General features: G+C 41.0%; 4 protein-coding genes, 1 long non-coding RNA gene, 1 other non-coding gene and 3 pseudogenes across 21 annotated transcripts; 5 read left to right on the top strand and 4 right to left on the bottom strand.

Annotated features, from left to right (window-relative positions):
• The first annotated feature begins 28,017 nt into the window (after nucleotides 1–28,017).
• On the top strand, nucleotides 28,018–67,656 carry IL2RA (interleukin 2 receptor subunit alpha). Its single transcript, XM_036265335.1, has 6 exons — nucleotides 28,018–28,281; nucleotides 59,173–59,361; nucleotides 62,476–62,586; nucleotides 65,504–65,698; nucleotides 67,144–67,224; nucleotides 67,577–67,656. The coding sequence occupies exons 1-6, from the start codon at nucleotides 28,218–28,220 to the stop codon at nucleotides 67,654–67,656; spliced, it is 720 nt and encodes a 239-aa protein (XP_036121228.1). The 5' UTR covers nucleotides 28,018–28,217.
• Nucleotides 67,657–76,503: 8,847 nt separating this feature from the next.
• LOC118634681 lies at nucleotides 76,504–82,093 on the bottom strand. The gene is made up of 4 exons (XR_004960388.1): nucleotides 81,982–82,093; nucleotides 81,069–81,127; nucleotides 78,035–78,260; nucleotides 76,504–76,578 (listed from the first exon to the last, which is right to left on the bottom strand). It is a non-coding gene; the product is annotated as an uncharacterized LOC118634681 (long non-coding RNA).
• Nucleotides 82,094–99,287: 17,194 nt separating this feature from the next.
• LOC118632248 lies at nucleotides 99,288–101,109 on the bottom strand (annotated as a pseudogene).
• Nucleotides 101,110–128,374: 27,265 nt separating this feature from the next.
• Nucleotides 128,375–183,489, top strand: IL15RA (interleukin 15 receptor subunit alpha). Of its 5 annotated transcripts, none has more exons than XM_036243635.1 (7): nucleotides 128,375–128,453; nucleotides 168,997–169,191; nucleotides 170,635–170,784; nucleotides 173,167–173,361; nucleotides 173,904–173,936; nucleotides 179,975–180,056; nucleotides 182,745–183,480. In XM_036243635.1, exons 1-7 carry the CDS (start codon nucleotides 128,390–128,392, stop codon nucleotides 182,851–182,853), a joined length of 828 nt encoding a protein of 275 aa, XP_036099528.1. In that variant the 5' UTR covers nucleotides 128,375–128,389; the 3' UTR covers nucleotides 182,854–183,480. The 5 variants fall into 5 exon arrangements, with proteins under 5 accessions (XP_036099528.1, XP_036099547.1, XP_036099542.1 ...); XM_036243641.1 differs by lacking the exon at nucleotides 128,375–128,453 and adding an exon at nucleotides 128,633–128,828 and having other exon boundaries at nucleotides 170,692–170,784; nucleotides 182,745–183,473; XM_036243645.1 differs by lacking the exon at nucleotides 128,375–128,453 and adding an exon at nucleotides 152,814–152,863 and having other exon boundaries at nucleotides 182,745–183,479.
• Nucleotides 174,628–253,806, bottom strand: FBH1 (F-box DNA helicase 1). Of its 10 annotated transcripts, XM_036243586.1 has the most exons (23): nucleotides 253,792–253,806; nucleotides 251,889–251,991; nucleotides 247,149–247,304; nucleotides 244,433–245,034; nucleotides 240,358–240,488; nucleotides 240,117–240,252; nucleotides 230,103–230,293; nucleotides 227,357–227,449; nucleotides 226,904–226,998; nucleotides 224,988–225,156; nucleotides 224,066–224,288; nucleotides 223,378–223,465; nucleotides 223,207–223,293; nucleotides 221,842–221,978; nucleotides 219,321–219,344; nucleotides 217,227–217,326; nucleotides 217,011–217,132; nucleotides 215,189–215,264; nucleotides 214,372–214,569; nucleotides 213,660–213,785; nucleotides 212,072–212,178; nucleotides 202,514–202,645; nucleotides 201,551–201,981 (listed from the first exon to the last, which is right to left on the bottom strand). In XM_036243586.1, the coding sequence occupies exons 4-23, from the start codon at nucleotides 244,967–244,969 to the stop codon at nucleotides 201,811–201,813; spliced, it is 2,943 nt and encodes a 980-aa protein (XP_036099479.1). In that variant the 5' UTR covers nucleotides 244,970–245,034; nucleotides 247,149–247,304; nucleotides 251,889–251,991; nucleotides 253,792–253,806; the 3' UTR covers nucleotides 201,551–201,810. The 10 variants fall into 10 exon arrangements, with proteins under 10 accessions (XP_036099509.1, XP_036099479.1, XP_036099494.1 ...); XM_036243601.1 differs by lacking the exons at nucleotides 247,149–247,304; nucleotides 253,792–253,806; XM_036243595.1 differs by lacking the exons at nucleotides 251,889–251,991; nucleotides 253,792–253,806 and having other exon boundaries at nucleotides 247,081–247,187.
• On the bottom strand, nucleotides 202,671–204,531 carry LOC118617673 (annotated as a pseudogene).
• On the top strand, nucleotides 228,192–228,335 carry LOC118622088. Its single transcript, XR_004957921.1, has one exon. It is a non-coding gene; the product is annotated as a small nucleolar RNA SNORA62/SNORA6 family (small nucleolar RNA).
• A 5,702-nt stretch (nucleotides 253,807–259,508) lies between the features above and the next one.
• Nucleotides 259,509–281,091, top strand: ANKRD16 (ankyrin repeat domain 16). 3 transcript variants are annotated; one of them, XM_036265874.1, is made up of 7 exons: nucleotides 259,521–259,878; nucleotides 270,912–271,132; nucleotides 272,954–272,996; nucleotides 276,424–276,532; nucleotides 277,777–277,938; nucleotides 279,350–279,428; nucleotides 280,685–281,081. In XM_036265874.1, exons 1-7 carry the CDS (start codon nucleotides 259,559–259,561, stop codon nucleotides 280,849–280,851), a joined length of 1,101 nt encoding a protein of 366 aa, XP_036121767.1. In that variant the 5' UTR covers nucleotides 259,521–259,558; the 3' UTR covers nucleotides 280,852–281,081. The 3 variants fall into 3 exon arrangements, with proteins under 3 accessions (XP_036121770.1, XP_036121767.1, XP_036121781.1); XM_036265888.1 differs by having other exon boundaries at nucleotides 259,523–259,878; nucleotides 270,912–271,039; nucleotides 280,685–281,080; XM_036265877.1 differs by lacking the exon at nucleotides 276,424–276,532 and having other exon boundaries at nucleotides 259,509–259,878; nucleotides 272,863–272,996; nucleotides 280,685–281,091.
• LOC118637728 lies at nucleotides 260,102–262,118 on the top strand (annotated as a pseudogene).
• Nucleotides 281,092–288,358: the final 7,267 nt, after the last annotated feature.

The following is a 288,358-nucleotide window of genomic DNA, read 5'->3' as shown; positions in this document are numbered from 1 at the left end:
TGCTTCAGTCCATGTGCATGGAGTTCACATGGGCATGGGCTTCTAGGGCCACATGGCAGGCCAGTGTGCGTCATGGAGCAAGTGAGTGCAAGAAAGCATGAGCGAAACAAGGGGAACAAGAGAGCTAGAATTATTTGTCTGGAGATTTTAACTTTCTAAGATTTTGGGCATTTGCAGTGGCTTCATCCATCTAGCCAATTATCTTTTTTTAGGTTAGACTGACAGGCAAGCACCCCGACTTCACTGTGCATGTACCCATCTCCCTTCCCCCAGGGATTTTCAGGGAATGGACCGGTGCTTCCCTGGGTAGTATAAAATTGCATCTTCCTAGTGAAACTGCCCAGATGATTATGTTTATAATGTGTAGCCTCCACTTTGCTTCTTTCCTAGCATTAATATTAGCTAGCTAATTATGACGGCAACACTATCATTTTTGTATACCTAATTACAAAGTCAATGATCGACTGTTGATTTATTCAGTGACTTATCTATGATCCTACTTAAAGTTCTTTTTCTAGTCTAATAATTCCAAATAATGATTGCCCACAGTCCACTCTTAGATACCAAAACACACATTCTTTTTTTTTTATCTTCACCCGAGGACATTTTTTTCCATTTTTTGTTCAGATAGAGTGGGAGGGAGAGAGGAAGAGAGAGAGAGAAACACTGACATGAAAGGGACACATCAAGTGGCCGCCTCCCGCACGACCAACCAGGACCGGGGACAAACTGCAACCGAGGTACGCACCCCTGGCGGGAACCGAACCTGGGACTCTCCGGTCCATAGGCCGACGCTCTAACCGCTGAGCCAAACTGGCCAGGGCCCCAAACACACATTCTTAAACCAGAGAATTGTTTCCTAACAGGGAGCATGAGAACCAAGATAAAAAGTGTGGAGTACACCTATATGTGTGGTTAGAAAAATGATAAAGGTGACCGAGGGGAAAATGAAAACGTTTTCTTCTGTTTTCCTCACCTCCTACCATTCACTGCTTCTCAAGGTAAGGTGGCAGCTTTGTGACTGAACAGTACCAGCTGTAGCTCCCTCCTCATGTGAAAAGAGCACAAGCAGTAAAGAAAACATCTTTATCGAAATATCTGTAATTGTGACCTTCTAAGAAACAGAACAAGAAGTGCTAGTGAATTTTTTGTTTTCTTACAGATATCCCTTCTTCCGTCCTTGCCTTCATTTCCTTTATGTAAGACTTCTTCCTTGAGCAAAAATGTAGTTACTCTCCATTACAAAACAATTGAAAAATAGAATTTAATTAGTTTCCATCCACTTGTTCCTCTTTTCTACGATGTTTGGTTTTCCCTGCTCTAAGAAGCGACATTTTGTTTGTGTGGACATCATTCCAGTAAAGAAAATAAATCTGAAACATCTTCTTCAAGCTTGATTTGAGTCACCTTTCTGTTAAAGGCCACAGAGTGACTCTCCTGCATGTCTCTATGCTTTCTTGAGTGAGAGAAGGGGATGGAATTGAACAGTCATTGTAGAGTCATATAATCTTAGGGTTGAAAGAAACTGCAGGCCCTATCACCTTATTCAATACTTAAATATTTTCTATTATATTCACAGCGTTGGGATTTCAGAGTGCTAATTAATTTTCTCTCTCTCTCCTCTGAGTCCTGAACCTGTTATGACATAAAGAGTATGACAGTGTAATTTATAATAAATATATATTTGTTTTTTGACATTGGTTCTAGCACAGAGCTCCTAAACCCCCTTGGAATTTCCTCAGAGATAAGAGTGCTATAGGTGTCTTTGTTATGTTAATGAGGCAACTTTTGGAAAGCACCTAAGGATGAAGACTGGTAACCAGGGGAACCGACTTTATGATTGAGGATTAGAATTTTCAGCCCAACCCCTTGATTTTAGAAGAGGGGTGAGAGATTGAGTTCAATCACCAATGGCTAATGATTTAATCAATGGTGCCTATGTAATTAGAGCCCCCATAAAACCCCAAAAGAACAAGGTTCAGAGAGCTTCTGGGTTGATGAACTCTTGCGGAGTTCACCACCCCACTTCAACTAAAGTGACTCTGCTTTTGTTGATTTAAACATTGGTTTCCAAACGTAATATAATTTTTTTTTTTAAAGAAGAAGAGAGTTTTCATGATTTAAAAATATTTGAAATGAAAGCTGGGATCTGGGAACGAAGACCAAGATAGAGCTGAGTTTTAGTTTACCCTCCTGACAGAGCTATAGATCACTCTCAGTTGACGTGTAGCATGGGTGAAACATTTTCTATTGTAAGCCAGTGAAACTTTGGAGTCATTAATTACTGCAGCAAAACTACCTAATAGTCACTCTCACCTCTCACAACTTCTCCAATCTACTAGAATGTAAATTACATGAAAGTAGGGACATTATTTTGTTCATTGCTGTTTCCCTAGGTCCTAAAATGGTGGCTGGCACATAGTAGTTAGAACTTGTTGAATGAGACCTTTCATCTAATACTTCTGTCCTCCCCCTGCCTCTCAGATGATGACCTTGCTTCTTATTTCACTGAGAAATTAAGCAATGAGAAGATATTCATCTCACCTCCCACTGCCACATTTACCAGCAGACCTAACTCTCACCCACTGTCCACCAGATACAAGGACTAGCTATGTGGGTATTTCAAATCGGTTCTTTCATCTATGTACCAAATCCTCTGGCCTTTCTCTTATTCAAAAATGTTGTGCCTACAATAATAATAATAATAATTCTCTTTCTCTCTCTAGTATTTTCATCAGCATACCACTATATCATAATTCCCTTCTTAAAAACAAAAATACAATTTTTTTTTAAAAAAACCTCAATAATTGCTAAAGGTTAGAGGGAGGGAGGGATGAACAGGTGAAGCACTGAGGATTTTTAGGGCAGTGACACTACTCTGTATGATACTCTAACCCGTAGAATGTACACCACCAAGAGTGAACCCTAATGTCAACTATGGACTCTGGGTGATGATGACGTGTCAGTGTAGGTTCATAAATGATCACAAATGTACCATCTGGTGGTAGATGTTGATAGTGGAGGAGGCTGGGGAAGGGGTATTGGGAATATGGGAAATGTCTACCATTCAAGTTTTCCATGAACCTAAAACTGCTCTTAAAAATAGTCGATTTAAAAATAAACTCACTAGCCCCACAACTCCTTCCATCTACTGCCTTATAATCTCTGTTCCCCTTTAGAGCACAACTCCTCAAATGAGTTATTTATCCAACACCTACACACTATCTACTTAGATGCCGATTACCCACGGCCAAAACAGAACTCCTGATTCTACCTCTCCCTCATAACCCTAAACCACTTTCTACTCACCTTCACTATCTTGGTAAATGGCAACATCTTTCACTGAGGACTCACTCCTATTTTCCTTACATCCTTCATCCAATCAATCAAGCAAGCTCTATGGGCTCTACTTTTAAAATAGATTCCCAAAGTGGGCATTTCTCACCGCCTCCACTGCTATAACTTTAGATCAAGCCACCATCATCTCACTTGGACAAATGCAATAACCTGATTGCTTTACTTCTTTGGACCTTTCATTTCTGTCTTCGGACTCACCCACTCACACCAGCCTGGTTGCTGGTGCTAGGGCGTCAAGCTCCTTCACGCCACAGAGAAGCTCTTTCCCTGACAGCTCCATAGCTTGTTCCTTTACTTCACTGAGGTCTCTGACCAAGTATCACCCACTCAAAGGGGCTTTTCTTGACATATTCACCTATAAAAGCATCATTCCCGCCCCCATCCCAGGCATGCTTTACTTACCTGCATTATTTTTCTTTGTAACACTTATCACCATGAAACATTACACTATATAGTCATTGTTTATTTGCGTATTGTGTGTCTGCTGCATCAGAATTTAAACACTATAACAATGACGAGGAGTTTGTCTATTTTATTCTCACTTGATGCCCATGCAATGTGCCTGGCACATAGTAGGTACTCAATAAATAGTAGCAGTAACAGAGCACCAAAAAATGAGCTCAGTAGAAAATAAATAATTCTCTTCTTTGTATAAAGCAGACAAACAAGTCACCAGCATGGGCAAATATGGGTAATAATAGGAGAGCTATGAGTTTTTCAAAAAAGGCAGACAAGTGAGAAAATTAGAAATCAGTCTTGTTTTCACCATAGATGAAATTAACCTAATCTCAAAGGATCTTAATCACTTCATTTATCAAACAAGAAATAGAATATTTCACAGTAGTTTGGGGAGGGGAAAAGGAGGTAACTCAAAACATTCTGAACTTCTCAGAAAAAAGAAATTTCATCAATTCGAGGTATTGTTAATACCCCATCTGGCCATGACTGATGAAACAGATACATGGATTCCATGAATTTAACCACTTGCTAAAGTTACTTTTAGGTTCTTCAGACAGACTCCTTTGTTCTATTCTAATCTACTAGGTGTCATTAGAAAAATAGTTACCCTATCATGAAATTAGCCAAAAAGTCTCTATTTTATTTCTGTTCCTAATTTTTATTTTGTTTTCTTAAGCAATAAAAATGGAAGTTGCTGGAAAAAAGTATGGGGAAAGCTGTCAGTTTTTATGAAGGGGCACAATTGCTCAAAATTGAAAGAAGCAAAATATTATCCTCCTCTCTCCTTACCCTCCCTAGAGAACAGCACACTTTGCTGCTAAAAGAAAGAAACTCACATCAGCTGGCTGATTACACCTAATTATCTGAATTCATGGTTGAGAATACTGACCATCCTGACTACTGAAACTGATGATATGAGTACAATCAAACCTGTGTAATACATTGCTTAATTGTATACTCAGATATACCACAATTGAATATTTTTCCTCAAACCCAACTCTGTGACATAAAAGCCTGATGAAAAACCAGCTAAGGCTGACACCATATTAATCTTGTCTCCCCAAACCAGAGCTCCAAAAGGGTTCTCTATCCAATCATTCATTCAACAGATACTGAGCATCTATTATGTGCAAGGTACTACACTAGGCACTGGGAATAAAAAGGTGACTTAGAGGCAGCAAATGCCTCTGAATACATGGCGAAATGATCAGCCATGTCTCCAAAAACCAATAACACAGTTATAAACTTGAGAATGCAGAGTGATGAAATAGCAGTGTTGTTTAAGAGGTAAATCTAGACGTGATACCTGGAGTTCTAGACATAATACCACCCTTAAGTAATTGTGTGAGTGTGGGCGTTTCATAACCACAGTGTGATTCAATGTCTGCATTTATAAAATGGAAATTGTGATAGCACACTGATCTCATCCAATTCCTGTGAGAAGTCAATGAGATAGATAACACACATGAAGTGCTTAGCACAGTGCCTGCCATGTAGTATGTGTTTAATCAATGCTAGTGGTTATTATCGATATTACTGAGACACAGAGGAGAGAGGGCACTTCCTAATGTAGGAATAAGGGGAGGTTTCTTTTAGGAGGTGGCATTTGAGCTGGATCTTAAAGAGTGAGTGAGATTTGGACTTAGGGGTTTGGCAGAGACAATCAAGAAAAGAGGAGGTCATGTTGGGGGATTAGTGAGCAGTTGATTTCTGTTGCTGTTTTGTTGTTTGTTTTTTCTATAGCAAAGACAGCATGAAAGAGAGTAATGGAGAATTCATGTTGCAGAGATAGACTAGGGCAGATTATGAAGGATCTTGAATGCCAGGGCTAAGGAATCTGGGTTTCATTTCACGGACACTATGGACATTCTGAAGGGAAAAAATAACAGTGTTCTTCAGGAAGATTAAACTGGAAGTAATGGGTAAGAATTATGGAGATGTGAAAAGATACATTGGTAAGTTCCTTGGAAAGCTAGGCAGACATCTAGACAAAAAGGACACAGGCATGCCTACAGGCCTTATCCTAATGCCTACAGCCCACTGAGCTCAGCTGGAGCCCCGGGACTTGCTCCAGGCAGCCGGTGGTAACTGATCAGTGCTGGCTTGAAAGACAAAATGTATTACTATCCACACCTAAATTAGAGTCATGACGGAAGAGGTGAGGGGGCTTTTGCAGATATTCATCCAACCAACACATCCAGCCCTCAAATGAAAGGAGGAAAAGGGAATCTGACTTCTAGACAGTCTTGTGAGATCCGAGAAGAATGGTCATTATAAGCTGCGAAATGAGAACAAAGTCAATTTTCTGCTATCACAGATGGAGGACTCTGTTTTTGATTCATAAAAACCAGTTGTTCTCTTCCAGTATTTTATAGGCAGGGCTATTCACATCAGTCAAATAGCTCCTTGGGAACCTGACATGTGAGTGGGGGAGAGTCATTTGATTCATTGTGGATTTTGGTTTTCCACAGTAACCCCGGTGCCCCATCTAGTAAAATCTGGTGGAAATTACAAACTGTAGAAATTCAACTCAGTGTAACAATAACAGGATGCACCTGTAGATTTCACAGAATTAGCAGCAGCATTATCTCAACACCAGTTTGAGAGAAATAAGACTTTGCGTAGCACCAACTGGGCCAAAATCTGAAGTAGTGTTAACACAACTCTCCATGATGGAAGGTACCAATAGTGGCAGACACTGCTCATCCCTCCACCATCCATTCAACAAACATGTACTGAAGGCCTCCATGCACCAGTTTCTTTTCATTGATTGATTTGCTATTTGGGGGATTATCAATTTGACAGATGATTTGCAGTTAGTGGGGGGCTTTTCTTCTCCTTAACTCCCACAATTAGATTGTACTCTTTGAGAGCAGAAACCCTATTTTTACTTGTCTTTGCATCTCCCAGACCCTGGCTGGAGTGTCTTGTTCCTTGATCCTTAATCTATACTCATTGAATTGAACTATACTAAAGAATGCACCCAAGAGTGCATAAACTACTACTAAAAAAAAAAAAAAAAAGCAAAAAGTAAATTGTGTGACCTCAAAAGAAGATTTCAGGTCTATATCTAAAAGGTAAAGGTCGGAACGGCCTGTGGTGTTCTCTTACTGAACTGAACAAGAAGTCCACAATAGGCTCTTTTCACCACTCTGGTCATTATGCTGCCACTATCCAAGAAAGCAAAGAGTTCTCTTCTTTTTGGATTGTGACTTTGAAACCACAGCTCAGCCCATCACTGAGCTAGAGAAAGGTGTGTGAGATGAGAGAGCAAGGCTGCTTTTATGTGGTGCAGCTGGGGAAGGCAGGGCAGGGCTGAGCTTTTAAAGGATCCCTGCAGAACCCATCAGTCATTTCCCTTGTCAAGGGCCCATGTCTTTTCCTCTTTGAGTAGATTGTGAGCATCCCCAGAGCTTAATTTCTCAGATCTCCCCTATATCCTAGCATAACGCTTTGATTGTATGTGTTCAGTCAACATCTGCTGATGGATTATCTGATGGCAATGAAATTCTTTTTTTTTTTTTTATCCTCACCCGAGGACATTTTTCCATTTTTTGTACAGATAGAGTGGGAGGGAGAGAGAGGAAGGGAGAGAGAGAGAGAAACATCGATGTGAAGGGACACATCGAGTGGCTGCCACCCGCACGACCAACCAGGGCCGGGGACAAACTGCAACCGAAGTACGTGCCCTTAGCGGGAACCGAACCCGGGCCTCTCCGGACCGCAGGTGGACGCTCTAACCGCTGAGCCAAACCGGCCAGGGCTTGATCTCATAGAGAAAGTTGCGCTCAGCATTTTAGCCCATCCTCAAAGCTAAGTCAATTCCAGAAGTCACAAACAAAAAATGGGAATTTTATTCAAGATTTTTGTGGAATGGTAGGGAAAAGGTTTAACGTTGCAAAGCAAATGGCAAACTATTATCTTCCAATGATTTTTTAAAATCTCTTTTAAGGTCTCTATTATTGCCCCAAAGTTCCCCTTAATTTTTCACTCAGTATCCTAATTTCTTCTTTGGCACTCTCTCTCAACTCTACTTCTCTATCATTTGTCCACCATTTCTTTATTTTTAATTTTTTCTACAGAGCTATTTTTCTTGCTCCTGGCATCTCTAATGTGCATACTCATGCCCGCTCCATCAACCAAACCTTGGAGAACTAGTGTTTTAATATCTGAAAACAGTAATAAATGGATTCAATAGAGAACTCATCTCAGCAAACTTAGATGGTATCTCCAGTGTGACACCATCCTCAGTGATCAGAGTTTGCAAACTATAGTAGCCCATCATCAAGTGGAACTCACAATCTTTCACTGTGTTCACTTATTTCTTATCTCTTTTTTCCTTATCCCATTCTTTTTCCTTACTTTTTTTTTCTGCAGCACTGAATTTTCATGATCCATCTTCCTTTCATAGGAGAATCTGTGCCACTATTCATTACTGGAGGGTGGGGAGAGATTGGGAACCCAGGTTTAGGATAGTCTGGATGATAAATGCCAAAAACAAAGTTTCTGTCTTCAAGGACTATCCAAAATAGTTGGAATTAAAGAACAAACAAAAGTGAGCAACTAACTCCTATCCATTAATGGTTCCACCTTTCTGCCACTCTCCTAACCTCAGCCTCATGCACCTGGATTCAATCATCTGTTGTCTTCTTCCATCTCTCCCCCTGCTGGTCTCTTCATTTTGTGTTTACTCACATCTTTACCAGGGAGTATTCAAGGAAAGGAAAGATGAAACTCTAATCAGTGAATTCCACCTCTGCCAAAGCCCACAAATTCCATTCTCTAAATACAAGGTATTAAAAACTGCATTTTTCCTTTGCAAGATATTCAGACATCATTCCTCCTTGCCATCCCAATTTGTGTCACCTCATTCAGATCCTTATTATTTCATGCCTGGGGAGCATATTAGCATCTGTATGTATCCAATCTACCCTGCCCTTTACTCTCTCCTGTACACTACACCAGCTCAAGCTAATTATGATGTCATTTGGATTATGTTTTGCACCTACTTAGACACCTTCAGTGGCTAAAGTGCAAACATCTTATTCCATCCTTCAAGGTCCACCCTACTCTAAATGCAACTAACATTTGTCTCTACTCTTAGCTTCTACCACCTGTCTACGCAACTCTACTTCTAGTGAACCACAGACCATGCCTTACTACCTCAGTGGTTATCAAGGCTACACCCGCCCTTCAAGGATAACTTTTAGGACTTTCCCAATCAACCTAGTAACTTTTCCCTTCCTGAATTTCTATTGCTCTTCTTAGAATGAACGTGTTTGTCGATTTCTACTATTAGAAAATTGTCTCAAGCCGAAGATAAGGTGGCCTTAGTCAGAAACTTGTCATCTGATGTGAAGAGCAGTTTATTCTGGGAATTACCAAGTACTTCTGAGAATAGAGTTGAGCAGTTTCCTGATAAACTTAGACTGGTGCATTTTACCATCTATCCTGTGAGGAACTTGGTTACCTTTAACCAAATATTCCTTTCTTGCACCTAATCTATCAATGTTATCTAGTTACCCTTTCTTCCTAAGAAAAATATAGATCTATCAGGAAAGAAATTTTTGAACTGGACTTATTGGAAAGTACCACCTTGCAGTAGGCTTGAAAAAAAACTTTGAAATGTGCTCACAAAGAATTTGTCTGAAATGGCTTTAATATATGTTGGTGATCTGGGGGAGGGGCGGGGAGAGAGAACCATCTGTAACAAAAATAAACTAATAAAAATTTTGGGGAAAAATAATATATATATATATGTTGGTGATATTTTTATGCAGATATGTCTTAACAAATAGCAGTTGGACACTCACATGTATTACCCACTGTGTTAGGTGACACGAGTTCAAAGATAATCGGGTATAGGTCCATCCTCTAGAGGTCTGCAGTTTGGCTTGGAAAAGTTCAAAGTGCCCATGACTTTTCTGAAACAGCCTGCCAACTTAGTGAGCAGATGCTGATGAACACTTTTTCTCAAGGGAAGAAACCATAGATTCCATCCAATTCTCAAGAAGATTTTAACCCTACAGAAGATTAACCACCAGACTAGAGGAAGAAATGGTGTATAAACAGTGGATTACAATGCAGCGTGGCAAGTACAGTGATACCTCGGTTCTCGAACATAATTCGTTCCAGGAGGACGGTCGAGAACCAAATTGTTCGAGAACCGAAGCAATGAACCCAATAGGAAATAATGGAAACTGGATTAATTCGTTCCAAGCCCCAGAAAATGCCTATTTACTGGCCTAATTTGTATATAATATGTAGAAAAACATAAGTCTCAACAAGAAATAAAAGTGTACAGTATGTCTAAGGGTTAAATTCAGTGTAAAGCGTGACTCTCTCCACAAAGCGTGACTCTCTCTCTGCACTCACACTGAGGACGCAAGCAAGGCGCGCTGGGCCGAATGAACGCCATTCGGCTCAACTCGGCTCATCTCGGAAGTTCGAGTTCCAAATATTTGTTCGGATTCCAAGATAAAAGTTTCTCGAATCTCCTGGTCGAATACCGATTTGGTCGAAATCCGAGGCGTTCGAGAACCGAGGTATCACTGTACAATGATAGTGTGAATATAAAGGATTAGAAAAGGCCTCTTGGAGGAAGTGATCCTCAAGTATCTTTCTACCTCAGTTGTACATTTATTAAGGGCGGCGATTTCGATATATATAGCCTCTGTATGAGATCATACACAATTCATGATAAAATGGGTCTACTTCTCTCTCTCCATCTTGTCTCTGAGAAGTGCAGTGAAACACCAACCAGAAAGCTTAAGGTCATCGATAACTGAGCACTAAGACTGAAAGTTCAGCTCAGGGGGCAAACTGTAAAGTCATCTAGGATATTTGTTTTACATTAGTCTTACATCAGTGCCATTAGTCTTACATTAGTTTTTAGTGCCAAGAGTTAGTCCTCTTAATTTGTCAGAAAAATTGGGGGGGGGGGGGGGCTTTGTGATGTGGTATTTAAAATGTTTTCATTAATATGAACTTAAATATATTATAATTAAAAGTGGCCTTAAGTGTTGCTTTGCTTCTTGAGCTTCAGGCAATATGTTGGCTCAAATATCAAGGTAATGTTTATGTGAAACTTAGAAATAATATTAGGAAGAAACCTGAATAACAACCTGTCAAACATCTGAGTCATTTAGTTAGATTTATTGTTTTAAGCCAAATGGCAGCGTCCCCATATTTTGAAAAGATAAGGTTGAAACATTTTTTATTAGAAGCTCACAAAGTGCTATGTTTTATCCACTTATGTTGAGTCAGACGGAAGCTATTATATTATTATGGTTGATCTTATGTGATTGGGAATTGTCAAGCAATGGCTTGCGGCCCCGTGGGAAATTACCCAGATGGGAACACGAGGTGTTTGATCTGTCCGCTGAGAACGATTACATTAGTTAGGGTAAGCTACGCTGCCATAGCAAAAGACCCAACAATAATGTGGTTTAATGTACCAAAAAATCTACTGTTTTCTTACATAGTTCGAGGTACATGTTTCGGGTCATAGTACCTGTGCTCCAGGCTCTCAGGAACCCAGGTGGAGCACAGTGCTGCCATTCTCGACAGCCAGCTTCCAAGATCACTTAGTCATAGCATTCCAGCCCCGGAGAGACCGCAATGCCAGGGTTTCGGGTTAAACAAATGAGGCAGAAGTGTTAAACATCGCTTCTGCTAATGTTTCACTGGAGGATATTTTTTCATTGATTTTTAGATAGAGTAGAAAGGAGGGAGGGAGAAAGAGAGAGGGAAAATTGAGGTGAGAGACATATCAATTGATCGATTGGTTGCCTCCCGCATGACCCCGACCAAAGCCAGGAATCAAAAATGTGCCCCTGACCAGAATAGAACCTGTGACCCTTCTGTCTCTGGGCCAAAGCTCTAACTCCCGAGCCAAATTGGCCAGGGCTGCTAACATTTCTTGGCAAAAACTTCATTAGGTAGCCACATTGGCTACAGGAGGTTGAGAAATGTATTCTGTTCAGTTGCCCAAGAAGAAGGAAAGAATTATTTGGTGAACTGCTGGAAGTTTCCATCATACTAACTGTCACATTTTTTATTTATTGGTCTCTGGTCTCTGCCACAAAACTTGAGTTTTAAGTTATTTTGTTATTTTTTAATCCTTATCCAAAGACATTTTTGCATTTATCTTTAGATAAAGTGGGAGGGAGAGAGGAAGAGAGAGAGAGAGAAACACTGACGTGAGAGAGACACACTGAGTGGTTGCCACCTACACAACCCCAACCAGGGCCAGGGACAAACTGCAACCAAGGTACGTGCCCTTAGCGGGAACCGAACCTGGGACTCTCTGGTCCGTGGGCCGACACACTAACCACTGAGCCAAACCAGCCAGGGCACATAACTTGAGTTTTATTTTCATCATGTGTTTATTATATTATTCAGTTTAATGAATACCCAACATTTATATCACACAATCATGTTGACTTGGCTTTATAACTAAAAGACTTTTACATGGTTCTCCAGCTGGGACTGACTTAAATAAGCAACAAATCCTAACGTTTCAATGTAAAAATGAAAAAAAAAATCTAACTTGAAAGTTATTAAAAATAGAGAAGTGAGTTTCCCAAGGTAAATTAACTGGTAATTTTTTGGAGCAAGCAATGAAAAATTTCTGTTACTTCCCCAACATATTAGTGCAGGATAAGATGTAAAAATTGTCAAATGTGGCCTCTGATATGGGCTCTAACTTAGCAACATTACTCACAAAATCATAATTATTTGATTTAAAAGGCTCCTCAAATTACTATTTTTATTTTAATGATTTATATATCATTTTAAGTAATAAAAATGTAAAATAAGATATTTAATCTATTTTGCTAATATTTTATTACTTTGTTACTAATAAAATAAAATGGATTTAGCTCTTCTAATTACTATGAGGAGAGATTGAGGGAAGTTCTATTATAAAGCAAAAAAAAGAAAATCATGATTCAAATTTTGATTTTTTTTTTTTAGTTTAGAACTCAAACCTTTATTTGTGCTGTAATGAGGAAGAAAAATGATTACTTACATACATGAGGCAACAGTACTAGTTCTTACCCAATCTGTTTCCCCCTACATACATAACTTATACTCTTTACATTCCAAGGACAATAATTGTGTCATGCCCAAGTCACTGGTTAAGAACCATCATGCCAATGTATTTTTTTTTTAATAGTTTGTTTTTTTTTTTTTTAAATCAGAAGACAGAAAAAATCTCAAGGGAAAACATATTGGGGATTTAAAACAATTCTTTTGTTCTTAAATCCTCACCAGAGGATATTTTTCCATTTTTTGTTCAGCTAGAGTGGGAGGGAGAGAGAGAAACATCGACGTGAGAGGGACACATCAGCTGGTTGCCTCCCGCACAACCTCTACCAGGGCTGGGGTGAACAGCAACTGAGGTACATGCCCTTGACTGGAATCAAACACGTGACTCGTTGGTCTGTGGGCTGACGCTCCAACCACTGACCCAAACCGATCAGCCAAACCGGCCAGGGCGGATTTAAAATTTTTAAAGTGAAATTTAAGAGGAAGAGAGACATAATAAAAAGCCACTGGTATTACTTTACCAAATCAATAGATGCATCTCAAACAAGTGATATCATAAAGGGTTTTCAGATCCTTCCCTAAATTTTTACAATCACACCACATCTAGCAAAGCCCCCATACTTCCCAAACTGATTTTGGCTGATAGTTTCCCCCATAATACTGGATCATTTAAAAAGCACAAATCTTCCAACTAAAGATATGATATGATGGATTATAAACTCTAACCTTGGTACATAGGTTGTTTGCTACCAAATATTAGAGTAATTTTACAGTGACCACAAAAGGTTATTTGGTTCTCTTTGTTACAATGACTAGGAAAAGATAATAGCAAGCAAAACTTTTGTTGCTATTAATTCTGACCACAGAGAAAAGACAAGTGATATGTTGTAAAGCATGATATAATGTTCAAAATTCCTTTAGATATCATTGTTTTCCATTTTGTTCAGAATTTTCAATCACAAAATCTCAGTGAACAAAAATGAATTACAAACCCAGAAGAGTAACCCAAAATAGTACATCTAATCTCATTTAAGTGTACACCAAAATCTCAAACTTAAATACTTAAAAAAAAAAAAAAAATTGTTTTTCTTTATTGTTCTTAGAGAGGAAGGGATAGGAGAGAGATAGAAACATCGATGAGAGAGGACATTGATTGGACGCCTCCTACATGTCTTCCATTAGGGATTTAGCCCACAACTTGGGGATGTGCCCTGATCGGGAATTGAACCAGCGACCTTTTGGTGCATGGGTCAATGCTCAACCACTGAGCCACACAGGCTGGGCTCAAACTTAAATACTATAAAGTCCAGAATTTGAGTATTTAAAGTCTTTTTGTTAAGACTCACCTTCACAGCTTCAGATAAACCATTCAAGAATCTTGCAAAGCAGTGAAAGATGTTAACTCCCTGCTGATCAAGTTTTTTTGTTTTGTTTTGTTTTGTTTTGTTTGTTAATCTTTACCCCAGGATATTTTCTCTATTGATTTTTAGAGAGTGAAAGGGAGGGAGGAAAGGAGAATTAGAGAGAGAAACATCGATATGAGAAAGACATATCAATTGGTTGCCTCCCAAAACCCAGGTAAGTGCCCTTGATTGAGAATCAAACCCATGACCCTTTGGTTCGCAGGCTGACACTCTATCCACTGAGTCACAGCAGCCAGGGCTGATGAAAAAAAAAATTTTTAAATCCTCACCTGAGGATATTTTTCCATTTATCATCAGATAGAGTGGAAGGGAGGGAAGGAGGGAGGGGGGGGAGGAAGGGAGAGAGAGAGAGAGAGAGAGAGAGAGAGAGAGAGAGAGAGAGAGAGAGAAACATCAGTGTGAGAAAGACACATCAATTGATTGCCTCCTGCATGACCCCGACCAGGGCCGGGGACTGAACCACAACAGAGGTACGTGCCCTTGACCGTAATCAAACCCATGACTCTTTGGTCCCAGGCCAACGCACTAACCACTGAGCCAAACCCTCCAGGGCTGATGCAAATTTTTGACATCCATCTTTCAAATACTCAATACTCAGGTTTTCAATTACACCTTTTCAGTCTCCCCCACCTTGCTGCAAAGCAAAAACAATTTTGCCTTTTGCTTTTCCCCCTGCACTGAAAGTTTAAATGCTTTAGAAAGTTTCCAAGGAACTTTTGTATTTCCAAGCAATAATTCAATCAGCAATAACAATCTACCAGTATTTACTAGTATTATCTTTGCCCTTGAGCTCTATTAAATTCTCCAGAGCTCTGCCTACTGAAGTTTTCCCTAAAGAATTCCCTTCAGTCCACAATCCCTACCATCCCCAACCTCTGCAATATAACTAATCACCCCTCTCCCTGTCTTCATCCCTCCCCTCCCAGTACCAGTGTCAAGCTGTGCCCTCCCCTCCTACAACCCTCACCCCCCCCCCCCCCCGGTCCTCCCATTTGAATGTCAAGATTACTTTGACATCTAATCAAGTAAAATTCAAGTTAAAAAACATAACGATGAATCAACGATCACTATCAGTACCCCGGCCATTCCCTTCTCTTAGTAATCTGCCATGCAACCGGAATGCCCAACCGAGACCTGCCACCTCTAACAGAATTTGGGCATGACCAACTTGTACCTTCCCATTCTGCAGCACAACACAACTCCTGCCCCCCAAATTGCTTCATCCAGGCATTTGCCTAAGGCATTTCAAACTTGAACATTTCCCCACAGTTATATCCTCACAGAGAACTAGCATGACAGGAAGCTCAACATAGAAAATGTAGCATATGAAAAACTCAACCCAAAAAAGGAGGGGTGCTTACTGGCATTCATGTGCCTGGAGGTCGGTGCTTCAAGATCAAAATTCAAATAAACACATCTGCTGGTGGCCCGGAAGCATCGGATTCACACTGTAAGGCTGGCCCTCAGAAATTTATCTGAAAATCTTAAATGATGGCCTCCTGAATACAGGGCTTCCTGAGTAAGGCCTGGACACATGACATTGGAGAATTTCCTCCTCCTAAGACTCTGGAAATCCAGTCTGCAGGCACCAATTTGGGTGGGCGCTCTCCTTCAGGATCTCCCCTGCTGCACTGCAATGAGCCAGAGGCTCCATTTCTCCTGGTGCCACCAGATCACCATGATGAACACCGTAGTAACAAACCACAGACCCTGAGGCACTCTTGTAACTTTCAGTTGATGCCATTGCTGTGGGAACACCCAAGGGTGCACCTTCACTCCTCACCCTCTCCACCAGCCAACACCACCAACCTGCCCCACCCAGAGTCTCAGCAGGGAGAGCCTTCCCTCAAGATTACCAGAAAAACCAACTCCAACAGAAACTTCAGTAACTTTCTCAGGCTGACCAGATGACCTGAAGCACTGTTTTAAACCAGGGGTGGGGAACCGTTTTTCTGCCAAGGGCCACTGGATATTTGTGACATCATTTGCAAGCCATACAAAATTATCAACTTAAAAATTAGCCTGCTTTATTTGGTCAAACACTTAATTATCATCAACTCTTGAGATCTTTTCTGTGTACTGTAATTTCCTTAATTTTCATCTGAGATTCAGTTCTTGTGAGGATTGTGGATCGTGGACAAGTGGATAGAGGTTGGATCGGAGTTATCGTCTGTGTCCACAAAAAGTGGACAACTTTGTGTCGTCAGTCTTTGGAGGCAAGGTCATCAATGTCTCAAGGAATCATCTCATCAGATCTCATCTCATCATCACCGGATCGCCGTACTTTTGCCAAAGTGTGGTGACACTTTCAAAATGTGTACACTCCCAGCCTAACTGGCACTGATTGTCTCTGAATCACCGCCATACAGGCAGACAGGCCATGGGCAGCTGACAAGAAGCATACATGTCTGTCCTGTCATGTATTCCTATGTGTCCTGTCTATCTGTAATGGACGTTCTTTGCTTGTCCAACAAAATTTATATTATTATTATGATTCATTGAATATGAATTTATGTTGCTTTGAAAAAAGCTCCTAGGTTTATTGAATTTCAAGTCTCACCTGTGGTTGTCTTGGCAGGGCCAGATCAAATTATTTCTTGGGCCTTATATGGCCCGAGGGTCAGATGTTCCTCACCCTTGCTCTAGACAGTCATGTCTTTATGGGTTTCTTAACCCTCTTCACATAAAGCCTTTTCCTCTTGGCTGCATCCGGTTGTGGTGTTGTGTTGTAATAACAAATAATGTTTGATCTTTGTCCCTATTCCTGGCAGAGTTCCTAAAACTCTTGGAATTTCCTAAATGATAAGAGAAATAAAAGTGTAAGTGTTTTTGGTTATTTAAAGAAGCACCTTTCAGCCACGATGGAGTTTATGCTAAAGTGACTAAGGATGGGGGCTGGTTGCCAGAGGAAACAATCACATGATTGGTGATTAGAGGGTTGGAATTTACATTCCCACCTCCCCACACCCGGGGCTACAGGTTGAATCACCAGTGGTCAGTGGTGTAATCAATCTTGTCTAAGGGACAAAGCCTCCATAAAAACCTTAGAGGATGGGGCTCAGAGAGCTTCTGGTGGGTCCCTCTGAGGTGACTCTACTCTTCCAGAGATCAACCTCCACTGAGCCACCTGATCCACCTGAACTTACTTGAACTTCCTAAATCAGGGATCTTGAACATTAGTTAAAATAAGATTAGGGCCCTGGCCAGTGTGGCTCAGTTTGCTAGGTGTTGTCTCATGCATCAAAAGGCTGCAGGTTCTATTCCCAGTCAGGGCACATGCCGGGGTTTGGGGCTGACCCCCAGTAGGAGGCATGCAGGAGGCAGCCGATCAATGTTTTGCTCTCATATGGATGTTTCTCTCTCTCTCTTCCCCTCCCTTCATTTCTCTCTAAAAACCACTAATATTAAAAAAAGAAAAAAGATTAGATTAGGCTAACAGATAAACAGGGGAAAAAGATTACTTTCACAAGATGGAAAGTTATTTCCCTCGCTGACAAGTGCAGAGGTGCACGTAGAGGCTGGACAGCGGAGAACCCAGGCTCTTTCACCTCGCTCTGCCGTTCTTAGCCTCCTGCCTCCTGGTCAGAAATGCCTGCCCGGGCACCAGCCTCACTTCCACACTGCAGCCAGGAAGTAGGTGGAAATAGGTGGAGGAGGAGGCTTTCACACTCTCATTTAAGAAGTCCCACACGTTGCTTAGGATTCTGTCCCATGCCATACCTAGCTACAGAGAGGGCTGGGAAATGCTGTCTTTTACTAAGGAAAATGCATTCTGTACAGCGACCAGTAGTCTTTGACAACCCGCTTTTCCCTTCCTCTGTTCAACTTTCTGTATCTCTTAACAAATAACATCTATTGTGTGTGTACATGAGCCAGGCACTATGTTAAGTGCTTCATGTTCATAATGAAAGGATTAGTAACGTTTTAAAGGGTAAAGGTAAAAGCTCGAAAAAGGAGGAAACTGTGAAAAATGTGTTGCTTGCATGACCTCTGCTCAGCGTTCTGTTGAGTATGGATAAGGATTATCTGTATTATCCACAAGACAATGAATCACCCAGCAGATGCAGGATGGGATACCAGACCAGTTCAACTGCAAAGTGGACAAAGTACCATGCAGAGTATATAACCTACACCTCAACTTTTATTTGGGGCTGGCTTTCCTTTTTTGGGGGGGCTCAGCCCACCTGCACCCAGGAACATGCAATAATGCCATTTTGCTCTACATTGAACTTGCATTGTGGATGTGATTTCCCTCTGGCTCAGACCTTTTACATAACTGTTTAATCCTCATACAACCCCAGGCGGGAAGTCAGCTTAGTTTAGGTAACTTGCCAGGGTTACCAACAAGCTGCTGATGAAAGATCTGAACTAGGTGTGTCTCACCTCAAAGCCATCACCACTCTCATCTGATTCTCACGTAGGTTTGAGCACAGACCTGGAACTGAACACAGATGCACCTAAACCTTCTCATTGTTGAGTGCCTGAGCACCGCCCATTGATTAGACAGACCGTAAGTGTCAGATCACAACCCCAGGCACTTGCATATCAAAGACTCCTTACTCTAGATTTTACCTTGTTTCTCTTCTTCTTCCTTCTTCTTTTGAGTGGGTGATCTCAGCACAGCTGTGGCCTCTCTCTAGTTCAGATCCACACTTCATAACTTACTGGCTTGGGCAGGTGCCTCCTCCTTCTAACAAAATATCCTTAGGGGACTCAAAGCTATGCCTTGTCTCTCCAGAGCTGATTTCTTAGAAGGTTAATAGAGTGGGGTATTATAGATAGGCATAGGGCCCTGGTTAATTTCACTAAATTGTTTCCTTTTACTTGGGAAGTTCTTTGCAAAATGTGAGCTTATGTCTCTATTCTGTCGAAATAAACAGAAGTCAGTGAGCCTAATCAAACATTCCTTTAATAATTAATACCTTGGGTCATCATTCCTAAAATAAATCTCATCAACCTTTAAATTAAATAGAGAGTAGGAGTTTTGATACCGTTGTAATTAACCCAGTTAGTAATAACAGGAAAGGAGCAAACCGAAGTCCAAATACTGTAGGCATGTCATTTGGGCACTTTGCCAGTAACCTACAACTTTACATTCCTAGGGGTCCAGCAAAGGGAAGATAGAAGCATGCCCGGTGAAGGTGCTTGCTGTCAGTCACACCTGTGATCAGAGGTCTTTGGCCAGAATGGGCGTGGCCACTGCAAACTCTGAAGATTTGAGAAACTTAATCTCCTAAACGAAGGAGTTCACTCTGTCAGTTTTTCTTGGCGTGCTGCCCTTGACTCCTGGCTTGTGGGGCTCTCATGCTCCTGCTTCCCTGCACCCGCCCACCAGGCCCACCCAATGGTCTAATGGATTGTAACTATCCTGATGTTGAACTGGACCTGGCTGCAACATGGAATGGAAATTCTGGGCACTGGTTTTGTTTTTTGCTCTACTGCAGCGGTTCTCAACCTGTGGGTCGTGACCCCTTTGGGGGGTCGAACAACCCTTTCACAGGGGTCACCTAAGACCATCGGAAAACACATATTTCTGATGGTCTTAGGAACCGAGACACCGCTCCTCTATCCATCTCCAGGTGGGTCCGCCCACATACAAGTACCTGGCGTGATGACATCATCGCGCCAACCCCATCACATACACCCGGTACAAATACAGGTGTATGTGACAGGGTTGGCGCCATAATGTACTTATGTGGACCAGTCACACATGTGTAGAGAGCAGCTACTGTGTAGAAAGCAGCTACTCTGTGAAAAGCAGCTACTGTGTTGAAAGCAGCAGTGTTGGAGGAAAAATGACACTTCATGAATTATAATTACTGGGTAAATGTAAAATTATGCACTGTAAAATCATCAACTACTGCAAAAAAAAAAATATCTGTACCATGGGAACTTAATCTGGATGCTGATTGGTCTTTTTATATTCAGCTGTGGTTGATGTGAATACTGCCCCCTTGTGATAGTAACAGGTATGTTAAAAAAAAAACACAGAATGGTAAATCATAGGAAACTTTAATAAACAGTATTGACTAAACTATGCCATGTATTATCTTTTGTATTATTAAAGCTATTGTTATATATTATTTTCATTAGCAAACCATCCCATGACAATGGATCATGTAGAGAAGAACGTTAAGAAAAGAAAATACAGTGAGGATTTTTTACAGTATGATTTTACCTCAAAAATTACAGCAGGAATTGAGAAACCACAATGTGTTATTTGTTGTGAAGTTCTATCAGCTGAATCTATGAAGCCGAACAAACTAAAACACCATTTTGATTGCAATCTTCCGAACTTTGCCGGCAAGGATACCAACTATTTTAGAAGCAAAGCTGATGGACTCAAGAAAGCCAGACTTGACACTAGTGGCAAGTACCACAAACAAAACGTAGCAGCTGTTGAAGCTTCATATTTGGGGGCACTCAGAATCGCCAGAGCTATGAAACCTCATACCATTGCTGAAGATTTACTGTTGCCAGCAGCCAAAGACATTGTTCCAGTTATGATCGGAGACAAATTTGTTGCAAAATTGAGTGCAATTTTTTTTATCTAATGACACTGTCCACAGAAGAATAGATAACATGTCTGCTGACATTCTTGATCAGGTAATCTAGGAAATTAAATCTGATCCACTTCCAATATTTATCATCCAGCTTGATGAATCTACAGAATGTTGCAAACTGTTCATAGTTACTGGTTTACGTGAGGTACATTAATGATGGTGACTTTAAAGATGAGTTTCTTTTTTGCAAACCTCTTGAAACAACAACTACTGCACATGATATATTTGACACAGTTGGTTCATTTCTGAAAGAGCATAAAATCTCTTGGGAAAAGGTTTGTGTTGTTTGCACAGATGGTGCTCCAGCTGTGCTAGGATGTCGAACTGGATTTCAACGTTTGGTACTGAATGAATCACCAAAAATTGTCGGAACTCACTGTATGATTCATCAGCAAATATTAGCAATGAATATGCTGCCACAAGAGTTACAAGAAATGATAAAAAGCGTCATAAGTTCTGTCAATTTTGTAAAGGTGAGCACTTTAAACAGTCGACTGTTTTTGCAACTGTGCAATGAGTTTGATGCGCCGAACAATGCTCTGCTATTTCACACTGAAGTGAGATGGTTGTTGACAGGAAAAGTTTTAAAATGTGTTTTTGAGCTTCATGATGAACTCAAAACGTTTTTTTGTTTTGTTTTGTTTTTTATCCTCACCCGAGGACATTTTTCCATTTTTTGTTCAGATAGAGCGGGAGGGAGAGAGAAGAAGAGAGAGAGAGAGAAACATCGATGTGAAGGGACACATCGAGTGGCTGCCACCTGCACGACCAACCAGGGCCAGGGACAAACTGCAACCGAGGTACGTGCCCTTAGCGGGAACCGAACCCGGGTCTCTCTGTACCACAGGCCGACACTCCAACCGCTGAGCCAAACCGGCCAGGGCTCAAAACGTTTTTTAATCAGAAAGCAAGACTGCAGTTCGAAGCACTTTTCAGCGATAAAAGTGAACTGCAGAAAATAGCTTATTTGGTTAACATCTTGAAGGAGTTAAACGTATCACTGCAAGGACCAAATGCAACATGCCTCGATTTGTCAGGAATGATTCGATCATTCCAAATGAAACTTCAGCTTCGGCAAAAAAAAAATTGGATGAAAATAAAATTTACATGTTGCCTACCTTATCTGCTTTCTTTGAGGAACATGACATTGAACCAGACAAAAGGATTACGATGATAATTTCTGTGAAAGAACACTTGCACATGCTTGCAGACGAAATTTCATTGTACTTCCCAAATCTACCTGACACCCCATTTGCATTTGCCAGAAGCCCATTCACAGTCAAAGTTGAAGATGTTTCTGAGGCAGCACAAGAGGAAGAAGTTATTAACAGCGATGCAGCGAGAACTGATTTCTCTACAATGCCAGTTACAAAATTCTGGATCAAGTGTTTGCAGTCATATCCTGTTCTGTCTGAGACTGTGTTGAGCCTTCTTTTCCATTTCCAACAACATATCTTTGTGAAAAAGGGTTTTCAGCTTGTTGGTTATCAAGTCTAAATACAGAAGTAGACTTGTTGTGGAAGATGATCTTCATTGTGCTCTTGCAATGACTGTCCCGAGAATTTCTGATCTGGTGAGAAAGAAGCAATCTCAACCTTCGCACTGATGTTGGCTTTTTACGCATACTGTTGTAAAATGTAGCAATGTAGTTTACTGTTGTTATACCCATGCTACACCATGCTTCAAGACAAAATTTCATTTATTTATAGTTAGAAATAAATATTTCACAATATATAATTACATATTTTTTGTGATTAATCATTATGCTTTAATTCTGTTCAATTTGTAACAATGAAAATACATCCTGCATATCAGATATTTACATTATGATTCATAACAGTAGCAAAATTACAGTTATGAAGTAGCAGCGAAAATAATTTTATGGTCGAGGGTCACCACAACATGAGGAACTGTATTAAAGGGTGGCGGCATTAGGAAGGTTGAGAACCACTGCTGTACCAAATCCCCAGCTACACTTCTACCAGGACTGGACTAAGGGAAATAGGACTTTGGAAACCCAGGGATGTAATTCCATACAAATAAAAATCACTCATTCTCGCCCTGGCCAGTTTGGCTCAGCAGTACAGTGTTGGCCCGCAGACCAATGAGTCCTGGGTTTGATTACAGCCAAGGGCATGTACCTCGGTTGCTGGTTTGTCCCTGGCCCTGGTTGGGGTCATGTGGGAGGCAACCAGTTGATGTGTCCCTCTCACGTCGATGTTTCTCTCTCTCTCCCTTTCTCTCCCTCTCTCTCTACCTGAAGATAAATAGAAAAATATCCTCGGGTGAGGATTTAAAAAAAAAAAAAATCATTCATTCTCCTGTGCAAGTCTCAGAAAATTCTTTTTCTCAAGATATTGTAAGGACTCCACCCCCAGCACTCAGAAGGAAAGGGATATTCCAACTTCCCCAATAACAGTTTATTCTAGGAAGAAAAAACCTGAGGACAAACATTCAACGTGGTTTCTGAGATCAGCCCACAGCATGACCTATTTTTCTTAGGATTTTGCTCTTGCTTCTAACTATGGAATGCAACAAACAAACAAGCACCTGGGCTAATGGGTCATTCTGATAGGTCGAGTCTGGTTTATTTGAACAGATGTCCGTGTCATCTCAGCCCTTAGCACACGTCAGAGTCGGCCCGTTGTTGAAGAGCGCTTACTCAGGGCAGGACAATCTTTCACGTGGCCTTGAATCCAGCCGATGCCAAAGGAAGGAGATGCAAGACAGGTGGCTGCTTCCAGCTGCCACTTTTCTCTTCAGACAACTATAAATAATCTCTAGATACCCCTCCACTGCAGAGAGCTTTGATCGACATCTTTTCTACTTGCAAACTTGGGTTTGAAGAGTCAACGCGCTGCCTCAGCAGTTCTCTGGCACGTGCCCAGCTGTGCGCTTCTGAGACAAGACAAGCCCGGGTTAGCACCGTGGGCCCTACGTCAGCGTCTAAGAAATGACATTCAGAGAAAAGATGAACAACACTTGAGTAGATATTTAATGATGGTTATGATAAAGCTCTAGAATGTCCCTCCCTCTCTCAGTGCAGAAATATTTGTGTAAAATCAGATAAAATTAAAGGTCTCTCTCTGATCCCTCGGCCAAATCATATTTTGCTTAGTGTAGTTAAACAAATATTGGCCTGGCTATGTAGGATTTAACCTTTTTAAAAGTGCACTGTGAGTTTATCTATCTTTTGGTTTAAAGAATAAAAAAGCATCTTCCAAAGATGTCTAAGCCCGCCCTGGCCGGTTTGGCTCAGAGGTTAGAGCATCTGCCTGCGAGAGAGAGACCGGGGTTAGGTTCCTGCTAAGGGCACGTACCTCGGTTGCAGTTTGTTCCTGGCCCTGGTTGGTCGTGCGAGTGGCAGCCACTCGATGTGTCCCTTTCATGTCGATGTTTCTCTCTCTCTCTCCCTCCCACTCTGCCTGAACAAAAAGTAGAAAAATGTCCTTGGGTGAGGATGGATGGATGAATGAATGAATGAATAAATAAATAAATAAATAAATAAATAAATAAATAAATAAAACAAAGATGTCTAAGCCCCATGATCTCCTCTAAAGCAATCAGAGAATTTTGGATTAATGGCTAATTCCAGGGATCGGACAGAGAAAGCACAAAAGGAGCTTAGAAAATCTTTTTATGACCCCAAAGCAAGGAAGTATTCAAAGAATGACAGGGACAAGTCAAAAGGACACAGAAGGTCAAATGGCAGTTCAAATTTTAATTTTTTGAGGTAACACCATATTGTTTTCTATAGTGGCTGCACCATTCTGCATTCCCACCAGCAGTGTACTAGAGTCCCCTTTTCTCCACACCCTCCCCAACACTTGTTTGATGATTTGTTGATGGCAGCCATTCTGACAGGTGTGAGGTGATACCTCATTGTTGTTTTAATTTGCATCTCTCTGATGATTAGTGATGTTGAGCATTTCTTCATATGTCTCTTAGCCAGTAGTATGTCCTGTTTGGAGAGGTGTCTATTTAGTTCCTCTGCCCATGTTGTAATTGGGTTATTTGTCTTCCTTTTGTTGAGTTGTATGAGCACTCTATATATATTGGAAATTAACCCCTTATCTGATATATCATTGGCAATTATGCTCTCCCATACAGTGGGTAGCCTTTTCATTTTGATGGTTGTATCTTTTGCTGTGCAGAAGCTTTTGAGTTTGATGTAGCCCCATGTGTTCATTTGACCCAGTGATCCCATTTCTAGAAATATACCTTAAGAAGCCTGAAACACCAATCAGAAAGAATATATGTAGCCCCATGTTTATAGCAGCACTATTTACAATAGCTAAGATCTGGAAACAGCCCAAATGTCCATCAATAGATGAATGGATTAAAAAAAGCTGTGGTACTTATACACAATGGAGTACTATGCAGCTGTAAGAAAGAAAGATCTCTTATCCTTTGAGACGACATGGAGGGACCTGGAAAGTATTATCCTAAGCGAAATAAGCCAAACAGAAAAAGACAAGTATCATTTGATCTCACTTATTTGTGGAATATAATGAACATAACAGTCTGAGAAATGGGGTAGTTCCAGAGACATGGAAGTGGGGTACAGACTAACAATCCCCAGAAGAGGGGGTGGTGGGGGAGAGATAAACCACAGAACTTATATGCATGTGTGCATGAACAATGGACATGGACAACAAAGCTGGGGACAGGGTGGAGAGGGAAGGGGAGGGATGAATCAGTGGGGGAAAAAGGAGAAACATCTGTAAGAAAAATAAATTAATTAATTAATAATAAAAAAAAAAGGATACAGAAGCCAGCTTGAATGGATTTCCGGTGGACAAGCAGGGGACAATTTAGGCATTGAAATACATGACAGTAATAGATTATAACTCATTGAATATAATAGAAAATTACGAGTCCGTATAGATATAAGTAAATGAATAAATTGAAAGTTTGACATGCAGTGGGATATTTTAACATCCTGTCACAAAATAATTATTACAAAGAGGACAACAGTGACTTTGAAGCGGGAGCACCTGGAAGATGCCACTGGAATCCAGTGATCGAGGTGAACAGCGTCAGGAAGGGGATAAATGGGTGCCATAAGTACACAGTACCCCTACTGCCCCTACTGTGTCATTCCTGCCAAGGATGCCAAACCTGAATCTAATCATGAGGAAACAATAACGAAATCCAAACTGAGGAATAATCTACAAAATAACTTGTCTATATTCCTCAAAAGTGTCAGGTCATGAAATCAAGAAAAGACAGAGGACCTGCTGAGGACACATGACAACTAAATGCAACCAGTGGTTCTGAACTGGATCCTTCTGCCATAAAGGTCATTATTGAGACAACTGGAGAAACTGGGGTCTGAGGATTCAATGGAAGTAATGCATCAATGCCATTTCCTGATTTTAATGGCTCTAGTGATATTGGAGAAGGTCCTTGTTTGTAGGAAATACACACTCACATATTCGAGGGGGATGAAACATCATTTTTTTTTTTTTATCCTCACCGAAGGACATTTTTGCATTTATCTTCAGATAGAGTGGGGGGGGGGGGGGGGGGAGAGAAACATTCATGTGAGAGAGACACATCGACTGGTCGCCACCCACACGACTCCAACCAGGGCCAGGGACAAACCACGAACAAGGTACATGCCCCTAGCGGGAACTGAACCCAGGACTCTGGTCTGTGGGCCGATGCTCTAACCGCTGAACCAAACCAGCCAGGGCTGATGAAACATCATATTGACAACACTCTTAAATGGTTTACGGGGGAAATGTTATTTGTAATATAATTCCAATTTTTCCTGTTCGTTTCAAAATTGTATGATGATAACTCCAGCTTAATAACCGGAATTGCTGTATACCCCATACAGTTGCAAAGGTTTCTAGCAATGAGGTTAAGCTTGTTATGGAATCTTTTTTTTTTTTTTTTTTTAATCCTCACCTGAGGATATTTTTCTATTTATCTTCAGATAGAGTGGGATGGAGGGAGAGAGAGAGAACATGGACTGGTTGCCTCCCGCAGGACCCAGATCAGGGATGGGGACAAACTGCAACTGAGATGTGTGCCTTTGATTGGAATTGAACCCGTGACTCATTGGTCCATGGGCCGGCAGTCTAACCACCGAACCAAACCGGCAAGGGCTGTTATGAAATCTTAAAAGATAATCTTGTCACATTTGGATAAGTATCCCACTCAGAGAAACAGGTCAGTTTACTATTTTTCTCTGTGAATTCTTGTACTTAGCCTGGAAGCCACTCATTTGCAGAATCCCAAGGCTCTTTTCGGAGGTAGCTCTCTTGCTGAGAGGTCAGTGGCAGAAGACATACATACTGGAACCATGATCTGCGTGGGCTTGCCCAGAGGTCTTCCTTTTGTCAATACCTTTGCTTTCTTTCTGATATTGTAAAAATTGTATTTTAATATAACAAGATGATTGCAAATGGACATGCTTCTCCAGATAGCAAAACAGTCAACTATTTTAGAAAAATCAGGAGATAGCTCTCTGATAATTAAACAAGGAAGCAAGAGTTAATTTTGCAAAAAAAAAAAAAAAGTCCAAAGTTTAAAACCAAAGCCCACTTTTAGTATTATCCTTTAAGAGAAAGACTAATCTGGAAGTAATTATGAAACAATTCACATTTGGGAACCCAGGACATCCTGGTAAAATGGCTATGGCTAGAACCAATTAAAATCTTGGGAGATTATGAACGTATTCTGAGTATAGCTCAGTCTATTGCTTACTCTTTGAATAATTGACTATTGGAGACCCCTCCTGATGCCCACTAGACTTTTTAAAGCGATTGGTGGTCACACAGCTTTAGGAAATTGCTGTCTACCATAAGGCTCCTCTTCTACACTGTTGGCAGGCCCATGCTGCCCCATCTCTTGTGACATCTGCTGACTCCGTAGGGAGCTGCAAGTCTGGGGAAAGACCTCAATTTATAAAGTGCTAGATGAGACCACTGACAAGAAGTGCTTGCTCACCCTCCTGTAACGGCAGGGGAATCTCCCTTTCCTGTTCTGGGTGAAGCTGAAGAAGACTCATCAACGGAGCCCGATCCTTCTCACCAACCCCAGCCCACACCTCCCAGCAATTGAACTTGAAAAACACCTGGTTAAAACCACTTCCTATCTGAGACTAGAGAAGAGACTGCCAGGCACGATTTCCTGGCTGAACAAATCAGCCTAAGACTTATAAGAGCCACTCCTGCCTGTCATAGAGACTGGATGGACCAGCAAGGATGGCAACTCTGATGAATTGATCCTATCATCTCCCATCCTCCCAGCATGATGCTAACAGAAGACTGACAGGAAACCTGGAATTCTGCAGAGAACCATCGTCTCTTCACTGTCCCTAATTAGGCCATCTATCCCAGGTGCCTGGAAGATGGAGTCACGCTTGCTGCTGTGGAGAGTCTTCACCCTCATCATGGTAACTGACTGCGTACCAGGTAAGGGGTCATGGGTGCCCCCCGGGGGTTGAATCCTGGGCTCTACCCCTTGCCCATGACCCTCTGGGGCCTCATTTTATACCTCAGTTGTTCCTAATCTCAGTTGTCCCAGAGAGCTAAGAATGTTGGACTCTCCTGTCACTTAAAGTCTTTGTCAGTTAATTCTGGGATAAACAGAGTGATCTGATATTTGAAAATAAATCTCCTTTTATTTCTGGATGGATTTAGTTTTCTGCTTTACCCACCAGCTGTTAAGATAATACTAAGAATCTTAGAAATCTCTCTAAGACCAGGTAAATGTGTCTGAGATGTCAGTAACTCATGCATGAGATATTGGGATAATTTAAGATCTCAGAATAGTTAAGCATCAAGGATACATACTTCTTTTTTTTTTAAATTTATTTTACTCTATTTTTGTTACAGATGCTTCTCCTTTCTTACCCCATTGACACCCTCCTCCCCATCCCCCTCCACCCTGTCCCCGGTTTTGTTGTCCATGTCCATTGGTTACGCATACATGCATATAAGTTCTGTGGTTTATCTCTTCCCTCCCCCTACTACCCCTTCTTCTGAGGGTTGTCAGTCTGTACCCGACTTCCACGTCTCTGGGTCTACCCTATTCCTCAGACTGTTATGATCATTATATTCCACAAATAAGTGAGATCATATGATACTTGTCTTTCTCTGTTCGGCTTGTTTCACTTAGGATAATACTTTCCAGGTCCCTCCATGTTGTCTCAAAGGATAAGAGATCCTTCTTTCTTACAGCTGCATAGTACTCCATTGTGTATATGGACCACACATACTTTGTTTTTTACTGCCTCAGGAAATCATACCTAGGAAGCTCCTTATATGTTCACTTGATAGAAATTTTGGAAATATAAGCATGCTCACTTTCAGAACACTACTTTTTACGTTCTTGTGTGTGTATATGCATGTACTATATGTATGTGTATATGATATTTATATATATATGCAAATTTTGAATTTCATTCATCCTTTCAAATCGGTTTTGTCAAGTTTTTTTTTTTTTAAAGAAATAACCACAAATTTCCCCCTCATAGATAATAATGCTAACAGGCCACAGAAAGATGTGTGAAGAAGTGAAACAATGAATCGTATGGAGCCTTTTTGCTTGTTTCTGGGGCGGAAGTGGCCGTCATGTAGAGCTGTGAACTGATCCCGTACTTCATTCTGGAGCTAACTTGGTGTGAGTTTAGGAATGCTTATACTGGGATTTCTGTCTCAGCAGGGTCTTTGCAAAGTGGGAGGTTAGTCTGAGCCAGAACAAAAATATCTTTACAACTTTACTCATGCCTTATTTCTGGGAAACACATTTCAAGTAAACGTGTGTTATTGCTACCAAGCGGCGACTTATCTGAGGATATGAATGGTCTTGGTGGGAGTGGGGCAAGGGGAAGTATTATGAGGACCTTTTCATTTACTCAGTTCTCCAAAAATCTATCCAATACCTTGCATTCCCTCGTATTCAGCACTGTATGAAATATTAAAATGAACAAGACAGTCTTTATCCTTAAGAGATTTATAACCTAGTAAGAGGGAGAAAGGCACAGATATAACAACAGTAATACAAAGCCGGAATGTGATAAGATCTATGGAGCCTGAAGCTATCAGAGGAGGCTTCATGAAGGTGGCATACAGGAAGAGCCCTGATGGACTAGTAAATTTCCATAAGTGGAGATTCCAGACAGAGAGGACCATCTGAACAAAGACACAGCAGAGCACTAAGGAACCACAGTGGTCTGCTGTGGCCCCCAGCACTAGACGGTGATGTGAGGATATTGGGAATTAAGACTGGACAGGAAGGATGGGGTCAAATTAATGATTCAAGGTCTTGGATAACAAGTTTTTAAAAAATGTAACTCCATTTGGTAGTCAATAAAAGACTACTAGAAAGTAAACATTGCCATCTATAGAGTGCCTTCTATGTGCCAGATATGTGTTTTATTTTAATTTCCATAAGGACTTTGCAATGTGAATGTCACAAACCCAATATATGGAGAACCCAAAACTCAGAAATCACATGGCAGTGACAGAGCTGGGGCTTAAACTTAGGTCTCTCCTGCTTGTGCTCTTTCCGTTCACTTCAGACAGGGTAGATCTCTGTGGAGAGGACTCTGGCATGGGGTGGACAGACAGGTGCACAGAGGAAGTTCATGAGGCTCTTGAGATAGTCCAATCCAGAGGCAAATGGGAACTTGGTGGTTAAAGAGAATGAAATGGGTTGGGTAACAAATAATCTCATCTCGGACTTTTTCCTCCATGAACTCAATCTTAAACAAGCCTTCATTCCTCAGGGGTGAGATGTCTCTAATGACAGAAATAAAACAGATTGTCAACAGATGCAATTTCTAGCTGATTCACAAGGCAGATTTTCATTCTGAAAGTTTCCGAAGCCACCATTTAAAATTGTGACGGGTTACAGGGGATGTATTAATCAACCTGGGTGTTTTTAGTCTCTGTATTACTGGGTGCTGGGATGTGGTTGAAAGAGAATTCTCCTGATGTTACCAACATGGCACGTTATTGAAGGCACCGTTCTCAGAATTGTGGAAATTCTGAGAGTTTATCTATGCCTTGATCATTTTTTTTTTTCATTCTAGGAATTCTATGATCAAATTTTTATCCCTTAGACTCAAAAATAAAACACACACAAAAAAGTGCGGAAACCCATTAAGATGATATTTCTAATGATCCCTTCTTGTAAAGATTACTGCCTACACTGGAATTTCCCATCTTCACGTTGGTCATTAAAACACAAAACATTTAACTCTTCTCACTTAATCATTTAATTTCTCTAGATCCTAAAATGTCATTATCATTGTTACCTTGCTAATCTTCAAGCTATACCTTGGTGAGCCCTGGTCTCTGCTCAGTTGGTTGCAGGTTCGATGCCCAGTTAGAGCATATACAGGAATCAACCAATGAATACATAAATACGTGGAACAACAAATTGATTTTTTTCTCTCTAAAATCAATCAATAAAAAATATTTAAAAAAAAAATATATATCATGCTTCTAGAAAGAAAATAAGTAAAAACAAAACAATTTGCCTTTGCTGTTCCATTTATTTATGCATTCATTGGTTGATACTTATATGTGCCCTGACCAGAGATGAAAACTGCAACCTTGGCATATCGGGACAACACTCTAACTCAGCTACTCAGCCAGGGCCTGAAAACAAAAATTTAAATAAACCATAAAAAAAAAAAAAAGATATACCTTGGGGAGACAGGGTTTTGGTAAGCATCAGGAATAACTCATAAAACAGTTGCTACTTTTTAAAAAATAGTGTCTTAAGTAGGCAGTGCTGAATATCACCTGCACATGTGCTCCGTTTTACATCTGAGAAAACGGAGACACAGAAGAATTGACTTCACTAACGCACAGTGCGAGATGCTGGTAAAAAATTATGCATGAGCTCTACCACCCTACCCCTTGAGCCCACTCATCTCAGAGAGAAGTATTCTTGAACTTTTTTGGCTAATCCTTGAGTATTCTGGATACTTCTGTGTAATTTCTTGTTGAAGTCATTCCTGCAATAGCTACAATCACCCTTAAGTCAGGCTATCCCTCAACATGGTGGCCATTTGAGTTAATTTCCCTGCTCCTCCTGTTGCCCAATGATCAGTAGAAACTTTAAAAATAAACAGAGTTCCCTTAGGGAGTGGGGCATGTCACCTGAGGTCAGGGTAGAGAAGAATTAGAGGGAAATTGAACTTTCCAGGGGGCTGATGGGGCCAAAGCACTTCCCGATAAGCACTGTTGGAGGACTAAAGAGAAGACATGTGAAGGATGTGATTTTTGACAGAATTGTGCACCTCTTCGGGCCTCAGTTTCTCTCTGTAAAATGAGAAGTTTAATACAGATTATTTTGAGACCCCTTTTCAGTCTTTGTCAAGAAATCTGAAAAGAAAAAAAAGCTCTGCTTAAAAGGCATTTTCAAGCTGCGGTACTTTTGGAGGAAAAAGTTTCCAAACTGAAGACAGACACAACAGGGTCTGGGTTGAGAGACCTGTGAGTGTCAAAGCACCTGGGCTGATACCTCATTGTAGATTATTTCCAACTCTCTCCACTGCACTCAAGCGAGACCCAGTGCTTCGGTAACTGTTGCAGTTGTAAGTGTCAAGGCAAAAACACCACTCTCTGTTGACGAGGCCTTCTGCGGCCTACTTGATTGGTTAAGGGATTGTTGCCTGAAACCATTTCCTTGTTTCTCACGTGAGAGACCTTACATGAGTGGGGACCTATTTCTCTTCTCTTTTATCCCAGGCCATTCCAGGTGAGAAAGGGAAGAGTATCTTAATTCAATTGATTGCTTCAGAAAGTTATAAGCCCTTCACCTCTGAAAATGTTCAAATAGAGGCTGTGGTCACTTCTGAGGGACGCGGAGGTGTGAGTGGGCGGACTGGGAAGGCGGCGTTCTGGCTCCCTCCCCCCCTCCACTCTGGTTCTCCTCTGCCGCCTTCCAGCCTCTATTTTTTACTTCCCCTCCTGGAAATGAATTTAGGGATACGTGACTTTCATATTTTTCAAATCTAAAAGCATCTAGGTAAGTGTGGGTTCTTGGTTTTAATCCACTGTCTGCTCCCCTCCTCCAAACTTTGGGTGTCAGTGAGACACTTAAAAGGAAGGAGACTTCCAGTGGGAAGGTGACTGAGGCTGGGTGAGGGGAAGACACTAAGAAGGTAAAATTTGAACCATGGATTTATCTGGACAGGGTGGGACAAAAGTAGGTTTACAATTGTTTGTATGAAAAATAATGTAATAATAATATAATTAATAAATAATAATACTAGAATAAACTCTGTTTCACATCCTCACGACTGTAAACTGACTTTGGCCCCACCCTGTGTTTGGCGAACTTCCAGTAGGCAAACATTCAAAGAGCTCCCCACTCCTGCCCTCTCCACAAAGGCACCGGCTCCCTTCCTCTGGAAGCACTGAGGCAGAGCCTAAATGAAAATTTGTCAAAAATGGTGCAGAGATGTCCCAAACCAAGCAGAGAGCTGAAGTGATGGACTCTGATCCCTTTGGATTTAGAATCTAGGATTCCTGCTCTCTGGACTGACACCGTGTACCCCCCTGGCCGCTGTCTATAGCCCATCCGGGGGCCCTGTGTTACTGGGGGTCTCTTTACTCCCTGAGACCCTCTTCTTTCATTCAATTCTTTGTCTAGGCAGGTATCAAGTAAGGAAAGATCGAGGACCCTTACCGAGTTCCCTCATCTCCTGCATTCCTCTTTGGTGACCCTTTCTGAAGATTTCTTCAGGAAGTTCTGGTTAGGTAAAGTCAGCTGCTGCCCCGGGTAGCATTGGGGGGAAGGGGATAGGGAGACCCAGAGAACCTCCCTCACTATATAAAGATGAACCTCATCTATCACTCCTATATACACCGCCTGAATTTCTCAGCAGGAAAAACAATGTGATAGCAACAACCCATCTAGCTTTTTGTTCTTCTTCTTTTTTTTTTTTTTTGCCCAGCTAGCTCAGTCGGTAGAGCATGAGACTCTTTTTTTTTTTTTTTTTTTAATGGTAAATTGCTAAATTCTTGAGAAAATTTGATGAGATCTATTAATTGTCTTGTTTGGAAAAAATGTGCTTATGCACAAAAGTTTGAATAAAATTCTTGGGGTTAAAGCCTCCCTGCAAACCAGGGTCCCCAGGTAAGACCTTTGATTGTACTATTTGATATCTTAACAACCATTGTCATGAACAGAGAGAATGAGACACAGGAACTTGCCCTCCCTGGTAAGGTAACTATAATGGGCAAGGGCAACCTAAGAGGGCTGGGTGCCAAGGAAGACAGCAAGTAAAGGGTACCAAAGACAAACCAATGACACCAGGCAAGCAAGAAAAGTGTCAAAGCCAGGACTAGAATCTGAACCTCTTAAATTTCAGTCCAATATTCCCTGCATGTCTTTTTTTTTTTTTTTTTTTTTTTTTTTGGTACGTGCCCTTAGCGGGAACTGAACCCTGGTCTCTCCGGACCGCAGACCGACACTCTGACCGCTGAGCCAAACCAGCCAGGGCTCAAACTGCTTTTGAGGTAAAATCAGGGATGAAACATCTGCTGAGCAGACTGACAAGGGAAGCCAAAAGTGTTTGCCAATGAGTCAACAGCCCATCACTGAATCCCCCCGCTGGGCTTTCAAATAAGTCACCCATTTAGGGGAAAAGAGTAATATAATTGTCTCTAGGTATTTTAGGTATTTTCCACTCTAAGATTACTCAGATAGTTTTTGGCTATTTGAGCTGTTTTAAGGTTACTCTGGGATTTACTGCCTTTGATAAGGAAATACAAGTCCTACTGGGAAATGCATTTAGGGTAGTGGTTCCCAGCACCAACCACACATTAAATGTGCACCTGGGATACTCTCACAAATGATGTCCAGCCCCCACCCAAGAATAATTAAGATCAATTAGTTCAGATTCTCTGGGGATGAGAATTGGACATAACAATAACTTTTTCTTTTTAAGTTCCTCAAATGATTCAAGATGCAGTTAGGATCGAAATCCACAAAATAATTATTCCCATTTTGGTCTGATCCCACAGTTTCATTTCTGTTCACTAAGAATGGGTACCTTAGTGCAGTACTTCCCAGACTTCAATGTATTTAAAAGTCACCTGTGGATATTGTTATGAAGCAGAGTCTGATATAGGACATCTGGGGCAGGGGCTGAGATGCTGGTTCAAACAGGCTCCTACACGAGGCCCATGCTGTTGGTTCATGGACCCCATTTTGAGTGTCAAGGCTCTGATGTGAGAGAAGAAAGATGAGTTGTGTCTACCCACACAGGACTTGCAGCTAAAATGGGAAAACCAGCCTGGGAAAGATTCCAGATCAACTATCACAAAGTAGTATGTGGCAAAGTTGACACCTTCCATAGTGATCAGATTAGGTGAGTAATGTGCTTCCTGGAGAGTGAGGGAAGGCTTCTTGGAGGAGATGGCCCTGGGACTTGTTGGCTCTGAATTTATGCTTGTGTCTCTCAGGAGGCGGGTCAGAAGAGGGTGTTTTCTAATGATTTTGCTAAAGTTTTATACATGGATCATGCTCCAGGAGTAACAAACTGAAAACAGGTGTTTACTAGGGCAATGAAATAAATGATCCATATTTCATACATACACACACGCCCCACATTTGTGTGTCTGTGTGTGTGTGAGGGTGTTGAGCAAAACGAAGCTCAAATGGCTAGTGATTCTCTGATTTAAAAAAAATACTTTTGCTCATACAAAAAGCAACTTAGTGCTCTTCATCTCACGTTAATCCTCTAGTATCTACACACACCATTGGGACCTGGTTGACTTCATTCACCGACTTCAGATCACTAGCTAAATCAGTGTCACCAGGGCCACATGACACCTCTGGGTAACAGTCAAGAAGTCCAGGGTCTTATTTCCCCACATCCAAATTCTGTCCCTGACTCAGTCCCAGCTAACTGCATGCTGGCAGCCAAAGTCCCAGGGGTCCATCCCGATAGCTCACACCTACGCTCCCCCACCCAACTGGTGGGGCTTTTAGTCATCGACTCTCCCTGCAGCCCAGTGCCAGGCATCCTGCCCACAGGAGGATTGCAGGCAGCACAAAACTAAGGCACCAAAATGTGGGTGTCATAGGTGGGGGGTCACTATGTTGGGAGGAAGACGAGGAAAGGAGTAAGGTGCTGATCAGGAGTCTGTGCCTCTGGGCAGGCCCGCCTCGCCACGGAAGGAGAGGGTCAGATTAGTCAGACATGCTTTCTGGGCTGCTCTCTCCCTTTCCACGGTGTCCCCACGCCCCTCGTTCCGGATGCGGTGAAAGAACAGGCTGGTGACAGACGAGGGGCTGTTGAATACTTTTTCCTTAAAAAAAAAAAAGAAAAGAAAAGCAGCATGTTTCTAAAGATAAAAAGGAAGTCCTCAGAAGGCAATTGGCTCCTTTACTCTGAAGGGCATGGAAAATGGACTCGTTTCCAGCCCCGGTCGCCTTGAGTGACAAAGGCGAGCTGGCACGAAGCTGTGAACCGGAGAACAGCGGGCAGGTGCAGGCAGGCGGTGCACGGTTACTGATACCAATACCTCATTTTTCCTTTCGGGCTAATTTGCTTTCAGCCGGTTCTAAGAAATATTTTAAACTGCCATGATAACAACAAGAATGACTGTTTATATTCTATACGCTATCTTTCCGCTATCATGCGAAAACGCAGCATTTCTTCAGTCAATCCTCAAAATAAGTCAGGCCTTTTTATGATCCCCATTTTACGCCTGGCAAACTGAGTCTCATGGGCCCCTTAAATAAGGGGCCCAATGTGAGCCAGGCGGTTTCATTCCAGAGCCCGTGCTCTTTACTATGCTGCTAAACTGCTGCTAAAGGTCAAATATATAGGTGCTGTGTTAACAAAGAAGTTTATTTTCATTCTCTAAAAAGTTGAGGTAAATATGCTCTGGGGTATGTCCCACTGCTCTGTGGCTGTGCATAAATTAGTGTGCCTGTGCCTGTGGAAACCGAACCCCGATGCCACGGCGCTGCCCCTTAATGCACGAGAGGGGCCCTTGGAGTCTTACATTCTCTGAATCTTGCTGTTCCCCTTCAGTACTTCTTCTGCCTCCAAAAGAGCAGCTTGAGTTGTCTTTCTTGCATTTGACTCCGCTTCAAAGAAACTTCAGTCGGGCCAAGTCTGCCCCAGACGCCCACAAAACGGAGGAAATTCTGAGCACCTCCGGGCATGAGTCAACCACACCGTGTTCAGGAATTGCCATCTCTGCCCCCGGAATCACCCACTCTTTTCTGTTTGGGACTGAAATAGATACCTCCTTCAGTAGCCTCACTGCTTTCTGTACTCTCGGCGATAAAAACAAAGGCACGGATAGGTGGGTGCCTCCGAGGCGACATGGTGGGAGTTTTCTCTGCTGCGATGGTTTTCAGAGTGAAAACGTTGCTGCCAAGGTAGAGTCAACAGACAGGATGGGCGGGACGGGTGGAAGAGGGAAGCCATAGGGTGGATGGGGACAATCTGGCCTGGGACAGGACTTCCAGTTGTCTATTTATTCATCCCTTTGTTTATTAATTCATTCAGCAAGTATGTACTGAGCAACTACTATGTGACAGATAAGGGGTAAGAGACGTGTGTAACCCAGTCCTTGGTCTCAGGAGCTCACCAGGCATCAGGGGAGAAATACAATGCACAGATAATTACAACCCCAGATCTAAGGTACAAGTATAAAGGAAGGATGGTGGAAGGCACAGAGGGAGAGATGTTCATTCTTACTGCAAGTCCCAGCATCTTAAGTCAGTAACTGCCTCATGTTTACCCTACCATTTGGAAACATTTTAGGTGGGAGTATTTATAGTCCTTTAAGATCAAACTGTTTGATTTTCCCCAAGGCCCCAAGTGGTTCAGAAGTCCCATTTATAGATGGTGCTGACCACCAGCTGGGCGTGAACCATTCACCCATCCTAAACATCCATGAAGGATGTTCCTCTCCAAGGGAACCTAATCAGTTTGCTTTATGTTATTACGTACTTAAAAGCAAAGCAACAGTGTTTCTTTTTCTTTTTCTTCTCTCTCTCTTTTTCTAAAGGTTTTTATTACATGAAATGAACTGGAGCAAATTGATCCATCTCCTCATCAAAAGATCAGTTATTATGATACCAAGTAAAGGGCAAAGCTATCATTTCTAAGAGTTTTGAAGTCCCCAAAACATAAGTTGACGTCAGCTTCTTCCTGTCTGAGAGCTCTGTGAGTTTCCCGGGAGTTTTGGGTGGTGATGGTGACGACCTTTCATGAGGTCATGCACCTGACACCTTTCCTGACTGTGGCCAGGGCTGTCTCGGCTTCCCCTGCTGATGAAGCCAGGCAGAACCTTCAAACCCCGCTGAGCACCTGTGTGGTAGCTGTTTCCGGCCCTGTGGTAGTGACACCTCTGATGAGAGCTTGATTTAGAATAAAAGGATCTTTGTAAAAAGAAAACTCCTTATTTTAAGTGGAAAGCAAAACAAGCAACTACAAAAAAAAAAAAGAAACACAAACCCAAAACAATTTTTTTTAAAAAAAGGGCAATTTCCTCAGACATCCTGCTAACACCCAAGAGAGCAGAGACCGCAAAGAGTGAGTATTTCAGCTCTCAGTATTCAATGATTTTGTCACTTATTTCACTTTTGGCTTTCACTGCATCTCACTTATCGGGCCCTAAATTTCAGTTTCCCTCTCCCAGGGGTTCTTGAGTTTCGCTCCTTTGGTCTGAGTCTGCCATAGGCCAGTGCAGGAGGAATGTGGAGTCAGAGCAGGCCAGGCCTCCCAAGCAAGCTGCCTTCCTTCTCCTCATGTGATAGTAACTGCGGCCCCGGAGCCTTTCTGTGGGCCAGGCATGCGCCAGGCTGTCACTCTGCCTCTGTTAGCGCACGGAATCCTCAGAACAACCTTACGAGATGGGAACCATTGTTATCACTCCCGTCTTACAGATGAGGAAAGAGGTTGTGAGGCCCGAGAAGACAGTGGGAGTGAGCTAGCTATCTGCTCCATCCTGGTACAAGGAAAACAGATGTCCCATGGCTTCTTGTGCAAGCCTTCCATCTCTCATTTGAAGTCATTCTTTGATCGATCCTCAAATTAATCTCCCCTGAAAGCAAATTTCATGATGACTTTTCCCTGATCAAAGAGCTCAAATAATTTTCCACTGCCTAGGGGACACATTTCCTCTGCCTGGCATCTAATATTCTTACCTGGATGGATGTCCTCTGCAGATAGCACCCCAGCTCCATGCACCCTGGCCAGCAGCTCTCCTCTTATTCTGCAAATGCAACTTCTTCACCTGTGATTTCAAAGCTTGGCTCCTAAGGGAGCCTTACTTCCCCCCTTACTGGAATAACCTTCCACACCTCACCTGCCTATTTGGAATTCTGCCCAACTGGAAAACATACTGGGAGAGCAGAAAGGGCTCATGAACAGAATATCACAGTCTTAGACAAGGGAAGGGCATGATCCGGACTTCAGAGCTGGCACTGGCTTTGTTGAGAATGATCAGCACAGGAGACGGGAGGCAGGGAGGAAGCGGCAGGCCCCAAAGGCGCGAGCCAGGCTGCCAGGTTAAGTGAGAGTGGATGGTGGGCAGGTTCCTTAAACCTCCATGAGCTTCAGTTGCTGTGGATCTAAAACGGGAATAACATCCCCCACCCCACTGGGTGGTTGTAAGGCTATATAAAACAGCCTGCCTACATGACTTGCTGGACTTCTAATCTGCATGACTAAAGGCCCAGTGGACCTTTCTGCACGGATATTTCACAGGCTTCCCACACTCAATACATCCAGAACTGTTCCCCCAGGTTCTTTCTCCCTATTTCCTGTTTCAATGGCAACACCATCATCCACCCAACTGTCCTGGAAACCTGAGCAAATTCCTTGTTTCTTTCCTTGCACTGGTCCCCTGCCCCCGGTCAGGCCCCAATCCTGGAGATTCCAGCCTTTACAGTCCCTGTACAGTTAGTTAGCAACCTCTCTCCATGATCTCTGTCCTCACCCCCACTGGGAGGGCCGACGACAGCCTCCCACAATGCAAGACAGATGCAGAACAGGGGCCGCAGGAGGTCAGAGGCCACAGTGACTGCAGGAGCAGATGCAGCCAAGACACAAAGGGAGGAACGTTACGAACGCAGACTGCTGTGAGGCTGCCTGGTCCAAACGCTGCCTTCGCCACCAACTGGCTATGTGACCCTGGGAAGGTCACTCACTGAACCTGTTGGTACCTCACGTCCACCACCTATAAGATGCAGCCAATAAGAACCACTCCTCTGATAATTAATTAATTATCAATGATCCTTATTGATAATTACAATAATTATACTATGGTATCTCATACATTTTTTATCATATATTTCATTGTTTTAATAATATGATATAATGATTGTATTATTTAGCATTCGTATTTATAATAGCCTACTTCATAGCTGATGAGAGGATCAGGGGAGTCAATACCCGTGAAGTGCCTAGAATAGCTTCTGGCATGCAGCAGCTCTGAGTGCCATGGACAAAGTGTGCACTCTTCTGCAAGCAAGCAGATTGAGAGAAGGGGTCTTTAAGTCCCCTTCAGTCCTGACATTCTGTGGTTTAATAAATACTTGCTCTAGAGTGGAGTGAAAAGTGACCACTTTTCAACAACATGCTAACTACGTCCTTTAACCTCCCAGGGGGACGGCAAGCCCCCCTGCCTACTTTGGGTCCGTTCATAGGCAGGACTGGAGGTATTGGTCCAAGGCAAGGAAGGAAGTATACCTGGTTCACGCTATAATGACCACATTCTTCATGAGTTCCATTTGTTACTTTTTAGCACAAAGCAATTCTCAGTGTATCATGGTAACAGATCTTAAGTTCCCATGTCCTTAGAAAATATAGCCACCTTAGATTTAGATTCTATAAAAGCCCAATATTAGTGACCGTGCAGGATCAGAGACCATGATTTCATGTGTTAACTAAGAATTTATGTAACGTGGGGATGGTGCAGAGCGCTGGGGAGCATGGGAGGCTGTGTCCTTCAGCACTGGCGAGGGAGAGCCGCCCACCCTGAGTCCACAGCCTGAACTCAACAAAAGCCTTTAAGTTAAGTTAGCTGTTCTAGGGCCAGTTCCTGGAGTACAAGAGTGGATTTTTGGTATCATGTAGCTGACAATCTTAGTATAACCTTCTCCCTATCCTGTGTTGCCCACCCCATCATCCCACTGGAAGTCCAAGGTCAGGGGTCAGCATGGTGGGGGTCTGGTGAAGACCTGCTTCAGGGTCACAGATGGCCCCCTCTGGCTGTATTCTCACATGGCAGAGAGCAGAGGAAGGAAACCAGCACTCTCCTGACTCTCAGGATAAGAATCCCATTCATGAGGCTTCACCCTCATGACCTCATCTAATCTTAAAGGCCCCATCTTCTAATAGCATCATATTGGACAGTAGGATTTTTTTCTTTTTGCTAATCCTCACCCAAGAATATCGTTTCCATTGATTTTTTTTTTTTTAGAGAGAATGAAAGGGGCAGGGAGGTGAGAGAGAAAAAATCCCAAAATATCCATGTGAGAGACACATTGATTGGTTGCCTCCTGCCCACACCCTGACCAGAGCCAGATATAGAACCTGCAACCCAGGTACATGCCCTTGACTGGGAATCGAACCCGAGACCCTTTGGTCTTCAGGCTGATGCTCTACCCACTGAGCACACTGGTCAGGGTGACAGTAGGGTTTTGACATATGAATCTGGGGGGCATGGGCAAACATTCAGTCCAAACAGTATACACTTATGTCTTGTTTAAAACTGAATATGATCCTTGAGAAAAGGGATCCTCAGAATGAGAAGTCCAAGTGTCACTCCCCAGAGATGGGTGTGGAGATGGCACATTTGACCCAGGGTCAGTCATCCCAGGTTCTGTACATGTGGTTCTGGTATGTTGGACACAATTAAGGCCCATGTCAATGTGGTTGGCCCTTGCCTGACACTCAGAGGGGCTATACTTCCGAGAAGAAACACTTTCTTGCTGAAGTCTCCACTGTTTCATGGGACTTTTTCCTTTTTCCATTTTTTCTTTGTATCCCTTGTGGTCTTAAGTTTCTCCCTGGCATCATATTAACCTATCTGGTATTCTTTTTTTTTTTTATCCTCACCCGAGGACATTTTTCCATTTTTTATTCAGATAGAGTGGGAGGGAGAGAGAGGAAGAGAGAGAGAGAAACATCGACGTGAAAGGGACACATCGAGTGGCCGCCACCCGCACGACCAACCAGGGCCGGGGACAAACTGCAGCCAAAGTACTTGCCCTTAGTGGGAACCGAACCCAGGTCTCTGTGGACCACAGGCCAACGCTCTAACCGCTGAGCAAAACCGGCCAGTGCCTATCTGGTATTCTTTACAGTGTCAGTGGAAATCCTGTTGTTAACCAGCTGAAAATCTCCTCAACTCTGTGGTCTAATTTCACAGAAAACTCTCCTGTAGAAGACTGTGGGTGGGACTCACCCATGCAGCCTATTTCTACTAAAAATATTATTCCATCCCAAGAAATAGGTTTCAAAGAGTTGAAGGAAAACTGCTTTTAGATTTCAGAGAAATAACGAGAGTATATATTTCTACCCCTTGTTTTTCTTATCTGACAATGCTTTAATTTTCATCAGGTTGACATTCTGTGGTGAACTTGTGGTTAACCCTTTCATACACAGAAGTTTGTTATCAACTGAGAAGACTCCCAAGGGTAGAAAATAACCAGTGCCAACATTTCACTTGCAGAAATGGTTGAGATCCAAAACACGGCAGTTTCTATTTAAAGATAGCTCCTAGGAGAGATATTTTTTGTTGCCTATCTTCTTCTTTCCTTCTAAGATAAATAGAAAATAATTGGATTCCTACCCTCCTTACCCCCCCCCCCCCTTATTCTTGGTAACAAGTGTTGATTAAGGCACAAGTTGTTTTCCAGAAGGGTCTTACCCCGTGAGTCACTCATTCTTCGACTGTGGAAACTCTGACTATTTGACCCACTAGGCCCAGAGAGACACCACACAGATGATTGGTGCTAACCGCTGCAGAATGTACCCAGCTGCCCGAGATTTCCTAACCTCAGAGCACACAATCCACTGAGCCACACTGGCCTGCAGAGGATATATTTTTTATCCCACAACCTAGTTATGTGCCCTGACCAGGAATTGAACCCACAACCTTTTGGTGTATGAAATGACGTTCCAACCAACTGGGCCAGGACAGCACCTTTTCTTTAGTGACAGTAACTTCCTTTGACCTCGTTGCCCCAGCCCCCATCCCTGTGATACCAAACTTTACTTCTCCCACATTCCCCTCAACATTTATCCTTGCTGAACAAAGATGGGTAGTTGATTGAATGAATGAATGAATGAACAGTATTACCACTGCCAATGCTCCCAATCGTTTATTTAGTGCCTACTACTGCCTGTGTTGCTGAAATATTTAAATTAATAATAGGTGATGCAGGCAGTCAGCAACAATCAGAGGTGACTGAACGTATCCAAGCTAAACCATGGGGACCTAGCTGGCTGGCAGTGATCGGGGAATTGACCATATTTTAATTAATTGATTTTTAAAATTTTTCTTTATTTTTAATCCTCACCTGAGGATATGGTTTTAATTGATTTTAGAGAGAAAGGAAGGGGGGGGGGGAGAGAGAGAGAGAGAGAGAGAGAGAAACATCGATGTGAGAGAAAAACATTGATTGGTTGCTTCTCCATTGATTGGGGATTGAAGCTGCAACCTAGATATGTGCCCTGACTGAGAATTGAACCCACAACCTTTTGCTGTATGGGCCAATGTTCCAACCAACTGAGCTACTGGCCAGGGCTGACTACATTTTATTTTATTTTATTTTTATTTTTTTGGTATGTGCCCCTAATGGGAACCAAACCTGGGACTCTCGGGTCCACAGGCCAACACTCCAACCGCTGAGCCAAACCAGCCAGGGTCTGACTACATTTTAATAGATGTGAAATCCATTATAAACTATTCATGAGAATATGGGTGGGAGGAAGGAAACTAATATAGAATTCTCATAAATAGTTCTTAGAAGATGAATTCAAAAGAAATGCCATTTCTTTGCTCTGACACCATCAAGCTTTAAGTAATTAACATTTTAAATAACTTTTTTCCAGGCCCTGGCTGGTTTGGCTCAGCAGTTGGAGCATTGGCCTGCGGACCAGAGAGTCCCGGGTTCGGTTTCCGCTAGGGGCACGTACCAAAAAAATTAAAAAAAAAAAAATTAAATAATTTTTTTCCAGCTCACAAAGCAACCTTACATATTTTATTATTTTATCTTAAAAACAGAACCACTTGAGGTGTTATAAAAGCAGTAAACAGGATTTATGGGGCTTTGGGCAGATTTCAAGATCCTTTAACTCACATTATTTCCACTGATATATTTCTGTTGTTCATAACCTAGCCATTCACACTCCAGCCAAACATTCTACTTATAGTTCCCTGAACACAACATTTCCTCTGCCAGGTGACCTATTCTGTTGAACCTACTAGGTGAGCCCCTATTCACCCTTCAAATTCGGTACAGTTAAGAGCAGCCTTTCTCTGTTTCTGGCTCATGAATAGGGGCAGAATTCCCCATCAGGGGGGCACCATGTCAGGGGACCCAGAAGACCAGTCAGCATGGCCAAAGGCAATGACTTGGGTGTCTAAGAAGCTCCTATGGTCACATGCTAGTTCATAGGAATCTACCATCTGCTCTTTGGCAAACTCAATCACCAAAGTAAAGCAACAAAATGCAGTCAATGTCTCCCAACAAAAACTTAACCTGTGTTAGACAAACCCACTTCCTGGATCAAGCGAAAAAGAAGGGAGGCTTGTTGTTACTGTAACAGGAGATAGAACACACAGGTAGAGAGCACATGAAACCTCATCTCTAGGCCATTTATTATGCTACCAGCACAATCAGCTCTGTGCTTTAGGATGCTCAATTTAACAATATTTTAAAGACATGCCGGAGGGATAGAGAGATTAAAGGTGAGAGAAATGATAAGATGCTATTGCTATGGAATGTGAGCAGTTAGGAGGTGGTGAAAGTGGAGATGAGCAGAGTATTGTGCAGAAGCCCTGGCAGGGTAGCTCAGTGGGTCAGATGTTGTCCCAATATGCCAACGTTGCAGGTTCGATCCTCAGGGCACATACAAGAAGAAACCAATGGAGGCATAAATAAGTGGAACAACAAATCGATGTTTCTTTCTCTCTCTCTCAAAATCAAATTTTTTATAAATATGTTTTTATTGATTTTTCTAGAGAGAGAGAAAGGGAGAGATAGAAACATCAATATGATAGAGAAACATTGATCAGCTGCCTCCTGCACACTCCCAACTGGGGATTTAGCCTGAAACCTCAGCATGTGCCCTGACCAGAAATTGAACTGGGACCTCTCAGTCCATGGGATGACATTCAATTCACTGAGCCACATGGGTCAGGCTCAAAATAAATTTTTTTTTATTGTTGACAGTATTACAGATGTCCCCCATTTTCCACCCTTTGCCCCTCTTCACCCAGCCCCCACCCCACCCTAGGCCTTCACCACACTATTGTCTATGTCCATGGGCTATGCATATATGCATATATGTTCTTTGGTTAATCTCTTCCCATTCCCCACCCACCCACTCACCCACCTACGTACCTCCCATCTTAGGTCTGTCAGTCTGTTCCATGCATCCCTGCCTCTGGGCCTATTTTGTTTGTCAGTTTATTTTGTTCATTACATTCCACATAAGAGTGAGATCACGTGATATTTATCTTTCTCTGACTGGCTTATTTCGCTTAGCATAATAATCTCCAGGTCCATTCATGCTGTTGTAAAGGGTAAGAGAGCCTTCTTTTTTACAGCTACATAGTATTCCATTCTATAAATGTACCATGGCTTTTTTTTGTTGTTGTTGTTAATCTTCACCCAAGAATATTTTTCCATTGATTTTTAGAAAGACTGGAAGGGAAGGGGTAGGTGGAGAGAGAGAAAAAGAGGAGAGAGAGAGAGAGAGAAACATTGATGTGAGAGAGACACATTGATTGGTTGCCTCCCAAACATGGCCCAACCAGGGCCGAGGATTGAATCTGCAACCAAGGTACATGCTCTGGACCAGGAATCGAACCTGCACTGAATTCCCTGGACCAGGAATCAAACCTGTGACCCTTCAGTGAGCAGGCCAATGCTCTAACCACTGAGCAATGCCAGCCAGGGCTGTACCACAGCTTTTTAATCCATGCATCTACTGAAGGGTACTTAGACTATTTCCAGATCTTAGCTATTGTAAATAGTGCTGCTATGAATATAGGGGTACATATATTCTTTCTGATTGGTGTTTCAGGCTTCTTAGGATATATTCCCAGAAGTGGGATCACTGGGTCAAATGGCAGTTCCAGTTTTAATTTTTGGAGGAAACTCTATACTGTTTTCCATAGAGGCTGCACCAGTCTGGATTCCCACCAGCAGTGTACTAGAGTCCCCTTTTCTCTACATCCTCACAAGCACTTGTTTGATGATTTGTTGATGGCAGCGATTCTGGCAGGTGTGAGGTGATAGCTCATTGTGGTTTTAATTTGCATCTCTCGGATGATTAGTAATGTTGAGCATTTAGTCACATGTCATTGGCCATCTGTATGTTCTCTTAGGAGAAGTGTGTATTCAGGTCCTTTGTAATTTTTGTTTAAATTTTTTAAATTGATTTTTAGAGAGAGAGGAAAGGAGAGGGAGAGAGAACTCAAAACATTGATGTGAGAGTGACACATCCATCAGCTGCCTCCTGCACAACCCCCAGCAGGGATCAAGCCCACAACCTGGGCATGTGCCCTGACTGGGAATCAAACCAGTAACCCTTTGGTGCATGTGATGACACCCAACCAACTGAGCCACACCAGCCAGGGCCTTTGCCCATTTTTTAATTGGACTACTGTTTGTCTTCCTGGTGTTGAGTTGTAAAAATCAATTTTTTTGAAAAAGAATATTGAGCAGGTAAAAATAATGACTCTTGGGAAGCAATTTGATATGAAGGCAAAGGAAAGGTGGAATTTAAAGAGGATGCTAAAAGGTCAAGCTTGGGAGACTCAGATGATGGAAATGTGAGGGTCATTAATAGAAACAAGTCCAAGAGGAGGATCAGAGGACTGTCTGTGTGTTTGTTTTTAACTTTTAATTTGAGATCATTGGAGATTCACATGCAGTTGTAAATAATAATAGAGATTTGATATATTCTTTATTCAGTTTCCCTCATGACTATAGCACAATATCACAACCAGGAAATTGACATTGATACAATCCACCAACCTTATTCAGAGTGCACCAATTTATATGAACTCAATAATGTATGTGTGTATTTAGTTCTGTGCTACTTTATCACGTGATGTGACCACCACCACAGTTAAGATACTCAATGGCTCCCATCACAAGGACCCCTCCTGCCACTCTGCTGTAGCCACAGCCACCCACCTCCTTCCTTCCTACCCCCTGACCACCACTAAGGTATTCTCCATTTCTATAATTTGTCATTTTAAGAATGCTATATAAATGGACTCATATAATATGTAACCTTTCAAATTGGCTTTTAAAACTCAACTTAAGTCCTCTGAGATCCATTTTTCTGCATCCCTTAGCTGGCATTATCCTGTAAAGGAGAGCTTTCTCCCCTCCCCCTCCCACTCCCTGATTTTTTTTAGTATCACTATGGATTGCTATCTTTTAAAATTATTTTATCACTTTCATCATTGATTCTCTTGGGTTTATTAGATATACTATCATATAATTTACAAACAGAGATAGTTTTATTTCTTTTATTTCCAGTTTTTATGCCTCTGCAATCTTTTACCTAATTACATTGGCTAAAACCTCAATGGCAAAGAAGAAATAGTATCTTTACCTAGGCACAAAGTTGTTTTTTTTAAAAGAGATTTTTCTTTGACAGTAATCTCCATTACCTTCTGGACTTATCAGTCTCTTAAATTATTACTACAAATAAAGCACTTTATTTATTTATTTATTTATTTATTTATTTTGTGGTATGTGCTCCTAGCGGGAACCGAACCCAGGACTCTCTGGCCCGCAGGCCGACGCTCAATCGCTGAGCCAAACTGGCCAGGGCTAGGCACAAAGTTTTGAACAGAGTTGCAGTACCAGAGGACAGCCGAATGGAAAGGTAGAAGGGCACGGAGTATGTCTAGACTAGAACTCAGGGCTAGAGATGCAGATCTGGAAGAGGCAGCATGGCTTCGGTGCTGAGAACTTGGGTTCTGAAACCCAGAAGAGACTCCCAGCTCCATTACTGTGGGTCCTCCAGCTGTGTGATCAACTAGAGATTGCCTCAGGCAATTTATCAAACCTCTTAGCACTTCAATGTCCTATTTGGAAAATGGCAGTAATAATTATAATATTTACTTCATAGTGTAGTTTTCAGAATTAAATTAGTTCTGGGTCAAACAGTAGTTCCATTCTTAATTTTTTGAGGAACCTCCACACTGTTTTCCACAGTGGCCATACCAGTTTACATTCCCACCAACAGTGTATTAGGGTTGCCTTTTCTCCACATTCTCGCCAGCACTTGTTGTTTGTTGATTTATTGATAGTAGCCAATCTGGAAGATGTGAGGTGATACCTCATTGTAGTTTTTTTTTTTTTTAATCCTCACCTGAGGATATTTTTTTTCCATTTATCTTCAAATGAGTGAGAGGGAGAGAGAGAGAAAGAGAGAGAAAAATTGATGTGAGAGATACACATTGATTGGTTGCCTCCCGCCTGACCCTGACCAAGGGCTGGGGAGAGAACTGCAACCAAGGTATGTGCCCTTGGATGGAATAGAACCCGCAACTCTTTGGTTCACAGGCTGACACTCTAACCACTGAGCCAAACTGGCCAGGGCCCTCATTGTAGTGTTACTTTGCATCTCTCTGATGATTAGTGAAGTTGAACATCTTTTTATATATTTGTTGGCCATTTGTATGTCTTCTTGAGAGAAGTGTCTGTTCAGGTCCTCTGCACATTTTTAAATTGCATTGTTTGGTTTTTTGTTGTTGAGTTGTATGAGTTCTTTATATATTTTTTATATTAACCCCTTATTAGAGGTATTGTTTGCTAATGTCTTTTCCCATTTTGTTGGTTGCCTTTTTGCCTTGTTGATGGTTTCTTTTGGTGTATAGAAGCATAGCATTATTTTTTTCAGTTATTCTCTTGGGTCATGAATACTTAGAAAATAGTCATTAGATGAATAGTCCACAAAGGACCAAAATTAATTCACAGCATCAATCATAAACAGAATGTCATTATCAAAGAAAACAAAAGAGAAAAAATGTCAAATGTAAATACACTCTGATAGTAGCTTATACCACATCTCTGTAGCAATTTGCATCTTTGTAACTATTTGCTTATTTAAAATTTACTATCTATCTTAACATAATATTTGTCTAGAAAATAAATTCCACGAGGGCAGGGGCTCATCTTTGTTGTTCATTTTAATCTTCAGGCCTCAGCAAGGGCTTGACACGTAGTGCCGTCTATGGTCTGTCTATTTCGGAGTCTAGTTCACTGTCAGTTGTAAGCTGTTAAAATCTTATCAATAATGCACTTTGAAGAGTGATACTGTCGCAGATCCATCAGGAACTGAATGCTGTTAATCACCTCTTTCCTGGGTTTCAAAATAACTTGAGTTCCCTTTTTTGTTTTAAACATCCAGAAACAATTCATACCTAGGAAGACAAAAAAATTTTCCCCCCATTTTTCTATCACAATCTCTGGGTATGATTCTCCCAGGAAAAGGCCTTCTGAGCAAGTCTTTCTTCTTGGGAGCTGGAGCACATTATTAGAGAAAACCATCCCTTTGATGCTAGAATAGAAAAGTCTCTCCTTGTATTCTGAGCCACTCATACTATCCCCTGGAAACCCATTGGTTTTATATTAAACCTTTGCTTTATTTCTTATTTATTCATTCATTTTACAGTTAGCTCAAGCGTTGAGTTAATCATTATAATCTGTTCATGGTATCCTGTTCTCATGTGTCTGTACAACATCCCTTTCTCATTGTTTTTTTCCTTCTCTTTATTTTTTATTAGAGTTCCATTTTTCTCAGAAACACCCTCTCTTATGTCCCTAGCTGGACTTCAACTCTTCGACTGCCATATAAATGTCCCATGTATGCATAAAAAAAGTGGATTCTGCTTTTGTTGGAGTAGTTACCTAGAGTTGTCCATTATACAGACGTTGTTAATTGTGTTGATCAGTTTTTTTTATATTCTTACTGATTGTTTTGTCTGCTTGATTTATTAACCACAAAGGAAGGTTTTGTTAAAATCTCTCATTATCTAGATTTGTAAATTTATCCTTGTCCATCAATATTTGCTTCATATGTTTTGAACCTATGTTATTTGACCATATAAGTAAATAATTTTTGTTTTCCTGTTGTTTATTTTGAAACTGTATTCCTTTAACAATTTGTACTGATTTCTGAATTTCTATTAATGCTTTTCATCTTTAAGTTGATATTAATTAATACAACGTTCCTTTGGATTATAATTGCCCATTCTTTCTTAGGTTCAAACTTTCAAAGCCTTTATACTTTAATCATATCTCTTATAAACTTTATATGACTTTATTTTTAAAATTCTTTTTTCTTTACCTGCAGAGTTAATCCACTACATTGGTTCTCATTGCTGATTTATTTGGATTAATTCCAACTATCTTATTTTCTTTATTTTTTCTCTTCTTTTTCTATTCATTTTTCCTCCCTTCTTTTGTCTTAAATACATTTTTACTCAATTTCACTTTTTTCTTTTCACTAGTTTTTGTTTTTGTTTTTATCCTCACCTGAGGACATTTTTCTATTTTTTGTTCATATAGAGTGGGAGGGAGAGAGACAGAGAGACAGAGAGAGAGGAACATCGACATGAAAGTGACACATCAAGTGGCTGCCACCCGCACGACCCAACCAGGGCTGGGGACAAACTGCAACCGAGGTACGCACCCTTAGTGGGAACCGAACCCGGTCTCTCTGGACCGTAGGCCGACGCTCTAACTGCTGAGCCAAATTTCAGGGCTCTCTTCACTAGTTTTTAAGGTATTTACTTTACTCCATCATTTTAGATGCCATTTTCAAAATTTTAACATGAACCCAGAATTTACAAATTTCAAATTTAATCAATATCATAATCCTCCTTCCAAATAATAAATAACCCCAGAATGCTTGAACTCCACTCACCTTCCTGACTTCCAGAATTTCAGTTCTATCTTTATATCTACTAACCCCACAAAACCGACATTTTGATTGTTTTATACAGTCAACATTGACTTAGATTCACTGATAAGTTCACCTGCACCTTTGCTCACCATCTCTTCTTGCAATTCTTATTTTCCTTCTGGGCTCATTACCTTTCTTTTTGAAATACATCATTAGAACAAAATAAGAAATTAGAAATCAATTCAAATGTATCAGTAGTTATAGTCAATGTAAACGGGCCAAGGGTCAGTTAATGTTGATAAAAGTTCAATACACCAGGAACATATACACTTGAATGTGACCAGTAACATGGATTCAACATATATAAAACAAAAACTGACAGAACAAGGACATGTTTACATATCCAGGGATGTTGACACATCCCATTCTAAGTCTTTGTATCACCTGACGTGTCATTACCCATACCTGATGTTTTCTGAAATTTTCTCACTATGGCTGGCCAAATTCCTAGTTCATTTTACTGCTATATTCATATTTGTTCCTAACCCTGCTGTCCTGATTGTTCAATATTTTGAATCTCACTCCTACACAAAGCCAATGGTATTACCCTCTGAGCTTTTATGGTTTCCTAAGGTCAATGCAAACCTTTTATCCATACTTCTGTCCTCTTCATCCTTTCGTCTTCCTGCTAAGTTTAAATTTGCTACTTGAAAGAATTTTCTAAAAGTAAAAGTGAAAAAAGTGTAAAGGCACAAAAGAGGGCAGCAATAGTAGGCTTTCTTGTGATTCCTGTCTCGCCACCTCGCTCTGAGCTTCAATCTCCTGCTATGTAAAGTCAGGATGGCAATATCTCCCTTTCGGGGGTGTAGAGAATATTAAAGGCAATCTAGACAAAGGAGCAAGCACACAGGCAGGGCTCAAATATCATAGTTACTATTACATAAACGGCCCCAACTGGAGGACCTGAGCTCCCTGACTTCTTCAAAGATAATGATCTGAATTAAGCCACAACATTTCACAAACACTTTCCAGTGACCCAGATAGTTTAGAAATAGCTCTGCTTCTCAGCAAGAGAGAACCTTCCACAGCTGGGTAAAAAGCACACTCGTTCTTGAAGATTATGATTCTACATCATAGGAAAGTACTTCACTGGGAATCAGGATTGCCACGACTTCAGGGATGACACACAGCCTCAGTTTCCTCATCCACAAAATCTGGAAGTTGACCTAAATAATCTTTAGGGTTTCTCCCAGCTCTCAGATCTCAGGATCCTTAAGAGTTATATTCAACATGTCCTACGGTATTTTGCACCAGAAACACTTGTTTTTTGCTGGTTGGATTTCCTAAGGAAGCTGGATACTAGCTTTGACATTAGGTATACTGCAGTTCTTAGATCTGACATAGAAGATGAATGGCTTTTGGTCAAGAACCAGATCATTTCTTTACCAGGTGCCCTAAGCTAATGTACTTCTATATCCTTTGTGTAAAGATTAGTAAATCATCATCTAGAAGTTTCTATGCTTACTTAGTAAGTTATTCTAATATTCGCCCCCCATCTCAACTGTATGGATGGAAATGAGGAGAGGAAGCAGAGATGAAGCCATTAACTCAGTTTTGGAAACAGTGCTGGCTGGGCTGTGGGTGAACATAACTTGACCTTAATTCACCCACAGAGCAAAGAATCTTGTAGCAGACTTTGCCCACATCCTTTTGAAGCCCCTTCCTTTTCTTTCTGTTCACATGGGCCACAAGGGCCAGGTGAGTTCTTTCTCATTTTAAACATCAGACACAAAAAAATCACAACCGTTTTTCACCTACCCATCTTTCTTCCAGCCAAGGAAATTTTCACTACACTCTTAGATACTAAATAACAAGCTTGGGAATGGAAGGCTCTGTAAGCAGGCTGCACAGCAGCTGAGGGCCCCTGGGGCTGTCTCCTGGGGGAGGGGGTCTTCAGGAAAAGGCAGCTGGAGAGGGAGGCTGCAGCAGCCGTTGTTACTCTAAGCGTGTGGTTGTGGCACCAGGAGCTTGGGAGCTTGCTAGACTGTCTTAGCTTCCACACTCGCCTCTCAAATCCAAATGAGCATTTTAACAAGATCCCCCCCGCAGGGGACTTGTGTGCAAATTGAAGTTTGAGAAGCACATCTGTGAACAACTTAAGCGTAAGTCCTACTGGTTGGAGAAAATCCAACTTAGATGTCACTCTCCCAGGTCAAATGACCTTAAAGTGCTGATATTTCTAGATAACTCCCAGGACACAAAAAACGCATTTTAGTTCTATTTCCTTAAAACAACAACAGCCCTGGCCGGTTTAGCTTAGCGGTTGGAGCGTTGGAGTCTTGGGTTTGCTTCCCGCTAGGGGCACATACCAAAACAACAACAACAACAACAAAAGGGTGAAAACCAAAGGGGTAGCTTTCTATAGGGGAAGTTGGCAAAACAAAATACAGGGGTGTCAGGATTCCAAATCCAGTTAGGAACCCCTTGATCTCTTACTCCTTTCCTTCTTACCGTGTGAGGGGGACACTTACAGAAAAAAAAGACAGTGAGTCATTTCACCACCTTCCTCGCCTTTTCTTTGAAACCCAAGCAGCAGAAGCTGGACATTTGCTCCTCTGGGAATAGTGATGGATGGTTGATGATATGGTCTAATGCACGAAACAAAAGAGCAGATGCGTGGGTGACAGAAAAGCTGGTTTGAATCCCTAAACGTGTTGCTGTGTGTCCTACACATGCCCAATCTTTCCCTACCTAGCAAGCATGGCGAGTGAGATGGAGAATTTGAGTCTCCAGCAATACATCAGAGGGAAAACAAGTGATGAAACAGTGGTAAAAAGAGAAGAGTGTCTGAGGGTCCCTCATCCTCACCCATCTTTCTCCCAGACCTATTTGGTGATACAAGCCAGAGGAAGGTGGCTCTCAGTTATTGTCACTAGTGTCAGCTGAAGAAACCAAAAGTGCCATGGAGTGGGACACTTCAGTTGAGTGGGAGGCAACAAATCCGTAAATAGCCCACGATAAGATGCACCCATGACAGTGTTTCAGAGACAGTGATGGAGGTGTGGTGTGAGAAGGGAGTGGAAGATGTGGAATCCTGTCTGTGTCTTTCCAATGGCCATTCATAGAAAAAATATGAAATAAGATGTGAACATTTTCAACATCAGAAGATATCAGTTGAAGGCTCTCTTAGTAGATGCCGAAACCCTTGGGCTTTTCAGGATGAATAACAAGTGTTGGCTGTCTCCTTTTCCCACTGCTCACAGAAAAGGTAAGGCCACATCAGTGTACCCCTGTGCCTATGGTAGGACTCCCCTTCTGGGAGCCCCACTTCCCAAGTTCTGGGCGCTTATTTATCCCCATCTCCCAATACCGGGTTAGTCATCTGCAGTTTTACTCCACTTCATAGGCAGCAGACACTTCTTTTTTAAAAATCAATCAATCAATCAATCATATATTTGACACCCAAAGATCTTGGTTTATAATACTATTTATTTTATCCTCACCCGAGGACATTTTTGCATTTATCTTCAGAGAGAGCAGGAGGGAGAGAGGGGGGGGAAGAGAGAGAGAGAAACATAGATATGAGAGAGACACATCCAGTGGTTGCCACCCACACAACCCCAACGGGTGCCCTGGACAAACTGCAACCAAGGTACACGCCCATAGCAGGAACCGAACCCGGGACTCTCTGGTCTGCAGGCCGACAGTCCAACCGCTGAGCCAAACCGGTGAGGGTGGTTTGTAATACTATTAACTGAAGAGATGGTGTTCATATGGAAAGATATGGAATCAGATGAGGTAGAGCTTAGAGCACAAGACGATTTCTACTCAAGAGGAGGAGCCCCCAGCAGAATGAGAAAGACAGGTAGAAGAGTAAAGGCAGGGAAAAGCCCCACCTATTAGCTGAACTTTGAGAAAGAATGTTCAGTTTTTAGTGAGTAAAAATGGAAAATGAGCAAAGCCGCCATACTATGTGGGAAGAGTCATGTAAATGGAATTCTCCTTTGTTATTTCTCTGCAAGACTTCAGGATAGATGAAGTATTTCAATATTTTTTAAAGATGTTTTACTGTGGCTTATTTTATGACACCAAAAAGTATTACAGATTTTTTTCCCATTAGAGTAAAAAGAAACAAACCTCCATGGCTATTTCCCACTCACCCTCCTAGCTCCCACTTTCTTTCAGATGGTATTTGGAATACCCCTGGCAAAGTGTTTCAGGGAAAAGGATTATAACCAAGCTCATTGCTGGTTCTTAGCTATAGACCAGCGAAGTGTCAATGTTCTAAATTCCAAGAAAGATGCTTTTATAAAAGGAAAGTCTGTAGGAGTAGGAAGTTCTGGAACTTCTCCTTGTCCCCACATGACCTTCTCAGATCCTTGGGCTAATTCATAATGATTCTGGAAATTTCCGTGGCCTTATTTAGAAAAGCATGCTATTACATAATTAAAGAGTTTTTAAGGACATTTGTCTGCCTTTTTTGTGTGTGTGTATTTAGAAATGTTCTTGGTGTGTGGTTATCAGATTCCAAATGCATCTGAGGTCAGTCCTTGATTATTTGTGGTAGTTAATATTTACAAGAGTTGCTAAGTATACTTCTTAATGATTTTTTGAGGTAAAATTACTATAGTGAAACGCACAGGTCTTGAGTGTACAATTTGGTGAGTCTGGCAAATTAACTCAACACCTCTGTCACCTCACTTCCAGTAAATCCCCACCCACCACAAGCAGCCTGGTTTCTTTCTGTATACTCGTTTGTGTTTGTTTGTTTTTTGAACTTCATGTAAATAAAATAAAACAGTATATAGTATTTTGTATCTATCTTCTTTTGTTCAATATGATGTTTTTGAAAGCTACTATAAATATTTTGTATATCCTTTTATAGATATATGCTTTCATTCCTAGTAGACAAATCACTAGGAGTGGTGTGGCTCATTATAGGGTAGATACATATTTAACTTCATTTTTAAAACTTTCAGTTTTCCAAAGTAATGGTGCTATTTTACACTCTCACCAGTAATGTAAGAGAATTCCAGTAGCTTTACTTCCTCTCCAGCACTGGGTAGCTGTTCTTTTATCCATTTTACCCTTTCTAATGGACTATTTCATGGTGGTTTCCAATTTGCTTTTTTTTTTTTTTGTCTACTGATGTTGAGCACTCTTTCAAGTGCTTATTGATAATCATATATCTTCTTTGGAGAAGTGTCCCTTTAAGTGTTTGATCATTTATTTATTGGGTTACTTGCCCTTTAGTATTAATTTGTAGTTCTTTAGATAATGTGAACATAAGCCTTTTTAATAAAATATATGTGTTGCAAATATTTTCTCCAAGTCTATCTCTATCGTTTATTTTTTTCCATTTTCTTTATGTCTTAGGACGAGTAGAAGTTTTTAGTTTACTTTTCTTTTATGGTTAGTGCTTTTCATGTCCTCTAGGAATTTCCTGACTATATCTAACTTGCAAAGCTATTTTTTATTTTCTTTTAGAAGCATAATAGTTTTAACTTTTATGTTTATAACTACGATGTATAGCTTGCGTGTATAAATATTTAGATAGGTAATAAAATGTATTTTTGTATATGAAGTGTTACATTTGTTTATTCATCTATTCTTTTACTAATACCATAATGTCTTGATTATCATAGATTTATAGTAAGTCTTCAAGTCAGGTAGTGTCAGTCCTCAAACTTTGTTCTTCAATATTGTGTTGGCTATTCTGTGCCTTTTGCTTCTCCATATAAACTTCAGAATCCATTAGTTGACATTCACAAAATAACTGGCTGGGATTTTTATTTGGATTGCATTGATTCTATAGATCAAGTTGGGAAGAACTGACATATTGACAATATTGAATCTTCCTATCTATGAACATGGAATATCTCTCTATTTATTTCATTCCTCTTTGATTTCTTTCATCAGGGTTTTATAGCTTTCCTCATATAGACCTTATATATATATTGTAAGATTTATATCTAAGTTCTTTATTTTTTGGGTGCTAATGTAAATGCTATTGTGTTTTTTATTTCAATTTTCACTGGTTCATTGCTGCTATATAGCCAAGCAACTGACTTTTGTATATTAGCTTTGTACCCTGAAACCCTGCTATAATCACTTATTAGTATAAAGAGGGTTTGTTGTTGTTGTTGTTGTTGTTTTCTGTTCTTTCAGAGTTTCTACATAGTCAATCATGACATTTGCAGATACAGTTTTATTTCTTCCTACCTAATCTGTATACCTATTTTCCCTTTTCTGTTCTATTGCATTAGCTAGGACTTTGAGTACAATGTTGAAAAGTGGTAGTTAATGGGAACATCCTTATCTTGGCCGAGTGGCTCAGTTGGTTGGAGTGTCATCCTATGCACCAAGGAGCTGTGGGTTTGATTCCCATACAGAGCACATGCTTAGGTTGTGGGTTTAATCCCCAGTCAGGGCATGTATGGGAGGCAACCATTCAATGTTTTTTTCTCATGTCGATGTTTCTCTTGCTCTCTCTCCCTCTTCCTTGCTCTCTCAAACCAATAAAAACACATCCTTGAGTGAGGATTTTTTTTTAAAGGAACATCCTTGCTGTGTTCCTCCATTGATTTTTCTGATTATTATGCATATCTTGTTTTAGCAACAGATTTTCCTTCTGATACTTAAAAATTTGGTTGGATTGATGTCTGATAAGTGCCAGTGATTGGTACTGATGATACAAACTGTAGAGAGAGAGATGCCATTTTACAGGAGTTAAGGGATAAAATAAACTTTAGCCTAGGCTCTATATAAATTAGCATTCTCGTCTTCTGGACAGAGGAAAAAGCAGAACTAGCATCTATCTATGCCTATTATGTGCCAGGTGTTCTGCAAGTTACCTTAGTATGTTATGTCATGTAATCTTTAAAACAAATTAGTGAAATAATTATTATAACACCCACTTTACAGAAAACGAAGCTACATTTAAGTACAAATAATAAAGTTATATAGCTAGTAAACTGGTAGAGCTAGAATTTAGAAAACTATCTCTCATCTTTCCACCATGCTGCTTTTCTTGCCTTGTTATGACGACTGTTGTGATTACCGACATTTACTGAGTGCTTATGACACATGTTCCTCTACAATTGTTATCCCAATGAGCCATTCAAATTGCTTTCGTTTAGTCCCTTTTGGTTAGAGGTGGGGCAAATTGTCCACATTCTCCTCACCTTCTATTCTTGGGGGGTACATGGATCGTCCTAAGTCTTGGATGGTAGTAATCTCTAGGATGACAGGACACTGGGCAGAGTGTGTGGGCACAGAGAAGCTTCGTTCTAATCTGAGTGGTTAATAAGCAATTGGCAGGCTGTTCTCTGCCAGCAGTGAGTGGGGCAACCAGCTCAAATTTGGTGCTTGTTCTGGTGGGTGGAGAGGCTGGCAGTGATAGAGGCTCCTGCTTTCTCACCTTTTCCTGTTTCCTGTGATCCTTCATAGCCACTTCTTTTATCCAGTGTGTAGCTTCTTCCTAAAAATCTAGTTTCTTGAAGCAGGAGAACTTATTGCAAGATATGCAATGGAGACATCTTTCTGATGAGACCAATGCCTTTTCCTCCTTAAGAGTTGGATGTTTGGCCACTACATGTAGGGTCTTTAGTAGGAAACGAGTGTCCATTTTTTGGGCTGAGTGAGGGTCAGGTTTTTGCAATAGGAAAAGGAATTTGGAAAATTCACAGATGGGTAGATAGATGAGAAACACACACTTCCTACTAGCCAGACATTGTGTGAAGCACTTTACATTTCTATTTTTTAATGGTACAGAATCATTAATTATAGAAAGTTGGACAATCCTTATTTCCTGAACAGTTTTTATTTCTCACTCACACACATAACTTGTCCCTTAATTAAATTTACATGACTTTCCTCATTTCCTTTGGTCTTCCTCTCTCTACTTGCTCAGCATGAGGCATATTCAGAATAAAACCTCATTTGTTTCTATCCATTTACTTTGAAATATATTGTAGTTGGAAGAGAAATTTGGTTGAAATTAAATTTTGAACTGAGTCTCATACAAGGTTTTCTGAAAGAACAATGGCAACAGCCTTAGTTTCTTTCTAGGAAAAAACGGGGTATGTATAAATTTTTTAAAGAAAATGAAGCAATATGTGATTAAATCACTACATGGTTAAATGTGTGAGTGTCTGACTGGACCCTTCTGAATTCCTAATATGCTTCTTTCCCTTCACAGAGTTTTGTGGTGATGGCCCACCAGATCTCAAATACGCCACATTCAAAGCCCTCGCGTACAAAATGGGCACCCTGTTGAACTGTGAATGCAAGAAAGGCTTCCGCAGAAGCAATGGGTCGGCCTTTATGAATTGTACAGGAACCTCTGGCCACCCTTTCTGGAAAAATCCATGTCAGTGCATAAGGACTTGTAAGTGTCTCCTTTCATTACGACCAAGGGGAAGAGAAGAACCGCAGCAGAGAGTGACACAGAGCTTAAGAGTTTGTTCACTCAGCCCCGTAGACAAAAATTGACCAGTCTGAGCTATATGGTAACTAATTTTACTGGTTTCTCAAATATTCACTTACTAAACAAATATTTAAGGAGTGCCTTCTAGTTCTAAGGACTGGTCTAGGCACACAGGATACCCAGCACTCAAGAAACTCATATTTCAGGGGCAGGGAGGAACTGACATTACACTAATAATTCCTGAACAATTAAAAAATAATTCTAGTTCACAACAATGTGAATGTGCTGAATGCCACTGAACTTTTCACTTAAAGTAACTGACATGATACATGGTATGTTATGTCTATGTTATCACATTTTTAAAAATAAAGAAATTTGGTTGCAGTTTGTCTCCGGCCCCAGTTGGGGTTATGTTGGGGGCAACCAGTCAATGTGTCTCTCTCACATTGATGTTTCTCTCTCTCTCTCTTCCTCCCTCTCTATCTGAATTGTCCTCAGGTGAGGATAAAAAAAAAAAAAAAAGAATAGTCTGAGTGAGCCAATATAAAGAACATAAAAAGCAAGCAATTCTAGTGGGCAATATCTACCTGTAGGGCTAAATTAAGTCGTTTGTGTTCACAAAGCTCACACTCCATACCACCTATATCCTGACTGATGAAATATATTTATCCTAGCTCTACCTCCTAAGAATGCTCCCTGACCCCTCTTCCCCCTCTCCTTTTCAGTGACCACCTCTGCAACCCTAAGGAAAAAGTTCTAGGTACAAAAATGGGAGCAATAGGAGAGGCATTTCCTCCCTGCCAATGGTAAACAGGAAATAGAAGCTAATGCTACTGAACTCTAGAGTCATATATTACTGACATTTTTCACTCTGGGTGCCATGGAGCCTTTTGAGGATTTCTTTGGAGGGAAACAGATATTGTCAAGCAGAAATATATTGTCAGTTTGGGCCTTCTCCAGCCCAGTGACAGGAACTGGCATTCCAGAGCATGAGGAATAGTCCCCAAAGACCCCACATCCCCTTGCTGGGGTCAGAATAATAAGCCCCAAGGCAGGTCGGACTGGTGTGTGGGTAAGGCCCCAAATCAGCATGAGGGAAGCAGAGAGATGGAAGAACCTGTTCACTTAGAATTTCTTTATATCTGAACTTTAAAACATGACTTTAGAGCTCATGGCCCTCAATGCTGGGCATAATTGGAATCATTGGTGAACTAAGAGTCTCCAACCTCAAGGTTGCTGGGGAAGGCAAGAAGAGATGGCAGAACTACTTACCCAGATATTGTAGGCAGATCACTTTCCTGGAATGGAATTGAAGGAGATGATCCCCAAGATGTTTTCTAAACCCAAGTTGATCTCATACTATGATATTGCCATTTAAGTTTCTTCTTTGAATCCTGAAAGTTCTCTTATGAGTCCAATTTCCCTATGAGGTCTTTTATCCAGTCTGTGTTAATAGATTGTGATGAATAGTAATGGGTTTATGTGTCTTTTTATTTATTAATCCTGGAGATGCTGTTGGCGAGCTGCAGTGACTTTTGCCCCACCCGAACCATGTATGCACTGCAAAGCCTAGAGATTGCTTCCCCACAATCTTTTTTGAAGTTCCCCACAATCTTTTTTCCCAGAAGATCCTCTCTCTGACACCAACTTAGAATCCCTCCAAATGGAATGGTGTTTCAAAACACATTTAAAAGTATCTATTTTCAGAAAACTACAGGTTATTGAAAAAAGAAATAGAGGAAGATATAAAAAAGTGGAAGCACATACCTTGTTCATGGATGGGAAGAATTAACATCATTAAAATGTCCATACTACCCAAAGCAATCTATAGATTCAATGCAATCCCCATCAAAATACCAACAACATACTTCACAGAACTAGAACAAATACTTCAGAAATTCATATGGAACCAAAAAAGACCTCAAATAGCCACAGCAATCTTGGAAAAGAAGAACAAAGTAGGAGGGATCACATTACCAGATTTCAGGTTATATTACAAAGCCACTGTAATCAAAACAGCCTGGTACTGGCACAAGAACAGGCATATAGATCAGTGGAACAGAACAGAGAACCCAGAAATGGACCCAAGGCAATATGCTTAATTAATATTTGACAAAGGTGGCAAGAACATACAGTGGAGTAAAGACAGCCTCTTTAATAAATGGTGTTGGGAAAATTGAACAGCTACATGCAAAAAAATGAAATTAGACCATCAACTTACACCACACACAAGAATAAACTCAAAACACATTTAATAGTTTACTTCCACTTCTCCCACGATACCCTCCACTTATTGAAAGATTTCTCAAAAAAGTCAGTGTTTGTTGTCCTTACTCAAAAGATAACTAGCTGGTTCTGGCTAAGTGATATTTCACAGATTGTCTTAATTAGGATGTTTCCATGAAAAGAAGCAAACTCAATTAAAAACTGGGTCAAACAGTTATATATTTTATTGGCTGTAAAATTGTTTACACTAATTCACGCATACATTTGAGACTGAAACATAAGTTCAGTCATGATTTGAAAGGTACCCTTACTCAGCTCCTTTGCCAAACTCTTTACAATTGAGAGGAGGGTTGTAGAGAGGTATTTGGGGGGTTTTGTTTTTTGTTTTTCTCACTAATTCAAGATTGCATCTCTCTAACTTTTAAATGAACTACTTTAGGGAAACAAAACAGTGAGTGGGCGGCTGATTCAGATCATTCCTCATTGTCATAGCACACAGACCCATATAGAATGCTGGCAGGGTTGATGGCCAGCATGGAGTCATTTTGGGGGAAACCCACATAAAAAAATTCCACCAGAAAATATTTCAGTCCTTTCAGAAACATGCTGAAGGCCATTGTCATTACACACATGAATACTGACAGGCTAGTGCTGTCCTGGGCTTGATGTGAACAGGGCCCACTGAGAATACCCTAAGACCATGTGTGGCTCATCTTTGTAACCCTGACACCTTGATATTTCCTGGTATGCCACAAACACTAGTTAGACACTCTTACTGGATAAATGAAGAATGTTAACTATTTTAAACATTTGTGAAATTATTTGCTTTATTCCACTCATATTCTTTAGCTCCCAGAAACATGGAAAAACAAGCTACTCCTAGACCTGAAGAACAGAAGGAAAGAAAAACCACAGAAATGCCAAGCCAAATGCAGCCCACAGACCAACTTAACCTTGTAGGTAAGAGGTGAATCTGAACAACTGTTGTCTGAGTACTAGGAGCCAGCCCTTCTCTTGCAGGTAAATGATGTGCTTCCCAAAGGAAGAAAGTCTCTCCCACTATCCTCTCCTCTAAAGATATCATGTCAACAAGAACAATTGTATAGAATTTGCACACTATTGGCTCAGAATTTCAAGTCATTCTCACAGAAGCCAACCTAAACTCTGGTCTTCTTTCTGGTTTGAGAGCTGGTAGAATAGAATAGAATAGAATAGAATAGAATAGAATAGAATAGAATAGAATAGAATAGAATAGAATAGAATAGAATAGAATAGAATAGAATAGAATAGAATAGAATAGAATAGAATTCCAAAAGCATGTGTTGCTCTGGCTGGTATGGCTCAGTTAGTTGGGCATCATCCTTGTGTACATGCCCGGGTTATGGGCTCAGTCTCCTGTACAGGGTGTGCAGGAGGCAACAGATCAGTGTTCTGCTCTCACACATCGATGTTTCTTTCTCTCCCTTTCCCTCTAAAAATAAAATAAAATAAAAAATTTAAAAAATCAATAAAAATATTTAATATTGCATAACCAATGGACATAGACAACAATGCTGGGGGCGCGGCAGGGTGGGCGAGAGGGGGTCTAGGGGGTAAAAAGGAGAAACATCTGGAACAAAAATAAATTAATAAAAATTGAAGAAGAAGAAAAAAAATGAATGAATACAAAAATAAAAATTAAGTGCACTTAACCATACTGTCATTTTCTCAAATGGAAAGTGCTAAACCAGTCAGTGTGGAAAGAGGGCCGTAGGCTTACACAGAATGTTTTATCAGCAGTTTGCTTCATAAAAAAGTCTGAAATTTAGTTTTCTTAAAAAAAGAAAGAAAAAAATATTTAATAAATTTTAAAAAACAACAACACAAAAAGCATGTGTTGGGACTAAAGGCCAGGCACTGCCAACAGAAGATACAAATATAAGCAGACAATAGTCCCTGCTCTAAGGGAAATACTTTGTTTTTCCCCTAAGTAAAAGATAATGAACTGCCAGCAAAGCAATTTACTTCAAGATATTTCTTTTGATGTGTGTGTGTGTGTGTGTGTGTGTGTGTGTGTGTGTGTCTGTGTGTGTCTGTGTGGGCAAACTGTGCTGGGCCATACTGGAGACTCTCAGAGCTACAGACAAATACCTCCTGGTTAATGGGTTGTGGATTAGTGAGAACCATAACTACCGAGTTGCTATGGCAACTTTCTGCAATGAAATAAAGTCATAACGTCAGGAGGAAATAGAGCCCATTAGGAAAGTCTGAGCTTCTGGGGGACCAGGTGATCTTACAAAACGCTATGGTCCTGTGCTGATTTTATAACCTTACAAAGAACTGGAACTTATTATATATAATCTCACTTGAACCTTACAACCCAGTGAGTCAGAAAGCAGGAGTATTATTTCAACCTACTGAAGAAATTGAGACCTTGAGAAGGTAAAAGACTCGGCTAAACTCACATAATTTAGGAATAAGACCTTGGGTCTTCTGAATTAGACTAAGGATCTTTCTACTGATTACTTATTTTAGACTAGCTTGAATTAATTTATAACTTCCATTATTAAAAAAAAAAAAGGAAGAGTAATCCAGGGGCATTGTTGCAACATGATGTTTTTATCCATTTACCCACCCCCCCAAATGGAATGGTGCTTTAAAACACATTTAATAGTTTTCCTCCACTTCTCCCATAATACCCTCCACTTATTGAAAGATTTCTCAAAAGGTCAATGTTTGTTGTCCTTACTCAAGAAATAACTAGTTGGTTCTGGCTAAGTAATATTTCACAGATTGTTTTAATTAGGATGTTTTCATTACAAGAAACAAACTCAATTAAAAACAGGCTCAAGCAGTTATGGATTTCATTGGCTGTGAAAATTTTTTACACTCATTCACACACGTGTTTGAGATTAAACCATAAGTTCAGTCATGATTTGAAAGGTCTATCCTAGAGCAGACCACTCAGGACAGAACCACGAGGCTTCCAGCTGGGGCAGAAGGCTTCTATAGGGTATTTGAAGATTATATTGTGTACTCGGGTTGTAGAAGGTCTGGAAAGTCAGAGAATATGTGTAGCTTCACATGTCGGAGGAACAGAGGGCATGGAACAGAGGGCATGTGTGGTCTCATATGTCTAGATTGGGGATACAAAGAAACATCTTGAGATTATATCAAAGCAGGATATACTCTTTGAGGTTAAAGGTCATTCAGGCTTGGGTTTTAGTTTGGGAGTGGGAAGTTCCTGGGCATGGGGAATTTTCAGACACCTTGATAGGGCTCACGCAGTGCAAGATTCAGGCATGGCTTGATCAGAGACCAGGCTCCAATTCTCTGAGATTCTCTCCGCTCTTCTCTCCTCATGGCTTTGGCTTTGTCCCCAGTCCTTCTGCCATGGCCCCAAGGTAACCACTAGCTGCAACCCAAAATGTAGCTTTCTCAATCAGAAGTGGAGATACAGGGTGGTTGGTCTTCACTTTTCAGTGACCCAAATTGAGTTGAGCCTGCCCTTATCCCTCAGCTGAGACCACCCTTCCTACTCCTGTCCACGTATCAAAGCCCTCACTGTCATCAGAAGACATTACTCATTCTTCTGTGTTCCCATAGCAAGCGTCTATTCCTTAACTATAATACTCAGCACATTCTGCCTTCATATGTCTTTCTTACCCAATTGACTGATCCCTCCCGCAGGAGTGACTGGGTCTTTGCGCCTTCCCACAAAGTACTTTACAAAGTTCCTGACACATAGATGTTCTCATCACATATTGGTTAAATGAAAGAAGATAAATGAACAAACAAAAGAATAAGAACCAAGGCCCAGTTTCTAGGAAGGGGAAACTTGGATTTATTCACATTGCTTTCCCCAACTTGCTTCTGGAATTCTGCTTCCCTCTTCCAGGTTATTGCAGGGAGCCTCCACCATGGGAACATGAAGCTTCAGAGAGAATTTACCATTTCGTGGTGGGGCAGAAAGTTCACTATGAGTGCGCCCAGGGATTCAGGGCCCTACAGAGAGGTCCTGCCACGAGCACCTGCAGAACGAGCAGTGGGAAGATCATGTGGACACAGCCCCAGCTCAAGTGCATAAATGAAAGTAAGAACAATCAGTGTCTAGGTGTGGTGGCACCTTTTTGAGTTCACCTCTTCACTTTTTCCATCAGGCCGAGCAGGGTGGAATGCCTAACCCACCAGCTATGTGACCTTGGGCAAGCCACTTAATCTCCTTGGGCCTCTATTGTTTCTCATTCTATAGAAAAGATTAGATAAACTCTAAGGTCTCTAACACTTCAGGTCCCCTGTACCCTGAGTGGGGATAAGTAGTAGGAGACGGAAGAGGAGAAAATATATTCTGAGTGTTCCAAAGCCCCCAGATCACTCACTAGTGATCCTGCTTCCCCTTTCCTAGCTGATCCTGAAATTTCACGTCTTCTAAGCTACCAAGACGTTCTTTCATTCAAAAGGGAAAGTCCAGCCTGCAACCCACTCATTTCTATTTTACTAATCTATAATGTAAATCCATTATTTATACAGTGCTACATGGTTGACATGCAACTTCTCCTTGTATAATTCCCACCTGAGCTTTAATAAAAATGCAAATATACAGAGAAGGGACTTATTCAAGCATAAACATGCACACACACACACACACACATTCATAATATACACCACCCACCTACGCTGAGGTCTGCTATTTTCATTCTGAAATCATATTATTATTTCTACAATCTAAAGTCACCTACACTGCCCTGGCCAGGTGGCTCAGTTGGTTGGAGTGCTGTCCTGTATACCAAAATGTTGTGGGTTTACTTAGGGTGCAGGTTCAGTACCTGGTTAGGGCAAATATGGGAGGCCACTGATTGATGTTTCTCTATCACATTGATGTTTCTCTCTCTCTCTCTCTCTCTGGATATGCATAAAAACATATGCATAAAAAGATATCCTCAGGTGAGGATAAAATATATAGATAGTCACATATAAGAGTGGGTCTCTTTGCTCACCACCCTTTCCCATATCCCATGTCTTCCTCTTGGATTTTTGGGAGTTTTATGGTTTTTTCCCATAGCCTGTCTCCAGTGAGCTGCACTGCTGGCCATGGCATGTCCTTGGTTTCCTTTGTAAAAGGATGACAAGATGCGGCAGTGTCCTGGGTAACTGACAGACCCACGCTGAATGGGGAACCTGTCACAGAGAAAAGCTATCCTTTAGTGCCTTTCTAGTTGTTCGATGGTTCAGTGGTATTTTTATTGTCATGACCTGTTTCCAAGCCACAGATGGAAACCAGGGCTGAGTAGAAAGCCTAGGAAGAAAGAGTTCCTCATCGTTCTATGCAAAACCAGAATCAGAATTAGAATTCCCTTTCACTGGGCTCTGCTGGGGACACTTACCTACCTCCCTGTGACTCTGATGTAGAGCCATGTGACATGGCACCCACAGAAAACATGTCCAGAACTGAGAGTCACACCTTGGCTAGTGTGTCTGGAGTCAGCTGAGGAGGGCGGGTGGTTCAGTTCCATGAACATCACTTACTCTCTTTTCCAGGTGATAAAGAGTCTCAAGCAAGCACAGATAGTCCTGGGAATGAAGTTTCCTATCCCTTAATAACGACAGATACTACTACAGGTATGGCTCGAGTTTGTTTTTATGAAGATAAAAGCTTGGGCATTTAATCATCATGGGAGAAAGGGAAGACAGTTTGCCTGGAGCAGTCCTGCCAGCAGATGGATCAGAGCTGCCCCGTGGATGTTAAAGATGATCAGGCATCTGCATCTGACCTCCCAATCCTCAAATGCTGAAAAGCAAGTGTCAGAAAGAGGAGAAACCCAACTGAAGGCGGTGTCTTGAGGCAGAAGAATGAAATGCTTATGCATGACCTCCCCTTGTTTTTTCCATCTGGGAGAAGCCTAGCACTCTCCAGACTGTGTCGTCTGATAATTGCCTACACAGAGCATCTTCCTTTCTCTCTTTTGCACAGATTTTAAAAAACATACAGATGTGGCTACAACTACAGAGATGTTCATATTTACCACCGAGTACCAGATAGCAGGTGGGTAAGAGTTGCTTCTGTTATTGACAAAATGTACCCCAGACAGAGACTGTAGGGTGTGTTGCTTGGTGGGTGGGTTGGTTACTTGTTTAAAATGATCCCCTATTTACACTATATGTTTATAAGAGTAAAAGCTTAACCCAGAAATTAACGTAACCTGAAATCACAGTAATCACTTACAGTAAGTTGTCAATGAAGTCTCAAACCAGCCCCAATCATCCTGAATGGATCCTAAATGAGAAAATACCCCATGTTTATATGTGAAGGGTGAGAAGAAGGAGGAGGGAGGAGGTATAAACAAAAAATTAAAACAAAAAACATTCCTTAAACAGTACAGTTATTTCCTAGTAGGAGGGAAAACACATGCTTTGCGGCAAGAAAAAAATAAAAATAAAAACAAGCTCATAGAAAGAGAGTAGAATAGTGATCACCAGGGGCTGAGGCTGGGCAAACAGGTAGATGGTGGTCAGGGGACACAAACTTGCAGTGAGAAGATACGTCCTGGGGATGCAATGTACAGCGTGGTGATCATAGTTAACAATACCACATTGTGTCTTCGAAAGCTGCTAAAAGACTACACGTTACATGTTCTCACCACAAAAAGGAAATGGTAGGTGTTAGCTGATGCCATGGTGGTAATCATATGGCAATATGTAAGTGTATTAAATCAACACATTGTACACCTTAAACTCACATAATGTATATGTCAATTATATCTCAATAAATCTGGGGCGGGGAGGGGGGAGAAGAAAGCAAGCTTTGAGGCACATCTAAGATATATAGATAGATAGGAGGTATATAGGTAGATAAATAAATACAGAGATAGATAGGTAGCACTCCAGTACTATTTTGGAAATATGAACCCTTTCAAGAGACGCTAAAGTGTTTATCATTTATCTTTATGTTTCCATATTTCTTTTACCCATCACAGGCCTCACTCAAGGCCTCTGTAACTGAGGCCTGGCCTCTGAGCCTTTCTTAAGAGAGTGTCTGTCCATTCGATCTCACCTGAAGGCCTTTGAGAACAGGTGCCATGGCACCTCACCCAGTCCTAGAGCACCCCATGGAACCCCATCAGGGGAGGGAGCTGCATTCTGGGAGGGGAAATCAGAAACTGCAGAGCCCACCTCTTCAGGAGAACCTTGACCTCGGGCCGAGGGGAGAGGGGTGATTTTCTCAGCCTGCTGTGTGACCTAGCCCAGGACATACCTTTGCTGAACTGCCTTTCTGTTGACAGTGGTTGCCTGCGTTCTCCTGCTGATCGGTATCCTCCTTCTGAGTGTGCTTACCTGGCAGTGGACATGGTGAGTCCCATATTAAGAAAGCCCAAGTTATCAGTAAAGCCAGAGTTGGAGAAGCTTCAGGGCAGCCTACCCCACCCTCCTACTACCCACCAGCAATTTGGGAAACAGTAGAGGGAGAATTGGCCAATGTACGCACTCCCAAAGAGTCAATCAACAAGAATTAAAGTCACAAGGAACTGAAAGAGCAAAGGAAACTAACATTTGTTGAGTGTCACTGTATACAAGTTTCATTGCTTGTCTAATAAACATCACAACCTGCCTTCTGATAGCTATATCTTAGACAGATTAAGTACAGTAAACAAGATTGTACAGCAGAGGTCCAAACTGCAACTTGAAAGAAAGCCCAAGACCTTTCTGTGTCATCAACTGGCTGGAAGGAAGCTAGGTCAGCCCTGAGCTTCTCCTCTCCTGTGCTCCCCACTCTGTCTCCTGCAGACACTCACACCCGAGCCCCCTTCTCCAGGAGCACTGTGTAGCCTTATTTGCACTAACAGATTCTCAATTTTGGCTGTGGATTAGAACAACCAGGAGATATTTTTTAATATGATTTTCAAAAATTGATTCTAGGGAGAGAGAGAGAGAAACATTGATGTGAGAGACATTGATCAGTTGCCTCCCGCATGTGCCCCAACTGGGGATCTAACCTGCTATCTTTTGGTGCATGGGATGCTGCTCCAACCAACTGAGGCACACCATCTAGGTTTCAATTGAGATAAAATGCATTAGTTAAACCATTTACAAGTGCATAACTCAATGGTTTTTAGCAATGTTGTTTATACACAACCACTATCTAATTATACATTACAACATTTCTATGATCCAAAATAGAAACGTAAACTTTCCAATATCCCCCATTCCCTGGCAACCACTAATCTACTTTCTATCTCTGTAGATTTATCTGTTCTGCACATTTCATATAAATGAAATCATACAATATACAACCTTGTGCAACTAGGAAATAACTACTTTTTTTTTTTTTTTTGATATTTTGTTCAGATAGAGTGGGGGGGAGAGAGAGAGAGAGAGAGAAAGAGAGAGAGAGAGAGAAACATCGACGTGAAAGGGACACATCATTTGGTTGCCACTCTCACAACCCAACCAGGGCCAGGGACAAACTGCAACTGAGGTATGTGCCCATAGTGGGAACTGAACCCTGGTCTCTCTGGACCGCAGGCCGACGCTCTAACCACTGAGCCAAACCGACCAGGGTGGAAATAACTACTTTTTAAAAACCCCTCAGATGCATCAAATACATACGCATTCAATTTTGTCAACTCTGCACTAAACCAGTGGTTCTCAAACTTGAGTGGGCATCAGAATCTCCTGGTGGACTTGTTCAAACAGACTGCGGGCCCCACCACCAAAGTTTCTGACTCAGCAGGTCTGCGATGGGGCCTGTAAGTGTATAGTTCTAACAAAGCCCCAGGTGATACTCATACTTCTGCTCCAGGAACCAAACTTTGAGAACCACTGCATAAGCATGAGCCTAACAGTACTAAGAATCAAGAGAGTGAAATCACTTCTCTCTCTCATACACACACACACGTACACTCACACTCACACACATAGTGAGAGAGAAATAGCCAGCTTCTTCCTCCCTTTAGACAATAGACTATAGAGACCTATTATGTCACTCTTTTGACGACCCAGGGTATCAGTACCTACATACCAGAGTTCACTCTAGCCAACCCTAATATAAACTCCCCAGTAACACCCTGAGAAGATATTTGTTAGATCCTCTCTTTCCTTCAGTGAAAAGACTTACCATCTCTCAAGGACCTTTTCATTTTGGTAGCTTAAAGACCAAAAGCCTTCAGACATGAAGGGATGAAGCTATTTGGGAGTGGTAATGGTTTTGAAATTTATGTTGTGAAACAAAGAACAGCCTGAAATGCTGACACCTCACAAGCTCTTCCAGAATTAGTCTTCCAGGAGACTCAAACTGACCCCTCTGTGAGAGATCAGTCCAAAAATCCTTCCTAAGAAAAATAGAACCACACTAAACAAAAATGGCAATAAATAAGTACATACCAATTATCACCTTAAATGTGAATGGTTTAAATGCTCCGATAAAAAGACCCAGAGTAGCTAACTGCATAAGAAAGCATGACTCATCCATATGTTGTTTACAAGAAACCCACCTCACAACAAAAGACTCATATAGATTGAAAGTGAGGGGATGGAAAAAAAATCTTTCAAGCAAAAAAAAACCTGGGGTAGCAATACTCATATCTGATAAAGAAGATATCAAAATGAAGGCCATGACTTGAGACAAAGAAGGCCACTACATAATATTGAAAGGATCTATCCAACAGGAAGATATAACCTTGGTAAACATATATGCACCCAATGTAGGAGCACCAACATTTCTTAAAAATATTTTGGAGGACTTCAAAGGAGAAATCAACAGCAATACAATCATAGCAGGGGACTTCAATACCCCACTGACATCACTTGATAGATTTTCTAGACAAAAAATTAACAAGAAAAAACAGACTCTAAATGAAGTGCTAGATTAAATGGATTTAATAGATATCTACAGAGGATTACACTCCAAAACTACGGAATTCACATTCTTCTCAAGTGCACATGGGACATTCTCAAAGATAGACCACATGTTAGGGTGCAAACTAAGTCTCTACAAGTTGAAGAAGGTTGGAATCATATCAAACATCTTCTCAGATCATAATGGCATGAAACTAAAAATCAATTGCAACAAGAACATGCAAAGACATTTGAAAACATAGAGGCTAACTAGCATGTTATTGAACAATAAGTAGGTTACCATGGAGATCAAGGAAGAAATTAAAAACTTCCTGGAAACCAATGAAAATGAACACACAACAACACAAAATCTATGGGATGCAATGAAAGCAGTTCTGAGTGGGAAGTTCATAGCACTACAGGCCTACCTCAGGAAACAAGAACATTTCTAATAGACTATCTAACCTCACAACTTAAAGAATTAAAAAGCAAACAGAAAGAAAACCCCAGAGCAAGTAGAAGGAAGGAAATAGTAAAGATCAGAGCAGAAATAAATGACATGGAGACCAAAAAAGAAAAAAACAATTCAAAGGATCAATGAAACAAACAGCTGATTCTTTGAAAAGATAAACAAGATTGATGGACCCTTAGCTAGACCCACCAAGAAACAAAGAGAAAGAACCCAAATACACAAAATCTGAAATGAAGGAGGAGTAATAATAACTGACACCACAGAAATACAAAGGATTGTTAACAGATATTATGAACAATCATACGGCAACAAATTCAACAATCTAAGCAAAATGGGCAAATTTCTAAAAACACATAGTCTCCCAAAACTGAACCAGGAAGAGATAGAAAACTTGAACAGACCAATAACAACAAAAGAAATTGAAGATGTAACCAAGACTCTCCCAGCAAAAAAAGCCCAGGCCTGGACAGCTTCATGGGGGAATTTTACCAAACATTCCAAGACTCTTCCAGCAAACAAAAGCCCAGGCCTGGACGGCTTCATGGGGGAATTTTACCGAACATTCAAAGAAGAACTAATACCCATTCTCCTCAAACTATTGCGAAAAATTCAACAAGAAGGAAAACTTCCAAACTTGTTCTATGAGGCCAGCATAATTCTAATTTCAAAACCAGAAAAAGACACTACAAAGAAAGAAAACTACAGACCAATATCCCTGATGAACACAGATGCCAAAATCCTGAACAAAATACTAGCAAATCGAATCCAGCAATACATCAAAAAAATTATTCACCATGACCAACTGGGATTCATCCCAGCAATACAAGGCTGGTACAATATTCGCAAGTCAATAAATGTGATACACCAGATAAACAAAATGAAAGATAAAAATCATATGATCATATCAATAGACGCTGAAAAAGCATTTGACAAAATCCAGCACCCATTTCTGATAAAAAAGCTCACCAATCTGGGAATAGAGGGATCATATCTTGACATAATAAAGGCCATATATGAAAGCCCTACAGCCAACATTATACTCAATGGGCAAAAATTAAAAGCATTTCCCTTAAGAACAGGAACAAGACAAGGATGCCCACTTTCACCACTCTTATTTAACATAGTACTGGAAGTCTTAGCCACAGCAATCAGAAAGGAAGAAAAAATAAAAGAGATCCAAATTGGAAAGGAGGAAGTGAAACTGTCATTATTTGCAGATGACATGATACTATGCATAGCAAACCCCAGAGACTCCATCAAAAATTTACTAGACTTAATAAATGAATTTGGCAAAGTAGCAGGATACAAAATTAATGTCAAGAAATTGATGGCATTCTTATATACCAATGATGAACTCACAGAAAGAGAAACTGAAAAAACAATCCCATTTACCATCGCTCCAAAAAAATTACGATACCTATGAATAAACTTAACCAAAGAAATAAAGGACCTATTCACAGAAAACTACAAGTCATTGAAAAAATAAATAGAGGAAGATATAAAAAAGTGGAAGCACATACCTTGTTCATAGATGGGAAGAATTAACATCATTAAAATGTCCATATTACCCAAAGCAATTTATAGATTCAATGCAATCCCCATCAAAATACCAACAACATACTTCACAGAACTAGAACAAATACTTCAGAAATTCATATGGAACCAAAAAAGACCTCAAATAGCCACAGCAATCTTGAAAAAGAAGAACAAAGTAGGAGGGATCACATTACCAGATTTCAGGTTATACTGCAAAGCCACTGTAATCAAAACAGCCTGCTACTGGCACAAGAACAGGCATATAGACCAGTGGAACAGAACAGAGAACCCAGAAATGGACCCAAGGCAATATGCTCAATTAATATTTGACAAAGGTGGCAAGAACATACAGTGGAGTAAAGACAGCCTCTTTAATAAAAGGTGTTGGGAAAATTGGACAGCTACATGCAAAAAATGAAACTAGACCATCAACTTATACCATACACAAGAATAAACTCAAAATGAATAAAAGACTCAATGTGACTGATGAATCCATAAAAATCCTACAAGAAAATGTAGGCAACAAAATTTCAGACATTATACGCAGCAGAATTTTCACTGATACATCACCAAAGGCATTAAAAACAAAGGAGAAAATGAACACATGGGACTACATCAAACTCAAAAGCTTCTGCACAGCAAAAGATACAACCATCAAAATGGAAAGGCAACCCACTGTATGGGAGAGCATAATCGCCAATGATATATCAGATAAGGGGTTAATTTCCAATATATATAGAGTGCTCATACAACTCAACAAAAGGAAGACAAAGAACCCAATTAAAACATGGGCAGAGGAACTAAATAGACACCTCTCCAAACAGGACATACAATGGCTAAGAGATTTATGAAGAAATGCTCAACATCACTAATCATCAGAGAGATGCAAATTAAAACAACAATGAGGTATCACCTCACACCTGTCAGAATGGCCACCATCAACAAATCATCAAACAACAAGTGTTGGTGAGAGTGTAGAGAACAGGAGACTAGTACACTGCTGGTGAAAATGCAGACTGATGCAGCCACTATGGAAAACAATATGGTGTTACCTCAAAAAATTAAAAATTGAACTTCCATTTGACCCAGTGATTCCACTTCTAGGAATATACCCTAAGAAGCCTGAAACACCAATCAGAAAGAATATATGTAGCCCTATGTTCGTAGCAACACTATTCACAATAGCTAAGATCTGGAAACAGCCCAAATGTCCATCAGTAGACAAATAGATAAAAAAGTAGTGGTACATATACACAATGGAGTACTATGCAGCTGTAAGAAAGAAAGAAAGATCTCTTATCCTTTGAGACGACATGGAGGGACCTGGAAAGTATTATCCTAAGCGAAACAAGCCAAGCAGAAAAAGACAAATACCACATGATCTCACTTATTTGTGGAATGTAATGATCATAACAATCTGAGGAATAGGGTAGACCCAGAGACCTGGAAGTAGGGTACAGACTGACAACCCTCAGGAGAGCGGGTAGTAGGGAGAGGGAAAAGATAAACCACAGAACTTATATGCATGTACGCGTAACCAATGGACATGGACAACAAAGCTGGGGACAGGGCGAGGAGTGGGGGGGGGGATCAGTGGGGGAAAAAGGAGAAACATTTGTAACAAAAATTAATTAATTAATTACTTAAAAAAACAAAAGAAAACAAAAATCCTTCCTAAAATCAAATTTCATCTGATAATGCCCTCTTATGGCCAAACAGAATCCTACATTTGATTTTTTCTCTCCCAGCAATTACTAGGAACTAGTGATGAGCCAGAGAGCTGGCTACACTGGCTCCTGAGAGCCAAAGTCAAATGTTCAGGAATTTTGCAAATTATTTTGAAGCATAGCCACTATGAAAAATTAAAGTAGTGAACTTATATTTAAATAAATTATATTAAACACAAAATTAAATACTCAAAATTAACTAATTTTTAAATTATTTTACTACATTTTACTACCTTCTTTGTTCTCGGCGTTACTTACATATGTTGCATCTATATTGAGAAGACACTATATAATGGTTTGCTACTACACATCTCTTTCCAACTCTATATTCAGTGATATCACTGCTCCAGGAACCTAGGCATGGTGGGAGTATTTACACCATGGAAATAGGCAAACTTTTTTAGAGAGGTGGTTGTCAAACATTTACCAGCTTACCACTTGCCCCTGGAAGCTTTGAGCAAGGTAGAAGGCAACCAACTGGGCTAAATAAAAACTGGGGACAGTAAGGACTATACTATTCAATATGGTAGCCACTAGTCACATGTGGATATTTAAGTAAATTGAAAATTCAGTTCATTAGTCACACTAGCCACATTTATATTTCCATCATCTCAGAAAGTTCTTATAACACACTGCTGGCTAGGAACTAAAAGTTTTCATTAATGAAAATCACTTAGCACAGTTAGTTGCTATTATTATTTATTCCTTTTGTGCAACTATTGTCCTCCATATAGTTAAAAAAATTGTACAGAGTATCTCCTATGTAGATGTTGGTCAAAGCATACAAACTTCATTAGTAGATGATTAAGTTCTAGGGATCTAATACACAGCATTGTGATTATAGTCAACAATACTGTATTATATTCTTCAAAGTTGCTAAGAGACTATATCTTAAATATTCTCACCATAAAAAAGCAATGATTATTATGTGACACAATGGAGGTGTTAGCTGATGCTATGGTGGTAATCATATTGCAATATATAAACGGATCAAATCAACATGTTTACACCTTGAACTCACACAGTTTATATATCAATTATATCTCAAAAAAACTATTACAAGAATATCTGAATTTTATTAACCAATGTAATCCCAATAAACTCAATAAAAATATATAGGGGTGGGCAAAAGTAGGTTAAATTACCAGTCATCATTACCTAAAAGATATATCATAAGTAAGAATACAAAATAATAACAACAATAATAAGACAAATAGCACAAATAAATAATATAATAATTAATACATAAATAATAAAAAATAACTGTTTCATATACTCACAACTGTAAACCTCCTTTTGCTCACCCCTGTATATGTATGAAAAAATATATATATCTGCCATGTGTCAGTCACTTGTCAGGGGTCCAAAGATAAATACAAATGGCCTCTGTTCTCAGGAGCTTACAGACTAGTACAGGAGAAGGGGAAAAAATAGAGACTTCAAATATAATTTGTTAAAGCCTAAGATTGAGGTGTTATAGGAGAAAAAAAAGGACACTTAACCCCACATGGGGGTGCCAAGAAGACTTTTAGAGTTGAAGGTGCCTAAGATGGTTGAGGCCAGATTTTTTTTTTTATCCTCACCCAAGGACATTTTTGCATTTATGTTCAGATAGAGCGGGAGGGAAACAGGGAGGAAGAGAGAGAGAGAGAGAAACATCGATGTGAGAGAGATACATGGAGTGGTTGCCACCCACATCACCCCAACCGGGACCGCGGACAAACTGCAACCGAGGTATGTGCCCTTAGCAGGAACTGAACCCAGGAATCTCTAGTCTGCGGGCCGACACTCTAACCCCTGAGCCAAACCAGCCAGGGCCTGAGGCCAGATTTTAAAGTCAGGAGATAGCTGCTGGGCAGAGGGAGCGTGGGGAGAGGGAACACAGTGAGTGGGAGCATAATAATGTTTGGGAGAAGCCACGCAGTTCTGAACACAGAGTGCATGGGGCAGGGGTGACAGCAATGCTCTGGGGATGGACAGTGACCAGGTCATGGAAGATCAGGCCAGACTAAGGTGCTTAGACCCCATCCTGAGAGCAATACAGAGCACCGCAGCTTTACTTATGGGAAAAATGGTTGCATTGGCTACAATAGAGGCTAGATTTAAGGTCGGTAATAGTGGTAGCAGTTTGATTATGCTATGATGGAGTAAATCCCCATAGAGGACGATGACAGCATGAACTAGGTCAGTGGGATAACTTAAAAAGGAGCAAGAGAATCAAGTCAGATATAAAGGAGGTCAAGATAGCTGGTTGGAAGTGAGTGTTAAGGAAGAGGGATGACCCAGGGGTAAGTCCAGGTTTCAGAGTGTGACAGCAGGACCCAGTAGTCACTATACACTGAGATGAAATGTAAAGTGAGGATCTAGAGAAGCATATCCCTTGGGGATTAACCCCAAAGGAGAGCCCATTCTGTAGTCCATGACCTGGGACACGCTTGGCCTCCATACCTATAACTGTCTAGTCCTGGAACTGACAGGGAAGTGGAAAGGCTTTCTTGGGCTCTTTCTCAGATTGACTCACAACACAATGATTGAATTTTCATGCTGTAAGAACCACAGGGCAGTCTCGGCAGGATGGAGAAGCCTTAAAGTCAGATTTCATCATGTAGGAAAGTAATAGTATTCTGGGGTGGAATTTAAAGTTAACACGTCAATGTGTGCTTGGTTGAATATTCTATCCACATTAGTTTAGGGTGGAACTACATTTTTCTTTGTGCAGTAGTACATCAATAACTATGACTTCATTATATCACTACAGGAGGAAGAATAGAAGAACAATCTAGAAAGCCAGAGTGGTAAGAAGCTGAGCCCCGCCCACAGAAGTCATGAAGCACAAGCAAAATCAAAGAGGTTAAACACTCACCCAAGCTGCATCTCCCATGATCCCTTGGGTTTTAAAAACTCTGAAATCACATCACAGAACAACAGGAAACTGCAACCCCATCACGAAACCAGCTCTGAAGTATCAATGAGTGAGCTCAACCTGCTTCTAAGTACATTATTGAAAGAACAAGGAGGAATAACTAGAATTCTCTTTCTTATTTTCATGTATATGTAAAGCTTGATGGGCAAGGAATTCTCTCCACATCCTACATAGTATAAAGAAAAGAGTTTAATGTTAATTTCATCCCAACTGCCCAGTTTAGACATCCCAAGAAAAACCCCAGCACTAATGTAAATAGACACACACACACTCTCTCTAGCCTATGTAATAGGACCTTGTTCCTTGATCCATGTAGATCCTTTGCCAGCCCCTGGTTGACTAGCCCATTCTGCTGGTCACATTCCTTAATGAACACCCTCTAAGAACTCTGGACTGGTAACTTGAATGCATCTTTTTGTCCTTAGGGTCAGTCCTCTGAACAAGCCCTCCTCCACTGAATCTTCAATTTTGAATTTCAAAAGAACAGAGGCCATGGCAGAATTATCTTTGGGTAACACCAAAACAGGCAATCAAACCCTTGGAATTGTAGAATTTCAATATTTGAAAGGATTTTACTAGAGTTCATATTGAGAAAAGAAGGATAAACTAGGTCCCAGGTAATGAATTATACCTGTTAAAAAGTGTCACCTATACATTACTAATAGGTTTCTTTAAGATTTAGTTTCTTTGGGGTTGCTATAAATGATAGTCTGAATTTGTCCTACAAGAATTTGATGATTGTAGATAGAAACATGATATGTAAATGTGTCTGTTTCCTATAAGTGTCATAAAAACACCAATAAGTGATGGATATATTCAATGTTTATGAAAAGAATGAAGAAGGAAGTGAGGAATGGGGAGGGGGATCATACAGATAGGAGGTAACTACAGAAACGGTCATACCAGTGGTCCTCAAACTGTTAGTAATTCAGAATCACCTGGAGGCCTTGTTGAAACACAGAAGGCTGGGCCTATCTCCAGAGTTTCAGAGCCAACAGGTCTGGATTGGGCCTGAAAATGTACCAGGTGGTGCTAATGATTCTGGTCTAGGTACCACACTTTGAGAACTGGATTATACCTCTCCATGCCCACTGATCTTCAATGTCTACTGGAAAAATCAGCTTCAGGTGTGGGGATTTCAGTGAACGTTCTTGTATAGCCTTTTTTATAAGGGCTCAAGTCTATAATCAGCTGACACAGATGTCCCCATTGGACAAAATCACAGGACTAAGGTGATTAATGAAAAGTTTAAACGTGCAGCATTTTCATTTCTGAAAGGGCAGGAAAGTGTTATGAAAAATATGGGCAGGTGTCAGCAGGTCCACATCCAGATTAAAGAACCATTTTCTGCCCTTCCTGTGACCAACCAAGTGCCATACAGATTCCATTGTCAATATCCCCCCATCACCACCCCAAATTTGTGTTTTTTGGTTAAACTAAAGTTGAGAGAAATCTCAAACAATGTTTTTTATCTTACTTGAGTAAAATTGAATTGAATTATCATTACTCATTTTGGGTGAGGGAGGACTATGAGATAATTTTTTTTTTCATAATGATTAAGATGTTTATTTACCTTTTTCACTTTCATTCTCTTACAAGTGTATGGTGAAGTTTTCTAGAAGCTACATGATATGTGATCATGTCATCACTCTGATGTTAACATACAATGAGTTTACTACTATTGCTTATGAAGGAATTAATAAATAAAGTTTTTAAATTTCTTGGTTTTAGTGTCTACATATGGTAAGTATCACTAGATGTAACTATATAAACAAAAGCTTTTTGGAATCCTCAACACTTTTTAATAACACACAGAGGTTTTGGCAAATAGCTAACAAGCACATCATCATTGGGCATTTCAGAAATGCATATCAAAAACCACAATGAGATGCCATGTCATACACACTAAGATGACTTGAAGCAGAAGCAGAAGCAGAAGCAGAAGCAGAAGAAGAAGAAGAAGAAGAAGAAGAAGAAGAAAGGAAAGAAGGGAGGGAGGGAGAAAAGGAAGCAAGGAATGTTGACAAGGATATGGAGAAATAAGAACCCTTATACATTGATGGTGGGAATATAAATGGTGCAGCCACTGTGGAAAACAGGTTGGTGGGTCCTTAAAAAATTAAACATTGAATTACCACAAGACAGCAATTCAACTCCTAATTCTACTTCTAGGTATATACTCACAAGAGATGAAAACCTATGTTCACATAGAAACTTGTAAATGATTGTTTACAACAACATTATAGCCAAATAGCCAAGAGGTGAAAACAACCCAAATTCCCATTGGGTTGGGAATGGCTGGGCTCATCTCTAGAGTTTCGGAGTCAGCAGATTTGAGATGGGGCTTAAAATTTACATTTCTAACAAATTTCAAATGATGCTGATGATTCTGGTCCAGGTACCACCTTTGAGAACCACTGGAAATTGCAGTATATTCATACACTGCAATATTATTCAGCCACAAAAAGGAATGAAGTATTGATACATACTACAATATAGATGAGCCTCAAAAACATTATGTTAAGTGAAAGAAGCCAGATACAGAAGGTTACTTGTTGTATGATTCCTTTTATATTATATATCAAGTATAGGCAGCTCCAAAATTACTGCTTACCAGGGCCTGGAGAGAGTAATTACTTAATGGGTATGCGTGTTTCTCTAGGATGAAAAACATAACTCAATGAAAGACTGAAACCTAATCTCTAATTGTAGGGAGATGGATCAGTTCCCTCCCCCACATCTCAGCACCATATCAATAGCAATCCTATATGGTAACAGGGGAAGGCAACTAAAAGAACCCCACATTTCACATTCTATTTAAGAAGTCTCTAGGGAAACCCAGAGATAATAGGGGAGACAAAGACAAAGACACTAGAGAAAATTTTGCCTCTGACACCACAGCAAAGAGGAAACACAACCACAACCTCACTCCTAGCCAGATAAACATAAAGCCTCACACCAAAAGCCTACTTACCTCAGTTACTTTTACCTACTACATCATGTCCAGCTTTCAACAAAAAATTACAAGGTACACTAAAAGGCAAAAAACAGTTTGGAGAGACAAAGCCAGCATCAGAACCAAATTCAGCTATGGCAGAGATGTTGGAATTATCAGACTGAAATTTAAAACAATTATGAAAAATAAATCATTTTGACACATATTTCTATGTCCCCCTAAATATTTTTTCCCACTGATAATAAAAGCCCCAGGTTTCAGTGGAACACATCCCTCTCCCCAGCTAAGGATAGTATTTGCTAGCCTCCCTTGCAGCTAATTTTGGTCATGTGATTAAGTTCTGACCAAAGACACATGAGCAGAAGTAAAATGTACAATTTTCAGGATGTGTCTTTGAAAAGAACAGGTATTCCTTTCCCCTTCTTTGTCTCTTCCACTGGCTGGCAGGTAGGCTTGGTGCTAGGAGTTAGAACTACCAGTGGGATAGAAGCTGCGTGTTAAGTTTGACTGGGAAACAAAACTAAAGTAGCTTGAAAGTCCAACACAATGGAGGTGGTACACCAGGACTGCTTATACTTGGACTGTACCTAAGACAGAAATACTCTCCCATTCAGGCCACTGTAATTTTTAATCTTTGTTAGAGCAACTATACCAGCACCCTTTAACAATTATTAATCCTCTCCCAAATTTGGCCTATACCATCATATTAGCATGAAAATATTTTCAACAGAAAATAGACTTTCAAGTAAATACATGTTTTTGTTTCCATAAATATTACATTAAAAAATTTTCCCTCCAGGAGGTAAATAAGTAGATCAGAGAAAATGGTGTCAATTCTTTGTGGTAATGTGACTAATCCCTTACTCATCTTCAGAAAATAACTGCAATTAATTTACAATGTCCCTGAGGCTTTCCAAAAATGTTGGCTCACAAGAGATGTTCCTATCAGATGGTGCTTGCTGGCTAAGTCAGGCATCAGAACAAGAGATTTTTCAAAGCCAATCCCTCTTATTCCATTCTTCCTTTGAAGAATGTCCCTCTTCTTCTACAATATTGAGAAATATGCCTTTGTAGTTATACTACTGCTTTGGGAGTAGGCACCAAGAGAAATATGTGGTCAAAAGATAAGAATTATCAGACACAGGTCAGGATGGTGGCATAGGTAAACACAGTACTCACCTCCTCCCACAACCACATCAAAATTACAACTAAACTACAGAAAAATCATCATTCAGAGCTGCCTGAAATCGAGCTGAATGGAAGTTCGACAACTCTGAAATTAAAGAAGAGGCCACATTGAGATTAGTAGGAGGGGCGGAGGCATGGATGGGCTGGACCCACACCTACGTGTGGCGGATAAAAATAAGGAGGGACACCTTAGCTGCAAGAGTCCTCCCTGAGGACTGAGGGGTCCTCGTTCCATGCCAGCCCCCCAGCTCAGGGTTCCATGGCCAGGAAGAGAAGTCACCATAGCTTCTGGCTGTAAAAACCAATGGGAATTGAGGCTGAATAGAGTCCCAGACAGCTCCTCTTAAAGGGCCTGCACATGGACTTACTTGGACTCACTCCTTCCAGGCTCCAGCATAGACGAGGCAGCTTGAAAGGCACCAGAAGAGACACATGGGGAAGGACTGAGTTGTTTGGCATCAGGGCAAGAGCTGGAGAAGCAGCTTTCTCCCAGAGAAGATGTGCTGATGGAGGCCACTGTTCCTTTGCTGAGCGCTTCCCCCACAGGGCTGGCAGATGGGTGACATATCTGGGACTCTAGCAACCTGGCTCACACTGTTTGCCCCGCCCTGGTGATTCCCTGAGGCCCTGCCCCATCCAACTTTCAGGCCCACCCAAGCTGTTTCCAGTGTCTTTATCATAGAATTGTCCTGTCTAGGCTCCTGCTTTAGATTTTCCTAAATTCTCTCAAACAAGCAGCATCTGGCCTCAGTGAGCCCCATACCTCTCGTTAAGTGACCCCAGGCCTGGTACTAGAAGCAGCCAGCCTTGGTTCACAAGTTGGCTTTGCCTGGGCACCTCCAAGCCCAGTACAAGAAGCAGCCATCTGCAGATTGCTTTGTAGCTTATGTCTGGTTGCCCCGGGTAGAACACAGGAAGTGGCTGACCTTGCCCCAGAGCCAGCACACCCAGTGTACAGCCTCAGACCATGTAGAAGCACCACCACCCAACCACCTCCACAAGTAACACACTCAATGAGTGGACTCAGTGGATACCAGAGCCCTGATGAAGTAAGTCTTGCTCTGGGTGGGGGCCCCTACACAGCTGATCCTCCAAGGGAGTCAGAGGTCAGTGGTCAATGGGCACAGCCAGTTCTTGCAGCTGATCAGCCTCAGTAAATCCCCCCCATTGACATGCCAACAGCAATCAATACTCAATTACAACAGAAATGTATATAGTCCACACTAGGGATGCACCCAAAGGGCCCAGCTGGGGTGATCAGGGAGGCTGTGCCACTGGTCCCTATAGACACCTACTATAATAGGCCACCCTATGAAGCCTAGGAGACATAGCAACTCTACCTAATACACAGAAACAAACACAGGGAGGCAGCCAAAATGAATAGACAAAGAAATATGTCCCAAATGAAAGAACAGAATAAAAGTCCAGGAAAAAAAATGAACAAAACACAGATAAGCAATCTAACAGATGCAGAGTTCAAAACACTGCTTATAAGGATGCTCAAGAAACTTAGCGAGGACCTCAAGTGAATAAAAAAGGGCCGGTCAGAAATGAAGGATGCACTACTGAAATAAAGAATAATTTACAGGAAATCAATAGTAGAGTAGGTAAAGCCAAAAAGCAAACCAACAATTTGGAATATAAGGAAGCAAAAAACACCAAATTAGAATATCAAAAAGAAAAAAGAATCCAAAAATATGAGGATAGTGTAAGGAGCCTCTGGGACAAACTTCAAGTGTACCAACATCCACATCATGGGGGTGCCAGAAGGAGCAGAGAGAGCAAGAAATTGAAAACCTATTTGAAAAAATATTGACAGAAAACTTCCCTAACATGGTGAAGAAAACAGACATACAAGTCTGGGAAGCACAGAGAGTCCCAATTAAGATAAACCCAAAGAGGCCCACACCAAGACACATAATAAAAATGAGAAAAGGTTAAAGACAAAGAGAGAATCTTAAAGGTAACAAGAGAAAAGCAATTAGTTACCTACAAGGGATCTCCCATAAGACTGTCAGCAGATTTCTCAAAAAAAATTTTGCATACCAGAAGGGAGTGGCAAAAAAATATTCAAATATTTCAAGTGATGAAAAGCAAGAACCTACAATCAAGATTACTCTATCCTGCAAAGCTATCATTTAGAATTGATGGACATATAAAGAGTTTTCCAGACAAGAAAAAGCTAAAGGAGTTCATTACCACCAAAGCGTATTATATAAAATATTGAAGGGTCTTCTTGAAGAAGATAAAAAATATGAACAATAAAATGGCAATAACTATATAGCTATCATCTATTGAATCTATAAACAAAATGAACAAGCAGAACAGAAACAGACTCAGATACAGAGAACTTCTTGTTGGTTGCCAGAAGGGAAAAGGGTTGGGGGAATGGGTGAAGAGATTAAGAAGTACAAATTGGTTGTTAGACTGAAAAACCTCAAAGGGGAGGGTGGAGGGGATGGGAAGAGATAAACCAAAGAAATTATATGAATATATGCATAGCCAATGGACACAGACAATAGTGTAGGGAAGGCAGAATGAGGGTGGGAGGAGGTAGGAGGGGGTCAATAGTGGGAAAAGGGGGGCATCTGTAATGCATTCAACAATAAAGATAAGTTTTTAAAAAAGATAAGAATTATCAAGCACAGTATTAGCATATATATCACTTAGGATTCTAAGGAGCAAATAATTAAAAAGCCAAAACAACTTTTCACATAACTGTACTCCTCAGTGGTAGTTTGCCTCATAGCTCAACAACCTTATCAAGAGTGAAGATTTTGTTTTCTCGTCTGTCTTCTGTTTCCAGTGCTGTCAGCTTTATCCAACAACAAGATTCACGTCATGGTGGCAAATAGTCTGTAAATATTCCAGAATTTTTATCAGATCAAAAGAGCATCTTCCTAAGGAGGTCCCAGGAAATGGCTTCCCGGTCTTATTGGCTCATGTCTACCCTGCACTGTGGCCAGAGGATGCAAATGACACTTATTTATTTCCTTAGGCCTGACCCACACATTCCACCCCTAGAATTAAGAGTGGAATGAGCTTCCCTCACTGGCTACTTGGAGTGGGGAGAATGGTAAAAAACCAAGTGAAAAGCAGGTTGTTACCAAGAGAAGGGAGAATGGAAGTAGGTGTAAGCAAACATACTTCTTTTTATGGCCTATAATAAAGTGTTATTTTATTAAAAATCCTAAAATTTCACACCAATGATACTATTACAAAGCTTAGAAAGAACTAGCTCAAAGCTCAGTCATGGGAATAGCAAAGAAAATGTGAACAAGAGATTTGTTAGGACTGAAATGCGGGAATTTTTAAGGGTGTAGAAAAACTTCTTTGATGTTCTTCCATTGACAATGTGTTAGGCTGTGCAAGCAAAACTTGGACTCAGTATCTGAGATATGGCTCTACGGATGGGAATGGAATTGGGAAGGGAGTATTGGGTTTGCTCAAAGAGGAGAAGGCGGAGACTCAGAAGCACTTGGATCTTGATATCAAAAATAGCTCTGACCAGCATGGCTCAGTGGTAAGAGCATTGCCCTCGGACCAAAGAGTCTGGGATTTAATTCCGGCCAAGGGCGCGTACCTCAGTGGCAGTTTATCCCGGCCCTGGTTGGGGTTGTGCAGATGGTAACCAATTGATGTGTCTCTCTCATATCAATGTTTCTTTCTCTCTTCCTGCCTCTCTCCCTCCAGCTCTATCTGAAGGTTAATGTAGAAGTATCCTCAGGTGTCCTGGCCGGTTTGGCTCAGCAGTTGGAGCACCGGCTCGTGGACCAGAGAGTCTCAGGTGCAGTTTCTGCTAAGGGCACATACCTTGGTTGCGGTTTGTTCCCGGCCCCAGTTGGGGTCGTGTGGATGGCAACCAGTTGACATGTTTCTCTCACATCGATGTTTCTTTCTTTCTCTCCCCCTCTCCCTCTCCCTCCCCCTCCCCCTCTCCCTCTCCCTCCCCCTCCCCCTCCCTCTCCCCTCTCCTCTCTCTCCCTCCCGCTCTATCTGAAGATAAATGCAAAAATGTCCTCGGGTGAGGATAAAAAAAAAAGTATCCTCAGGTGAGGATAAAAAAAAAATCAGGCATCAGCAGACTATAGAGATCAGAGATGGGGAATGAGGAGGGAACAGTGTTGAAAGGGATTAAGAAAATTGTTTCCTCTTCTTACATCTGTGTGCATGGTCTGGGACATAGCTCTGTGCCTGTCTGAGAGCACGATGACAGAATCTGTGATGAAATAGTCAGTGTGCGCCCAAATCTCTTTATGCATCATGATTCCACATCAATGATTCTTTCTCCTTCTCCATCAATCTCTTGCTCAGAAAGTTCAAAGACTCCACCAGCTACAAGGTAAAGCACATAATCTTTAGTCTGCCGTTTAAATCTTTCCACCCTCCACTCTAACCAAACTACTGTATTACATGCAGTCCTCCAAACACCAGTGGTGTTGGTGGTGCATTCCCCTTATTTCACCCTGTCCATCAACCAGAGCCATTAGTAAAAGGCCATTTCAAGTCCCGCAGCCTGAGAGTTCTGCCATGTGCCAATCACAGTCTTGTCCTCCTATCAACTCAGACAGTGTACCCTTTCATTTATTTGACAGTTATTGTCAGTTAACTTTCCCTTCCAGGTTTATTAAGGTATAATTGACAAAATTGCATATATCTAAGGTGTGCAATGTGAGTTTGATGCATATATACACTGTGAGATGATCACCACAATCAAGCTAATTAACACATCCATCATCTCATATAGTTACCCTTTTGTGCATATGTGAGAACAATTAAGATCTGCTCTCTCAGCAAATTTCAAGTACACAAGACAGTCACCATGCTATAAATTAGATCTCCAGAACTTATTCACCCTGGATAACTGGAACTTTGTGTTCCTTGACCAACACCTCCCATTCCCCACCCCACCAGCCCTTGGTAAACACCATTCTACTCTCTAATTCTATGAATTTGACATTTTTAGATTCCTCATATAAGTGAAATCATGCACTATTTGTCTTTCTGTTTCTAGCTTATTTCATTTAGCATATTGTCCTCCAGTTTCGTCCATGTTGTTGTAAATGTAGAACTTTCTTTTTTTTTTTTTTTTGGTACTTGCCCCTAGCGGGAACCAAACCCAGGACTCTCTGGTCTGCAGGCCGACGCTCCAACCGCTGAGCCAAACTGGCTAGGGCTAGAACTTTCTTTTTTAAGGTTGAATAATATCCTATTGTGTATGTATATATAGTGTATATATACTACATCATTTATTTATTTATTTACTTCCTCATTATTTTTTAATTAATTTATTTATTTTTGTTACAGATGTTTCTTCTTTTTCCCCGACTGATTCCACCCTTCTTCTCCCTCCCTGTCCCCAGCTTTGTTGTCCATGTCCATTGTTCATGCACACATGCATATAACTTCTGTGGTTTATTTCTCCCCCACCACCCCCTCTTCTGGGGATTGTCAGTCTGTACCACACTTCTACATCTCTGGGACTACCCCATTCCTCAGACTGTTATATTCATTATATTCCACAAATAAGTGAGATCATATGACACTTGTCTTTCTCTGTTTGGCTTGTTTCACTTAGGATGATACTTTCCAGGTCCCTCCATGACGTCTCAATGGATAAGAGATCTTTCTTTCTTACAGCTGCATAGTACTCCATTGTGTATATGTACCACCACTTTTTTATCCATTCGTCTACTGATGGACATTTAGGCTGTTTCCAGATCTTAGCTATTGTAAATAATGCTGCTGCTACAAACATGGGGGTACATATATTCTTTCTGATTGGTGTTTCAGACTTCTTAGGGTATATTTCTAGAAGTGGGATCACTGGGTCAAATGGCAGTTCCATTTTTAATTTTTTGAGGTAACACCATATTGTTTTCCATAGTGGCTGCACCAGTCTGCATTCCCACCAGCAGTGTACTAGAGCCCCCTTTCTCCACACCCTCGCCAACACTTGTTGTTTGATGATTTGTTAATGGCGGCCATTCTGACAGGTGTGGGGTAATACCTCATTGGTTTTTTTTTTTTGGTTTTTTTTTTGTTTGTTTTTTATCCTCACCCGAGGATATTTTTCCATTTTTTGTACAGATAGAGTGGGAGGGAGAGAGAGGAAGTGAGAGAGAGAGAGAGAAACATCGATGTGAAAGGGACACATCGAGTGGCTGCCACCCGCACGACCAACCAGGGCCGGGGACAAACTGCAACCGAAGTACGTGCCCTTAGCGGGAACCGAACCCGGGTCTCTCCGGACCGCAGGCCGATGCTGGCCAGGGCTACCTCATTGTTGTTTTAATTTACATCTCTCTGATGATTAGTGATGTTGAGTATTTCTTCATAAGTCTCTTAGCCATTTGTATGTCCTGTTTGGAGAGGTGTCTATTTAGTTCCTCTGCCCATGTTGTAATTGGGTTCTTTGTCTTCCTTTTGTTGAGTTGTATGAGCACTCTATATATATTGGAAATTAACCCCTTATCTGATATATCATCGGCGATTATGCTCTCCCATGCAGTGGGTTGCCTTTCCATTTTGATGATTGTATCTTTTGCTGTGCAGAAACTTTTGAGTTTGATGTAGTCCCATGTGTTCATTTTCTCCTTTGTTTCTGTTGCCTTAGGTGATGTATCAGTGAAAATTGTGCTGCGTATGATGTCCAAAATTTTGTTGCCTACATTTTCTTGTAGGATTTTTATGGATATGTGAGTCACATTTAAGTCTTTTATTCATTTTGAGTTTATTCTTGTGTATGGTATAAGTTTCATTTTTTTTTTTTTTTTTTGCATGTAGCTGTTCAATTTTCCCAACACCATTTTTAAAGAGGCTGTCTTTACTCCACTGTATGCTCTTGCCACCTTTGTCAAATATTAATTGAGTGTATTGCCTTGGGTCTATTTTTGGGTTCTTTGTTCTGTCCAACTGGTCTATATGCCTGTTCTTGTGCCAGTAGCAGGCTGTTTGATTACAGTGGCTTTGTAGTATAACCTGAAATCTGGTAATGTGATCTCTCCTATTTTGTTCTTCTTTTTCAAGATTGCTGTGGCTATTTGAGGTCTTTTTTGGTTCCATATGAACTTCTGAAGTATTTGTTCTAGTTCTGTGAAGTATGTTGTTGGTATTTTGATGGGGATTGCATTGAATCTATAAATTGCTTTGGGTAATATGGACATTTTAATGATGTTAATTCTTCCAATCCATGAACAAGGTATGTGCTTCCACTTTTTTATATCTTCCTCTATTTCCTTTTTCAATGACCTGTAGTTTTCTGCAAATAGGTCCTTTATTTTTTTGGTTAAGTTTATTCCTAGGTACCTTAATTTTTTTGCCTCAATGGTAAATGGGATTGTTTTCTTAGTTTCTCTTTCTGTGAGTTCATCATTGATATATAAAAATGCCGTCGATTTCTTGACGTTAATTTTGTATCCCGCTACTTTGCCAAATTCACTTATTAAGTTTAGTAAATTTTTGATGGAGTCTTTGGGGTTTGCTATGCATAGTATCATGTCATCTGCGAATAATGACAGTTTCACTTCCTCCTTTCCAATTTGGATCCCTTTTATTTTTTCTTCCTTTCTGATTGCTGTGGCTAAGACTTCCAGTACTATGTTAAATAAGAGTGGCGAAAGTGGGCATCTTTGTCTTGTTCCTGTTCTTAAGGGAAATGCTTTTAGTTTTTGCCCATTGAGTATGATGTTGGCTGTAGGTCTTTCATATATGGCCTTTATTACGTTGAGATATGATCCTTCTATTCCCACATTGCTGAGCATTTTTATCAGAAATGGATGCTGGATTTTGTCAAAAGCTTTTTCGGCATCTATTGATATAATCATGTGGTTTTTATTCTTTATTTTATTTATCTGGTGTATCACATATATTGATTTGTGAATATTGTACCAGCCTTGCATCCCTGGAATGAATCCCACTTGGTCATGGTGAATAATTTTTTTGATGTGTTGCTGGATTCGATTTGCTAGTATTTTGTTCAGCATTTTGGCATCTATGTTCATCAGGGATATTGGCCTGTAGTTTTCTTTCTTTGTCGTGTCTTTTTCTGGTTTTGGAATTAGAATTATGCTGGCCTCATAGAACGAGTTAGGATGTCTCCCTTCTTCTTGAATTTTTTGAAATAGTTTGAGAATGGGTGTTAATTCTTTTTTGAATGTTCGGTAAAACTCCCCCGTGAAGCCATCTGGGCCTGGGCTTTTGTTTGCTGGGAGAGTCTTGATTACCTCTTCAATTTCCTTAGTTGTTATTGGTCTGTTCAAGTTTTCTACCTCTTCCCAGTACAGTTTTGGGAGACTATGTGTTTCTAGAAATTTGTCCATTTCACTTAAATTGTCTAATTTGTTGCCATATAGTTGTTCATAGTAGCTGTTAACAATCTTTTGTATTTCTGTGGTGTCAGTTGTTACTTCTCCTCTTTCATTTCTGATTTTGTGTATTTGGGTTCTCTCTCTTTGTTTCTTGGTGAGTCTAGCTAAGGGTCCATCTTTTCGAAAAACTGCCTCTTTGTTTCATTGATCCTTTGAATTGTTTTTGTTTGTTTGTTTGTTTGTTTGTTTTTTGTTTTGTTTTTTTGGTCTCTATGTCATTTATTTCTGCTCTGATCTTTACTATTTCCTTCCTTCTACTTGCTCTGTTGTTTTCTTTTTGTTTGCTTTCCAGTTCTTTAAGTTGTGAGGTTAGTCTATTAGAGATTTTTCTTGCTTCTTGAGGTAGGCCTGTAGTGCTATGAACTTCCCACTCAGAATTGCTATCACTGTATCCCATAGGTTTTGTGTTGTGTGTTCATTTTCATTGGTTTCCAGGAAGTTTTTAATTTCTTCCTTGATCTCCTCGGTAACCCATTTGTTGTTTACTAACATGCTATTTAGCTTCCATGTGTTCAAATGTCTTTGCATGTTCTTGTTGCAATTGATTTCTAGTTTCATGCCATTGTGATCTGAGAAGATGCTTGATATGATTTCAATCTTCTTGAACTTGTAGAGGCTTAGTTTGTGTCCTAACCTGTAGTCTATCTTTGAGAATGTCCCATATGCACTTGTGAAGAATGTGAATTCTGTAGTTTTGGGGTGTAATTCTTTGTAGATATCTATTAAATCCATTTGGTCTAGTGCTTCATTTAGAATCTGTGTTTCCTTGCTAATTTTTTGTCTAGAGGATCTATCCAGTGATGTCAGTGGGGTGTTGAAGTCCTCTGCTATGATTGTATTGCTGTCAAATTCTCTTTGAAGTACTCCAGAAGATTTTTAATATATTTTGGTGCTCCTATATTGGGTGCATATATATTTATCAAGTTTATATCTTCCTGTTGTATAGATCCTTTCAATATTATGTATTGGCCTTCTTTGTCTCTAGTTATGGTCTTCATTTTGAAATCTATTTTATCAGATATAAGTATTGCTACCCCAGTTATTTTTTTCCTTTCCATTTGCTTGGAAGATTTTTTTCCATCCTTTCACTTTCAACCTATGTGAGTCTTTTGTTGTGAGGTGGGTCTCTTGTAAACAACATATAGATGAGTCATGCTTTCTTATCCAATCAGCTACTCTGTGTCTTTTTATCGGAGCATTTAATCCATTTATATTTAAGGTGATTATTGATATGTACTTATTTATTGCCATTTTTGTTTAGTGTGGTGATGTTTTTCTTCCTATTTCTCCTGCTAATTACAGCAGTCCTTTGAACATTTCTTGCAGTGCTGATTTGGTGCTAATGTATTCCGTTCATTTTTTTGTTTTTTTTTGTGTTTGTCTTGGATGCTCTTTATTTGACCTTCTATTTTGAATGATAGCCTTGCTGGGTAGAGTAGTCTTGGATTCAGATCCTTGTTTTTCATGACCTTGATTACCTCATGCCATTGCCTTCTGGCCTGTAGTGTTTCTGTTGAGAAGTCAGCTGAGAGCCTTATGGGGGTTCCTTTGTAGGTAACCTGTTGCTTATCTCTTGCTGCTTTTAGGATTCTCTCTTTGTCTTTAATTTTTGGCATTTTGCTTACTATGTGTCTTGGTGTGGACCTGTTTGGGTTCTTCTTACTTGGGGCTCTCTGTGCTTCTTGAACTTCAATGCCTTCTTCCTTCACCAAGTTAGGGAAGTTTTCTGTCACTATTTCTTCAAATATATTCTCTTACCCTTGCTCATTTTCTTCTTCTTCGGGACTCCTATGATATTATTACATTTCCAGTTGTCCCACAGTTCTCTTAAGCTGTCTTCCTGGTTTTTAATTGTTTTTTTTTCCTTTTAGTTTTCTGATTGGTTGATTTTTTTCTACCCTGTCTTGTAATTCACTGATCCAGTCCTCCATTTCCTTTGCTCTGCTGTTTAAACCTTCCAATGTGTTCTTTATTTCTGATATGTCATTCTTTATTTCTTCTTGATGATTTTTAATTTCCAAATGGTTGATTTTCAACATTTCTATGTCTTTACTCATGGCCCTCATGTCCTTACACATGCTGTTGAGTTTCCTCAAGATCATGGCTCTGAATTCTAGTTCTGTTAACTTGTTTAACTGCACCTCATTTATCTCATCTTCAGTAGAGGTCTGTTGTTTTTCATTTGGCTTTTGTTTCTGTGTTTCACCATTTTGGCTATCACAGTGGGCTTAGGAGCCTGCCAAATTGTTCCTGTGGGTGTTGGTGTTCTGCTGTTTGTGGCTCCCTTCCTGGGTTTGGATGAGGGAGGGAGGACCCACGTTAAACACAACTGTCAAGTCTAACTTCCTGGTTAGAGTTGCTAGCCCAGGAATGGTACAGTTATCCTCTAGCTTTTTGCCTGGAGGCTATCAGTAGAGGTTACCTGAAGAACCTTGGCTTCTCAGTTGAATGAAAAACTCCCTCAGGTGTTCAGCATAAGGGGATTTCCCGAGGGCGGGGCAGATGCTGGTTGTTAATGGGCCTTAATTTGCATTTCAATGACCACCAGGTGGTGTTGAGACTCTGAATGAGGGGCCGCCAACTCTCCCCAGAGCCCTGGGAAGGAGTAAGATGACCACTGTCCTGCATGTCCTCAACTCAGCAAAAGCTCTGAGCACCCTCCAAATCCCAAGTGTCCCCACACAGTTCTAGTCCAGTCTGCCCTCCCTCTGCTAGAGCCCAAGTTGAGTGGCTGTGGCTATTTTAGCATCTGTCCCAGCTCTGCACTGTGGAGCCACTTAGGAGTTTAACCCTAGGGCACTGCTCACAGCTAAGGCCACTGCTGTCTGTGGGCTCCCAGCCCCCTTCTTGCGCCTCTGCAAGCCTACCAGGATCGAGTCAGTGTCCCTGGTTGTATGGTCCTCACAGGCTGCTTTTCTGTAGCTTTTCCTGACGATTTGTCTTTATTTTCATTGTAATTCCAGTTTGGTCCTAGGAGATGGTCTGTGTAGCTTCCATTCACTCTGCCGCCATTTTGAAATCTCTTATACCACATTTTCTTTATCTATTCATCTGTTGATAGACATTTAGGTTGTTTCCGTGTCTTGACAACTGTGAATAATGCTGCAGTGAACACAGGAGTACAGATATCTTGTCAAGATATTAACTTTATTTCCTCTGGATGTATACCCAGAAGTGGGATTGCTCGATGCTGTGATAGTTCTTTGAAAAAAAAAAAAAAAAAGATTTTTAAATGGATTTTTTTAGAGAGAGAGAGAGAAAGGGAGAGGGAAAAAAGAGAGAAACATCAATGTGAGAGCAGAACATCGATCGGCTGCCTCCTGCATGCCCCCTACCACGGATCAAGCCTACAACCCCCATATCTGCCCTGACTGGGAATCAAACCAACAACCTTTCAGTGCAGAGGACAATGCCCAACCAACTGAGCCACACCAGCCAGGGTTGATAGTTCTTTTAATTTTTGAGGAACCTCTATACCATTTTCATAATGGCTGTACCATGTCAGTAAATGTTTTGTGTTTTATTTTTCTCTCTTTCCCCCCAAAATTTGAACTTGTTTTACTTCATAGCATTAATTGTCTATCTTAGTGCTATGCACATAATAGGCAACCATTAACATCGGATACTTTGAGCTTCCCCCCAGAGCTCTTATTAGTGCCCACAGATAATTCTTTTTACCTATATTCTTTTTTTTTATCCTCACACGAGGATATTTTTCCATTTTTTATACAGATAGAGTGGGAGGGAGAGAGAGGAAGAGAGAGAGAGAGAGAAACATTGACGTGAAGGGACACATCGAGTGGCTGCCACCCGCACGACCAACCAGGGCCGGGGACAAACTGCAACCGAAGTACGTGCCCTTAGCGGGAACCGAACCCGGGTCTCTCTGGACCGCAGGCCGACGCTCTAACCGCTGAGCCAAACTGGCCAGGGCTCTTTTTACCTATATTCTTTCTGCTTGGTATGTAGGACATTTCTTGGTGAAAGATTCTAAAATTCTTCCTTTAAACAAACCGCCAGATAATTTTTATTTTTCCAATAATCCATTCAACATTTATGCACACACCTAGTACCATAATTCTTTAGGAAATGCAACTTCCATCTCCTACATCTAGTGTTTAGGGTTCTCTGGCAGATATGTTTTTGTCAGTAACTATGAAAAAAAAAATGTTGTGTAGTACCTTGAAGAGACCAACAAGAAAAACAATTTTTTTTCCTGTTAATCCTCACCCGAGGGTATTTTTCTATTAATTTTAAAAAGCCCACAGAATGGAAGGGATGGGGGAAGGAGGGAGAGAGGGAGAGGGGAGGGAGAGTGGGGAGAGAGAGAGAGAGAGAGAGAGAGAGATATCAATGTGAGAGAGACATTTAGATTGGTTGCCTCCCACACTACCCAGACCAGGACTGGGGAATCGAACCTGCAACCCAGGTAAATGCCCTTGACTGGGAATCTAACCTATAACTCTTTGGTCTGTGGGATGATGCTGTAACTTGAACCAGACTGGCCAAGGAAAGAAGGAAAAAATTATACAAGGATCAAATTACAAAATATTATGAAAACACCACTAAGAAAAGAATGCATCTGAAAAAAAGATAGACTAATAGCTAACTATCTTCAAGCAGTCAGGTAAGGCAGAGACAGCTAGGTGTTTTTTCATTTCTAATTAGATCTGAAAGAGAAAATTTGGCATAAGGCTCTTCAGATTACCTTGAAAGACTAGGACCTTTTAAGAGAAGACATTAAGTGTTTGAAATCTTCATCATTTTAGGTGAAATAAGTGCTTTAGAGCAATGTGATTAATTGTGAAAGTAGTACCATTAATCAGCAAAGGAGTTAAAGACACAACCCCAGAGTGCTAAAGCACCCCTGTCCTTCTATGCCTCGTTATCTATGGTTAGGGCCTGGATCTTTGCAAATTATACTTTTCAGGTGATCTTGTACTTGCTTCTGGCTAGGTTTGGCCAATGACAAGTCATAAAAAGAATTGGAAGACAGATGAAAAAAGAGAAGACATAACCCTTCCTTTTTGTAGCTTCTAGTGGTCAGCAAGAGATGATTCCAGACCCCAGCATCCCTTGGCAGTTCCAGCAAAGAGAGCAGTGTTTGATCACTGCCAGCTTCTAAAGGTTATAGGCTCTGAATATTTTTGCATTTACACCAGCATTGATTTCAATAGCAGCAACAGTTTCCACCAGTATCAGCCATGAGTACTCCTGGACTTGTGTAGCATCATCTCCTCCTTCTTGTTCCTCCAGACCTTGCTTCCTTCAGTACAAATCTCTGAGTTATTTCACCTTTTCCATTTTGCTCCTTCAGCCCTTCAGACATTTTTATAACCATATCTCTATATTTAAAATGCTCTGTTTAGCCTTCCATTTCTGGCCAAGATAGAACAACTAAAACATGTTTAAAACAACTAAAAAATGAACATAATATATGCGATAACAGCCTTTAAGACATTGGATATGAGGCAATGAATCTGATCCCTGAGAGAGGAAACAAACAAGATGAGCCCTCTGCTGGTCCTAGCTTGCTACCTTGAGAGAGTTTTCTGGCATGGTGCCAGGAGGAGGAGCCCAGGTGGAGACTAGCAGACTTCCTGAGTTGGAGATGGAGCTGAGTGTCCAGAGAGACAAAGGCAGTTAGAGTTCATAGGGACAAGGACATAGAGTAAAGGGCAGCATGAGAGAAAACTCAGAGATCTGCAGATTATGAAAAGACTGCTTTAATGTTCTATGTTTTAACAGAGTACTATCACCAAATGTGTGTAAGAAAACTACTCAAGGTAGGGAAAAGGATTAGAGAAAACAACAGTCAGTTTACATGGAGTTGAGAGTAATGGCTATTTCCACCAGTCAGCCTGAATCACCTCCTAATTCCATAATTAATGGAGCATTAGGTAGGGTTCTCAGAAAGGCCACACTTCAGTAGCAGGGAACAATTATTCCTAGACTAAAAGCTGCTCTAATCCTAACACACTTTAAAAGCAAGACCCCCAAAGGATCAAAATATATCCAAGTAATTAACTATATTCCAGAACAAAGCTCAAGATTTTTTACAGATATGCAAAAAACATCCAGCAACCAAGAAGGTAAAACCCACAATTCAGTCAAGAATTACCAGCCATGCAAACAAGCAGGAAAATATGACTCACAGTGATAAGATGGTCAGTCAATCAAAACCAAAGCATAACTGACACAGATGTTAGAATTAGCTGGAAAGCACATTAAAACAGTAACAATAACGTTGTTCCATTTGTTTAAAAAGTTAGAGGAAAGATTATACATGTCAAGTAGAGACATGGAAGATAATTTTTTAAAGACCCAAATAAAACTTCTACACTCGAAACTATACTGTCTCAGGTTTTGAAATACACTGGGTAGGATTAAAAGCAGATTAAATATTGCAGAAGAAAAAACAGTGAACCTGAAGACACAGCAATAGAAATCACCTAAAATAAAACACAGTGGGGAAAAATAGCAACAACAACAACAGCAACAAAAACACAAGTGTGAGCTCTGGGAAAACTTTAAAAAACAAACAAACAAACAAAAACATCCAAAATAAAACACAGAGGAGAAAAGACTAAAAAAAATAACAGTACATGAAAAGATCCTCAAGATCACTAATCCTTAGGAAAATGCAAAGCAACACTATAATGAGTTACCACCTCACACCCGCCAGAATGGCTATTAAAAACAAAACAAAACAGAAAATAACAAGTAGTGGAGAAGTTGGAACACTTGTGCATGGGAATGTGAAATCGTGCAGCCACTAAGGAAAACAGTATTGCAGTTCCTTAAAAAAAAATTAAAAAATTAAAAATAGATTTGTCATATGAATGAGAAATTCCACTTCTGGTATATACCCAAAAGAAGTGAAAGCAGGGTCTCAAAAAGATATCTGTATACCCATGTTTATAACAGCATTATTCATAATAGCAAATTCATGGAAGCAGCCCATACATCAACAGGTAAATGGATAAATAAAATGTAGACTATACATACAAAGGAATATTATTCAAACTTAAAGAGTAAGGAAATTTTGCAATAAGTTACAGGACAAATGAACCTCGAGGACATTATACTAATAAAATAAGCCAATTACAAAAATGCAAATACTGTCCAATTCCACTTATATGAGGTATTTAGAGTAGTCGAAATCTTAAAGACAAAAAGTAGAATGGTGGTTTCCAGGGCTGTAGAAAGTGTGGGATGGAGAGTTATTGTTTAATGTGTACAGATTCAGTTTTGCAAGATGAAGACAGACTGAAGATGGATGGTGGTTATGGTTGCACAACAATGTGAATATATTTAATGCCACAAATTGTGTGGTTAAAATGGTAAATGTTGTGTTCTATATTTTTACCACAATTTTCTTTAAAAAAAAGTACTGTTTGAGTCCACTTATTTTATATAAATTTCTAGAAAGTGTAAACTAATGTACAGTGACAGAAAGCAGATTGTTAGGGGAGAGGACAAGGAGGGGCAGGAGTGAGGATTACAAAGGGGCATTGTCTTGATTGTGGTTTTATAGGTATAGACTTGTCAAAACTTATCAAATTATACACTTCAAATATGTGCAGTTCTTGCATGCCAACTAAACCGCAACAGAACTCTTTGCAAAAAAATCACCTCTGAAATCCCTGGCTAGTGTCTGGAGTTTTAGGGATTTTAGTTTGTTTCTTTTCTTTTTTTTTTTTTTTTAATCCTCACCCAAGGACATTTTTCCATTTTTTGTTCAGATAGAGTGTGTTTGTGTGTGTGTGTGGGGGGGGGGCATCAATGTGAAAGGGACACATCGAGTGGCCGCCACCCACACGACCCAACCAGGGCCAGGGACAAACTGCAACTGAGGTATGCGCCCTTAGCAGGAACCGAAACCAGGTCTCTCTGGACTGCAGGCCAATGCTCCAACCATTGAGCCAAACCGGCCAGGGTTTCTTTTCTTTTGGTGCGGTTAGTCTCTGACTAAAATGTTCTCTGGCCTCACCAGCTGGTTAGGCTCAGAGAGGTCATGCTATTGATAAAAACCCATAATTCCTTGATAATAGCCCATAACTCCACCTGCTAGTGTAGAACTTCAGACACACACACACACATACTGGTATTCAGACACTTTTGGGAGTCCCCAGGATCCAGTTGGCAGGACTGCATTTGCACTAATAGTTACTTGTGCCCTAGTCTCACCTAGTCCTCAACGAAACCTGTATCCTCAGGTTATGCCTATAGTTTTTCTTTCCATCAGGTTCTCACACAGCCAAGGGGCCAGACCAAAAGCAATCGCAGACAACCACTAGGATACTCTCTATTCTTCCCTATTCTTCTCCCTTGGGTCACTCTTCCAAAACTGCAAATAGGGTTCTGGGTCCTGTCCCACAGGTTCATCAGACATGCCCAGAGAGATGTGAATTCCACTGGCCAACACAGGTGACTACAAATTCCAATCCACAAGATGACAGTGTTGAAACAACTGTTAGCGCCTCTGGATTTAAGTTCTTCACGTATTCAATTTTTTTGTTTGTTTTGTTGTTGTTTTCAGATACCTGTCCTTGGGATGACTGCTTTTATTTTCTGTTCATGAATCTGGGGTCCCCTTGTGTGACTCTGGTTTTCACCCCATCCCTAGGGTTCAGTTTTTATTCCCCTCTGGGAGGGGTGAGTGTCCTCAGGTTTTTTTTCAAAAGCCACGGTAGGCACCCACAGTGTTGTTAAAGAGTTTCGTCTTGGAGAAATGTCCAGCTTTGTCTAAGAAGTGGTGGAAGCACTGGTCTTTGACCTTCAGAGGCAACATGGAAAGGACTTCACCCCACTGGGCCATGCAGGATACCTGGTTCAAGGGAATAGTGAAATGGGCGCCCAAGCCAAAGGGGACATGAGTGGTGAGGGTCACCTGCTCCCCTACAACCTGAGCTCTGCTATAGCATCGCTGGATGCACAGAGGAGGGAGATCAGTACCAAGTACCAAGGTACTGATGGTGCCACAGCCCAGGCCAAGACTTAGTGCCGGAGGGTGGAGCACATGACCAAGTGGCCCCAGTCTGCAAACTCCTCATTGGGAGGCCGCGCTGGGACAGGGTCCAGCCAAGGCTTCCATGGCCAGGGAGGCCCAGAAGACACCCTGGCCAGTGCAGAACAGCTCGAGAACTATGAAGAAGCGGCCCTGCTCATGCTGAAAGGCAGCATGTCCTGTGGCGGGATCGCCTAGTACAGGCACCACTGGTATGGCGCTGCTTCTGAGAGTGGGACTACCTCAATGCACTCATTTTACAAATATGCAACACCACTCCCTAGGGAAAACCTGCAAACAGAAGGCTTCAGAGCTGGTGTGATAGGCTGATATGTATTACATTTTGGCAGAGTTGGGAATTAAGGCATTATACTATGTTCTGCACCCCTGCAACCACCTACACTTAGACTCATAAAAACAAAGTCACCAGATGCTAATCTGCTGGGTTTAAAGAAACACTCCACTAGGTGTGGGACAGTAAAGGTGGGGAAATATGGGACAACCAGGAAAACTGGTTTCCTTCCCTACACCACTTTCACCGCCCAAGTTGTGAAGGAAAAACAGGAGATAGTGACTTTACACTCAATGCCTCCACCTTCCTGCTGCTCTGTGATCTGTGGAGGGAGGGGAGGTTCTGATACACAGTACCCCATTAAGTTGAGACAACCGAGAACCTAGCCAACTATGCAGAGATGGAGATGTTAATTAGCTTGATTGTGGTTATCTTTTCACATTGCATATATATATCAAAATATCAAATTGTACACCTTAAGTATATACAATTTGTATGTCAAAAGTATTTCAGTAAAGCTGTTAAAAGGGGGGAGGGTGCTAGGGGAGAGAATCTGGCTGTTTTGAGAGCACAGCCAGGAATAGAGATTGTGTACCACTAGAACTGGGGAAATCAAGAAGGAGCTTCCAGAGAGGCCTCTGAGTTTCCCTCAGGGCAAATGTGGCCTGAAAAGGGCCCAGATGTCCCCCATGTGTCCATGTGTAGAAGAGAGGTCAGCTTAGGGCATGGACAGGCACACTTTCCAGGGCATCAGTGAGGCAGGAGCCTGAGCATCCTGCCATAGACCCCAAGGGAGTTGAGGCCAAAAACTTCAGTGGGTTTCCATGCCCGAAAGTGAATGGCACCCACAGACACACATGCTGCCACCTACCAGGGCCTGGAACAGGAAATCCTCAGCACTGGAGACATCTGGGGCCGAAACAGAAGAGAGACCTCCCCTCTCCAACGTGTGGCCACTGGTAACCACCACCAGACTCTCCCTCCCAGAATCCCAGCTAAACTCTGACTGAGTTAATAACTGGCCTGAGAAATTAACGAAGTGAACAGAGGGGCAACATGGAGTGGATAAGATTCAATTGAAAGTACCTGGCAGAGCAGAGATTTAGAACCAGAAATTAAATGCTATGACTCTAAAATGTTTCTGTCACCCTGGGCCCTGAAGAGTAACTGCTCACTTTGCCTGGAAGGATCAGACGGCATCTTTGGTCCCCAAAGTACACCTTTGGTTTTCACAGTTTTTCCTTTTCTCCTCTGGAATAGTTCCCCTCCTTAGAGTTACATCAGTCATTATAAATGGACAAACTAGCCCTGGACAGTTTGGCTCAGCAGTTAGAGCATGGGCCCACAGACCAAAGGGTTGTGGGTTCAGTTCCTGGTCAAGGTCATATACCTGGGTTGCAGGTTGGCTCCATGGCTCTGGTCAAGGTCATGCAGGAGGCAACCAATTGATGTGTCTGTCTTACACAGATCTCTCCCTCCCTCTCTCTCTCTCTCTCCCTCCCTCCGTCCCTCCCTTCCAATCTATCTAAAATAAAAATTAATGGAAAAAAATAAGTAAATTGACAAACCATTTGCTGCAGTTCAAAGGAATCCTAGGAGACAATGATTTTAGAGAATAAATAAACTGCAAGTATTGCAGGTCACATTATACCTCTAATGGGTATAGTTGTTCCCAAACATTCAGTGCTCCGCCATGCAAGAGAATTCTATTGTCCACCCTCTTAAACTCAGGCATGGCTATGTGACTTGTTTTGACCAATAAACATGAGAGAAGCCTGTGTGTCACCTCTGGGCTGAAGCTTTAAGAGACGCACAGAATTAAAGCTTCTGCAACCTATAATGAATCAGGCAGACCCCACCTACTAGTTGACAGGGAAATTAACAAAATGTCCCATCCAATTTAAACAATCCCTGTAGGCAATGTTCATTCTCTCTTTAATAAAAATGCTCAGTGTCTCAAATACCCTCTCCTTCCGTTTTTTGCCCTAAAACAGTTTCCAGGTAGTGTGGAGAAGGGTGCAGAGGAGAATAGCTCATGCAACTTCATGCCCATGGGAAAGAGCCAGGGTCCTCAAAGGCCATCCTCAGTTTCTCCAGACCCTGACACTGACTGCCCAGCTGGAATCCTCAGCTGCAGCTGCAGCTGCCACGGTCATAAATTATGCCCTAATCTCTCTAGGTCCCAGCACCACCCCTGATAGCTCTTCCCTACTGACCCAGCTTTATCTTGGTTCCAACAGGCTTCATAGACCATTCTGCAGGGGCCTGCAACCCACAACAACCTCTCTTCTGGTCCCACCTTGCAGATGAGAGAATGGAGGCAGTGTGTAGGAAACTCCAACTCCAGTACTCTGACTGCAGAACCGAGAGGCTCACAGTCATCGCAGAGCACTGTGGCACTGTGACATAGCAATGACACCCAGCACTTTCCTTGGAGCACTCCCTGGGAGAAGACCCCTGGTAGAACCATGATTCTGAGTCCAGTACAACAATAGGGGTGTTTTCTCAGGGACCCACTAATTTTTTAATTCCTGTGCTTGCTAATCTGATCTTAACTGAATGAAAAGAGAAATGTACTCTGGTTAGTTCTCCCAGATGTTCCCGGAAACAATCTCTCTGATTTCGTAGACTGATTTGGGGGAGTCTTAACCAAGCATTAATCAGGAAAGAACATGCCTGGCTGAGTGTTCGTTTCTTTACCTATGGCAAGAATCTGAGCCTTGTTCCCTCTATTTCCTCAGGTTTGAAATAAAGGATAAGATCTTGTTCTTCATGGTTTCATCATAAGGGAGCCAAGATCACTCTGCTTTGCCATGGATCCCTGGTCCTCTTATTTAATATGGTGAGGAAAACTAGCTTTTCAGAACTGCAAGCATTTTCTGTATTTCATAGGCACCTATCAGTCATCAAGTTTTCTTCATCATTTCACCCCAGTATGTATGTATGAATGCATGCATGTATGTATGTATTGACAAATGCATATACTTTGGGTTTTTCTTGTTTTGGATGACTGAATTAAAAAGTCAGAGTGCACCTGAGTCACCAGATATTTCACCAGATATGATGCCCTTCTTGATCTCCACTGACATGACTCCCTTGGAGAAACATCTCTCCTGGAGTAGTTTATTCATGGGAGAGTTAATTTGCAGACCCATTTACATAGAGTGCATGGGAATGATGAAGGAGATGACAGAAGGATTACTCAATAAGCAAAGCTAGAAAAAGTGGGTTTTCCATATGGGGAAAAATGAAATTAGATCTCTACTTTATACTATGCAAACAAATTAACTCCAGATGAATTAAGGATTTCAAGGTCAAAAACAATACTTCAAACTTCTTATAAAAACTTGTTGAAGCCCTCAGTACCTGGAGTACTCTTTGGGGTAGGTTTTTAGTACCTTCCTTTAATAAATGCAGGTATATTCAGGTTATCTATTTCCTCTTGGGTTGAGCTTTGGTAGTTTCTGTCTTTCATGGAATTTGTTCATTTTATCTGTTATCAAATTATTGTTCATAAATATTATCCTTTTAATATTTGTAGCTTCTATAATGACAGGTGTTTTTTAATTCACATTATTTGTAATTTGTGTCTTTTGTCACTTTTTTAAAATCCTTACCTGATGATATTTTTCTATTTGTCATTAGATAGAGTGGGAGGGAGGGAAGAGAGAGAGACAGAGAGAGGGAGAGACATCAATGTGAGAGAGATACATTGACTGGTTGCCTCCTGTATGACTGACCAGGGCTGGGGACGAACTGCAACTGAGGTACATGCCCTTGACTGGAATCAAACCTGTGACTCATTAGTCCAAGGGCCGACGCTCTAACTGCTGAGCCAAACTGGCCAGGGCTCTTTTGTCACATTTTAAAGTCAGTTTGGCTATCAGTTTGTCAGCTTTATCGCGTTTCAAGAAACTACTTATTAGTACCTTTCCTTGATTTTCTCTATTAATTTCTGTTTCAACTTCAATGATCTGCTAATATAGTTATTATTCCTTCATTCTTCTTACTTTTAGCTTTATTTGTTCTTCTTTTTCTGCTTCCTTTAGGTGGATCACTGATTTGAAATCTTTGTCTTTAAATTTTTTTAATTCATTTTTTATTGTTTAGAGAGGAAGGGGAAAGGAAGAGAGAGAGAGAAATTTCAATGAGAGAAAACACAACCTGGGCATGTGTCCAGACTGGGAATCGAACCAGCGACCTCCTGGTTCATGGGTCGACACTCAAACACTGAGCCACACCAGCTGGGCTCCTTCTTTGTCTTTAATATAGGCATTCAATATGATAAATTTGCCTCTAAGCTTTGCATTAGCTGCAGCTCACAAATTTTGAAATGTATCTTCATATAATTCAGTTAAAAATCTCTATCTCGCCCTGGCCGATTTGGCTCAGCCTTAGAGCATTGACCCATGGACCAATAAGTCACGGGTTCGATTCTGGTCAAGGGCACATGCCTCAGTTGTGGTTTGTCCCTGACCCTGGTTGGGTCTTACGGGAGGCAACAAGTCGATGTAGCTCTATCACATTTATGTTTCTCTCTCTCTCTCTCTCTCTCTCTCTCTCTCTCTCCTCTCTCTCTCTCCCTCCCTCCCTCCCACTCTATCTGATGGTAAGTAGAAAAATATCCTCAGGTGAGGAATAAAAAAAAATCTCTATCTCATCTTGTGATTTCTTCCTTGACCCATGGATTATGGGAAATGTTTTATTGGCTTTCCAAATATTTGAGAATTTTCCAGATATCTTTCTATTAATCATTTCTATTTAATTATGTTGTGATCAGAGAATATAGTTTGTGTGGTATGAATTCTTATATATTTATTGAGGCTTGGAATAGGATCCCTTTTTTTCTGACCCAGTAAATGATCTATCTTGATGGAATGTTCCATGTACCTATAAGAATGTGTATTCTGCTGATGGAGTATTCTATAAATATCAATTAGGTCAAGTTGTTTTTAATCATAGTGTTTTTAATCTTTTATGTCTTTACTGATTTTTTAGTCTATTTTTTCTATCAATTATCGAGAGAGGAGTGTTGAACCATACTCCAATCATACTTATAGATATGTTTCTTTCAGTTGTTCAACATGTATTGCCACTCTGTTATTAAGTACTTTAACATTTACATTACAATGACTTCTTTTTTTTTATCCTCACCCGAGGACATTTTTCCATTTTTTGTTCAGCTAGAGCGGGAAGGAGAGAGAGGAAGAGAGAGAGAGAGAAACATCGATGTGAAGGGACACATCGAGTGGCTGCCACCCGCACGACCAACCAGGCCGGGGACAAACTGCAACCGAGGTACATGCCCTTAGCGGGAACCGAACCTGGGTCTCTCTGTACCGCAGGCCAACGCTCTAACCGCTGAGCCAAACTGGCCAGGGCTACAATGACTTCTTGATTAACTTACCCTGTTAGTATATGATGACCTTCTTTATCCCTGGTAATAGTCTTTATTTTTTATTCAAATTCTTTGAGTTTGAGATCTGATATTAATATAGCTCCAGTTTTCTTCTGATTAGTGTTAGCATGATGTATCTTTCCCTATTGTTTTAACCCATTTGTGTCTTTATATTTAAAATGGGCTTCCCATAGTGATAATACAGTCATCCCTCACCACTTCGCACTTAGACTTTTCCGGCTTCACTCTATCGTGGTTTTTTCAAATATATTCATTAAAAAGTTGATCGAGACAGTGAAAATGATACAGCACGCGCTCAGTTGTCTGAGTCAATTATACACCCTTGTATTACAATTACAATTAAAATTACTGTACTTATGGACTGTAGGCCTATGTATTTGAGAACCCCCGCAAATCCTTCAACACCAGGTGCAACCACTCAATCACTCCTTGTGTGTGGACAATAACTTTTTTCCAAAAAATCGGGTGTGGTGAAACCAAGCCAATCAGAGTGTGCTGTTCACTGATTGGCTATCCTATCCTTTTCCTATCCTGGCCACTGATTGGCTCAGCCTCATGCAAGTTTGTTTCTCTTACACACGCTTCTACATCATTATGCATCGGAAGCACCTCTGCTCTTGTAAGTGTTTGCGATTTCTGAGAACTTTTATCTAAGCCCCACGATGGCTCCTAAATGTGTTCCTTCTTCTAAGCCTTCTGACGATGAAACTAAGTGCCGGAGGAAGATGCTTACCATCTAGGAGAAGATAAAACTCTTGGATATGATCAAATATGGCAAGAAAATCATGGAGGTTGCCTGCCATTACGACTTGAATGAGTCTACTTTTCACTCCATCTGTAAAGATGAAAAGAACATCCATGCAACGGCTACTGTCTCTTTCAACAAGGAAGCAAAGTGTGTTGTGACAAGTCGTAATAAGTTCATAGTGAAAACGGAGTCTGCCCTAGCCGTTTGGATCAGCGACAGCCACAGGAAAAACATTCCGTTGGATTCGCTGGTCATCTGGGAGAAGGAGAGGCAGCTCTATCAGCACTTTACAGTAGACGAACCTCAACCAGGACCCTCTTCTGCAATGTTCATGGATTTCACGGAGAGCAAGGGTTGGTTCAAGAAGTTCCAAGAGAGGTATCATCTGAAGAGTGTTGTTCTCCACAGAGAAGCTGCCTCTGCTGACCAGACCTGCAGCAGAGGACTACGTGAACAACATGTTCCCAAAGATCTTGAAGAGGGCAAGTATCATCTAGAACAGGTGTCCTTAACTGACAAGGATCTGGTAGAGATGACTAAGTCTGTGAGTGAGGAGGAGAAAGAGCAGCCAGAGGTTCCTGGGGGTCAGGAGGAGGAAGTTGACCTTACACTTGAGCGTCTCTTGCAAATTGTGAAAACTATTAAGGTAGTATGGGACATGATTGGTGAATGGGACCCACAAATGATGTGTGCATTGCAGTTCCAGAATGCACTTGATGGAGCGATAGAACCCTACAAAAGCCTCCTCACGCATATGAAAAGACAGTGCCAGCAACTGCCTATCACAATATTCTTCAGCCGTCCACTCAGACACCCACTGCCTACTCCTAGTGCTCCTTCAGCAGAAGATGACGACGCACCTGCTAAAGATACTGCACCACCTAAAGACTCTCCTACTGAGGTCGTGCCTTCAGTGGAGCAGAAACCTTGCTCTTTTTGCTGTGCAGTACATCTCTTCATCTTCATTGCTTCATCATCAAAGAAGTTGCACTATTTTCATAGGTTAGTGGTTGTGTGTAAGAACTGTGTGTGTGTAATTAAATGTACAATAATAATAGTATGATATGTGTAACGTCTAATATGTCTTATTTTCTCTTATTTTGTCTAATATATTGGGTAATACGAGTGTAATGGTAACTAAAGGGCGTTATTTCATGTCCAGAGGGCTCTAATAATGTCAAAAAAACGTATTTAGTAGGTCGTAAACAGGTTTTCTGTGCTCTAACTGTGAAAATATTTGATTTATATATAAAGAATCCTACTTCACGGAAATTCATTTATTGTGGTAGAGTCTGGAACTGATTAAATGCGATAAACGAGGGCTAACAGTATAGTTAAATTTTGCTTTTTAAATCCAATCTGACAGTCTCCCTAATTTATTGGACTGTTTAAATTATTTATATTTAATTTAATTATTGATATGGTTGAGTTTAAATCTATCATCCTGCTATGTATTTTCTATTTGTCCCATCTGTTCCTTGCTACTTTTTCTCTCATTTCCTGATATTTTATTTTTTTTTATTATTCCATTTTGTCTCTACTATTGGTTCATTAGCTCGACCTTTATCCTTTTTAGTGGTTACTCACATTTTTTTTCCTGTCACAATTTAACTTGAAATAATATTATAGCACTTTACCTTAAGTGTAATAATCTTTCAACAGTAGAGTTCCATTTCCTCTCTTCCATTCTTTGTGCAATTGAGGAAATGCATTTCACTTCTATGTATGTTATAATTCCCTTAACACATTATTATTTTTGCATTAGAAAGTCAATTATTCTTTAAAGAGATTACAAGTAAGAAAAAACATTCTTCACATTTTAACCATTTTTACACTCCATATTCCTTTTGCAGATCCATATTTCTTTCTAGTCTCATATTCCTTTGTCTGAATAATTTACCTTAATATTTCCTGTAGTGTAAGTTTATAGGTGATAAATTAATTTAGCATGTATTTGCCTTAAAAAAATATTTTTCTCTTTCATTTGTGAGAGATATTTTCACTGAATATAGAATTCTAGGTTTACTTTTTTCTTTCAGTAGACGTTCCTCGACTTATGATGGGGTTCTGTCCCAGTAAACCCACTGTATGTTGAAAATATTGTTAAGTCAAAATGTATTTAATACACCTAACCTACCGAACATCACAGCTTAGCCTAGTTCACCCCAAATGTGCTCAGAACACTTATATTAGCCTACAATTGGGCAGAATCATCTAACACAAAACCTAGTTTATAATAAAGTGTTGTCTCTCTCATTATTATTACGTGTATCACTTTCATACCATTGTAAAGTTGAAAAATCCCAAGTGGAACCATTGTTAAGTAGGGACCATGTGTATTTTAAATATGTCACTCCATCACCTTCTGGCTTGCACAGTGCCTGATGTAAACTCTGCTAACATAATGTCTTCCGTATGGACTATTTCATTATTCTCTTGCCATCTTCAAGATTTTCCCCTTATCACTGACTTTCAGCAGTTTGACTATGATGTGCTAGCTGTGTTTTTATTTGTATTTATATTGGTTGGGTTTCTCTGAGCTTCCTGGATCTGAGTTTGTTGTTTTTCATTCATTTTGGAGAAAGCTCAGATATTATTATCTATTCTTCTGTCTTCTTCTTTCTCTTCTCCTTGTAGGACTCATTTACATGTGTGTTTAGACCATTTCATATTATTCCAAAGCTTTTGGATGCTGCTATTTATTTATTTATTTATTTATTTTTGTCCTGCCTTTTTACTCTGTATGTTTCAGTGTTGGCCTGTTTTCAAATTCACTGATTCTTTCTTCTCTATGTCCATTGTGCTAATAAGCCTGTTGAAGGAATTCTTTATGTCTCATATCATGGTTATATTAGTCTGATAGAGCAGGCCCTATCTCCAAATACAGTCAAATTAGGGGTGAGGGTTTCAACATATACATTAGGGGGGAAAGAGAGGAAGTCACAATTTAGTCCATAAAAATAGTTTTCATTTATAGCATTATCATTTAACTCTTTTTTAGAGTTTCCATCTATCTGATAAAATTCCCCATCATGCATGTTGTTCATCTTTTCTACTAGAACCTTTTAATATATTAATTATAGTTATTTTAAAGTCTCTGATAACTTCAACACCTGCAATATCCCTGTGTCTAACTCCATTGACTGCTTTATCTAATTTTATCTTGCTATTTGGTATCTCTTCTCATTTGGATTGAATGTTAGATTTTTTTTTTTATCCTCACCCAAGGACATTTTCCCATTTTTTGTTCAGATAGAGTGGGAGGGAGAGAGAGAGAGAGAGAGAGAGAGAGAGAAAGAGAGAGAAACATCGACGTGAAAGGGATACATCGAGTGGCTGCCACCCGCACGACCAACCAGGGCCAGGTACAAACTGCAACTGAGGTATGCGCCCTTAGCGGGAACCGAACCTGGGTCTCTCTGGACCACAGGCAGACACTCTAACCACTGAGCCAAACCGGCCAGGGCTGAATGTTGGATTTTGTGTGTATAAAAATAGTAGACTTCCAGTCAAGATGGGGGCGTAGGTAAACGCAGTGTTGCGTCCTCCCACAACCACATCACAATTACAACTAAACTACAAACAATCATCATTCAAAACTGCCTGAAATCGAGCTGAATGGAAGTCCTACAACTACAAAATTAAAGAAGAAGCCATAACAAAACTGGTAGGAGGGGCAGAGGTGTGGATGGGCTGGTCCCACACTCGTGTGTGGCAGATAAAAATCAGGAGGGAGCCCTGGCCGGTTTGGCTCAGTGGTTAGAGCGTCGGCCTGCAGTCCAGAGAGACCCGGGTTCAGTTCCCGCTAAGGGCGCATACCTCAGTTGCAGTTTGTCTTTGGCCCTGGTTGGTCATGTGGGTGGCAGCTACTCGATGTGTCCCTTTCACATCAATGTTTCTCTCTCTCTTCCTCTCTCTCCCTCCCACTCTATCTGAACAAAAAAAAAATGTCCTCGGGTGAGGATAAAAAAAAAATCAGGAGGGACACCTCAGCTGGGAAGGTCCTTGCTGAAGACTGAGGGGTCCCTGTCCCACACCAGGTGCCATCTCAGGGTTCCAGGGCCAGGAAGAGAAGTCCTCATAACTTCTGGATGTAAAAACCAGCAGGAATTGAGGCTGAGGAAGGCTGAGACTTCTGAAGCCCCAGGCAGCTCCTCTTAAAGGGCCCGCTCACGGGCTTACTTGGACTTGCTCCCTCTGAGCTCCAGCATAGGGAAGGCAGCTCAAAAGGCACCAGAGACATACAGGGAAGAACTGAGTTGTTTGGCATTGGGGAGAGGAAGCTCTCTCCTGGACAGACGTGCTGTCGGAGGCCTTTGTTCCTTTGGTGAGCCCTTTCCCCATGAGGCCGGCAGACAAAGGTGGCAGCCATATCTGGAACTCCAGCAACCTGGCTCACACTCTTTGCCCCACCCTGGTAATGAGGCCCTGCCCCACCCAACTTTCAGGCCCACTCAAGCTGTTCCCAGTTGCGATACCATAGGATTGGTCTGTCTTGGATCTTGCTTCAGATTTTCCTAAATTCTGTCAAACAAGCAGCATCTGGTCTCAGTGAGCCCTATAACTCTTGTTAAGCGGCCCCAGGCCTGGAGGTAGAAGCAGCCAGCCTTGGTTCACAACTTGGTTTTGCCTGGGCACCTCCAAGCCCAGCACAAGAAACAGCCATCTGCAGACTGCTTTGTAGCTTGTGTCTGGTTGCCCTGGATAGAACACAGGCAGTGGCTGACCTTGCCACAGGGCCAACACACACAGTGAACAGCTTCAGAACCCTGTGAAGCACCACCACCCAACCATCTCCACAAGTGACACACTCAAGGAATGGACTCAGTGGATACCAGAGCCCTGCTGAAGTAAGCGTTGCTCTGTGTGGTGGGCCCCTGCACAACAGATCATCCAAGGTAGTCAGAGGTCAGAGGATAGTGGGCACAGCCAGTCCTTGCAGCTGATCAGCCTCAGTAAATCCCTCCCATTGACATGCCAACAGCAATCAAGACTCAATTACAACAGAAGGGTGTAAAGTCCATACTAGGGGTGTACCTCGAGGGCCCAGCTGAGAGACAAGGGAGGCTGTGCCACTGGCCCCTATAGGACACCTACTACAATAGGCCACCCTAGGAAGCCCAGGAGACATAGCAACTGTACTTAATACATAGAAACAAACACAAGGAGGCAGCCAAAATGAGGAGACAAAGAAACATGTCCCAAAAGAAAGGACAGAACAAAACTCCAGGAAAAGAACTAAGTGAAATGGAGATAAGCAATCTAACAGATGCAGAGTTCAAAACACTGCTTATAAGGATGCTCAATGAACTTAGTGAGAACTTCAGTGAACTTAGTGATGGCCTCAAGAGCATAAAAAAGGACCAGTCAGAAAAGAAGAAGGCACTACCTGAAATAAAGAATAATTTATAGAGCCCGGCTGGTTTGGCTCAGCGATTGGAACATCAGCCTGCGGACCAGAGAGTCCCGGGTTCAGTTCCCGCTAGGGGCACATACCAAATAATAATAATAATAATAATAATAATAATAATAGTTTATAGAGATTCAATAGTAAAGCCAAGAAGCAAACCATCAATTTGGAATATAAAGAAGCAAAAAACACCTAACCAGAATAGCAAAAAGAAAAACTAATCCAAAAAAATGAGGATAGTGTAAAGAGCCCCTGAGACAAACTTCAAGTGTACCAACATTCATATCATGGGGGTGCCAGAAGGAAAAGAGAGAGAGAGCAAGAAATTGAAAATCTATTTGAAAAAATAATGACAAAAAACTTCCCTAACTTGGTAAAGGAAACAGACATACAAGTCCAGGAAGCACAGAGAGTCCCAAATAAGATGAACCTCAAGAGGTCCACCCCAAGAAACATCATAATAAAAATGCCGAAGGTTTAGACAAAGAAAGGCTCTTAAAAGCAGCAAGAGAAAAGCAGTTAGCCCTGGCCGGTTTGGCTCAGCGGTTAGAGCGTCAGCCTGCGGTCCACAGAGACCTGGGTTCGGTTCCCGCTAAGGGCATGTACTTGGCTGCAGTTTGTCCCCGGCCCTGGTTGGGTCTTGTGGGTGGCGGCCACTCGATGTGTTCCTTTCATGTCGATGTTTCTCTCTCTCTCTCTCTCTCTCTCTCTCTCTCTCTCTCTCTTCCTCTCTCTCCCTCCCACTCTATCTGTACAAAAAATGGAAAAATGTCCTCGGGTGAGGATAAAAAAAAAAAAAGAAGAAGTACAAATTGGTTGTTAGACTGTTGAACCTCAAAGGGAAGGGGGGAGGAATGTGGGAGGAGATAGAACCGAAGAACTTCTATGCATCTATGCATAACCAATGGACACAGACAATAGTGTGGGGAAGGCAGGAGGGGAGTGGGATTGGGGAGGAGGGGGTCAATAGGGGAAAAAAGAGGGACATCTGTAATACATTCAACAATAAAGATAAGTTAAAAAAAAAAAAACCAAAGCAATGATTTTAAGGGTGCTCAAACAATTTAGTGAGAACTACAAGCAACTTAATGAGAATTATAAAGAGCTCAGCCGAAACTACATCAGCTTAAAATAAGAGGTAGAAGTGCCCTGGCCTATTTGGCTCAGCGGTTAGAGCATTGGCCTATGGTCTGGAGAGACGTGGTTCAGTTCCCACTGAGGGCATGTACCTTGGTTGCAGTTTGTCCCCGGCCCTGGTTGGGTTGTGTGGGTGGCAACCACTCGATGTGTTCCTTTCATGTCGATGTTTCTCTCTCTCTCTCTCTCTCTCTCCCTTCCACTCTACCTGAACAACAACAACAACAACAACAACAACAACAAAAACGGAAAAATGTCCTTGGGTGAAGATTTAAAAAAAGAGGTAGAAGCTATGAATAAAAATCAAGAGAAAATAAAGCATTACATAGCTGATATGAAAAATGCCTTAGAAGGATTCATTAGTAGATTTGAAGAAGCTGAAGACTAAATCAGTGAGTTAGAAGACAAGGTAGAAAAAACTCCCAAATAGAGCAGCAAATGGGGGAGAAAATAAAAAACAGGAGGAGAGTTTAAGGGAGAATTGGGACATTACAAAACGTAACAACATTCACATCATAAGGGTGCCAGAAGGAGAAGACTCAGAGAAAGGAATAGAGAACCTGTTGGAAGAAATGACAGAAAACTTTCCTAATTTGGTGAAGAAAAAGTCACACAAGTCCAGGAAAGACAGAGAGTACCAAGCAAGATGAACCCCAAAGACCCACAGCTGGACACATCATAATTTAAGTGGCAAACATTATAGACAAAGAAAATCTTAAAGAAAGCAAGAGAGAGACAGAAAGTTACCTACAAGGGAGCTCCTATTAGACTGTCAGCTAATTTCTCAATAGAAACACTGTAGGCCATAAGTGAGTGGCATGAAGTGTACAAAGTAATGAAAGGCAGGGGTCTGAATCCAAGACTACTCTATCCAGTAAGGCTATCATTCAAAATTGAAGGTGAAATAAAGAGCTTCACAGACTGGGTGAGTGAGGGGAAGAGCTAAAGGAATTTATCACCACCATACCAGCAGTGTAAAAAATGCTAAAGGGACTGCTATAAGAAAAAGAAGAAATGGGGGGGGGGGGGGGGAGAGAGAGAGAGAGAGAGAGAGAGAGAGAGAGAGAGAGAGAGAAGGGGGGGAACACAGGCATAAAATAAAAATGGCAACTAAAAAGTATCTATCAATAATAACCTTAAATATAAGTGCCCAATCAAATGACAGGGTAGCTGAATGGATAAGAAAACACGACCCATATATAAGCTGTCTACCAGAGACCCACCTCACAATAAAAGGATGAAAGTAAAGGGATGGAAAAAATTTTTCAGGTAAATGGAAATGAAAAAAAAGCTGGTGCAGCAATACTCATATCTGATAAGAGCAGCAATACTCATATCTGATAAGATAGACTTAAAAATGAGGGCCATAATAAGAGATCAAGAAGGTCACTACTGTTGTGGCGCGAGAGAACCGAGAGACCGCCAGAGCCAAATGAAAGCCAAATAGAGAGCAAAGCCGGCAGGCGACTGATCCCCAGTTCTCAGAGATCAGCCCCAACTTTCAGCTACTTTTTATTTTATAGGGGGCTTGTTACAAACTTCTGCAACTGGCATTTCTTGTTGGCCTTGGGGAAGAGCAAGCAAGCAAGCAAGCAAGTACAGAAGCAGAGGCAGTTAGAGATAAGCAGGAGGGAAAGGAGGTGGGAGGGAGCTGAGGCGGAAGGGAGCAGGGTAAACTGGGTCATCACACACCTATCCTGCTATTCATACTATTTTCTACGTTCTAAAAACTAACAAATTTTCTTAGAGAACAAATTCATTTAGAGGAGTACCAGACCAGCTGGTACTTCCTCAGTTTGCCTCTAAAAGCTTCATAGTTGGCCTTTTGTTTATTTAATCAGGACACAGTGATAAGAGAAGGCCAGTACAACTACATAACATTAAAGGGATCAATTCAACAAGAGTATATAATGCTGGTAAACATATATGCACCAAATACAGGAGCATCAAAATATATTTAAAAACTTATGGAGGACTTCAAAGGAAAGATCAATAGCAATACAATCATAGTGGGTGACTTTACACCCCACTGACACCACTGGATAGATCTTCTAGAAAAAAAAATTAACAAGGACACAAAGTCCTTGAATGACAAACTGGATCAGCTGGACTTAATTGATGTTACAGAACGTTTCACCCCAAAGTTGCAGAATATACGTTCTTCTCAAGGGCACACAGGACATTCTCGAAGATAGACCACATGTTAGAATACAAAGTAAGTCTCTACAAATTCAAGAAGATTGAAATCATATCAAGCATCTTCTCAGATCACGATGACATAAAACTAGAAATCAATTACAACAAAAACATGTAAAAACATTCAAACACATGGAGGCTAAATAACACGTTATTAAACAACAAATGGGTTACCAAGGAGATCAAGAAAGAAATTTAAAACTCCCTGGAAACCAATGAAAATAAACAGACAATGACACAACATCTATGGGACACAGTGAAAGCAGCACTTACAGGCCTACCTCAAGAAACAAGAAAAATTCCTAATTGACTTTTTAACCCTACAACTCAAAGAACTAGAAAAAAAAGAAAAGAAAAACCAAGAGCAAGTAGAAGAAAAGAAATTGTAAAGGTCAGAACAGAAATAAACAACATAGAAACTAAAAAAAAATACAAAAGATCAATGAAACAAAGAGCTGATTCTTTGAAAAGATAAACAAGATTGATGGACCCTTAGCCAGACTCACCAAGAAACAGAAAGAGAAGACCCAAAAAAAGAAAATCAGAAATGAAAGAGAAGTAACAACTGACATCACACAAAAACAAAGGATCATTAGAACATATTATGAACAATTATATGCCAACAAATTGGACAATCTAGGTGAAATGGACAAATTTCTAGAAACACACAATGTCCCAAAACTGAACCGGAAAGAGATAGAAAACTTGAATAGACCGATAATAAGTAAGGAAATTGAAGATGTAATCAAGAAACTCCCAGCAAACAAAAACCCAGGCCCGGATGGCTTCACAGGGGAGTTCTACCAAACATTTAAAGAGGAAGTAACACCCATTCTCCTCAAACTATTCCAAAAAAAAATCCAAGAAGATAAAAGACTTCCAAACTCATTTTATGAGGCTAACATAATTCTATTTTGGTGTTGTGTGGGTAGATAAAGACACTACAAAAAAGAAAACTACAGGCCAATATCCCTGATGAACACAGCCAAAATCCTAAACAAAATATTAGCAAATTGGGTCCAACAGTACATAAAAAAATTATTCACCCTGGCCAGTTTTGCTCAGTGGTTAGAGCTTCAGCCTGAGGTCTGGAGAGACCCGGGTTTGGTTCCCGCTAAGGGCACATACCTCGGTTGCAGTTTGTCCCTGGCCCTGGTTGGGTCGTGTGGGTGGAAACTACTTGATGTGTCCCTTTCACGTTGATGTTTCTCTCTCTCTCTCCCTCCCACTCTATCTGAACAAAATATTGAAAAAATGTCCTCGGGTGAGGATAAAAAAAAAATTATTCATCATGACCAAGTGGTATTCATCCCAGGGATGTAAAGCTAGTACAATATCTGCAAATCAATAAATGCAACACACCACATAACCAAAATGAAAGATAAAAACCATATGATCATATCAATAGATGTTGAAAAAGCATTCAACAAAATTCAGCACTCATTTCTGATAAAAATGCTCAGCAACATGGGAATAAAGGGATCATATCTTCACATAATAAAGGCAATATATGAAAAACCTACAGCCAACATCATACTCAATGGGCAAAAACTACAATCATTTCCCTTAAGAACAGGAACAGACAGAGATTTAACATAGAACTAAAAATCTTAGCCATGGCTATTAGACATGAAGAAAACATAGAAGATATCCAAATTGGAAAGGAGGAAGTGAAACTGTCATTATTTGCAGATGACATGATACTGTACATAGAAAACCCTAAAGACTCCATTAAAAATCTACTAGATTGAGCCCTGGCTGGTTTGGCTCTGTGGTTAGAGTGTTGGCCTGCGGACCAGAGAGACTTGGGTTCGGTTGTTACTAAGAGCACGTATCTTGGTTTCAGTCTGTCCCCAGCCCCATTTGGGGTTGTGTGTGTGGCAACAACTTGACATGTCTCTCTCACATTGATGTTTCTCTCTCTCTCTCTCTTTCTCCCTCTTCCTCCCACTCTATCTGAAGATAAATGCAAAAATGTCCTCTGGTGAGGATAAAAAAAAAATCTACTAGATTTAATAAATGAATTTGGCAAAGTAGCAGAACACAAAATTAACATCCAGAAATCGATGGCATTCTTGTACACCAACAACGAAATCACTGAAAGAGAAACTAAAAAAGCAATCCCATTTACCATTGCAGCAAAATATTAAGATACCTAGGAATAAACTTAACCAAAGAAGTAAATGACCTATTCACAGAAAACTACAGGTCACTGAAAAAAGAAAGAGGAAGAAATAAAAAAGTGGAAGCATATATCTTGTTCATGGATTGGAAGAATTAACATCATTAAAATGTTCATACTACCCAAAGCAGTCTATAGATTCAACGCAATCCCCATCAAAATACCGACATATTTCACAGAACTAGAACAAACACTCCAAAAGTTTATATGAAACCAAAAAAGACCCAAATAGCAACAGCAATCTTGAAAAAAGAACAAAGTAGGAGGGATCACAATACCAGATATTAGGTTATACTACAAAGCCATAGTAATCAAAACAGCCTGGCACAAGAACAAGCATATAGATCAATGGAACAGAACAAAGAACCCAGAAATTGACCCAAGTCCTTATGCTCAATTAATATTTGACAAAGGTAGCAAGAGCATACAGTGGAGTAAAGACAGCCTCTTCAATAAATGGTGTTGGAAAAATTGGACAGCTACATGCAAAAGAATGAAGCTAGACCACCAACTCACCCTTACACAAGAATAAACTCAAAATGGATAAGAGACTTACTTAAATGTGACTCATTAATCCATAAAAATCCTAGAAGAAAATGCAGGCAACAAAATTTCAGACATCACACGCAGCAGAATTTTCACTGACACAATGCCTAAGGCAATAAAAACAAAGGGAAAAATGAACACATGGGACTACATCAAACTAAAAAGCTTCTGCACAGCAAAAGAAACAACCATCAAAAAAAAAAGGAACCCACTATACAGGAGAGCATAATTGCCAATGATACATCAAATAAGGGGCTAAATTCCAAAATGTATAGATTACTCATACAATGCAACAAAAGGAAGACAAAGAACCCAATTAAAAAATGGGGAGAGGATCTAAATAGACACCTCTCCAAACAGGACATACAAATGGTCAAGAGACATATGAAAAAATGTTCAACGTCACTAATCATCAGAGAGATGCAAATTACAACAACAATGAGGTATCACCTCACACCTGCCAGAATGGTCGCCACCAACAAATCATCAAACAACAAGTGCTGGCAAGGGTGTGGAGAAAGAGGGACTCTAGTACACTGCTGGTGGGAATGCAGACTGGTGCAGCCACTATGGAAAACAATATGGTGTTACCTCAAAAAATTAAAAATGGAACTGCCATTTGATCCAGTGATCCCACTTCTAGGAATATACCCTAAGAAGTCTGAAATACCAATCAGAAAAAAATATATGTATCACTGTTTATAGCAGCACTATTTACAACAGCTAAGATCTGGAAACAGCCCAAGGGTCCATCAATAGATGAGTGGATAAAAAAGCTGTGGTATATATACATAATGGAGTACTATGCAGCTGTAAGAAAGAAAGATCTCTTCTCCTTTGAGCCGACATGGAAGGACCTGGACAGTATTATCCTAAGTGAAACAAGCCAATCAGAGAAAGACAAATATCACATGATCTCACTTATTTGTGGAATATAATGAACAAAACAAGATGAGGAACAAAATAGACCTGGAGACATGGAAATGGGGGACAGACTGACAAACCTCAGAAGAGGTGGATATGTGGGGAGGGAAGAGATAAACCACAAAACTTATATGCATATATGTGTAAATAAGGATGTAGACAATAATGCTGGAAGGGGGGAGGGGAGGGATCCGGAGGAGGATGTCAATGGGGAAAAAAGAAGAAACATCTGTAACAAAAATAAATAAATAAATAAACATTATTTAAAAAATAATAAAATAGCCCTGGCCAGTTTGGCTCAGCAGTTAGAGCATTTGCCCGCAGACCAGAGAGTCCTGGGTTCGGTTTCTGCTAAGGGCACATACTTTAGTTGCAGTTTGTCCCTGGCCCAGCTGGGGTCATGTGGGTGGCAGCCAGTCTATGTGTCTCTCATGTCAATGCTTCTCTCTCTCTCTCCTTCCCTCTCTCCCTCCCACTCTGTCTGAAGATAAATGCAAAAATGTCCTCGGGTGAGGATGAAAAATAAAATTAAAAATTAAAATAATAATAATAATAAAATAAAAGCCTAAAAAAAAAAGAATAAACCAAGTTCACAGAATTATAAATAATGAAATAAAAGAATTGTTTACACATTTTTTTTTTAAATCAGTGGAAAAATATCCTCAAGTCTATCTGAAATTTAGTTTCTCTTTTAAGGTGTGTTGTTAAGATAAAGTTTAGTTGTTAGTAAGTTATTTTATTTTATTTTATTTTATTTTATTTTATTTTATCCTCACCCGAGGACATTTTTCCATTTTTTGTTCAGACAGAGTGGGAGAAAGAGAGAGGAAGAGAGAAAGAAATATTGACATGTAAGGGACACATTGAGTGGCTGCCACCCGCACGACCAACCAGGGCCGGGGACAAACTGCAACCGAGGTACATGCCCTTAGCAGGAACCAAATCCCGGTCTCTCTGGACCACAGGCCGTCGCTCTAACTGCTGAGCCAAACTGGTCAGGGCAGTAAGATTTTTTTAAATGGCGATAACAAACAAGATAGGTGTTTATTTCTATTTAAAGTTCAAGAAGTTCTAAAGAAGATAGTCCAGACTGGTTTAGTCCTCCTGATACCAGGGATCCAGTCTCTTCATCTTCTTTCCACTCTATGGATGGCTTATGACATCCATTTTCAAGAGTCCTCATGGTCTAATATGACTACTGGAGCTCTAGTTATTAGGTCTGCACTTTAACTAGTAAGAATGAGGAAGGACATTACAAAATGAAAAGGTAATCAATCTGACAAGACAATATAACCCCTATAACCTTTATGCAGCCAACACAGAAGCAACTAAATATATAAAGCAAATATTGGTGGACATAAAGGGAGAGATTGATGTTAACAGTTATAGTATGGGATTTCAACACTCCATTGACATCTCTGGATAGATCTTCCAGAGATAAAAATCAATAAGGAAATAGCGGCCTTAAATGACACATTAGACCAGATGGATTTAACTGACATTTTTAGAGTATTTCACATCAAAGAGGTAGAATATACATTCTTTTCAAGTGCACATGGAACATTTTCCAGGAGAGACCACATGTTAGGATACAAAACAAGTCTCAATAAATTTAAGAAGCTTGAAGTCATATCAAGCATCTTTTCTGACCACAATGGTATAAAACTAGTAGTCAGTTACAGAAAACATCTAAAAAACACACAAACATATGCAGGCTAAATAACATGTTACTAAATAGTAAATGGATTAACAATGAGTTCAAGGGAGAAATCCAAAGATGCCTAGAGGCAAAAGAGAATAAAAATGCAACAACCCAAAATCTATGGGACACAGTGAAAGCAGTCCTAGTAAGGGAATTCATAACAATACAGGCCTGCCTCAAGAAACAAGAAAAATCTCAAATAAACAAGCTAACCTTCCACCAAATATAACTCGAAAAAGAACAACAAATGAAGCCCAAAGTTAGTAGAAGGAAGAAAATAATGAAGTTCAGAGTGGAAATAAATAAAATTGAGTCTAAAAATAAAACAATACAGAGGGTCTATAACAAAAACAAACAATACAAAAGATCAGTGAAATCAAGAACTGGTTCTCTAAAAAGATAAACAAAATTGTTAAAACAATTAGCCAGATTCATCAAGAAAAAAAGAATAAGAATTCAGATAAATAAATTCAGAAAGAACCCAAATTAATAAAATCAGATAGAATGGAAGTGACAACTGAGACCACAGAAATAGAAAGGATGATAAGAAAATACTCTGAACAATTATATGCCAACAAATTGGACAATCTGGAAGGAATGGACAAATTCCTAGAAACATACAATCTTCTAAGACCAAATTAAGAAGAAACAGAGAATCTGAACAAACCAATTACAACCAATGAAATCAAAGTAGTAGTAAAAAAAAAAAAAACTCTCAACATACTTTGAACAATAAAGATTAGAAAAATAAATTTAAAAACGCAACCTCTCAACAAACTAAAGTCTCAGACCAGATGGCTTCACAGGTGAATTTTACCAAACATTCAAAGAATTAATGCCTATTCCCCTCAAACTATTCTAAAAAATTTCAAGAGAAGGCAAGCTCCCAGGCTTATTTTACAAGACCAGCATTATCCTTATTCCAAAATTTGACAGAGACATTACAAAAAGAAGAAAATGATAGGCCCCGATGAACATAGATGTAAAAATCTTCAACAAAAGATTAGCAAATTGAGTTCAGCAGTATATTAAAAATAATAAAGTGGGATTTTTTCCAGGGTGCAAGGTTGGTTCAATATCCACAAATCATTAACATGATACACCACATAAACAAAATGAAGGATAAAAATCATATGATCTTATGAATAGATGCAGAAAAAGCTTTTGACAAAATCCAGCACCCATTTATGATAAAAATTCTTAGGAAAGTGGGAAGAGAAGGAACATACCTCAACATTATAAAACCTATATATGACAAAATCACAGCTAACCACATATTCAGTGGGGAAAAGCTAAGAGTATTTTTTTTTTTTTTTAATCCTCATCCGAGGACATTTTTCCATTTTTTGTACAGACAGTGTGGGAGGGAGAGAGAGGGAGAGAGAGAGAGGGAAACATCGATGTGAAAGGGACACATCGAGTGGCTGCCACCCGCACGACCAACCAGGGCCGGGGACAAACTGCAACCGAGGTACATGCCCTTAGTGGGAACCGAACCTGGGTCTCTCCGGACCGCAGGCGGACGCTCTAACCGCTGAGCCAAACTGGCCAGGGCCTAAGAGTATTTTTTATAAGACCAGGAACAAGACAGGGATGTTCACCTCACTGTTCTTATTCAACATGGTGTTGAAGTCCTACCCACAGCAATCAGACAAGAAAAAGAAATAAGCTCAGCCAGTGTGGCTCAGTGGTTGAGCATCAACCCATGCACCAAGAGCTCGCTGTTTCGATTTCTGGTCCGGGCACATGCCTAGGTTGTGGACTTGATCCCCAGTTGGAGGCATGCAAGAGGCAGCCAATCAATGTTTTCTCTCATCGATGTTTCTATCTCTCTCTCCCTCTCTCTCTAAAATCAACAAAGAAAAAAAAAAATTTTAACTGGACAGAGAACCTGAATAGACACTTATCCAAAGAGGACATACAGATGGCCAGTAAACATGAAAAGATGCTCAACATCACTAATCATCAGAGAAATGCAAATTAAAACCACAATGAGCTATCACATCACACCTGTCAGAATGACTATCATCAATAAATCAACAAACAACAAGTGTTGGTGAGAATGTGGAGAAAATGAACCCTTGTGTACTTTCATGTATATTCATGGTGAGGATGCAGATTGGTGCATCTACTATGGAAAACAGTATGGCGTTTCCTCAAAAAATTAAAAATGTAACTGTTTTATGACCCAGTGATTTTACTTCTGCAAATATATCCAAAGAAATCTGAAACACTCATTGGAAAGAATACATGCACCCGTATGTTCATTGCGGCATTATTTACAGTAGCCAACATATGAAAGCAACCAAAGTGCCCATCAATAGACAAGTGTATAAAAAAGTTGTGGTACATATATTTAATGGAATATTACTTGACCATAAAAAAATAGATGAAATCTTACCATTTGTAACAAGATGGGTGGATCTAAAGGGTATTATGCTAAGTGAAACGAGTGAGACAGAGAAAGACAAATACCATACAAATTCACTTACATGTGGAATCTAAAGAACAAAATAAATGAACAAACAAAACAGAAACAGATTCATAGATGCAGAGAACAAACAGATAGTTGTCAGAGGGGATGGATTTGGGGGGTGCTGAATGAAAAAGGTGAAGAGATTAAGAAGTACAAATTGATAGTCACAGAGATATAAAGTACAGCCCAGAAAATACAGTCAATAATATTTAGTAACTATGTATGGTGCCAGGTAGATACTTGAATTATCAGGGAGATCACTTTGTAAACTATAAAATTGTCTAACCACTATGTAATACATCTGAAGCTAATATAAAATAATATTGAATATCAACTTTAATAGGAAAATAAAATAGAAAAATCTAAGTTCTTACATTTAAAAATTACAATGTCTATAAAATATTACACATTGTAGACATTTTATTCTTAACATTTTAGTTTGAGGACCCTCTTGAAAAAGCTGAAGAAAGCTATGGATCCTTTCTGCTTAAAAGTGCACACTCCAGCTCAGCCAGTATAGGTCAGTGGATTGAGTGTTGTCCCATCCACCAAGAGATCGCTAGTTCGATTCCCAGTTAAGGCACATGCCCAGGTTGCAGGCTCAATCCCCAGTAGGGGATGTACAGGAAGCAGCCAATTGATGTTTCTCTCTCACATCAATGTTTCTATCTCTCTCTCTTCCTTCCTCTCTCTCTAAATAATCAATAAAAACATTTATTATATTTATTTATTATTTTTTCTTTATTGATTTTAGAAAGAGAGGAAGGAAGAGGGAGAGAGGGGTTGAACCATCAATGAAAGAGAACATTGATTGGCTGCCTTCTGCATGCCCCCCATTGGGGATCGGGCCCACAACCTGGGCATGTGCCCTGACCAGGAATTGAACCAGCGACCTCTTGGTGCATGGGTTGACGCTCAACCACTGAGCTACACCAGTTGGGCAACATTTTTTTTTTTTTAAGTGCACATTCCAATAAACATTTTGCAAAATGTTCTAAGAGGTCATGGGACACCTATTTTGATTGGTCATAAATCTAAAATTTTTAAATTCATGAACCAAACTCATTCTAGTTATGTTAATATCTCTGATTTCTAGCATGGTAGAGGAAGAGGAACACTTAATAACTGTGAATAAAAAGAAGATTACTACATATTAGATGCTGCAAAGCCTAAAGATGGGCTTTGTCTGGCTTGCATGGTATTTTGATGTTTCTTTTCTAAAACAATCATCACTATTTGTAAATGAAGAGATTTCACACAAGGACCTATCTATATTTTTCAAATGTCTTCAAAAAGTAAAAATCTAGTGTCACTGGCACAGTGCGCCCTTCCAGTCTGACAGGGCTTTCAGCCCCCTTCATCTTGTCTCGTGCCCACCAACACTGCTGTTTGGCCCTTACAGGCATTTGGGTTTGAAACGTTCAAATAAATCTTGGGCTTAAGTTTTTAAAACCCTAAGATTCCATTACTTTCTTCCTTGGTTTTATCCTGAGTTTAGGGATAAAACAAAAAGCAAAAGTGAACTCAGGAGGTTCTTAAAAGGTTTTCCTCTTCCAAGTTCTCTTCACCAGGAGATGGGATAAGGAAGGTAAAGAAGGGGGTGGGGCAGAAAAGAAAGGGCAGACATATTTTGTAAACATGAAGGAAGTGCCCACGGGTGACAGGCCAAGTTGAGCTCTTAGGCAGATGAGGGTCAGTATGGGGATGCTCTTGGTGTAATTGGGAGTAGACCGTGAAGCCCTCATCTTGGGGTAGTTTGCTGTACACCTTTATCATCTAAGATGGGTGTAGTCTTGCTGTAGGGAGTGATACTGATGTGGGAACATGTGTCTCTGCTGTTGGAAGTTCCTCCCAGGGTGGAATCTCTATCCACACCATCTGTTCATGAGGCCATCCATCTCCATGCTCTGGCTTCCTGCCTTGACAGATGGCTTGGCTCAGTATCACAGATAATATATTTTTGAGTACTTTTTCAACCCCTAACTTGAACTTAACATTTTTAGCTGACAGTTTTTCTCTAAATTATCTTAAGTAGTTTACAAAAGACAACATATTAAATAGTAAATGTTGTTTATTACTTATTGAACACTTATTGAGCATTTATTGTATGTCGGGCACTATTTAAAATGCTTTTATTAACTCATTTACTTCTCACAACTACCCTAAGGTGTAGGTTCAATTATTCCTACACAAGCAGAACTGGAAAAAATATGTTTTCAAAAACAATAAAAAGTAAAATTCCAGCCCTGGCCAGTTTGGCTCAGTGGTTAGAGCGTCAGCCCATGGACTAAAGAGTCGTGGGTTTGATACCAGTCAAGGGCACGTACCTCAGTTGCATTTCATCCCCGGCCCTGGTCAGGGTCGTGCAGGAGGCAACCAGTCAATGTGTCACTCTCACCTGGATATTTCTGTTCCTCCCCCCCACCCCACTCTAACTGAGATAAATAGAAAAATATCACTGAGCGGGGATTTTTAAAAAGTGTAAAATTTTGGCCCTTGTCAGTTTGGCTCAGCAGTTAGAGCATTGGCCTGCAGACCAAAGGGTCATGGGTTCAATTCCCAGTCAAGAGCACGTACATCGGTTGGAGGTTTGATTCCTGGTCCTGGTCCAGTCATGCAGGAGGCAACCAATCAATGTGTCTCTCTCACATCTCTCTCTTTTTCCCTCCTTTCCACTCTATCTAAAAAATAAAAATTAAAATTAAAAAAATCAATGGAAAAATATTCTTAGGTGAGGATTAAAAAACTTAAAAAATAAATAAGTAAAATTCCAAAAGAAGAACTTTGAGTTAAAAAAATAATGAAACTTTAAAAAGTTAAGCTCACTCTACTGTGATATATTTAAATATTTAAAAATAAAAATCCACTTTGTAGCTTAATTTTGATTAAATTATAGTTATGAGGCTCCAGATTAATATAATTGAGTTATCAAGGCATGAATTGGTCTCTTGGAGATTTTTGCTACCAAAGCTTCATCACAGAGAAGAAAGGGGTGATTTCCCCCAAGAGCAGGCAAGCTTTTCTATTCTAGAATTTGAGACTCTCCCATCTCAGGGATGCAATTTACAGATTGTTTATGTGTTTGATGTTTGTTTATTTTATTGTGGGACACCAAAGAGGCAGACCCAAACAAGACTTTTCTAGAGGAAGACCTGTGCTAACAGAGATAAACAGTCTAGATTGTCTGTGAGGATCACTGGATGTGCAGAAAGTGTTTTGAAGGGAATGGGGATAGGCTACCAAGAAGGGAGTCAGGTGTGTTTGTAGAGACCAGGGCCTGGAGGGTGGGTCTGAACAATGACCATCCGAAAATAACCAAAAAGACACAGGTCATAGATGTCTATTTTCCTGGGCCCTTATAAAAACCCAAGGGAAAAGAATTATTTGCCATGGGTGTGGGGATGATATCAGATTTTTGCTGATCTTTGGTTGACCATATAAGTGAGGGTTTATTTCTAGGATCATTATTCTGTTCCACTGATCTGTGTGTCTGTTTTTGTGCCAGTACCACACTATTTTGATTATTATAGGTTTGTAGTACAGTTTGAGATCAGAGAGAGTGATACCTCCAACTTCTTTTTAAAGATTGCTCTGGCCATTCAGGATCTTTTGTGGTTCCATACAAATTTTAGGATTATTTGTTCTAGTTTTGAGAACAATGACATTGGTATTTTGATAAGAATTGCACTGAATCTATAAATTGTTTTGGGTGTTATGGACAGTTTAACCATATTAATTCTTCTCATCCATGAGCACAGTATATCCTTCCTTTTCTTTGTGTCCTCTTCAATATTTTTCTTCAGTGTCTTATAATTTTCTCAGTAGAGGTCTTTCACCTCCTTGTTAAGTTTATTCCTAGATATTTTTTATTTTTGATGAAATTGTAAATGGGATAGTTTTCCTCATCTCTCCTTCTAATTGTTCATTATTAGTGTATTGGAACATAACAGATTTCTATATATTAATTTTGTGTCCTGTTTCTTTACTGAATTCTTTTATTAATTCTATTAATTTTTTGGTTAAGCCACCTCTTTTTTTATTATTTATTTATTTTTAATCCTCACCCAAGGATACTTTTCCGTTTATCTTTAGATAGAGTGGGAGGGAGGGGGGGGAGAGAGAGAGAGAGAGAGAGAGACATCGATGTGAGAGAGATACATCAATTGGTTGCCTCCTGCATGACCCCCACCAGGGCTGGGACCAAACCACAACCCTTGACTGGAATCAAACCCGTGACTCTTTGGTCTGAGGGCCAATGCTCTAATCACTGAGCCAAACCAGCCAGGGCAAGCCACTCATTTTTGGTACTTTGTTATGGAGCTCTAGGAAACTAATACACATATAAAAGCACTGGGTTATTTGAGTATGGATAGATGGCAGAGATTCATACACTTAAAAAAGAAACTTGCAGGCCCTGGCCAGTTTGGCTCAGCAGTTAGAGCATTGGCCTGCGGTCCAGAGAGACCCGGGTTCGGTTCCCCCTCACAGGACGTGCCTCAGTTGCAGTTTATCCCTGGCCCTGGTTGGTCGTGCGAGTGGCAGCCACTCGATGTGTCCCTTTCACATTGATCTTTCTCTCTCTCTCTCTTCCTCTCTCTCCCTCCCACACTATCTGAACAAAAAAATGGAAAAATGTCCTCGGGTGAAGATAAAAAAAAAGAAAGAAACTTTCAGTATTACTCATGAAAAGGAACAGCCCTGGAATGGCTCAGAGGTTAGAGCAGTGGCTTGTGGGCCAAAGAGTCATGGTTTCAATTGCAGTCAGGTCCCTGGCCCTGGTCAGGGTCGTGTGGGAGGCAACTAATCGATGTGTCTCTCTCACATCAATGTTTCTCTCTCTCTCCCTCCCTCCCACTCTATCTGAAGATAAATGGAAAAATATTCTCAGGTGATGATAAAAAACAAATAAATAAAAAACCAAAACACCGAAATAGAGATAGACAAAAAGAAATTGAACAAAACAAGAATGTGACCAAGATTTCTAGGATAACATTAAAAAGGGCAGGGGGCGGGGAGGGGGACAAACTACTGATACAGCAACTTGAATGCATCTCAAGGGAATTATACTGAGTGAAAAAGCCCACCTTTAAATGTTACAAATTGTATGGTTATGTTTGTACAGCATTCTTCACATATAACTATAGAGATGGAGAAGATCAGTGGTTGCCAGTGCTTAGGGACAGGGAGAGAAGGTGGCTGTGGCTATAAAAGAGTAGCAGGAGAGATCCTGCGAGGGGAACTCTTCAGTCTTGGCAGTGGTGGTCACAGACTCTCTCTCTCTCTGTATTTGTGTGAGACAAAACTGCACTGAAATAAACACGCACTAACAAATGCACAGAAAACTCACAAAATTCAAATATGGCTATGATTTGCATCAGTGTCAATTTCCAGGTTGTGATACTGCACTACTTTCCAGTAAGCAGGGCTCCACTCGGTTGTCTCCAACAAGCATGAGCAGGTGGCACGGGCTGCGATCCCGAGACAGGTGACCCGGCCAGCTGCACCACTGTCGACACCTCTGGCGTCATCCAGAGGTGATGTTTGTTTCCCCGCCGTGACGGGATCAGAAAGGTGGAGCTTAGGGCCACTGCCCACTAGCCCATTGTCCAGGAGTGAAAGGAAACGTGAGGTCACCAAGTGGAGCAGAAGTCAGGTGTGAACGCCCGCCGGCCAAGTTTACGGGAAAGACCTTGCTTCCAATGTCTTTGCCCACTCTCTCTGCTTGGGGACACGAGACCGAATGGACTTTTGGGGTCACGAGAGACGAGGAGAGAGAAAGGGAGTCGGGATCCAGTCCTCCGCAGGTGACGGTCCAGGTCTCCGCGGTGCGCGGCCTCGGGCGCTGCAGGGACTCAGGCGGACGCACCACGATCGCCTCGGCTGCCGGGGCTTTTTCTAGAGGAGGGGGTGGGGGTGCTGAGTCACAGATCTGTCACGCTTCTCACCTCTCCCCAGCCCTCCGGGGGCTAAAGCAAAAGCGAAAGCGAATGCGCCTCGCAGGGCGGCCAGTCCCGGGAGCTGTGCTAGTCACCTCCTCCCGGACTCTTGGGCATCTGCCGGTACCGGCGAGGGCGCAGACGAGGGTGAAGCCATGGCCCTCCAGCGGCTCGGGGGCTGCTGGTTCAGTGACCTCCCAGCGCTGCTGCTGCTACTGCTGCTCCGGCCGCCAGCGACATCGGGTAGGGAGAGGCGTGCGCCCTTGGCGGGGCGGCGGGAGGAGGCCGGGGCGCCGCAGAGGGACGGCACCGGGTACCCCACCTACAGCGGCGCGAGGCGGTCCGGAGGAAAGGGACGTGCGCGCGCAGGGGAGGGGGCGTTGCGCCGGTGCGCCGGGAACACGTGGAGGGAGCGGTGGCAAGGGACCGAATGCTTGTTTGTTTCTGTGCCCCTGCCCACCTTCGGCTTGCCTGGGCACCCAAGGGAGAGAGCTGCGAGGTTTCTATTACAACGTCTTCCCGATTTCCAAGGCAAAGGGAAAAACCTGGGCTTACAATGGGATATCCGAGATGGAGTTTTACAGCAATTTCAAGAAATCCTGAGCGCGGTACCCCGAGCGCCGCGAGGAAAGATGTGTGAATGTTGCAAAGCAGGCAGTCCCCGCGGAGGTCGGATGAAGACAACCCCATCAATACCCGTGGATAGTTGTAGGATAGAGTAGGGACTGAGTCCCTGGGGAGAGAAAACTTGGCGGTCAGTTTGCACATCTGGGGAACCTAGAAACAACTCCAAATTCTTAAGCAGCAAGAAACGGTGAGAAGGCGCAGGGTGGTGGGGAAGCCTGGAGTATGCGCTCCCAGGCAAAGGGGAAGAAATGAAATTGGTGATGGTTTGATGTAGGTCGAACATATTTAATCTCATTGGGAAGAATCGAATGAATGACTGATAGGTTTTTCTCCTGGGAGCTAGAGAGGAGGGAGGAGAAATAATAGATGAGTCTGGCTTTATCCATGTTGGTTGGCTCTTCTTAATCTTTTTGGTCTGGGAGCTCTTTGCGGGTGTGATGAAAGCTATGAACCCTTTCCCCAGAAAAAAATACATGAATACATATACTTACAAAACGTGCATGTAATTTTGGGGTCATGGACCCAGCTCACTGAAGGCTATCCATGGACTCCCCAGGAGAGTTAGTAAATAAATCCATGATATCTCACTTTTCCTTCATGGTGTGTGTGTGTGTTTAAGGCAAGACTCCCAGTCATTTACATCCAACCAGTCTAGCCAGTACTTGATCAGAGCCATCCATCCTGGCTGGGTTAGTGTGAACCCCATAGCTCTGCGGATTCCATAAAGTTTTATTTTCATAAGGCTATGTTTGGCTTTCCCCACACATCTGAGAATATGAGTTTTGTTGGTGACTTGATCAGGTCCTCTCAGCTGGCTAACCAGTGTCTTGCATGATCCCTGAGGAGATGCAAGAGATAGCCAGTCGACTGGGGCAACTCTGTTGCACAATGTGAAAGTGAAATGAAGCTTTAGTTAGAACCCAGCAAAGATGAGCTGCCAGAGTCAAGAGAGGAACACTGAAATCAAGATCTCTAAAGCTCATCAACTACAACATTGCTCTTTAACCTCACAGAGTTATTACTGCCATCTGGTAACTCCTCATGTTTCTTAGTTTTTCTTAAACAGCTTTACTGAGGGATAATTGACAGATGAAGTGCATACATTTAAATTGCACGATTTGAGAAATTTAAAGGAAAATGTATACACTCATAAATCAATCACCGCAATCAAGAGAATAACTATAATCATCACTACCAAAAGTTTCTTCATGCCCTGCATACTCCTTACCTCCCAGATGGTCCTGTCCCTCAGGCAACCACCATCTGCTTTCTGTCACTATTAATTTGTTACATATTCTAGAATTTTGATATAAATCCAATCATAGTATATACTCTTTCTTGTCTGGATTCTTTTTTTTTTTATTTTTATTTTTTATCCTCACCCGAGGACATTTTTCCATCTTTTGTTCAGGTAGAGTGGGAGGGAGAGAGAGGAACAGAGAGAGAGAGAAACATCGATGTGAAAGGGACACATCGAGTGTCTGGATTCTTTTTTTTTTTAATTTTTTTTTTTTTATCCTCACCCGAGGACATTTTTCCATCTTTTGTTCAGGTAGAGTGGGAGGGAGAGAGAGGAACAGAGAGAGAGAGAAACATCGATGTGAAAGGAACACATCGAGTGGCTGCCACCCGCACAACCGACCAGGGCCGGGGACAAACTGCAACCGAGGTACATGCCCTTAGTGGGAACCGAACCCGGGTCTCTCAGGACCGCAGGCCGACGCTCTAACTGCTGAGCCAAACCGGCCAGGGCTTTTTAATTTTTTTTTTACCATGAGTATATATTCCTTTTATTTTTTAAAGTCAAGTTTATTGATATATAATTTAGATACAGTAGAATTCATCATTTTGGGTTGAATAGTTTGATGAATTTTGAGAAAATTAAGTTATGTACCCACCAACATAATCATAATAAAGCATTTCCCAAAACTTCCTTTATGCCCCTTGTTAGTCAATCCCCTCCCCCAATAACCAGCACTGATCTGATTTCTGTTCTTCTAGTTTTGCCTTTTCCAGGATGATGTCCTGTAACAGAATCATATAGCATGTTAGCCATTTGTGCCTGGCTTTCTTCACTTAGCACAAGGCATTTGAAAGTCTTCCATATTGTTGCCTGTACCAGTAGCTTGCTCCTTTTTTATTTTTTAATTTTTTTTATGTCTATTTATTTATTTATTTTATTTTATTTTTGTTACAGATGTTTCTCCTTTTTTACCCCATTGACACCCTCCTTCCCATCACCCCCTACCCCGTCCCGAGCTTTGTTGTCCATGTCCATTGGTTATGCATGCATGCACATAAGTTCTGTGTTTTATCTCTTCCCACCCCCCACCATCCCCTCTTCTGAGGGTTGTCAGTCTGTACCCTACTTCCGTGTTTCTGGGTTTGTCTGGATTCTTTCATTCATAGTAACTAGTCTAAGAATTAATCAATCCACATTGTAACTTGTATCAATAGTTCCTTTCTTTTTATTGCTTAGTACTATTCCATTACATGGATATCACAGTTTGTTTTTCCATTCACTTGTTAATGGACATTTGTGTTGTTTTGGTCTTGGGCTATTGCATACAGAATGGCTGGGAACAGTTATATGTAGGTTCTTGTGTGGAAATAAGTGTTTGTTTCTCTTGGGTAGAGAAAATGACTAAGAGTGGAATGGATGAATTATATGACATGTGAATATTTAATTTTTTAAAAAAACTGCCAAACCATTTCCCAAAGTAATTATACTATTTTACATTCCCAATAGCAGTGTGGGAGAGTTCCAATTTCTCCACTTCCTCGTCAGTACTTGGTATGGTCAATTTCTTTAAAATCTTTTTATTCCAGTTTTAAGATATAATTGACATAACATTATATAAGTTTAAGGTGTACAGTGTGATCATTTGATACACAGTATGTGTATACTGTGAAGTATTCACCACAATAAGGTTAGTTAACACATCCATCACCTCACATAGTTACCAATTTTGTGTGCATGTGTATGTTTGGTCTGTCTTTTTAATTGTAGCCATTGTAAAAGGTGTATAGTGGTCTTTCATGGTTTTAATTTTCATTTCCCTAATAACTATGTTGAGCATCTTTTCATGTGCTTATTTGCCATCTCTATATTTTCTTTGGTAAAGTGTCTTGTTAAATCTTTACCATTTAAAAACTGAATAGTAGTATTTTTGAGTTTTGAGGGTTCTTTATATATTCTGGATATAAGTCCTTTATATGATTTGCAAATATTTTCTCAAAGTCTATGGGTTGTCTTTTCAATCTCTTAAATGTGTCTGAACAATTTAATTTTAATGAAGTTCAACTTCTTATTTGTTTTGTTATGAATTATGTATTCAGTGTCATACCTAAGAAATCTTTGCCAAATCCAAGGTCATAAAAGTTTTCTTTCAGGATTTGTATAGTTTTAGGCTTTAGATTTATGTGAGTAATTTGTTTTGAGTTAATTTTTATATAATGTGAAGTATGGATTGAAAGTTTTGTATTGGTTTGGTTTGAGTTTTTGGTTTTTTTTTCCTTATTGATCTTAGAAAAAGGGAGAGGGAGAGAGAGATAGAAACATCAATGAGAGAGAACATTGCATGTTTTCTGCATGTCTCCCACTGGGGACTGGGCCCACAACATGGGCATGTGCCCTGACTGGGAATCAAACTGGTGACCTCTTGGTGCATGGGTCAGTGCTTAACCAGTGAACCACACCAGCCTGGCTAATTAGATTTTTTTAATATTTTGCATATAGATATCCAATTGTTTCAGCACCATTTGTTGAAAAGATTATCTCTGCTGAATTGATATTACACCTTTTTTTTATTTAACATAGGCTGTCCCTTCATGTTTGGATTGGTTGCAATAGAAAAAACACTAATATACAAAAATCAATTGTAGTTCTATACATTAACAACGAGCAATTAAAAAATAAAATTTTAAAAATATATATAATTTGCTATAACATCAAAAAGTATGAAATACTTAGGGATAAATCTGACAAAAGACTAAAAAAGATCATCTGTACACCGAAATCCAATTGCTGAGAAAAATTTAAAGATCTAAACACGTGAAAAGATATACCATGTTCATGAATTGGACAAATCAATATCATTAAGGTGTCAATTCTTCTCAAATAAAAATTCCAGCAGGCTTTGTTGTAGAAATTAACAAACTGATTCTAAAATTCACATGAAAATAGAAAAGACTTAGTATAGCCAAAACAATTTTGAAAAGAATGGAATTAGAAAAACAACACCTCTGATTTTGAGGCTAGTTATAAAGTTACAGTAATCAAGACAATGTGGTATTGGTGTAAGATGGATAAAGAACTAACAGAACAGAAGATACCTGATATCTTTTAAGTGATCTTAGAAGAGATTCAAATTATTAAATTGCTACTTGGTAGTGTGGTCCCCGTCATAAAGTATAAAGAGAAGCCCATTCCTTATCCCAGCTGAGAAAATAATATAGTCTCAGATCTGTTCCTGCTAGTTTGTAGTGCTAGACAGCAAGTTGTCATCAGTCTGTTTTTATTCAAAAGGCCTGATTTGGAGGGGAATCCATCATCCTGGCAGGTCTTTTACTTCTTAAAAATCTTCACAACCTGAAAGATAATAATTTATTTAAAGAGAAATATCCCTGCCTGGCTGGTGTGGCTCAGTGGTTGAGCATCGACCCATGCACAAAGAGGTCGCTGGTCAGGGCACATGCCCAGGTTGTGGGCCAAATCCCCAGTGGGGGGCATGCAGGAGGCAGCCAATTAGTGTTCTCCCTCATCAATTTTACTAGCTCTCTCTCTCCCTCAACCTTCCTCTCTCTAAAATCTATAAAGAATTTTTTTTTTTTAAAGGAATATCCCTGCCCACTAGTACTGGTTTGTACAAAGTGTTTGTGTGTTTGGGGGTAGTTTTACAACTATGTCTTCAAACATTTTTACCCACCATATGGGAGAACATATTTGCCAATTATTCATATGATAAGGGGTTAATCTCCAAAATATATAAAGAACTAACAACTAAACACCAGGAAGACAAACAATCCCATTTAAAAATGGGCAGAGGACCTGAATAGACACTTCTTCAAAGAGGACATACAGGTGGTCAATGACATATGAAAAAATACTCAACACCATTAATTGTTAGAGAGATGCAAATTAAAACCACAATGAAATGTCACCTCACACCCGCCAGAATGGCTACCATCAACAAATCATCAAACAACAAGTGCTGGCGAGGGTGTGGAGAAAAGGGAACCCTAGTACTCTCTGTTGGTGGGAATGCAGACTCGTACAGCCACTGTGGAAAACAGTATGGCATTTCCTCAAAAAATTAAAAATGCAACTTCCTTTTCGACCCAGTGACCTCACTTCTGGGTATATATCCCAAGAATCCCTAAACACCAATTAGAAAGAATACATGCACCTTTATGTTAATAGCAGCATTCTTTACAATAGCCAAAGTCTGGAAACAGCCCAAGTATCCATCAGTAGATAAATGGATAAAAAAGCTGTGGTACATTTACACAATGGAATACTATGCAGCTGTAAAAAAGAGGGAACTTTTATCCTTTGTGACAGCATGGATGGACCTGGAGATTATTATATTAAGCAAAATAAGCCAGTCAGAGAATGACAAATACCATATGATCTTACTAATATGTGGAATCTAATGAACAAAATCTAATGAACAGAACCAAAGGTATGGATACATGGAACAGACTGACAAATGATAGAGGGAAGAGGGTCGGGGAAACTGGATTAAGGATGGTGACGGTATTAGATAAAGAACATATATACATAGCCCATGGACACAGATAATAGTGTGGGAAGGGCAATGGGGGTGGGGAGCGGGGGCTGGGTAGAGGTGGGCAAAGTTGGGGATGGGGGACATCTGCAATAATGTCAACAATAAAAAATTTAAATAAATAAAAATTTTTAACTGTTTTTCAGAACTCTGGGGAGTTTTGCCCAAACCTTTTTTTTTTTATTTCAATTCAGTTTTATTTAGTTATTATTTCTTTGTGCTACTACCGATAGCAAAAAAGTAATGAAAACTGAATGTACAAAGAATATCATATTTGTTGAAATCAACCTAAATATTTATGGAGGATGCATAAATAAGAGTTGCTTTCAAATAGTATGCATCATATGATTCCATTTTTACCAGAAGATCTAGAAGTGGCTGACATTAAGCAGAGAGATATGGATTGTATGTGTCTATGTATTTGTCTGCCTTTTCTCACTTTTCTATCATATTATGAATTGTTGTGCTTGGCCAGTTAGCTCAGTTGGTTAGAGTGTGGTGCTAATATTTTGAATTGTTTTATAATAATAAAAGTAAAGAAAAACCACAAAATAACACTATCAAGATCTAGAATTTTGGAGTTTTAGAATTTATTTTATATTATAGCTGACCTCCTTGTTTGGCAATGTTTTTATATATGACTTTATATATTTTGTAAATTGCTCAAAATAAGTTACTATAAAGTCACTGCATATAATATTTGTTCATACTATACATACATTTTATGATTCTTTAAAAATTGTTTAAACAATTCCCTATTTCCCTGACCGGTGTGGTTCAGTTGGTTGGAGTGTTGTCCTGTACATCAAAGGGGGGCGGGTTGATTCCCAGTCAGGGCACATATCCAGGTGGTGGGTTCAGTCCCTGGTCAGGGCATGTATGGGAGGCAACAGATTGTTTCTCTATGTCTCCCCCTCCCAAAAAAAATTCCTTATTGTTAGAGCTGTGTGTGTGTGTGTGTAGGCTTCAGTTGCCTCTAAATGGTTAGTTATTTAGGTTGTTTCAAAATATTTGATGTTCTAAACAGCACAGAATAGGAATAATTGGATGAAAACTAGCTATATATAGAGAAAAAAAGGCAAGGCGAAACATCTCAAATTCTAAAAAAATGACAATGTTTCTGGGGATATTATTTTTCAATCAAATCATCGCTTCAACAAACTTGTTTTGTCAAATTGATTTTACCAAATAGCATATAACTATGTGAATAAATGTATAAAATCCGCAAATGTGTACTCTTGGAATTATATCAGTGTCACTCATTACACAGGGTTGGTGTTATTTGCTTGTTTTCTATTTGGAAAGACTTGATTTCCTTCTGCACAGTAAGGAGCCAGTTAAGGCGTCTGGGCAAAGAGGACACCACTGGAGATGAATGGTGTAAGGGTTACTCTTGTAAAGCGTGTGAAGAATTAACTGTAGTTAAGAGGATCTGGAGGCAGGAAGCTAAGATAGAGCCTTTGGCAATAGTTCTAGAAAGTGATGATGAAATCCTGAACCAAGGCAATGTCAATAAGGAAAAGAGGAGGGAGCAGATTTCCTCCTGAGTCCTAAGAGTACAAAATGTATTTCATTCTTTCCCTTTTGTTTGCTCTTCAGCCTTCATTCAACTCATCCAAGCCTTCAAAAATCAATATTTAAGAACTTGAACTATGATGAATTTGCCTAGCACACAAAAAGTGGATTGGGAAGCTCAGTAAATGAGCCTGAAACAGAAATAGATGAGTTAAGGGCAATGACCTGAGTACAGTCGGTACAGTGAGTGCCAGAAGGAAGTGTGTTGGCTTGGCTGGTATTTCAGCTAGAAAAATAATGAAAGAAAACAAATTACTGTGAATACAGAGGTCTTTACACTTTATGTCATCTTCACAGTGCATTTCTTGAGAGTAGAAATCACATGGCATACTTCTTTGATCCTACAACTAGCATGCTATAGGCATTTACATAGTAGAATAAGAAAAAGAAAATATTGGAATGGATTCTGACTCTCCTTGAAGAACAGGAGGGGCATGTTAACCTGATAACTTTTGAACTCTGAATATGAGACTAGGCCAGAGCTACCTACTCATATTAGATTGCGTAAACCAACTTGAGAAGAAAGCCTGATTCACAAGTTCTGGGTGTGGCCATAAGCATATTTTAGTGACTTCATTTAAATTATTGTTAGGACTTGTTACATATGTTTTCTGACTATGCAAGAGTTTTGAAAATCTCAGAACCTTAAGTTTAGTCCTATTTCCATTACTTCACCAATTCCACTCTATATATTCATAAGCTACTAACTTCAGGAAATACCATCACATGTCAGGCTTAACATTGTGAGTATCAGAGGACTTCAAAATATATTCACCACATTCAAGGAGCTTACAATATTATTTAAAAAAAGGTGAGACTTCTTTACATTGCATATCTATGGAACAATGTTATAAAAGAATGAATATAAAGAGAAATTGAATTATTAAAGAAATGATTAAATATTAAAGATATGATTAAGGCTTCAATGAAAGGTTATCGATATAATCAAATGCATTATCTACAATATACTTATAAGATAGTCTAGCTTTGGCCCTGGCTGGTTTGACTCAGCAGTTCGTGGACCAATGAGTCCCGGGTTCGATTCCAGCCAAGGGCATGTACCTTGGTTGTGGTTTGTCCCTGGCCCTGGTCAGGGTCATGTGGGAAGCAATCAGTCAATGTGTCCCTCTCACATTGATGTTTCTCTCTCTCTCCCTCCCACTCTATCTGAAGATAAACAGAAAAATATCCCCAGGTGAGGATTTAAAAAAAGAGAGTGAGTCTAGCTTTGTAAAGTAAGTAACTGGCTGATTGGGTTGGATGCAGTATATTGACATTCTAGTACATTCAGATGTCCAGTATTAATGCACTTACTTTTCTTTTTTTTTTTTTTTTAATCCTCACCCGAGGATATTTTTCCATTTTTTTGTACAGATAGAGTGGGAGGGAGAGAGAGGAAGGGAGAGAGAGAGAGAGAGAAACATCGACGTGAAGGGACACATCGAGTGGCTGCCACCCGCACGACCAACCAGGGCCGGGGACAAACTGCAACCGAAGTACGTGCCCTTAGCGGGAACCGAACCCGGGTCTCTCCGGACCGCAGGCCGACACTCTAACCGCTGAGCCAAACTGGCCAGGGCTGCACTTACTTTTCTTTAAGGACTATCCAAAATGGAAAGACCAGTAGTAGACTTCCTTTTTCAGCAAAATGACAAAGTAGATGTTCTGAAAAACCCTCCTGCTACCAAACGCCCAGAAATTATGAATAAAACAAAGCAAACATTTATTAAAATCCCTAGCCAATATGTAATAACTGCTTAAAGCAAAAATAATAAAAAATGTGTTGTGGGGTTTATACTAAATGTAGAAGCAAAATGTATGACAATAATAGCTGCTTAAAGCAAAAATAATAAAAAATGTGTTGTGGGGTTTATACTATATGTAGAAGCAAAATGTATGACAATAATAGCACAAAGTCTGTGGGGAGAGAAGTGAAAATATATTATTTAATAGACCATTGTTTGAAATATAAGGAAACAAAAAAACACCCAATAAGAACAGCAAAAAGAAAAAAGAATCCAAAAAAATGAGGATGCCTCTGGGACAATTTTAAGCATACCAACATTTATATCATGGGGGTGCCAGAAGGAGAAAAGAGAGAGCAAGAAATTGAAAACCTATTTGAAAATATAATGACAGAAAACTTCTCTAACTTGGTGAAGGAAACAGACATACAAGTCCAGGAAGCACAGAGAGTCCCAAATAAGATGAACCCAAAGAGGTCTACACCAAGACACATCATCATTAAAATGCCAAAGGTTAAATTCAAAGAGAGAATCTTTTTTTTTTTTTTATCCTCACCCGAGGACATTTTTCCATTTTTTGTTCAGGTAGAGTGGGAGGGAGAGAGAGGAACAGAGAGAGAGAAACATCGATGCAAAAGGAACACATCGAGTGGCTGCTACCCGCACAACCGACCAGGGCCGGGGACAAACTGCAACCGAGGTACGTGCCCTTAGCGGGAACCAAACCCGGGTCTCTCAGGACCACAGGCCGACGCTCTAACCGCTGAGCCAAACCGGCCAGGGCCAAAGAGAGAATCTTAAAAGCAACAAGAGAAAAGCAATTAGTTACCTAGAAAAGAGCTCCCATAAGACTGTCCCTGATTTCTCAAAAGAAACTTTGCAGGCCAGAAAGGAGTGGCAAGAGATACTTAAAGTGATGAAAAGCGGTGACCTACAACCAAGATTACTCTATCCTGCAAAGCTATCATTTAGAATCAATGGGACATTTAAAGAGTTTCCCAGACAAGAAAAAGCTAAAGGAGTTCATCACTACCAAACAAGTATTATATGAAATGTTGAAGGGTCTTATTGAAGATGAAGAACAAAAATATGAACAATAAAATGGCAATAAATACATATCTATGAAGAAATGAATCTACAAACAAAATGAGCAAGCAGAACAGAAACAGACTAATAGATACAGAGAACTTTTTGTTGCTTGCCAGATGGGAGGAGGCTGGGGGAGTGGGTGAAAAAAATGAAGGAATTAAGAAGTACAAATTGGTTGTTAGACTAATGAACCTCAAAGGAAAGGGAGGAGGGAGGATGGGAAGAGAGAAACCAGAGAACTTCTATGCATATATGCATAACTAATGGACACAAATAATAGTGTGGGGAAGGCAGGAGGGGGGTGGGATTGGGGAGGAGGGGTCAAGGGAGAAAAAAAGGGGACATCTGTAATACATTCAACAATAAAGATAAGTATAATAAAAAAAAAAAGAAAATATATTGTTTAAGGTTCTTATACTGTATATGTGAAACTGTATAATGTCACTTGAAGGTAAACCATGGTAAAGTAAAGATATATACTACAAACCCTACAGTAACCACTAAGATAATACAACAAAAAGTTGGAGTTAATAAGCCAATAAGGGAGATGAAATGGAATCATAAATATACTCAAATAATCCATGACATGATCATCATAGAAAAACCTATGAAATCTACCAAAATGCTATTAGAATAAGTTTAGCAAGCTTGTAGAATACACAATTAATTTGCAAAAGCACATACCCTCAAAAATTAAGTACCTAGTAATAAATCAACAAAACATGTCAGTCCATTATGTAGAAAATTATAAAACTTTTTAAAAGAAACCTAAATAAGTAAAAAGATTTACTTTTCAGGTAAGAAGACAAAATATCTTAAAGATGTCAATTCTCCCAAAACTAGCCTTACTCTATTAACTATCAGGACTTACTACCTAAATTATGGTGTAGAAATAGAAAACTAAATCAGTGAAATAAAATGGCCTAAAAGGAAAATACGGCAACTTAATTTATGATAGAGCTGAAAAGATAAACTATAATAATTCTTAATAAGATAATTGGTTGCCCAACTGGTGTGGCTCAGTGGTTGAGCATCCACCCATGTACCAGGATGTCTCCAGTTTGATTCCTGGTCAGGGCATATGCCCAAGGTTGTGGGCCAAAACCCCAGTGGAGGGCATGCAGGAGGCGGCCAATCAATGTTCTCTCATATTGATGTTCCTGTACCTCTCTCCTCTCCCCTCCTCTCTCTCTAAGATCAATAAAGAAAAATAAAAAATAAGATAATTGGTTATCTGTTTTAAAAAATTTAATTGATTGGGGTAGTAAATACACAATACAATATACAGATGACATGTTATAGAATTGTACACCTGAAACCTACAGTGATACCTCGGTTCTCGAACATAATTTGTTCCAGGAGGACGGTCGAGAACCAAATTGTTCGAGAACCGAAGCAATGAAACCAATAGGAAATAATGGAAACTGGATTAATTCGTTCCAAGCCCCAGAAAATGCCTATTTACTGGCCTAATTTGTATATAATATGTAGAAAAACATAAGTCTCAACAAGAAATAAAAGTGTACAGTATGTCTAAGGGTTAAATTCAGTGTAAAGCGTGACTCTCTCCACAAAGCGTGACTCTCTCCACAAAGCGTGACTCTCTCTCTGCACTCACACTGATGACGCGAGCAAGGCGCGCTGGGCCGAATGAACGCCATTCGGCTCAACTCGGCTCATCTCGGAAGTTCGAGTTCCAAATATTTGTTCGGATTCCAAGACAAAAGTTTCTCGAATCTCCTGGTCGAATACCGATTTGGTCGAAAGTCAAGGCGTTCGAGAACCGAGGTATCACTGTATAATTTGATTAACCAATGTCACCCCAATAAATTTAAAAATAAGTAAAAAAAATTGAAAAAGAAAAAGAAAAGAAAGAAGTAAAATTGAATTCTTACTTCATACATAAAAATCAACTACAGAATGACTGAAGACTTAAATTTGAAAGCCAAAAATACAAAACTCTTAGAAGAAAATGTAGAAGAATCTCTTTATAATCTTGAGTTAAGAAAGACTTAAGACACCAAAACTCCAATACTAAACGGAGAACACTGATATATTTCACTACATTGAAATTTAAAACCACTGTTCATCTGCCCAGCTGGTATGGCTCAGTGGTTGAGTGCCAACCCATTCACTAAGAGGTCACCAGTTTGATACCCGGTCAGGGCACATGCCCAGGTTGTGGGCCAAATCCCCAGGGAGTGGGGGGGCATGCAGGAGGTGGCCATTGGATGTTCTCTCTCATGGATATTTCTATTTCTCCCTCTCCTTTCCTCTCTCTCTAAATTTCAATAAAGAAAAATAAGTAAATAAGACCTCTGTTCGTCCAAATGCACCAAAAAGAAAATAAAGACAATCCACAACCTGGGAGAAGTTATCTGTAACTTATCTAAATGACAAAGAGTTTGTGTCAAGAATACAAACAAACAAACAAACAAACAAACAAATGCAATAGTCAAAAAAGCAAAAAGATATCCTAAGAGTAAAACTGTCAAAAATCATACAAGAATTTTACTAGAAAGCATAAATGGGGTTCATAAACACATGAAAAGCTGTTCACCCATATTAATATCAGGGAAATGAAATTAAGTACCATGAGATACCACTTCATATTCACCACTTTAACAAAAGGTCATCAGGCAATTGTTAGTAAAGTTGTGGAACTAGAATTCACCTACTGCTGGTGAAAGTGTAAATTGGTATAGTCACTTTGAAAAACAATTTGGTATTATCTAGTTAAATTGATAATGTGCATGTACTATGTCCCAGCAATGCCTTTGCTAAGAATATACCACAAAGAAACTCTCACGAGCATCAAGCGACATATACAAGAATATGTATTGCATTATTATTTGTAATAGCAAAAACACTGGAAATGTTTCAAATGTCTAACAACAGTAAAATGGCTAAATTGTAGCATATCCATACAATAGAATAGTTTAATACCTAAAATGGATGAACTACCACTATATGCATCAACATAAATGAAAAGCATAACATTGGGTGAGAGAAGCATAGTACCAAAGAATATGTGTAATATAATTTATCTTATAAAAATTCAAAAATATAAAACTAGACAGTACATTATTTGGGAATGTTTAATCATGTGATAAAGCCATAAATAAAGCAAAGGAATGATTATTACAAACTTTAATACAGTGTTCATCTCTTGGGGAGATAAAGTTGGGAGGTGAAGCAGGAAAGGGCACTCGGGTATCCTCTGAGTTACTGGTAATACACTATTCTATTTCTTAAGCTGATTGGTAGCTATCTGAGTCTTCATGTAGTGATTAATCCTTAAACTGAACCTAAACATTTTATATACTTTTATATATGTAATTTTTATAATAAAAACGTGTTTTAAGAATGTACAGAGGAGAAAGAGGGTGCTGAGGAGGAGGGTACTCGTAGGCAGCTGTCCTGACTCAAATACAATTCTCTGAATGATTATTGACCTACTCTGGTAAATGCTTGTCAACAATAAACAGATATAATCAACTGCAAATAATCAATATTCAACTTGTTGTCACCCAGTCTATGGTATTTTCTTATAGCAGCCTGAACTGAATAAGACAAATAGAATAAGAATCATATGATCAGAGTTCCAGAAGCAGGTAATAAGTACAACAAAGAACAGATGATAATCAAGGAGATAATGGCTGAGTATTTTCCAGAATGGTCAAAGCCATTAAAGATATGAAAATATCAAATTTGGGAAATATCGCCAAGCAAGATAAATAAAAAGAAACCCATCCCAAGAACCACTCTAATGAATCTATAGAACACCAAACATAAAGAGAAGGTAAGTATCCAGAGAGAAAGGATCATTACTGACAAAGAAACAATAATTAGACACACAGTGAGCTTTTCAGAGCAACAGCAATAATAAAAGCCAGAAAGCTTCAAAGACTGGGAAAAAAAGCCATCAGCCTAGAATTGTGTACCCAGGGAAACATTCATTCAAAATAGTAGGGTAAAATGGGATTCTTGGAGGATGGTGGAGTAGAAAGTATCAAGAATCCATTTTCCCACCCAAACAATAATTGCACTAGCAGAGTCTGTTTGATATAACTATCTTGGAACTCTGGAGTCTATTGAAGAATTGAAACTCCAGGGGGACCAGTAGATGGTAAATTGTGGTCAACTGTGGTCAATTTCAGCTCTTAGCACAGTAACAGCTACTTATTCCCCACCCTCAGCCATGTGACAGGCAGCTGTGCATGTGTTCCTGGAGCAGCTTGTGGGAGCCAGGGTAGGCAAAAAAGGACCGTGTTTTACATCTATCGGGCATCTGTGCTGTGATCACTGATTGGTGCTTCTGAACACCAAGGTGCCACCAAAGAGAGGAAGAGCCACTGTTGTTGCACCTCTCCCTGTTACTGCAAGTCCCTTCCAGACCAGCTGAAGTGAATTCCAGGAAATTTAAAGAACTGGCATCCCCCCCCCCCCCCATTTTTCTCTTTTTCCTCTTTTGGAAGCCAGATGTTAACAACTAGGACATACAGAAACAACTGCATATACAGGAAAAATAAGAAAGTAGCTGTGCAAGCCCAGGGAAAAGTTCAGAAAATACCTGAAAATGTCTTAAGTTTATACCTCTGGTTGACCCTTAACACAGAGACAGACGACAACAATTTTAAAGAATGGGGCAAACCTGATTTCCAGAGTTACCACATTATTAGATTCAAATGTCCCATTTTCAAGAACTACAAAAAAAAATCACAAGTCATAGAAAGAAACAGGAAAGTCTGACCCTTTATTTATTTATTTATTTTTTTATCCTCACCCGAGGACATTTTCCCATTTTTGTACAGATAGAGTGGGAGGGAGAGAGAGGAAGAGAGAGAGAGAGAGAAACATCGATGTGAAAGGGACACATTGAGTGGCTGCCACCTGCACGACCAACCAGGGCCGGGGACAAACTGCAACTGAGGTACATGCCCTTAGCGGGAACTGAACCCGGGTCTCTCCGGACCGCAGGCCGACGCTCTAACCGCTGAGCCAAACTGGCCAGGGCGGAAAGTCTGACCCTTTAAAAGAAAATACAAGTCAATAGAAATTACCCCTGAGAAAGACCTGATGGCAGATATACTAGACAAGACTTCAAAACAATTATTTTGAAGAACTAAAAGAAGATGTGGAAAAAGTTAAGTCAGCAACCTAACTTTATACCTTAAGGAACCAGAAAAACAACAAATTAAACCCATAGCTATCAGAAGGAAGGAAATAATAATTAGAGAAGAAATAAACAAAATAGAGAATAGAAAAATAACAGAGAAAATCAATGAAACTAAACATTGGTTTTTTGAAATTATCAACAAATTGACTAACATTTAGCTAGATGAACTAAGGAAAAAGAGAAGACTCAAACTGCTAAAATCAGAAATGAAAGTTGGGACATTACTACCAATTCTAAAGAAATAAAAAGAACTATAAGAGAGTACTATGAACAATTGTACACTAACAAATTGGGTAACCTAGATGAAATGAACAAATTCCTAGATACACAAAACCTACCAAGACTAAATCATGAAGAAATAGAACATCTGAATAGACCTATAAGTAGTAAGGAAATTGAATCAATAATCAAAATCTCCTGACAAAGAAAAGCCCTGGACCTAATGGCTTCACTTCTGAATCCCACTAAACATTTAAAGACCTAATACCAATCCTCAAACTTTTCCCAAAAATTGAGGAGAAGGGAATACTTTCAAATTCATTCTATGAAGCCCATATTACCCTGATAACCAGAGCCACACAAAGAAAGTATAAGAAAACTACAGAACAATGTTCCTTATGAATACTGATACAACATACTTAACAAAATACTAGCAGACTGAATTCAGCAGCATGTTAAAAGGATTATACACCATTATCACGTGGGATTTATTCCTGGAATGTAGAAATGATTCAACATATGAAAACTGTTCAATGTAATACACCACATTAATAGATCAAAGTGGAAAAACCACATCACTATTATCAATTGATACATCACTATATCAATTTGACAAAATTGAATACACTTTCATGATAAAATACTAAAAATACTAGGGACAAAGACAACTACGTCAACATAATAAAAGCCATATATGAAAACCCATATATGAAAACCCATATATGAAAACCCATAGTGAGCCCTGGCCGGTTTGGCTCAGCGATTAGAGCATCGGCCTGCGCTCCAGAGAGACACGGGTTCGGTTCCTGCTAAGGGCATGTACCGCGGTTGCAGTTTGTCCCCAGCCCTGGTTGGGTCGTGCGGGAGGCAGTCACTTGATGTGTCCCTTTCATGTCGATGTTTCTCTCTCTCTCTCTCTCTCTCTCCCCACCCCCCCACCCCACCCCCGTCTATCCCTCCCACTTTGTCTGAACAAAAAATGTCCTCGAGTGAGGATTAAAAAATGAAAAAGAAAACAAAAAACAAAACCCCATAGTGAACATCATACTCAGTGGTGAAAGACTGAATGCTTTTCCTCTAATATCAGGAGCAGGGCAATTTTATCACTTCTATTTAACATTGTAGTAGAAGTTCTAGCCAAGGCAATTAGGCAAGGAAAAGAACTAAAATGTATACAATTGGAAATAAATAAATAAAATTATCTCTGTTTGCACATGTTATTATTTTAGATTGTTTTTTTTTTTTTTTTTGTGGTATGTGCCCCTAGCAGGAACCGAACCCAGGACTCTCTGGTCCGCAGGCCAGCACTCAACTGCTGAGCCAAACTGGCCAGGGCCATGTTATTATTTTATATGTAGAAAACTCTAAACATTCCACACACACACAAAAAAACCTGTTAGAAATAATAAATTAATTCATTGAAGTAGCAAGATACAAAGTCAACACAGAAAAATCAGCTGCATTTCTAAACACTAATGAGCATTTGATAAAGGAAATTACAAAAACAATTCCATTTTTAATAACATCAAAAAGAATAAAATACTTAAGAATAAACTTAACCAAGGAGGTGAAGGACTTGTACAATAGAAAGTATAAAACACTGCTGAAAGTTAATACTGTTAAAATGTTGATACTGCCCAAAACAATCTACAGATTCAAAGTACTCCCTATCAAAATCCCAGTGATTTTTCTTTTTTTTTTTGCAGAAATAGAATAACCCATCCTAAAACTCATATGGAACCTTAAATAGCCAAAACAATTTGAAGAAGAAAAGGAAAACTGGAAGACTCACACTTCTTGATTTCAAACCTTAGTACAAAGCTACAGTACTCAAAACAGTGTGGTATTGGCATAAAGACATACATATAAACCAGTGGAATAGAATAGAGAGGCACAAAATAAACCATCACATATATGGCCAAGTTATTTTTTACAAAGATGCCAAGAACATTCAACTGGGAAAGGACAGTCTTTTTAACTAGTTGTGCTGGGAAAACTGGATATCTGCCTGCAAAAGAATAAAGTTGGAATTTTACCTTATACCATATATAAAAATTAACTCAAAATAGATCAAAGACCTAAACGTAAGACCTAAAACAATAAACCTCTTAGAAGAAAATATAGTTCTTTGTTTAGTTTTTGTTTTATATTCCAAAGAGGAGTGAAATCATGTGGTTTTTGTTCTTTGCTATCTGACTTATTTCACTTAGCATATACCCTCAAGCTCCATCCGTGTTGTTGTATGTAACACATCTTCTTTATAACAAAACAAAAACAAACTCACAAATACAGAAAATAGAGTGGTGGTTATCAGAGGGAAGGGGAGCAGGAAGAGGGAAAATTGGGTGAAGAGGGTCAAATATATGGTAATGGAAGGGATGTAGAGTTTTGGTGGTGAGCACACAATCGAGAATACAGATATCAAATTATAATTTTATACACCTGAAATTTACATAATGTCATTAACCAATGTTACCTCAATAAATAAAATAATTAATTGATGTTATTTATTTTATTTTTTTTTAAAGAAAAACTTCATGTCATTGAATTTGGCAACGATTTCTTGGACATGACACCAAAGGCACAGATAACGAAAGAAAAAATAGACATATTGAACTTAGTGAAAATTTAAAATGTTGTGTATCAGCCCTGGCTGGTTTGGCTCCACGGTTAGAGTGTCGGTCCATGGACCAAAGGGCTGTGGGTTCAATTCCAGTTAAGGGCACGTACCTCAGTTGTGGTTCAATCCCCAGCCCTGGTCAGGGTCATGAGGGAGGCACCCAGGAGATGTGTCTCTCTCACATCGATGTTTCTCTCTCTCTCTCTCTCTCTCTCTCTCTCTCTCTCTCTCTCTCTCTCTTCCTCCCTCCCACTCTATCTGAAAACTAATGGAAAAGTATCTTCTCATGAGGATTAAAAAAAATTTTTTTAAATGTGTATCAATAGCATAAAAACCTACAGAATGGAAGAAATTTTATGCAAATCATATATCTAATAAGGAATTAATATCCTGAATATATAGATAATCCAAAAACTCAATAACAACAACAAAATAACCTGCTTCAAAAATGGGCAGAGAACTTGTATACACATTTCTTCAAAGGAAATATAAATATGGCCAATACGCATCCTCAACATCACTAATCTTTAGGGATATGCATATCAAAACTTCAGATATACCTCACACCCATTAGGTTGACTATGAATGGGGGAAAAAAAAAACTATTGGCAAGATATAGAGAGTTAGAAGCCTTATACACTGTTGGTGGGAATGTAAAATGGTACAGCCTTTGTGGAAAACAGTATAGAGGTTCCTCAAAAAATAAGAAATAGAATTACTATATGATCCAGCAATTCCACTTCTGGGTATATAGCCCAAAGATTTGAAAGTAGGGTTTCAAAAAGATATTTGTACACTCATGTTCATAACAGAGTTATTCACAATAGCTAAAATGTAGAAGCAACAGGTGAATAGACAATCAAATCATGGTATATACATACAATGGAGTATTGTTTAGCCTTAAAAGGGAAGGAGAGTTTGCAATGTGCTATGATATGGATTATGCTAAGGACACTCTGCTAAGCAGAAGTAAGGTTTAAGCAAGGTGTCTTTGCAATCATAAGGGACTAGTCTTGCAAGTAACTGTGTGCGTGGTGTTTAGGGTAAGGTGGAGGTTTTTAGACTTTCCTTTCTGAGGTTTTGGAATAATCCATGGCAGGGGCCATTAGTCCTCCAGAGGCTGAGAGTTAGACTCTGATCTTACAAGTTTCTCCAGGCCCAAAATAATGATGCTATCAGCTCCAAAGAGCAGACTTGGCGTATGGAAGGAAAGGGCCAGGTGAGGAAAATCCAGTTAAATATATTCCTACCAACTAAATCCAGTCTTTGCCTAGCCTTTTCCCCTAGGGACCTCATATCTCTCGTGTTCCTGGAATCATTGATCTGTGGCTGGATGGAAACTGTCCAGTGACCCATAACACAATATTACCTGAGAAGTCCAAAGATCCAAGGTTGATTCTGGTTCCCTCAGAAGGAAGGAACATTTTATTATAGAGCAAAGTCTAGCATTTTTATGGAACGATCCATTCTGGTTTACTGCCAAATTTCTAAAGTTGAGTTTTATAATCATTCCTTCCCACTCTCTCCCACAAGCTCTAAGTATTTCCCCAGCTATATCAACATACACATTACTGCTGCAGATTTAAGGTTTTGGTAGTATGAAGCTAAAACTATGGTACAGAGAGAGGTTTGAGATGGAAGAGGGGGAAATATCCAATTAAAAAGTATTAGAAAAGAGATTGAGAAGAGCACATCAAGAAAAACCTATAAAGGAAACCATCACTGACAGAATGAATGCCATTACCTAAGAAAGGTATCGAGCAGCTATCTCTGAACCCTACTGACTCAAGAGCTCTGGGAGGGAGACCCAGCATTCTGTTTTAACAAGCCCTGCAGGTGGTTCTGATGCATGCTCACTTTTGGGAACCACTGGCATAGAGGACCCAAGATGAAAATGAAGGTTGTTAGGAGCCGAGTTCACCAGCAGAGCAAGGGCTTCGATATGGCAACGGTGAATGCACACAGTGAACCAAAGCTACAATCAAATACCAAATGCAGAGAGAATGGAAACACCGCTACTGGACCCTGGAAATGAAAAAGGGGACTTTAAAAGGTCCGAACACTGGACAAGAAAAGAGGAAAAGTTAGCACTATGAAAACCACAATTAGGGAAATTAAAGAAATTTTTTTCCGACTGAAGAGAATCTTAGCCTGAGCTTTCAAGGGCTCTTAGAGTTTCCTTCAAAAGGAATCCTCAAAAAAGGGGCCCCAAGAGCCACCCAAGGATATGTTTTTCTTGATTTTAGAGAGAGAGGAAGGGAGAGAGAGAGAAACATCAACTGGTTGCCTCCTGTAAGCATCCTGACTGGCGATCAAATCTGCAACCTAGGTATGTGCTCTGACTGGGAATTGAATCCCCAACCCATTGGTGTACTGGACGATGCTCCAACCAACTGAGTCACCTGGCCAGGGCTCAAGTGGTTTTCATTTGGATACTAAATTTGCTTATTTTTAACTTATGTATTCTGTTATAACCTCAAACTTATAGTAAAGTTGCAAGAATAGTACAAAGACCTTCTTAATACCCCTTTACCCAGGTTCACCAACAGTGTACATTTTGCTCCCTTTACTGTATCATTCCTCCTCTCTACCATATTCATTTTCTTCTAAGTAATTATGAGACATTATGTATTTGTTCTAGTTCTGTGAAATATGCTGTTGGTTTTAATAGGGATTGCACTGAATCTGTAGATTGCTTTGGGTAGTATGGACATTTTAATGATGTTGATTTTTCCAATCCATGAACATGGTCTATGTTTCCACTTTTTTATATCTTCCTTTTTTTTTTTTTTTTTCCAATGTCCTGTAGTTTTCTGAGAATGGGTCTTTTACTCCTTCATTAAGTTTACTCCTAGGTATCTAATTTTTTGTTGCAATGGTAAAAGGGATTGTTTTTTAAGTTTCCCTTTCTGAATGTTCATTATTGGTGTATAAGAATGCCATCAATTTCTGGATGTTAATTTTGTATCCTGCTACTTTGCTGAATTCATTTATTAAATCTATTAGATTTTTGATGGAGTCTTTAGGGTTTTCTATGTACAATATCATGTCATCTGTAAATAATGACAGTTTCACTTCCTCCTTTCCAATTTGGATCCCTTTTATTTGTTCTTCTTGTCTAATTGCTGTTGCTAAGACTTCCAGTACTATGTTTAATAAGAGTAGCAAATGTGGGCATCCCTGTCTTCTTCCTGTCCTCAAGGGAACTGCTCTTAATTTCTGACCATTGAGTATGATGTTGGCTGTAGATTTTTCATATATGGCCTTTATTATATTGAGATATGATCTCTCTATTCCCACATTGCTGAACATTTTTATCAGAAATGGGTGCTGTATTTTGTCAAATGCTTTTTCAGCATCTATTGATATGATCATATGATTTTTATCTTTCATTTTGTTTATGGTGTATCACATTTATTGATTTGCAAATATTGTATCAGCCGCCTTGCATTCCTGGGATAAATCCCACTTGGTCATGGTGAATAATTTTTTAAATATTTTGATGGGTCTGATTTGCTAATACTTTGTTGAGGATTTTGGCATCTATGTTCATCAGGAATATTGGCCTGTAATTTTCTTTCTTTGTAGTGTCTTTATCTGGTTTTGGAATTAGGATTATGCTGGCCTCATAATAAGAGTTTGGAAGTCTTCCTTCCTCTTTTATTTTTGGAATAGTTTGAGGAGAATAGGTGTTAGTTCTCTGAATGTTCAGTAAAACTCCCCTGTGAAGGTGTCTGGACCTGGGCTTTTGTTTGCTTAGAGTTTATTGATTATAGCTTCAATTTTCTTAGTTGTTATTGGTCTGTCAAGTTTTCTGACTCTTCCCAGTTCAGTTTTGGGCGACTGTGTGATTCTAGAAATTTGTTCATTTCACTTAGGTTGTCCAATTTGTTGGCATATAATTAATTGTTCATAATATTTTCTAAAAATTCTTTGTATTTCTGTGGTGTCAGTTGTTCCTTCTCCCCTTTCATTTCTGATTTTGTTTATTTGGGTCCTCTCTCTTTGTTTCTTGGTGAGTTTGGCTAAAGGTTCATCAATTTTATTTATCTTATCAAAAAACCAGCCCTGGCCGGTTTGGCTCAGCAGTTGGAGAGCCGGCCTAGGGACCAGAGAGTCCCAGGTTCGGTCCCCGCTAGGAGCATGTACCAAAAAATAAAAAATAAAACAATAATTTTTAAAAATCCCAGCTAGCTCTTGGTTTCACTGATCTTTTGAATTGTTTTTGTTTTTGTTTTTTTAGTTTTTATGTCATTGATTTCTGGTCTTTATTATTTCTTTCCTTCTACTTGCTCTGGGGTTTTCTTTTTGTTTACTTTCTATTTCTTGAAGTTGTAGGGTTTGATAGTCTATTAGAAATGTTTCTTGTTTCTTGAGGTAGACCCGTAATGCTATGAACTTCCCTCTTAGGACTGTTTTTGCTGAGTCCCATAGATTTTGTATTGTTGTATATTCATTTTCATTGATTTCCAGGAAGTTTTTATTTCTTCCTTGATCTTTTTGGTAACCCATTCATTGTTTAATAGCATGCTATTTAGCCTCCATGTATTTAAATGTTTTTGAGTGTTTTTATTGTAATTAATTTCTAGCTTCAGGGGATTGTGATCTGAGAGGATGCTTGATATGATTCCAATCTTCTTGAACTTGTAGAGATTTAGTTTGTGTCCTAACATGTGGTCTATCTTTGAGAATGTCTATTCTGTAGCTTGGGGGTGTTGTTCTCTAAAAATAACTGTTAAATCCATCTGACCTAATGAGTCATTTAGGGTCTGTATTTCCTTGTTAATTTTTTGTCTAGAGGATCTATCCAGTGATATCAGTGTGGTGTTGAAGTCCCCTGCTATGATTGTATTGCTGTCAATTTCTCCTTTGAAGTCCTCTAGAGGTTTTAAAATATATTTTGGTGCTCTTAAATTGGGTTCATCTATGTTTACTAAGGTTATATCCTCCTGCTGGATTGATTCTTTTAATGTTATGTAGAGGCCTTCTTTATCTCTTGTTATGGCCTTCATTTTGACGTCTATTTTATTAGATATGAGTGTTGCTACCCCAGCTTTTAAAAAAATTTTCATTTTCTTGGAAAATTTTTTTCCACCCCTTCACTTACAACCGTTGTGAATCTTTTGTTGTGAGGTGTGTCTCTTATAGACAATATATATATGGGCCATGCTTTCTTATCCATTCAGCTACTCTATCTATTTTGATTGAAGTATTTAACCCATTTACATTTAAGATTATTATTGATATGTATGTATTTATTGCCATTTTTGTATATTATGCTTATACTTCTCTCTCTAATTCTTTTACTTATTACAGCAGTCCCTTTAACAGTTCTTGCAATACCGGTTTGGTGCTAATATATTCCCTAAGCTTTTTTTGTTGTTGTCCGGGAAGCTCTTTATTTCACCTTCTAGTTTGAATGATAGCCTTGCCAGGTAGAGTAGTCTTGCATTCAGATAATTGCTTTTCATTACCTTGAATACTTCATGCCATTCCCTTCTGGCCTGTAGTATGTCTGTTGAGAAATCAGCTGATAGTTTTATGGGTGCTCCTTTGTAGTTAACTTGTTGCTTTTCTCTTGCTGCCTTCAAGATTCTCTTTGTCTTTCATTTCTGGCATTTTAATTATAACGTGTCTTGGTGTGGGCTTCTTTCGGTTCTTCTTGCTTGGGGCTCTCTGTGCTTTCTGAAATTGACCACAAGCCAGGCCCAAGGCTCAAAGCGCCCAGAGACTCATCTTCACCTGCAGGCTGGTTGGTAGTCTCTCACAGTTAATGAGCCTCAAGTTACTATTCTATGCTAGGTGCTGACTCCTTAGGGTTGGGCAGGGTTAATTTCCAAAGGGTGGGGCATTTGCTCCCCACCACCTGGCCACCTGGGCTTTAGCTACTTTGATAGGAGCACTCTGCTTGAGAAGAATGGTTTGCAGCATGGGTTAATGGCCCAGCACAGGGACCTAGGCCTCAGTCTTCAGAGCTCGGTTCCCAGAGCCATGAATCCCAACAACTGAGAGCCAGACCCAAGGCTCATAGTCTTCTGAGACTCATCCCTGCCTACTGGCTGGCTGGTAATCATTGACAGTTAATGAGCCTCATGCTGTGCTTTTCCTGGCCAGGTGGGGTTAAATTCCAAAGGGAGGGGCAGTTGCTTCCCCTGACCCCAGGCTAAAGCCACTCGGATGGGAAAGGGCTGACTGAGAAAAGTGGTTTCTGAGAAAAGTGGGGGAATGACTAAGCATAGGGCTCCTGATGGCCTCCTTCCCAGCTCTCTCCCCAGTGCCACGAACCCCCGACTCTCCTCATGCAGCTCCAGTCCAGTCTGCTCTCCCTCTGTGGGAACGCAAGGCGAGTGGCTGTAGCTGTAATTTAATGCTCTGGCTCTCCAGGCGGGTATCTGTGTTCCCAGGTCCTCTCCCTGCCAGACAGAACCTTGGCTCTGGTGTTTTTCTCAGCTGCTGCTCGTGGGAGCCCAGCCAGTCCTCTAGTGCCTTTGCACTTCCTACCAGTCTCGATTTGGGATCCTCTTTACGTCCCTGGTTATAAGGGTTCTCTTCAGCTGCTCTTCAGTTGGTTACTCCAGATAACTTCTTTACTTTATTGTAATTCCAGTTTGGTCCTGGGAGATGGTCTGTGTAGCTTCCATTCACTCAGCCACCATTTTTCCTTTCCTCAGGTAACATTAATTTTGAGTTACTGTTAAAAGGGCTTTTGCTTCTTATTTACTTATTTATTTTAGTACAAACTTATGGGATTTTATTTTGTCCCATAAGCTGTTCCTACCTTGCTTTAAGTCCCCAAATTTGGCCAGCAAGAGCTGATTCAACCTGGCCAATGTATCCTTTTGACATGTTTCCATCATTCTTTGAGCACTCTGTTATTTTCTCTTTGAGCTCCTCCATACTTTCTGGCATGAGATATTCCACACTCACTTTGCGCTTTCCATGTCCTAACCCTGGAATCAGCCTTTTCTCCAAGGAACCATGGTTTCCTTTAGCAGAGACCAAGATCTGAGTACCAAGTACGTTTGCTGCTAATATGTCATTATTTCTAGGCACTGTCAGAAAACAGAGCTAGCACACACACATATGCATAGGTACATACTTGCACGTACACACTCACACAGGCACACAAGACACACAGACTCATGTACACACATGTGTACACACACACTAATTACATACTGAAATCTCCAACCTCGATTCTATTCCAACACCATAGGGTACATTCTACTCATACCATTCCTAGTTCCATGGTTGTAATTTCTTCCTCCAAAACCTGGGATGAGTTTGTTTTGATCATTGATGATGATTGGTTCCTATAGATTTTCCAAGAAGAAAAGAAGAGATGACAGTGACTTTAAACCTTTGCCCTCAGATTTAACAGCAGAGATGGGCTTGGGAGGAAAATCTGCAGAAGCTGCAAACAATCATTATTTACTCAGTATCTGGCCCAACTTGCTTTTCCTTTTATTTTTATTTTTCTTAATCCTCACACAAGGATATGTTTTTTATTGATTCTAGAGATAGGGGAAGGGTGAGGGAGAGAGAAACATAGATGTGAGAGAGAAACATCAGTCGCTGGCCTCCCATACATAACCCCACAGGGTGTTGTACATGTCCTGCCCACGAATCGAACCTATAACCTGGGTGTGGGCCGGGACTGGGAATCAAACCCATGACCCTTCAGTGCATGGGAGGATGCTCTAATCAACTGAGTCACACTAGCCAGGGCTTGTTTTTCCTTTTAAAACAGTGGTTCTCAACTGTGTGCATAGCACATTTCCTGGGAACCCTTTCCTATTTGATGTCTAAAATTCATTGTTGCTATAATTGAATGTACCTGCAGTAACAATGTTTGGCAGAAAGGATGTTGAGCTGAGGGTGGTACTACCTGCTATGAATTTAAGGTTAAGAGGAATAAGTCAAGCCGCCTCCAAAGACGATTGCATATTTATTGGAGGCTGTAAGAACTCTGGGCTCTTAGAGATGCTGGCACGGGAACCAGTTCTGTCGGATGACCCTATGGTTCACATGTTAGTACTGATGGCCTTCTACTATAGCAGTGATTCTTTACTCTTGCTGACATGACTGCCATTGCCTTGACTTTTTTTTTATTCCTCACCTGAGGATATTTTTCATGTATCATTAGATAGAGTGGGAGGGAGGGAGAGAGAGAGAGAGACAGAGAGAAACATCGATGTGATCAAGCCACATTGACCAGTTGCCTCTGTGTCACATGACCCAACCAGGGTGGGGGACAAACTGCAACCAAGGTATGTGCCCTTGACTGGAATTGAACTCACGACTCATTGGTCCACAGGGTGACGCTCTAACCACTGAGCAAACCGGCCAGGGTTTTTAAATTCCCTCAGTGACAGGACAAAAATGTTTTATTTCAATGTGTGCCACAAACACTATGAGCTAAAAAACACTGTCCTAAATGGAGGAGAGACTATTTCAAGACTTAGAAGATGTAGAGCAATTTGCTGATAAAAATTTTCGATCTGAAAACACTACAGAAAACAGTGAAGAGTGGAAAATGTCAACCAAAGAAAGATAAAAAGATTCAGAACAGTATCTGAAACTAAAATCAGTTGATAAAATTGAATTTGAGGACTACCCAGTGAATAACCATTTTTTGGAAGGTAAAGAAAGTACAACCTAACGATCAGATGGAAAAGAGAGGACGGTAAAGGAAGTAAACCAAACAGCTTGATTTCTTCTCTCTAATAACTTTGTGCATAGAAATTAATAGGAAATGTTTTCCTTTTAGAAAATTCGTAAGTTGAAATAATGATTATCCTATTGAAAAGGAAATGAAAAATGTTGAGTCTGCTGTAGAAGCCACATAAATGAAAACAGAGCATTGAGACTATCAGCCTGGAGTAAAAAGGATGGCACAGATTTTATATATATAAACATACATATACATATATATATAACAAAATATAATTAGATGTCAATGGGATTTTAAAAGAAGAGTCAGCAGTTAGAATAAGAACAAAAATCAATAATCCATTTTCTCTCTTGAGTCTAAGAAGACCAAGCGAAGCCGGGAGTGACTGACCCACCGGGCTGCTTTAGTTCAGGTGGGCTCAGGTATGAGGTATGCCGAAACCTTGGTGACAGAGACAGAGGGGAGGACTTGCTAAAGTAAGAAGTGAGGGACTAACAGCTGAGCCACTGGTGGGTTAGCCTGTCTGAAAGCTGTCAGGCACTTTACAGTAGATTGTCCTAACCACTTTCTGAATTCTAAGATGGCTCCCTCTGATTCTCTTTATCTGGAGAGGCCCACCTAACCAGTGGGATTTGGCACAAGAGGGCCAGGAGATGGTGATCCTGGGAGTCAGGTGAGTACCCTGGTAATTCTGGCAGTCATTTTCTGACACCCAAACATAGCCATCCACTGGGGAGTGTGGAAATCCAAGGACTGCTCTCTGGAGCAAAAGATGGGCAAGACCTGGGCAGAGGGCCAGGGCCCCCTTCCAGAAAGCTGGGGTTTCTAGGCAGAGGCAGGCCAATGCATAGGAAGCAGATGAGAAGCAAGGAGAAAACTGCTATGTAGTCAAAGCTGACCCAGATCCTGCCTGACCAAAAGAAGGTTCAAGCGTAGATTCTATTGGGGAAAATCAAACAAGATGGGCTTATTTGAAGAAAACAGAAAGAAATCGGCATTACCCAAATACCCAGATAAAGATTAGAGACATTTTCCAGGATGGAGGGAGATTTACATTCCAGAATCCAGAGTCCTCAACACGATGTTCGGAGCTGTGGAAGATGGTCACACTTTCCAGAGTCTGTTCTCCTCCAGGCCTACTACACAGTCTAAGCTGGACAGGTGGCCGAGCTCACCTCATTCATTTGGGAATACTGTCCACAGTACTCTCAGGTAGCGAAATCATCAGACTTTCGGAATAGAATTCCTAAACTCAGATGTGAGAACAAATGAGTACTAGGTGTCATGCTAACCAGCCATTAGATCAGCTCTGGGCTTACCCTGAAGATCTACTGAGCATCTGTCTATAGAGAGGCGCCCCAAAAATGAAATGAATGGACATGGTTGGGTAAGCCCCAGACACTGATTTTAGCCATTAAGTTTCAAACCAAGAAACTCGTGGGCTCTAAATCTTGCTTAAATATTTCAACTTGTAAACTGAAAGAAGGAAGAATTTTTAACACAGTTTTATAGCTTTAAAAAAAAAACAAGCCCTGACCTGTTTGGCTCAGCGGTTAGAGCGTCGGCCTGTGGTCCGGAGAGACCCGGGTTCAGTTCCTGCTAAGGGCACGTACTTCGGTTGCAGTTTGTCCCCGGCCCTGGTTGATCGTGCGGTGGCAGCCACTCGATGTGTCCCTTTCACATCAATGTTTCTCTCTCTCTATCTCTTCCTCTCTCTCCCTCCCACTCTATCTGTACAAAAAATGGGAAAATGTCCTCGGGTGAGGATAAAAAACAAAAACAAAACTTTTGTCATTCTAGCTTTGGCTCTTATCTTCTTTTGGTAACATTTTCTGATAAAACATACCTTTCACTCCACATGCACTGTCACATCCACAGTGTGCTGGGAGTAACTTGTGTCTTGTCCCCAAAAGGAGGTCCAGAATCCTCTCATGTGGCCTTAGGGGATGGCTCAGCTTCAATTTTACTTCAAGCTGCCTTAACTTGCCCAGAGAAAGGCAAAAATCCCAAATTCCAGGATCTCTTGCATTTCTCACACTCATTTAGCAGGAGATGTATTACAATAGGCACTAAGCGGCCACCCGTGGCATGATTTATCCCTCTTGACCTAGGCTCAAGCAAGGTCTCTGACTTCCTGTGGTAGGGTACTTTGAAATCCCCTCCTTTTTTTTTTTTTGTTTTTTCCAACCATATATTTAAAACAGTACATAACATATATGCACAACTGGTATTCTGCCAGTCCTCATCAGTGGCTGTTCATTTGTGGCCAGTGGTCACCCTGTCTGGTCCTGGTGAATGCCAATAGCTATTCTGATCAGTCAGTGTCTGAGTGGCACTGGTGGCTAAACATTTTTATTTTTGCATCAGCATATATGTAGTAGATGAAAAAGAATTATAAATAACCATGTGCATATCAGCTTAAGAAACAGAACATTACAAAAACTTTCAAAAGCATTTTTAACAGGTAAACCATTGGCACTGTTAAAAATTCAGAAAGAGCCCTGGCTGGTTTGGCTCAGCGGTTGGAGCGTTGGCCTGCGGTCCAGAGAGACCCGGCTTTGGTTCCCACTAAGGACACGTACCTTGGTTGCAGTTTGTCCCTGGCCCTGGTTGGGTCGTGTGGGTGGCAACCACTTGATGTGTCCCTTTCATGTCAATGTTCTCTCTCTCTCTCTCTCTCTCTCTCTCTCTTTCTCTCTCTCCCTCCCTCCCTCCCTGTCTCCCTCCCTCCCACTCTATCTGAACAAAAACTGGAAAAAATGTCCTCCGGTGAGGATAAAAAAAAAATTTCAGAAAGAATGAAAAGGCATCCAGTAAAAACTCCCTCCTATATCTTTCACAGCCTCATCTCCAGTGCTAATAGTTTCTTGTATATTCTTTCAAAGATTTTATGTATAGAAGAAAAATTGTGAATCGGTATAGTTTCTTCTTTTTTCACTGATGGAAGCATATAATAATACAGTGTTCTGATCTTTTTCTTCTGAGCCTAACAGTGAATCTTGGGGATCTTCCCCTTCAATGTCTAAAGAACTTTCTTCATCTACTGTAAAGAGCTGAGTCGTACTTCATTGCACAGTTGGACTGTAATTTACTTAGTCTCCTACTGAGGACATACAAGGTGATTTACAGGTACTGGCTATTATAATCAGTGACTTTGTACATACTCACTTTATAAATAGGCCAGTATATTTGGAATGTAAATTCCTAGAAGTGGATTGGCTGGGTCAAAAGATATATATGTAAGTGTTATAACAATGTTTCATAGGTGTGCAGGTATGTCTGTACAATAAATTTCTCCAAGTAGATTGTGGGGTCAAAAAGCACATTTATTTTTTATTATTGTTTTTTTAATCCTCACCCAAGGACATTTTTCCATTTTCTGTTCAGATAGAGTGGGAGGGAGAGAGAGAGAGAAACATCAACGTGAAAGGGACACATCGAGTGGTTGCCACCCGCATGACCCAACCAGGGCCAGGGACAAACTGCAACCAAAGAACACGCCCTTAGCGGGAACCAAACCCGGGTCTCTGTGGACCGCAGGCCAACACTCTAACCGCTGAGCCAAACCGGCCAGGGCCAAAAAGCACATTTATTTAAATAGCTGTATGTGCTGTATGGAAGTAATGTGCTGTATTCACCAACTTTGGGCTCTTTTCTCATCTGGGAGATGAAACTGCTCTCTCACGTGGTTTTATCTTACACTTCCTTTACTGTGAATGAGGTTGCATATTTTATTTACTGAAGAGCCGTCTGTATTTCCTTCTCGTGAACTGCCTGTTTATATCTTTTTCCTGTTCTCCCATGGTATTGGTAGTCTTTTGGTTGATCTTCAGGAGCTCTTCACATGAGAGAGATTCGTCCTATATGATATTAGATGCAACTTCTTTCCATTTTGTCATCTGCCTCTTGACTTACGTTGAGTTTTGTCACGTGGAAAGGTTTTGATTTGTATGTGGGCATCTTACATTTGCCAGCCTCCATTACCCCGAGGACTGCACCAGTTCTGTGCTGAATCACTGGGCGACTGGTCTTGGTAACAAGGGTCGGCAAATTACCTTATAAAGAGCGAGAGGGTAAATAATTCTTTGTGTGCCATCCAGTCTCTGCTGCAGCAACTCGTTTCTGCAGTTGTAGTGTGAAGGCAACTGTAGGCAATGCATCCATGAACAGGTAAGCTTGCTTTCCAATAACAACTTATTGACAACAGTAGGTGGCAGGCTGAATTTGGCTCATGGGCCATAGCTGGTTGACCCCCTGGCACAGACACAGTTGGGGGCCTTCCTACTCCAATCTGACTGCCACTTTATTCATCCCCCGCCTCAGTCTACCCTCCTTGGCAGAAAGATTACTTCACTCCGTTCTCTTGGCTAAGTCCGAACCGTCTTGCCTGCTGATGTCCCCGCTGCTCAGCAGAGACTTATTCAGGCTTCCACACCTGTAACCAAAAAGCTAGTTCCCCAGGCAGCTGTAGGCAGCGCACAGATCTTTATGCTTTACAGCTAACTTGGTAACCTTGGTTGCTACCCTTTGCCAGCACCTCAGCCAATGAACCACTCAGCATATATACGCACTTCAGTAATGGTGGGGGGCAATACTTGCTCAACATGTCCTTACAAGCTCCAGGACAATGGAAAATGATGCAGAAAAATGTCCCTCTGTGGGGCTTTCCTTCCAACACAGCCCACTCTAAGGGACCTCCACTGCCCCAGCAAGGCTTGGCTTCGGAAACTAGTTCTCACTCATCTCCTCTGCAGGAAAGAAAACCTAAAATGTATTGAATCAATAGGGAAAAAAAGAGTATAAAAATCATACAGTTGTGGTCTCAGATGGGTACTAGACTTATAAGAAGTCTATGATCAAGATGATCATTTCCTAAGTTATATAAATGTCTAATCACTATGTTGTACACCTGGTACTAATCTAATAGTATGTCAACAACTGTAATTGAAAAATACATTTTAAAAAATCAAATAGTTATTTCAAGTGGCTAAAGAAAAATCTTGCGAGACCGAAAAATGGCGGCGGAGTGAACGGAGCTACACAGACTGTCTCCCAGAACCAAACTGGAATTACAACTATAACACAGACAAATCGACGGGAAAAACCAACAGAAAAGCAGCTTGCAAGGACCATACAACGAGGGACACTGACTCCATCCCGGTAGGCTTGCGAAGGCGCGAGAAGGGGCTGGGAACCCACGGTCGGCAGCTCGGCAGCGGCCTCAGCTGGGAGCGGCGCCCGCGGGTTATACTCCCAGGCGGCTCCACAGCGCAGCCGGGACAGAGGCTGAAACAGCCACAGCCACTCACCTTGGGCTCCTGCAGAGGGAGGGCGGACTGGACTGGAACTGTGTTGGGACACTCAGGGTTTGGAGGGCACTCAGAGCTTTGGCTGAGTTGCTGCCACCCAGTATGGTGGCCACATTGCTCCTTCCCAGGGCTCTGAGAGAGGCAGCAGCCCCTCCCTCAGAGATCCAACCCCACCCTGTGGGCCATTGAAGTGCTAATTGAGGCTCACTTACAACCAGCATCTGCCCCACCTTCGTGAAAGCCCCTTGGCTGAGCACCAGAGGGAGTTTTTCAATCAACTGACAACCCAAAACTGATCAATTAACCTAGACTGCTAGCCTCCAGGCAAAAAGCTAGAGGATAACAGTACCTTTCCTGGGCTGGCAACTTTAACCAGGAAAGTAAGACTTGACAGTGGTGTTCAACGTGGGTCCTCCCTCGCTCATCTAAAGACAGGAGAGGGAGCCACAAACAGCAGAACACCAACACCCACAGGGAGAACTTGACAGGCTCCAAAGCCCACAGTGATAGCCAAAATGGTGAAACACAGAAACAGAAGCCAAATGAAAGAGCAAGACACCTCCACCGAAGATGACATCAATGTGGAGCAATTAGGCATGTTAACAGAGCTAGAATTCAGAGCCATGATCTTGAGGAAGCTGAACAGCATGAGTAAGGACATAGAGACACTGAAAATAAGCCAATTGGAAATTAAAAACCACCAAGAAGAGATAAAAAATGACATATCAGAAATGAAAAACACATTGGAAGGTTTAAAAAGCAGAGTAGGGGAAGCTGAGGACCGGATCAGTGAATTAGAAGACAGGGTAGAAAAAATCAACCAATCAGAAAAACAAAAGGAAAAAACTATTAAAAAACAGGAAGACAGCTTAAGAGAACTATGGGACAACTGGAAACGTAATAATATTCACATCATAGGAGTCCCCGAAGAAGAAGAAAATGAGCAAGGCATAGAGAATATATTAAAAAAAATAGTGAGAGAAAACTTCCCTAATTTGGTGAAGGAAGAAGGCATTCAAGTTCAAGAAGCACAGAGAGTCCCAAGTAAGAAGAACCCAAACAGGCCCACACCAAGACACATAGTAATTAAAATGCCACAAATTAAAGACAAAGAGAGAATCCTAAAAGCAGCAAGAGATAAGCAACAGGTTACCTACAAAGGGAACCCCATAAGGCTGTCAGCTAACTTCTCACAAGAAACACTACAGGCCAGAAGAGAATGGCATGAAGTAATCAAAGTCATGAAAAACAAGAATCTGAATCCAAGACTACTCTACCCAGCAAGGCTATCATTCAAAATAGAAGATCAAATAAAGAGCTTCCCAGACAAAAAAAAAGGCTAAGGGAATACATTAGCACCAAACCAGCACTGCAAGAAATGTTAAAAGGACTGCTGTAATTAGCAGTAGACATGGGAAGAAAAATAGAACCACACTAAACAAAAAATGGCGATAAATAAGTACATATCAATAATCACCTTAATGGATTGAATGCTCCCATAAAAAGACACAGAGTAGCTGATTGGATAAGAAAGCATGGCACATCTATATGTTGTTTACAAGAGACCCACCTCTCAACAAAAGACTCACATAGGTTGAAAGTGAAGGGACGGAAAAAAATTTTCCAAGCAAATGGAAAGCAAAAAAAAGCTGGGGTAGCAATTCTCATATCTGATAAAATAGATTTCAAAATGAAGACCATAACTAGAGACAAAGAAGGCCACTACATAATATTGAAAGGATCTATCCAACAGGAAGATATAACCTTGATAAACATATATGCACCCAATATAGGAGCACCAAAATATATTAAAAATCTTCTGGAGGACTTCCAAGGAGAAATTGACAACAATACAATCATAGCAGGGGACTTCAATACCCCATTGACAGCACTGGATAGATTCTCTAGGCAAAAAATTAGCAAGGAAACAGAGACTCTAAATGAAGCACTAGACCAAATGGATTTAATAGATATCTACAGAGAATTACACCCCAAAACTACAGAATACACATTCTTCTCAAGTGCACATGGGACATTCTCAAAGATAGACCACATGATAGGACACAAACTAAATCTCCACAAATTCAAGAAGATTGAAATCATATCAAGCATCTTCTCAGATCACAATGGCATGAAACTAGAAATCAGTTGCAACAAGAACATGCAAAGACATTTGAACACATGGAGGCTAAATAGCATGTTATTAAACAATGAATGGGTCACCAAGGAGATCAAGGAAGAAATTAAAAACTTCCTGGAAACCAATGAAAATGAACACACAACAACACAAAATCTATGGGATGCAGCAAAAGCAGTTCTGAGAGGGAAGTTCATAGCACTACAGGCCTACCTCAAGAAACAAGAAAAATTTCAATTGACTGTCTAACCTCACAACTTAAAGAATTAGAAAGCAAACAAAAAGAAAACCCCAGAGCAAGTAGAAGGAAGGAAATAGTAAAGATCAGAGCAGAAATAAATGACATAGAGACCAAAAACACAATTCAAAGGATCAATGAAACAAAGAGCTGGTTTTTCGAATAGATAAACAAGATTGATGGACCCTTAGCTAGACTCACCAAGAAACAAAGAGAGAGAACCCAAATACACAAAATCAGAAATGAAAGAGGAGAAGTAACAACCAACACCACGGAAATACAAAAGATCGTTAACAACTACTACGAACAACTATATGGCAACAATTTCGACAATCTAAGCGAAATGGACAAATTTCTAGAAACACACAGTCTCCCAAAACTATTCCGGGAAGAGATAGAAAACTTGAACAGACCAATAACAACTAAGGAAATTGAAGAGGTAATCAAGACTCTCCCAGCAAACAAAAGCCCAGGCCCAGATGGCTTCACGGGGGAGTTTTACTGAACATTCAAAAAAGAACTAACACCCATTCTCCACAAACTCTTTCAAAAAATTCAAGAAGAAGGAAGACTTCCAAACACTTTCTATGAAGCCAGCATAATTCTAATTCCAAAACCAGAAAAAGACACTACAAAGAAAGAAAACTACAGGCCAATATCCCTGATGAACATAGACGCCAAAATCCTGAACAAAATATTAGCAAATCGGATCCAGAAATACATCAAAAAAACTATTCACCATGACCAAGTGGGATTCATTCCAGGGATGCAAGGCTGGTACAATATTCGCAAATCAATAAACGTGATACACCACATAAACAAAATGAAGAATAAAAACCACATGATCATATCAATAGATGCTGAAAAGGCATTCAACAAAATCCAGCATCCATTTCTGATAAAAACACTCAGCAATGTAGGAATAGAGGGATCATATCTCGACATAATAAAGGCCATATATGAAAGACCTACAGCCAACATCATACTCAATGGACAGAAACTAAAAACATTTCCATTAAGAACAGGAACAAGACAGGGATGTCCACTTTCACCACTCTTATTTAACATTGTACTGGAAGTCTTAGCCACAGCAATCAGACATGAAGAAAAAATAAAAGGGATCCAAATTGGAAAGGAGGAAGTGAAACTGTCATTATTTGCAGATGACATGATATTGTACATAGAAAACCCTAAAGACTCCATCAAAAATCTATTAGACTTAATAAATGAATTTGGCAAAGTAGCAGGATACAAAATTAACGTCAAGAAATCGACGGCATTCTTGTACACCAATGATGAACTCACAGAAAGAGAAACTGAAAAAACAATCCCATTTATCATCGTGCCAAAAAAATTACGATACCTAGGAATAAACTTAACCAAAGAAGTAAAGGACCTATTTGCAGAAAACTACAGGTCATTGAAAAAGGAAATAGAGGAAGATATAAAAAAGTGGAAGCACATACCCTGTTCATGGATTGGAAGAATTAACATCATTAAAATGTCCATACTACCCAAAGCAATCTATAGATTCAATGCAATCCCCATCAAAATACCAACGACATATTTCATAGAACTAGAACAAATACTTCAAAAGTTCATATGGAACCAAAAAAGACCCCGAATAGCCACAGCAATCTTGAAAAAGAAGAACAAAGTAGGTGGGATCACAATACCAGATATCAGGTTATACTACAAAGTGACTGTAACCAAAACAGCCTGGTACTGGCACAAGAACAGGCAGATAGACCAGTGGAACAGAACTGAAAACCCAGAAAAGGACCCAAGGCAATACGCTCAATTAATATTTGACAAAGGTAGCACGAGCATACAGTGGAGTAAAGACAGCCTCTTTAATAAATGGTGTTGGGAAAATTGGTCAGCTACATGCAAAAAAATGAAACTAGACCATCAACTTACACCATACACAAAAATAAACTCGAAATGGATAAAAGACTTAAATGTGACCCCTGAATCCATAAAAATTCTAGAAGAAAATGTAGGCATCAAAATTTCGGACATCATACGGAGCAGAATTTTCACTGATACATCACCTCAGGCAACAGAAATAAAGGAGAAAATGAACACATGGGACTACATCAAACTAAAAAGCTTCTGCACAGCAAAAGACACAATCATCAAAATGGAAAGGCAACCCACTGTATGGGAGAACATCATTGCCAATGATGTATCAGATAAGGGGTTAATCTCCAATATATATAGAGTGCTTATACAACTGCACAAAAGGAAGACAAAGAACCCAATTAAAAAATGGGCAGAGGAGCTGAATAGACACCTCTCCAAACAGGACATACAAATGGCCAAAAGACATATGAAGAAATGCTCAACATCACTAATCATCAGAGAGATGCAAATTAAAACAACAATGAGGTATCACCTCACACCTGTCAGAATGGCCGCCATCAACAAATCATCAAACAACAAGTGTTGGCGAGGATGTGGAGAAAAGGGAACTCTAATACACTGCTGGTGGGGATGCAGACTGGTGCAGCGGCTATGGAAAACAATATGGTGCTACCTCAAAAAATTAAAAATTGCACTTCCATTTGACCCAGTGATCCCACTGCTGGGAATATACCCTAAGAAGCCTGAAACACCAATCAGGAAGAATATATGTACCCCAATGTTCATAGCAGCACTATTTACAATAGCTAAGATCTGGAAACAGCCCAAGTGTCCACCAGTAGACGAATGGATAAAAAAGCTGTGGTACATATACACAATGGAGTACTATGCAGCGGTAAGAAAGAAAGATCTCTTATCCTTTGAGACGACATGGAGGGACCTGGAAAGTATCATCCTAAGTGAAAGAAGCCAAGCAGAAAAAGACAAATACCACATGATCTCACTTATATACGGAATATAATGAACATAACAGTCTGAGGAATACAGTAGACCCAGACACATGGAAGTAGGGCACAGACTGACATCCCTCAGAAGAGGGGATGGGGGTGTGGAGGGGTGGGAAGAGATAAACCACAGAACTTATATGCATGTATGCATGACCAATGGACATGGACAACTAAGCTGGGGACGGGGTGGGGTTGGGGTGGGGTGGGGGGTGCCAATGGGGTAAAAAGGTAAAATATCTGTAACAAAAAAAATAAATAAATAAAAAGAAAAAAGAAAAGAAAAGAAAAGAAAAATCTTGCTTTTGAGCTTTTTCTGCAATAGACTTTTTCTGGCATTGGACAGGACCTCATCTTAAACAAGGATAGGCCAGCAATATTGGTTTGGAGCAAACATGGTAGAACAGTACATTGGCTGGTCCTCACCTTTTAAGAACTAAGGACCTTTTTGGGGTTCCTTTATAGAACCCCAATCTACAAAAATGGTACCAAGGAGGACACTGTTTAACTGTCACAAGGCCTCATGAGCATTCTTCCTAGGACCCGTAGCATTTTGCATTAGGTGCATGAAAAATAATGCCAGTCTCACTCCTTTTGCCTAATGGAAAAAAAAGTTAACTTTTCTTTTTTGCAAGTTTATTGTTACATAATATAGAAAAAAAAGTCTGAAGTACTTCTACAACTCATTAAATGTCTTTAACATTTATGTTGCATGCTTTTATATAGGAAAGGGATTTTTCCAAGGATGCAAAAAATCAACAGGCCATAAATAGTTAACAACCACAAGAAGTCAGTAATAAATATGGTGTCCTCAAAATGGACATGGCCAACATTTCAGTCCTTCAGTTCCTTCTTAGGCCAATATCCTTAGATACCAACTTGTGAAACTCATTTCCACAAAACAGAGCCAGCGCCCATTTTCTGGGATTTAGCTAGAATTTTGGAGTCAGAGTTTAATCCCAGCTATCACAAAGTAGAACCATCGGGGGGAATACACCTCGCCTCTGGTTTCCTCTGAAAAAGTAAGAATTAGATAAGGCAGTTATACATGTAGAAATTAAATAAATTGAACTCACTTATATTAGAAGGTCAGACTTAAGCCTGGTGTTGAGGAAGAAAGTTCATCCATTCACTCTCTGCACAAGTATTTCTTGAGCACCTACTCTTTGTTGTAACCCAGGAGAATCAACCTCATTCAGACACAAAGTAATTTTGAATATTAGGAGCTTTATTAGCTGCGCAGGGACTGCAGCCAACCTACACAGAGGAGAACTACAGCGCCGAGCTCAGGGGGTGGGTTGCTTATATAGGACAGGGGTCATTCAAGAGTTTAGCAGAGCAAGCAAGCTGCGTGTACAGAAGCAGAGGCAGTTAACCATAAACAGGAGGGAACGGAGGTGGGAGGGAGCTGAGGCTAAAGGGAACTGGGGGAACTGGGTCAGCACATATCTATCCTGCTATTCATTCTATTATCTAAGTTCTAAAAACTAACAAATTCACTCAGAGGACACATTCATTTAGAGGAGTATCAGGCCAGCTGGTACTTCCTCAGGTTGCCTCCGAAAGCTTCATAGTTGGCCTTTTGTTTATTTAATCGGGACAAAGTGATAGGAGCAGGTTATTACACTCTTGCCAGGTACTGTACTAGGTTCAGGGGATACAATATTGGGCAAAACAGACATGACCCATACCCTTATAGCTTACAGTACAGATGGAGAGACATGCATTCATTACATCACCCCAACATCTTAAATACAACTGTGAAAACAACTGTACAGGGAAAGAACACAGAACTATGGGACCTGACTGACGTGTGGGTGAGGGGAGCCTTTCCTGAGGAAAGATGACAGGTGGCCAGCCAAGAGTGGGGTGAGAGGAGGCTGGGGAGGCCTGGTGGGTGGCATAAGGGGACCAAAGGCCCATGTGACCAGGAGAACTGTATCTAGAGAGGCAGGCAGGACCAGTTTTGGAAGCTCCTTGAAGACTTGAGGATCTTAGTTTTTATTCTAAGAGCAGCAGAACATCAGGAAAGAGCGAAGCTATCAAATATGCAGTTATAAAGATGATGCTGGCTGCTTGGGGGCTGTTGCTGTTTGTTTAGGCAGGGGAGCTCGGAGACTTAGTGTGGATGAGGCAGAAGAGAAAGAGAGAGACGGATACCTTTGAGAGAGACTGAGGCTGGGAGGATGGGAGGTGGAGAGTGAGGCAAAGGAGGTTTTCATGGATAACTCCTCTGTCTCTAGCTATGCTGGATGGCTGGAACCTAAGGCAAGGCTTCTGGGAGGCTTTGGAACAAGCCGAAACTTACTCCTCTCTCCCCTCTTACCTTTACTTTTGCAGGCACCACATGCTCTACTCCAACATCTATTGAACATGCAAACATTCAGGTCAAGAGTTACGAGGCGAATTCCAGGGAACGGTATATTTGTAACTCTGGTTTCAAGCGTAAAGCTGGTACGTCCAGTCTGACTAAGTGCCTGCATAACGAAGACACAAACGTTACCCAGTGGACAATTCCCAGTCTCAAGTGCATCAGTAAGTAGCTGTCCCTGCACTGCCCCTGCCAAGGACCCACAGACAGCAGTGCTGTGATGTGGGTCACTCAATGAGCCTGTCTGAGGGGCCAAGAGATTTGTGTTGAGGTCTGAGGCGAAATAAATCAACAGGCCTCTAAACAGCATCTCCCAGAGGTGGAAATACATGGGCTTTGGAGTGGGGACGGGGGGGGGGGAGGGCAGGTCATACAATTCTAGGTTCAAATCTTGGCTCTTCCCCTTACCTAACCCTATGAGACCTTGGGCAAGGGCTTTCACATCTCAGAACTCTAGGTTTGTCATCTCGGAAATGGACCTGGTATCAACCTTATGGCTTGTAGGAGGATTCAGTGAAACCTGGTAAATATTAACCATTATTACCATCAATGCTTTAAGATTATGGTAGCAAGAATGTGGCTACAGACAGGGATACGTGCTCAAGCATGCTTGCTTCTCAGAGAGCTTTTCCGATTTCTCCCTAGAAGAGAGCCTGTGGGGAAATTACTGCCATTCTTCTCCATTGGTATCCACCCCGGGAGACTGGGGAGACACACGGGGCACAGATTCCCTAACTCGGTCAGCCAAGGTCCAATCAGTGCTCCAGAGCAAGCGTGAGGTGTGAGAGAAAGTTGGTGGAAGCCGATGGTGCCACTTCCAAAACTACCAATCCCCTCACTCTAGAAAAATAAAGATTAACCCACAGTCTCCTATGAGAATTCTAATTTACCATTTATTGTTTACTTGGTGCATATCCAGCAGCGAGCGAAATACTTTCTCATATAACATTTGTGAAAATTCCCAACTTCTCTATGGGGGAAGTGGAGGGGAAAGCGGTGAGGGGAGGTTATTCTGTAGCAAACTCACTCTGTTGTAGAAAGCCAGACTTTGGAAAGCCAGACTCCTTGGAAAGCCAGACTTTCTCATTGAATTTGTAGTGTTTAGATCACCTGGAGCCTCCTACTCTTCCCCCTCCCTTTGCGTGACTGTCATGCATATGTCAGAGGCAGGGCAAGGAGGAAGCCTTCTACTTGGTACACAGGACTGATGGCCCTTCCCCTGGACTATCTGTTCAAGGATGCTTATATATACAGCCTTGGAAGATGGAAACAGCGCCTCTCTCTGGAGAAAAGGCAGACATGGTCGTGCCATAAATAAGACTCAGGTTCTTTCCCTGAGCTCAGGCTTCCTCTGCTGTGATGTAGCCCACTGGATGTATCTGTTCAGGCCATGTTGCCCCTGTGGGGCTTGGGGATGAGGGAATTGATGCAGACATGCTGATGCTCCTGCTGCCTGCTGTGTTTGCAGCCTGTGTTTGCATTTGCCTGAGAACTGCAAGTTGAGAAACATTGTAGTTTATTTCTTGGGCTTCTGTTCTATCCTAGGAAGCCAGATGTATCCGTTTTAAATTTGTATATTTATTTTTTATTTGTATCCTGTTCTGAAGCCACCCCCAGGTTCTACCCTCAGGATCATAAATGCCATGTGGTTGTCCTCTCTCTAGGAGACCCCTCCCTGACTCACCAAAGGCCACCCTCCACAGTAGCGCCGGCAGGGGTGACCCCAGAGCCAGAGAGCCCCTCCCCTTCTGAAAAAGGTAGGAACGTTGGAAACTTTAAGGACTTCCATTCCCTGCTAACACGCAGGTTCCCACAAGTCCCTCAGATTCATGGACCCCTGCTGGAGTTCCACTACAAACCTATGTAAACAGAACAACATTTTCTAAAAATCAAGAACAAAAATTTACTTCAGCTTAACTTTATGTTTTAAATCAAAGGGGCTTGATAGCCAGGTTTATATGTGCATGACTAATAATGGTTTGAAATCCACTCTTCCTATGTTAGATCAAAGTTCATTGTAGAGTGCTATCCTCATCCAAACCGGAGAGGGTCTGAGGTTCTGCCTGCCGTGGTCGCAGGGGGACTGGCAGGAAGCACAACACTCCTGGGGCAGAGACTTGTTGTGGCCATCACTTTCTAGAGCACATGAATGTTGAGTCACTATGTTGTACACCTGAAACTAATATAATACTGTATGTCAATGATAAATAAATTTTTTAAAAAGCAACGACAAACAACAGTGCATGAGTTCTGATTCTAGAAGGAGCTCTGTAAGTGTTAATAAAAAAAAGAAGTGACTTTCAGAAACATGAGAGACCCATGCAGAATTGTCTCCCAACAATTCTCAACGTCAGCAAATTAACGATGATGGCTCTGGTGTAGATCACTGCACAGAGCTGCCAATGTTCCATACTTCCAGAGCCTTAGGCAATCAGCTATCCCAATGTCCTCCGCACTGTCCCAGTGTTAAGAGAATTCACAATCTTGGGTGCTAAATATTGCAGGACAATGTGCCCGTGTCCTATGATACCCTTACTTCACACTTAACTCTTGATTTTTTGTGTCCCATTATCTAGTTTGTGGCTTTTCCTGGCCCTTATTTTTTCCCCTCCAGGCAGAGTCATCCTGTTATGCTGGACACTCCTGTGGAGCACTGGTTCCTCACCTTGGCTGTCCACTGAGATCACCTTGGAACCCTGGAGAGCTGTCTGGGAATCAGCATTCCAGAAGCTCTCCAAGTGATTCTGGGGTAGCCAAGGCTGAGAACCTTGCCATTTATTTTTTGTTTGTTTGTTTGTTTTTGTTTTTTTAATCCTCATCCGAGGACATTTTTCCATTTTTTGTACAGACAGAGTGGGAGGGAGAGAGAGGAAGAGAGAGAGAGGGAAACATCGATGTGAAAGGGACACATCGAGTGGCTGCCACCCGCACGACCAACCAGGGCCGGGGACAAACTGCAACCGAGGTACATGCCCTTAGCAGGAACCGAACCCAGGCCTCTCCGGACCGCAGGCGGACGCTCTAACCGCTGAGCCAAACCGGCCAGGGCGAGAACCTTGCCATTTAGTTGGCTACAAATAGAAGGAAGAGGTTGAGGTACTCGCTATATTTAACTTTGGAGTAATTCTAAAGCTCCTTTTATCTGAGTCACATCTGGTTCACCCAATTGACGAGAATGATCAAGTGGCCTTTCCCAGTCCTGCCTTCCTGTGCCAAACACTTGATGAAACTGCACAGTTGAAATCTCAGACGTGAGAGTGTCATCTTTGACGCAGGGAGACGTGGCCATGGGCACGTGGATGGGAATGCTCTAGGACAGTGGTTCTCAACCTTCCTAATGCCGCGACCCTTTAATACAGCTCCTCATGTTGTATGTGGCGTATCTGCCCGTGGGCGGACCCGCCTGGAGACGGATAGAGGAGCGGTGTCTCGGTTCTTAGGCGACCCCTGTGAAAGGGTCGTTCGACCCCCAAAGAGGTTGCGACCCACAGGTTGAGAACCGCTGCTCTGGGGGAACTCTATCTGCAAAGTACCTGGACTGCTGGCAGCTTGGATAGTATGAGGTAGTGACAAAGGATTAAAGGGCATGAGGACTTCTCACAGCATCTGTGGCTGCGAGCGCATGGGAAAGCGGCCCAAATAGCATGGACTGTTGGCCAAAGATGCTGAGATTGGGGCAAAGACAGGACATTCTTCAAATACAACTCTAGTTCTGATGGGCTGATTCTCAGGATTCCCTTATTTAGAAGTTTTGTTAAAACAATTATAAAACAAACTAAAATCAGCATCCCAGATGTCTCATCTTTGGCAAACATGGTTCCACTCGATTTTTTGAGGTCAGTCTTCTGTAGTAAACAAGCCTAGATCTACTCTAATCTTTGGGATCTTTAACCTAGGTGCACCATGATAAGTCACTGTAAATCCTCTAGTATTCTCAAGTCTCGTGGCCACCCCAGAGGGATAACTATGTGTTATGCATTTAAGGGATTTTCACCAAGAGCTGTGGAGCAATATGCTGCAGGGGGGGGGCTGGCCCAAGGGGGGCTCGTTGTAGTGGGTATTAAGTCTACTCTCTTCTGCAGCTGAGAAAGTGACTATCCTAAACATTTATGTTCTCCGTGTGTTGCACCTTCCTACAGAACCAGCTTTCACTTCCAAGTCAGACACCACAGTGCCCACAGAGCCAGCTGTTGTACCAGGCTCCAGGCTGATGCCATCAAAACCTCCTTCTCCAGGAACCACAGGGGTAGTCAGGAATGAGCATCCCCAAGCCCCATCTCAGACAACAGCAAAGGCCTTGGAACATTCTCCCTCCACCTCGCTCGAGAAGCCAGGTTAGCGCTGGCTTTGCATACTTTAGGAGAGGTCAGCTCTCTGCCTGCATGGCATTATACCATCCAAAGTCAGGACGACTTAGCAGCCCTCTGTCACCTGCTCTCTGCCACAGCCTTCTTGCTCTGGTCTCTATTTTTTGTGCTGTACCCTGGCTCAACCCAGGTGAAAAAGAAAGTGCATTTCCCATAGGTGACAAGGTTCACCGTATCAACCTGCTTTACCAAGAATCTGAATAATAACTGCTTCCTCCCAGTATGAGAGGATGGAGGAAGCTTTCCACCATTTGGAGTCACGGTCCATGGGATGGAGGAGCTCTCGGTAATCTGTATCTTCTGTACGAGCATATCTGATCCTAAAAGCATGGCCCAGCATCTAAATGAATTACTTGCTTTGTTCTTTGCTCAAATGAGTTTGGTTTTGCCAGCTGTGAATCTCTCAAGGCTTTCAGATGGGAACCAAATTCTCCAGAATTTCTCTTGTTTAATGAGAATAGTGCCTTTAGAACTACAGTCATAATTGAGCTGCTCTCTCTTCTCTGCAGGTACACATTCATACAATTCCACAGTTGCCACTGGTAAGTATTTTCCTTTGTCCTGGCAGTGGTGATGCTCAGGGACCTCGGTCCCAGAGAGCTGAACAGTTCTGGTTTGTGCTTGCTGTCCCAGCATGATAACTAACAGCATCCCCTTTCCCCCCTCAAAAGTGTCTCAGTGTAGAAAGGAAGTTGCACGATCACCCTATTTATGGAATTCTCTATTTGACATCACTCTTTTTATATTGGTACCTTCTCACTGTAAGACTCCTGATATGGAAATCAGAGAGTAGACACATCACAAGAAGGGTCTATTCAGCAATTCAGTTCTACTAAGCAGGGCTGGACGTCTGTCCAGGACTGATTATTAAACCACGAGTGAGTGCTGACGTCATGGAGATGACGATGTTCTGCTGCTACATGGGCTGCGCTACTCTCCCAGGGTCAGTACCATGCACGTTCCACCTGTTCAAACATCTCAGTCTAGGAGCCTGTTTACAGAAGATGCACACACCACCAAGGCTAGGAGAGAGAGAATGTCCCAGTAGGTGTAAGGAGGAAACTGGAAAAGTGTTAGCGAGAATGAAAGGAGGAGAGGAATCTCAGAGAACAGAGGAGAGAAAAAGAGAGAAAGAAGAGAAACAGAAGCAGGGAGAGAGAAATGCAAGTAGTAAGAAAGAATCTAATACTTTTGGCTGATAGGTTTCCAATGAAAACCACTCTAATGTCATATGGGCAAATATGATTTCTACTTTCGATTTACAAGTTTTCCTGGTAGAGAAGGAGTCATAGTTTTGTGGTTACCTTTTATCAGCATTAGTGTCATCTGGAAAAAAAAAAAAAAGTGGCTTAGGTCATTTCATCAGTTAGTTGATTAGAATGGTTTTTTAAAAATCAATCATATATGTGCAGGCAAGACATTTTAGAAAGGCTCTTTGGAGAGTATTTTCATGGAGAAACTATAGCATTTAATGACAAGGACATGGAAACAAAAATGTTTATCATCTAAGAGGAGACCAGTAAATAAAGAAGACAACCTAATTTTTCTTTTTATGTCACATACTACATTAATCTTTCTACAAAGTTTTAAAATTTTTATTCATTTTTTGAATTGGTCATATTTGCACACGGCTTAAAAATTTAAAAAATTACAAAAGGATCGATAGTAAAAAGTAAGCCCTGTCTCCGACTGAAAATCCCCTTGTGGGAAGGAAGCAACTCCTACCAGATTTTTGTGTACCCTTTCAGAGAAAGTCAGTATATAGAGGATACATGATGCCAGTCAGTTAGGTATTTTATTTTCACTGTTCTGCACCTTGTTTGTTTTCACTTAATGGCACACCTTGGAGATCCTTCCACAGCAATACATAAAACCATATCATTCTTTTTAACAGCTTTAAAATATCCCAGTCTATGGATTTGCCACAATTTCTTTAGCCAACCCCCTGTTTGGACATGTGATTGCTTACATTCTTTGGTTATATTACAAACAATGATTAATTGGAAACCTTATATTGTTTTGAATATGTGCAAGTATATCTGTAGGATAAAATCCTATACATAAAACTATAGGGCCATATTTTCTATGTAGATTTTCAAACTATTTTATTATGGGCTATAATCTATATTTTTTATAATGTATGTCTTTCACTGGATTAAAATGTCAGAAACTTGCCCTGGCCTGTGGCTCAGTGGTTAGAGCATCAGCCTGAGAACAAAGGGTTGCAGGTTCAATTTCCAGTCAAGGGCACAGGCAACCAATCAATGTATCTCTCTCACATTGATCTCTCTCTCTCTCTCTCTCTCTCTCTCTCTCCCTCTCTCTCTCCCTCTCTCTCTCCCTCTCTCTCTCCTTCCTCTCTACTAAAAATCAATGGAAAAATATCCTCAGGTGAGGATTAGCAAAAATAATAATAATAAAATATCAGAAACTCACTCCCAAATTCTGAAATGTAACATAATAAACATTAACTAAATATGTACAATAGACAAAAATAGCTATGTGCAAGGAACTGTAAAAATACAGAATTTAAAAGAAAAGGAAAGAAAACAGCTTTAAACCTTTCATATTGTAGGAATAAGACTTTCTTCTTTCAAGTGGCTCAGTTGGTTGGACATCGTTCTGTGCACCCAGAGGTCACTGGTTTGATTCCTGGTCAGGGCACATGCCTGGGTTGTGACTCGATCCCCAGTAGGGGGCATGCTGGAGGCAGCTGATCAATGTTTCTCTCTCATCAATGTCTCTCTCTCTCCCTGGTGGGTGTTGCTATTTTCACATGAATTGAGCTCATCTTTGTAAGAAAATATAAATGATGTTTATACTATAATGGTTACTCAATAAATGTTAACTTAATGTTTTAATCAGCTCATTGATACTACCAATACCATAATTTGTTTCTTTTAAATAAGGTTATAAAAGAAATCACAACTTTTGAAGTTGCCTTTTTTAGTTCAACAGAAATAATGAAAGATAAATATTGAATGAATGAGCAAATGGGTAAGTAAATTTGAGGGCTTTAACATTTAAATAAATATTCAGGAAGTGTGGCTCATCATTTCATTGACAGCCCTTTTTATCAATAACTTGATGCAGTTATTCCAATATCTGATCCTGACTAAGCTATTCTTGAAGAGTTTCAATTGTAATATAAAATGTCAAAATGTCACGTAGGACAGTGTTTACATGGCCATATTCATTTAGTACACTTGGAGTGAGGAGTTCATTTTTTGTCACATCTGACATAAGTTTGCTGCAGTCAATCCGTTCGGCCTTTGACAGGAACTCTCGCTATAACATTCATCTGTTCAATCAATAGAAACGGAGATCCTACTTTGTGCCAGATATAGTCCTAAACTACAGCGAAATTCAGATTTCTCATTAAAAAGCAAATGGCACTTTAAATGTACATACTTCAATTAATGGAATGTTAATGGTTTGATTCAATCAATTAAGTATTGATTATCTGAACCCAACTCTTAGAATGTGCTTAATACAGTAAGAGATGGAAAAGAAAAAGAAAAACAAAACAAAACAAACTAGGAAAACTGCCCAGGCATAATGAATTGACATTCTTACTTCAAAATTGCCCTCATCAACTGCAGACACACAAGGACTCTGGGCACAGCAACAGCAGAAATAAGTACTTCTCCCTGGCTAGCCTAGTCTTCAGGTCCTGCTAAGGAATAGTGATTCCTGTATGTTCACAGAGGACATTTCATCATCCACATCCAACAGTGGCCACTGGCTGCCTAGGCCACCTTCTCCCCCTCAGACCCAACATACACTGGAGGTTGAACCCTAGGCAGGCAGCCACTGGCCTTTCTGGCCTCCTGTGCAATAATCCACTTTTTCTACCCCCTCTCCCAGACTCTAATCCTCCTCTATCTCACCAAATCTCTTTCACCTTCTTTTTCTTTAATTCATGCCTCCCAAGGAAACACAAAAGGGTGGAGAACTTTGGCGGCTGATATAGTCCATTGTCTTAGTGATTCTGGTTTCAATTTCTTTACTAAACTTGTCTGGATATAACAGAGGAAGAGGTCAGGGGTTTGAGTTTAAGTCACTGAGTTCAAATTGCTTTGTTTATATCATTGGCTCAGGAGCCCTCTTCTCACTTGAGTTTGAGTCTGCAGCTTTTATTCTCAAAAATAAACAGGAAGAAGCATTGCGAAATCCAACTATTATTTTTATCAACTTGCCTTTTCCAATAAATCTCTTCATGAACAGTAAATGCATACCAAGCTGATTAGTCAGTGTGAAGAAATAGTTTATCATAGGCTACAGTATCTCTGCTAATAAAGATTTCTGATTTTTAGTCATACTGACGAGTAATGTTAAGTTTAAAAATTCAAAACATTTTTACTAATTGCCCATGTTTCCTGTTACTTCTTTTGGAAGTTTTCTATGCTTATTTCTCCTACAAGCAGTTTTGTTTTTACACTTTACTGTTTCTTACAACTTAGCTCTTTCTTCTGATTGCAGTTACACTGCAAAAATATCAGGAACATTTTTTAAAGAAAATAAAGATTATCTACAATCCCACCATTACTTAATACTTTGGTATATATTCAAGACTTTTCTGAGCATATGGACACACACATGGCTTACTGAAGGTTATTTTTTGGTTTCTTTTTATCTCAACCAGTTTTTAAAAAAAATTATTTATTTTTGTTACAGAGGTTTCTCCTCCTCCCGCCCCCCTGATTTCCCCTTCCTCCTCCCTCCCCGCCCTGTCCCCAGCTTTGTTGCCCATGTCCATTGTTCATGCACACATGCATATAAGTTCTGTCTCAACCAGCTTTTTTCACTTATGATATCATAGATATCTTTCCATGTTAATACAGATTCATTTCATAATTTTTTAAAGCTGAATAATATTCCATTGGATGGGTGTACCACATTTTAACTAATTTTCTACTGGTAAGAGATTTAGATTAGTATTTTAAAATTATTTTAAACACTATTTCAGTGAATATTCCTATATGTCCTTTCCCATTTCCTAAGAATAAACTCCTAGAACTAGAACTGGAGAGTTACAGGTTATGGTCTTCTCTAAAGCTTTTATGGTGCCAATTACCCCTGAGAAAACCCTGCTCTTCGACAGGTCTACAAAGCAGAAGTTCTGGGTATTCCCCCACATCCATATATTTAGCTGTTTTTCAATAGGGTTGTATTTTGAAGGCCAAGCCATGGGAATTTTCTCTTGCTTACGAGGTTGAGTTGGCTGTACCGGCACAGGCCCAAAGGAAACGTGGTCTCCAGACGTTCAGGGCTGTCATCTTGCACGCGGGGCAGCTAGATGCCTTCCGTGGGGAGATTTCATAATATGGAGGCAAGCTGGCCAACTCTGCTTGGAGTTTAGTATTGACACAGGGTTTTAAAAAAGTTATGTTCACCCTGCCCTTGGGATAAGCCCGTTGCGTTCGCACCCAGACCCCGCTCTTCCTGTAATAAATCTCAGATGCTGTCGTGGCCGCTGGCCTTCCACCCTCCAGTCCTCCCGCCGCTCCACACTGTTCCTTTCAACCCAGTCAACATGCTTTTTTCCTTTTCCTAAGCATTACCTTATTCTCCTCTTATCGGTAAGACCTCTCTTATAACACCTCAGCTTTCTCCTTACCACCCTTCCTCTGTCATAAAAAGTAGCAAATCAGTAAATAATGATAATGAAATTGGAAGAAAAATGGCACTACAAGTGTCGGTTCTAAATTAGGATTAAAGGGGGAGTTGTGCCAGAGGACAACTGAGGAGGACCCTGGCCTCATGTGCTTTTCTTCAAAAATTTTTTTCTTTATTGATTTGAGAGAGAGAGAGGAAGGGAGAGGGAGAGAGAGAAACATCGATGAGAGAGAGCATTAATTGGCCGCCTCCTGCATGCCCCCCACGGGGGATTTGGCCCACAACCTGGGCATGTGCCCTGACCAGAAATCGAACCGGTGACCTCTTGGTGCATGGGTCGATGCTCAACCTGAGCCACACCAGCCAGGCTCATGTACTTTCTTGACTTTGGATTTAGCAGCAAGCATTTCTCCTCATGAAGTGCCGGCCTCATCCTCATCTGTCCACCCCCACTTCTGATCTCTGAGCCTCTCATTTTCCCCTCCTGACTTACTCCCATCCCTGCCCATCACCATGTCACTCTGCTCAGGAAGGAAAGAATTAGGAGCAGGGGACATGGGATAACACGAATGGGGACAATATGAACTGGCAGTGTTGGTGGGAAAGGAATGTACTTTTTGCCCAGATGTAGAATAGATTGAATTGTATGAAACCTTAAGAAATGTTAATAACAGTAAGCTGGTTGGTAAGGCGTTTGGATCTCTCTGAAAGCATGTAAGCTGTAAAGAATGTTCAGATTCTTAGAAATGAATCCTAGAGGGGGGATAAATGGTGATGGATGGAGGGTGGAATACACAGGACAGTGGATAGATGATGTGTTGTAGAATTGTGCACCTGAAACCTGTATAATTTTGTTAACCAGTGTCACCCCAATAAATTCAATAAAAAGGAAAAACAAAATGAAATGAATCTGCTGCTGGGACTTTTAGCATGATACCAGCTTAGTTCTCTTTTTTTGCAGTGGCAGCAATTTCCACCTCTGTGTCTGTGCTTTTTGGAGTATGTGTGGTATTTCTTCTGGTATGTTATTGCAAAAAGTCAAGGTGAGTGACACAGGAGAATCATACTGGACAAGAGTCTTCCTTTCCTCCAAGCAAACAGCTTCATTATTATGACTGCCTTCTCAAAGGAAGAATCACTTTCCTGGCTGGAGACATAGGCTCTCAGTCTCACCCCCTTCGATGTTGACCAAAAGGAGTGGCGGGCTCTGGCCGGGTAGCTCAGTTGGTTGGAGCATCATCTCGTACACCAAAAGGTTGCAGGTTCGATTCTGAGTCAGGGCACATATCCAGGTTGCAGGTTCAATCCCGGTAGGGGTGCACACAGGAGGCAACCCATTGATGTTTCTCTCTCTCAGATTTGTTGAAAATAAACTTTTAGTTACTTGTAGAAAAATTCTCTTTTCTAAATATCATATCAATATAAAGACTTTACTGCCCTTTGAGCCTAACTTTAGAAAAATGAACATTTCATGAAATGCGACTGTAAAGCCAAAATGAAAATGTCACCTAAAAATTTACATAAATCTTTAAAATCTGTTAACACCAACTCAACCAATAAGAAATGCCATAAAACTCATAAATAATTCAGAAATTAACAAACTAAGGTTGATATATTACTTAAAAACTTGTCAAAAAATCCAAACAGTCCCAGCCAGTGTGGCTCTGTGGTTAGTGTCGACCCAAGCACCAAAGGGTCCTGGGTTTGATTCCCAGTCAAAGGCACATGCCTGGGTTGCAGGTTCAATCCCCAGCCCCAGTTGGGACATGTGCACATGTGCAGGAGGCAACCAATTGATGTGTCTCTCTCACATCAATGTTTTCTCTCTCTCTCTCTCTCTCTCTCTCTCTCTCTCTCTCTCTCTCTCTCGTTCTCCCTCTGCCCCTCCATCCCTTCCTTCTACTCTCTCTTAAAAAAAAAATCAATAGAAAAAATAGCCTCAGGTGAGGATAACAACAACAAAAAATCCATTTAGGCAAAATGACTTTTTTTTTAATCCTCACCGGAGGATACTTTTTCAAATATCTTCAGATAGAGCGGGAGGGGGAGACAGAGAAAGAGAGAGAGAGAAACTTCAATGTGAGAGAAACACATCAACTGGCTGCCTCCCCACATGACCGACCTGGGCTGGGGACAAACCACAACCAAGGTACCTGCCCTTGACCAGAATCAAGCCCACGACTCTTTGGTCCATGGGCCGACGCTCTAAGCGCTGAGCCAAACCGGCCAGGGCTAGGCAAAATGACTTTTTAAAGGATTTTCAAAATATCACTATAATAATTTCCATATAAAATGCTGTATTTGGAGCTGTATTCTTAAGAGATTATAATGACTATATTCACTGACCATATTTAAAAAGGATACATAGCCTTTTTAAGAAATAATATATTAAAAATATATCCTTAAAAAGAATTTGGAAATGTGGTATATATGGCCAATAAATATGCTCATAAGAGGAATAGTCAATATTCACAGACTATGTTAAAGAAATATTCATAAATATATCTTTAAGAATTGGTAAACCTCCAAGGAACTGAAAGTGCTTATTTTATATACTTTATTTTTGTTAATCCTCACCTGAGGATATTTTACCATTGATTTTTAGATAGGGTAGAAGGGAGGGAGGAAGGGAGGAAAGGAGAGAGAGAAACATCAATGTGAGAGAGACACATCAATTTGTTGCCTCCCACACGACCCTGACTGGAGCTGGGGATCAAACCTGCACCCCAGGGTGTCAATGGGAGGAAAAGGAGAAACATCTTTAACAAAAATAAATTAATAAAAAAATTAAAAATAAAAAACAGAAACAGCCCTGGCCGGTTTGGCTCAGCGGCTGGAGCGTTGGCCTGCAGTCCGGAGAGACCCGGGTTCAGTTCCCGCTAAGGGCACATACTTCGGTTGCAGTTTGTCCCTGGCCCTGGTTGGTCGTGCGGGTGGCAGCCACTCGATGTGTCCCTTTCACGTCAATGTTTTTCTCTCTCTCTCTCTCTCTCTTCCTCTCCCTCCCACTCTATCTGTACAAAAATTGGAAAAATGTCCTCGGGTGAGGATAAAAAAAAAAATTAAAAAAAAAACAGAAACAAAAACAAAAACCCTGCACCCCAGGTATGTGCCCTTGACTGAGAATTGATCCCTTGACCTTTTGGTCCTTGGGCCTACGATCTAACCACTGAGCAAACTGGCTAGTGCAAAAGTGCTGATTTTAAAATGTCCTAAAAAGATACTTATCCTCAGGAGGTGGATTAAATAGTCCATGGAAGAAATGACTGATTCAGATGGTCATGGCCTCAAAAACACAGATGGAAACATGGAGTTAATGTGTTGTGCTTCCCCTCCTCTTGGTTACTCAGGAATTGATTAATGTATTTGTTTGTTTATTTAACACCAAGTGCCAAGAACTGTTTTAAAAGCTTTATTAATATTACATCACTTCGGTCAGGATTATCTCATCTGGTTTGGCTGAGTTCCTAGTTACTCTCTCCTTCTATTGTTCTCACCATTTAAACTACCACTTTTTAGCAGAGGGTTCCCAAGGTGGGTGGGAGTTGCTCCAACAGCATTGGTAAATCTTTGGTGGATAAGAGAGTTAAAAATACCAAAATAGGATTTAAATCGTATCTGTGAATGGAGTTTTCTCCATCTGAGTGTTCAATAGGAACTATCTGTTTATTAAATTTGAGGGCAATGCTCTCCTCCCTCTTTTCAAAACCTGTGAATTATCTGCTTTACAGGCAAACTTCCCGGACACCCAATGTTCCAATGGAAAACATGGAAGACATACCAATGACTGGGGCAACCAATGGCAGAGAGGAGGACACACAAAACTACCAAACAACCTAGGAAACGCCAGGAGAAAACCAAGGCCAGCAAGGGCTGGAGCAAAGGCACCAACTCTGCTCTGGCCAGAGGGGACTCTGAAAAGACTCTAGGAGTTGGGCACCAGGGAGAAGCTGCCAGGATGCTAAACTATCTTGGCATCACTTTATCGACCGTGGCCCCCCTAGGCACTGCCTGCATGGGTAGGTTCTCCAGGCTTAGGATGGACGCTCGATGCCTGCCCTGCCTCAGATACAGGGCCAGGTTCCCAAAGTTCCAGCCATTGAAGGCCTCAGGTCTTCCTGTCAGGACATTTACTTGGGATGACTTATCAGCCTGACTCTCTCTTCCGTCCCTCCTCCTGACTTGCAGTTTACAAAGAAAAGAAATATATCTGAGGCTCTAAGTGAATTGAGTAGGCTCCTCCTGTTTTAGGAGGTATCTATAAAGATGACATCAGCATTTCATCTCCCCAAACTCTCTCCAGTTAGGTGCTCTGCATGCATTGAATGGGAGCAAAGAGACAGTGTGCCCAATGGATTCTCCAGATTTAAAGGCTCAGAAAGAAAGCTGAACTCAGTGACATTTTATATATATATATATGTACATTTATATTTATACTTCCTTATCTATTATATCTACATGTTATATGACTTGCATTTTGAAATGGTACCTTGTATAAACAAAATAAAATGTCTATTTTCAATTAAAAAATGCAATAAAAGAATTACTGAGAAGAAATGTACACACAAAACAACAACAAAAATAAGAGGAGAAAAAGCAGGAAAGCCAAGTCCCAAATGGTCGAGCTCAGCTTTTTTAAATGGAGAAAAAAATCTTGCCTGAGGTGGATCATATCACAGTTTTAGAGAATGTCTAATGGGATTTCCATGTGAGAAGACACAGGTGGCAGGTTCTGGCCCAGGTACGCCTGGTGCACACATGCTCTTTCTTTCTTTGCTATTTGCAACATTTTTAAAATAAAATCATGGGCTTAATCTCACCTCCTCATTATATAGATGAGAAAATTGAGGCCCAGAGAAGTTAGCCTTACCCAAGGCTAAATGGCTCAATTAATGCCAGAGTTTGAACAGAATTGGGGTGGGGGGAGGGGAGTAGTAGGCCTGACTATAAGCCAGCTATCAGCTGCCCAGTCACACAGCCGAGTAGCCAGGTAGCCATCATAAGCATTTGGGAAGTGGGGCAAAGCAGCCAATTCATGCTCTACCAGAAGCTCTCAAAGTGCCCCTTCTTCTTAACTTCTTCATCACCAATTTAGATGGTTTCATCAAAAGCAAAGGAAGAATAGAAATTTAAATGGCTGGTGCTTGGAGTTTTAAAGCCACACCATTTCACTGTCGGCAAATACCTTTTTCAATGAGTAGAAAAACTCGGTGCTGACACATGAGCTAAGCCATTTTATTTGCTCTGGGCCTTAATTGCTTCATTATCTCGAACCTGCCTGATTTAAACTCTGAAGCTGCTTGACCCTAAGTTTCTAGGGCTGGATCCAGTTTGTTCTTTATAAGAAATTTTAAGAATTTGACTCATTATTTTAAAACTAATTTGAAAGAAAATACAACCTACATAAAAAATTGGGCAGATGTTCAATGGAACCAAATTTTGAAAGGTTTCTAGATCATAGGGCTAGTTCAAACCACATAGATTTGTGGTTTGAATTCATCATTTTCTTTGGAAAAGTGAGTGATATGATGACTTCTGGGGCCCATTTTGGAGCTTTGAAATCACTGGTTCAGGCTCATCACAGAAGAACCCCATGATCCATCAGTCACCAACCAAGTTCAAGCTGGGTACATTACATGACAAAAATTAGATCTAGACATGGAAGCCAGCAGGGTGGGGTGGAGGTGAGGTCTGAAAGGACCAGGGAGAGTGGGGTGGGGTGGATAAATAAATAAATAAATAAATAAACAAACAAATCTGGGATTTTTTTCCCCCCAAAGAACAAAGGGGTAAAATGAATTCTTTTATCAGATGCTATAGTTCTTCTAGGGAAATGTTAAAAACAAACAAACAAACAAACAAAAAACAAACAAACAAAAAAAAACCTCTACAGCCTGGCCAGTGTGGTTCAGGGGTTGAGCATCGACCCATGCACCAAGAGGTCACCGGTTCCATTCCCAGTCAGGGCACATGCCCAGGTTGAGGGCCAAATCCCCAGTGCGGGGCAGGCAGGGGGCGGCCAGTCGGTGTTCTCTCTCATCACGTTTCTGTCTCTCTCTCCCTCTCACTTCCTCTCTCTCTAAAATCAATAAAGAAAAAAAATTTTAAATCAAAAAAACCTCTACAATGCCAAAACATACTATGGCCCCAGAATTTATCCATCAGGCAGTGATGAACATGTCTAAAGTAAGAACTGTGTCTTCATCTTTGACTTCTGAGATGAATGCAGTGCCCTGAAGGTGGTTAATAGATGCTAGATCAATAAAGTAAAAGCTTCCTAACTGAAGTATGGCTAAAAGTTCTGAGACAGGGCAGCCCATTGTCAGGCAAAGCTACAAAGGAGGTGATGTTTGGGGCACTCAGCCACTTGTCTTTGTGCATCCCATCTCCCCATGCTTCGTTGACAGTTCCAAGCACTGCCTCAAATTCTACATACAACTGTCCCTTATTTTCACACAGTGTAGTAATTGACCAGGGGGTTTGGCTCCGAAGGCACAACAAGCCCCGGAAGTGAGGAGGGCTGCATGGGGAGCAATGAGCAATAACAACCTATGCTGGAGGGCAGATAAACGGTACGTAGGGATCTCGGGTGCGCTTCTGTTGCATCATCCATCCCCCTCACCCTACCAGTAAGCTGCCTGCCACAGATCTCCAAGATCACCACTTTCCCATCCCGCCCCAAAGCCTCAATTCAGCCTGTCTGGGAAGAGTCCTGCCAACAGACCTGCTATGATGTTCCTTGCTCTAGTTATCTGATGCTGTATGACAAACCACCACTGTTATCTCTGGGGCCGACTGGGCTCAGCCAGGCAGCTCTGTTTTATGTGGCATCGACCAGGGTCACTCCTTGGGTGCTTTCGGTTAGTGGCTGGGCTGAGCTGGAGGGTCTAAGAAGGCTTCACTCACTGGTCCCTCAGCACTCCTCTACTTGACACGTCCACGTGGCTAGCTTGGGCTTCCTCACAGTATGGTGGCCTCGGGACAGTCAGACTGCTCACATGGTGACTGAAAGCAAAAACTGCCAGGCCCCTTACAGGCTAGGGTAGGAACTGGCACATATTGCTTCTGCTGCCTTTATTGACCTGGACATCTGAGGAGTATTTTAGACGTAATGGGACCTGAGTTGAAGAATGGGTGTAATGTAATAAACAGAAACAGGCAGGGAGGGTTCTAAATGGGGCCTGACACAGACAAAGACAGATGGGAATGCAAGTGACAAGTTCAGAAAAGAAAGAGTAAGGCAGTTGGAATGACAAACTAACTGTAGGGTGACCTAAGAGATAAGGCAGGAGTCAGATTGTGAAGTTTCAGGCTTCTTTGATAACCCCTTGGGATTATATATAATATTAGCTGGGGTTCCAGGAGTATTGCTCAGTAACTATATGTTAAACATTTTTTTAAAAAGGAGGGGGAGACTTAAAGAGCAAAGGTCTTGCAGGGACTGAATGGAATCAGCAGAACCTTGGGGGTCTCTCCCCAGTCCCTGGCTCTACCCAGGGGGCCCCTTCTGGTAGATGTCAACACCATGAACTTAGATAGTTGTCTAAGTTCCAGTGCTGTTTCATCATTTCTCTGGTCAGAGAGCCAAAGCACTGATTATAAAGCAAGGATGTAATCTTCAAAATCCACTTTGAGATCAATGAGATCCGGAGGGTACCCGAGTCACTCCAGGACCCGGAGGTCCAGGGTCACCTGGGTGGCATGTAGCTGATGGTGTCCTCAGCATATTCCATGAAGCTTCAGAGGCTCCAGAAGCACCTGGGGGTTACCCAGGGGGGGAGCCTAGAAGGAATTCCAGTCTCCTGTCTAATTAGAGCAGCTACACTCTAAATGGCGGTAACAGTTGGTTTAAAGAGTGTCATGGCTAAGAACATCTGAATTTCTTCTATGCTTTCTGTTTTTAATAAATGTGGTGTTTACATGATGGTAGTGGAAGTACCATGGGTTTGAGGATGGCCCCTGAGTTTGAACCCAAGCTCTATTCTATGTGCTAGAGCACAGCTGTCTGGGCCCAATCGCTACACAGCCTGTTCCATCAACTGCTCCTCCAGGTTCTCTGTGATGACCAAATGAAATGTACACAAACTCCTAAGTGTGTCTGTCATATAGGAGGTACTTAATAAAAGCTAAATTCGTTTCCTAAATGAGAGCTATTTATATGTTGGATAATCTTGTACTGGTGGCTGCCTATTCCTCTTCCTTCTCCAATGAGTCCCAACATTTTGCATACTTATCCTCTTCCACACAGCCGTGTGCATCAAAGGAAAATCACCTCATCTCAAGCTTCAGGAAAGAACACCCTGATTATTTTAAACATCCTCTTTGCTAGTGATTGGCTTAGGAATGGGCAAGTGACCCACTTCTGACCACTGAGATGTGAGGTCGGCTAGGGAGGCTTCTGGGAAAGGGTTCCTTGCTCCTAAGACACAGAAGACAGGCGTTCTTCTTTCTGACACTGCATCTGGAGCTGCCCGGAACTGCTGCAAACGGCTGGCTGCAGAGAGGCCAGCCTGGGGCGAAGCCACAGTAAAGACAGCAGAGAGAGGCAGAAGGACCTGGCTTCCTCACCACAGCGCTGAGCATGGATTTCGCCACCTTACAGCCTGCCCTTCCTGGCAGTCCTAGGTGAAATCATAACGTTTTCTGTTCAATGCCTGTTAGAGTTTTTGTTTGGGGTTACTCACAGCCCCAAATGTCCTGATACTAAGTTTAGTCATTGTGGAAACATTAATTTAGACCCTAAAATGAGGAACTGCTGAGCAGCGGAGGTAGGACAGAGGGTAGTAAGGTCCTGACTGCTTTCGGTTAGGAAGCCAGCGTCCCTGTTATGTAGCTGTGAAACAAGTGCTTAAAATGTTATCTGTTTTACCCTGGGTAGAGACTAGGAAATGTAATATTAGTAAAATGATTACTTAAAAAAAAATCCAGAAGCATTGAATTGGACATTTTAAAGGCAGGGGAGGAGGGGACCCAGGATGTTCATGTTGTATTGGCTATTTCTTTCAGCCTTCAAGTAAGGTCCTTTAAAAGATGAGCTATGCCCTGCCCAGTTTTGCTCAGTGGTTAGAGCGTCGGCCTGCGGTCCAGAGAGACCCGGGTTCGGTTCCCGCTAAGGGCACGTACCTCGGTTGCAGTTTGTCCCCGGCCCTGGTTGGGTCGTGTGAGTGGCAGCCACTCAATGTGTCCCTTTCACGTCAATGTTTCTCTCACTCTCTCTCTCTTCCTCTCTCTCCCTCCTGCTCTAACTGATCAAAAAATGTCCTCGGGTGAGGATAAAAAAAAAGAATTAGTAATTGCCTTGTTTCCCTGCCCCACTTGCTTTATTTTCTATATATTTATCGCTAACTCCAGCCTCAACACTGCCCACTGTGTCAGCATCCTAGCAATGTGCTCAGGAACACTTGGCGTGCCTCTCCACACGCCCGAGTCAGACAGCTGTTTCCCAGAGGACGTTCTCATTTTTACATGGGAAAACGTGCCTACCCTGTTCTTTTTTTTCATCCTCACCGGAGGACATTTTTGCATTTATCTTCAGATAGAGCGGGAGGAAAAGGGGGAGAGAGAGAGAAACATCGATGTGAGAGAGCCACAGCCAGTGGTTGCCACCCACATGACCCCAACCAGGGCCGGGGACAAACTGCAGCTGAGGTACGCGCCCTTAGCGGGAACCGAACCCGGGACTCTCTGGTCCCTGGACCGATGCTCTAACCGCTGAGCCAAACCGGCCAGGGCACCTGTTGATTCTTTAGTTAGGTTGAGAAGTCTAGGTTGGAGATCACTTCTCCACAGTTTGGGAGGTACAGCTCCACAATGAAGCTACTGCACAACCTGAGGACAGTTTGAGTCTTGGACCTTTGTAGATGACTTTCTTTCTGGGAGCTTGTAGGATCTTTGCCTCTAGTGTTGCTACAATTTCACAAGATACTGTCTATTTTCATTCAATTTGCTGAGCATTTAAATCTGGAAACTCATATAATTCAGTTCCGGACAATTTTCATGATTAAAAAAAAATTCCCAGCCTCTGTGTTCTTTTCCTGAAACTCCTTTATTCAGATGCTAAAGTAATTTAATTGATTCTACTTGTTTTCTTTTTTCCAATCTTTGTTTTTTTCTTCTACTTTCTGGATATTTTCAAGTATTCTATTGAGTTTTTATTTCTTTCAATTTTGTCTCTAAATATGATTGTTTTTCATGGGTGCACTATAAATATATTCAAGATATTTGTTTCCTTCTCCTTGCCTAGGCTGTTTCTTCCAAGCTGATTCTTCTGTTCTGACATCCAACCTTCACCTTGGAGGTTCTAGTATGATGTTTCATAACCCTTGGTTTACTGCTCTGATGTAAGATGAAGCACTGCCCTGGCCAGTTTGGCTCGGCGGTTAGAGCGTCGGCCCTCGGACCAGACAGTCCCAGGTTCGGTTCCCACTAAGGGCACGTACCTCAGCTGCAGTTTGTCCCCGGCCCCAGTTGGGGTCGTGTGGGTGGTGACCACTCAATGTGTCTCTCTCACATCGATGTTTCTCTCTCTCTTCCTCCTCCTCTCCCTCCCGCTCTGTCTGAAGATAAATGCAAAAATATCCTCGAGTGAGGATAAAAAAAAGAGTAAAACACTAAAACCATGTTTGATACTGAGCACTTGGGTGGGGTTTGAGGATTATGGGCTCTTCCCTGGGTAATCTGGTTGGCCAATTTCCTTAGGAACCTTTAATGTCACTGATAGTGTTTCTGCCAAAACTAGTTATATCCCCTAGAAAAGGAACTGTCAATCTTCCACCTAGAGTCTATGTGTGTGGGTACATGTATATATGTACATGTGTTTTGTGTGTATAAATTCATGTTAAATCTAACCCCCAAGGGGATATTAGAATGTGGGTCCTCTGGGAAGTGATCAATCTTGAGGGTGGAGCCCCATGAGTGGGATTAGTGGCCTTATAAAAGAGACCCCCCAGAGCTCCCTTGCCCCTTCCACCATGAGAGGACACAGGTAGAAGTTGGCTGTCTAGGAAGCAGGAAGCAGACACCAAATCTACTGGCGCCTTGAACTTGGACTTCCAGCCTCCAGAACTGTGAGAAATGCATGTCTGTTGTTTATAAGCTGCCAAGTCTGTGGTATTGTTTTAGCACCCTCAGCTGACTAAGACAGTGGTCTTGTTAGTATGGCACTGTCCTCAGCTGTGCCTAGTCTCTTACATGAGATATCCCTCTATTTCATCCTCTTCAGAGATCAAACCTCCAGTCTTATGCTAGGGTTGAGGATGAGAAGTTGTCCAGATATACAGAAGGGGGGGAAGGGTCAGAGGATTTAAACTTTCTACCAATCTCCTGTTTTTATGCTCCACCTTTACACCCTACTTCCAGAAGAACCTCGTGCCATCAATTCCCACATCTATTTTGAGTTATCAGGCTTACGATTCCATTTTCTCAGATGAGCTAATTCAGTTATCACTCATTTATCTACTTTCCAACTTCCAAAAATTTTGTGACTGTCATCTCTTTTCTGCTTTCTTTGCCCTAAGGTGTTTAGGACTTTAAAAATCCTTTTATTGTCATTTTAGTATGGTTCAGGAAGCTGCTGAAGTAAATACATGCTTAGTCCATCAGATTAGCAGAAGTCCCCCACTCACATTCTAGCCCACTGCAGTCTGGCCTCTAGCCTCAGTGAAACTGAACACGCTAATGTTGCCACTGACTTTCAGAGGGTCAATTACAAGAACACCTGTAAACCTTTATTTTACTTACTCTCCCTACAGCACTGGATGCTGAAGACCACTTTTGCTTAAACTCTTTTCTCTCTCGAATTAAGTAGCACGACTATCTTTTGCAATCAGTTGTCACTTTCTTCACAAAATTCTCTTCCCTGATGTTCCTAAACCTTGCTTCTTAGACCTCTGCTCTTTTCATTCTTGATACTACGCTGTAAGAAGCTCATCAAGACCCGTAAAATGAACTACCTTAACTACCACTTATGTACTGAAAACCCTAAAACTTCTATTTCCAGCCCAAAGCAATCTGCTGAAGTATAAATCTATTTCCTCGACGGCCTCCTGGACAGTTCTACTTGGATTTCTCATAAGCACCCCAAACTCAACAAGTCAAAAACAAAACTCATCACTTTTTACATAAACATAATACATCTCCCGTTTTCTGGCTCAGTGAAGGGTACCCTCAACTACCCCGCAGAACTGGCCAGAAAATTGAAGATCCTACTGAGATTCCTATCACTGCCTCACCATCCCCATCTAAGCACTCTCTAAGTCTTACTGGTGCTACCTCCTAATCTCAGAAGTGAAGTTCTCACAATGTAGTGTGCACTGAACCACTTATGGGACTTGTTCAATACCAACTGCTGGGCCTCTGTTTCACAGTATCAGATCTGGTAGATCTGAGGTGAGGACCAAGAACTCTTGCTCATCTGTGGGCCACACTTCCAGAGCCACTAATCCATATATCCACCATGTCCTCATCAGTCCCACTTCAATGCCTTGGTCCAATCCCTTCAGCTGTCATTTCTTGCTGAGATTATAACTCTTAGCCTCCTAATTTATTTGAACTTCTTAAAGCATCCTCCAATCTACAACTGGAGTATCTTTCCTTTTAAAAAATGTTATGTCTTAACACCACTCAAGCTCCTTAGCCGAGTGTTCAAGGCCCTCTTTATTTTTTTTGTGGTACGTGCCCCTAGCAAAAACCGAACCCGGGACTCTCTGTTCCACAGTCCGACGCTCAACCGCTGAGCCAAACCGGCCTAGCCACATACTCTAGCCACAAATACATCTTATTTACCCAAGCTTTTCCTACAGTGTCATTCCTTTAGTGACTGAAATTTCAGTTGCTGGTATTCTGTGATATTTAAAATATACCAATATTTCAGATTGGCCTAATACCACCACCTCATTATTTTTTTTTAAATCTAAAATCTGGCCCTTGCCAGTTTTGCTCAGCAGTAGAGTGTCGGCCTGCGGACCAATGAGTCTCGTGTTCAATTCTGGTCAAGGGCACATACCTCGGTTGCGGTTCATCCCTGGCCCTGGTTGGGGTCGTACAGGAGGCAAACAGTTGATGTGTCCCTCTCAGGTCAATGTTTCTCTCTCTCTTCCCCTTTCTCCCCCTCCCACTCTGTCTGAAGATAAATAGAAAAATATCCTCGGGTGAGGATTTTAAAAAAATAAAATTATTTTTAAAAAAAGAACCAATTAAGTAGAACAAATCTCTCTCTCTCTCTCATCGTTCCTCTCTCTCTCTCAAATCAGTAAATAAAATTTTTAAAAATCTAAAATCTGAAATATGTCTTCAAGAATAATTATGTGAAAGGAAAAAAACTAATATAGAGTCTACAACACACTATGGTATTTCAACACTTCTATTGCAAGAATAATTTTAATATTATTGCATGTACCTTCTAAACAAATGGAATATGATATAACAGCATTTATTTTCATATGGGTAACTCTGCATCAGAACTTCTATATATAGGACAAAAATCAATGAAGATAAAGACAAATGAAAAATGCTTTCTCTGGCCCTGATCGGTCTGGCTCAGCGGTTAGAGTGTCGACCTGCGGTACAGAGGGACCCGGGTTCAGTTCCTGCTAGGGGCGCGTGCCTCGGTTGCAGTTTGTCCCCGCCCCTGGTTGGGTCAGGGCCATGCGGGTGGCAGCCACTCGATGTGTCCCTTTCATGTCGATGTTTCTCTCTCTCTCTCTCTTCCACTCTCTCTCCCACTCTATCTGGAAAAAAAAAAAAGGAAGAATATCCTCAGGTGAGGATTAAAAAATATATATATTAAAAAAAATGCTTTCTCTGAAACAAAAATCTAGAACTTACTATCAATTGATTATAGATTCTTAAATTTAAAAATATCTCCTCTAAGTTATCAAGTAAGAGAAATTATTAAGAAATTACTGAACCAAAGAAAATATTTGGAATTAACTTATAGTAATTATTTTCCTTATCTTCTCCCAATTACTGTGGTTTAACACTTCTATAGAAAGTCTTGCTCATAAATACAGGGATGGGCAAACGTTGGTTTACAGTTGTATGTAAAACAGTGTTAATAAAGAAAGCTATTGCAGCCCAGCTGATGTGGCTCAGTGGACTGAACATCATCCCATGGACTGAGAGGTCCTAGTCCAATTCCTGGCTGGGGCACATGCCTGGGTTTCGGGCTCAATACCAATCAGGGGCATGCAGGAGGCAGCCGATCAATGTTTCTCTCTTGCATCAATGTTTCTCTCACTCTCTCCCTTCCTCTCTCTAAAAAATCAGTAAAAACATACATTTTTTAAAAGAAAGCTATTGTAATAATAACCTGCATGCTTTTTCCCTATAAACAACTGCAAACCTACGTTTAAAAAATATTTGTTAATCCTCACCCAAGGATATTTTCCATTGATTTTTTTTTTTATTTTTTTTATCCTCACCCAAGGATATTTTTACATTTATCTTTAGATAGAGTGGGAGGGAGAGAGGGAGGAAGAGAGACAGAGAGAAACATCGATGTGAGAGAGACACATAGATTGGTTGCCACCCGCATGACCCCAACTGGGGTCAGGGACGAACCACAACCAAGGCACGCACCCCTGGCCAAAATCAAACCCAGGACCAATGCTCTAACCACTTAGCCACACCTGCCAGGGCTTTCCATTGATTTTGAGAGAGAGAGAGAGAGAGAGAGAGAGCGAGCACGTGTGTGGAAGAGAAAGAGAGAGACAGAGAGAGAAAGACATCAATGTGAGAGACACATATCAATTGGTTGCCTCCCACACAACCTGACCAGGGCTGCTGATCAAACCTGCAACCCAGGTGTGTATCTTTGACCAGAAATTGAACCCATGCACTGAAGGGTTCTATCCACTGAGCCATATGGCCAGGGCTGTAAACATACCTTTTGCCCACCCCTGTATATTCACAATGAAATGAAATCATGAGAACCTTTTAAAGACTACTTTTAAAAAGATCTAATATTTTCATTTTCATGTAGTTGATAGTATATATTTTTGAGTAATGCTTTTATTATTCTCATCTAATCATTTAAATGTCCATTATCATTTTAATAAAACACTAGTTTTTAAAATTTATATTATTACAGGGTACTTAAAAATTGCTTTTTCTATTTGAAACACACCAAAAACTTAGTTTTACTGATTAAAAAAATTCTTTAAAAATGAAATACCGAACTATAACACCAATAAACAGGAAAAAGCAACAGAAAAACAGCTTGCGAGGACCATATAACCAGGGACACTGACTAGATCCTGGTAGAACTGCGAAGGCGTGAGACGGGGGCTGGGAGCCCACAGACAGCACCGGCCTTAGCTGAGAGCAGCGCCCTCGGGTTCAACTCCCAAGCAGCTCCAGAGCACAGAGCTGGGACAGAGGATAAAAAAAGCGAAAGCCATTCACCTTGGGCTCCGGCAGAAAGAAGGCGGACTGGGCTAAAATTGTGGGGGGACACTCGGGATTTGGAGGGTGCTCAGAGCTTTTGCTGAGTTGCTGCCACGCAGGACAGCAGCCATCTAGCTCCTTCGCAGGGTTCTGGGAAGAGGCAGCAGCCCCTCCCCTGGAGGTCCAACCCCACCCTGTGGGCTATTGAAATGCTAATTGAGGCTCACTAACAACCAGCACCTGCCCCACCCTCTGGAAATCCCCTTATGCTAAGCACCTGAGGGAGTTTTTCAATCAACTGACAACCCCAAACTCATCAAGTAACCTCGACTGCTAGCCTCCAGGCAAAAAGCTAGAGGATAACAGTACCTTTCCTGGGCTAGCAACTTTAACCAGGAAAGTAAGACTTGACAGTGGTGTTTAATGTGGGTCATCCCTCGCTCATCTAAACCCAGGAGAGGGAGCCACAAACAGCAGAACACAAACACCCACAGGGAAAACTTGACAGGCTCCAAAGCCCACTGTGATAGCCAAAATGATGAAACACAGAAACAGAAGCCAAATGAAAGAGCAAGAGACCTCCACCAAAGATGAGATCAACGTGGAGCAGTTAGGCAACTTAACAGAGCTAGAAGTCAGAGCCATGATCTTGAGGAAGCTCAACAGCATGAGTAAGGACATAGAGATGCTGAAAATAAACCAATTAGAAATTAAAAACCACCAAGAAGAGATCAAAAATGACATATCAGAAATAAAGAACACACTGGAAGGTCTAAAAAGCAGAGTAGAGGAAGCTGAGGACCGAATCAGTGAATTAGAAGACAGGGTAGAAAAAAATCAACCAATCAGAAAACCAAAAGGAAAAAATGATTAAAAAACAGGAGGATAGCTTAAGAGAACTGTGGGACAACTGGAAACGTAATAATATTTGCATCATAGGAGTCCCCAAAGAAGAAAATGAGCAAGGGATAGAGAATATATTCAAAGAAACAGTGACAGAAAACTTCCCTAATTTGGTGAAGGAAGAAGGCATTCAAGTTCAAGAAGCACAGAGAGCCCCAAGTAAGAAGAACCCAAATAGGCCCACATCAAGACATATAGTAATTAAAATGCCACAAATTAAAGACAAAGAGAGAATCCTAAAAGCAGCAAGAGATAAGCAACAGGTTACCTACAAAGGCAACCCCATAAGGCTATCAGTTGACTTCTCACAAGAAACACTACATGCCAGAAGGGAATGGCATGAAGTAATCAAGGTCATGAAAAAGAAAGATCAGAATCCAAGACTACTCTACCCAGCAAGGCTATCATTCAAAATAGAAGGTCAAATAAGGAGCTTCGCAGACAAAAAAAAAAGGCTAAGGAAATACATTAGCACCAAACCAGCACTGCAAGAAATGTTATAAGGACTGCTGTAATTAGTAGAAGAAATAGGAAGAAAAATAGAACCAAACTAAACAAAAATGGCAATAAATAAGTACATATTAATAATCACCTTAAATGTAAAAGGATGAAATGTTCCAATAAAAAGACACAGAGTAGCTGATTGGATAAGAAAAAAAAAAAGCTGGGGTAGCAATACTCATATCTGATAAAATAGATTTCAAAATGAAGGCCATAACTAGAGACAAAGAAGGCCACAACATAATATTGAAAGGATCTATCCAACAGGAAGATATAACCTTGATAAACATATATGCACCCAATATAGGAGCACCAAAATATATTAAAAATCTTCTGGAGGACTTCCAAGGAGAAATCGCCAGCAATACAATCATAGCAGGGGACTTCAACACCCCGTTGACACCACTGGAAAGATCCTCTAGACAAAAAATTAGCAAGGAAACAGAGACTCTAAATGAAGCACCGGACCAAATGGATTTAATAGATATCTACAGAGAATTATACCCCAAAACTACAGAATTCACATTCTTCTCAAGTGTACATGGGGCATTCTCAAAGACAGACCACATGACAGGACACAAACTAAATCTCTACAAGTTCAAGAAGATTGAAATTATATCAAGCATCTTCTCAGATCACAATGGCATGAAACTAGAAATCAATTGCAACAAGAACATGCAAAGACATTTGAACACATGGAGGCTAAACAGCATGTTATTAAACAATGAATGGGTTACCGAGGAAATCAAGGAAGAAATTAAAAACTTCCTGGAATCCAATAAAAATGAACACACAACAACACAAAATCTCTGGGATGCAGCAAAAGCAGTTCTGAGAGCGAAGTTCATAGCACTACAGGCCTACCTCAAGAAACAAGAAAAATTTCTAATTGACTGTCTAACCTCACAACTTAAAGAATTAGAAAGCAAACAAAAACAAAATCCCAGAGCAAGTGGAAGGAAGGAAATAGTAAAGGCCAGAGCAAAAATAAAAGACATAGAACAAAAGAACAATTCAAAGGATCAATGAAACAAAGAGCTGGTTTTTCGAAAAGATAAACAAGATTGATGGACCCTTAGCTAGACTCACCAAGAAACAAAGAGAGAGAACCCAAATGCACAAAATCAGAAATGAAAGATAAGTAACAACCGACACCACAGAAATACAAAAGATCGTTAACAGCTACTATGAACAACTATATGGCAACAAATTAGACAATTTAAGCAAAATGGACAAATTTCTAGAAACACACAATCTCCCAAAACTAGACCAGAAAGAGAGAGAAAATTTGAACAGACCAATAACAACTAAGGAAATTGAAGAGGTAATCAAGACTCTCCCAGCAAACAAAAGCCCAGGCCCAGATGGCTTCACGGGGGAGTTTTACTGAACATTCAAAAAAGAACTAACACCCATTCTCCTCAAACTATTTCAAAAAATTCAAGAAGAAAGACTTCCAAACCCGTTCTATGAGGCCAGCATAATTCTAATTCCAAAACCAGAAAAAGACGCGACAAAGAAAGAAAACTACAGGCCAATATTCCTGATGAACATAGATGCCAAAATCCTCAACAAAATACTAGCAAATCGGATCCAGCAATATATCAAAAAAATTATTCACCATGACCAAGTGAGATTCATTCCGGGGATGCAAGGCTGGTACAATATTCGCAAATCAATAAATGTGATACACCACATAAACAAAATGAAGAATAAAAACCACATGATCATATCAATAGACGCTGAAAAAGCATTCAACAAAATCCAGCATCCATTTCTGATAAAAACACTCAGCAATGTGGGAATAGAGGAATCATATCTTGACATAATAAAGGCCATATATGAAAGACCTACAGCCAACATCATACTCAATGGACAGAAACTAAAAACATTTCCCTTAAGAACAGGAACAGGACAGGGATGTCCACTTTCGCCACTCTTATTTAACATAGTACTGGAAGTCTTAGCCACAGCAATCAGACAGGAAGAAAAAATAAAAGGGATCCAAATTGGGAAAAAGGAAGTGAAACTGTCATTATTTTCAGATGACATGATATTATACATAGAAAACCCTGAAGACTCCATCAAAAATCTACTAGACTTAATAAATGCATTTGGCAAAGTAGCAGGATACAAAATTAACGTCAAGAAATCGACAGCATTTGTATACACCAATAATGAACTCACAGAAAGAGAAACTGAAAAAACAATCCCATTCAACATTGCGCCAAAAAAATTACGATACCTAGGAATAAACTTAACCAAAGAAGTAAAGGACCTATTTGCAGAAAACTACAGGACATTGAAAAAAGAAATAGAGGAAGATATAAAAATGTGGAAGCACTTCCCTGTTCATGGATTGGAAGAATTAACATCATTAAAATATCCATACTACCCAAAGCAATCTATAGATTCAATGCAATCCCCATCAAAATACCAACAACATACTTCACAGAACTAGAACAAATACTTCAGAAGTTCATATGGAACCAAAAAAATCCCCAAATAGCGACAACAATTTTGAAAAAGAAGGATAAAGTAGGTGGGATCACAATATCAGATATCAGGTTATACTATAAAACGACTGTAATCAAAACAGCCTGGTACTGGCACAAGAACAGGCAATATAGACCAGTGGAACAGAACTAAGAACCCAGAAATGGACCCAAGGCAATATGCTCAATTAATATTTGACAAAGGTGGCAAGAGCATACAGTGGAGTAAAGACAGCCTCTTTAATAAATGGTGTTGGGAAAATGGGACAGCTATATGCAAAAAAAATGAAACTATACCATCAACTTACACCATACACAAAAATAAACTCAAAATGGATAAAAGACTTAAATGTCACCCCTGAATCCATAAAAATTCTAGAAGAAAATGTAGGCATCAAAATTTCGGACATCATACAAAGCAGAATTTTCAGATACATCACCTAAGGCAACAGAAACAAAGGAAAAATGAACACATGGGACTACATCAAACTAAAAAGCTTCTGCACAGCAAAAGAAACAATCATCAAAATCGAAAGGCAACCCACTGTATGGGAGAACATCACTGCCAATGATACATCAGATAAGGGGTTAATTTCCAAAATATATAGAGAACTCATACAACTCAACAAAAGGAAGACAAAGAACCCAATTAAAAAATGGGCAGAGGAGCTGAATAGACACGTCTCCAAACAGGACATTCAAATGGCCAAGAGACATATGAAGAAATGCTCAACATCACTAATCATCAGAGAGACGCAAATTAAAACAACAATGAGGTTATCACCTCACACCTGTCAGAATGGCCGCCATCAACAAATCATCAAACAACAAGTGTTGGGGAGGGTGTGGAGAAAATGGGACTCTAATACACTGCTGGTGGGAATGCAGACTGGTACAGCCACTATTGAAAACAATATGGTGTTACCTCAAAAAATTAAAAATTGCACTTCCATTTGACCCAGTGATCCCACTTCTAGGAATATATCCTAAGAAACCTGAAACACCAATCAGGAAGAATATATGTACCCCCATGTTTATAGCAGCACTATTTACAATAGCTAAGATCTGGGAACAGCCCAAGTGTCCATCAGTAGATGAATGGATAAAAAAGCAGTGGTACAAATACACAATGGAATACTATGTAGCTGTAAGAAAGAAAGATCTCTTATCCTTTGAGACAACATGGAGGGACCTGGAAAGTATTATCCTAAGTGAAACAAGCCAAGCAGAAAAAGACAAATACCACATGATCTCACTTATATACAGAATATAATGAACGTAACAATCTGAGGAATACGGTAGACCCAGAAACATGGAAGTAGGGTACAGATTGACAACCCTCAGAAGGGGGTGGGAAGAGATAAACCACAGAACTTAAATGCATGTATGCATAACCAATGGACATGGACAACAAAGCTGGGGACGGGGCGGGGTGGATGGGGAGGGGGGTGCCAATGGGGTAAAAAAGGAGAAACATCTGTAACGAAAATAAAATTTTTTAAATAAATTAATTTAAAAAAAAATGAAATACCAGTACTAATTCCTAGTTTCTGTTATTTTTCAAAATAGTAGTACTGAGTGACATTTTGCTCTTATAGTACCATTATCACACACATCCTTTGTGCCCTTCTTCCCAAAATATTATTTCATTCTTTAATAGCTAACTAATCATCCTATTTTTAACCTGTTAACTGGGGAACAACCGGGGAATTCCCTTTTCACTGTATGCAACATTTGACGTATTTATATGTCCCGCTCAGTTAACAGGTTAAACACAACTGCAGCACCCCCCACCCCTTTTGGGCAGCCCTCGGCCCTAGACTTTGATAAAAACACCCCTCCTGTCCCCAGAGCACTATGTCACCCTCTCTCCATACACTTTGCACCTCAAACTATAATTACATGATCTCCATGAGTCAGAGACCACATTTTGATTGCATACACCCACTAATATGGCATCTGCCACACAACAGGTGTTCTGTGAAGGTTCACTGAGTTAATGACTTGTCCTCCAATAAATAAATTGCTTTCTCCTTGGTTGGCAGAACTAGATTTCCAGGAAACATGTTAATGATACCTCCCTCACTACCCTTCCCCCAAACCACTCTTCTGAATGATACTGAATACTGTAACCAATCTAAGTTCAACTAATTTCGTTTGCTCTTTTATTCCAAGTTATCGAAAAACATCAAATAAAGCTGGGCCAGAAATACCAGCCAAATAGATGAAACAGCCCCATCCCTTTCTCATTAAATTTGTCTTCAGGTCCAATTCTGTGAATTTCCTCAATATGCAAACAGTGACTTGGCATTCACTCTTGCCAAGCACCCTTGGCCCAATCCAACACTTGCTGTACTCACTGGCCTGCACTCTAAGCTTCCACTAGGGCCTGACGGAGGAGAGGTTAAAGGGAGACTGCAACAACTGAAGCTATGAGGCCTGCTCTTGGGCTCTAGATGTGGTGAACTCTTTGGGCAATACTGTGCCAACTCCCTCACCTGCTAGCTGCATCCCTGAAGTGCTGTATGGTAAAAATACCAGATCCATGTACATCTAAGTGATGTAAATTTTTCACTGGTTTCTATAATAGCTTTATTAAAAACACCCAGCACCCCCAGGCAGCAAACCAGGTACCAACTTTCTATCCCCAGGCAGCAAACCAGGTCACACTCACCTCCCGTTCCCTCATCCCCAACCCCTTGGCTGGCCAACTTGGCTTCCCTCTCAGGTTTTTATTGTCTGGTTACAAATTACTAGACAATAGTAAGCTTTTTTCTGGTGTTGCTCAGTAATGCCTGTACTTATTTTCTTTTTACAATTGACCCCTCTTCACCCATTCCCTCTCAAGTATTTCTGATCTTCAGTTCTACCTGTGGCAAACTCAAGAAGTCTAGCTATTCTCACTTTGTGTTGATCTTTTTCTGTATGATGTTGCCTCCCTGTGTAAACTGTGAACCCCGTGATAACAAAGGTACGTGATATGTCTTATATGAGTCTCCCCACCCTGGAAATCTCATCTTGAGGCAGCAATTATCACGCTGGATAAAAGTCTCACACTCTGCTTGCTGTATCGTGTGAACAGTGACCGAGCTGTCAAAAAAAGTAAGTGGAAAAAAGAAAGCTGGAGAAAATTCAAAACAACAGGGCTGAAGGCAGGTGTCACACAGTGGTATGTCAATTCTACAATGCCTGTTTAATTGAAACCTTGTAATAAAAGTTTAAATACATAAAATGTTGTAGGTTGTTGTTGCTGGTTTTTTGTTTTTGTTTTTTTTTATCAAAAAGAACATCCCTCACCTCCCCAGCCTGTGTACATGGAGGAGGGGCAGGAAATGAACTATCTATAGGGAATGGAGAAATGGCAGGTCCAACTCGGTTGGCTTCATCTTCCTCAAAAATGCTCTGTGAGTTCAGAGTCTCAGGTGAATGAGAACCCTACCCCACACGGGCTTTCTTCAAGTAACTGGAGTCCACAGAAGGCAATCTGTACCATGGAGAATGCTCCTCCTGGCTTTCAGAAGACAAGGAAAAGCAGAGCTTCGTTTCTGGGCAGCACTAAGTTCTCGACGGTGCGTTCCATGGAGTGCACCTGCTCAGGGGAGGCAGTCAAGAAGGTCAAAGGCCCGATGCGCTGTTCTGCACAGGAGTGGCAGAGATAGCCACCCTTATTTTCCTTTCTGTTACTCTGCAGTGAGGGATGAGAAAAAGAGGGAAGGGGAACAATCAAAGAACAAGGATTTTCTACCAAGCAGTGCTGACTTGCTGTTGCACTGCCAAGGGACTATGCGTTATTATTCTGATATTTTCAGACTTGTGCAAACCTCTGAGGTAATACTTTCCACTGCATGGTCCTCTAGGGTAGACTCAACTCTATCAAATTCCCTTACAGCAGAAACCCAACTTTATTAAGGCGAGGGATGAAGAGCCAAGAACAAGTTAACCAGGCCCTCCAGGTAAGCAGTCCTCCTTGGAGTGTCGGTCACACCCACCTCCCAGCCGATGCTACCCACACTGATTATGTCGTTACCATTGTTCTGACACAGAGGCAGATCTGGCATCTCTTGTGCCTTATATGTGAAAAGCTCATAAGGACTGTACAAATTTCTCTTTTATCTCCCTCACCCACAGCCCAGAAATCCTATAGCTCACATGCAATAAAACACACACAATTGAATTAGATCCTATAGAAAGCCACAGTGGCAGCCAAGACCACATACATAAGTGATGGGGAGCTTCTTCAGGGTGAGCACAGTGTCCACTGGGATGGTGTTGTTGCACTGCCCCACACAGCAGTGAACCACTCCTGTTTTTAAAACATTACTTGTCAGCTCTGCTTGCAAGAAATACTCCTGGAAAGAAAACAGGGAGAAAGAGAATGATAGCAACACCTCTGCCACACTCTACTTGGAAACCCTCCTAGGCAAGGAGCTGGAAATACTCCAATTCCCAAAATCTTGCTGCTAGATCAAAAACTACCTAATGGCTTCCCTCCTAGACTATAAGTTCTGTGAGACCAAAAAGCACCTTACTTGTTTTGTTACCTGAATGTCCTAGCACTAACTATAGTGCTTGGCTCATAACAGGGGCTCTATAAGTTAATATTTATCAACTGAATAGGTAAATCAACTAATTAAGCCACTTACATTCTTTTTTTTTAGAATTAAAAGGTAAAATATAATTATTCCTGTTATTCTCGGCAAATGACAAATTGAAAAACATCCAGAGGGTACACTGGCTAATGTCCGAGAGCAGTGAATCCATCCTCCTGGCAGGAGGAAGAGGGATTTCCACACAGAGGGGACAGATGAGAAAATGCACTGATGGTCATTTGGTTCAGGTGAGTCAAGGGCCCTGCACTATCCAGATGGATAAGAATTTCTCCGGGACATAGCATACGGAGTTTGCTCATTCATATTTGATAGTCCGTTTGCAATCAGCTTAGCTGTCAGGCCACGCAACCAAGAGGAAATGTGTCATATATGGTAACATCAGTGGGTCTGAATGCAGAGAGCATCACAGAAACCACTGTGCACTTGAGCTGTACAAAGACGTTCTAAGCAGTTTGTCAGCTTCTTCCCCTTGGTGTATGGAAGAGGTAGGTCATCCGCAAAAAAGTACAGAAGAAACACTCTTCAACTAACAAGATGAAGAGTGATGTCAGTGATGTGGGTTCACATGTCATCATTTACACTGAGAACAAACACCAGTCACAACAGCCTATCACTTTGCAGACGAGGCACTCTGGACAAGGACAGCCGGCATCCTCTCCCGAGGCAGCTCAGGGCTTGGCAAGAGGCACATACAGCAGACTATCCCGAGTTCCTTGTTATTCAATAAAATATAAACAGGGTTTTCTAAGAGGCTTTCCATTTCACAGAGTGTCCTACTAACTCATGGCAAGTTTGAGAACCTGATATAATTCCCCTTCTAGAGCACAATGTTCTTCATGACAAGACACTGGGCACAGATGAATAGTGTCCAAACTACCTGTTGAGAGTAATTAAAAAACAATTAGGGGCTGTAAGGGACCATACCCATTACACACGAGCAATAGAGTCCAGAGACATGCAACCCAAAAACCCAGATCACATGTCCTTTCTGCTGTTTAGATGGTTGGCACTGCTTGTTTCATTCAAATGCAGGTCTTTTTGACTAAATTTTTTTATGAGGGTTCCAGGAACTAAGGCCACCAGAGCAATGGCCAACAGCTTAAGGACAGTTTCCCAGGAGAAAAGCGCATCCAGAGAGGTAAGGGTTGACAGGATGGAGCCTGTCTGCACACAGATGAAGTTGTAGGGGATCAAACCTTCCTGCAGGAGGGCCACTTTATCAGGAAAGTAGGAGATCACCAGTTGTTTGCCAAACATACTGGAAAGCAGGTAGCAGCATGTGGCACCCACCGAGGTCAACACACAGCAGAGCAGAAGCCCCAGCCGTGGCCCAAACAAAGCACCAGCTAAAACGTTCAGGAAGCTGGAGCCAGGGATGGCAAAGCCCTGTTTGTAGAGGTAGGCACTGCAGAAGAGCAGGAACACGTAGGCCTGGTGCTCCCTGAGGTAGTCTCGAAGGACCTCGGAGAGCTCCCGCAATTCGGCCAGGTCAGAGGGGAACCACAGTGACCTTCAGCCTCCTCGGCGGAGCCCCGTGTTGGCCCGCCAGGCAGTCGCGTCGACAGCAAGTACAAGGCGAAGGTGCAGCCGACAAAGATCAGGAGCAGGCCGAGCAGGGGGCGCATGTTGGCGCCCGCACTCGGACCCGCCGGGCCGCGGAGGAGAAGCCACTCACATTCTTTAATAACATCTTGGGTGTCTGATACTTCAGAGATACGAGGACCAGTAACAGTGGGGAAACTCCACCACTCAAAGAACTGTGAAGGGCCTACATCAAACTGTGTTATGTACTGGCAGATGGACCACTGCAGCTGCTGCAAATACTATCACAGGGGGAAGTTTTGCTGAACACCTGGCCTTCAGGAATCCAAAGGCACATGATACCTCCCCTCCTCAAATTATGCCAGGCTGTTTTATTGTTTTTAAATTATTATTATAATAATTATTATTATTTTTAAGAGAGAGAGGAATATCGATGTGAGAGAGAAACATTGATCAGCTGCCTCCTGCAGGCCCCCTACTGGGGATCGAGCCCACAACGTGGGCATGTTGCCCTGACTGGGAATCGAACCAGGACATCTCAGTCCATGGGGTGACGCTCAATCCACTGAGCCACACCGGCTGGGCCGGGGCTGTTTTTAAATGCCTTGCTTCCCTACTAGCAGTCAGGTCCTTTGCTTCTAAAGCACTGTACATACAACCCTCACCAACGAGGGTTGATACTGTCATCATCCCCATTTCATAGATGAGGGCAAAAGATCACAGAGCTCAACTGTAGCAGATCAAACCTGGGTGTGCCTAAGTCTAGAGCCTGTGCTCTTAAATCACCAAGCACCAGAGTCTCTCTGTCTCTGTGCCTCCTGTAATCTCTAGATACAAAGCTAAATGACACGGAAGTATATGACTCAACAGCACTTTTGTCACGTAGAAAGTGCTCAGCAATCATGGCTGAATGAATGAGCACATGCATGCCATGACCACACAGCTCCACCACAAATGCCAGTTCTCCCCTCGACACTTCTCTCTTGGGGTTCAGTGTCTCAAAACAACTAGCTACTTTGAGTGTCCCCTGTGCTTTCCTCAATCGATTGTAAAGCAGTTGTTTCACCAGTTTACCACGGCCCTTCACTATCCCCTCCCCAGAGGTGTAGTCAGTGCCTTTACGCCAGTTTCACAGATTGGAAAACAGAAGTACAGGGTGATAAATAGCTTGTCCGCGGTCACAAAGTGCCCAGGTGGAAGGACTGGGATGTGACCCGAGGCAGGCTGATCTCAGGCCTGTGAAGTCAGGCCATGTGCAGCCTCAGAAAGAGAGGGGATGCTGCTTTCATCCATTCGACAAACTCTGAGCTCCAGCCACGAGCTAGGCGCTGTTCCGAGGATATGCCTTTGAGATTTGGATTAAGGATCTAAGACTATGGAAGGCTAAGAAGCTGTCTGTGAACAAGCCTAACTCCATGTCACTTCATAATTCAATAATGTAGTGTTCCCTTCACTTCCTCAAAACTTGAAATAAGCAAAGAAACAAAAAGGCTCCTGGAGATTAGCTAGATTTTCTAAAGGAGGTCAGAGAAAGAGTAGGCTGCCTGCCCTACTCTTGGTTACAGGGGAGACCACATGGTTTATCACTCTATGCAGGGGGAAACAATGGCTCACTTCTGTCCTAAAACCTCCCCATGCATGACTACTGTTCACAACATGCTTTCACATTCTCAATTATTACCCTCCCCTAAAGCCTTTGCGATCCCCTATAGCCTTCCTCTCTCAGCAGAGGGTGGACTTAGCCACTTCTGAAACAGGATGTCTCCAAATTGATTCAAAAGCTATGATGAAGAAAAAGCAGAAGTATCGCTACCGCACACAAGGTCTCTCAGACTTATAAACATCTGTTCACACAAATGGTCATATATCCGGGGCTTCCTCAGATGTTTCCCAACCCAGTCTCAGAAAGGAGGAAGTATTTCTCTAGATTTTGTATTCTTTTCTTTATGGGGAAAATTCATTTACCCCATAAAATGTATGCAGTAACCAACTGATAAGTTTCAAATTAGTTTCAAAAAGCCTACTTGACTCTTATACATAAACTGGTAGGACTCCAAGATATACAGCAATATCTAGAAAAACCACATATCCATTTATCTTTTGCCCAGAAATTAAGATTCTAGAAGTGTATCCCCAAGATGCACTGGCAAGAATAGAAAATGACTTGTGCATAAGAGTATGCATTGTGACATTACTATTAAGAGCAAAAGATTGGGAAGAACCCAGTACCTGTCAGTGAAAAACTGCGTAAATCACGATACATCAACACAGTGAATGGCTACTCAGCTTGTATAAAGAAATGAGAAGGAGCTTCATGAACTGATTGTGATTTCCATGCCAATTTCTCAGTGATAAAGTGAGGTACAGAACATTTATATAGAATGACACCTTTGTGAAAATGGAGAATATAAAAATATATACAATATATACATATTTGCAAAAAGAAATACTGGAGGATAAAACAAAAACTAATTTAGGAATAAGCTATCAGTGACAGAGGGAGAGAAACTCTGAAGGGGACAGGGATAGAATAAGACTTCTGTAAATATATATGTTACAAAATTTTGACATTGAAAACATAAATGTCCTACTCATTCCAAAAAGATAATTAAGTCAAAAAGAAGCCAAGCAGCTCTGGACAGTTTCGCTCAATGGTTAAAATGCTGGCCCGTAGACCAAATGGTCATGGGTTTGATTCCTGGTCAAGATCACATACCTGGGTTGTAGGTTTGATCCCCAGCCCTGGTCTGGGTCATGCGGGAGGCAACCAATTGATGTTTCTCTCTCCCCTTCCCTCCTACTCTATCTAAAATCAATGGGAAAATATCCTCAGATGAGGATTAACAACAACAACAAAAAAAGCCAAGCAATTCCTATAGGGATTATAAACAAATAAATGTATATCTAACTCTAATTAAATTGGGATTCCAACTACAGAGGAAAAAGAACTTATTTCAAGGGCCTTCAGAATATGGTATTTTGACTATACATTCTTAGTGGAATATGGGGATATGGAGCTGTTAGGAAATCTTAAATTCCATTCAGTATTCAGTAATATTGGTTTTATTTTAAAAGTTTGTTACACAATAGACAACTGTAAATAAGCAACTAATAAATATTGTTGGGAACCAAGAGTTTCAGTGTAGGAGAAAGGATTAAAATGTAAAGGAAGTAAAAATCCTTTCATGTTCATCTGAATTGGACTGCAGAACTATAACTGATGAAGTTACAAATGTAAATGGCTTCAGGCTCTGACAATGCAGACACAGTACAGCCTCACGGTAATGAAAGGATGAAGACAGCATGAGCCAAAAATGTCTTTATGATTCACACTGGTGGTGGTGCACACTTGGTTAGAAACTAAAAAAAAAAAGTAAGGAGATCCTCATGGTAAAAGCCAGGACAGCCCTGGCCAGTGTGGCTCAGTTGTTTGGGCATCGTCCCCTGCACCAAAAGGTCGCTGGTTCAATTCCTGGTCAGGGCACATGGCCAGGCTGAGGGTTTGATCCTGGTCAGGGTGCATGTGGGAGGCAACCGATCGATGTTTCTCTCTCATGTCAACGTTTCTCTCTCCCTAAAATCAATAAAAACATATATTTTTTAAAAAGCTAGAACAGTAGTTACTCTCAGGAGGGTGGGGGAGCTGACTGTGAGAGAATGTGGGACAGTTGGCAAATCCAATCCCCTGACCTGGGCAAACATTCACTCACCCTAACTGCAAACTATACATCTGTTTCTATATTTGTGTTACATTTAACAATAAGGAGTTTAAATAAAAAGTTGGGATTAGAATTATCAGTATGAACTCTTGACTTTTCTTTCTTTTCAAAAATATGGATTTCCAGCTCTGTCTACTGAAAAGTTGAACAATCTCAGCGTCAGTAAAAGGAGGTGATCTGATATCACTGCCGTCTGATGTGAGGCAATACAAAGCAAAGTCCCTCCCCGACCCCCAAATAAAGGATTCCTGCCAGAAAAGTTAAGCCTGAATCTGATTAAGCCTCTATGCCCAAATTCCAGTTATAGGAAATCCAGGGTAGGCAATAGTAGAATAAGCTATACAACCACAGAAGAAAGCAAATCTAGAATGTGAAACATTATAAAGGAAAACTGACTCAGCTTCTGCAAAAATCCCAGGAGCATTGAAAAGGAGGGACAAGGTCTTGACTGCTCTAAGTTAAGAATTGTAAGAGACCTAACAACCAAATGTCTGGATCCTGATTTGAACAAACCAATTGTAAAAAGGCATTTTTGAGATCATCATAAAAGTATGATTATTGATTGGGCAGTAGAGCCAGACGGAACAATTATAAATTATATAAGGTGATAATGGTACTTTGGTTATGGAAAAAAGGCCTGTATTTTTTCAAAGATGTGTACTCCAAATATATATAGGGGGTGATTTATATATGGTAATTTAATATGTTATTTTCTAGACTTTGAAATGTCTTGAAATTTTCTTAAATTTCAAGAAAAAGTCTATTTAACCTATGTTGTAAAATAATACCACTGCTTTACAATACCTCCATTAAAAGTTACCAACATGAGCCCTGGACAGTTTGGCTCAGTGGTTAAGACTGCTGGCCTGCAGACCAGAGAGTCCTGGGTTCAGTTCCTGCTAAGGCCACATACCTCGCCCGGTTGGGGTCATGTGGGTGGCAACCAGTCAATGTGTGTCTCTTACATCAATGTTTCTCTCTTTCTCTTCCTCCCTCTCTCCCCCCCACTCTATCTGAAGATAAATACAAAAATGTCCTTGGGTAAGGATAAAAAACAAAACCCAAGAAAAAGTTACCAACATGAGCCCTGGCCAATTTTGCTCAGCGGCTGGAGCGTCGGCCTGCGGTCCAGAGAGACCCGGGTTCAGTTCTCGCTAGGGGCACGTCCCTTGGTTGCAGTTTGTGCCTGGCCCTGGTTGGTACGTGCGGGAGGCAGCCACTCGTTGTGTACCTTTTGCGTTGATGTTTCTCTCTCTCTCTCTCTCTCTCTCTCTTCCTCTCTCTCCCTCCCACTCTATCCGAACAAGGAATGAAAAAATGTCCTCGGGTGAGGATTTAAAAAAAAAAAAGTTACCAACATGAGCCTGGCGTGTGTGGCTCAGTGGACTGAGCGTTATCCCATGGACTGAGAGGTCCCAGTTTGATTCCAGGTCAGGGTACGTGCCCGGGTTATGGGCTTGATTCCCAGTAAGGGGTGGGCAGGAGCAGCCGATGAATGTCTCTCACTCACATCAATATTTCCATCTCTCCCTTCCTCTCTCTCTAAAAAATCAATTAAAAAAAAAAACATAAAAAAAGTTACCAACATGACAGCTTAGCTTTGTTACAGATCTAACCACTAATGTAACACTGTGTCAATGAGAAAACCATACTGCAGGTATACTCAAGATCAAAGTTTATATAAAAAGCTATATGATAGGTAGAGACTATTTGTACCTAATATTATTATTCTACTCCACTCCCTAAAATAAAGAAAAGCCACACTTATCTCTAAACCAGGGGTCAGCAAACTACAACCAGCGGACCAAATCCAGACCAGTGCTTGTTGTAAATAAAGTTTTATTGGGACGCAGCCACACTCATTTATTAATGAATTCCTGTGGCTGCTCTCTTACTACAACAACAGAGCTCAGTAGATACAACAGAGATCCCATGGCCTGCAAAGCCTAACGTATTTACTGTCTAGATCTTTACAGAAAAACTCACAGAGCTTGGTTCTAAGTTGTCTCTAGATACTCCACTGGTGACCCAGGTGCCACTGAGGATGCAACCAACAAAAAAGGCTTCAGTCCAGCCCTGGCCAGTTTTGCTCAGTGGTTAGAGTATTGGCCCATGGACCAGGGAGTTGTGGGTTTGATTCTGGCCAAGGGCAGTGCCTCAGTTGCAGTTTATGTGGGAGGCAATCAATCAATGCTTCTCTCTCACATCGATGTCTCTATTTCTCTGTCTCTCCCCCACCCTGACCCCCACACACACTCTGAAGATAAATGGAAAAATATCCTTGGTGAGGATTTTAAAAAAAGGCTTCAGTCCAAATTCTGCCATGTGAGCCATATACAAGGTGAGAGTCACACAATGAGGCCCAGATGGAGCAAAGCTGCTTGGGGAAACATGCAACTGATTTCAAATTCCAGAAACATTCTTATGGCCAAACAGGCCTAACTAAGAGAGGCTTGGAAGAAAAGTGAGAGGGAAACTTGAAAGAACAAAATTCTAAAAAAAGCAAGGTAATCATTCTCAGGCAAGAAGCTTTTGCTGTTCTGACTGGTTATATAGAGTATTTACCTGCAGTTTCTCCTGTTTACGCTCTGATATTCTCCTCAAAATGTAAAGAGAGCCCTGGCCGGTTTGTCTCAGTGGTTAGAGTGTCGGCCTGTGGTCCAGAGAGACCTGAGTGTGGTTCCCGCTAGGGACACGTACCTCGGTTGCAGTTTGTCCCCGGCCCTGGTTGGGTCGTGTGGGTGGCAACACTCGTAGTGTCCCTTTCATGTCGATGTTTCTCTCTCTCCCTCTCACTCTATCTGAACAAAATATCAAAAAATGTCCTCGGGTGAGGATAAAAAAAAAAAAGTAAAGCGAAATCCTGATTACATGTTTACTGTTTGTCTTTTCACCTACAACGGGGGCTCTGTGAGGGCAGGAATTTCCCTTGCCCACCATTATAGCTCCAGTGCCTAGAAACATGTTTGGCACATATTAGACACTCAATAAACAATCAATTCTGAGTTATCAGAGTTTTTTTCACCACCACTTAACTACTCAGACTGTGAATACCATTTATTAATGGTTACTGTCCCATACCTCCACCCATCCAGAGGTTCAAAGCCACTGGTAGCTTAGATTCTTCAGTTTCACATATTCTCATCTCCTTGACAGAACATGCAACATGGCAATTGGATTAAGTCATCCTGCTATACATAATCTTTTATGTCTTGGAAATAGCTAAGGAAGAAAGAGTATTTATAATAACTTTTATATCTAAGTTTTAGGTTTCAGGTTAAGTATCTTTGGTTCAGGGAAAGACTAAGTGGTAACTGTTAGCTCAAATTTCCGTTCCAGTTTCCAACAAGGTTGAAAAGACTGACTAGCTTACAGTCCAGCACATGAAAAGCAGAAAGGAGGTGGAAATAAGAGAGTGGGGCAAAGGTAGGAGAGTGAATGCTGACACTTTTGTGCATCTCAGCCAGTGACGAGAGGCCAGGTGCCTGAATATGCATTCTCCCCTGGCAAGGACACGTGGTTTTTGGAGAAGTCTACTGGTGCAGTAGCCGTTGCCAGTTCAAAAGGAACTAGGAGTTAGGGTGAGAAAGTTCAAACAGAAAACATTCTTGCCGTTTTTTCCTCTAAGAGTGTTAAGCACTAATTAAGTAAGAGAGAAATTAAGAAATACATGAACACAGTTGGTATTTTTAGAGGAACTCTGAGAACTAGATGAGGAAAGAATTTAGAAAAGAACCTATGGTTTTGTTTCTTTGGTTAAAACACTTCTTGCACTAGTAATAGGCTTCTGTGCACTCAGGAAAGAGCAGCCCTTTTCTTCTAACCCAGGAGAGATTGATCCCTTATTCAAACCCAATACTGTCTGAATGTTGTTAAACTAACTTGTACTACTGGTTCCTCTTACCCCAGCCAAAGTCAAAATGTTCTCCAGTGATCTGGTGATGATGAGACGCTTCTTGGCACGAGTTACTGCAACATACAGTAAATTCCATTCATCCTCAGAAAAGGACTCTAAGGAAAGTTAAGGGAAAAAAATACATCAACTCAAAAGCCTGCTTACAAAAATGTATGTTCTCATCTAAATGTTAACTACCCCCTCCCTAAAAAAACACACACTCAAGATTTGATGGCTATCAATACGAAACTTTCCTACAAACACCAACTCCAAAAATAAACAGAAACCTAATACCCTAGTGGTGTAAAACACTGAGTTTTAGTCAGTGCTACTACTGAGAATTGGTTCACTGGTTATTCAGCCCCTGGGATGTACCCATTACGTATTTTCTGTTCATTCTCCCAGCTTTCCTCACTATGACCCTGAGGGACTGGTGGGGAAACTGAGACTTAAGGAGATAGTGCATTTGGACAAAAAGGCCATGGCTAATCCGGGGTCCAGGAGTTTAACCCAAGTATCTAAAACTGAAGTTCTTTCCTTTTTCTAATGCTCTCTCTTACTCGGGCCAATGCAAAAATGTCTTAGGTAGTCACAGGACAACCAGAGAAGAAAAACAAATTACAAGTCTTTACTGTCTACCTTACATCTCAGTTCTCTCATTTACAATACCTAGCACAATGCTAAAAACTCAAGAAAGAACAGGTGACCTGTGACTATATTATAAGCCACTAACTTGTATACTTTTTTTTTTTTTTATGGTACGTGCCCCTAGCTGGAACCGATCCTGGGACTCTCTGATCCACAGGCCGACACTCAACCGCTGAGCCAAATTGGCCGGGGCGCTAACTTTTATAGTTTTAAGAGATGCATTATATGGTTGTGAATCACTTCTCAAAAACTCTTCCCCCCAAAATATATATGTAAATATGTAATGACCAGCACTCCACTTTAATTTATGTTCAACACCATGTACTTCTCTCATTTTATGAATATAAGAAATTTTTAGTATTTCTATCTCAGCCTGATAATGTATGCTATGCCGCAAATTTCAAATCCACCATTAACTGAGAGCTTTTAATTGTTTGTTTTATTGGTAGGAACACTTCAAATGATTTTAGTCTAAGAATTAAAACCAAAACAATCGAGTTTAATGACGACTTCAATATAAATTTATACAAAAGCAGACAAGTAACGGAGTGCTTACTACATCACCTTTTATGATTTTCTGGCTTCTTTAATAAAAAGGAGAATTAATTTAAAAAAAAAAAAAAAGACCTTGGTGAGCAGGTAAGCTGTATGTTTTAAAGCTTTTATGAGTCTAACGGTAAAAACCCAAAGGTGAAGAGTTGATGCAGGCTAAATAGGGACATTATAAACATAACTGCCCTTAGAAGCAGCCTCAAAAGAGGTGGGCTCTGAAAGTACAGTTTTTCTAAAAAATGTAGTATATGAATAAAAAATTTAAAACTAGGAGGTGCTTTTTTTCCTTCTAGAAGAATCCTTCCAAGAGGCCACACTATCCAACTACAAGCAAGGCATTCCAAGGAAGTGTCCCAAGTCAACTCTTAAATAGAATCCTCAGTGCAACCAGTCTTACCAACTCTGAAGTGGGGCAGCTGTGCAAGGTTGTGCCTGGCACAAGGCACTTTCACAAAATCATCCAAAACATGAACGGTATCAAACTCCAAGCCTTTGGCTTTGTGCACAGTACCCAAAATGTACTCTGGAATAAAAACACAGCGTAGCATTAGATAGGGGCAGGACAGGAAGAGAAACAAAAGAGGGAGAAAATGTACTCTTCTTACTACACCCTTAAAACTCTAACTTCATTTTCCTGCCTGTGTGCAGCTTGGTGGAAAAGGGGGAAAGAGGAAAAATAGCCACAAAAAAAAAAAAAAAGAGAAAATAAAAATATGCAGGGAAAAGTAGAAAATTCGCAGCAGGTAAGTTAGTGCATCTCAGAACCACATTCCAGAGCTCACGGTGGCCTGCCTACCCACTATGCTTCACACATGTAGGGAGAGAGGCCCAGAAGAGGGGTGAATGGCTTGCCCAAAGTCACACGGCAGCAGAGTTGGGACCAGAAAGTCCCATTCTGTGAGCTTGGAGGCAGAACAGAAGTCAAGGGCCCCTGAGGAAAAATGACAGCTCTGTTCCCTTCTCCTAAGCAATGCCAGGGACACAACAAAGCTACCCTTGGTCGCACATGTTATTCACACTGGCAAGAAGCATCAGAAGACCTGAGACTCCTGAGAGAAGCATCTGCTCCTCCTCCTGGTGGAAAGTGAAGAACTAAGTGTTTTCCTTACCTGCAAAGTCCACGTCTTCTATGTGGCATTTTCCTATTCTTTCGACCAGTTCTGGAATCCTGATGTTATACTTTTCAACGACAGCAATCTTTGCTTCAAGCTCCTTATCCTCAGCTGCGGTCACATACCTCTTTAAGCCACTAAAGCCTTCTTTGTGCACCCATCTTTTAATAAACCTGTCTTTAATAACGAGGTTTCCTACGGAGAACACAGACATAGGTTAACGTGATACAGGCTACACTGACATATAGTGGCAGCAGCTACATGTTCCTAACCAACACAATGAATGAATGGTCTTAAGGTTGGGATATCCAGGTTCTAGTCCCGACTACATCACTAATCTACTGTGTGTTCCTGGGCAAGTCAGTGAAATGACCTGTGCTTTAGCCTCTCCATCTCCAAACTGAGGATCAAGAGCCCTACCTTTGAGATCCTTACCTACTTCACAGGGATTTGAAATAGCATAGTAATGAAAAGAAAAGTGCTATAGAAATGTTAGTAACGATCATCTGGGACACATGCAGAAGTTTCAATGTGTCAAGCTGCCCAGGCAGACAGAAAAGATGATGGGGAAGACAGCCTAAGGGGCCAACAATAGAAAAAAATTAAGACTCCTGAGAGAAGGATCTGAAAAAAGTTATCAGTACCTCTAAAAACAGGAGGCCTTAGGCATTCCAGTCGTGATGGGCAAAGAGCAACACTAACTCCACCCTTCTCCAGAATTAAAGAACTCTGACTCAGAACATGCCCATCCTTCTCCCCTCCCTCATCACTGGAGAGCTTCCATCCATGGCACCATGGCTGGGAGGGTACTCACGTTTCTTCTGTTCTTCCTCTGGCTGAAGAAGGATCCAAATATCAATGATTCTGTCCAATCCAAATGATTTAATCCCCTGAAAAAGTTTTTTGGTGGGATTTTGGGGTTTTTTGTTTTTCGTTTTGTTTTGCTTTTGTCTTAACAAAAGTAAACCACATGCAGAGATGTGAGTCTGAAATCAGATGGTTTCTTGGAAATGGATCTCAAATTGCACTCAAAGCATAAGGACAGTAAGCAAGAAATTTCATCAAGCATAAAAGCCCTAGGCTATAATGCAGCCTGAAAATTCAGGATTATCAAATGCTAAGTTTTAGCTACTACCTCAAACTCTTCCTATGTTTTAAAAAAGGCAAGAACTAACTGCAATTTTTTCTTGTCAAAAAAGGACAATTTAAATCATCTACCTTCCAGGAATTAGAAAGTTGTGATGAAGAATAAAATGACACCTGAATACAAAGTATGGGATATGAATACTTACCATATAGAGAATGTCTATAGGTCCAGATTATTATGTTTTAAAAGGTTATTGGTTATTGGTTCCTGGAGGGGAGGGCCTGACTGTGTCACAGTTCAGCCCAACTCTACCAGAAGCATGGACTGAGCACTGGCTGGGGACCCCAGCGTTTGCATGGCACCAGGCCCAGTACAAAAGAAACACACATCGAAGACTCCACATTCCAAGGATTTATCATCATTTTGGGAAGGAACACATAACACATTAACATAAAACAGAGACCAAAATAAGGGAGTATACATCACAATTGGAAACCAGATGTGATCATGTGTAATGATACACGCTACAGGTGATGAGCGGATAAAGAGAGGGGAAGAGAGCAACTTACTTTATATTATGCCCAGCATGGACTCCCCATATACTATTTTCTTACAATAACTAGCTGAATTATGCTATATCTACTACATTAAACATTATAAAGTCATTATAGTAACAACATGAAAGAAAATATGCTTATGTGTTGAGTTAAAATACTTTTTAATGTACACTATAATTACAATAATGTAAAAATACCCATCTAGAAGGACAAAGACAAATAGCAAAAATGAGAATTACATGAAATACTGAGATTACGGTTGAATTTTTTCCTATAACTTGGATATATAATCTTTATAAACGAAAAAAAGAAATCACAATATCTTTTGATTATGATTCACTCAGTATATTTATTGAGTGCCTACACACAGTAGGCCCTCAAAAATATTTTTTCATAAAAGAATGAGTGAATGTCTTTTAGTCATATAACTTTGCTTCAAAGAGTTAAAAATGCCATACGCACGTCACTGAACCCTAAATTCCCCGTGAAACAGGTAAAGGAAAGGCATTACTTTTATCTTAGAGAAGGAGAGAATGAGGCACACAGAAGTTGTGACTTGCCGCAAGCCACACAAAGTTAGTGACAGAACCAGAGCTAGAACCAGGTATTCACACTCTATCCACTGGAGCCCACTGGCCTGTCCCAGCTGTGTTGTCACCTCACTCGTTCTTACACTACTGAACAACACACACTAGAACACTTGCAGGTAGCCAGCAGCCTCATTCGCACAAAGGTGAGAAGGGCATTTGTTTTTTTAAGAGTAGAAGAAGGAAAAGATCCTCAGTTCTTGTTGGGTCTGACTGTACAGGAATATTTGGCTAGCACAATCAGAATGCTCAGGGAGAAAGATTTCAGTCATGGCAGAGATGGTGGAAACTCAAAAACCCAAATGCTTGTTTGCATCACAATCCTAATTAAATTGAACATTTTCTTGACTATCTTTGTCCATAATGTTTCTGTGCATGAAGCAGTCAACAGAAATTTACTCTTACCCCAATCAAATGTATCCTTGCAGGTACTTCTCCATCAGTCACCCGTACAGCCTCATCAAACACATTGGCGTTGGTCCGGGACAACAGGGCCACTTGTCCCTTTGTATCACCTCTAATGTCACCTTTTGGGAGACAGCAGAAACTCTACAGCAAATCCAAATAAAGAGGAAAACTAATCTTTGTAACAAATAAAAGAAGAATAACTGAAAGCCTTACTCTGATGGTTTCCTCCAACCAAAGTCTTTTTCCTTACTCTCTTGCAGACATCCAAGATAGTAGCTCCCACATAAGCTATTTCCACACCAAATCTAAAACTCTGTTGGAAAACAGCAAAACAAAAAGAGTTAATAACCTCTCCGTGAAGTATGTTAGCACATTTCTATCACTGCCAAGTACTGGCCTTGCCAGATTGATCATTCCTGACTCTCCTGCCTGGAAAGCATATCTGGTAATTCCCTAGTGTTAACCCACTTGTAACTGAATAGGAGCTTGACAAAGAACCACCAACTTTATTTCTGTTTCCAGAATAGTATTTTCTATCTTGAAACCTTAGAGTTACCTATTTTTTTTTTTTTATCTCCTGTCCCCAAATCCAGTTCGTCCACTAATTGACAATTCGTCCACCATATTTTCTGTAATATTTTTCTTACCACTGCTGCCATGTCAACTCAGAAACTCAAACTTCATGCCTCACCTACTTTGGTCTCCTTCCCTCCAGTCTCCTCCCACTGCCAAATGCCTCTCTGCACCTCTGCCAGACCAATCTTTCCGACACACTGTCCTCAAGCCATGCCCTTGCTGAAAAAAGGAAGAACAATACAGGAAGAACAGGTGATGCGTACACTTTACAGATTCATCACAGTCTGAACAGCCTATTCCTCTTTATTTCCAAAACCTATAGCAAACTTTTCTTTTAAGCAAATCTACCCGTCGTCTTTCCAAATAAAATCTAACAACTATAAATTATACAAAAGATTAACAGAGGGCAGGGAGAGTTCTTCTCCTTGCCTTTGAGACTCTCTCAACATTAATTTAAAACCACTGCCCTATATAACCAACCACAAGTATAATCTACATTTCCTGAGCATTCCCTGCATTCTTCCTACCTTGATGCATGGCAAAACAATTACCTACCCTTCAAAATTCTGTTTAGCACCCTAATTCCTGGACCACTGCAGCTGGAAAGACACCATTCTTCCCCAAACTCATGATATTCATTGCCTTTTCCATGCATTTCTAACTTAAGGTAATAAAGTATTATGTGCTTTGGTGAACATCAATAATACAGTCTAAGGAAGACAAAACTTTCAACAAATAGTACTTTGTTGCTACAGGATTTTTCTGAGTGAACCATAATCCAAATTATAAAATAAATATCTGTGAGTCCATACTGATATAAATAAATGATTAAATAGATGAGAGTCCTGGTTGGTTTTGCTCAGTGGTTAGAGCATCAGCCTTCAGACCAGAGTTGAGGGTTCAATTCCTGGTCAAGGGCATATGCCTCAGTTGTGGTTTTTATCCCCAATCCCAGTTAGGATCATGTGCGAGGCAACCAATCGATGTGTCTCTCTCACATAGATGTTTCTCTCTCTCCCTCCCTCCCACTCTTTCTTAAAAAATCAATGGAAAAATGTCCTTGGGTGAGAATTAAAAATAATAATAAATAATGGAAGAGAAGCCACAAATTTCCCTTGCAGAGGAATTACAAATAATTTATACAGATACTCCAACACCTATTCTTTGAGTGAGAGCTAAGTATAGTGACTTCCTTCCAAAATATATAATATGGAAAGGGCAGGGGGCAGGGAGAGTAAGTTCAGAGTGCAGAAACCTAACAACTTCAAATTCAACTTCAGCCAGATGATCAAATCAATATCAAGTCATAAATCATATTCCCTCAATATTGTGATAAAAATGACAATTTTTGTTCTGAGATCTTCTTCCCCAAAACCCACCTGTAACATCAGTCTAATCATGATAAAAACAGCAGACAAATTCCAATTCAGACATCCTACAAAACACCTGACCAGTACTCTTCACAACTGTCAAAGTCATCAAAAACAAGGGAAGTCTGAGAAACTATCACAGCCAACAGGAGGCTAAGATATGACAACTACATGGAACGTGATAACCCTCATAAGATCCTGGAACAGCAAAGGACATCAGGCAGAAACTAACGAAACTGGAATAAACTACGGGCTTTATAATAATTCACCAATACTAGTTCATTAATTATGCCAAATGCACCACACTAGTATGTCAATAATAGGGTAAACCAAATGCACAGTATGTGGCAAGTTTCCGTACTATTTTCTCAATTGTTCTGTAAATCTGAAATTAAAAAAAAAAAAAAATCTATTAAAAAAAAGTTACTCTGAGTTGTTGTTACCCTAAATCAATATAGAATACAACAGGATCTTAAAGGAATAAAGTTACAGAGTAGGCTACAGGGTTTTCGATAACAGAACAAAACAGTTCAGATTACACTAGAAGAGTTGGCACATCTCACATCCTTTAACTGGAAGTGTTTCTTAAAAGAAGTGGTTCTTGCACCTCTTGGTCTCAGTACTCTTTACGCTCTTAAAAATTGCTAAGGTCCTGAAGGAGCTTTTATTTATGTGAGTTATATCCAACTCCAGTTACATTAGAAACTTTGAGTCATTAAAAAATAACAATAATAAGCCCATTACATAATAACATAAAGAACATATTTTTAAAAATATATTTTCCAAGATAATCCCTGGCCAGTTTGGCTCAACAGTTAGAGTGTTGGTCTGTGGACTGAAGGGTTGTGGGTTCAATTCACGGTCAAGGGAGGGCACGTACCTGGGTTGCAGGTTTAATCCCCAGCTCTGGTCAGGGTCATGCAGGAGGCAACCAATCGATGTCTCTCTCTCACACAGATGTTTCTCTCTCTCTCTGTGGCCCCTTCCCTTCCACTCTATCTAAAAATCAATGAAGCCCTGGCCGGTTTGGCTCAGCGGGTAGAGCATCAGCCTGCAGTCCCGAGAGACCCAGGTTCGGTTCCCGTTAAGGGCGCGTGTCTTGGTTGCGGTTTGTACCTGGCCCTGGTTGGTCGTGCGGGTGGCAGTCACTTGATGTGTCCCTTTCATGTCGATGTTTCTCTCTCTCCCTCTCTCTCCCTCCCAACTCTACCTGAACAAAATAGAAAAATGTCTTCGGGTGAGAATAAAAAAAAATAATAATAAAATAAATAAATAAAAATCAATGGAAAAGTATCCTTGGGTGAGGATAGAAAAAAAAAAATTTCCAAGACAAAAAATATTTAGCAGAAAAACAGTCACTGTTTTACATTTTTGCAAATCTCTTTAATGCCCAGCTGAGTAGAAGACATCTGGATTCTCAGTTCTGTCTGCATTTTATCTGTGGTGACGTGTTGTTTTGGTCGAAAGACATGAAGAAAATTCAGTCTTACACACATGCATGTTGAAAAGAGGAAAAGAGTTTAATAACCTTTTTGGACAATCAAGGTCACCATGAGTTATCACGTTCACAGTGGCAGACATCAAAATTGTTATTCCACCTGAAACCAAAGACTTTAACTTTGGCAACAAACATTTGTCAGTTGTTTTCCTTCAGTCACAGCTCCTTTCATTCATTTTGGGGAAAATGCCAAAAACACAAATCTGAATAACCAGAGTTGGTCTGTCAGCTGTTCTTTTTTTTTTTCCAAATCCTCACCCAAGGATATTTTCTCCATTTATCTTCAGTCAGAATGGGAGGGAGGGGAAAGGGGGAGGGAGAGAGAGAGAGAGAGAGACACACACACTGACTGACTGCCTCTCAAAAGACCCCAACCAGGGCTGGGGACCAAACCGCAACCAAGAACCGAGGTACATGCCCTTGACCGGAATCGAACCTGTGACTCTTTGGTCCATGGGCCAATGCTTTGACTGCTGAGCCAAAATGGGCAAGGCTGTCAGCTGTTCTTTTGATGACAAATGGTACTATAAGAAAAAAGCTGCCAGTGTAGCTCACAACTCAATCACAACTCAAAAAAGCTCTTCATCAGCCCTGGCCAGTTTGGCTCAGCGGTTAGAGCGTTGGCCTGCAGTCCGGAGAGACCCGGGTTCGGTTCCCGCTAAGGGCATGTACTTCGGTTGCAGTTTGTCCCCGGCCCTGGTTGGTCGTGAGGGTGGCAGCCACTCGATGTGTCCCTTCACGTCGATGTTTCTCTCTCTCTCTCTTCCTCTCTCTCCCTCCCATTCTATCTGTACAAAAAATGGAAAAATATCTTCGGGTGAGGATTTTAAAAAAAAAAAAAAGCTCTTCATCAGACAACCAACACACTTTGGTGTGCAGAAGTACTTTATTCATACTTCCCACTTCATCACCCAGAACATTAAAGAGATGTCCTCAAGGGGCAGCAGTTAATAAAATTAATCATTTCTGCTGTATCAAGTACATTCTTAAGTGAACTGTTTTTGGGGGTTCTGTTGTTGTAGTTTGTTTTTAAACTCTGCAAGTGCACTGCAGTATAGCACACAATGACTAGCTGTAACATTTGGTGCTGATGCCTTGGTTCATGGGAAAGCACTAACATTTTCAGCCACCACTGCTTCACATCATCAGTTAAAACATCAACACAGTGAAAAAGGCAAATTACTATTATGACAACCAACTAGACTTGTAGATCCCCTGAGAACCATAAAGAGTCACTGCTTAGAAGCAAGGATTGGCTACATACTGTGAACCTGACATAAAACCTTGCACAGGTCCTGGCACATGGTGACTATTGAAAAACAAGGGTGGAGAACCATGTGTGCTTATGAGCTTCCGGAGACTCGGAAGGGAAGAGAGCTCTTACCTGTGTGAGATAGAAGACATGCGTGTGAGGGACTGTAAACAGAGCGTTGACTGCACCACGGAAGGTATAGATCTGCTGGTGTGGGTCCCCTACAAAGATCTTCCCACATGGCTGAGACAGAACTATATTCATGATAGCTGCAACCGATAAGAGAGAAAGTAAGAGATCTAAAAGAACGCCAACCTACATCGCAAAAAGAAACCATGTTTCAGACAGAAAGGGATGAAATGCTTTCATGAAACTAAGCTAGGGCACACTGCACAACAGAGTTGCCTTTTCCTACAATATAGACACACTCAATCCAAAAAAATGATTTCATAACACACAAAAGAAACAGTTTCTAATCCTAGGAATATAGATTACTTTTAGTCCTGAACAAATTATTGTCTATAAAAAACCACAAAGGCCCTGGTTGGTTTGGCTCAGTGGTTAGAGTATCGGCCTGTGGACTAAAGGGTCACGGGTTTGATTCCTGGTCAAGGGCACATACCTGGGTTTTAGGTTCGATCCTCAGCCCCAGTTGGGGTCATGCAGGAGGTAACCAATCGATGTGTCTCTCTCATATAGATATTTCTCTCTCTCCCTCCCTCCCTTCCACTCTATGTTAAAAAAAAATTTTTTTAAAGCAATGGAAAAATATCCTTGGGTGAGGATTACCCAAAAAATAATAATAAAATAAATAAGTAAAAAACCACATAGGCAAATATAAAATGAAGTAAATTGTCTTCTCTCTCTAATATTATAACTCAAGGTCACAAAGTAACCCACAAAGTCACACTATTTTCTTTTAGCCACTTGAAAAATATACAACACAAATTGTTCACTTTAAGTTGACAATTTTTTCCCACTTAGCATGAGTCTAGGTCCCTATCGTCTGATGACCTACGCTTAGTCAATATTTAAAGCATAACCTGAAGCAAAACATTTAGAGGAAAATTAATCTGCCTTGGGTGGGGGTAAGAACAACTGCTGAAATCCAAAGTCAAATAATAAAGAATTTCTGAATGATTAAATATCATTTGTGCCTGGCTGGTGTGGCTGAGTGGTTGAGCATCAACCCATGCAGCAGGAGGTCACTGGTTTGATTCCCGGTCAGGACCCATGCCCAGGTTGTGGGCCTGATCCCCAGTGGGGGGCATGCAGGAGGTGGCCAACTGATGTTCTCTCTCATCGATGTTTCTATCTCTCCCTCTCCCTTCCTCTCTCTAAAATCAATAAAGAAAAAAAAAAGTTAAAAAAATATATATCATTTGCTCTTCTTCTTTAGGACAAATTATTAACTTATTTCACATATATGTCCTCTTACATAATCATGATGTTGTTTCTATGTGTTTGAGACTACTGATGTCCTGAATAGTTTATCACCTGGGGTACAGTCCTGGGCCTCATCTACGAAGATGGCATCAAAAGAGGCAAGCAAAGGCTTGCTCAGCTGCCAGAGTTTCAGGTAGCCTAAAAGAAGGGAGTAGCAAGAGTCAGAACTCATAACTAAAGCAGTTACGTTTAACAGACAGCAAGATTTGGAAACTTGTATACCATCGTGAGTCATTTGGTAAGCCTCTTCTTTGCATTCCCCCAGCTTCCGCATGTTGTCCCAAAGGCGGCTTGCTTCAAGAACACTGTTCTAGAAAACAAGTAATTGGTAACTCCTAGTTTAAGACCCTGGAAAAGACAGCACCCTAAAATCAGACTTTCGTTTCTACATACAGAGCAGAGGTCAGAATAAAGGCACCATCATAGCTCAGAGCAGCAGTCACTTCCCTAACCTCCTTCCAGCTGACAGCTCAGTGATAGAATGTTGCTGAGACAGCACAAAATCTGATGGACCAGAAAAGGCTGGGTTATTTCTCTAGATTTATGGCTAACAATTAATTCATAAAAAGAATATCAAATGATAGAAAAAATTTGTTAAAAATTAGAAAAGAGATTCCCAATCTTTAGATTTGTCCAGCAGCCCCAATGACAAGCTCTTACAAGCCCTGGGTAGGTGCCTCACGAGCTAAAGGGGAGGACCAGTGAGAGAATTAAGTGAGATGTCTATGAGAGTTCTTCACAGAAAAGACTTTACAACTCACAGCCATCACGACTGGCTGGCAGTCTCACCCCTCCCCTTTACTTCCTGCCAGCAGTTATGAAGAAATAAAAGACAAATACAATACTGTATCATGTCAACTCTTCTCATTTATCATCAGATCCCTAATACTAAAGATAGTAAAATACTCACCAGTTTTTCACTCTGTTCAACCATGACTCTTTGTCCTTGGTTGTCCTTACACCAAATAGGCACGTGATCAATAGTCAGCTCATCGTCAGCCGAGGCAAAGAAGTTTTCTAAAGTCTTACACACTAGCTTGGCCCTTATGAATCCACCTTTCCCTTCAGCAAGGACAGAATTGACCATGAAAGGTGTTAACTTGAAGAGATTCAATTTCTTCTTTGATTGGTACCTGTAATACATATCAAGAATGAACAGTATTTGGCTTTACTGGCAATGCCAATAAAATGCCTCCCCCCTCCCAACCCCTTTCTCTCCAATGATACCACAAGGTCATTCTCAGTGTCACATATAGGTTAAAAAAAACAGAGAAGTTAAGCCAGGTCCATGTATGATTGGAAATGGCTTAGTTGGCTTTCAAGAATTCTTAATAACCCAAAAGATGAAGTGGCTCATGGCAGACACTAATACTTCAAGGTACGAACCAGACTGTAAGAGGCCCCCAAGAAGGGAACACTCAAAGTTCCCTGAAGCCTTCGCGTCCAAGGGAACATTGGTTCAAAGGCCTCAAGAGACCTGGGCCAAGTGCACCTCAGCTCAGTCTTCTTCCTCTTGCCCCACTCCAAAGAAAGCCTAAAACTGACCAATCATATTGCTGATATCCTGAACTCTAGACAAGTCATTTTGACTTTTTGTGCTTCAATTACAGAAAAATGAGATCCCCCCTCAAGATATAATTTGTAAATAATGTATTTTTATCGGATAAAAGTACAAATCACTAAAGTTATCTTTATATTTGCTGCCTATAAATAGAAATAAAAGCATTACATATTCTTAGTGTCTTTGTGGTGCAAGTCCATATGTGATCATGATGATCACACATGAAAACAGTAATTAGACATAATAACAATGGTGGCAACGTGATGCTCACTTCCGCCCGACGTGTGCATAGGCCATGGAATGAAAGGTTTTACAGGTGACGTTGCTGGGGAAGACTCGCTCAGCCTGCTTTGCGATGCTCTTATTGAATGTCACATAAAGAAACCTGCTCCCAGACCACTTCTCAGCGTACTTGACCAGGGTAGAGGTCTTCCCGGTGCCTGGGGAAGCCAAGAGGAAAGGAAGTGACCCTCTGACCAGGAAAAACTGTTCCAAAAGACGCCTCAATCAGCTTTTATTCACACTTATCTCACCTCTTGCTTGAGACCAGACAGTGACAAGTTTTCCAATACTGATAAAAATGAACAATGGTACAGTGAAAAAAACCCAGCAGATTCAAGCCAGATTAACCTGTGTTGGGATCGAGGCTCTGTCAAGTTTTAGTTGAGTAGTGAAGGGTAAGACACTTGGCCTCAATGAGCTTTAGTGTGCTTTTCAGCCGCGAGTGGGTACCAGTGACCTTGTAGAGTCAGGAAGGATAAAGGTACCAACAGAAGAACTCAATAAATGGTAGCTATGGCTGGCCTAGGACTCATTAATGCTTTGATGGCAAGAACATGCAAATGAGATTCCTTCTGAACTCTCTTGTCTGACCTACCTCTCCACCATTCATTCAATCATTCACTTAGTCAACTGTCATTCATTCAAAAAGTATTTACTGAGCACCTACTACATGATCAGCTGTATGCTAAGTACTGGGAGTATATTAAAAGAAATAAAGCAAGGTTCCTACATTACAATCTAGTTGGAAATAAAATACCAACACAGTTGAAACAATTAGAAAAAAACAAGAGTATCATAACACAATAAAGTGAGAAAGAATATGAATTTGGAAACAAAATAAATCTCACCTGTCAAAGAAAAACAGCACCTCTTTTCCAACCTTACAGGGCTGTTTTGAAGATGAATGACAAAGTGTGGAAGTGCTTATAAAATGTGTGTTGGCTATTCTTACTATATAATCAGGTACCAAGTAGTTAACATGGATAATCAGTTATAGGTAAGAGTTCAGAGATCATATAGGACTCAAATGACTAAAGAAGCCTCCATCAAGAAGAACCAGAAATGATGGGAGTCAACAGAGTAGAGCAAAGAACAAGAGGGAAGGGGAGAAAAAAGAGGAGAGGAGAAGAAAAGGCAGGTTTTTTTGAGAGAAACAGATCCAGCTTTGAATTCTACTTCCATCACTTATTTTCTTATTTAACCTGGGGCAAGTCATTTTTATTTCTCTGAGCTTCAAATCTTAATCTATAAAATAGAGACAACTAGCCAACCTTAGAGAATGTTGATAGGATTAGCACAGTGCCAAGCACATGGCGGGCATTTAAAAAATGGCTGCTGCTGTTGTTTCAGCAGGGTACATAGGCAGAAAAGATGTGGGAAGGAATTCCAGGTAGAGAAAATAGAATGAGCAAAAGTTAAGACAAAAGAATAACCAAGTACTTTAGGAGACTGTAAGGACAAGGAGCTGACTGAGGCAGTAGAACAGTAGACAATACATTTAGAAATGTAGGTTAGAACCAAATGGTGGAAGGGTCTTCTAGACTTCACTCGACAGAAATCAGGAGCTACTGAAACTCTCTGAGAGGAGATTAGCATAACCCTCCAGTCCATAAGTAATCAGTGACAGAGCATATATGATGATAAATGACTGGCTGGATCAATCCCTTTGGTAATTACTCTGCAAACAAATTCATATGAACTATTTGTCTTACCAGGAATGTGGATGCACCCTGGCATGTTAAGAAAAAGCAAGATTTACCTGGCAACTGCTTTTTAGATTATTTCATTGCAGTAGTTCAATAACAGATCAAGGTAAAGATACTCTGGCAAGTAACAGGGAAAGGGGATGTAGTGATAAGAGTCATAAACCCAACTCTCTATTCTAGTACTGGCGAGCTCCCTTACCTGCAAATGCCATAATTTTTACCACCTGGAAAGGTTCCATCTTATGGTTCAGAATCAGCTGTTGTTCATGTGTAAGCTGGATGGTTGTTTTCTTACTATAATCATTACAGAAGAGAAATTAGAGAAATACAAAGGAATTGAAAAGATGAACTGTCATAAAACAAACAGGCAAATCAGATGAACAAAATTTTAACCAAAGAAAAGACCTCCCTTTTGGGTGATAAAAATGTCCTAAAACTGGATTATGATATTGATTGCACACTCAATAAAATTACTAAAAATCACTAATCATACAATTAAAATTGGTGAATTTTATGTAATATAAATTATAACTCAAAGTTGTTAAAACAAAACACCTCTCCTCCTTAAGCATGTAAAAGAGTCAAGAGTAGAACACACATGTGCGCGCGCGCGCACACACACACACACACACCCTCCTATCTATATACACACCCTGGCCAAACCGATGTTTCCTCTTTAACTTCTGTGGCCCGAGTACAGGAATTCTCCTGAAGATACAGGCAATAGAAAATGTTGTAGTGAATCCTAACAGAGAAAAAGCAGATTTAGAGATTATCAAATTAAGTCACAATATGTATCTTATTTTTCTTAGGATGTATTTAGATTCTTTAATATTTCTAAAAAACAAAACAAAACACCTATCACCATTTTATATTAAAAAAAAAAAGAAAGAAAGAAAGAAAAGAATTTAAATATACCTAGAGCTGACCAATGCCCTCCTGGAGAGCACAGTTCTGGCAAAGACACCTGGCTTCAGTGTGCAATGGCAAAAGGAGAGAGACCAGGGTGTGCCCTTTGTGAAACAGGGCATTAGCTGTGACCATAAAAGACAAATAATTACAAAAGTAGCATGAACCAGTTAAATTTACAAATGTAAATTCTGCCCCTAGTGGTGAAATTCTTGTTCAACATCAACATAATGACATCTTATCTTTCTGAGTCTCCACTGCTGCTCTGCTCCCTGCTTCTTGTGAAGTGATATTGGTTTAGAAGCAGGAAGAACATTCTATCTTTTAAGGTCCCAAAGGAAGGGTGCTACCTGGGTAACAAGATATGACTACCAAGAACTAGGAAAAAGACAGCCTCCATGTCACCAAGAGGGACCGAAGATGATACAGTGTTCTCAACAGAGCCAACAATTTAGTGCATTGCTCCCCAGCCCCAGAGTGAGAACAGGTGATCTCCACGCATCAATCTTTTTGATGAAACAAATACTTTTAATAATATATCATTTCAGTCTCTGGTCACATTAAGATTATCTCCCAGAACTTCACCTTGTTAGAGCTTGGAGTTGAGGCCAGTGGTAGCTGATGAACTCACAAGTGTAGGTAGTGCTACATGAGGGACAAGTTTTTCGCTAAAGGGTCTCTGGCCCAGTGAGTGGAGTTTGATAGTAACCTTTGCTATGTGTGGAAAAAAAAATATTATCTCCCAGGTAAAGCAGGAAAAAAATATATAAACACAATATATCATGTCTCCTATTCCTCATCTATGTCCATGTAAACATGCAGATAATTTTTAGGTTCATATTTTCACTTATGGTCATTATTTGTCATTTGTTGTATTTGTCTTGTCTGAATTATGTCATAAAGCTCCTTGCCCCACATCTCAATGCCATGAATTAGAAACAACATAAACTATATTTAATAAATTAAAATATATCTCAGAAACACAGCACATACTCTGACATTTCTGGAGAATAAATGTTCCATCCTTAGATTTCACCACAAATGACTGGGCCACAGCTCACCTGGTGCCCCCATCCCTGTTCCTACTAGGACTCACTAATTCCAGAAAAGGAAGTCCAGAGATCCTTTCTGGAACATCTGCTTCTCTAGGATTGGCTGCATCATTACACAGCCTGTCTTCAGACCAGGGGTCAGGGCCTCCTAGGAGCTGCACTTCATACCTTGAATTTCATTCTAATTTCTTACATGGCCTATAACATCTTTCTTCATCTTGTCACTGCAGATCTCTCATAATCATTTACCAGTCTCCCTCTTATTCACCACATTCTTGTCACTAGACTTTTTCTGTTCTTCGTATATACTAAATTCATTCCTGTCTTTGGGCCCTTACAATTGTCTATTCCTTCTGCTAAACTGCTCTCCCCAAAAATCTTAAAAAGGCCGGCTCCTCCTGACATTCAGGTTTCAATTCAGATGTTACCTCCTCAGAGAAGCTTTTTCTCACCCAATCTAAAATAGTGCTCCTCATCTCCCTTGCCCATCACTCCGATCTTTTCTTTGCACCACTAATCACTCATTTAACACATTTACTTATGCAGTGCCTGTCTCCCCTCACTAGAAGATACAGTCCACATGAGCAAGAATACTGTCCAACTCACAAAGGCATTGCTAGTGCCTGAAAACCCACCTGACATGTAGTAGGTGCTCAAAAATTTGCTGAATGCTCATTTCCCTCTCAAAACCGACCTGTGCATGTCTAATGATGAGTGAAACCATGATAGTCAATCTGAATTAGCAACCCACATTCTACAGCCTTTCTCACACTAAGGTGATAAAACAGACAAGACAACCACAGGTTTATATCCTATCCCAAAAAAGTGAGAAATGGAGGAATCAAATCCTAATGTTTTCTCAGGAAAATGTAGCTACATTTGACTAAAGATGACTCCTTTCAGTAAGACCTCACTTGGGGCTTCAACACCCCTGCATGTAACTGCCTCGCTGATTCATTTTACCAGCAGTTCACAACCTGTGGGTCACAACCACTTTGGGGGTCGAACGACCCTTTCACAAGGGTCACCTAAGACCATCGGAAAACACATATTTCCGATGGTCTTAGGAACCGAGACACCGCTCCTCTATCCATCTCCAGGCGGGTCTGCCCACATGCAGATACGCCTACATACAACATGAGGAACTGTATTAAAGAGTCGTGGCATTAGGAAGGTTGAGAACCACTGTATTTTACAGTTGTATAGCCCTGGCCAGTTTGGCTCAGCGGTACAGTTGTATAGCACTTTATATTTGTAGCGCACTGTCACCTACATCACTACTCTTAAATTTCACAATACCTTCATCTTACAGATAAAGAAACAGAGCAGTGTGAGTTTTATGGCTTGCACAGTGTTAAAGTGGCAGAGTGGGGAATAGTCGCAAGTCTAGGACCTTTCACTATATCAGAGCCTCCGCTCTCCCTCCCACCACTTTACCGATTGCTGATGTTAATTCCCTTCTCCCTCATGGCATAGAGAAGCACAGCGATGCAGTATAAGGTCTCAGTGATGTCTGGCATTGTCACGGTGGAGCTAGGTCTTCTGAGGCAGAAGAGTAGTTGCTGGATGTCATTCACACTGCTGGAGAGGAGAACAATGGCTGCTACCAAAGCCCACACGTTGACACCCTGGAGGGAGATGGACCAGGGAGGGGGAAAAAACAACAACAACAGAACCACAGGTCACAATTAATAAAAATTACATCAAACAACCAGTGAAGAAATCCAAGTTTGGGGTTCAGGTGCCATCTACAGATTGTTTGACCTGAGTGCAAACTTCCCAAATGATGTCTGGGAAACAATGGCAACCTTTTCTTTTGCCCTGGATTCCATTCTTCTTCTTCTTCTTTTTTTTAAAGTAATACATATACTTTATTATTTTTTTTTTTTTTATCCTCACCCGAGGACACCTCTCCATTTTTTGTTCAGGTAGAGTGGGAGGGAGAGAGAGGAACAGAGAGAGAGAGAGAGAAACATCGAAGTGAAAGGAACACATCGAGTGGCTGCCACCCGCACAACCGACCAGGGCCGGGGACAAACTGCAACCGAGGTACGCGCCCTTAGCGGGAACCGAACCCGGGTCTCTCAGGACCGCAGGCCGACGCTCTAACCGCTGAACCAAACCGGCCAGGGCCATATACTTTATTTTTATACATTTTTTTTCTTTATTGACTTTAGGGAGAGAGGGAGGGAGAGGGAGAGAGAGATATAGAAACATCGATGAGAGAGAATATCAACTGGCCACCTCCTGCATGCCCCCCACTGGGGATTTGGCCCACAACCTAGGCATGTGCCCTGAACGGAAATCGAACTGGTGGCCTCTTGGCACATGGGTTGACGCTCAACCACTGAGCCACACCAGCCGGGCAATATATATACTTTAAATACTATGTACATATTATATATATGGTATTTAAAGAATGCCATATATATGGTTTTATATATATATAACACATTTAAAGTTTATTGAGCTTTCAAGAGAGAAGAAGGGAGAGGGAAAGAGAGAGAGAAACACTGATGTGAGAGCACAACATCAATCAGCTGCTTCCTACATGCCCACTACCAGAGTTAGAACCTGGAACCCTGGCATGTGCCCTTGACCAGTAATCAATCCAACACCCTCCTGGTGCATAGGACAATGCCCAACCAATTGAACACACCAGCCAGGGCTGGATTCCTTTCTTCTAATCACTTTGGATTTGAGTTCTTAGTTTAACTAAATAACATTTATAAAGTATTTAACATAGACCCTTGTGTAGAGATGATGCTCTCACCTCCCCACTCCTCCTCTCCAGGTCATTGTGAGCTCTCAGTTCCACAAATACTCAACAGAGTCATAACAGGATCATGGTTAAATGGGTGCCTAACTGGGATGCACAAAAGATGGGGGATACAAAAGAAGACAGCAGTCCTTACGGGGGAAATCAAGACTGACAATTTTTGGGCATTAAGATATTCATTTACTATTTACTTTATGCTATTATTTAACAATTATTATTTATTAAATTAAATACATATGAAATCAATTATTGAAAATTTATTATTATAAACACAGTATGCTCCACTTAGTAATGTCTAAGAAAATGTTCACTAAAATGGAAATAGTCAATAATGGACATCTATCTTTAACATTCTTAACTTTACTACAAGTCTCCCTGTTAAAAAATGCATTTCAAGAGAGGTGCATTCCATGCACCTCTCACTACAACCATCCTGTGAAAGAAAACTCACTCTACCATCATCAACAATCATTTCACTGAAGACAGAAAGAGAAATGCACATGAATGGATTTCCAATCCTCTACTGGTTACAGAATATAGGCTAAGGTTGTATGGAGCTTCCAAAATAAAATTTGAAAATCCATGATCTAAATGAGAAGCCACAAGTCAGGAACCTGAGGACTATTTCCAGCTTCTCATTAACTTATTATGCATCTGCAGCAACACCCTGAATTTCTCTGGTCCTCACATAACCCACGTTGTTGACTGAAATGGGCTGCTCTGAAAAGAAATCCTTATTAACCAAAGCACTCAGAGGTTAGATGACCATCCTCTGTTGAGGATTCCTCAATGGAACAGGACAATGAACTGAATGCTTTTTTTTATCCTCAACCGAGGACATTTTTTGCATTTATCTTCAGATAGAACAGGAGGAAGAGAGGGAGGAAGAGAGAGAGAGAAACATCAATGTGAAAGAGACACATCGAGTGGTTACCACCCATATGACCCCAACTGGGACCAGGGACAAACTGGAACTGAAGTACATGCCTCTAGCAGGAACCGAACCCAGGACTCTGGTCCATGGGCTGATGCTCTAACTGCTGAGCCAAACCAGCCAGGGCAAACAGAATGCTTTTTAAAATTACTTCCAAATTTAAGAATCTACAACAATGTGGCCTTTTACTTCTCTAATGGGACCAATGATAAGATTAAGGCTTCAAAACAGAGATTAAAGGAGATCCAAAATGGCAGTGGGGTGAATGGAAACTACACAGACCGTCTCCCAAAACCAAGCTAGAATTACAACTAAAATAAAGACAAGTCATCTGGAGAAGTCAACTGAAGGGCAGCTGGAGAAAACTTACACGCAGGGACATAAAGAGGACCCCAAACCAAGACTGATAGGAGCAGCAGAAGCGCTAGAGGGCTGGCAGGGTGCCCAAGGGCAGCAGCTGAGGGCTGCCTTAGCTTTGAGCAGTTCCCTCTGAGAAATTGGGGGTTAAAACCCCAGGCTGGCTCCCCAGCACAGAGTGGCGGACCAGGGAAAGGCACCCACATAACATCTGGCTGAAAAAATCACCAGCAGGGAGAGGCACAGAGAACACTGGCACTTCCCTGAAGGGCCAGTGCACTAAATTACAGCTACAGTCACTCACCCTGAGCTCCAGCAGAGGTGTGAGGAGTGTAGGAAAGTAGAAGGTTCATGGCACTGGGAAAAGAGCTGGGAAGGAGGCCATCAGAAGTTCTATGCTGAGAAACTCCCCTACAGGACAGTAGCCATCTTCCTCAAAGAGCCCCTTCCCAGAGGGTTGTAGCCTGGGAGAGAAGCAACTGCCCCTCCCTCAGGAATTTAACACCACCTAGCTGGAGAAGTGCAACCTGAGACTCATTAACAGCCAGAGATATATCTGCTAGCCAGCAGACAGAGAAGAGACTCTGAAATCTTTGAGCTTTGGACCTGGCTCTCAATGTTGGGAGTCCTGGCTCTGGGGTCTGAGCAATGAAGGCTGAGGCCTGAGTTCCTATGCTGAGCCACTCCCCCTATCCTTCAGTAGCCATCTCTGTTAAGTAGCCCCATCAGAACAGCTTTAGCATGGGGGAGAAGCAACTGCATCTCCCTCAGGAACTTAACACCACCTGGCTGGAGAAGTGCAACCTGAGGCTCTTTAACAGCCAAATACTACCAGCAAGCCAGTAGGCAGAAACAAGATTCTGAAGGCTTTGAGGCTTGGGCCTGACTCTCAGTGTTGGGCATCCTGGGAACTGAGCTGTGAAGGCTAAGGCCTGGATCCCTGTGCTGAGCCAATAATAACCCACACTGCAGAAACCATTTTCTTTTTTTTTTTTAATTTTTTTTCTTTATTGATTTTAGAGAGAGAGGAAGGAAGAGGGGGGAAGAGAGAGAGACACATCGATGAGAGGAAACATCAATTGGCCGCCTCCTGCATGCCCCTCACTGGGGATCGGGCCCACAACCTGGGCATGTGCCCTGACCAGGAATCGAACCGGCGACCTCATGGTGCATGGGTTGACGCTCAACCACTGAGCCACATCAGCCAGGCCCATTTTCTTCTTAAAGCAACTTTAGCCTAGGGGAAAGCAATTGCCCTACCCATTGGAAATCCTCTTACCCTGCCCATCTGAGGGATTTTTCATTCAGCTGAGGGCTACAACCTGAGGCTCATTAAGTAACTGAGACTAACAGTCAGCCTGCAAGCAAAAGCTCTGGGATAATGGAATCTTTGCTTGGCCTGCAACTCTACCCAAGAAAGTAAGACTAGACACTGGTGTTTAGTGTGGTCCCTTCCATATTCATCTGAACCCAGCAGAGGGAGCCAAAATCAGCAAAACACCGACACTCACAAGGAAAATCTGGCAGGCTCCAAACACTGCTGAGACAACCAAAACAGTGAAACAAAAACAAATCCCAAATGAAAGAAGAAGAGAATTCTACAGAAGATGGAATAAATGAAATGAAGTTGAGGAAGTTATCAGAAGTAGAGTTCAGAGTAATAATTTTGAGGCAGGTCAACAGCATGAGTACAGATATAGAAACAATGAAAATAAACTAATGGGAAATGAAAAACCAAGTGGAAATGAAGAATGACATAGCAGAAATAAAGAACACACTGGAAGGAATAACCAGCAGATTAGAGGAAGCCGAGGATCAAATTAGTGAATTAGAAGAGAGGATAAAAAAAAAAAAAAATCCCAAGCAGAGAACCAAAAAGAAAAAAAATTAAAAACCAGGAGGACAGCTGTGGCCAGTTTGGCTCAGCAGTTAGAGCATTGCAGGTTCAATTCCAGTCAAGGGCAGGTACCTTGGTTGCAGTTCGTCCCTGACCCTGGTTGGGGTACTGTGGGTGGCAATCAGTAGATGTATCCCTCTCACATCAATGTTTCTCTCTCTCTCCCTCCCTCCCACGCTATCTGAAAATAAATAGAAAGATATCCTTGGTGAGGATTAAAATAAATAAATAAATAAAAACAGGACAGTTTAAGAGAGCTGTGAGACAACATGAAATGTAACAAAATCTACATCATAGGAGTTCCAAAAGAAGAAAATGAGCAAGGGTTAGAGAATATATTTGAAGAAAACTTCCCCAACTTGGTGAAGAAAAAAAGCATACAAGTTCAAGAAGCACAGAGAGCCTCAAGTAAGAGGAACTCAAAGAGGCCCACACCAAGATACATAATAATTAAAATGCCAAAAATTAAAGACAAAGAGAGAATCCTAAAGGCAGCAAGAGATAAGCAACAGGTTACCTACAAAGGAACTCCCCCGGATAAGGCTATCAGCTGACTTCTTAACAGAAATACTACAGGCCAGAAAGGAATGGCAGGAAGTAATCAAGATGATAAAAAACAAGGATCTGAATCCAAGACTACTCTATCCAGCAAGGTTATCATTCAAAATAGAAGGTGAAATAAAAAGGCTAAGGGAATATATTAGCACCAAATCAGTCCTGCAAGAAATGTTAAAAGGACTTCTGTGACAAGCAGAAGAAATAGGAAGAGAAACATAACCATAATAAACAAAAATGGCAATAAATAAGTACATATCAATAATAACCTTAAATGTAAATGGCTTAAATGCTCTGATCAAAAGACAGAGTAGCTGATTAGATAAGAAAGCATCACTCATATATATGTTGTTTACAAGAGACCTACCTCAAAACAAAAGACTCACACAGGTTGAAAAAAAGGGGATAGAAAAAAATTTCCCAAGCAAATGAAAAGGAAAAATAAGCTGGGGTAGCAATACTCATATCTGATAAGATATACTTCAAAATGAAGGCCATAACAAGAGACAAAGAAGGCCACTACATAATACTGAAAGGATCTATCCAACAGGAGGATATACTCTTGGTAAACATATATGAATCCAATATAGGAGCACCAAAATATATTTTAAAACTTCCAGAGGACTTCAGCCCTGGCCGGTTTGGCTCAGCGGTTAGAGCGTCGGCCTGCGGTCCGGAGAGACCCGGGTTCGGTTCCCGCTAAGGGCATGTACCTCAGTTGCAGTTTGTCCCCGGCCCTGGTAGGTCGTGCGGGTGGCAGCCACTCGATGTGTCCCTTTCACGTCGATGTTTCTCTCTCTCTCTCTCCCTCCCACTCTCTCTGTACAAAAAAAATTGGAAAAATGTCCTCAGGTGAGGATAAAAACAAACAAACAAACAAAAAAACCATAAGAAAAAAAAAACTTCCAGAGGACTTCAAAGGAGAAAATGGCAGTAATATAGTCATAGCAAGGGACTTCAACACCCCACTGACACTGGATAGATCCACTAGACCACTGGTTCTCAACCACTGGCATTCCTAATGCCACGACCCTTTAATACAGTTCCTCATGTTGTGGTGACCCCCAACCATAAAATTATTTTCGTTGCTACTTCATAACTGTAATTTTGTTGCTGTTATGTCTTAAGCGACCCGTGAATGGGTTGTTCGACCCCCAGAGGGGTCGTGACCCACAAGTTGAGAATCGCTGCTCTAGACAAAAATTAACAAGAAAATAGACTCTAAATGATGCGCTAGGCCAAATTGATTTAATAGATATTTACAAAGAATTACACCCCAAAATGACAGAATTCACATTCTTCTCAAGTGTACACAAGACATTCTCAAAGACAGACCACATATTAAAACACAAACTAAGTCTCTACAAGTTCAACAAGACTGAAATCATATCAAGCATCTTCTCAGATCACAATCCCATGAAACTAGAAATTAATTACAATAAAAACACTCAAAAACATTCAAACACATGGAGGCTAAATAGCATGTTATTAAACAATGAATGGGTTACCAAGGAGATCAAGGAAGAAATTAAAAGCTTACTGGAAGTAAGTGAAAATCAACACACAGCAATACAAAATCTATGGAACACAACAAAAGCAGTCCTGAGAGGGAAGTTCATAGCACCACAGGCCTATCTCAAGAAACAAGAAAAGTTTCTAATAGACTATCTAACCCTACAACTTAAAGAACTAGGAAGCAAACAAACAAACAAACAAACAAAAATCAGAGAAAGTAGAAGGAAAGAAACAGTAAAGGTCAAAGTGGAAATAAATGACAGTCTAAATAAACAATTCAAAGATCAATGAAACAAAGAGCTAGTTCTTTGAAAAGATAAACAAGATTGATGAACCATTAGCCAAACTCACCAAGAAACAAAGAGAGAGGACCCAAATAAACAAAATTAGAAACGAATAAGGAGAACTAACCACTGACACCACAGAAATACAAAGGACTGTTAAAAAGTACTATGAACAATTACACACCAACAAAGTGGACAACCTATGCAAAATGGAAAAATTTCTAGAATCACACAGTCTCCCAAAACTGAACTGGGAAGAAACAGAAAACTTGAACAGACTAATAACAACGAAGGAAAGGAAAGGTTAATCAATAAACTCCCAGCAAACAAAAGCCTAGGCCTGGACAGCTTCATGGGGCAGTTTCACCAAACATTCAAAGAAGAACTAACACCAATTCTCCTCAAACTATTCCAAAAAATTCAAGAAGAAGGAAGACTTCCAAACTCTTTTTATGAGGCCAGCATAATTCTAATTCCAAAACCAGATAAAGACACTACAAAGAAAGAAAACTTCAGGCAAATCTCCCTGATGAACATAGATGCCAAAATCCTTAACAAAATATTAGCAAATCGGATCCAGCAATACATTTAAAAAATTGTTCACCATTACCAAGTAAGATTCATCCCAGGGATGCAAGGCTGGTACAATATTCTCAAATCAATAAATGTGATATAAATAAAACATATGCTCATGCAAATGAAACCTAAAAACCATATGATCATATCAAAAATTCTGAAAAAGCATTTGACAAAATCCAGCACCCATTTCTGATAAAAATTCTCAGAAAAGTGGGAATAGAGGGATCATATCTCAACATAATAAAGGCCATATATGAAAAACCTACAGCCAATATCAAACTCAATAGGCAAAAACTATAAGCATTTATCTTAAGAACAGGAAGAAGAAAGGGATGCCCACTTTCACCATTCTTATTTAACATAGTACTGGAAGTCTGAGCCACAGCAATTAGACATGAAGAAAAATAAAAGAGATCCAAATTGGAAAAGAGGAAGTGAAACTGTCATTATTCGCAGATGACATGATATTATACATAGAAAACCCTAAAGACTCCATAAAAAATCTACTAGATTTAACCATGAATTCAGCAAAGTAGCAGTATACAAATTAACATCCAGAAATCAATGGCATTCTTATATACCAATAATAAACACAAAGGGACACTAAAAAACAAACAAACAAAAAATCCCATTTACCATTGCAAAAAAAATTAAATAAAATACCAAGGCATAAACTAAACCAAGGAGGTAAAAGACCTGTTCTCAGAAAACTACAGAACATTGAAAAAAGAAATAGAGGCAGATAGCAGATATAAAAAAGTGGAAACATACACCATGTTCATGGATCCGAAAAATCAACATCATTAAAATGTCCATACTACCCAAAGCAATCTACAGATTCAATGCAATCTTCATTAAAGTACCAATGGCATATTTTACATATTAGAACAAATACTCCAAAAGTTTATATGGAAACATAAAAAAAACCCAAATAGCCACAGCTATCTTGAATAAGAAGAACAAAGTGGAAGGGATCACAATACCATATATCAAGTTATATACTACAAAGCCACTGTAATCTGAACAGCCTGGTACTGGCCCAAGAACAGGCATATAGATCAATAGAACAGAACAGAGAATCCAGATATTGACCCAAGACAAAGAAGGCAAGAGCATACAATGGAAAAAAGATAGCCTCTTCAATAAATGGTATTGGGAAAATTGGACAGCTACATGCAAAAAAATGCATCTAGAACACCAACTTACATGATACACAAGAATATCCTCAAAATGGATAAAAGACCTAAATGTAATTTGTGAAACCATAAAAATCCCAGAAGAAAATGTAGGCTGAAGAATCAGACATCATACATAGCGGAATTTTCACTGATACATCACTTAAGGCAAGAGAAACAAGAAAAAAATTAATAAATGGGACTACATCACACTAAAAAACTCTGCACAGCAAAAGAAACCAGCATCAAAATGAAAAGGGAACCCACTTTCTGGGAGAATATATTTGCCAATGATACATCGAATCAGGAGTTAATACCCAAAATGTATAGAGTACTCATACAATGCAACAAAAGGAAGACAAATAATCCATTTAAAATGGGCAGAGGACCTGAATAGACACTTCTCCAAACAGGACACACAAATGGCCAGGAGACACATAAAAAAATGCTCAACATCTCTAATCATCAGGGACATGCAAATTAAAACAACTGTGAGATATCACCTCACACCTGCCAGAATGGTGGCCATCAACAAATCATCAAACAAAAAGTGCTGGTGAGGATGTGGAGAAAAGGGGACTCTAGTACACTGCTGGTGGGAATGCAGACTGGTGCAGCCACTATGGAAAACAATATGGTATTTCCTCAAAAAATTAAAAATGGAACTGCCATTTGACCCAGTGATTCCACTTCTTGGAATATATCCCAAGGAGACTAAAACACCAATCAGGAAGAATATATGCACCTCTATGTTCATAACAGCACTATTTACAATAGCTAAGATCTGGAAACAGCCTATCAGTAGATGAGTGAATAAAAAAGCTGTGGTACATTTACACAATGGAATACTATGCAGCTGTAAGACAGATCTCTTACCCTTTGAGATGACATGGAGGGACCTGGAGAGTATTATGCTAAGCAAAATAAGCCAGTCAGAGAAAGACAAGTACCACATGGTCTCACTTACTTATGGAGCATAATGAACACTAAGCTGTCGACCAAAAGAGATCCAGAGTCATGGAAGTAGGAAATAGACAAACCTCAGAGGGATGGAGGGTGTGGGAGGGGTGGGAAGAGATAAACCAAAGAACTTATATGCATATATGCACAGCCAATCGACACAGACATTAGGTTGGGAAAAGCAGGAGGAGGAGTGGGAGCGGGAAGGAGGGGGTCAATGGGGTAAAAAGGGGGACTACTGTAATACTTTCAACACTAAAAAATAAAAATGAAAAAAACAGTAAAATAAATAAAATTTCTTTTAGTGAAAAAAAATAATAATAACCTTCAGCCAAACGTAATCAGCAATACACTTTTCTTCCTACAAGTAAAAGATGTCACCATCCCCCAAAATTCCCCACAGCCTCTTCACTTACTGCAGCAGCGACATAAAGGTCAGGGAGTTGTTGACGCACACATGCCTCTGCCTCAGGAAGGAGGAGATGATCCCTCAGACTCCACAGTGCCCTTCCAGGATCCACACTTGGGGAGCATTTAGTGGTGGCTGCATAGCTAAAAGACATTTACAGAGGAATCCATGAGAAAGATGATCATAAGTGATAATATATGGGAAAGAACTTCAGAAACTGCCTTCCCCACAGGAGAAAAGCCACTCACCGGATGAGGTTCAGCACACATAGGTCCGACTCTTTCTCAATACCATAGCTCAAAAGGATGCCATCCACTTTGCTGACAGCTTGCTCTTCATTCATTAGGTATCGATGATACAGCTTTTTCCAAGGAATGAACTATATAGTTGAAAAAATACAAAATAACATGCAGGCTATGGCTATTAGAGAGCAGATTAGGCCACAAATATATGGATAACCTCTACCAATTAAAAAGCAATTACAGCCTGGTTGGTGTGGCTCACTGGTTGAGCGTTGACCCATGCACTAAGAAGTTGCCAGTTTGATTCCTGCTCAGGGCCTGCACTGCCCATGCTGTGGGCCCAATCCCCAGTGTAGGCCACACAGGAGGCGGCTAATCGATGTTCTCTCTCATCAATGTTTCTATCTCCCTCTCCCTCTCCTTTCCTCTCTCTCTAAAAATCAATAAAGAAAAAATATTTAAAATAAAAAGCAATTATAACTCACAATTCAAAAGCTGAGCAGATACGGTACAAACATTACACAAATTCTGGTTGAAAACTAAAAGACCAAGTTCTTGGTTTTGGTTTGAACACTAACTTGATATAGAATCTGAGAAAAGCTAGTGCTTCAATGTCCCTGTTGAAATATTAGGACACAATGGCTCAGCGTTTCAATGAGGATTAAATAATATGAAAACTGTGGTATAATAATATTAGACAAAAAAGACACTAAGTCAGAAATTATTGTAAGAGACAAAGGAGATTATATAATAATAAAAGGGTCAAGTCACCAAAAAGATATAACAATTATAAATATATATGTACCAACAACAGAGATCCTACATCTATGTAACAAACACTAATAGAATTGAAGAGAGAAACAGACAGCAACATAATAGCAATAGAGACTTAAATATTCAACTTTCAAGAATGGATAGAATACCTTGTCAGAAGATCAATTAGGAAACAGAGAACTTAAACAACAATAAATTCATTTAACCTTATAGACCTATATAGAATACTCCACGCAACAACAGCAAAATATACAGTCTTCTCAAGTGAACATGAAACATTTTCCAAAATAGATCACATGCTAGGCCACAAAACTGGTCTTAATACATTTTAAAGGATTAAAACTACAGAAAGTATCTTTTTTAATCCCTGTGGAATGGAATTAGAAATGAATAGCAGAACGAAAACAAGAAATTCCATAAATACATGAAAATTAAACAACATACTCTTAAAACAAGTGATGGGTTAAAAGAGAAATTAGAAAATACCTTGAGGCAAATGAAAACAAAAACAGCATACCAAAACTTATGGGATGAAGTGAAAGCAGTGTTAAGAAAGAAGTTTAGTTATAAACAATTACATTAAAAAAGAGAAAAGTTCAAATATATGGTGACAAAAGAAGATCTGACTCTAGGTGGTGGATACACAATGCAATATACAAATGATATACCAAAGAACTGTACACTTGAAACCTATATAATTTTATTAATCAATGTCACTCCAATAAATTTTAATTAAATAATAAAATTAGAATTAACATTGACAATTAAAAAAAGATTACAAATCAACAACTTAACTTTACACCCAAAGTAACAAAAGAGGAGCAAATTAAACCCAAAGCTAGCAAATGGAAGAAAATAATAAAGAGAAGAGCAGAGATAAATAATATAGAGAACAGAAGAAACTTTAAAAATCAATGAAACTAAGAGTTGGTTTTTCTTAAAAAGAATAACAAAATTGACAATCCTTTTGTAGATTAAGAAAAAAGAGAAGACTTCAATAACTGAAATCAGAAATAAAAGAGGAGACCTTACAACTGATATCACAGAAACAAAAAGGATCATAAGAGAATCCTATGAACAACTGTGCATTAACAAATTGAATAACCCTGAAGAAATGGATAAATTCCTAGAAACACAGAACCTACTAAGACTGAATCATGAAAAAATTAAAAAATCTGAACAAATCAATGAGTAAGGAGATTGAAATAGTAATCAAAAACATATCAACAAAGAAAAACCCAAGATCAGATGGCTTCCCTAGAGAATTCTACTAAACATTTTTTTTTTTTTAATCCTCACCCGAGGACATTTTTCCATTTTTTGTTCAGATAGAGTGGGAGGGAGAGAGAGGTAGAGAGAGAGAGAGAAACATCGATGTGAAGGGACACATCGAGTGGCTGCCACCCGCACGACCAACCAGGGCCGGGGACAAACTGCATCCGAGGTACGTGCCCTTAGCGGGAACCGAACCCGGATCTCTCTGTACCGCAGGCCGACGCTCCAACCGCTGAGCCAAACCAGCCAGGGCAGAGAATTCTACTAAACATTTATAGGAGAATTACTATCAATCCTCCTCAGACTCTGAAAAAACTTAGAAGGGTACACTTCCAACTTATTTTACAAGGCCACATAACCTTATACCAAAGCCAGAAAAAGACACTATAAGAAATGAAAAGAGCCCTGCTGATTTGGCTCAGCAGTTAGAGTGTTGGCCTGCTGACCAGAGAGACCCAGGTTCGGTTCCCGCTAAGGGCACATATCTCGGTTGCAGTTTGTCCTGGGTCCTCGCTGAGGTCACGTGGGTGGCAACCAGACGATGTGTCTCTCTCATGTCGATGTTTCTCTCTCTCTCTCCCTCCCTTTCTCTCTCCTCCTCTATCTGAAGATAAATGCAAAAATGTCCTCGGGTGAAAAAAAAGAAAATGCAAGCTATAATAGGTTACTGGTGATAATAAAAATAGCATTATTCTAACATTTCAAGAGTAAGTTTAGGCTAGAATATCTTCCTCAAAATCTTTTCAAGCAGAATGGAGAAAACCCTTATTCCCATCTATGACTATCCGGTTCACATCAGAGAGATCTCAATTTAGTGGGTAGAAATACTATGACACAAAACAGATTTCAGATTGAAAAGCAGAACGGTATTCTTCAGGAAGTAGGAGACAAGACTTCAAGCAGAGAATAGAACAAGAGTGATGTGAAATTTCCTCCAAAATTTTTTGTGCTTAGAAGAAAAATACACTAAGTTTTGATATATCCATCTTGCACTCCTCCCTCAATATTTTTTATTATGTTTTTATTGATTTTTTAGAGAGTGAGGAAGGGAGAGAGAGATAGAAACATCAATGTGAGAGAGAGACATCGATCGGCTGCCTCCTGCATACCCCCTACCAAGGATTGAGCCCAAAACCTGAGCAAGTGCCCTGATCAGTAATCGGACTGGGACCTCTCAGTCCATGGGATGATACTCAATCCGCTGAGTCACACAGGCCCAAATTTTTAAACTTTAATATAATTGAAGGGAGAGTTCATCTCTGTGTCTCTGAATTATTCCCAATGGCTAATCCAAAGGATATATAAGCTAAGCAAAACATTTTCCCAGCACAAAGGTTTGCCTAAGAACCTGAACCTTGCAATGGGAAGAAGTGTAATATAACAATAAAGGGAAGGCCAGGTTGCTGGAATGTGATATGACTAACTGTAGCACTGAAGAGTTCTTTTCTGAGAGCACAGTCTGCTTAGTAGATCAACCTCAAAAATTACTCCAAAGTGATTCACTTGACATAACACTCATTTATAATTTACCTACTACATGTAAAATATCATGAGGAAAATGCAAAAAACATTTATAGGACAACCTGCTAATAATTTAAAGGGGAAGGAAAGCTCTCTAAAGCATACAACAGAATGTGATACGCTTGTAACAGAGGTAAAAACTGCTACAGTAGCACAAGGAAGAAAGAGTGAAACGGAATGATCAGAGTGAAGCCTTGGAGAGGAGGAAGATGTCAACAGGTATGAGGGCCCTGTTACATGGGAATGTGAGTGGACACATTAGACCAACATGTGGAAAGAAATGTGCAGTCTTTGGTTGGAATACAACAAATCATGTGTTGTGGATAGAACACAGGGATATGTTGAGAAGAAGTGAGTAATGAGGCTGGGATAATAAGAAGGGACAAACATAGCTCCAGGGAACTTGGATATTATTCTGGAGGCGAATGGAAACTAAGCACTATAATCAGAAGTATGTATTAAGGAAAGCTATTTAGAGAAAACATCATAGAACTCCAAGTGTTTTACGTACCAGTGGATCATTAATTATCTCCCTCCAAAGGTGGCACACCAAGCACAGATTCCAATAGAGGTCTTCCACGGGGAGGAAAGCAAAAATGTGCCTTAGGACTTCACTGGGCAGGCTGCAGATGTGGCTCTGGGGTTCTTGGCAGGGCAGGGTCCCAAAAAGCCCATAATAAGAGTCAGGAATGGGATCAGGACCCTCGTCCTTCACTTCTTGGCTGGATTCTTCAGGCTCTGCAGAGAGCCATGACAAAGAGCCCTCTGCTTCTTGCCTAGCTTCCCTGGCCTTTGTGCAGGACCAGGGCAAACAATGCTGTGGGGTTTTCTTAGAAACCCCAACCCAATGACTGGTCCCTGTAGCTTGATTCCTCTCATCGTCAAAGGACCGAGAGCGCTTCCTTGCATGCAGAGTGGAGCCTGAAGAGCCCTGCCTTGCTTCTCCATTACCTTCCCGAGGCAGGGCACAACTGCTTTCTCCAGCAAAGATCATTTCACCCTCTGAGTCCTTAGCGCTGTCCTGGTCCACAGAATTGCTTTTAGCCATGTCATTGGTGCACTGCTGCTGGCCAGCTAGGAGGAATTCAGTGATGTATCTTTGACATCCTTGACCTGTACAGAGAACCCAAACAGAGAAACAAGAAATGAATAATGACCAGTGACCCACTGTTGACCCAAATGATACAAACTCATTTCCAATTAAGAGACAAGGATACAGTTGTTATTGGCTAATTGATTATATAAGAGCTCAAGCCAAAAAACAACAACATTTATATTTGGCTCTATCATACAGTAAGACACATATGGAATGAGACAAAGACCAGTCTTCAAATGGCGTGAGGACCAGATTATACTTTGAAATATATACAAACTGAATACATGTATGAACAGACAAAAAGCAAATGACTGCTCACATTCATTCACACATCCACCTACAAAAATTCGTAACTTCTGGCTTGCTCTTACAATAAAAAAATCTAAATTTGTTTTTTTTTGTTTGTTTAAATAGAAAGGAAAATGCTTCAGGTTATCAGGATTCAGTAAAATTCACTCATGTGACAAAGTTAAAACTCTTTTATTTTCATGTCCTCCTGTGAAGCTGACACCTTAATTTATTTTAAAATAAAAAGGAAAGAGTACGAATTCTCTTCATATTATTACAGTGGTACCTAATCTAGTTTATACATTTATTCATAAGCACCTATGATTCTAAGACAAAAATAAAGTGAAAAATGGTGTATATATAGTCCCTGACCTCACAGAATTTAAGGCACTAAGGGGAATCAAAAGATGATTTCACACATCACCATTGCATTTTGAACTCCTATACATTGTTATAAGATGCCAATGAAGTATTTAAACACCTTATCAATGTACAACAAAATACATGGTTACTTTCTGAAATGACTATAACCAGAATTCTCACTTTGGAAAATAAGAGAGTGGAACAAAACTAGGTTTAGGCTTTAATATTTTTTCTATGTTGGGGTCGGGGGGACTGTAACTGTTTCTGGGACAATTTGATAAAAACTCAAAGAGTTTTAAAATAAACAGGCCTGGGTTAAATCTTGATATTTTCTAATTGTGGAATTTAATCACAGAAATATCTATTAAAAGCCTACTACATGCTCCATGCTAGGACTCCCTTTGAAACATACACAGTGAAAAACTCACAACAGAGGATAAGTTGACTTATACACACAAAACAAACAAAGTATAACCATCTAGTTTAAAACTGTCTCATAGCCCTAGCCGGTTACTCAGCTGGTTGGAGTGTCATCCCGTACACCAACAGGTTTTGTGTTCGATTCCTGATCAGGGTACATGCCCAGGTTGCAGGTTTGATCCCCCGTCAGGGCGCCTATGGGAGGCAACAGATCAATGTTTTTCTCTCACATAGATGCTTCTCTCTCTCTGTCTCTCAAATAAAAACATATTCTCGACTAAGGATTAGAAAAAACAACTGCCTCATAAATTGGTCATGGCAATTCCAAAGAGTGATAAACACATAATATTTAAAGACAAACTGATAAGATTTCAGTGGGATTCTAAAATAATATATATCAAAAGTAGAAATTCACTTGGCACATAGAGAGGTAGTAAGAAAACCAAACTGTGAGAAATAGAACTTGCATATAATAAATAAATATCAGGTGATGACAAGTTTGAGCTTGGGTCCATAACAGCAACAGGGAGACATTTCGCTGTAGGTTCTTCAAAGTGGCAGTGACATGACAGGAAATGGTACTCAAGAATATTAATTTGATGTATGTCCCAGCTGACTTGAAAGAAATAAAATCTAAAGGCAAGCAGTCCAGGTCCGAGGTGATCAAGGGTGTGGTCTACCATGAAATCACTGAATGAGGGAATATTTTGGAGAAAAATAATGATTCAGTGGACCTAGTGACAACTGGGCATAGAGGATTACTACAGCGTCAAGAAATCACAATGGTTCTAGACTGAAATAGTGGTGATGTTGGTATGTGTTTTCTACCACATTATAATTAAGCAAGCTAATGGAATTCATTCAGTCACATTTTCCTGGGGCCTTTAGCAACCACTTATAATAGGATGAAATTTTCATGGAAAATGCACAAATAATGAAAAAAGTGTCAAAGTATTGTACCAGGACTACAAAATCACAGTAGCAATACTTACTAGGAAGAGTCAAAGGCCACCCACACTACAGATTGTAAATGCAAGGTACTTTTTTTTAGAAGACATACCCCTAGTCCCTTTTTTTGTTCTGGGTCTAGGATAGAGACCATGGTTCGGGTCTCTGTTTGTCCATCTTTGACTGAAGGGCTGGGTCACAGCCAAGTGACTCCGAGCCAAATGTTGGCAGTCGATGGCTGTAAGATGCTTCCGCTTAAACCGTCTCACTGTTTTGTACCAATATGCAAAAGAAATGAGACACTTGTTAGTTATCACCAATTCTACAAGCAAGCCAGCAAATTATCCTCAATTTTCAGGAATACAGTGACCTTGAACCTCACCAGCCAGCCCTTTTCTTCTTCTCTATATTCCCATAACCTTTCAGTCATTTCATAGTTTCTTAGTATTTCTTCCTCAAAATTTAAGAAAAAAATCCAAAAATAAGATCCTAAAAAGACTTCCTTTTTTTACTTATTATTCTTTCTAGAAGCCCTGATCATAAAATACTCTTTCAAAATGAAGTTGCTACTAATGGATAAGTTGAGATCTGGCATCTTTTCCTGACTTTAACCAGGCATTTATAACCATCAGTTGGTTATAGCTTTTCAAAAATAAACTCATCCATCACTCCCTGTACAATATATACCAGCTTCTCCAAGTCTCAGAAGCAGAATGCAGTAACTAATAAAACAGTCACTGTAAATTCCTAGAGAAGACCACCCTGTCTTCCTCTTAGCCCCCAGTGGATCTCAGTGTTGGGGATAGGACAGGAACGAGGCTCCCCAGTAGAAGAGGACCAAATCCACTTTTATAAGGATCTCAAAGGTGGAAATTTCATATTCTCCCTTAGCAACACATTATAGCTATTGTACCTAAAATTCTGCCTCAAGTCTTTAGTTGCCAAACCTACAATATATCCCTAAATTCAGCTTTTGGAAAGATACAAGACAGAGGATGCCAGCAGATTTGTATAAAAGAGGCACTCATACACACAAAATACACCTAGGAACTTTTTCTGTAAAAAGTACGTAAGAATGGAAGATAGTGGCATAGGTTAACACGGTACTCACCTCCTCCCACAACCACATCAAAATTACAACTAAACTACAGAATAGCCATCCTTCAGAAGCACCTGACATGGAGCTGAATGAAAATCCTACAACTACGAAATTAAAGAAGCCACATCAAGCCCTGGCCGGTTTGGCTCAGCGGTTAGAGCGTCGGCCTGCGGTCCGGAGAGACCCGGGTTTGGTTCCCGCTAAGGGCACGTCCTTCGGTTGCAGTTTGTCCCTGGCCCTGGTTGGTCGTGCGGGTGGCAGCCACTCGATGTGTCCCTTCACGTCGATGTTTCTCTCTCTCTCTCTCCCTTCCTCTCTCTCCCTCCCACTCTATCTGTACAAAAAATGGAAAAATATCCTCGGGTGAGGATAAAAAAAAAAAGAAGCCACATCAAGACTGGTAGGAGGCGCGGGCGGGTGGTCCCACACCCACGTGTTGCAGGAAAAAATCAGGACGGACACCTCGGCTGTGAAGGCCCTCCCTGAGGAATGAGGGGTCTCCCTCCCACACCAGGTCCCCCAGCTCAGGATTTCAGGGCCAGGAAGAGAAGTCCCCATAACTTCTGGCTGTAAAACCAGTGGGAACTGAGGTTTAGGGAGGCTGAGGCTGCTGGAGCCCCAGGCAGCTCCTCTTAAAGGGCCCACACATGGATTTACACGGAGGGAAGGCAGCTTGAAAGGCACCAGAAACATATGGGGAAGAATGAGTTGTTTGGCATTGGGGAGAGGGCTGGAGGGGCAGCTTTCTCCTAGACAGACCTGCTGGTGGAGGCCGTTGTTCCTTTGGTGAGCCCTTCCCCTACAGGGCAGGCAGATGGGCGCCTTATCTGGGACTCCAGCAACCTGGTTTAAACTGTTTGCCCCACCCTGGTGATTCCCTGAGGCCCTGCCCCACCCAACTGTCAGGCCCACCCGAGCTGTTTCCAAAGGCTTTACTTTAGGATTGGCCTGCTTTGGCTACAACTTCGGATTTTCCTAAATGCTTTCAAACAAGCAGCATCTGGCCACAGCTAGCCCCATACCTCTCACTAAGTGACCCCCGGCCTGGCACTAGAAGCAGCCAGTCTTGGTTCACTGCTTGGCTTTACCTGGGTACCTCAAAGCCCAGCACAAGAAGCAGCCATTGGCAGATATCTTTGTAGCTTGTGCCTGGTAGCCCTGGGTAGAACACAGGCAGTGGCTGATCTTGCCCCAGAGCCAGCATACCCAGTGGACAGCTTCAGACCATGTAGAAGCATCACCACCCAACCCACTCCACAAGTGACACACTCAAGGAACGGACTCAGGGAGTACCAAAGCACTACTGAACTAAGTCTTGCTCTGTGTGGTGGGCCCCTGCACAGCTGATCATCCAAGGTAGTCAGAGGTTGGTGGTTGTGGGCACAGCCAGTCCTTGCAGCTTATCAGTCTGAGTAAAACCCTTACACTGACATGCCAACAGCAACCAAGACCAAATTACAACAGAAAAGTATAAAGTCCATACCAGTGGTGCACCTCGAGGGCCCGGCTGGGGTGATCAGGGAGGCTGTGCCACTGGACCCTACAAGACACCTTCTACAACAGGTCACCCTAGGAAGCCTAGGAGACATATCAACTCTACCTAATACATAGAAACAAGCACAGGGAGGCAGCCAAAATGAGGAGACAAAGAAACATGTCCCAAGGAAAGAACAGAACAAAACTCCAGGTAAAGAACTAAATGAAATGGAGATAAGAAATCTAACAGATGCAGAGTTAAAAACACTGCTTATAAGGACAGACCTGCTGGTAGAGGTCATTGTTCCTTTGGTGAGCCCTTCCCCTACAGAACAGGCAGATGGGTGCCTTATCTGGGACTCAAGCAACCTGGTTCAAACTGTTTGCCCCACCCTGGTGATTCCCTGAGGCGCTGCCTCCCCCAACTTTCAGGTCCACCCGAGCTGTTTCCAAAGGCTTTACTTTAGGATTGGCCTGCTTTGGCTCCAACTTCGGATTTTCCTAAATGCTCTCAAACAAACAGCATCTGGCTACAGCTAGCCCCATACCTCTCATTAAGTGACCCATTGAGCTTGAAAGCAGCTCAATGAACTGAGGGAGGGCCTCAAGAGCATAATAAAGGACCAGTCAGAATGAAGAACGCACTAACTGAAATAAAGAATAATTTACAGAGAATCAATAGTAGAGTAGGTGAAGCCAAGGAGCAAACCATCGATTTGGAATATAAGGAAGCACAAAACACTCAATCAGAACAGCAAAAAGAGAAAAGAATTTTTTAAAAATGAGGATAATATAAGGAGCCTGTAGGACAACTTCAAGCATACCAACATTCACATCATGGGAGTGCCAGAAGGAGAAGAGAGAGGGCAAGAAATTGAAAACCTATTTGAAAAAATAATGACAGAAAACTTCCCTAACTTGGTGAAAGAGACATACAAGTCCAGGTAGCACACAGAGTCCCAAACAAGATGAACTCAAAGAAGTCTACACCAAGACACATCATCATCAAATGCAAAAGATTAAAGACAAAGAGAGAATCTTGAAAGCAGCAAGAGAAAAGCAGTTAGTTACCTACAAGAGAGCTCCCATAAGGCTGTCAGCCGATTTCTCAAAAGAAACTTTGCAGGCCAGGAAGAAGTAGCAAGAAATATTTAAAGTGACGAAAAGCAAGGACCTACAACCAAGATTACTCTATCCTGCAAAACTATCATTTAGAATCAATGGCCATGTAAAGAGTTTCCCAGACAAGAAAAAGCTAAAGGAGTTCATCACCACCAAACCAGTATTATATGAAATGTTGATGGGTCTTCTTGAAGAAGAAGATAAAAAAATATGAACCGGAGTGGGAGGGGGGTGGGATGGGAAGGAGGGGTCTGAGGGGAAAAAGGAAAAACACCTGTAACAAAAATAAATTAATAAAAATTGGAGGAAAAATATGAACGATAAAATGGCAATAAATACATTTGAATGTGCAAATAAAATGAGCAAGCAGAACAGAAACAAACTCATAGATACAGAGAACTTTTTGTTGGTTGCCAGATGGGAGGAGAGTTGGGTGAAAAAGATGAAGGTATAGAAAGTACAAATTGGTCGTTAGACTGATGAACTGCAAAGGGAAGGGGAGAGGTGGGGTGGGAAGAGAGAAACCAAAGAACTTCTATGCATATATGCATAACCAATGGACACAGACAATAGTGTGGGGAAGACAGGAGGGGGGCGGGATTGGGGAGGAGGGGGTCAAGGGAGGAAGAAAGAGGGATATCTGTAATACATTCAACAATAAAGATAAGTAAAAAAAAAAGTATGTAAGAATGGCTGTATCCCATCCTTTCCCAGCCAACTAACTATAATAATGATGCCACAGTAAAAACACAGAAGCACTGAAAATAACCACCAACTAGATAGTCATGTCTTAATCATATGCCTAAGAGGGAAAGCAGCTCCAAGAAGGTAAGGAAGTATTCAGTCTTTTCCACTACTGTACCCCTCTGCATGTAGCACAGTGCCAGACACACAGTACGTGGTCAACAAATACCAAAAGAATGGAGGAGGATGAGAAGACAGCAAAGTCAGAGCTAAGATTGGGTGGTTGGTAGAGGAACCCAAGCCCTAGATCACTAGGAACTTGCTGTGGAACTGCTTTTATGTGGAACTTGGCAAAGGCAGACCACCTGCGAGAACTTTCAAATGTAGCACACCAGACAAGGGAACACCAAAAATACCCAAAAGAAACTGTTTGTGAAAAGTACATAATATGGACAAAGGTAGACTTTTTACCCAGGACTCTGGTCCGCAGGCCGACGCTCCAACCATTGAGCCAAACTGGCCAGGGCTCATCTGAATCTTAAATGCTTGTTGAAGATTAAATGTTTGCAGAAATCTAACAAAGGCACAGGAGCAAAAGAGGTCAGGGGAGTGAGTGGAAGAACATGTTCAGCTTCCAGAGTTCCAGTATATTCCAATGTATTCTGGCAAGAAGTCATCATGGAAGGAGATAAGGTTAATAGCTAGGGGGAAGGGCACCTACCTAGACTGGGCAATCTGACTTCTGGGTATTAATACGGCTGCCTATATGGATCATTTGGAATGGTGTTATCTGAGCCATGACTGCTTACCTGGGATGCAGAGCTAACACTTTTACTGTATTTATATGTCAAAATTACTTTTCTGACTTTAGCTAGAGGTCAGAAAAATTAGACTGCATTTTACCTGACTCTCATGTGTCTGAGAGAGGAGGTGCCATGATTTACTAAACTAGAAGCCAGGGGCCCTACATTAACAAATCATTTCACTAAAAGGCTGCGTGGCATAGTCAGATTTGGAGTCAGAAGACCTCCTCCACTTGGTAGCTGTATTAATCACTAAAAGCCTAATTCCCTTATCATTAAAAATGGGGATCATAATAACCTGCCACTCTGAATTCACAGCATAGTTATATGAGGTTCAAATGAGACAATATAGAAGAAAGTACTTAGTAACACCCACATTAAAGCTGACAAAGCCTATCAGCTGAAATGTCAGAAGAATCACATATCAACCACACCATTCTAAATGTCTCCTAAAAGGTGCAGGTTTAATAGCATTAATATTCTTGCAAAATCATATTAAAAATCTATAGCAAAATTCTAACCATCCTTCTATTTTTATTAATATGCTTTAAACCAGAAGTGCAAATATAACGTTACTGAAATAAAGAACCTCAAATGCTACTTTTCCCTCCCCAGAGTCCCCCAAAGCCCTGGGTCTCTCTGATCTGTGGGTCGATGCTCTAACTGCTGAGCCAAACCGGCCAGGGCTTGGCTTCATTTTCCAATCTTCTTTATTGCAATACAATTTACAAAACAAGTCACAGAAAAGTAAAATGGCGTGCTTTAGGTTTGGTGGCAAAGATTATAGTTCCTCTTCTTCCTCAGCACACAGCTAGTCTATACTGTCCTGTCCTGCTTGCAGGTGGATGTTGCCTTGACTGAGCTCTAGCTCAGGAAATGTGAATAAAAGGGATGTGTGCCTCTTCCAGGCCTGGCCCATAGAAACCTCTCATGCTTGTTCCTCCATTCTCTACTCCCCTTCCAGTAAACGGAGGAAGTGGATTCCCCAGGACATCCTTTGAGAAACCCCTTCAAAACAGAAGAGTCTCTAGCAGCTTGGGTCCTTGGATTATAACTTTAAAGAGCGCCACTTCTTCCCCACAACTAACTAACTAACTAACTAACTAACTAGCTAACTATCCATCTCTCTCTCTCTCTTTCTCTCTCTCTCTCTCTCTCTCTCAAGCAGCCTGGACACAACATAGATTGTTATGGGACTGAGAAATGAACTCTGATAGTGAGGCAATTACATGTTTGCCATCTGTTACTGTAGCCAAGCTTACCCTAATCATTCCAGGCTCATGTGTAATCAATACCAAATAGTTTCCTTTCTTCCCCTACCTTTATTAATCATAATTATACCAAAAAGTCCTCTAAAATTTACAGGTTACAGACCTTAATGAATAAGATGAAGATAATAAGTATCTACAATTCCTGGAGGAAAAGGTATTATTTTTTAAATTGAGATAACTCTAGTACAAGGTACCTGACTACAGAGAATACCCATAAGAAGAACCGCAGAGGGCAGTTTTGCTAATCTAGATAACTTAGAGTCCCTAACCTCATTTTGTTAGTTCCCCACAGCCTCTCACTTTTCTCTGAGGGACTCTGTGAAGATCAACAGCAGACATTTTCCCTCTTATGTTTCCTGTGGAGGCATCAGAGGTGCACTGCAATGTAGCTCATATTACAAGGATTCAAGTACTTCACAGGCCACCTGTGAGATCTAAGAGCACAATTTAAACACAGTTAACGGTGTTATTCCTCAACCCCAGTATAATAGAAAATATTCATTCCAGACAGGAAGCACTCTGCTGTAACAGAACTGCCCCATATGTCTCTGAAATACTTGTCATAATTATTTGTATGACTATGTGTTTAATATGTACCATATACAAATTATTATTACTACTAGAGTATATTTTACTATTGTACTATTAACAATTGTTTGTGTGTGTACTGATATGTCTTCTAGCCCTGGACTGAAAACTCTACAGTCTGGTGGGAGGGAAGAAGGAATAACGCATGCAGCCCTAGCACCCACTGCATATTGCTCCATAAACAACTGTAGAACAAATGAACTACATGGCTACGGCACTTCCCTCTAAAGAAGTGTCAGTTGTGCCTTGGCCGATTTGGCTCAGCAGTTAAGAGTGTTGGCCTGTGGTCTGGAGAGACCCGGGTTTGGTTCCCACTAAGGGCACGTACCTCGGTTGCAGTTTGTCCCCGGCCCTGGTTGGGTTGTGTGGGTGGCAACTACCCTTTCGCGCCAATGTTTCTCTCTCTCTTTCTCCCTCCCACTCTATCTGAACAAAATATCAAAATAAAAGTGTCCTCGTGTGAGGATAAAAACAATAAATAAATGTCAGTTGTCTTCGAAACCCTATACTATCTTACAGCTCCTAGCTTTTGAAGTTCTTTCACATATTCTCATTTGATCTTCACACAATCTTACAATGTGCCATGACTAAACTGAAGCTCAGAGAAGACTTGCTTGAAGTGACAACACAGTTTGTAGGTGATGGAATGTAGGTCTTCTGACTCACCAAGTCCAGCATTCTTTCTGCTGTAACATTCTCTCTTCCATATCCGGAAAGATTTAAAGAAGTTTCTAAAAATCTCAGGTTTAATTTCTATGTCACTATTTTTTAATCATTGTGCAATGTCATAACCAAAGATTTAATAACAAGCAAGTATATTGGATAACGTAACTGCAAGGGAAATATCACTAAATACTGTAGACTCAAAATGGAAAAACCTCAAATTTTGTCTGCATTAGTTCTAAAAGATACAAATGCAAAAAGAAAACACTAAAGAGCTAGCTCTTTCCCGAGTACTCACTCTTGGTGCAAAGCAAGATCCCTCCCAGCACTACAACATACTTCTCTACAAACTCAAAAGGTCGAGGCTCCAGGCTCAATTGTCCTTAGGTTCTCTCACACCCTGAAAGCACCTGCTCCTCCCCTGGAGACAGGTTCACTTACTACTACAAACTATGACAGAGGGAGCTTTTCTTTGTCTATGTTTCTCACAGGGAAAAAAGGAATAATTTTTTTTAAAAGAAAAACAAAACAGAAAATAATCATTTTTAAAATAGACTAGAACATATTTTTATATACTTGAAAGGCTTTTTCTACTGTTAATTCATTCCACAACCACTTTTACATATTCACTATGTCCAAAATTCATTAAACACAATTAAGTGCTTCCTCTCTTGGCATCTACTGGTGTCAAATGTTATTTTAGACATGGAAGATACAAAAATAAGTAAGACTTTAGTCTGCCCATAAGGCAGCTACCAAAACAAACACAGATTATTATACATAAAGCAATATAAGTTCCACACAAATGCACACAAGAAAAGTGAACAGTTAGGAAAGTTGGAAAGGCTTTACAAAGAGCTCAGCCTCAAAAAGAGTAGGAGTCAGTATGGCAAAAGAAACAATATGTGCAAAAACACAGAGACACAGCACAGCATTGGTGTGGCAGGAAGTTGGGTTTCATTAGAACAAGAGGTTCATGAATGGGGGACAAAGCTGGAAAAGGAATTTGGGGGAACAGATTATAAAGGTCCTTAAATATATATAACACTAAGGAAATAGGACATTATCAAGTAGGCAATTTAGAGTATCATCTAGCTTTTTAACACTAAGGAAATAGGACATTATCAAGTAGGCAATTCAGAGAATCATCTAGCTTTTAAGGAAGGTCAGTGCACAATCAAATTTACACGTTCAGAACAGTAACTATGGAGGTAGGGTAATCATGAAGATTGTCTGGAAAACAAGGCAAGGCGTGACTTTTCTAACGGAAGCAAGAGTTGGTAAAGGCCTGAGAGCAGCAGCAGAAATAGGTAGCAGGGGAATGTGAAGATCAACAAGTCTTTTCTAACAAGACTGGAAAAGAAAGATGAAATAGAAAGAACAAAGAAAACAGACAGTTCCAGAAAAAAGGTCATTAACTACATTAACGAGTAAAGGAGAAATAGTGCTTTTCTTTTAGTAACTTTTTCTTGGAGTGAGGGGAGGATGAAAGTTTTCGGTTTTGAAAACAGTTGTTTGTTTTGTTTTAAAGTTATCTGTGGAATGCCAGGTAAAGCTCCAGGAGGTACTTTAAAATATGAGACTGATAAAAGATTTGAAGTGCTTTGGTGAGATGTTTCTAACGTTATTCCACAGTCAGAAAGGCAAAGACAGAATCAAATTCAATCTTCAAAAAAAATCAGCCCCGTAAGTACAAAGGGATATAAAAACCAGAGAAAAGATGATGGCAACAAATTGGAAATTAGAGCTCAAAGACCAATACCAATAGTTTGGTGTTTACACACTCACAGTTCACAAAACATGTCAAATGATCATGACATCAATGACCACTGCTGAACACTACATAAACAGCAAATACAACACAGAAGAAAGAAAAGAAGACAAATAAGGAGCAAATCACAATGCCAACATGACTATATGCTAAATGAGACAGCAAAGGCCAGACCACAAACTCCAAAAGCCTACACAAAAGAAATGGGCAGCCCCACTGGAAAATCAGCAAGACCCCAGAATAGCTCCATCCATTAGCTTCCTGTACATCAAGCTTTTGTTCCAGAAAACCACAGGGGCTGTGGACTGATACACATACATTATCATCTAGTTAACTAAAGGGGGAATACAGTTCAAAATAAGTTTCTAAAAAAAGACAAGAAAGACAGAGTTGCATTTGACACCAGTTAAGTAACCAATCATCTGGATTTAAAATAGTTTGTCTGCCGGGCCGGCATGGCCTAGTGGATTGAGCATAGTCCCATGGACTGAGAGGTCCCAATTCAATTCCCGGTCAGGACACATGCCTGAGTTTCCAGCTCAATCCCCAGTGGGGGCCATGCAGGAGATGTATGTTTCTCTCACATCGATGTTTCTATCTCCCTCTCCCTTCTTCTCTCTCTAAAAAAATCAATAAAAACATTAAAACAACAGTTTGTCCTATTGTGCATCCAATGTGTTCCAATTTTGTTTTTGAAAACAGGGAGCCCTGCCAGTGTGGCACAGTGGTTACAGCGTCAGCCCAGACACAGAAGGATCACAGGTTCAATTCCCCATCAAGGGCACGTACCTGAGTTGCAGGTTTGATCCCTGGCCCACATCAATGTTTCTTTCTCTTTCTCTCCACCTCCCCTACCCCTCACCATCCCACCTTCCACTCTCTCTAAAAGTCAATGGAAAAAAATATCCTCAGGTGAGGATTAACAAAATAAATAAATAAATAAATAAAATTAAAATGGGGAAACTGGAAGCATAAGGCAAGAGAAGGTACAGTGATTTGTATCTAGGATGGGAGGAAGCATTAGCAGTAAAAAGTGGGAAGCTACCAGAAGTCTTAACTGCCATTTGCATTGACTCCAACAGCAGCAGAAGGAACAATGTTTGGCATATTCTAAAACTTCACGCATTTCAAACCACTTTTATGCTTCACCCACCCCCCCCCCTTTTTTTTTTTTTGAAGTGGCAAGGGACAATGGAACAGAAACTTTGGCAAAGTTGATATTGAACCTAGTTCTGCCTCCAATGACTGTCCATATTGCTCAGTAAATTAACCAAACTAAATAGAATAGGCTCAATGGTAAAATGGGCTTGTAGAGGTCTTTTTTTTTTTTTTAATTTTATCTCTCTTAATTTATTTTAGCACAGGGCCAGGCACTAGCAGGCACTCACTAAGTGCTACCATCCTTCCTTTAATGGGACTTTATTGTTTATACTTTCAGTGGCAAAATCACTAGCTTTTTTAGGCCTCAATTTCCCCATCTGTAATGATGCCTTAAGGGTTGTTTGCGGATTTATATAAAGTGCTTTGTAAACCATAAAGTTCAATGTAATATGTAAAGCATAATTGTTTCTAGGTCTGGCAAACAGTAGCAATTCCCACTTTCTCTCGAAAGGAACTGAAAACATCAAGAGGTTTAAATGACTAGTACCTAATGTGATCCGGGAAAGAACTCAGCACCTACTCAAATCCCTTCCATCATCCCATATACCTTGCTCAGATCTCAAGATATCCTCCATAAGCTCAAGGCCTTCCCACATCACCTCAATTTTTCTTAAAATTCAGGTGAGGGGAAGGAGGCTACAAATGAAAGAAGCAAAAGGATGCAAAAAAAATGACTCGCCCAAGGTCAAAATACCAGAGTAGAAAAGGAATGCTGGCTTGCCGGCAGCCGAGGCCACGTCCCCAGTGACTGCTACAACCACCAAGAAACGACGAGTTCCCCACTTCCTGGGCACAAGGACGCAGTGTAGGGGCGCTCCTCCGCCTCTAGCGCGCAAGCCCCGCCGCGCCCTTGCAGCTCACCCGGGACAACCCAAGCCCGAGCTCCCCACGCCCCCCGCAGGCCCGCTCCCCCGCCCCCGAAAGACCGAACCCTCGCTCAGGACCCCCAAAGGTTAAATGTTCACAGCGCGGGGCCCCGCCTGAGCTCCCTGCCACATCCGCGGCCTCACGCACTAAGGCGGCTAGGACCAGGGCTCCAGCCAGCGCCGTCGCCTCCCGGCCTGGGCCGCCCAGGCTCCCAGTCCCGGCGTCCCCAGGGCAGCGATAGCCGGAGCAGGCCTCGGACTTCTTCTGACAGCTCCGCCCCGCCGCAGCCGGGAAGAGCCCGCCGCCGGGGCTGACGGACTTCCCCCGCGGCCAATCGGAACGCGCGCGCGGAGGGGGCGCGGCCACGGCTAGCGGCCCCGCCCTGCCCGTGCTTCCGCTAGGGTGAGGAGGCCAGTGGAAAGTTTCCCAGAGTTCCTCCGAGCCCTCGGGAACCCTTGGAGCGGCCGCGCGGGGGCGGAGGCTGGCTACGCTAGAGTAGGGGAGTGGCGGTGGGTCGGGACGTGCGGCGCCTCACCCCAGCCCTGGAAAAGAATACGGGTAGCAGCTCCCAGAGGGCTCCTTCACAGGTATCTCGGGACCCTCACCAGTGCAGGTACAGCGCTGACCCCCTCACCTGGCAGCGGCTCAGAGCCGGGGCGAGCCCTACTGCGCCTGGAGTGAGCGCAGGCCCCGGCGGGCGCCAGACGGCACGTGCCCCTCCCCGCAGGTACGAGGGCAGCTGTCTCACTATCTAATGTTTCACCCTAAATGAAATCAGTGTGGGCGGCAGCCTCCGAACGAGCCACGCGTCCTCGAACAAGACTACGCCTGCACCTGGAGCGCGCATTCACGAAGCGTCAGCCGGCTTAGCGAAGCGCTGTCTGTGCCCCCAGGCGCGGTCCGAAGTGGGAAGCCGACACCCGGCCAGTGTACCTGTACAGTACGCCCGCTGTGCACAGGGCTGGGCAGGGCAGGGCTGGGCTGGGGACTTGAACACCTCGCCTGGCTCCGGTGGCCATGGCGCCGCCCGGGGACCCGAAGTGGCTCTTCAGGCTGGTGCAAGAAGGCCGGCTGTGCGCCCTGAGGGAGGAACTGCAGAGAACCGGGCACGCCAGCTGCCCGGGGCCAGCAGGGGATACCCTGCTGCACTGCGCTGCCCGCCACGGGCATCGGGATATCCTTGCCTATCTGGCCGAGGCCTGGGACATGAACATCGAGGCCGCCAACCGAGACTACAAGCGGCCTCTGCATGAAGCAGCCTCCATGGGCTACCAGGACTGCGTGCGGTACCTGCTGGGTCGAGGAGCTGTGGTCAACTGCCTGAAGAAGGCTGACTGGTAGGTGTCAGGAGTTCAGAAAGACACCCTTCACCCTCTTTTCCGCAGAATCATAGATTCCCATGCATTTTGTCTTCCTCTACAGCATAGCTTCTCAACCTTCCCCATTAGGGCACATTGTGCCTATCCTTGGGGGTCAACTGTCTGGTTCAGGCAGTTGCTTTCTTTTATAAAGTGGGGAACAATACAGAATATGATCAAACAGACAGAGTAATATCAAACAATGAATAGTTTGTACTGCATATAATATGATCCCCAAGAGTTCTTCTAGGAACATCTAGGTAAATGATTACTTCACCAATGGCATTGATTTAACTTTTATTTTGAAATATTTATCAGTTCACAGAAGTTTACAAAGAAAAGTTCAGGGAAGTCCTGTGTGCCCTTCCCTAGACACCCCCAAAGGTAACATCTTATAAGTTACATTACAATAACAGAACTAAGAAATTGACATTGCTACAATCAATATACTTATTCCTATTTCACCATATTATACATACACTCGTGTATATGTGGTGCTCTCTCTGATTTTATGTGTAGCCTTTGTATAACCACCGTCACTGTCAAGATACTCTTGCTCACTCTGAGAGCGCCTCTCCTCCACGGCCTTTGCCCCACTGCTACATACCGCTACCTGGGCTAAGCGCTGTTGGCTGTTCAGAGTTCTGCAGTAGCCAACTCTCTGCTGCTACTAGGCGGGGCCCACCGGCAGCCCCCGCCCCCAACCAGGGCTCGTATAACCCTCCCAGCAACACTACAGCGAGGTGGTGGCAGACCTCAAAGACTGTCCCAATTTCTTTAAGATGATGGAGGGCTTCTTTAACCACGGCTCCAGCATCGTGGAGGACAAGCTGGTGGAGGACCTCAAGAGCCAGGAGAGTGAGGAGTATGCACCATCCTGTGAATCACCAGGTCCCACAACCATGTGCTGAGCCTATCCTTCCCCATCCAGTGCAATGGCTCCTGGGAGGTCATGGAGGGCTACCAAGCCCAGCACAGCCAGCACAGCCAGCACCGCACACCCTACAAGGAGGATATTCCTTATGGCACTGTAAATGAAGTGAAAGCATTGGCTTCTCTGATGACATGTAAGTGTGCAGAGGTTGATGTGGGGTGCCAAAGCTGGTGTTGAGATACTTCTCAAGAACTATACTGATAATTAATTGGAAAAGATCACAAGGAGGTTCACCATGAAACTGGCAAAGGGCTTTATTGGTCCTGGCATTGCTATGCCTGCCCCAGACATGAGCACGAGGAGCAGGAGATGTTCTGGATTTCTAACACCTATGCCAGCACCACAGGGCAATATATTAATGCCCATGCATGTGTCACTGGTAAGCCCATTAGTTAGGGTGGGATCCACGGACAAATCTCTGCTACTGGCCAGGGAGTTTTCCAGGAGATTGAAAACTTCATCAGTGAAGCTTCTTACATGAGCGTTTTAGGAATGACACCAGGATTTGAGGTGAAACATGTTCAGGGATTTGGTAATGTAGGCCTATATGAGATACTTGCATCACTTTGGTGCTAAATATGTTGGTATTGGTGACTCATGGAAGCATATGGAATCCAGATAGTAGTGACCCAAAGGAACTGGAAGACTTCAAAGTGCAATATGGATCAATCTTGGGCTTCCTCAAAGCAAAGCTTTATGAAGGGAGCATTTTAGAGGCCGACTGTGACATACTGACCCCTGCTGCCAGTGAGAAGCAGCTAAGTCCAGTGCACCCAGAATCAAAGCCAAGATCATTGCTAAAGGTGCCAATGGGCCTACAACTCCAGAAGCTAAGATTTTTCCTCAAGAGGAACATAGTTATTCCAGATCTCTATTTGAATGCTGGAGTAGTGACATTATCTTACCTTGAGTGGCTGAAGAACCTAAATCGTGTCAGCTATGGCCATTTGACTTTCAAATATAAAAGGGATTCTACTTGCTCATGTCTGTTCAAGAAAGTTGGAAAGAAAATTTGGAAAGCACAGTGGAACTATTCCTGTTGTGCCCACAGCAGGATATCGGGGGCATCTGAGAAATACATCATGCACTCTGATTTAGTTTATACTATAGAGTGCTTGGCCAGGCAAATCATATGTACAGCCATGAAGTATAACCTGGGACTGGACCTGAGAACAGCTGCCTACCTCAGTGCCACTGAGAAAGTCTTCAAGTTGTACAGGGAAGCTGGTGTGACCTTCACATAGAAGGATTGCAGCTGACTTCTTCACTATCTTCACCTCTTCATCTGTAGACCTGTTGCAAGCTTACGTGTAAGCACAGATCTGTTTCTGTCATTACTTATTAAATAATGGATGCCATTCTCAACTAGTCAATCCAAATCAGCCCCTTAAGTTAGGAAATCGTGTACAAAGCTAAGAGTACAGTGGGCCCTCGTTTATTGCGGTTACTCAGTTCCAGACTCTACCGCGATAAATGAATTTCTGCGAAGTAGGATTTTTTATTTGTATACAGTCATCCCTCGTCACTTCGTGCTTCAACGTTCGCACCTTCACTCTATCACGGTTTTTTCAAATACTATACTATATTGAAAAAACTGCAATAGAGTGGAGCCGCAAACGTTGAGGCGAGTAGTGAAGGATGACTGTAGATGCCAGAGAGCCATTTGGGCGTTTTGCCTCTAAATAAAAAATCCCTTCTGTCTGGCTGTACTGCTGCACAAATGCTTCCCCACGTTCAGATCCATGGCCAGTAAAGCTCCTATAGTCCAAGAGCAGACAGTTGCTTGTTGATTCAGCTCTAGCTGAGTCTAGAACATGCTGTGGCTTTGACATGATTAAGAAGCAAGTGTGTCGCATTTTCAGAAGATAGTGTGGTCCTCAAGTGAGTTATTGGTATTTTATATGAGCAAAATAACTCAATTCTATAGATTGCAAACAAAAATAAAAGGTGTTTCTCTTTATGCATTTTTTCTTTTATAATAAAATAAGTACATGCTACTGTTTAAAAAAAAGAGAGAGAGAGACCCCTAGCTGGTTTGGCTCAGCGGTTAGAGCATCGGCCTGTGGTCTGGAGAGACCTGGGTTCGGTTTCCACTAAGAGCGTGTACCTCGGTTGCAGTTTGTCCCTGGTCCTGGTTGGATCGTGCGGGTGCCGACCACTCGATATGTCTCTTTCATGTCGATGTTTCTCTCTGTCTCTTCCTCTCTCTCCCTCCCACTCTATCTGAGAATGGAAAAATGTCCTCGGGTGAGGATAAGAGAGAGAGAGAGAGACAGCCTGGCCGGTGTGGCTCACTGGTTGAGTGTTGACCCATGCACCAAAAGTTCCCCAGTTCGATTCCCCATCTGGGCACATGCCCAGATTGTGGGCCAGATCCACCGTGGAGGGCATGCAGGAGGTGGCCAATGGATGTTCTCTCTCATCGATGTTTCTATCTTTCTATATAAAATCAATAAAGAAGAAGAATAAAAAAAACATACCTTTACCGCCACACAAACCAATTGCATTTTGTTAAACCAGCATTGTTTTTAATACTCACTGTGTCTGGCTTCTTAGAGGTTATGAATGCTGAAAGATTCATAACTTAATGAAGTTTTTGCCTACAAGTAATTCTTGATGTGATATAAATAAACACAGCAGACAGCCATATACAATAAAGTGCATTTTGCCCTCTGGATAGGGGATAGACCTGCTTGTGTTTTGAGGGTTGCATTTTGGCTGTGACTAAGCACAACACTGATTTTCTTGGGCTGCTGGTAAGTTGATCTGAAGACATATTCAAGAGGCATAGACCTCACTCCTCAAAGGAATTCTTCAGAGAAGGAAACAGCCTCAAAAAACAAAACAAGAGGAATTCCAAAATGGTGGCGGAGTGAATGGAAGCTACACAGACCGTCTCCCAGAACCAAACTGGAATTACAACTATAACACAGACAAATCAACGGGACAAACCAACAGAAAAGCAGCTTGCGAAGATGATATAACCAGGGACACTGACTCGATCCTGGTAGGCTTGCGAAGGCTCGAGACGGGGGCTGGGAGGCCACAGTCAGCAGCTCGGCAGCAGCCTCAGCTGTGAGCAGTGCCCTCAGGTTACACTCCCAAGCGGCTCCACAGCGCAGAGCCAGGACAGAGGCTAAACAAGCCACAGCCACTCACCTTGGGCTTCGGCAGAGGGAGGGCAGACTGGACTGGAGCTGTGTCGGGACACTCAGGATTTGTAGGGCTCTCAGAGCTTTTGCTGAGTGGCAGCCACACAGGACAGTGGCCATATTGCTCCTTCCCAGGGTTCTGGGGAGAGGCAGCAGCCCCTACCTCGGACATCCAACCCTACCCTATAGGCCATTGAAGTGCTGATTGAAGCTCATTAACAACAGCATCTGCCCCACCCTCAGGAAATCCCCTTATGCTGAGCACCTGAGGGAGTTTTTCAATCAACTGACAACCCAAAACTCATCAAGTAACCTCGACTGCTAGCCTCCAGGCAAAAAGCTAGAGGATAACAGTACCTTTCCTGGGCTAGCAACTTCAACCAGGAAAGTAAGACTTGACAGTGGTGTTCAACGTGGGTCCTCCCTCGCTCATCTAAACACAGGAGAGGGAGCCACAAACAGCAGAACACCAACACCCACAGGGAAAACTTGACAGGCTCCAAAGCCCACAGTGATAGCCAAAATGGTGAAACACAGAAACAGAAGCCAAATGAAAGAGCAAGAGACCTCCACCGAAGATGAGATTAATGTGGAGCAATTAGGCATGTTAACAGAGCTAGAATTCAGAGCCATGATCTTGAGGAAGCTGAACAGCATGAGTAAGGACATAGAGACACTGAAAATAAGCCAATTGGAAATTAAAAACCATCAAGAAGAGATAAAAAATGACATATCAGAAATGAAAAACACATTGGAAGGTTTAAAAACCAGAGTAGAGGAAGTTGAGGACCGGATCAGTGAATTAGAAGACAGGGTAGAAAAAATGAACCAGTCAGAAAAAAAAAGGAAAAAACGATTAAAAAACAGGAAGACAGCTTGAGAGAACTGTGGGGCAACTGGAAACGTAATAATATTCACATCATTGGAGTCCCCGAAGAAGAAGAAAATGAGCAAGGGATAGTGAATATGTTCAAAAAAATAGTGACAGAAAACTTCCCTAATTTGGTGAAGGAAGAAGGCATTCAAGTTCAAGAAGCACAGAGAGTCCCAAGTAAGAAGAACCCAAACAGGCCCACACCAAGACACATAGTAATTAAAATGCCACAAATTAAAGACAAAGAGAGAATCCTAAAAGCAGCAAGAGATAAGCAACAGGTTACCTACAAAGGGAACCCCATAAGGCTTTCAGCTGACTTCTCACAAGAAACACTACAGGCCAGAAGGGAATGGCATGAAGTAATCAAGGTCATGAAAAACAAGAATCTGTGTCCAAGACTACTCTACCCAGCAAGGCTATCATTCAAAATGGAAGGTCAAATAAAGAGCTTCCCAGACAAAAGAAGGCTATGGGAATACATTAGCACCAAACCAGTACTGCAAGAAATGTTAAAAGGACTGCTGTAATTGGCAAGAAAAATGGGAAGAAAAATAGAACTACACTAAACAAAAAATGGCAATAAATAAGTACATATCAATAATCACCTTAAATGTAAATAGATTGAATGAATGCTCCCATAAAAAGACACAGAGTAGCTAATTGGATAAGAAAGCATGACTCATCTATATGTTGTTTACAAGAGACCCACCTCTCAACAAAAGACTCACATAGGTTGAAAGTGAAGGGATGGAAAAAAATTTTCCAAGCAAATGGAAAGCAAAGAAAAAGCTGGGGTAGCAATACTCATATCTGATAAAATAGATTTCAAAATGAAGGTCATAACTAGAGACAAGGCCACTACATAATATTGAAAGGATCTATCCAACAGGAAGATATAACCTTGATAAACATATATGCACCCAATATAGGAGCACCAAAATATATTAAAAATCTTCTGGAGGACTTCCAAGGAGAAATCGACAGCAATACAATCATAGCGGGGGACTTCAACACCCCGTTGACACCACTGGATAGATCCTCTAGACAAAAAATTAGCAAGGAAACAGAGACTCTAAATGAAGCACTAGACCAAATGGATTTAATAGATATCTACAGAGAATTACACCCCAAAACTACAGAATACACATTCTTCTCAAGTGCACATGGGACATTCTCAAAGATAGACCACATGATAGGACACAAAATAAATCTCTACAAGTTCAAGAAGATTGAAATCATATCAAGCATCTTCTCAGATCACAATGGCATGAAACTAGAAATCAATTGCAACAAGAACATGCAAAGACATTTGAACATATGGAGGCTAAATAGCATGTTATTAAACAATGAATGGGTCACCGAGGAGATCAAGGAAGAAATTAAAAACTTCCAGGAAACCAATGAAAACGAACACACAACAACACAAAATCTATGGGATGCAGAGAAAGCAGTTCTGAGAGGGAAGTTCATAGCACTACAGGCCTACCTCAAGAAACAAGAACAATTTCTAATTGACTGTCTAACCTCACAACTTAAAGAATTAGAAAGCAAACAAAAAGAAAACCCCAGAGTAAGTAGAAGGAAGGAAATAGTAAAGATCAGAGCAGAAATAAATGACATAGAGACCAAAAAAACAATTCAAAGGATCAATGAAACAAAGAGCTGGTTTTTCGAAAAGATAAACAAGATCGATGGACCCTTAGCTAGACTCACCAAGAAACAAAGAGAGAGAACCCAAATACACAAAATCAGAAATGAAAGAGGAGAAGTAACAACCAACACCACAGAAATACAAAAAATTGTTAACAGCTACTATGAACAACTATATGGCAACAAATTCGACAATCTAAGCGAAATGGACAAATTTCTAGAAACACACAGTCTCCCAAAACTGGACCGGGAAGAGATAGAAAACTTGAACAAACCAATAATAACTAAGGACATTGAAGAGGTAATCAAGACTCTCCCAGCAAACAAAAGCCCAGGCCCAGATGGCTTCACAGGGGAGTTTTACCGAACATTCAAAAAAGAACTAACACCCATTCTCCTCAAACTATTTCAAAAAGTTCAAGAAGAAGGAAGACTTCCAAACTCGTTCTATGAGGCCAGCATAATTCTAATTCCAAAACCAGAAAAAGACACGACAAAGAAAGAAAACTACAGGCCAATATCCGTGATGAACATAGACGCCAAAATCCTGAACAAAATATTAGCAAATCGGATCCAGCAATACATCAAAAAAATTATTCACCATGACCAAGTGGGATTCATTCCAGGGATGCAAGGTTGGTACAATATTCGCAAATCAATAAACGTGATACACCACATAAACAAAATGAAGAATAAAAACCACATGATCATATCAATAGATGCTGAAAAAGCATTTGACAAAATCCAGCATCCATTTCCGATAAAAATGCTCAGCAATGTGGGAATAGAGGGATCATATCTTGGCATAATAAAGGCCACATATGAAAGACCTACAGCCAACATCATACTCAATGGACAGAAACTAAAAACATTTCTATTAAGAACAGGAACAAGACAGGGATGTCCACTTTCGCCACTCTTATTTAACATAGTACTGGAAGTATTAGCCACAGCAATCAGACAGGAGGAAAAAATAAAAGGGATCCAAATTGGAAAGGAGGAAGTGAAACTGTCATTATTTGCAGATGACGTGATATTATACATAGAAAACCCTAAAGACTCCATCAAAAATCTACTAGACTTAATAAATGAATTTGGCAAAGTAGCAGGATACAAAATTAACGTCAAGAAATCGACGGCATTCTTGTACACCAATGATGAACTCACAGAAAGAGAAACTGAAAAAACAATCCCATTTACCATCGCACCAACAACTTTAAGATACCTAGGAATAAACTTAACCAAAGAAGGAAAGGACCTATTTGCAGAAAACTACAGGACATTGAAAAAAGAAATAGAGGAAGATATAAGAAAGTGGAAGCACATACCCTGTTCATGGATTGGAAGAATTAACATCATTAAAATGTCCATACTACCCAAAGCAATCTATAGATTCAATGCAATCCCCATCAAAATACCAACGACATATTTCACAGAACTAGAACAAATACTTCAAAAGTTCATATGGAACCAAAAAAGACCCCGAATAGCCACTGCAATCTTGAAAAAGAAGGACAAAGTAGGTGGGAGCACAATACCAGATATCAGGTGATACTACAAAGTCACTGTAATCAAAACAGCATGGTACTGGCACAAGAACAGGCAGATAGACCAGTGGAACAGAACTGAAAACCCGGAAATGGACCCAAGGCAATATGCTCAATTAATATTTGACAAAGGTGGCAAGAGCATACAGTGGAGTAAAGACAGCCTCTTTAATAAATGGTGTTGGGAAAATTGGACAGCTATATGCAAAAAAAATGAAACTAGACCATCAACTTACACCATACACAAGAATAAACTCAAAATGGATAAAAGACTTAAATGTGACCCGTGAATCCATAAAAATTCTAGAAGAAAATGTAGGCATCAAAATTTCGGACATCATACGGAGCAGAATTTTCACTGATACATCACCTAAGGCAACAGAAACAAAGGAAAAAATGAACACATGGGACTACATCAACCTCAAAAGCTTCTGCACAGCAAAAGAAACAATCATCAAAACAGAAAGGCAACCCACTGTATGGGAGAACATCATTGCTAATGATGTATCAGATAAGGGGTTAATCTCCAATATATATAGAGTGCTTATACAAGTCCACAAAAGGAAGACAAAGAACCCAATTAAAAAATGGGCAGAGGAGCTGAATAGACACCTCTCCAAACAGGACATACAAATGGCCAAAAGACATATGAAGAAATGCTCAACATCACTAATCATCAGAGAGATGCAAATTAAAACAACAATGAGGTATCACCTCACACCTTTCAGAATGGCTGCCATCAACAAATCATCAAACAACAAGTGTTGACGAGGGTGTGGAGAAAAGGGGACTCTAATACACTGCTGGTGGGAATGCAGACTGGTGCAGCACTATGGAAAACACTATGGTGTTACCTCAAAAAATTAAAAATTGAACTTCCATTTGACCCAGTGATCCCGCTTCTAGGAATATACCCTAAGAAGCCTGAAACACCAATCAGGAAGAATATATGTAACCCCATGTTCATAGCTGCACTATTTACAATAGCTAAGATCTGGAAACAGCCCAAGTGTCCATCAGTAGACAAATGGATATAAAAACAGTGGTACATATACACAATGGAGTACTACACAGCGGTAAGAAAGAAAGATCTCTTATCCTTTGAGACGACATGGAGGGACCTGGAAAGTATTATCCTAAGTGAAATAAGCCAAGCAGAAAAAGACAAATACCACATGATCTCACTTATATACGGAATATAATGAACATAACAGTCTGAGGAATATGGTAGACCCAGAAACATGGAAGTAGGGCACAGACTGACATCCCTCTGAAGAGGGGGTGGGGGGTGGGGTGGGAATAGATAAACCACAGAACTTATATGCATGTATGCATGACCAACGGACATGGACAACTAAGCCAGGGACGGGGCAGGAGTGGGGTGGGGAGGGGGGTGCCAATGGGGTAAAAAAGGAGAAATATCTGTAACAAAATAAATAAAAAATTTAAAAAATAAAAAATAATTTAAATAAAACAAAACAAAACAAAAAAACAACAACTCTAAATGGTCGAGGTTTGTATGATTATGTATTTGGGATGTGTATAATCACAGTGAGACATTTTTGCCCATTCTCTCTTTGTTTTGTTTTGTTTTATGTTATGTTATGTTATGTTATGTTATGTTATGTTATGTTATGTTATGTTATTTTTGGCTTTCTGAAATACCTGCTTTTCTAAACATCCTGCCTTGCTCAAGATTCATTCCTTTCATGAAGCTCTTCTTAAAGGTTCCAGCCTTCATTTATCTGGATGTTTGTTTCCCTCTTAATTTCATATTCACTATCATTAGTACATTACCCCCCCCCCAAAAAAAGTAGTGTTGATAATTAACTAATATAACATTCTTAGAAGGTAAATCTTAGATAAGACCTTAGAGATCATCCAAGTATAGTGAGCTCCCATTATGTGCCAGACACAGTTTCTAACCCTGGGAATGAGTAGTTAAAGAAGACTTGCCCCTGCTTTTCAGAAATCATAGCCCCTTGTTTTGCAGACAAAAAAACCTCATAGAAGTGAAATGGCTTACCCCAAATCATTTATGTGCCAGAAGAGGAAGGCCAGAGCCACCTCTCTTGATATTAATGTAGTTCGCTCTCCTATAGTTGTGCACACAAGGCAGTTCAGAAACTTATTGTAATCACACTGTTTCATTTGCTTCACCGATGTATGCTTCTTATGGCTAGATGCTCTGTCAAATGCTCACTTTAAACTCTTTTTCAGGCCCTGGCCGGTTTGGCTCAGCGGTTAGAGCATCAGCTTGTGGTCCAGAGAGACCCAGGTTTGGTTCCCGCTGAGGGCACATATCTTGGTTGTAGTTTGTCCCCGGCCCTGGTTGGGTCGTGCAGGTGGCAACTACTCGATGTGTCCCTTTTACATCAATGTTTCTCTCTCTCTCTCCCTCCCACTCTATCTGAACAAAAAATGGAAAAATGTCCTTGGATGAGGATAAAAAAAAAATAAACTCCTTTTTAGCACAATATAATTAATAAATGGTTTCTGACTGAGGTAAATGGGATAAGTCCAGCAGAATACCTCTTATACAGTATTCTTCAGGACAGACTATGGTTCAGATTAGTTCTGTCCCAATTCAGTCCGTACTATAAACTAGCTCAGAAGCAGTTTTGCTTCCTCAGTATCCCCCTCCTTTAGGCGTAACTACATCTCATTTGCCTCCTGTTATTTCCTCCAGAGTCCTCAGGGCAGGCAGAGAAGTTGCCAGTTTTCCTTCTTCCCTGAGTCTTCTTGGCTTTTCCTCTCTGCCAAGGATGTGTGCATTTTTCTAAAGACCTGGTTGCACCCTTCTAATGTCTCAGCTGCCTTTCCATCTGACAGCTTGTCCTGTTTGACCTTAGGACTCCTCTGATGATGGCTTGCACAAGGAAGAATCTTGAAGTGATCCAGGACCTTGTAGAACATGGTGCAAATCCACTTCTAAAGAACAAAGATGGCTGGAACAGCTTCCACATTGCCAGCCGAGAAGGTGACCCTACAATCCTCCAGTACTTGCTCACTGTTTGCCCAGATGCCTGGAAAACAGAGAGCAAAATTTGCAGAACTCCTCTGCACACGGCAGGTATGGCCCAGAGTTCTGCAGGGATGCAAGCATGGATGTGCAGCCCGCTTCCCCCAGCACTGAAGAATGTCATCGAGTTGCAGGGTTTTGGAAAATAGAGGTTAAGGAATAAGAGCAGCTTTGAGGTATTTTGGCATATACTGAGTTTCTAAAGCTAATGACACTTGGCACTTAATATGCTCTTCTTTCTTGTATTAGTTCACTTTTCATAAATATTAGTCTTATACTCCCCAGCTAGTTAGATGGCAAGCTGATTATGTTCCTCACTAAGTCTTTGACCTTGGACAAAGAGCTTAGTCTCTTGATTAAGTTTCCTCAACAGCAAGATAATGATAATAATGATGCCCATATCACAAGGTTATTACGGGGTTTAAAGAGCCAGATGTGTGTAAACCCCTTAGCACAGTGCTTGACACTTGAGCACAGACCTGGATGCTGCTATTTTTATGATCATTTTCATGTTTTTATTATTAAAGTTGGAGGAAAAGAGACAGTTTTTTAAATATCCTCGGCAATACCTACCACAGTGCTATCCATTTAAATAACTATAGGTGTTTATATAATTAAATACCTGGACCTGAGTGTATTTGACTTATCTAGTGATAATGTCAAATATAAGTGTGGGATACAGTTTTTATTGTTTTGAGTAATTATTTTTAATTCTGAATTATCTATTTGTAGATTATCTTAAATTAGTAAAAAGCCAAAGTGCCGTGGCATAAGATGAAATGGATATTAATGAGCTCAAGAGTCCACATCAGCCCTGGCCAGGTTAGTGGTCATTCTGAGCACCGAGGGGTTGCTGGTTTGATTCCTGGTCAGGGCACAGGGTTGTGGGCTCAGTCCCCAGTAGGAGGCGTGCAGAAGGCGGCCGATCATTGTTTCTTTTTCACATCAATGTTTCTATCTCCCGTCCTCTCTCTCTCTAAAACAATCACTAAAAACATATTTTTAAAAAAAGAATCCAGATCAACAAATTTAAAAAATAATCTTTAGCCTTCTAGAGAGTGCATTGAATTAGAATACAGGGCTTTTGGTTTCTCTAAAAATCAATACCTGTAACATGATATAGTTTAGAAAACATGCATACAATTATTCTAGTCACAGTGGGCGGGTAGGGAGCAAGGAATCCATTTTGAAACTTTGCAAGTGAGTAGAAAATGTTTCTCTACTCATGAATTATTTGACTAGCTCCCCTACTTTTCTGAAGACACAGCACCCAGTCATTTACACAAAGAAATGGTGCACAGAGAGTAAAAAAACTTTATTATTGACTATAGTAGGAGAATTAAATTCTTGGTTATTTTGTCATGTATTACTCTTAAAATGTTTTACATTTCCTGGGCAAAAACTGACTGGCCCAACACAAAAGTGAGGAGATAAGTTTAGGATTGAAATTTTTTTTTTTATCCTCACCTGAGGATATTTTTCCATCAAGAGGCTGCCACCCACACTACCCAACCAGTGCCGGGGACAAACTGCAACCGAGGTTCATGCTCTCAGTGGGAACCGAACCTGGGTCTCTCCGGACCGCAGGCCAACGCTCTAATCGCTGAGCCAAACTGGCCAGGGCGAGGATTGAATTTTGTCATAAAAGTGCTCATGAAGACAAGATAATCTGTTTGAGCTATGGACCTATTTAGTAAAAAAGTCATTCTTTACCAATTCAATTATCCAGCTAAATTTTTATTGATGTAGCTAATTTAATTACTCCTTCCTCTACATCATAGCTAAAAAGATGAAACAGAGACTGGTGCCAGGAGGAAAGAAGCATTTTATAGATGCACCTGAAAGTTCTAATTCTCACCTCTCTTCTCCCAGCAATGCATGGCTGTTTAGAGGCAGTAAAGGTGCTTCTTCAGAGGTAAGAACAAAACAGCAAATTAAGGAAGATATTTGCTAGTTATGACAGTTAATGTCAATGCTACATAAAGAGCTCAAGCAAATTGTTCAGAGAGCAAGTAAGGTACCAAAAGAGAAATGAACGCAAAGAACATAAAACAAAAATAGCTCACAAACATGAGATAAAAATCATTTGTTTGGTTGTTCATTCAACAAATATTCATCTATTTTATTCAGTGCCTATTATGAATTGTACCAGATGCAGGGGCTACAATATAAACAAAACAATGTTTCACTCTCATGGAATTCACAGATACTGCACAAGTCATGTGAATCTGGTGGCATTACAAGGAAATGCAGGATTCCTCCAGGGGCATATGACAGGAAAAGCCAATTTGGCCTAGGAGTAAGGGATCTCAGCACTGTGATATTTAAACTGTGACCTGAAGGAGGCTGAGAGTGGGAGGCAGGGGGAATTCCAGACAGAGAAAACAGTACTCAGGAATGCTCAGAGCCTGGGAAAAGCATAGTGGATATAAGAAACTGAAAGAAACTCAGTATGTGCTGAATCCTAGAGTGAGGGGGGAATGGTGCGGGATGAGGCTGGAGAGGAAAGCCAGGCTTCAATCAGGTAGGCATTGTAGACTATGGGAAGGATTTTAGGTTTCATTTTAAGCAAAAAAGATGCCATTAAAGGGTTTTAAGCATGGGGGTGGGTAATGAGAAATTTGCATTTTTCCAAAATCCTCTGGTTGCGAAATACCGAATGGATTGGAGGCGGAGCAAGAATGGGTACTACGAAAGCTGTTGGGAGGCTATTGTAGTTAAATAAGAGAGAAATCATCATAAGTGGACTAAGAAGCTGGCTATAGGGATGAAGAAAAAGATTTGGAGATACTTAAGTAGAATCAATAGATAGGTGAATAATTCAATGAAGTGAATGAGGGAGAAGGAAAAGTCAAAGATGACTTTCAGGTTTCTCACTTAAGCAACTGGTGGTGGTGCTGGTGCCATTTACTGAGGTAGAGTGCAGTGGAGGAGGAGCAGGCTTTGTGCGAGATGATAACAATTTCACTTTTATTTATTTATTTATTTATTTTTTTGGTACGTGCCCCTAGCGGGAACCGAACCTGGGACTCTGGTACACAGGCCGACGCTCCCACCGCTGAGTCAAACCAGCCAGGGCAGACAGTTTCACTTTTAGACATGTTGAGTTGCACGTACTTGGAAGCTATCCAAGCAAATATTTCAAGAGGGCAGTTAGAGACACAGATATAAAGCCTAAAGGACAGGTGTGGGCTGAGATACAAATGTGGGCTTCATCAATATAGAAATGATGATTGAATTTGTAAGAGTGGAAGAGATTACCTGAGGAGACAATACATAGTAAGAAGAGAGGAGGGCCTAATGTAGTGCCCTGAAAGCATTGCTTATGTATAGGGCTTGCCTACTGCAAATTGGAACATACTTGGTTGTCTGCCAATTTATAAACATTCATTGAACAAACATTTTTTAAGCACCTCTTATGCATTAGGTGCTAGATGGTAAGCAAAACAAACACAGTCCTTTACTTAACAGCCCATAGGCTTATGTGGACACCAAGTATAGATGATTATAGAAATAAAAACTATAAAATTATAAACTGATATCCCTGCTTTCTGAAAGTTTGCATTATCCCACTTTACCTATACATAAGACCTACATTTAGTACCTTTTTTCACTAACCAAAAGAAATCTGAAGAGGATTTTAAGTTTTATGAGAAAATCTGTAGTAATGTAGGTCTTTCATAAAAGTGAAGTGTCATATGTAATGAAAACTTTCAGAAAGCTGGAGATATTCGTTGCTTTATGATATTTTGGCTTACAAAAGGTTTCAGAGGAATGCTCTACTTTTAGATAGTGAGGGAGACCTGTAATACTAAAATAAAGAGTATACAATGGTATGTGGAAGCAAAGGTACTGTTGATGCCAGAAAGAAAACAGGCCTCTCTGAAGTCACATTGAAGCTGTGAAGGATGAGTTGGAGTTCGCCAAATGAAGAATAGAGAAATAATGTTCCAAGCTAAGGGGATCAGCAAGTGCAAAGGCAGCAAAGAGCTGGGCAAATGAAAAGGCAGGACTGTGAAGACGGAAGGACAGGAGAGAGATAGGATGGGGAAGAAAGTAAGACAAGTAGGACCATGAAGTAGGTAGGAACAGAAGATGATCGGACTGGTGGGAGGTGAGACTGGGAAGATGGGACAGGAAGTTGAGGGTAGGAACAGAAAAAGGGGAGATGGGATGGAGAAAAAGAAAAGAGCCCTGGCCGGTTTGGCTCAGCGGTTAGAGCGTCGGCCTGCGGTACAGAGAGACCCGGGTTCGGTTCCCACTAGGGGCATGTACCTCGGTTGCGGTTTGTCCCCGGCCCTGGTTGGTCGTGCGGGTGGCAGCCACTCGATGTGTCCCTTCACATCGATGTTCCTCTCTCTCTCTCTTCCTCTCTCTCCCTCCCGCTCTATCTGAACAAAGAATGGAAAAATGTCCTCAGGTGAGGATAAAAAAATAAAAAATAAAAATAAATAAAAAAAAGAAAAAGAAAAGACAAAAAGAAAGTAGGACCAAGAAGACAGGGGGACAGGTAGGATGGTGAGAAAGGTAGGAACAGAAGAAGGTAGGAATGAGGAGTGTAGGGAAGGTTGGACCATGAAGAAGATAGGAATGTAAAAAGATAGGATGGATGAGAGGTGGGACTAAGAAGACGACATGACAGGTTGGAGCAGGAAATAAGCAGGACCTAGAGGAAAGGGCAACCATGAAGAAGATAGGTTGCAGTAAGCACAGAGGTGGGGTGTGGGGGGGTATGTGGGAGAGAGAAACCTGGAGAGGTAAGTTTGTGCCAAATTTTCTTGACCACTAGAGGTCATGCTGAGGTTCCAGATTTTGTGGTTTATTTTTGGTAAGTACATAGTTAAAGATTTTTAACAGGAGCGGTCATACCCAATTGCATGGTGAAAAGATTATTCTGGTAGCTGTGAGAATAGATTAGCAAGGCAGAAGCCAAGGTGAGAAAAACTGTTAAGAGGCTATTGTTTATTGATTTGGTCCTAAGGAGTGAAAACAGAAATAGATACAATTAAAATATTTTGAATGCAGAATTGAGAGGTTTTGATAATAGGTCAGTTATGAGGGCTAAGAGATGACTTCAGGGCTTCTGGCATGAGAAGTTGGAGAGATGATAGTCCATAATATGGAATAACAAAGGTTAGAGGAGGAGCAGATTTGCTGGGGGAAACTGACATATTGTTTAGAGCTAAGTTCTGATATTGAGATGGGGAAAAGAGGAAGAGTTCTCCAAATTTTTAAAGATCATTTGTAGGGCATGTCATCTACTGCAGGGGGTCAAGAGGCAACTGTCCATTAGGTTTGAAGCAGTGGCTTTTCTCAGCTTTTATTTTGCATTTGGGTTCTAGGTGTCAATATGAACCAGACTGCAGAGACAAGTGTGGCTTCACGCCCTTTATGGATGCGATTCAGTGTGGGCACATCAACATAGCCAGGCTGCTCCTTGAAAAACATAAGGTACAGCGATGGTTGGGTTTTTCCTATGAGTTTTAGGTCATAGGATAAAACAAAGGTCATAGTTACTCAGATCCTGGGTGAAAATTCCAGTGCTGCCACAGTCCCCCTGTAGGAGCCCTCGACCTCTTTAAGCATCAGTATTTCCATCAGAAATATGGTGACAAATTTAAAATCTTCAGAGGGTTCCTCTAATGATTAAATAATGTAACATACATAAAGCAGTTAGCAAAGTAAGATTTACTTATATATATTTATTTATTTATTTAGCTTCACCTGAGGACATTTTTCCATTTTTTTGTTCAGATAGAGTGGGAGGGAGAGAGAGAGAGAGAAACATCGACGTGAAAGGGACACATCGAGGGGCTGCCTCCCACAGGGCCCAACCAGGGCCGGGGACAAACTGCAACCGAGGTACGTGCCAGTAGCGGGAACCGAACCCAGGTCTCTCTGGACTGCAGGCCGACGCTCTAACCGCTGAGCCAAACCGGCCAGGGCAAGATTTATTTATTTTTAATTAATTTTAGCAAGAGAGAAACATCGATTTGTTGTTCCACTTATTTATGCATTCATTGGTTGATTCTTGTATGTGCCCTGACTAGGGATCAAACCCGCAATCATGGCATATCAGGATGACACTCTAAGCAACTGAGCTACTCGGCCATGGCAGCAAAGTAAGATTTCAGTAAACAGTAGCTGTTTTATAGTAATAACAACAAACTCTCCACTGAGTTCACTTTTGACACACTTTGAACATTGAATCTCAACCCTTTTGTTTGTTTGTTTGTTTACAGAGTCCTTTAAGAATCTGATAAAAGCACCCTGGCTGGTAAGCTTAGTGGTTAGAGTGTTGGCCTGCACACCAAAGTAGCAGGTTCAATTCCTGGTCAAGGGTTCAATTCCTGGGTTGCAGGTTTCATCCCTGGCCCTTGTCAGGATGCACGTAGGAGGCAACAAATCAATGTGTCTCTCTCACATTGATATTTCTCTTCCTCTCCCTCTCCCCCCCTTCCCCATCTCCTTTTTCCCTTCCTTCCTCCCTTACACTCTCTCTAAAAATCAGTGGAAAAAATATCCTTGGGTGAGGATTAACAACAACAACAAAAAAAGAATCTGACAAAAGCTATGTAACATAGGGCCCAGAAAAATGTACATTAACAACAAAGTTTAGCTAAAATGTCAGAAGGTCCATGGTCCCAGGTTTCTCTGCTTCTTATTTTTGTTCCTGTCTCTCCCCATTCTACTAGGCTTGCATTTCTGCTGAGGATTCCCTGGGGGCCCAGGCTTTACATAGGGCAGCAGTCACTGGGCAGAATGAAGCCATCCGATTCTTGGTCTCTGAACTTGGCATTGACGTAGATGTGAGAGCAACATCAACCCACCTCACAGCACTTCATTATGCAGCTAAGGTTTGTTTCTTTTCACAAGAGTGTCCCTGCTTCCTTAGGCTCGCCTTACTCCACTGATGAATAGCTCCACAGTCCTATTTCTTTGGCTCCATCTCTGTGGAAGAAAGAAATTGCTCATGATATGCTCCTGAAATGTTCATGGTTCTGAAGCCCTTATATCCCTTTAAATAGAAACCTGCCTATTTATTGCTAGGTAAAAACTGAAAACACCCATTATTCCATATAAGGCCTAGACTTTATGTTTCCTCCCACCCCCTTTTTGTCCTCAAGAGTGGTGGTATTTGGCCCTGACCGGCGTGGCTCAGTGGTAAGAGCATTGGTCTGCATACTGGAGGGTCACAGGTTCAATTCCCAGTCAAAGGCACGAACCTAGGTTGCATGTTCGATCCCTGGCCCTGGTCGAAATGTGTGCAGGAGGCGACCAATTGATGTGTCTCTCTCACATTGATGTTTCTCTCCCCACCCCCCCTTCCCTTGCACTCTCTCTAAAAAAATCAATGGAAAAAATATCCTCCAGTGAGGGTTAACAACAACAAAGAATGGTATTATCTGAAGCTATAAAAAATCCATTGTATTAAATTCCTAGCTCTCTATTCTTATGGTAGATTTTAGAAATTAAAATTCCTCTAACTAAGGGCACTGCATTTACTAGCCTCTCTAATTGTATAAAATATTTAAGACATGTAAAAAGTTTTCACTACAAAAGCAGATGTTTACATATTCCTGTTTTATTGCTAGGAATCTTTTGCTTATTATCTTTAACATGATTGGCTACTTGCCTTTACTTGATTTTCTAGGGACAAGAATGTTTTCTGGTAAACTACACACTCTTGCCTGCGTTCCCCTATGAGAGAGTAGATAGATAAATGAGGGTGGGTTAAGGGAATGATCTATGGCCACAGCAGGGGGAAAAGCTGGTGTGTCCACCTGTAGGAAGATTGAACCTATAACCTTGATTTCAATCTCACCACATACTAATGGATTAACTGAATAGACAGAAAGTGTATAAATTGCCTATGACTGATAATGCCAGCTATGATGAGAGTCCATCTCTTCTGGTTTATCTCTGTCCTAAAGATTTTAGCAAAGAATATGTGTGCTTGGGAGAATTTGTAACTGTGTTCTGTACAAATCACAATATTTATACTCATTACACTGAAGGAAACCCAGCTTGTATTAGTCGATAATTAGGCCTACAAAGTTGACCATCTATATTCTAATGCCTGGGTATCACCAAAAACTGTCTTTAATAATTTATACTGGGGTTTGAGAGTGATGTAATGGTTTTCCTTTAGATATGGAAATACAGTTTTAGCAGTAGAGTATTTTAGAAAAATTACCTAATATATACATCAGTGTTTATATTTAAAGATCCTTGTCACAGTGATAATGAGTTTATTTCAACCCTCAGGAAGGACATGTGAGCACAGTTCAGACACTTATATCCTTGGGTGCTGACATCAACTCTAAAGATGAAAGAAATCGATCAGGTATGACTTCTTTGAAATTGTTAGTCAACAGAATGTAAACAATACATGGACTTTAAAAAACATTGGTTTTAATATTATTCCTCTACTAGCTCAGCAACTTTTCCTTAAAATAACATCTAATTATAACTACTGCTGTTACCATGGCAATGAAAAAGACTACTACTCATTACTATTGCTATTATTATTGTTTTTATTATTTGAAACTGCAAAAATCTGTGACATAAAAGCACTTTCTATCTTCATCTATGATGCCACCAGCTATCCAGGTAGTCTATAATAGATTCTTCATAGGTCATCTCTCTTTGGAGTGTATTTAAAAACTATAATCATTGCCCTGGCTGGTTTGGCTCAGCTGTTAGAGCATCAACCTGTGGACTGAAGGGTCACAGGTTTGATTCCCAGTCAAGGGCACATACCCGGGTTACAAGTTTGATCCCTGGTCCCAGTTGGGGTCATGGGGGAGGCAACCAATTGATGTGTCTCTTGCACATGGATGTTTCTCTCTCTCTCTCTCCCCTTCCCTCTTTCCCTCCCACTCTGTCTAAAAATAAATGGAAAAATATCCTCGGGTGAGGAGTAACTAAAAAATAAATAAATAAATACTATAATTATTACAATTTTCTCAATTTGGGGCTCAGAAGGATATTTTTAGAGCTAATTCTTTAAGACTTTAGAATAAACCTCAACATTCTCTGAGTCAGTGAACATCCTTCAGGAGTTTAGTGGGAGCTTCATGAGGCTTCAAAGACTCACAGATAAGTACTCACTTTCAGGCCACAGAGGATGGTCGCTAAGTCCAGGGACAGACTTTCTCCTAAAGACAGGAGCAGAAGCCAGGTTCCCTTCAGCACTAATTACTAACCGGAATAGGAAGGTTTGTCAGCTGTTTTTCTTTTTATCACATTATTCTTATTCATGGTGATATTTTTACTTATACAGAAATTTTACAAAACTTTGAAAATACTTTCTGTACCATTTAAAGTCTCCTGTTTCTCATAAACTTGCTTTGTTGCTTTAGACAAATCTCTTAAATCCTGTCCAGTTGGCCTTGTTATTTTTAAGCCATTTCTAGCCCAATGAGCTTAAAAGGAAAATGTTTTAATGTAGTATAGGCAAAGTCATACAGATGGATTATGGAAATATAAAACCTGTACAATTGAGAGAATCAATATTTTCGTTAGGAGCATTTTACTGGCCAGATGAGTATTGCTTTGGGGGTCATGCACTAAGTTCGTATGACTTCTGTCTCTGCTCAGCCCTGCACCTGGCCTGCGCGGGTCAGCACATGGCCTGCATCCAGTTTCTTCTGCATTCTGGGCTGAGGGACTCTCCAGATGTCACAGGTACGCTGGCTCAGCAGCTCACACGGAACACAGACATCCTTCAGTGCTTCAGCCACAGCGTTTCTAAACAAAGGCAGTAAAACTCATGGTAACTTATATCCTGCTGTTTAAGTCATTACCAGGTTCAGTGAAATCTGCTAATAGCCGGTGTCCTCTGCCCTCCCTCCCCTGCACTCTGCTGCTGAGATTCTGGAGGATGTGGACGCTGGCTTCCTAGATGCAAGATGGACACACTCATAATCTCTCCTTACCTGCATTTCATTTTGTGGCCTTCAAGTGGACTTAGATAATGTTTGTGATGTCAGTGTCAGGGCTCCTTGGAGCATGTAACATGCATGAAATAATGTAGTATACATACTTTAATATATCTATTTGTACATATATGTGAAATGTTTTATAGTAAATGGTATATGGTAAGGCAATAATAATATTAAAAATACAACCAATTGCTATTAATTTCAGCCATAAATAATTGGACTATTTACTTTCTTTCATAGTTTATTTTCTTTGTTGTTACAATGGTTTAGTTTGGTTTTCTAGCCAGAAAGAAGTGCTTACAATTTGTTTTATTTACACAAACATTTACAAGGAATTAATGAAAATGTTTATATGCTAAGCACTACTAGTTAAGCTACGTTATGATTTTGAGGTTTGTTTTTTTTTTTTAAGAAAAGTTCTGTATTGAATCCCTTCAGGTAATAAATACACCTAAAAAACGCATCTAAGATATTTTCAGAACTTCTGTTACCTCAGCTGAGGAATGGGTTTGTTGTTAAAGCCTGCAAGTCACATTTCCTATTGTACACCATCTGCCGCTGAAGCCTGTGATTGTGGAGGAATGAACACTTGATGTACCTTCTAAGAAATTTGTAGCAATTTAAACATATTGAAGATAGGATGAATCCTCAGGCATTTGGATTCTTTCACCCCCCTTTTTTTCTTTTTTAAATATGTTCTCTTTATTGATTTTAGAGAGAGAGGAAGGGAGAGGGAGAAAGATAGAAATATCAATGAGAGAGAACATCGATTGGCCACCTCCTGCATGCCCCCACTGGGGACCAGGCCCACCACCTGGGCATATGCCCTGACTGGGAATCAAACCGGCAACCTCTTGGTGCATGGGTCGATACTCAACCACTGAGCCACACTGGCCGGGCTCCCTTTTTCTTTTTAAAATCATTTTCTTTGAATTGCAGAGGATAGTTATTAGTTCAGGTCTGTCTGTTGAAAGATCGAATGCATCCATCACAAGCAAGACTTAATCTTGTTCATTGTAATCCTGTGAGAACTTGTCACACACTCAGCTATTCTCAGTGATGTGCTGGACTGGATGAACAGCCAGAAATTCCAGTTCTTCTTCTTTATTCCCAGATGAAGCTGGCTGAGACTTGTCCCCAACAATCAGATAAACATCTGGTAGTAACACAACTTGTTTATATAGTCTTGTCTTGTGACCTCTACGTCACACATTTTGCATCTGCACTGATTCAAACTGCAATTACATTTCCTGTGGCTTCAGAGATGTCCGTGTCTCTGTTCTTTGGTTCTGAAGATGGCCATGTTATGTGTAGGAGGAATGGAACATCAGCCTGGTGCTAGCTACCTCATCCCCTCAGCACACATGTGAAGCAGCCTTTTATTTGCAGTGACTACATGCAAGACCCGTTGACCTCTGTTGCTTTGCTTCTGCGGTACCCACTTGTACTAGCTCACCACCGGAAGCAATGAGGGAATATCTAGTTATACATTTGTTCCCAGGAGTTCCAGAGTTGGCAGTAATGATAGCAGTATCAATTGTGGCAAAGATAGCAGTGATGATATAATAACAATCTTACTGTAATGATGTATTAAAAATGCTAATGACAGTAGTGATAATAATGTTATTACCTACTTCTAGTTTTAGGCACTTTTCTCACTTCTTTGGGTCTTTACTTAAAAGTCACCTCAGTGACGCCCTCCAAGGCCACCCAATCTAAAACTGTTCTCCTTCAGCATTTTATATCGCCTTTCCTCAGTTTCCTTTTTCTCTTTTGCATTTACCACTATCAAGTGTACTATATATACATTTTGAATTACAGTGATACCTCGGTTCTCGAACGCCTCGGTTTTCGACCAAATGGAGATTCGAGAAACTTTTGTCTCGGAATCCGAACAAATATTTGGAACTCGAACTTCCGAGATGAGCCGAATGGCGTTCATTCGGCCCAGCGCGCCTTGCTTGCGTCATCAGTGTGAGTGCAGAGAGAGTCACGCTTTGTGGAGTCACGCTTTCCTATTGGTTTCATTGCTTCGGTTCTCGAACAATTCGGTTCTCGACCGTCCTCCTGGAACGAATTATGTTCGAGAACCGAGGTATCACTGTATTTTGTTTCTTGGCTGTCTCGCCACTGGAATGTCAGCCCCTTGAGCAGGGCTTTTGTCTCTTGTTTGCTTAATATATCCACAGGCCCAGAGCAGAGCCTGGTGCGTAGTGAGGTTTGAAATTATTATATAGTTAATGATGAATGGTGACAATTCATGTTTCTTGAACACTTAGTATATATCCTGGATACGATGCAAGCATCTTACCTAGATGGTCTCATTTCATCCCTTGGCCCTTCCATGATACAGCCCCTCCTAATTATTATTCCATCCCAAGCATCCTTTCTCACACAAACTTTTTTAAAGAAGCTACTCTCGGTTCCATCAATTCATAGGCACTGCTCAACCCGCTGCTACTCTGTACAAGTTTTTCTCAGTCAGGTTACCAGTGACTTTCCAATTGCCAAATCAAGTAGTACAGTTTTAGCCCTCATGTTACTGATCTGTTCACTTCAATTATCTATCACTCCCACCTTCTGGAAGTTTGTTCCTGTCATCTCTGGTAACACTCTCCTGGAATTTTCTCTGACTTTTTCTTTTTTGTCTCCGTCATGAATGCCTCTTAGGGCCTGTTCTGTAAATGCTAGTGTGCCCGATTTGGTCTCCATCTCACTGTTGTCCTTATTCTGTGTGTGCTCCCAGAACCATCTCATCCATTCTCTTCATTTCACCTGCACCCTAATATTGGTGACACTCCATTCTCTAACCTTTATTTTCCACTGCCTGCTGTACATTTTTTGCATAGACATTCTAAGGCTATTCCATACTCAATTTATTCAGAACCTAGGTTTTCCCTTAACCTGCTTATATGTGTACCTGTGTTTGCTTCCTAACTTGATGATACTGCATATCACCCAGTCACTCAACTTGGAAACCAGGAATCTGACTTCTTGGTTCGCTCTAGCAGGAAGCCCTGCTCAGTCTATTCTGCTCCAGCCCTAATAAGACTCCACAGTTCAAGCCCTCAGCTTGTCCAGACCTCTGTTGCAGCAGCCTCCTAACTGTTTCTCTAGCCCCCGGTGTTGTTTTCTTCAAATCTTTCCTCCACACAGCCCTGAGCTCCCACTCACATGACCAGGGGCATTGACTGCCGCAGGTGGCTCACCAAGTCCCCCATCCAGAGAACACACCTGCACGCTCACCAGGGTTTAGTGCCTTAACCAAGAGTCACTTTCTCAGAACTATTGGCTGGTCCTAAAAGAGCACCTGATCCATTGTGACTGTCTGTTCATGAGATTCATCAGGCAGAAGTCCTGGGAAGATATACAAATTGGTAAGAATTAAGGGACTTCCGGCAAGATGGCGGCGTAGGTAAACGTGGTATCACGTCCTCCCACAACCACATCAAAGTTACAACTAAACTACAGAACAACCATCATTCAAAACCGCCTGAAATCAAGCTGAATGGAAGTCCTACAACACATGGTCCCACACCCACGTGTGGTAGATAAAAATCAGGAGGACTCGGCTGGGAAGGTCCTTCCTGAGGACTGAGGGGTCCCTGTCCCACACCAGGTGCTCCGCTCAGGGTTCCAGTGCCAGGAAAAGAAGTCCCCAGAACTTCTGGCTGGAAAAACCAGCAGTAACAGACTCAGGGAGGCTGAAGCGGCTGGAACCCCAGGCAGCTCCTTAAAGGGCCCGCGCACGAATTTATCGTACTCTCTCCCTCTGAGCTTGGAGGGGAGGCAGCTCGAGGGGCACCAGAGACATACAGGGAAGAACTGAGCTGTTTGGCACTGGAGTGAGGGCTGGAGAGGGGGCTTTCTCTGGGACAAACGTGCTGTCAGAGGCCTTTGTTCCTTTGGTGAGCCCTTCCCTGGGGCGGCAGACAGCCGCCATATCTGGAACTCCAGCAACCTGGCTCAAACTGGTAGCCCCGCCCTGGTGACTCCCTGAGGCCCCGCCCCACCCAGCTTTCAGGCCCACCCAAGCTGTTGCCACTTGCTTAACCATAGGATTGGCCTGTCTTGGATCCTGCTTCAGGTTTTTCCAAAATTCCTTCAAACGAGCAGCATCTGGTCTCAGCTAGCCCCATACTGCTCGTTAAGTAATACACAGAAACAAACACAGGGAGGCAGCCAAAATGAGGAGACAAAGAAACAGGTCCCAAATGAAAGAACAGAACAAAACCCCAAGAAAAGAACTAAGTGAAATGGAGATAAGCAACCTAACAGATGCTGAGTTCAAAATATTGCTTATAAGGATACTCAATGAACTCAGTGAGGGCCTCAAGAGCATAAAAAAGGACCAGTCAGAAATGATGGATGCACAGTCAGAATTGAAGGAGGCATTAACTGAAATAAAGAATAATTTACACAGCTTCAATAGTAGAGTACGTAAATCTAAGAAGCAAACCATCGATTTGGAATATAAGGAAGCAAAAAACGCCCAATCAACAACAAAAAGAAAAAAGAATCCAAAAAAATGAGGATAGTGTAAGGAGCCTCTGGGACAACTTCAAGCGTGCCAACATTCACATCTTGGGGGTGCCAGAAGGAGAAGAGCAAGAACAAGAAATCAAAAACCTGTTTGAAACAATAATGGCAGAAAACTTCACTAACTTGGTGAAGGAAACAGACATACAAGTCCAGGAAGCACAGAAATGAACCCCAAGAGGCCCACACCCAAACAAGATGAACCCCAAGAGGCCCACACCAAGACACATCATCATCAAAATGCAAAATGTTCAAGACAAAGAGAGAATCTTAAAAGCAGCAAGAGAAAGGCAGCTGGTTACCTACAAGGGAGTTCCCATTAGGCTGTCAGCTGATTTCTCAAAAGAAACTTTGCAAGCCAGAAGGAAGTGGCAAGAAATATTGAGAGTGATGAAAAGCAAGAACCTACAACCAAGATTACTCTATCCTGCAAAGCTGTCATTTAGAATCGATGGCCATATAAAGAGTTTTCCAGACAAGAAAAAGTTAAAGGAGTTCATCACCACCAAACCATTATTATATGAAATGATGAAGGGTCTTTTTGAAGAAAAAGATAAAATATATGAACAAACAAAATGGCAATGAATACATGTCTATCAACAATGAAATCTACAAACAACATGAACAGGTAGAACAGAAACATTCTCATAGATACAGAAAACATTTTGTTGGTTGCCAGATGGGAGGGGGGTTAGGGGAATGGGTGAAAAAGGTGAAGGGATTAAGAAGTACAAATTCATTGCTAGACTGACATACCTCAAAGGGAAAGGGGTTGGGGGGGGGGGGGAAGAAATAAACCAAAGAACTTAATGCATAACCAATGGACACAGACAATAGTGTGGGAAAAGGTGGGAGGGGGGTGGTAGTGGGGAGGAGGGGGTCAGTGGGGGAAAAATGTGGAACATCTGTAGTACATTCTACATTCAACAATAAAGATTTTAAAAACAACAACAACAAAAAAAAAACGAATTACAAACATTTGAAAATAGCCAGGACCTGACATATTACCGCCCATAATTATATAATAAAGTATTTACAAGACAAAAATGGAAAATAAATTTAAAAATTCAGACCAGCCCTGGCCGGTTTGGCTCAGCGGTTGGAGCGTCCGCCTGCGGTCTGGAGAGACCCGGGTTTGGTTCCCGCTGGGGGCATGTACCTCGGTTGCAGTTTGTCCCCGGCCCTGGTTGGTCGTGCGGGTGGCAGCCACTCGATGTGTCCCTTTCACATCGATGTTTCCCTCTCTCTCTCTTCCTCTCTCTCCCTCCCACTCTATCTGTACAAAAAAATGGAAAAATGTCCTCGGGTGAGGATAAAAAAAATAAATAAATAAATAAAATAAAAATAAAAATTCAGACCAAAAAAGAAAACTATATGTGAAGGGAGCGCAGGTAATGAGAGGTAGGGTGGGTCAGGCACTAAATTCAACTTAACTGTAGTGTTGCTGGAATTCACCAGTAGGTGGCAGGCCAGAGAAATGTCCCTTTTATTCTTCCAGTTTTTATTGTTGAGACTATTACAGATGTCCCCCATTTTCCTCTTTTTTGCACACCTACGCCCAGCCCCCACCCCCTCCTAGATTTCTTTTAAGGCTCATTATAAAATATAGAACAAGTAAAGTAGAAAATAAAAGTAACCTGTAATTCCACTGCTCTGAAGTCACTACTTTTTTCCTCCTAGTCTTTTAAATGCATATACTGTAGTTGAGATGATGCTATATATGCCTATATACGCATTTTTCCCTAACTTTATATTGCAAGCATATTCTAATGCTCTTTAAAACTTTCTGAACTTTTTAATCTCTCCCTAGTACTCCACCATATTGTTGTCCATTTATTCTTTTATGTGGTCGTTTTGTTTTTTTCAGAACATTTTACATATTGATTTTAGAGAGAGAGATAGAAACATCCATAAGAGAGAACATCGACTGGCTGCCTCCTGCATGTCCTCCCCCCGCCCCCCCAGCCCACAACCCAGGCATGTGCCCTGACCAGGACTTGAACCAGTGACCTCTTGGTGCATGGGTCGACCCTCAGCCACTGAGCCACACCAGCCGGGCTCATTTTTGTTTTTGTGTCTGTGTATCTTTTTTTTTAAAAGCAAGCATGGAGAGGGTGAGGACTGAAGAAAGGCTATTGGGTCTTGTCCCCAGAAGGTCAGGGGTTGGGGAGACAGTGGGGCCTGAGCAAGCCTGTGTTCTTTGGATGTATCAAGTGGTAAACAAAAATAAATACATAAGAAGGTAGTTCGATAGCATAGATTATTATAGAATGGGTGAGACATGGAGAAGGATCCAGCAGTGGGAAGAAATTGAAGCAGTGAAAAAGCGAAGGCTCGTTGATGGGGCAGGTCCTACAGGAGGTTGGGGGAGGCTGAGCTCCAGGTACAGAAGGAATATTCCAAAGGGAAGAGAGGCTGAAGAGATGAGAATGTTTCGGGTGGAATCCACCCCCATACTTCATTTAACATCAGTATTTGGAGGGTGTGGGACTAATGGAACATGTATGTTACATTTTCTACAGTAATGAAAGACAATGTTATATATATTTGATAGTCTTTAGATGTCTTAAAATTGCTTTGCTGAGACAGCAAGGGTGTAGAGGGGGTCAAGACCCAATTAGAGTGATGTGATTTTATTTATTTATTTATTTATTTTTGAGAAAAACAAGGGAGTGAGGGCCGGATTTCTGACCTTAGCTGAGCAGGAAAGATTTGCACGGTGTGCATGACAAAGACCTATCATAAAGCTTTACAACATCCCTGAGAGACGTAATTCACTAGGACAGGCCTA

This window comes from Molossus molossus, unplaced genomic scaffold (genome assembly GCF_014108415.1).
Source record: "Molossus molossus isolate mMolMol1 unplaced genomic scaffold, mMolMol1.p scaffold_m16_p_1, whole genome shotgun sequence".
In the NCBI taxonomy this organism is placed as follows: domain Eukaryota; kingdom Metazoa; phylum Chordata; class Mammalia; order Chiroptera; family Molossidae; genus Molossus; species Molossus molossus.
This window is presented reverse-complemented; position numbering and strand designations above follow the sequence as displayed.

What these genes read in the sequence shown, in the direction of transcription:
- ANKRD16 (XM_036265874.1), top strand. Translation starts at nt 259,559, where the DNA reads ATGGCGCCGCCCGGGGACCCGAAGTGGCTCTTCAGGCTGGTGCAAGAA. An exon ending in AACTCCTCTGCACACGGCAG is followed by an intron (nt 271,133 to 272,953) that starts GTATGGCCCAGA and finishes CTCTTCTCCCAG; the next exon opens with CAATGCATGGCTGTTTAGAG. An exon ending in AGATGAAAGAAATCGATCAG is followed by an intron (nt 279,429 to 280,684) that starts GTATGACTTCTT and finishes GTCTCTGCTCAG; the next exon opens with CCCTGCACCTGGCCTGCGCG.
- FBH1 (XM_036243586.1), bottom strand. Translation starts at nt 244,969, where the DNA reads ATGGCTAAAAGCAATTCTGTGGACCAGGACAGCGCTAAGGACTCAGAG. An exon ending in TTACCAAATGACTCACGATG is followed by an intron (nt 223,294 to 223,377) that starts GTATACAAGTTT and finishes CCCTTCTTTTAG; the next exon opens with GCTACCTGAAACTCTGGCAG. An exon ending in GGCCCAGGACTGTACCCCAG is followed by an intron (nt 221,979 to 223,206) that starts GTGATAAACTAT and finishes TATCGGTTGCAG; the next exon opens with CTATCATGAATATAGTTCTG.
- IL15RA (XM_036243635.1), top strand. Translation starts at nt 128,390, where the DNA reads ATGGACTTTTGGGGTCACGAGAGACGAGGAGAGAGAAAGGGAGTCGGG. An exon ending in CAATTCCACAGTTGCCACTG is followed by an intron (nt 173,937 to 179,974) that starts GTAAGTATTTTC and finishes CTTTTTTTGCAG; the next exon opens with TGGCAGCAATTTCCACCTCT. An exon ending in TGTTATTGCAAAAAGTCAAG is followed by an intron (nt 180,057 to 182,744) that starts GTGAGTGACACA and finishes TCTGCTTTACAG; the next exon opens with GCAAACTTCCCGGACACCCA.
- IL2RA (XM_036265335.1), top strand. Translation starts at nt 28,218, where the DNA reads ATGGAGTCACGCTTGCTGCTGTGGAGAGTCTTCACCCTCATCATGGTA. An exon ending in GGTAACTGACTGCGTACCAG is followed by an intron (nt 28,282 to 59,172) that starts GTAAGGGGTCAT and finishes TTCCCTTCACAG; the next exon opens with AGTTTTGTGGTGATGGCCCA. An exon ending in AACGACAGATACTACTACAG is followed by an intron (nt 67,225 to 67,576) that starts GTATGGCTCGAG and finishes TCTTTTGCACAG; the next exon opens with ATTTTAAAAAACATACAGAT.